The sequence below is a fragment of the Malus sylvestris genome, chromosome 17 (genome assembly GCF_916048215.2).
Source record: "Malus sylvestris chromosome 17, drMalSylv7.2, whole genome shotgun sequence".
Taxonomy (NCBI): domain Eukaryota; kingdom Viridiplantae; phylum Streptophyta; class Magnoliopsida; order Rosales; family Rosaceae; genus Malus; species Malus sylvestris.
The window spans coordinates 21,554,511-21,842,868 of record NC_062276.1 but is presented as its reverse complement, the minus strand read 5'-3'; the positions used below and the strand labels follow the sequence as shown (position 1 = coordinate 21,842,868).

General features: G+C 35.7%; 9 protein-coding genes, 7 long non-coding RNA genes and 1 pseudogene across 27 annotated transcripts; 8 read left to right on the top strand and 9 right to left on the bottom strand.

The window, feature by feature from the left end:
* Positions 1–15,465: 15,465 nt before the first annotated feature.
* Positions 15,466–16,608, top strand: LOC126612386 (uncharacterized). The gene is made up of 2 exons (XM_050280792.1): positions 15,466–15,599; positions 16,024–16,608. The coding sequence occupies exons 1-2, from the start codon at positions 15,584–15,586 to the stop codon at positions 16,572–16,574; spliced, it is 567 nt and encodes a 188-aa protein (XP_050136749.1). The 5' UTR covers positions 15,466–15,583; the 3' UTR covers positions 16,575–16,608.
* A 23,059-nt stretch (positions 16,609–39,667) lies between these two features.
* Positions 39,668–41,862, top strand: LOC126612402 (uncharacterized). The gene is made up of 4 exons (XR_007619047.1): positions 39,668–39,883; positions 40,060–40,197; positions 40,814–40,872; positions 41,659–41,862. It is a non-coding gene; the product is annotated as an uncharacterized LOC126612402 (long non-coding RNA).
* Positions 41,863–55,493: 13,631 nt separating this feature from the next.
* On the top strand, positions 55,494–101,781 carry LOC126612379 (NEDD8-conjugating enzyme Ubc12-like; annotated as a pseudogene).
* LOC126612409 (uncharacterized) lies at positions 56,813–57,193 on the bottom strand. Its single transcript, XR_007619056.1, has 2 exons — positions 57,125–57,193; positions 56,813–56,968 (listed from the first exon to the last, which is right to left on the bottom strand). It is a non-coding gene; the product is annotated as an uncharacterized LOC126612409 (long non-coding RNA).
* Positions 101,782–103,144: 1,363 nt separating the features above from the next.
* On the top strand, positions 103,145–104,195 carry LOC126612408 (uncharacterized). Its single transcript, XR_007619054.1, has 3 exons — positions 103,145–103,670; positions 103,756–103,830; positions 103,941–104,195. It is a non-coding gene; the product is annotated as an uncharacterized LOC126612408 (long non-coding RNA).
* Positions 104,196–111,613: 7,418 nt separating this feature from the next.
* On the top strand, positions 111,614–114,167 carry LOC126612396 (uncharacterized). Its single transcript, XR_007619040.1, has 4 exons — positions 111,614–111,778; positions 111,913–112,034; positions 112,801–112,859; positions 113,845–114,167. It is a non-coding gene; the product is annotated as an uncharacterized LOC126612396 (long non-coding RNA).
* A 14,773-nt stretch (positions 114,168–128,940) lies between these two features.
* On the bottom strand, positions 128,941–247,375 carry LOC126612388 (NEDD8-conjugating enzyme Ubc12-like). 8 transcript variants are annotated; one of them, XR_007619032.1, is made up of 7 exons: positions 247,170–247,375; positions 246,765–246,873; positions 246,578–246,656; positions 245,584–245,642; positions 185,704–185,771; positions 185,543–185,617; positions 185,142–185,432 (listed from the first exon to the last, which is right to left on the bottom strand). XR_007619032.1 is itself a non-coding variant. In XM_050280796.1 (6 exons), the coding sequence occupies exons 1-5, from the start codon at positions 247,276–247,278 to the stop codon at positions 185,723–185,725; spliced, it is 405 nt and encodes a 134-aa protein (XP_050136753.1). In that variant the 5' UTR covers positions 247,279–247,375; the 3' UTR covers positions 128,941–128,959; positions 185,704–185,722. The 8 variants fall into 8 exon arrangements, 7 of the variants coding, with proteins under 7 accessions (XP_050136753.1, XP_050136755.1, XP_050136758.1 ...); XM_050280796.1 differs by lacking the exons at positions 185,142–185,432; positions 185,543–185,617 and adding an exon at positions 128,941–128,959; XM_050280798.1 differs by lacking the exons at positions 185,142–185,432; positions 185,543–185,617; positions 185,704–185,771 and adding an exon at positions 160,812–160,953.
* On the bottom strand, positions 130,183–132,445 carry LOC126612380 (NEDD8-conjugating enzyme Ubc12-like). Of its 2 annotated transcripts, none has more exons than XM_050280782.1 (6): positions 132,235–132,445; positions 131,833–131,941; positions 131,646–131,724; positions 131,425–131,541; positions 131,162–131,303; positions 130,183–130,205 (listed from the first exon to the last, which is right to left on the bottom strand). In XM_050280782.1, the coding sequence occupies exons 1-6, from the start codon at positions 132,341–132,343 to the stop codon at positions 130,198–130,200; spliced, it is 564 nt and encodes a 187-aa protein (XP_050136739.1). In that variant the 5' UTR covers positions 132,344–132,445; the 3' UTR covers positions 130,183–130,197. The 2 variants fall into 2 exon arrangements, with proteins under 2 accessions (XP_050136739.1, XP_050136738.1); XM_050280781.1 differs by lacking the exon at positions 130,183–130,205 and adding an exon at positions 130,933–131,053.
* On the top strand, positions 150,807–152,900 carry LOC126612394 (uncharacterized). Of its 2 annotated transcripts, none has more exons than XR_007619037.1 (3): positions 150,807–151,152; positions 151,536–151,637; positions 151,723–152,900. It is a non-coding gene; the product is annotated as an uncharacterized LOC126612394 (long non-coding RNA). The 2 variants fall into 2 exon arrangements; XR_007619038.1 differs by having other exon boundaries at positions 150,816–150,974.
* Positions 162,607–164,188, bottom strand: LOC126612381 (NEDD8-conjugating enzyme Ubc12-like). The gene is made up of 6 exons (XM_050280783.1): positions 164,129–164,188; positions 163,912–164,025; positions 163,507–163,615; positions 163,320–163,398; positions 163,099–163,215; positions 162,607–162,977 (listed from the first exon to the last, which is right to left on the bottom strand). The coding sequence occupies exons 2-6, from the start codon at positions 164,018–164,020 to the stop codon at positions 162,822–162,824; spliced, it is 570 nt and encodes a 189-aa protein (XP_050136740.1). The 5' UTR covers positions 164,021–164,025; positions 164,129–164,188; the 3' UTR covers positions 162,607–162,821.
* On the top strand, positions 176,279–177,398 carry LOC126612404 (uncharacterized). Its single transcript, XR_007619050.1, has 2 exons — positions 176,279–176,540; positions 176,719–177,398. It is a non-coding gene; the product is annotated as an uncharacterized LOC126612404 (long non-coding RNA).
* On the bottom strand, positions 207,234–214,958 carry LOC126612389 (NEDD8-conjugating enzyme Ubc12-like). 2 transcript variants are annotated; one of them, XM_050280804.1, is made up of 8 exons: positions 214,873–214,958; positions 214,655–214,768; positions 214,250–214,358; positions 214,063–214,141; positions 208,896–208,954; positions 207,795–207,862; positions 207,635–207,709; positions 207,234–207,524 (listed from the first exon to the last, which is right to left on the bottom strand). In XM_050280804.1, the coding sequence occupies exons 2-6, from the start codon at positions 214,761–214,763 to the stop codon at positions 207,814–207,816; spliced, it is 405 nt and encodes a 134-aa protein (XP_050136761.1). In that variant the 5' UTR covers positions 214,764–214,768; positions 214,873–214,958; the 3' UTR covers positions 207,234–207,524; positions 207,635–207,709; positions 207,795–207,813. The 2 variants fall into 2 exon arrangements, with proteins under 2 accessions (XP_050136761.1, XP_050136762.1); XM_050280805.1 differs by lacking the exons at positions 207,234–207,524; positions 207,635–207,709; positions 207,795–207,862; positions 208,896–208,954 and adding an exon at positions 213,855–213,958.
* Positions 224,779–229,628, top strand: LOC126612401 (uncharacterized). Its single transcript, XR_007619046.1, has 2 exons — positions 224,779–224,932; positions 229,436–229,628. It is a non-coding gene; the product is annotated as an uncharacterized LOC126612401 (long non-coding RNA).
* Positions 247,376–261,042: 13,667 nt separating the features above from the next.
* LOC126609882 (GATA transcription factor 9-like) lies at positions 261,043–262,719 on the bottom strand. Its single transcript, XM_050277817.1, has 2 exons — positions 262,336–262,719; positions 261,043–261,963 (listed from the first exon to the last, which is right to left on the bottom strand). Exons 1-2 carry the CDS (start codon positions 262,630–262,632, stop codon positions 261,274–261,276), a joined length of 987 nt encoding a protein of 328 aa, XP_050133774.1. The 5' UTR covers positions 262,633–262,719; the 3' UTR covers positions 261,043–261,273.
* Positions 262,720–263,476: 757 nt separating this feature from the next.
* On the bottom strand, positions 263,477–268,678 carry LOC126611885 (uncharacterized). Its single transcript, XM_050280204.1, has 2 exons — positions 268,560–268,678; positions 263,477–264,017 (listed from the first exon to the last, which is right to left on the bottom strand). The coding sequence occupies exons 1-2, from the start codon at positions 268,676–268,678 to the stop codon at positions 263,477–263,479; spliced, it is 660 nt and encodes a 219-aa protein (XP_050136161.1).
* A 6,285-nt stretch (positions 268,679–274,963) lies between these two features.
* LOC126612130 (protein transport protein SEC13 homolog B-like) lies at positions 274,964–276,850 on the bottom strand. 2 transcript variants are annotated; one of them, XM_050280440.1, is made up of 2 exons: positions 276,690–276,850; positions 274,964–276,109 (listed from the first exon to the last, which is right to left on the bottom strand). In XM_050280440.1, exon 2 carries the CDS (start codon positions 276,096–276,098, stop codon positions 275,193–275,195), a length of 906 nt encoding a protein of 301 aa, XP_050136397.1. In that variant the 5' UTR covers positions 276,099–276,109; positions 276,690–276,850; the 3' UTR covers positions 274,964–275,192. The 2 variants fall into 2 exon arrangements, with proteins under 2 accessions (XP_050136397.1, XP_050136398.1); XM_050280441.1 differs by having other exon boundaries at positions 274,964–276,129; positions 276,690–276,820.
* A 5,896-nt stretch (positions 276,851–282,746) lies between these two features.
* On the bottom strand, positions 282,747–284,202 carry LOC126612488 (60S ribosomal protein L23-like). The gene is made up of 4 exons (XM_050280914.1): positions 284,184–284,202; positions 283,702–283,986; positions 283,012–283,053; positions 282,747–282,829 (listed from the first exon to the last, which is right to left on the bottom strand). Exons 1-4 carry the CDS (start codon positions 284,194–284,196, stop codon positions 282,747–282,749), a joined length of 423 nt encoding a protein of 140 aa, XP_050136871.1. The 5' UTR covers positions 284,197–284,202.
* Between the last annotated feature and the right edge of the window lie 4,156 nt (positions 284,203–288,358).

Genomic DNA, 288,358 nt, shown 5'->3' with positions numbered 1-288,358 from the left:
ACTACGACTTTGAACCGAGTCCTTTATCAAGCTGCATTCACTTCCGGGTTATCAATATCCATATCTTACCAAGACTTCTTATTGTGCCAGGATTCAATTACTCGTCTCGCAACACGACTTGGCCTAGGTTAGGAAGCCCATGAACTAGACGATCCACGATAACCTTTTCGTAAAATCTTCCGGGCCGAGAATAAAACTCGGCCCAAGCCAATATTTTGGGCCCAAACATTGCCCCATCGCTTATGAGGACTTTTTCTGGCCTGAAATCTCTGGCCGAGCTCTGACCTTAAAGAAGCTACACCAGACTCCATCTCCCGAGGTTTATTTATGAAACACGATTGCACGATCTTGATTTTGTCAGGTTTCTCGCCAAGTGTCCTCTTTTCAGCATGACCTGAGGTGTCATTTCATCATTACCCCCTCGATTCGTGAGATTTTTGGATTCCTCAAGACGTGCGGATGTCTAAGCGTCCATAAATCATTATACCTGTCGCTGCATGCCATCGTGCAATCTTCATTTGCAAATCTTTCGGTACACTCAAGATCGTGCGGACACCAAAACGTCATTTCTTTATAAAAGCACGCCATCACTATATCATCATGAACCCTCAATCTGCGAGTTTTTTGGTTCTTTCTCCTGGGTCAGTTAAAAATCCCCGCTTGATCTTCTCTTCCATAAGTCTATAAATACCTGGCCTTCTATTATTCATTCTTTACGTTTTCAAAATCTCTAAACTCTATCTTATTCATAGATTAAAAGAAAAAAAAAACTTTTGACTTTCTCCCAGAAAACCTTCAAAACTATTTTCAATGGCCTCCTTCATCTCCAAGCTTTCTAAGGAATGAGACAAATGCTGGATAATCATCGACCAGCGCTCAATCAAGACTCTGCGCTTTGAGAGCGACGTGAGCACCACCCACCAGATCCTTGGCCCACTTTTTAAGGATGTAGTGCCACCAGCCATCACCCAACTCTTCAAGGAGCAGTGCCTAACACCCCTACTGCAGGGGTTTGAATGGTCGAAATGGGATTTAGTAAAACCCCAAGGCTCCTGGCCCTCGACCACTGTGACCTGGGCAGCCTGGGTTACGCGGATGGAAAATTTTTTTGGTGAGTAGTGGAAAGCTTTTGGCATTTATGATGTCATTCGTCTTTCGTCCGTGGAACTTGTTATTGACAATAAGCTTCTCATGGCAGTCTCAAGCCTTTGGTGCTCAGCCACCAATACTATAGTCATCCCCATCAGCCTTATTGGCCCTATTATCCTTGATATTACCGCGATCCTAGGGACTTCCCCTTTTGGCATCCCAGTTGACGCTAACCTTTTCAGGTACCCGTCGACCATCAACCTGAAGGCACTTTTCAATGATCGGGCCATTGAAACGCTGATCAAAGAGGGTCAAGAACCTTTGAAGGAGGAAGTTCAAAATTTTTATAAGAACTTCCTCAACTACAATACCTTTTACCTCCACTTTGCCGGTCGAGAGGAGGAGAACCTACGGCAGGGAGAACATGAAGCCTTCCTCTTCTATTGGTATAACAAATTCATTTGTTATACCAAATCCAACAAATGCTTGGTCGAGAACATACCGGTGGCCGAAGCCCTGGCTAGCGGTCACACCTTGGCGCTTAGTCCAGCCATTCTTGCCCATCTTCTGCGTTGTTTGGCCGAGATGACCCACACCAAAGTGGCCCCCTTTGGGTATTCCAACTCTGGCTGTAGGTTTATTTGGTCACTTTTCGGCCAGAACTCGCCAGCTTCTCGCCTACTGAAGCGATCGGCATTCAGGTGGCTTCTCGACCAGTACCTCGTCACCAGGCTGAAAACGTGCTTGGATATTTCTTCAGCCTTGATGCTCTTTCTGACAACGAATTCTTGATCTGTCGTCGTTGAGAGTATCCTTTGTTAATCAAGCTCCCCACATTAGCATAGAATGCAGATAGTGATGCTGATCTCTGTTAATCCTGGGGATCGTTTGTGCTTACCTGTGACCTTCCTCTTGGGTGTGACATTCACCGAGCAAGTTAGGAGGTATATCACCCCCAATTCACCGCTTGGTAATTCGGCTATCTTCAGGCTGAGCCGAGGACATTTGTTCTTACCTCTCGCTCCACGTTGAGCCGAGGACGCCTATCTGGCTCTTCAGAAAAAGAATGCAAGGATGCCAAAAAGGAGTTTCAGGAATGATGCCAAAAATTCCGCCTTCGACTAACCGTTCCAGAATCTCTTAGCACTGATACTTTTGGTGATTGGTGGGAAGAGTATACCCATGGCTTTTTTGGTGCTTCGATCGAAGACGTCGTGAATAAGATCTCTAGCGACCGTCCTAATAAAGCTTCGACCCCTCAATCCAAAGGTAATGAATGGTCTATGTCTACCTTCTTCCTTCGATTTTGAACTCTACTAATTTGCTTTTGATTTCTCAAGCAGTCGGTCACTGAAAAAGGCAGAAGTGATCACTGCGGCTGCAGCTGGGAAAAAAACTATGATCTCCAAGAGAACTAAGACTACCGCGCAGACTCTGCTGAGCAAACGACCTCGTCACGATGCCGAGACGGTTATCGAACCCCCTCGACTTGCAAAACGAGTCAAGAAGCTGGCGAAGAAGGGAGAACGGGAGATTCATGTTATCTCCAGTTAGACTACGGGAGCAACGACTCCTAGTGTTTCCCCTTCTGCTCCCATCGCCCAAACCTCAACAGAGAAACGGCCACTTTCGGCCAAAGAAACAACCCAAGTACGATATGTTTCTAAAGTCATTGAACCAATTATTTCTCTACTGGTTTAGGCATCTACGGCTTCAGGGTTGGCTACTGTGCCTGTTTTGGAAGGGGCGGTCCCCTTGCCAGAGAAAAATCTTCCCAAAAATCCAAAATAAACGGTCGTAGTTCTAGAAGAGAGCGACATGAGCAACAAGATTCCACTGACGAGTCACTTTCAACCACGTAATCAACCTCCCCCCGTGTCCGAGGCGGCTGTTCGAGTCGAGCCTTCTACGACCGATCGTGGAAAATAACCTGCCGTAAAGCCAAAAGGGCCGGCGAAAACGCTCGTTCACCCGCAGGACCAGGACCCTAACATTCCTCCCTAAGAAGCCACTTCGGCCTTTGTAAGTACCCTTACTGCTTCTCTTTGTTTACTTTTCTGACTTAGAACTCTAAACCAAGAAGATACTAAATGTCAGGTGCCTACCCATTATTTTCATCCAAAATTTTATACGCCGAAGGGTGTTATCTATATTTCTTGGCCGTCTCAGTGGCTATCGAACGTAGATAACTTTCATGAGCCACGTGAACTGAGAAGTAGTCTAAGACACTGAGCTCAGCCATTAAGTTCTTTAGGTTCAAGCAATGAACCCGAAGACATGGTCGAAGTCTCATCTCGGCAGGTTCAAACAAACACCTTCTTGCTACATTCTTTTATGATTTTCTTGTGCTTATACTGTTTTTGTGTGTAGCCTTCCTGAGAAGTCGAGTTTAACGCTTTTTTGTCAAGCACTTCTAGAGCGGCTGGTCCTTCGACCACTATGACTGAACCTGCCGAATCAGTTGCTCTAATTCAGTTGCAAGAAGTTCTATCGCTCTCGACGTCATAAGTTCTCGAGTGCAAATGCCTTAATTTGTTAGGTGCATGCCTAAACGACCTCGGATCTGATGGTCAATTGAGTGCTGAAGCTATCGTTCAGGTGTCGTCCGCCTTGGAGCGAGTTTGCGAATCCTTCAGTACTTTCGAGAATGCTCTTCGGGCCGACGATGACTTGAAAGCTGCAATAGCTATTTAAGACGCTCTTTGTCCAAAGATCGATACTTTAAAGGCGAAAAAGGAGGCCATGGCCGACCTCGACCATCAAATGGTCGAACTGGCAAAACGAAGGTCGGTCATTGCTTCTGATCTTGCGAGGGACTTTGAGTCGGGCGGCAAATCTTGTTTAACCGAATATGCGGCGAACGTAAAGAAAGTCGAGCAACTGAAGATGGACAAGAAAAATTAGCAAGCCGAGGTCATAATGGGCGAGGTGAGGTGGTTGATGCTGAAGGCCCTTCTTGGAACTCTTCTTCCTTCATCGCCCTAGAATTATTTGACTGTAAACTGACTTATCAATGAAATGAAACAAGTTTTATTCTTGCATTTCCCATGTGACTGGATAGTATTTTTTCAAGAATTTTCCATTGATTGGTAACTTGTGGATAATACCGGTTCGATCTTTAAGATGATATGCCCCCTTGCCAAGGACCTTATGGACAATGAACGGTCCTTCCCAATTCGGCGACCATTTACCGAACCTAGGGTCTTTAATTCCCATGGGTAGCATAGTTTGCCAAACTAACTCCCCATCGTCGAACGTTTTTTGTTTAACTCTTTGATTATAAGCTCGCTCAGCAATTTTCTTTTGTGCCATTAGAAGATTGTAAGCCTTAAGTCAATCTTCTTCCAAATCTTCTAACTCTTGTAACATGGCCTGGTTGTGTTTGGCGTTGGACAAATTATTTTGCAAGATCACGCGTAAAGAATTTACACTTAGCTCGACCGGTAACATCGCGTCATGTCCATAGGTTAACGCATATGGGGTGGTTCTCGTTACTTACAGGGGTGAAGTCTGGTATGCCCATAAGGCTTCATTCAATTTTAAATGCCACATGCCAGGTCTTTCTCTTATCATTTTTTTCGAGAATGTCGATCAAAACCTTATTACTCGCTTTGGCTTATCCATTCGCTTGTGGATAATATGGTGTGGACTGCTCAAGCCGAATTTTTAGGCACGCCGTATACTCTTTGAACCTTTTGGCTGTGAAGATTGTGCCATTATCAGTTATGATTGTTCTTGGTACGCCGAATCTGGTCACAATATGTTCCTCCATAAAATCACAAAACTCCTTGGATGTTAATTCGGCGTATGATTTTGCTTCGACCCATTTAGTGAAATAATCAGTTGCCACGAGTATCCATGCATGTTTCGTTGGTTTGGTGACCGAATGAAGTAATTCGGTCGGGGCTCCTTGGATGGGTTTATGAATTTGACACTGGACGCATCTTCATGCATATTTAATACAATCTTTCAATATACTTAGCCAAAAGTAACTGTGCCGACGAAATAGCCAACGCATCTTGCGTCCTGATTGATGGGCTCCGCAAATTCATTCGTGTACCTCTATGATTGCTTGGGCGGCTTCTTGCGGGCTGAGGCATAACAGTAATAAACCGTCATTGCCTTTTCGATACAACTCATTCTGGTACGAGCCGTAATTTGTGGCATGGACCCTTGTCTTTCAGTCTTGTTTGCCTCTAGGATTATCAAGGTATTGGATAATTGGCCTTCTCCAATCGTTTGGTAGCGTCTCGACCGCGCAAACATCTGCAGGATCCTCCCGTTCCAATAACGAAGGTAAGGACATTACTCGTGTACGGATGACTTGGTCGCGCTGGAGGACTTGTTGACTAACCAAAACCGGATACGATTGCCGTAAAACGGGTATCATTCGGCCAAACTTGTCCCCCATGAGTTGCGCTACGAAGGCTATTTGAGTGAGTTCATCTGCGATGGTGTTCCGAACATGGGAGACATGATTGAACGTGATACCGTCGAATGACTCGACCAAGTAACTGGCCACCATATGATAGGGCGCTAGAGTGCAACTCATGCACCGAGGACACGAGCAGCATGCAAATCATGAAGTACGCTAAGGCCGATAACAAGGGCTTCGTATTCGGTCTGATTGTTGGTACAATCGAAATCCAACTTGAGGGAAAAGAACCAACGGTGTTGGTGTGGAGACTTAAGTACGATCCCCACGCCAGTCGATGTCGACGTACTAGAACCATCGAAATACATCGTCCAATAATTGTCACGTGCTCCCACCATTCTGATTTCAACATCGTTGCCCCCGAACCCATATGGAGAGGGGTGGTGAGCTAAGAAATCAGCAAGCGTTTGTCCTTTGACTGCTTTTTGTGGGACGTATTGCAAACTAAACTCAGACAGTGCCAGTGTCCATTTCCCGATTCGGCCCTTGACTATTGGCCGAGTAAGCATATATCAAATGATATATGTCTGGGTGATGACCTGCGTAACGGATATGAGCATATAGTGTCGGAGTTTGGAGGCGGCGAAGAACAAAGCCAAGCAAAGCTTCTCGACGGGTGAATAATTGATCTCTGAAGTATTGAGGTTTCGATTGAGATAGAAAATAGCATGTTCTCGCCCAGTATCGGTGTCTTGCGCGAGGAGGCAACCGATGGATTCTTCAGCAGCTAAAATGTAAAGCTTAAAGGGTTGATCACGTCGAGGCGGTACGAGGACGGGTGGAGTAGCAAGAGCAACCTTGATTTGTGTGAAAGCTGCTCGATGTTCTTCACGCCACTCAAACTTATCTGAGTCCTTAAGTTTCAACAGTGTAGAAAATGCCGTCATTTTGCCAGCAAAATTAGCTATGAATCGGCGAAGAAAATTTATTTTCCTGAGCAAGGACTGAAGTTGTTTTTGGTTCGTCGGTTGTGGGGCATCAATAATCACACGAGCTTTGTTCGCATCGACCTCGATGCCGCGGTGGTGGATAAGAAAACCTAAGAAATTACCGGCCGACACACCAAAGGCGCATTTGGCCGGGTTTATCTTAAGGTTATGTCGACGTATGCGAAGGAAAGCTTGCCGAAGATCATCAATATGCGTTCGGTGACTTTTCGATTTGACCATGACGTCATCGATATACACTTCTATGGTAGTGCCAATCAGGTCATGAAAAATGGTATTCATTGCGCGTTGATATGTGGCACCAGCGTTTTTGAGATCGAATGACATGACTACCCACTCGTAGGTTCCAAGTGCCCCCGGGCAGCGGAAAGCAGTTTTATGAATATCGACTTCGGCAATAAATATATGGTTATAACCGGCATGTCTATCCATGAATGATAGCATGTCATGATTTACCGCGGCGTCGATTAGCAAATCTGAAATCGGCATAGGATATGCATCCTTGGGTGTTGCCAGATTCAAATTTCAAAAATCAATACAAATGCGTAGGGCCCCATTTTTCTTTAACACTGGTATGATATTCGCCAACCATTCGACGTATCGAGCAGTTCGAATGAACCCGGCATTTAACAGTCGAACAATTTCATCTTTTATGCCGAGCTGTACTGGTCGAGAATCGTTGAGGAGGTTGTCGAAAAGGCTTGCAACCAGGTTTGATATGTAATTCATGTTCAACAAGGGTCCGATCGAGACCCGACATCTCATGATAACTCAAAGCAAAACAATCTTTTAACTCGTGAAGTAATTGATGGAGTTCAACTTTCATGGCATGGGGTAATAATGCACTAATAAATATTGGCCGAGGATCGTCGGTTGTTCCAACATTTATTTCCTCTAGAGGATCCTTAACTTGGGGTTGGCTATGGTCGAGCTCGGCCGGTGCGGCCTGAACTTTATCCAACTTTAGTACTGGGTCATTATCCTCTTTGGCCAAAAATTTGATTAAGTTGATGCCCGAATGTGGGTGTTTGGAAATAGCATACCAATGGGCCAGTAGGCGTTCCATCGTGGAAGAAATCGCGGCTCGACGCTTCTCGCTTTTGATGTCAATCATCAATAGTGGGGAGTAAATTGGCCAAACCAAGTCTTGCCGAATCCTAGTGGACAGTCACGGCACCGATCTCGATGGCCTTCTGGACTGAGATCCAAGTCGACTGTCCATCTTCATTAAAACACTGTAAGGTAATATAGCCGATGTGATCATCATAATAGCGAGCCTGAATCATGTTAGTTTCAAACGGCTGAATGTCGGCTGGGTGGACCACTACTGATTGACCATCCAAAAAAAAATGAGAACTTGATATAAAGAAAAGGGAATGCAATTTGTTTGATGAATCCAATCCCTACCAACCACAGCATTATATTTGGTCTTGGAGTCGACGATAAAAAATGCAGTCATGTGATTGCGAACTGCAATGTTGACCTCTAGAGGGAGTACTCCTTTGGTCTGAGACTTGTCACCGACAAAGCTACTCATGGTTATTCCTGAAGGAATGAGTTCATCGTTAGATCGTCATAATGCTTTCATAACGGATACAAGCATGATATTGACTGTTGCTCCGCAATTGACGAAAATCTTGGAGATTGGGTAGCCTTCAACATGGGATGTGACATACAACGGTTTTAAATGCTAAAGATTAGTCGAGGAAGAATGGGGAAACAAGATGTCCAAGGCTATTTTAAGTTTATCGTCACCGTTGGTTGACTCATCTTCAGTAGTTGTGACGAAATCAACGTGTGTGGCTTCCTCGGCCACCGTATACCGTGCAAGGAACTTGGTTGGTGTGTAGTCAGCTGAAATTTGGCAGTAGAACATGGACCATGCTGATTTCCATATTTTCAAGGACTGAATGGCCAATTGGATCCTGGTCGTCATCTTCCGGGGTGGTGAGGACTATAGCATCGTGTGTTGGAGCATTCACGGCCTGATCGCTGTGTGTCTCAACATATTCATGTGCTTGTGCGACACAATCCGACTCTGTGTCCTTTTGACTGTCGTCGTCGGGCGTGCATGCATCTGGTGTTGGATTCTGCTCCTGCCGTATTGTACGAGCTCGTTCCTCATAAGCGATCCGGGCATTCCTTGTGTCCAGGTAAACATCCAGACGTGCCATCCACTCTTTCTCATCGGCCATTAAACTGAACAAGGATACGGCCGAAAAAACTTTGAAGTGATATCGAAGGTGTTGAAGGTCTTCAAGAGAAAAAGGGAGTTCGGCTGTGTCAATGTTCGTGTATGGGTCGACCTAGAAGTCGAGAACCCTAGCCTTTCGAATGTACTGGAATCTGGTTTTCATTGCTAGATTAGTGGTTTTTTGGATGATCTGCTCAGCATCGGGGCAAGTTAATGCCAGGTTAAGAGCTTTTTGGCATGCCTTGGGCAACCCATACAAGTCTTTGGCGGAATATTTCTTGTGAAATTCTTTCATATATTCCAATGATTCGTCGAGGAATGAGGGGTGCAGATTCCGCCGAACTCTGATTAGTGGTTCTTTCAAAGGTAACGGGGGCAGTTGGGTTTCGGCTTCTTTCTTAAATTGCTCGAAACCAGCCTTCATTTCCCCGGGTCGAAGAAAAAGTTTGATTCGCTTCTTGGATGCTTCAATGGTAGTTTCGAAGTCGCGATTGGTTTCCTTCTGCCCTTGTAATTTAGCCATGATTGTTGGGGTTGGCCAATCATCTCCGCTTCCTGCCATCTCTTTCGGCTGCCATTTAGTGGCCAAAACAGGCTGGGCTGCTTGCCTTTGAGCCAAGCAATCTATACGCTGACGTCGACATTTTTTAGACTTGAAAAGCGCGGTATACATGCTGGTAGGAGAATTGTAGCTGTACTAACGTTGGTCACGTGGTTGAGGTGGCTTGAAGGTTTTTGGATTTGCTGATGAGCTCGAGCTACTGGAATTATGTGAATAATAATCCTCGTTATAAAATGGTGCGTCGAAATCAAGGCGCCTTCTAACCGAGGTAGGGTCATCCGTCTGTTTCTTAGGGTCGAGCCTATCTAATACTTTCTGGTGCTGGCCTTCACTAGGTTCCTTTGAAGGTGGCACTGTGGTCGCCGATTATTATCGTGACATCGGCGTCTGTGTCTGAGGCAATTTTTCCTTGGGCTCGGTTAAAACAACGCGGGCCTTACAATTGCTGCACAAAACTATCCGCCTGTCATCTTCTCTTTCGCTGGAGCCTGACATAGATTCAACTATGGCTGGTCCTGAAAGCTCGGTAGGTGGCACATTGGAAAATAGGTCGATCTTGAGTCGAGGCTGGGAACCCTTCTTTGGAATGTGTTGTACTGGGGCAAACTCGACATTCTCTTTCCCTTTGCTCTTGGGCAAACGGGCGTTTACCATGCCAACTGTTGCCGAAGGGAATGGATCCGTATCAACCGTCATGCGTTTCTCAAGAAACTTTAACTTGCCCTTGTCAATCCAGCTCTGGATATCATCATGAAATATGGCACAATTGTTTGTGGCATGCTTTGTCGAGTTATGATATTTGCAATATGTCTTTCCTTTAAGCTCTTCGGCTTTGGGAATGTTATGCCCTGGCCGAAGTCTGATGATCTTTCCTGATAGCAATTGATCAAAAATTGCTTCGGCCTTTGTAATATCGAAAGTGTAAACTTTAGATGTTTTCGCTATTTCTTCCGTGGCCGAGTGAGTTTTGGCTTCCTTGGAATTAATTTGAGTCAATGCTTTGCAAATGTATGGTTTATCTATTACTATATCGACCGCATCCACATTGACGTATTGAGACCCTTCACCTTCGGTCGATGCATAACTGACCATGGGGTTTTTGTAAATCGTCCATCAGGATAGGGATTTCGAGATCTTCTCTTCTCGGAGCAAATAATCATATTGCTCGACTTGCTGAGCTAGTTCATACATATCTCGAAAGTTTGCCCTCAAGAATTTCTTTTTGTATTCCAAGTCGAGGCCGTTCAGAGCAAGCCTAACAAATTCGACTTCGGGTAGACTTAAATCAGGTAAGATAATCCATTGGTGACTCATCAGATGCTTGAGCCATCCTTGATAATGAAGAAACCGACATTTCCATCCCTGGCCGATAAAACTGCTCGTGAAATTTCTCGACCAACTCCTCCAGCTTTGGATAGAATTCGGTAGGAGGTTGATATACCAGGCAAATGTGAAACCGGTCAACGAAAAGTTGAACAACCGTAGCTTATGAAAATCACTATTAACATCTCCACATTACGCTGTGAAACGAGCCACATGTTTTAACGAGGATAATGACGATTCCCCAGCAAAAAGGCTAAATTCTGAAGTTTTGAAACCTTTAGGATATTCGAACGTTTCCACATAAGCTGGATACGAATGGATAAATTTGGGGAACTTCGGCTCATTTTTCATGGCCAAATCGATCATCTGTTAGACCTCGGTCATACCAACGGGTGTGGCTTGGTCAAATCTGTCTGACCTACTACCTAATCCTCCTCTTTTTTCTTAGTTAATTGGTTTAAGCCGAGCAGGGATTGGCTCGGCCTGTACCATTGGTAACAGATTATTTCTTGGTGGCAAGTGACGGGAAAAATCGAAGAACCTGTCGTCGCCGACCTTACTAACCAGTATTTCGAGCAGTCTGGTTTGTGTCTCACTGGTACTGCGTATCACGTTGTGCAATTTATCGATTCCTCGACTAAATGTCTGTTCAACCGTTCGAGACTGTTCGTCAAGTCGTCTTCGAAGAAACGATCTTGTTGGTGGATCAGAGCCTTCACCACCATCCTCATCACAGTCCTCCATTATCCATTCATTAAAAACTACTAAGCCTACGTGGTGCGCAGGTCGAGTAATTTATGAGCTAACTACATCTTTCGGTTGTGTGCCGAGCTCGACTGATGAGTAAAATATGTTGATGTTGCGTTGGGTGCGCGGCTGACTTCTGTGTCTTACGATTGCGACCGAGGAAGGAACACACCTCGGTCTCTTGGGTTCTCAAACCTGAAGACAAGGCTACTATTCTTACGAAGTTCACAAATCGTCGTCGTCGGATTCGGTCACAGTGATGGTATTCGTCAGAGTAAACTCACGCCAAATCGACACCAAAGTGTAAAGGCATAGATACTCAAAGTGGATATAAGTCTTAACAGTAAACGTGGTTCCGCCGTCAGAATGCCGAACTCTAAATCCCATTTGAGAGTATCCAATCTTAAAATAACTCAACGTGCAATGTGCCAAGCCCTATAAACTGTAACACCTCACTTCGCCGAGAAGGCTAATGAGATGACCTCGACCAATAAGGATTCAAAAATCCTTCTCAATCGAGACTTGGATAAATAACCAGTCGCCATCGACACAATGCTATTTATGCCAGCTGAAGATACGGCGAGCTCGGCTGGTTCTACGGCGACAGTGCTATTTATGCCAACTAAAGATATTACCAGTTGCCTTCACAGTGCTGTTTATCCAAACTGAAGATGTGTCAGCGAAAAGAGAAAAGAAAAAGTCTCAAGGTTGTTGAGAGAATTTGCGCAGGGCAGTTGTGTGTTGAATTGGAGAGGCCTTGAATGATGCACAACCTCCTCTATTTATAGCATTAGATCATTTCTAGATCGAGTTAAAACCCTACTCGGATTAGGACTTCTTATCCTAATCAAACACTATCTCGACCAGTCATATTTTCACTACGACTTTGAACCGAGTCCTTTATCAAGCATTCACTTCCGGGTTATCAATATCCCTATCTTGCGAGACTCCTTATTGTGCTAGGATTCAATTACTCGTCTTGCAGCACGACTTGGCCTAGGTTAGGAAGCCCATGAACTAGACAATCCACGATAACATTTTCATAAGATCTTCCGGGCCGAGAATAAAACTCGGCCCAAGCCAATATTTTGGGCCCAAACAATGTACCATAGTATTGTTTGAGATTTTCCAGTGATTGGATTTGAGTAATTTTGAACTTGAATTTTGGTGACTCTGATTTACCTCGTCTTTGATTTCTTGCTTTTGTTCTTACAAAATAGTGTTTATCATTTAGTTTGAATCCAAGTGATATAAGTCTGGGCAATCATCTTTCTCAAAAGTAAAGCTACTGTGAGCGATATTTTCTCTTACAGTTGTATAAGAGTCTACCTAATGGATAAGGATTGTCTGCCCTCCCACTTTCGGTGCCCTCCCGTGCCCTTCTGTTTGTGTGGTCACAGTTAAGCCACGTCAACATTTTATATTACTATTCATTTTTGTCTTATTATCTCTATATAAAAAATAATATAAAATGTTAACGTGGCTTAACCGTGACCACACAAAACAGGAGGACACCGGAAGTGGAAGGGCAGACAATCATTGTCCCTACCTAACACCATAGTTAGGGGTCCTACCAAAATTATAATTTCCTCTAGGCTTGTAGACTCTGAATACATTGATGAGTGGTGCTGTCACAGCAGAGGGAACCATTGTAAGATGTCGATGGTCCTTGTTTCTTTCATGTGATTATAATTGTTTGCGATTATAGTTGTTCACATTAATGCTTTTCTTGATCAATTTTATTCATGAATGATGTCAACGGAAAATAACTAAGGTTGTAACATCTAGAACAAATAATCATGTTACTTTCACCATTGGACAAATGTTTATTAAATCTTCACCAAAGTGAGATTTTATGAACATTTTGGTCTGGGTGCTGTTCTCTGTTTGGCAGCATATAGGATGGTAGAAGAGGTTACATTGCATGCTTGTGCCGAAACCATTTAGGAAGAGAGGAAGCTAATTGGTGTCTAGGCCATCTAAAATTGTATCTTTAATTTTCTCCTTCAGTCAACATGTTTATGCATCTACAAGCGTATGAACAAGCATATATATATATATATATATATATATATATATATATATATATATATATATATATACACGTGTGTGTATGAACGAATCATGTAGTCAACTGGGTTCTCTTCAATTTCAATGATTTGTGATTTGTTAAGTTGTTGTATAAATATTATGGGTTATTTGCAAATTCTAGTTTAAAACTTTTGACAAATTTGAGTGAATGCTGAGGTTTTTGGATATAGATGCATGAATTTGTCAAAGTCTTAGATGAGGTGCATTTTACGTGTGAGTTAATTGGCATCTAATCCAAAAGTAAATGAAAACGTGCGGATGAAAATTCATGGTTTATGACGACAAAATGATATATGTATGTGTGTGTGTGTGTGTATGTATGTCTATTAAAAAAAAAGGATGAGGTTAAGTGGAATTTCCTCGAAAATAATGTTCTGTTTATATTTAGGTAACTGGACTTGAATGGAGTTTAAAATGAGAAATATATGAATGGTTTGTGATGTTTCAGGTGTATTATTTTATTTTTTTAAGAGAATTAAGTTGATTGTTTTCTTGTCCAAAGACTTGAAGTCTTGGTTGTTTTAGTAACCTCTTACACGACTGTTATACAACAAGGTTATATCAAATGGTGATTGTTTATGTTTCTTGACGAAAGATGTAACATAAACATGCATGAATGATGGACATGAAAGATTTGTCTGTGAAAGAAGAAGTGAGAAAAGGGTCGGTGTTGATTGAGCACGTTGATATGAAACTGATGTTAGCTGATACTTTGACAAAACCACTGATTTTAGGAATTTTAAAGGAATATGTCACAAACATGGGTGTACATGATGTTTTTGGTTTTGAGTAATTAATGTTATTTATGTTGAGATGACTAGAAAAGTTCTCGTGTTTCATGTTATTTTCTTTGCATTTTGTCTGTAATTAGATTTTGAATGGTAGGCTTTTGCGAACCGTATATTGTCAAAACTAATTTGGGACGGGGAACCTTTTACAGACTCGTGAAAGTATACCTATGTCAAGGTCCTCTTCAAAGCTTTGTCCATTTACAACGGGGGTGAGCTAGTTGTATTTCTTATTAGGTGGTAAAGTTTTGACCGTGAACCATTATGTAGAATAGAATTCATGGTGCTGGATGCTGCTTTTCTCTTTTGTTTGTTCTAACAAAATGGAAGTTTTAGGGCACAATTGTCATGCGTATTGGAGTGGGATTTATTCCTAAGGATGGATTAGGTGATGCCTTGACCAGTAAAGTTTTGGCCAAACAAATGCTTGTTTTCATTGTGTCTCAGAGAAATTTATTCCTAAAGTGGAACCTGTTGGTTTGTTGAAATGTGGGAGTAGAGGAAACCAATGCTTGTTTTCACTATGTCTTGTGTCACTACAAGATTTTAGTTTATTTTCTTTCAAGCTTGTATTTGACAATGTTTATGTTAATTCAGAATTTGTGATGTGTAATTAAATGACTAATCATTTTTCCAAAGAGCATATTGGTTAAGTCTGTTATGCAGGGAGCTTGTGAAAACTTGGAAGTTCAATCTATGAAGGTACACTGGGTAAATGTGTGGGAGGAAATAAATGTGATATAAGTTGTAAATTACTTGCTTGGAATGTGTATGAAATGTATATCAATTGCATCATACGGTATGATTTGGAGAATTGTGATTGCATGGTGCATGTAGTATCATTACATGCATTGTTTTCTGGAGTTCGTCTCAAACGATTACTTGTAGATGTTTATAAGATGTTGGTTGCGTAAGAAACTCAAGGTGATCACTAAGGAATGATTTGTCATGGACATGTTGCTTCATACCATAACTAGCTAACGTCCATGTGGGAGATCATGTAAGAATCCTATGTGGACTCAACTAGTTAGGATAAAGGAGAAGTAATAGGTTGGTAATACAAATCAAATAGAGTTTGAATACGTGTAAAGCTACATCCTATAATTGAGGAATACACTCCCAACGTGCATTTGAAAATAAGCACTAATCACAACTGCTCCATACACGGTTGGATTGGGTGCAACGGGTGAACAACCAACCCTCCACGATAGATGGAACTTGGCTACCATTGCATCTATATAAAATGAATTCCATGCTCACAGGGAAACTGTTCTACATTTAAGGGGTCTATCACCATTAGAATATAAAGGTCTTTAAGTGACTAGAAGCGTTCTTTGACAACCATGATGGCTTCGATAGTTATGCTGCACAAATGCGTTCTCCTGAAACTACTGATATGGTATTGCTATGGCTGCTTCGACAGGTTTGTCTTCGACCCTTATGTCTTCTTGTGGTCTGGGGTTAATGTTAAAATAGGATTTGTTCCAACATTTGGTATCAGAGCCAACTTAGCATGTCCTAGATCCATTTATATGGTTATACTGCATGATTATGACAGATAGACATTCCGCCCTCCAAATTCGTGTACAACCACTTTCATATCAGAGATGGATTGATCAGTAGTAACATCAAAAGAATAGGATTTACCATAACCATCAACAAGATATATAGAATATGCCTTCAAATTGAACAACATTTGGTCCCGTGGATGACAAGGTTCTCAAAACCCAAATAAATTTGGGAAGACATCAACGAATTTGTGGGTCTTCATAAGGATTTTTAATCATTGTCAATGGGTATCGAACTGTGTCACTAATAAATCCAGATCATTGGGGTTGTTGTGACAGCGCAAAGGGTGTGTACAATGAATAGGATGGATTGTGTTGGCTCAATAGAGGGATGGTTGATCATGGTCGACAGTGCGTTGAGGCGTCCAGGGGGTTTTATGAAACCCTGGTCATTCTACCTAAAAAATTGTCAGAACCCTAGTTTTAAAATAGAATTCTACTTCTTCAATCCAATATCTGGTGATCGAGTGCTGCTCCCCTCGTCGCAGTCCACCCTTCCATGCCACTGCATCAATGGTCCTGACTTCTCCGTTTCTAAAATTATTGCCTCTTCTGAACCAAAAACAATCAGCCAGGAGCCATGTTTTGTGGTTTGTCTTTGCAAACAGGGTCATCTGACTTATTGTAGGCCAAGGGATCAATCATGGAGCTCGATTGATGAGGACGTACCCTTTGTTAATGGTATAGTTATACTGGGTGGTTCACTCGTCGCCAAGCAAACTCGGTTGCTCATCGCCTTGCACGGGTTGGTCTCTCGGTGCAACAAGATTGTATTTGGGATGTTACTCCCCCAAGTATTGTCATCGACTTACTTGTGGAGGAAAATGTAAAGCCATAATTGGTTATTTGGATGTAATTCTTGTACCGCACCTTTTTTGAGGAAATTGAATCTACTACCGCATCTTTTCAAAAAAACCTTTTTTGAGGAAATTGAATCTACTACCGCATCTTTTCAAAAAAAAAAAAAAAAGTTATACTGGGTGGTAAGTTATATGCTACAACGTCCTTAGAGTCCAAGTTTTTAATTGTATTTGAGATGTCGAAGACGCCAAAGGCATTGGCGGTCCTCTTAGTTGCAGGGTCGTTAAGTTGGTAACCCTTGATCCCAACACACGTCCTTCCTTTTTTCCACTTCCTTTCGTTAAAATTGATTATAATGGATCAAGAGTAGAGCATTACAATGACCATGATTTCGTTCACCTAGCAAAAGATACTGCATCTATGGAGTTGTTTATGATTTTTTCATAAGGTAGACCAATGGCGAAGCCAGAAATTTTCGAGGGGAGGGGCGAAATTTAAAAGCATAATAGGTTCCAAAATAAATGTAGGCAATCAAACTCTTTTAGATAATAAACAATATTAATGTCGTTAATAATTTATCAATACAAACAACTTGCAATTGTTGCCGGCAATGTTTCATGTCTTGAAACGGTCGCATAATAGGCTCATTATCAATAAAAGCATCTCAATATAAAAATCAAACTATCACACAATTGTTGTACATCTATTGCAATATAAACATCTCTCTCAATAAAAGCAAAAACATCTCTCACATAATAAGAACAATAATATCATTTTCCTCACAAAAATTTCGTATATTTGAATCAAGTTCTCAAGGTCATCATTTCTCAAAAATTAAAGAACAAAATATAAATAATTTTAAATACTAGAAATAATAACAAGAATAGAGAAAGAACAATAACAAACATCAATCTTTTGTATTATAATTTTAAATACTAGAAGTAATAACAAGGATTGAAAAAGAACAATAACAAACATCAACCTTTTGTATTTCTATAGTCTAAACAAATGAGAGAGAGGGAAGAGAATTAAAATGGTGCACTGGTAGTGCGTTTCTAAAAGAAGACCACATCAATAAAATTAAAAAATTAAAAAGAAACTAAATTAGCTCACCATGCCGCACCGTTTCATTAGGACAGAGTTTTACAGCCAATAGCACATATTAATGTAAACGACGCCGTCTAGTTTCAAACAAATCAGGTCGTCTTCTTCCCTTGAAATCAAAACCCAGTAGCGCAGCGCCCCCAAATTTCAGCAGGTTCAGAAGATTGGAGGGGCCAAATTCTCACTTTCATGGCGATTTCCGACGACCGGAGGGGCGGCCGCCCCTCCTTGCCCTTATGTAGCTTCGCCAGTGAGGTAGACTATGCATACAAGCCTAAACAAGAAACGTGCTTAATATCCGATCCTTGGCATAAGGTCATGCTTGGAAAGACCTTTCACTACACTGAAGACTAAAGGATTTTGAGTGTTCAAACTGGAGTGTGATATTGATGGTGGTCCACAATGGATGGAGGTTGTTGAACTTGGTGATCGGGTATTATTTGTGAGCAACCACCATTCCGCCGTTATATCGTACCCCATGGTCAGAATGTTGAAAGAAACATTATTTATTTTGCCTTTGATTACCCTTGTACGAATCAACCGAATGTAACTTTGAAATATTTTCCTTCACAAATAAAAGTATTAGGCATTTTAGTTGCCCCAAGGGTCTTTCTTCGTTTCATACCGCACCTTTATGGTTTGTACCCAATCTTTGATAGGTTAGTTTAATTAAATTTTGTTTTGTTTCCTTTTTTTAGTTGGAAAGATTTGCTTTTTATTTTTTTTTTTCCGAAAATTGTTTACTTCTCATACTTATATGCACTTAACATATATATATATATATATATATATATATATATAAATCATGTGATTATGTGTATTTAATACAATCACTACATTGATTCATTCATGAAAGGAACATAACTACATTAAGATCAAATTGTATAAAATAGATTTAACGTTATGTGGAGTCTTGATTCAATAATTTTATATTATTGTAGCAAGATGCTAATATAATGATAATCCTGTTTCGTATAGTCAATTTTCATAACAAAGGCATATTAAACACTGCAAGAAAAATACGGCTACTGGGACAAAGTTTTATGAACTGGACTTGGCTGCTGTAAATTCAGCAGCAAGTCCTGCTTACACCTAAGTTTGACTGAACACGTGTCTAAGTTTTGATTTTGTTAATAAAACTTGAACATATGTGTAGTCAGAATTGGATATAAGCATAACCTGCTGCTGGTTAGATCACGAAACATCGTTTCACCCATTGAGCATAACTTGCACCTGGAAATCTCCATGCTAGGCTCAGGAACCCTGTGGATTATGAGTCTCCCTGTGCCGCAGTTTTCGATACGCCTAAAAGTACGAAAATACAGATAAATTTACCATTATAGTAATAACTAATCTCCTAGCTCATAAGCACAAAAACCAAGACAACATTGTTGACAAATTTTTCATTATACCAAGAACATATCATGTACACCAAGTATTGGATAAAAAAAAATTACAATCAGTTGTATTATAACACAAAAATTTGTTTTGCAGAAGCTGACAGGATCCAAAACTATCTAACTCAATAACTTTGCCTACAACCTCTTGTACTTTAAATTAGCAGCAAAATTTTCAATTAAGCTCTGGTAATGCAGACTGAAGAATGTCAAAAATAAATTGGTTATTTGCTCTTCATTTTCCAATTGTACGGCATAAAAATGAAGGATTTTCAACTGTCTTAGAAAATATCTCAACAAGCTTCCTGCTTCACCATACGCCATTTTTCTTTGCCTTTTAGACAAAAGAAGGTTCTTCTGATCAACCTTTGTATAACCAAGAGATTCCCTTCCTCCAACATGCTTAGCCATCAACTCATAAGACGAACGAAGTGGGATACCAATCTAACCGTAGGACCACTTGCGGATGGGGAGGGGAATTGTCAGCGGGGTCAACAAGGGTGTGGCAAAGGTGTGGCGGCCGTGGTCGTTGTCAACAAGCTTTCAGCGGCGATGGTTAAGAAGTGGGTGCTGTTGCTTGGGTGAACCGGAAAACAGATTCACCACAGCAACAGTATGCTTCCATGTCTTTCAATGCTTCTTTATAGTCCCGTCTATTTTACTAATTCCAGTTGTTGCAGCCATCACATCCCCATAGATTACCTTCGTACCATAGTTTCATTTGTGATTTTTGATATAATTATGATGGTGATTTTTGATATATTTAACCTATATCGATGAATGATCGCCACCATAATTATATCAAAAATCACAACTGAAACTATGATACGAAGGTAATTTATGGGAGACGTGATGGCTGCAACAGCTGGAATTAGTAAAATAGACTACACTATAAAAGAAGCATTGAAAGACATGGAATCATATTGTTGTTGTGGTGAATCTGATTTTCGGTTCACCCACCGTTTCAGCAACAGCTCTTGCTTCTTAACCACCGCCGCCAAGCGCTTGTTGACGACAGCCATGGCCGCCGCGCCCTTACTCCTTGACTTGTTGACCCCGCTAACCATTCCCCTCCCCATCCTCCAATGGTCCTACAGTTAGATAAGAAAAACAGACGTACACAACAAAATGTAAGAAAATAACTGCGTAGATTGAAGGGATAATGATAGCCACTCATGAGTATGCATTTTAGAAAATGAGAAGAAAGAAGAATGAGAGGGAAGAAGGAGAGAGAAAGCGAGTGAATCTACAGAAAGTTAAGAGAGGCGGAGGGAGGGAAAGAGAGGAAGGAGAGAGATAGTGAGTCTACAGAGCTAAGAGAGAGAGATAAGAGGGAGTGAGGGAGTGAGGCCATCTCCAACCGAGGGCTGGCCAAAGGGCTCGTTTGAGCCCTCTAGCCCTCCAAGATTCCTCAAGATATTAATATTTTAATGAACAGTACAGGGCCATATTTGCCTCCGTCTCCAACCGAGGGCCAGAGGGCCAAAGGGCTTGTTTTAGCCCTGTCACAAAAAACCGTCTCCAACCGAGAGCCAAATGGCCATAGGGCCAATCATAGGAAGTTATACAAAAAAAATAGAATTGAAAAAAAATATGAAACAAATTTTGTGAAATAGAAGTTATAGGAAACAAAATATGAAACAAAATTTGATTCATATGAAAAGGAAAAAAAAAGGGAAAAAAAGAAGTTTAAATTCATTAAAAAAAAAAGAAGTTTAAATTCATTTAAAAAAAAAAGAGGCCTAATAATACAACGGCTAATAGCCGTTACATTAAAAAACATTTCAAACTATTAGTGTCGGAGCCCTCTGGCCTAGCCCTCGGTTGGAGACGATTTTAGGGCTATTTTCGGCACTCTGGCCATCTGGACCCTTCGGTTGGAGATGGCCTGAGTAGAGGATTGTAGCTGCATATATAGGGATTTGATTTACGTGGCGGCTAGCAGGAATGGCGAACTAAAGATTCCTTCGGACAATTAAAATAAAAAAATTAAAAAAAACAAAAATAAAACATGTGGCCACCGTGACCGCAAAGGTATACTGGTGCAAAACTTCCTCAACTTAAAACTTAATACCACAACCCACTCTTCCTCGCAGTCTATTGATATCCAAAATACATTATACCCTTGCATTCCTTTTGCAATCAACTTTATAAATTTTATGGATAATATTACTGTTTTTGTCCATGTAGTCATGCAAGTATGTAGACAAGTTAGATTTTTAAATTCGGTCACGTATATGCAATTTATGCAAAATGTCACTGTTTTTGTCCATGTAACTTGGGTTCATCACAAGTTTTGTTGCAATGAAGACACAATACAAATCATATTAACGACATATTATCGGCTCTATCTGGAAAAATAAAAAATAAAACTAAAAATATTATTGCTGTTGTCAGGAATCGAACCAGGGTCACCTCACCCGGCTAACAGGTAGAAATACTTACTGGAAATTTGCATGTCTAATTTAAGTGCCTCCAAAATTTGCACGTCTTAAATACTGCTTCTTTAAGTCCATGATTTCATTTTATACATTATATATTTTACTTTTATATTTAACTACATGCAAAGCTGATGGAAGCTGAAAAAATGGAGAATATCGACCCAATGATATCATCGTTTAAGATAGGTGCATTTTAGCACTTTAATTATTGAGTTAATTTAATGGTGCTTAATTTCAAATACACCTCTTGAGAATTCTAGTGTTTTCACAAAACCCTCTAGATTTAAAAAAAACTACACAAAACTTCCCCCATTACATGACCTGTAACATATGAAGAGATGTTTCAATGTGTCGGGAAGTCCGGTATATAACTCGGTATACCAAGTATAATAACATAATTGATTGGAAACTTGAAAAAAAAAATTCTAACTAATTATATTATGACATTTGGTATATCGATCAATATCTTCAAATACACTAAAAGTTTCATTAACATATGTGCAGAATAAATTAAAATTACAAAAACACCCTCGCAAATTTCAACTAGCGTTTAGTTACTTATTTTGATTAAATCAAGTAAAAACCCCAAACCCGCTAGAAAAAAACAATATATATAAAATCCCCGAACAACTCGGCCAAACCCTAAAGATCCTCGCAAGATGGTTATTAAATCCTAGCCATGCATCATAAAGAAATTTTGACTTCATATCCCATCATGCTCCTATCCTATGCATGGGATTCTTCAAAGGACAAGAATTGTCTGCCCTCCTTATTCTCGTACCCTTTCATGTCTTATTGTTTGTGTGGTCACAGTTAAATCACGTCAATATTTTATATTACTATTTATTTTTATCTTATTATCTCTATAAAAAAAATATAAAATGTTGACGTAGCTTAACCGTGACCACACAAAACAGGAGGGCATGGAAGGGCACGGGAACAAGGAGGGCAAACAATCCTTGTCTTTCTTCAAAACCATTTTCCTACGTTTGTGTGGAAAGTATAGTTTTCTTGTTTAATTTAAATAGCAGTCAACGATACTATATTTCATCTTGGGAGAGAAAAACTAAATATGGCATATGAAGAGGGGGAAAATAATGATAAATAAATGAAAAAAATAGCATACATATTTTGAAAGAAATAGTAAAAAGAGCTATAACTAATAATAGGAATTATTACTGGTACTTTACAAATCTCATTTTGGACTCCAAATTTTTTATTATTTGAAAGAAAAATATTGTGAGAAATAGTAAAATAAGATTTTTGGAATGTTAATAACAATTTTTATTCAATTCAAATTATAACACATGATTCTATAATTTTGGTTATGTTTATGCATTTAATTATTTATTTTGGAGAACAAAAAAAACTTACTATTTACTCTCCGTTTAATTTCCTATAATCAAGGGGAATCAATATCCTCTTCTCCTTCTCTGGACATAGCTACAAAATTTGGAAAAGAAAACTAATTCACCGGGAGCATAAAGATGCCTTACAATAAGTTGACGGTGTTACACCATAAAGATACTTCGAATAAATTAGAATACATATTCTCAAAATATCTTCCAAATTGTTGAGGTCGTTACTCTTGTTACCCGGTGTGAAACTAGTTGGTTTAACCCTAGTCTAGGCTCTCGACAAACGAGAAGTAACTTAAGTAAATTAGCATTTCTAATGTGTAATAGGTTTGTGTTCAACCTAGACACTTTTATGAGATACGCTTATTATATTATCAGCATGAAAACTAAAAAAATGTAGGGAAAATATGATCAAGTAATTAACATATTTACCATCTGTGTTCCCAACAATAAAAAAAATGAGCCTAGATATAAGAGCTTTGATTTACTTTGCAACTCGGTTATAGGTGGTCCAGGGATAGACCTTGTTTCTTTTGTCTTAATTAAAAGAAATTTCCATCAAACATGTAATTAGTCATCACTAGTCATCGATATGCTGATATACTGAGTTAGGTGTAAGCTCTAGGCACAAGAAAGAAGATGGACGGACATGAAATGGTTTTCATTTGCAAACCATTACTATTACTTTCTTTGTTAATCGAACGTTTGATTTCTTAGTAGAAAGCAATTGAACAAGCGAACTAAAAAAATAGTATGGAGCTAGGTTGCCAGAGAGGAAGAGAGATGACATGAAGTTGAATTGAATAGACATGTCTATTGGGTGTTTGTATGCTATGCAACTTTCATGTGCTACAAAAAGTGAAGGGCTTGTTTATGGTTGGAAGATCAATAACGTGATTTCGCAGCATACATGCATGTGCTACATTGATATGCCCTACTAAATTCTTGGCCCCTTGTCATATATGTTACATAGACACCATCAGCTTTGTGGTATCTTTTAATGAGGGTCATTACACCCCATTACTCTCACCCACCAACCTCATATCTTCTGCTCTAATTGCAAAACCTACCAAGTTTTCTTTTTTGTTTTACCAAGATATCCTCACCACTCATGCCAAATTAAGCGATCATCCAACAAATTTTAGCGAATATTCACAGGTCATTACAAGGTTAATTTGAGAAGTGAGAGTCAGGTAGCTTGAGAGATGAAAACCTTAAAACCTCTCGCTTCTCTAACACTACCATTTCCCAATCCTAAATCATCTCATACTTTCTTGAGACCCTCATCTTTTCCTAATTCATTATGCAATTTTCATGTCTCACTCTCTCTACTCAATTCCTCCCGATTTTCATTCCTGCAAGAATATATACTTCCTTCTGAAACACAAGAGACTTTAGCATCAATTTTTAATATGGAAAGGTATTGTAGGGACGAGTTGGGATGAATTGAGAAGAAAGAGAGTCGGTAGCCTCTTGTGCTTCAAAAGGATGTATATCCTTGCAAGAATGAGAAAGGTGGAACCTCTTGACAGTCGGTAACCTCGTGATTTAGAAGAAAGTATATCCTTGCAGGGACGATAGTCGGGAGGAATTGAGAATAGAAAAAATGAGGCGTGAAGATTGCAGAGAATTAGTAAAAGATGATGGTCTAATGGGAAGATTTAGAATTGGAAATATGATAGTATTATTATATAGTGTTAGAAGCGAGAGGTTTTAGGGTTTTCATCTCTCAAGTTACTTGACTTTAACTTTCCAAATTAACCTTGTAATGACCTATGAATATCCATTAAAATGTGTTTGGTGATCTCATAATTTGGCATGAGTGGAGAGGATATCATGGTTAAACAAAAAAATACTTTGTAAGTTTTGCAATTAGAGCAGAAGAGGTAAGGTTGGTGGGTGAGACTAATGGGGTGTAATGACCCTCATTAAAAGATAAAACAAAATTGATGGTGTCTATGTAACATAAACAAGAAGGAGCTAAGATTTGGTAGGGTATATCAATGTAGTACGTGCATGCATGCAGCAAAATCACAATCCTGATCTTCCAACTAGGACTTCTCAATACGTATTATTTTGTTGTTTTCCTTATCTATTTCTTTATTCACAACAATGCGTTTTAGGTTGGAAAGAGAAAAGAAAGAGCTCAACCTTGTCAGTTGTCACCAACCCAGAAATTAGCCCTTTTTTTTCTATGGCACATGAAAGTTGCATAGTATATAAATCCCCAATAGATATGTCCATTCAATTCAACTTTTTGTCATCTCTTCCTATCTAGTAACATACCTAACTCCATAGTATTTTTTAAATTGGATTTTTATCACAAATAGTCCCTGACATTGATCAAACACATCATTTTGGTCCCTGACAATGAAAATCAATAGAAATGGTCCCTGACATTGATCAAACACATCACAAATGGTCCTTCCGTTAAAAACGTTTTGGGCAATTTTCAAAGCTTCGTAACTCAATCGTTTCTTAACCAAATTCGACCCATGATATATCAAAATGAAGATAGGAAAGTGTAGAACAAGATTATACCTATTTGGAAATCCAATTATTGTCGGAGATGGCCGGAAAATAGCCTCAAATGTGACTGGTCTGCAAAAAAACTGGAAAACTCGCCTAAAATGGGGTAAATTTTAAACATTCATAACTTCTTCAATACTCAACGAAATTGAGTGATTCAAAAATGAAAATCATACTTCTCAACGAGACAAAGAGAATGGTACCTTTATTGACTGCTAGTTTATCGTGGTTTGACCGGAATATGGCTCGAACTTGGATAACCATTTTCGAGTTAGCCAATTTTGAGTCGTTTTCCGGCCAAACTACGATGAGTTAGCCATCAAGAAAGCTACCATTCTCTTAGTCTCATCGAGAAGTATTATTTTTGTTTTTGAATCATTCGATTTCGTTGATTATTGAAGATGTTATGAGTGTTTAAAGTTTACCCCATTTCAGGCGAGTTTTCCAGTTTTTTCGCGGACCAGTCACATTTGAGGCTATTTTCCGGCCATCTCCGGCAACCATTGGGTTTCCAAATAGGTATAATCATGTTCTACACTTTCCTATCTTCATTTTGATATATCATGGGTCGAATTTGGTTAAGAAACGATTGAGTTACGAAGCTTTGAAAATTGCCCAAAAAGTTTTTAATGGAATGACCATTTGTGATGTGTTTGATCAATGTCATGGACTATTTCTATTGATTTTCAATGTCAAGGACCAAATAAAGTAATAATAATGGTTTGTAGATGAAGGCCGACAAGAGCATACACCCACCTCAGTATATTAGCATATCGAGAACTAGTGAGTAGCGTGTACTGATGACTAATTACATGTTCGATGGAAATTTCTTTTAATTAAGATCAATGAAACATGGTCTATCCCTAGACCACCCATAATCAAAACTCATATATCTGGGCTCAATCTTTTATTTTTGGGCACACAAATTGGTATTAAAAGTTAAATTCTAGGTTTTAGATGAATATTTTTCTCTACTTTATTCTTCTCACATAGAGGAATATATAAACTTATACAATCTCCTACAAACTAGGAAACAAGTATCCCAAATCCACAAGGATACCAATTACATAATTTTATACCCAAAATATCTCCTCATTATTTCCTAAGATTTCCTCACGCAACACTCCCCCTCAAGTTGGTGCGTAGATATCTCCTAGGCCCAACTTGTCAAGTGAGTTCTGAAACACTCTTGTCGCCACTGCATGCGTTAACACATCAGCTAGCTGGTCTTCGGATCTCACATATGGAATGTCAATTAGCTTAACATCTAACTTTTCTTTAATAAAATGTCTATCCACCTCAACATGTTTTGTACGATCATGCTGAACTGGATTATTAGCTATTTCTCGCGCAACTTGATTATCACAATATAAAAGCATCGTTCCACGTGGCTTGAACCCAATCTCTGTAAGAAGAATCCTTAGCCATAATAGCTCACAAATCCCATGTGCCATCCTACGGTATTCAGCCTCTGCCGTAGACCTTGCCACCACATTCTGTTTCTTGCTCCTCCAAGTCACAAGATTTCCTGCAACAAATGTAAAGTACCCTGATGTAGAGCGTCTATCAGTAATGTTCCCGGCCCAATCAGCATCAGTGTACCCTTTTATCTCTAAATGCCCATGTTTCCTGAAAATCAACCTTTTTCCAAGTGCACCTTTCAAATAACTCAATATTCGCATTACTGCAGCCATGTGATCTTCACTAGGAGAGTGCATAAATTGACTTACTACACTAACAGCATATGCAATATCTGGTCTTGTGAGAGACAAGTAAATTAACCTCCCTACTAACCTTTGGTATCTTTCCCTGTTTGCAGGAACCTCGTCCAGGTAGACAGCCAAATGATGATTCTGAACTATAGGTGTTTCTGCGGGTTTACATGCCAACATCCAAGTTTCAGACAAAAGATCCAGAACATACTTCCACTGGGATAAGTAAATACCATCACGGGAACAAGCAACTTCAATTCCCAAGAAATACTTCAAACCCCCTAAATCTTTCATCTCAAACTCAGAAGAAAGATACTCCTATAATCTTTCCATTTCCTCTGTATCATCACCTGTGACTACCATATCATCCACATAGATTATCAACAAGGTAACCTTTCCTCCCCTGCGTTTGATAAACAAAGTGTGATCCGCATTCCCTTGTTGGTACCCGTATTTCTTCATTGCATCAGTGAATCTTCCAAACCAAGCCCTTGGCGATTGTTTGAGTCCATAAAGAGCCTTTCGTAGTCTGCATACTTTGCCTGCTTTATTCTGCACTTCATACCCAGGTGGGAGTTCCATGTATACTTCTTCCTCCAAGTCGCCATGTAGAAAAGCATTCTTCACATCAAATTGTTTCAACGGCCAATCAAAGTTTGCAGCTAAAGACAAAAGAACTCGTATGGTATTCATCTTTGCTACTGGGGCAAATGTTTCCTGATAATCTACTCCAAAAGTTTGTGTGTACCCTTTAGCAACCAACCGTGCCTTGTATCTATCAATGGTTCCATCAGCTTTGTGTTTGATGGTGAACACCCATTTGCATCCCACTGGTCTTTTTCCTTGGGGTAGTGACTCCACGCTCCAAGTTTCATTTTTTTTAGGGCTTTCATTTCTACCTCCATTGCCTCTTTCCATCTAGGATCTCGCAAAGCTTCTTCCACTTTTGTTGGAATTTTGATAGCATCCATTGTATCCACAAAGGCTTGGTACTTGGAAGACAGTCGATGCGTAGAAACATACTTTGCAATAGCATATCTAATTTTCCCATCCGGAGAATACCTGTCAGGAGGTTTCCCACGATTTTGTCTCGGGGGCAATACATAATTACTTTCAATGTTAGTCAAATTATGAGCTTCATTAGATTGGAATAAGCTTACCTCATGGATATCCTCGAGCACACGGACGGGTACAACTAGAGGAGGGTTATTTCTTGAAGTGCTTGAGCTGTCACTACATGGTCCAATTTGTGTGCTGCTGCTCGGTCCAATTTGTGTGCTGGACTTAGAAAGGCTTTCGGCCCCTAAGCCCTTAGACCCACTTGTCACATAATCCAAAGTAGACAAGCCCAGATTGGGCTCACACAAGTTGCTGTCCTCACGGCACAAGCCCATATTAGGCTCACACAGGTTGCTGGACTCACGGCATAAGCCTAGATTGGGCTCACGTAAGCTACTGCACTCATAGCTACTTAGGCCACTACAACTCTCGGCTGACTGGCATATGGTATTACGGTAGGTGTCATCCACCTGCACAGTTGGCAGATCAATCCAACTATAATCTTCATTTGTGCTCATCTCCTCCTGAAGATTATAGTAAGTGTGTTCAGTGGGAAAAAACATCTCATGCTTGGAAAATGTAACATCCATAGTGACGTACAAATGCTTAGTTGGTGGGTTGGTGACGTACAAATGCTTAGTTGGTGGGTGATAACATCGGTACCCCTTTTGTTGACTATTAAATCCCAGAAAAATACAACGAACCGCACATGGATCCAACTTACTGCGCTGATTTTTATGGAGATGCACATATGCCACACAAACAAAGATACGTGGGGACAAATGAAGAGAAGATGGTAATGTCACATGGTCAGCAAGAACTTTCATAGGAGTGCGAAAACTATGCACTCGGGATGGCATGCGGTTCATTAGATAAACGGAGTATCTGACGGCATCCGCCCAATAAGAGTGAGGAGCGTGAGCACCAATAAGGAGTGCTCGAGTGGTTTCCAAAATATGTCTATTTTTGCGCTCGGCTACACCATTTTGCTGTGGAGTGTGTGGGCAAGTAGTCTCATGAAGAATGCCGTGCTCCTGAAAAAATTGAGAAAGTTCGGTATTGATATATTCCCACCATTATCTGACCTAAGAACCTTAAGGGGTAGAGAGAATTGAGTTTTAACCATGCAGTAGAACTGGTTAAAAATCTGTCCAACATCACTTTTATGCTTCATAGTATAAAGCCATGTCATTCGGGTGCAGTCATCCACAAAGATAACAAACCAACGAACCCCATGATTAGTGGCTACTGGAGAAGGCCCCCACACATCAGAATGAACTAACTCAAAAGGAATTGTTCTTTTATTGAAACTCGAATGATAAGAAGTACGATGACTTTTTGCAAGAATGCAATCATTACACTGAAAATCAGAGTCTGAAATGCCATGAAATAAAGACAGTAGCAATTTTTTCAAATAACCAAAAGATGCATGCCCTAATCGACGATGCCATAACCAAATTGTCTTATTCTTGTTCGAATGACCACTGCGCACTTGATTTACGTGACTTGCCGATACATCATCCACATAATACAACCCTCTCCTCTTAGTACCACGCCCAATTATCGCCCGAGTCTGGATATCCTGAAGTAGGCAAAATGTGGGAAACATTAACACAACACAATCTAATTGCTCAATAACTTGACCAACAGAAAGTAGATGATTAGATAATGTTGGAACAAGTAGTGCATTGTGAATAGACAAAGATGGAGTAAGGGAAATAGAACTCGCTCCCGTTACAAAAACAACATCACCGTTGGCTGTAATGACATCTTCTTTAGATGGTGAAGTCATGTGATAAAATAATGATGCATCGTAAATCATATGGTCTGTAGCTCCAGAGTCAATTATCCAACCAGTATCTCTTTTGGTGGATGTTATTAAAATAGTACCGATTTTATCTGAATCTTCTGAGTTGTCACCCATTGAAATTTGATTGATTAAGGATAGAAGTGGGCCCGTTTCTGTCTCCTTGGAAGCTGCCTCTGAAATTGGCACCGCAAACTGGGCTGCCGCTATTGGACTTAATGGGCTGGGCCTTAGTTGACTCGCTGCAACAGCAGCTATCCCCCTACTCGCATCAGATTTCTCTTGTTGGGCTTTGGACCCAGCTTGGCTCCCTGCTGCATTAGATGCGGCTTCTGATCCAATGGCTGCCATACGGGCCTGTCCAGCCCGTTTGTTCCCCCGTGCCTTTAGCTCATTCTTCCTTTCCCAGTACCATTCTGGGTACCCATGAATTTCAAAACAAGTCTCTTCAATGTGTCTTGTTCCATTACAATGATTGCAATGGAGTTTGTCTTTATCAATATCCTCATGGGTTCGGAATGACCGAGAACTTCCATTAGATGGTGGACGCGACCCAGGTGCCTTAGTTGCCATAGCCATATGAGGTGCTGTCATTGTAGTCTTTGTTCCCATCATAGTGACCTGCCTTTGGGATTCACGTCGTACCAAATTGAAGCATTCTTCGATTCCGGGGATAGGTTTCATCCTTAGAATCTCACTCCGAACTTGGTCAAACACATTATCTAATCCCGCAAGAAAATCATACACCCTATCTTTTGCGAGTTCTTCTTTACGAGTTTTCAAATATGCTCCACACACCATACGGAGAGGACGTCGTTTGTCAAGGTCCTGCCACACACTCTTTAATTCAGTGAAGTACAAATTAATTGGACGACCATCCTGTCTTGTCCGTGTAGCTTTGCACCGGAGTTCATAGTATTGGGACTCATCATAACCATCATAAAATATCTGGGTGACACTCTCCCAGATATCTTTACACGTGGGCAAGTCTATAAAAAGGCCAAGCAGGTGGGGTTCCATGGTTTTGAGCAACCACCCACGCACAATAGCATCTTCCGTTGACCACTTCACATATCCTGGATCATCTTCATCTACCACCGGGATTTTTCCGTTAGATACCCTTGCTTACCAAGACTTGAAGCATGAACCTCCATCATCTTCGACCAAACCTTAAAGTTCGAGTCGCTCAATCGATACCTAAACGGAATGGAGTTGACGTTGGAGGACTCACCTTGGACCGATATGGTTTGCATGGGAATTATATCTCCAGTTTTGATGTCTGCCATTGCACGGACAGATGTGCAGGTTATGTATATTTGTTTTTTTTTTTCTGTAGCTTTGTTGATTGCAAAGGCTATGGTGCTTTGGTTTCTGGGTTCAAGATTTGATGAACATCAGAGTTTTGACGGCTAGGGGTTTTTTTCCGAGACGAGACAGGTCGAAACCTGCTCTTGTACCAAGTTAAATTCTAGGTTTTAGATGAATATTTTTCTCTACTTTATTCTTCTCACATAGAGGAATATATAAACTTAGAGTAAATTGTACAAATGGTCCCTCAACTTTAATCAAATTGGAGCAATGGTCCCTCAACTTATCAAAATGTGTAACTATAGTCATTTTCATCAATGTTGTCAAAATTTTGTCAAAATAAGCTATGTTGGAATGACCATTTATATAATTAGGGTCCCTTAACTCATCAAAGTGTATAATTATGGTTCTTTTCGTCAACTATGTCAAAAAATTTGTCAAAACGAGTTATATTGGAAGGACCATTGCTACAATTGGGTTAAAGTTAAAGGACAATTTCTCCACTTGAATTAAAGTTTAGGGACCAATGGTAATGGATTTTTAGTTGAAGGACCATAGCTGCACGTTTTAATAAGTTGAGGGACCAAAGGTAATGGATTTTTAGTTGAAGGACCATTGCTCCAATTTGATTAAAGTTGAGAGACCATTTGTACAATTTACTCTATAAACTTATACAATCTCCTACAAACTAGGAAACAAGTATCCCAAATCCACAAGGATACCAATTACATAATTTTATACCCAAAATATCTCCTCATTCCTTATTTCCTAAGATTTCCTCACGCAACATTAAATATATCAATTACTTGATCATATTTTTCATAAAGTTTTCAATTTTCAAGCTGATAATATAATCAATATTTCTCTCAAAAGTGTCTAGGTTGAACAGGAACCTTTTACACATTGAAAATGTTAATTTACTTTTACCATCCATTTTTTTGGGGTCAAAGCATAATTAAAAATGAAAAGTTAATTCTCGTTTGTCAAGAGCCTAGCCTAGCTCTAGCCTAGAGTTTAACCAACTGCTTTCACACCCATCCGAAGCAACGACCTCAACAATATAGTAGATATATTGAGAATATGTATTATAATTTATTGCAAGGTGAAGATATCTTTATTCTCCAAGTGAATTAGAATTTTTTTTTCTTTCAAATTTTGTGACTATGTCCGAGATAAGGAGAATAGGGCATTGATTCCCCTCAATTATATGAAATTAAACATAGAGTAAACGGTAATTTTTTTTTCTTCAAAATAAATAATTAAATGCATAAACATAACCAAATTATAGAATCACGTGTTATAAATTTGAATTGAATAATAACTATACTTGTTTGTGTTTTGAATAATTGTTATCTAAACTGTTATTAACTCTCAAAAAATATCATTTTACGCTCCACAAGTATATATTTTATTTAACTACAGGAAGTTTAAAGTGCAAAACAAGATTTGTGGTCACACATCCCGACCCGTAATATCCATTTGGACACGCGAATCGAGTTGTGCTGACCGACACCCTAAAGGTGACCAAGCCATTAAGTGATGATGATGTCAAAAGTACTATTAATTTAAACCTAAAGTAACTAATTCTAGAGCGCGCATGTGAGCGTGATCGACCTATTCACATAAGTGATGTTCAGAGCATAAGTAAATTGTCGTAAAATAATAATAACATTTATACCGAAATGAGAAGTCTCCCACATAACAGGTTTTACCAGCAATCCTCGTCGTCACAAAACTCTTTGCCACTAATATCCTGGAAATGAGAAAAACAAATGTGAGTGGGTTTGAAAAATAGAATTTGGTAGACCGTTTTTGAAAATGTGTAACCCCACTGTAAAACAAGTACATACCTTCTTAAAAATACTATAATAATAATTTGTAATAGGAAATCTGCAACACAAGTGAGTCAAAAGATGTAGACCCTACAACAAGGTATCTCAACATCAAATCTTAATTCATTATCACGATAAATCAATGTTCATTAATTTATATAGACACAATTCCATTGCAAAGATATTCATGAAATAGGCAGGGTGTAGGTTTTATATTCTGGTATTACATCACGTAAGTTGCGTTAGTCATATCATGTACGAGCCTAAAACATCACACAAAAGGACAAGCTGGTACCTAATTTTGGATCTAAAGCAAATGTAATAGTACATCTGAACTACATGTGAAGGTACTTATTTGTCCACAACAATTCAAATAACTAAGAGACACCGTGCAAATGTGTAATAATGCGAAGATAAAACGCAAGAATGTTACGCCACAAGTTCATACTCACAAATTATATTATAAATATAAAGTGTATGAAAAGTCTATTTATAAGAATAAACATGGCATATTACATCATAGTATATAAAAACGGTTGTCGAGAAAAAAAATCACATATATACACACACACGTAAAACTGAAAAGACTCACTCACACAAGTACATGTAAATCATAACTGCCCAACTATTATGCCCGCGGTACTTCTCCAGGCTCTCCTCTCCAACACAAATAATTACTACACTAAATATTAAACTAATAATAATTAATGTAATAAACATAATTTCCTTTAGTCTGCTCAAGAACAGAGTTTCCGCTGGAATATTCCAAATTAAGACAACAGTCATTTCTCAACCATTTTATGCACAAGACGTATCAACACGTTTATACCTCTTTGGGGACAAAGGTTGCCGAAGGTGCTCGGAAAATGGCCTATAAGCCAATGCCAAATTCGGACTTTCTAGATCGAGGGATATTCGAACATGCAAGCTCAATTATGTAGTCTAGGGGTTGTGGGAAGTCGTCTTACACCAACAAATCTCTACATTTATATGCAAAATATTATTTTTGTAAAATCATTACTTTTTCCTTACAATTTGCATAGAATTAATTGTGTACATTAAACATTCAATAAGAGTGTTTTAGGCATCTGAAAAATTTTAAATGGATAAAGTCAAACATAATTAATGTATTTGCTTATGTAAAGTTTAGTTAATGGGTTTTATTCGAGCAGAAAATTAAGTTCTTCAGTAAAAACGAGCATGCTTGCAAAGAATATTCACAGAAAACTTGAGCGGGAGTTTGAGAGTGAGAAATGAAACCTTACGGAGACGATACAGTTGCTTGGATTTCGATAATATTAAGAATGAAATTTTCGTTTTCCTCCAAGTGTGACAGACCAATAAGTTGCAGAGACTCCCAGGTAGTTATGAGAGCCTTTGCTGGGTCCTGGTGGAGTTTTGATGTGGCGGTAGTATTTTGTGGTGTTTGGCCGAGAAGAAGAGAGTGGAAGGTTGAGAGAGAGCTACGGAAGAGAGTTTGCGAGGCGAGAGAGAGATGTTAAGGTTGACGTTTGATGGAGTTGATAGAAAAATTTGAGAGGTGAGAGGGAGGTGTTGGTGGGATGTTAGGCTGACGTTTGATGGAATTGATGGAATTGATGGAGAAATTTTTTATTATTGTGATTGGACACATGTTTTTATATAAACACTAAAAATTTATATTTATTAATTTATTAATTTATTAATATACTTATTTTATTATTTACATTATAACACGATAAATGTCAAATTGTATTCTATTCATATAAAAAAATATCTCGATTTATGGATGAGTGCAATGAGATGGATAGAGGTAGTTAGACGATCAGTTAACAGTTAAATTTTAAGTATAATGTGACCGTTAAAATTTCGAATTCCATTTACGATCACATGTTTGTAAAAATATGTATTATTTATAATTAATAAAATAAAATTGAAAAAGTAAAGAGAAAATTAAGGTCTACGAGCAAAGCTTACATGTATCTTAGAAGTATTTTAATAATTTCATTACTATTAAAAATAAAATTTAAGAAATTTTAAAACAAAATGTTATATATAGAGTGCCAATAACAATTTTTATTATTATGTTTAGGTCTTTCTTACTCGTTCTTTTATATCTTTCAAAATCTGTATGCTGTTTTTTTTATTTCTTTTTCATGATTTTTTTTCCTCACATGCCATATTTAATTTTTCACCCTCAGCATAAAATAGGGAATTTTAATGAAAAATTAGCAGTAATGTTTATTATAACCAAAAAAAATATTTTTTTACTAAAAAAATCAATCTTGATACAATTAACTTAATCATTTATTTTATCGTTATCGTTAAAACTCAAAATTTTTAAACAATTTTTTTATTAATTTTCCTTATAAAATATAGTATGGGTCCACATTTATTTAAATTAAACAAGAAAACTGTACAGTATACATTGCCCGTAATGGTTTTGAATAATTCCTATGTATTGGATAGAGGCATGATGGGATATGAAGTCAGAAGTTGTTTGTGATGCATGGCAAGGATTTAATAACGACCTTGAGTGCATTTTTTGGGTTTGGCCGAGTAGTTTGGGGATTTTACATAATTTTCAATCAATTCCAGATACTTTTGGCGAATCATCTATAGGGTGAGAGAAGTATGCCCAAAAATGAAAAATTGGTTCGTGGATTCTCGATCAACTAATCCGTTTTCGTAAGTTTAAGTTTTTTGCTAGTATTAATTAATTTTATAAAATGCACTAAAATAACGGCATCTATTTTTAGGGTAGAGCTCAAAATAGTTAGGTTATCTCCAACCGAATGGTCTAGAGGGTCAGATGATCGAAAATAGTACGAAAATCGTCTCCGACCGAGGGCTAGGCCAAAGAGATGTGGAATTTGAGAGGACCCCACGGAAACTAAAAGGGCCAAAAGGCTGGAGTGCTGGCTGCCGGGGCTGGCCAAAAAAACTGGTATTACTGTCGGTTATAACCTATTGGAATGCTTTGATTTTTTTGTACAGTTTTATTATTATTTTTTATTTACAAAATTTTTCCTATAACTTCTATTTTTCATTTTTTTTAAATTCTATTTTTTTTCCTATAACTTTTATGTTACAAAATTTGTTTCATATTGTTTTTAAATTTCATTTTTTCCTATAACTTCTATTTCACAAAATTTGTTTCATTTTATTTTAAATTCTATTTTTTCTTATAACTTTTATTTCACAAAATTTGTTTAATTTTTATTTTAAATTCTATTTTTTTTCTTATAACTTCTATTTCACAAAATTTGTTTCATATTTTTTTTAATTCTATTTTTTTCCTATAACTTCCTAAATCATCATACAACATTAAATTAAATTAAGTAACATAAAACAACATTAAACAATATGAAACAACATTAAATAACATTAACCAACATAAAAATTATAAACATAAAAAAACATTTAACAAAATGAAACTTAAACAACATTTAAGTTGTAGTTTTTAAATAATAAATTATGTTTGGCCTTATGACCCTTTGGCCTTCGGTTGGAGACTGTTTTTTGTGACAGGGTTAAAACGAGCCCTCTGACCCTTTGGCCCTCGGTTGGAGACGGAGGCAAATATGGCCATGTAACTAATCATTAAAATATTAATATCTTGGAGGACCAGGGGGCTAAAACGAGTCATCTGGCCAGCCCTCGGTTGGAGATGGCCTTAGGACTCTAATAGATCTTTGAAATACGATGACAAAAACCAGGTAATACAAACAGTTTAGTAGTTAAAAAGGCATATTATGTGTTCGGAGTCGAAGATATTTTGTAAATACAATTCTAAAGTCCATAAAAATACCTCTATTAATTCTCTGAAATATCCAATTTCTAAGAACCCAACTACGAGGTGATTGCTGAAATAGTGGGATTAAAAAAATAAAAGTAAAACTAATGAAAATGAAAACTCTAATAATTCTCAGAAATATCCAATTTCTTTTTATTTCTTTCAAAATCTGTATGCTATTTTTTATTTCTTTTTCTTTATTTTTTCCCTCGTATGCCATATTTAGTTTTTCTCTCCCAATATGAAAATAGTATGGTCGACTGCTATTTAAATTAAACAAGAAAACTATACTTTCCCCATAAACGTAGGATAATGGTTTTGAAGAATCCCATGCATGGGAATGGAGCATGTTGGGATACGAAGTCACAAGTTCTTTATAGTGCATGCCTAGGATTTAACACTACTGCAAAATTATCTATAACTGGCGGTTCAAAAATCTACAAAAAACGTATATTACTGTCGGATTTTAAATAAAATCCGATAGAAAATGGATGCAGTGGCGGATATAATAAGCGATAGAATTGTCTGCTTCAAGAAATGAATTTTCCGACAGAAAATACTCTAAAACTGACAGAAATCATGTCAGTTATATAATAAATAAATAAGAGAATTTTTGTCGGATAAAACCAACAGAAAATCTAAAACCGTCAGGAATTTTGTCGGATATAACCGACAGAGAATTTATTAATAAGAATAAATAAAAGCACTATTGTGGGATAAAACTGACAAAAAATATATTAATAATTAAAATATATATATAAACAACCACTTTCTGCATTTTCCATATCCCCTGCATTCACTGCATTTTCCATATTCACAGCAAGATCAAACATTCACATTCCATTAAAATCACTCAATCACAGGATCGTTTGTTTCTACCTGCACACATTCACATTCCATTATAATCACTCAATCACAGCAAGCATTGCTCATTCAATTGAATCTCTCCCCGAAATCGAATGAAAATCGAAATACTTACAGTGTTGATGAAATCTATGATAATGGAGAGCTCCTGGTGCGCTAGCTGCAAGTTCTCCACCATGCTCTGCCATTGTTGTGAAATCAAATAGTTATACCCCAAAAAGCACCACAGGCCATGTGCTATGATTTTGCCTCATTTTTCCAAAAGGATTAAATCCATCACTAGCCAACCCCAATCGGACATTTCGAATTTCTGATCAAAACTCCGGATATAAATTATCCAAATGCTTCCATGCTGGAGAATCTGAAGGATGTCTCATAAACCCATCCTTATGACATTCAGTTGCGTGCCACCTCATATGCTCAGCCGTATGCTTTGACATATATAACCGCTGCAATCGTGGTTTTAAAGGAAAATACCACATAACCTTAGCTGCGATTTTTTTTCTAGAGCCATCATCTTCATTGACATTTTTATATCTTGATTCACCACAAACTGAGCATGCGGTCAACTCTGCAGTTTCTTTCCAATAAATCATGCAATTATTAGGACACGCATCAATCTTCACATACGTCAGACCCAAGTCATTTATAAGTTTTTTTGCCTTATAACAAGATTCAGGCAAACAATCTCCATCAGGCAACATTTTTTTAATTAACTCGAGTAACGTGGTGAAGATCCCGTCCGGCATTCTTGCTAAACACTTAATCTGATACAATCTTACAATTGCCTCCAATTTTTTAAATTCCTTACAACCTAGCCACAAATCCTGATCTGCCTCTTCAAGCAACTTAAAAAAAGTCTCGACCCCTTTCGGATGCCCTTCCCTAGAAAGGGGCTCAGTAGACGGCCCAATACCTTCTTCCGTTAATCGTTGGACAAATACATCATTAAGAACATCATGAATACCAGTCAACTGATCTCCTGTTTCAATAGATGGCCCAACACCTTCTTCTCCAATCCCAATATTTTGCTCTCCCATGAAAGATTCCCCATGATATCGCCACGAAGCATTTTTGTAATCTTTATCCATATCATACAACACAGATGTTCGACAATAGTTTTTCTAACAAAAGTATATCGATTACAACATATTTTGCAAAGACATCTAAACTTATCGGGGCCAACACCATTCACAACTGCTTGATCCAAAAACAAATTAATTCCATCTGTATACGCCTCCAAATTTCGCGAAATTGTCAACCAACCATTTTCCATATTTTACCACTGTACGGGAGCAAATATTACTTTGAAACTAAGATGCCTACAATCTTTCAATCCCTATCATGTAGGCATAACTATTAGAAATTCCAATCCCTATCTTTCAACCTCGAACTATCACAATTGCAATTTAATTTCCAACACCTATCACAGTAAAACAAATTAAAAAAGCAATAAAATGTTAACAAAAATATGTTTATCTACACTCTTTATTATTTATTACATTTAAGTTTTGTATATCCTCATAGCAATTAGTGTGACAGCCCGTCCCTAATTTTAAGAATTTTTAAAATTTTAATAAAGGATTTTAAAAAAATGTCCTTTGGAGGTACGTGCATTATTCGAGGTTAATCACCATGTCGTGCCATCTAAGATTTGTTTTCTTGACGTATCCCCGTAGTACTCGTCTTTACGGACGCGTAGGCGCAGATGGTTCGTGATTTGGAGTTTTATCGAAGAAGTTATTAACGTTTGAAATTTGGGATTTTAAGGAATTACAATTTTAGTAAAATATAGAAATTCTTTTATGAAAATGGATGGCCCAGATTTAATGGAATTTGAAATGGATGGCTGAGATGAGGGAAAGGTTTTTTGTGTGTGTATGTGTATGAGAAGAAGAACAAGAAAACAGAAAAGAAGAAGAGGGATTGGGCAAAACTGCCCAATCGGAGAAGGAGGAGAGGCAAATCAGAAAAAGAGAGAGGGAAAAACTGACCAACCAGAGGAGGGAAAGGAGGAAAGGAGAGAGGGCGAGAAGCGGAGGAGAGAAGGAAGAAATGGGTTTTTCCCCAACCCGTAGACCTGCGCGACCCAAGCTTCCAAATCGGCGGGTTTTCGCCATTTTCGTCCAATTTTCTGACGAATTGAATCAAGGTACCACTCCCAATCAACATCTAGGCCTTCCCTCTTCACGTTTCACCCCAAGAATCATTGAATTTCGTTGTGATTTCACGAAGAACACCCCTACGGGTGCCGCGACCCTTTTGTTTAAATTCTCCAAATTTTGAAATGTTTTCTTTCAATTACTAACACCATTAGCATTCCTTTAGGACCTAGAACAAAGCCCAAGAGGTAGTAGAGGCGTTGGAACAAGTTTGGAGGTCGAATTGGAACTCACCCAATTCTAGGGTTCTTCACGGTTTTGGTGAAATTGAAGCACTTCCAGGCCAAATTGGCATTGGCCACAGGTATGAAAGTTGTTCTACTCATTGAGATCTTCAAATATGCAAATTTTGGTAATTTTTTGAAATAGTTGAATTTTCCGGCGAGCCAGGGCGGCCAACCGCCACCCGCAGCGGCCCACGCGGCGGCGCGTGGCCAATGGCCTGCCAATGTCATTCTTAGCATGTGTTTAAGGTTCTAGGTTCAGTTTTGATAATTGATGGACGTAAATTGAGTAATTGAACCTAAGTTAGTTACGATTCGTGGTTAGGTGAAAATGTGAATTGACGATCTGACCGTTGGATCGTCACCAAACTTTGATACGTTGTAATACGTAATATTTGAGGATTATAGGAACTTACGGATTGGGAATCCGATTTACGGATCTTCCGGAATTGGAGTTGTAAGTTCATAAAATAGAATGTTAACCGTCACTTAGTTTTGGAAATTGACGGAGATCCGACCGTTGGATGGTAATGAAATTTTAGGATGTTGTCCTAGAGGTATATTGTGGACCTCTGGAAGTTACGGATTTGAAATCTGAGTTGCAGATTATCCGGATCGAACTACATAGTGACGTGTCTTATATAATATGTATTCTATCGGCATGATTTCTGAGGTTGGATTTGATTATTGTTCTAGGCACTAATCGTCATGACGCCTTGATGTACGGTGCTAGGGAGTTGTTGGGCGAACTCCAGGTGAGTGGGCAGTTTTATTTTCGTATTACCTATTTACAACTGTTTTTCCCAGAAAATAACGTGTTTATATGAATATATGAATTTAATTGCCATGCATGAAATTATTGGGATATCTAGCTTGAGTATTGATGCATATATATGTGAAATGACGCGGTGGACGCTCAGGTGAGTTTATTTATATATTGAAAGCTCATAACTTGCACTTAGGTGATAGTGCTTATATTATTTTCACCACACCGCACGCTCGCCTTGGATCCAAGTAGGTGGATGTCGTACAGACCATGTGAGGGTTCCGACATGCCAGTCGTACAGACCATTAGAGGGGTTCCGACTGGTGGGTGACCTTAGATATGCGCGCTGATGATTGATGTGAGAAGCACTAGAGCGTATTTATACACCTGTCATCGTACAGACTACCTTATGTAGTTCCAAGTGACGTGCAGAGTTAGACCGTACAGGTTACCGAGGTGACTCCGGTTAGTTTGGATGATGAGCTTTAGAATCAACCGTACAGGACCATTATAGGGTCTTCGGTTGATTTATTTTCACCTGATTTATATTGATGCATTCTGATTATGTTTTTGACACTTGGCATGGTATATTTTTTTGAAAAGTGTTAAAGGATTGTGATTTGAGATTTTTGCTTATATATATATGTATATATATATGCTATTTTCTGGGAAAGTATACAGGTTTTACAGTGAGGGGTTAGAAATGTTTTAAATGGAAAGTTTTCGAAAAACTTTGTTTTACTGACCCACTCAATTTTGTTTTACGCCCCTCCAGGTCCTAGATAGCAGAGCTTTGGTGGCCACGAGGAATCCAACGGTGTTCTGACAGAATTCACAAAAGTTGGACTCACCCTCGGGTGGGTCATCTTAGTAATTGTAATTTTTTTTAAAGCTTCCGAACTGTGTAAATGGTTACGTCACTCTCACGTGACGGCCAGCACGCCCTCCTTCGGGACGGGGTGTGTCAATTAGAGTGAAATATTTAATTAGTTAACATAATATATACCTATATTACTAAATATTACCAATTTATGCTATATTAAATATTGTCAATTTAACATAAATATTTACAAATAATATTTATCTCAATTTCTTTATAACAATTTAAGCAAATCAAATAAAGTAATGGAACACAAACATTCCTAATTTATATTACTAATTAAATTAAAATCTCTAAATAAATAATCAAATAAGGTAATGGACCACAAATATTCCTAATTTACCTTACTAGTTAAACAAACAATTTAAACATTAAAGAAGTTCAGTAATAAAACCTGAACTATTGAAGAATTCTATCGTCGATCTACTCTTTATGTAGTCAACCATCTAAATAAAGCTCCTGCAAAATCAAATCATAAAATAAAAATAAGCCATGAAGTGCTTGATGAAGAAACTAATAGAAGATACAAGTATGGGAGCAAAAGAAAATGAAAAACTTACTATGAGATGAAGAGAAGAATAAGGTGAAGTGCTTGATGAAGAAATAAATAAAAAGTATAAAAGTAAAAGAAATGAAAAACTTACTGTGAGATGAGATGAAGAGAACAAAAAGATCGATGATGAAGATTGCGGGTTGAAGATGAAGGCGAGAATAAAAATAATAAACTATTAAATTTCTGTCGGTTTTAACCGACAGAAAATTCAAATAATAACGGCTAGAATGCTAAAATAATAAAGTATTACCTTTCTGTCGGTTTGTAACCAACACTATGAACTTCCAAACCGCCAAACTATATAAAAAAAAATATTTTTAAAAAATATTCAAAATTCCTGACGGTTATGAATATTTTGTGTCAGTTTTATACGACAGTAAATATTCGACAGTAATTTCTGTCGGTTATATACGACAGAAATGTACTTTTTTCCGACACTAAATAAATTATGTGTCAGATATCTTTTATTCGACAGAATAACTCGTTAACCGCCACCATCATCCGACACTTAAAGCTAATATTGTAGTAGTGATATCATAAGAAAATCGAAATTAACCCTAAAGAAATTGGGAGAAAAGATATGAAAAAGGAATACATGTCGGCCCTTTGAGTTGTTGGTAAAAAACAACCCAACAGAGCAAAAGCCTCCAACTCCAAAGACTGTTGTGGGATTTTGAAGAGAGCGAGAGAAAGCGAGAGAAAATAACAAAAGAAATGAAGTAAGAGGGGGTAACCAAAGGGGGAAGAAGAAGAAGAAGCAGCAGCAAAAACAAAGTAGAGGAAGAAGAAATAAGGGAAAAAAGGGGAAAAATGACAATTGAAATTAATGCATTAAACAACGATTGAATCGAGAATTATGGAAGAAATTTTTACTTCACTGACATGTAGAAAATCTCGGATCTTTGAAGCGAAACGAAGACGATGAGTGGGTTCCCAAGAAGACAGTCACCACTTAGCTTCGAACTTAACGACATTCGTCAGAATTCGTCGCTGTGATGACATGCATTCACAAATTCAAAGCAGAGATTAAACCCCAGAGATTTTCGACATAATACTCATCACAGATGGATTAGAACCCACACAACCAAGAGGGGAAAATAATTCAACCTAAGATGGAGTTCGAGAGAGCTGAAGCTCTCGGCGTTAATGGTAGAGCACACGGTGATGCATCGATGATACATGCAATGCTGCTGGTTGATTCTCCATGTCCCAAGGGTTCGAGGTTCAGATTTTTTAGGGTTGATTTGGTCAGAATTGAAAGGAATGGTGGGGGTTCCTTCTCGGAGCTTAGAGAGAGGGAGAGTGTCGAAAGTTAGAGTTAGGTTTCAGAAAAATGATGGAGATGAGTAGGGGCCGGATGTGGGTATAAGAAAAATTTCATTACTGTCAGTTAAATCTGACAGAAACATTTTTTTAACTATAAACCGACAAAAAAATTTCATTCATGTCGATTATAACCGACAGAACAAAAATGGCGGAAAAATTCCCCCCAAAATTTTGTTACGATTTAAAAAATAAAATAGTAATTGTTTGGTTTAATAAATAAATAAATAAAATGTATTTAAGTAGAATACATTTTTTAAAATTAAATAAATTATTATTATTTTTTTGTCAAAAATAAATAATTGTTTGGTTTAATAGATAATAACCCATGTAAAATATGCAATAAAGAAACAAAAAGATAATTGTACAATGAAAATGTCATCACACAAACTAAATATTGTCTAATCAATGCTTGAAAACCATAAATAAAAATTTAACACAAATTAGTTTTCACACTTCAAAATTTAGGCAAATTTAACGGAGATATACATTCTACGAAACTATAAGAATGCAATGAACGAATTAACGCTAAGAGATTAGGTAAAGAAACAAAAGTTTTCGTCGATTATAAATGAAAAATCACAATTTAATGGTTATTTTAGCTCTGGTTTTAATGATTTTTTTACAGCTACACTCCTCGACCCTATAAGAATGCAATGAACGAATTTGATCTTCAATTTAAAATATTTACACTAGTAGATACCACAAAATCTTATTTTATACTCATATTAACTCTAAGTGTTTATTTAATCTATCATTTTGTCGTGATATGCCTTCTATGAAACTTTTTTTTCAACGATTCAACCGTCAAACTTATTTGTACACACTCCTAGATTGTATATGTAAAAAATTGTAAAAAACAAACATTCAAAGATTACGTAACGGAATAAAAGTTTTCGACGGTTATAAACGAAATATCACAATTTAATGGTTATTTTAGCTCCGGTTTTGATGATTTTTTTACAGCTACACTCCTCGGCCCTATAAGAATGCAATGAATGAATTTGATCTTCAATTTAAAATATTTACATTATTGGACAGCACAAAATCTTATTTTATACCTAATGGAAGTATAATATTAACTCTTAAGTGTTTGTTTAATCTACCATTTTGACGCGATATGCATTCTACGAAACTTTTTTCAATGATCCAACCGTCAAACTTATTTGTACACATTCCAAGATTGCATACGTAAAAAATCGTAAAAAAACAAACATTCAGAGATTATGTAACGGAACAAAAGTTTTCGACGGTTATAAACAAAAAATCACAATTAAACGGTTATTTTAGCTCCGATTTTAATGATTTTTTACAGCTACACTCCTCAACCCTATAAGAATGCAATGAATAAATTTGATCTTCAATTTAAAATATTTACACTATTTTATACTTAATGGAAGTATAACATTAACTCTTAAATGTTTATTTAATCTACCGTTTTGAAGTGATACACATTCTACAAAACTTTTTTCAATGATCTAACCGTCAAACTTGTTTGTACACACTTCGAGATCACATACGTAAAAAATCACAAAAAAAAACTTTCAGAGATTAGGTAATGGAATAATAGTTTTCGACGGTTATAAACGAAAAATCACAATTTAACGGTTATTTTAGCTTTGGTTTTGATGATTTTTTTACAGCTACACTCCTCGACTCTATAAGAATGCAATGAATGAATTTGATATTCAATTAAAAATATTTACACTATTTTATACTTAATGGAAGTATAATATTGACTCTAAGTGTTGGTTTAATCTACCGTTTTGATGTGATACGCATTCTATGAAACGTTTTTCAACGATCTAACCGTTAAACGTTTTTGTACACACTCCAAGATCGCATACGTAAAAAATCGTAAAAAACAAACATTAAGAGATTTGGTAAAATAATAAAAAATTTCGATGGTTATAAACGAAAAATCACAATTTAACGGTTATTTTAGCTTCGATTTTGTTGATTTTTTGCAGCTACACTCCTCGATCCTATAAGAATGCAATGAATGAATTCGATCTTCAATTTAAAATATTTACATTAGTGGATAAATCTTATTTTATACTTAATAGAAGTATAACATTAACTCTTAAGTGTTTGTTAAATCTATCAATTTGATAGGATATGCATTCTACGAAACTAGTTTTAACGATTCAACCGTCAAATATGTTTGTATATACTCCGAGATAGCATGTGTAAAAAATCGCAAAATAAAAAAATATTAAGAGATTATTCTGGCGGCCATCCAAAATTTTGCTTTGTTCGTGTCGGTAATATCCGACAAGGCAGTGAGTGAAAAAAAATATTTAAAACATGTGTTTATTTATTTATTTTTAATCATTATAACATTTTAAAATAATAAAATCAGACATGATAGAGTACACCAGATGTTCATTTGTGTTTATATGTCAGACAATGTGCTTTGTAACGCATTGAAAAAAATTGTTTGAATTTCTTTGAATCTTGTTGCTTGCCTATGAGGGAGCATAATCTTTATTACAAAAATGATAGAGCTTCAGATAGTAGTTTGTTGTTATTATTCTCTCATAAAATTTATGGCTCGTGGGAATTGGGTTCATTAGACTTTAGGGTCATGAGCGAAAAAAAAATTTTAAATATGTGTTTATTTATTTATTTTTAATCAATATAACATTTTAAATAATAAATTTTTCATTTTTGTCGATTATAACCGCCAGAATACTAAAATAATAACCGTCAGAAAGTAAAATAATAAAATAGTCAATTTCTGTCGGTTATAACCGCCACCATTAACTTAAAAATTGCCAAAATCTGTCAAAAATATTTTTAAAAAAAAAAGATTCAAAAATACTGTCGGTTAGGATTTTTTTTATATTCGCCACTAATTATCCGCTAGGAATTTATGTCGGATATAACCGACATGATTTTTCTAATATCCGCCACTAATTAAATGATGTGTCGGATATAATTTATTCAACATGATTTTTCTAATATCTGCCACCTAAAGCTAATATTGTAGTAGTGTAACAGCCACCTTGCGAGGGTTTTTAGGGTTTGGCCGAGTACTTCGAGGATTTTACTTGATTTAATCAAAATTTGTTAACTAAACGCTAGTTGAAATCTACAACGGTGTTTTTTGTAGTTTTAACTTCTTCTGCACATATGTTAAAAGAAAATTTCAATGGATTAGAACATATGGCTACAACAACAACAACAACAACAAAGCCTTTTCCCACTAAGTGGGGTCGGCTATATGAATCCTAGAACGCCATTGCGCTCGGTTTGTGTCATGTTCTCCGTTAGATCCAAGTACTCTAAATCTTTTCTTAGAGTCTCTTCCAAAGTTTTCCTAGGTCTTCCTCTACCCCTTCGGCCCTGAACCTCTGTCCCGTAGTCACATCTTCGAACCGGAGCGTCAGTCGGCCTTCTTTGCCCATGTCCAAATCACCGGAACCGATTTTCTCTCATCTTTCCTTCAATTTCGGCTACTCCTACTTTACCTCGGATATCCTCATGCCCAATCTTATCCTTTCTCGTGTGCCCACACATCCCACGAAGCATCCTCATCTCCGCTACACCCATTTTGTGTACGTGTTGATGCTTCACCGTCCAACATTCTGTGCCATACAACATCGTGGCCTTATTGTCGTCCTATAAAATTTTCCCTTGAGCTTCAGTGGCCTACGACGGTCACATAACACGCCGGATGCACTCTTACACTTCATCCATCCAGCTCGTATTCTATGGTTGAGATCTCCATCTAATTCTCCGTTCTCTTGCAAGATAGATCCTAGGTAGCGAAAAAGGTCGCTTTTTGTGATCTTCGCTAGATTGCTCCGGTGATTAATGTGGATAAGTATATAAATGAATAGAGATAGGAAAGCAAACACAAGATGTATGTGGTTCACCCAGATTGGCTACGTCCACGGAATAGAAGAGTTCTCATTAATTGTGAAGGGTTTACACAATTACATAGGTTCAAGCTCTCCTTTAGTGAGTACAAGTGAATGATTTAGTACAAATGACATTAGGAAATATTGTGAGAGAATGATCTCGTAATCACGAAACTTCTAAGTATCGGAGTGTGGTATCGTCTTGACTTGCCTTATCTGTCTCATAGGTAGATGTGGCATCTTCTCTGGAAGTACTCTTCCTCCATCCAGGGGTGGTATCTTTAACTGGTGGAGATGCACAAGGTAATGTATCAATTTCACTTGAAGCTTACTTGTAGTTTTAGGCTTGGTCAAGCGCGATACAAACCATGTAGTAGGAGTCCCCCAAGTCGCCGAGCTAGGGGATCTGCTGAAAGAGGTGACAGACAAGGTAAGCAATCAGAGCTCCGGCTGATTGTTCACCTTCTCCCCATCTTGCAGCAGCATGAAGGATAAAGAGAAGAAAAATGAGAAGAGATGATATGGGATACTTTTGCTTTTGAAGAAGTAACTTTCCACAGGCTTATTCTTGAACTGAGCTGGAGGGTTTTCTGGTTTCCTCCAGAGCCGACTGAAGAATTTGAGGGTCAAAACAAGTCCATCAAGTCTAGAGTACGTTCGACCCTGCTGATATGGGATACTTTTGCTTTTGACAGAGTAATGGATGTATCGGCACGTGTGCTGTTACGCTTGTCTCCACATGCTTCCTTGTATCCTTCACACTTGCCCTATCTGTTCCTCAAGCAGATGCGGTATCTTCCCTGGAAACATAAGATGTTGAAGATGGGTACTCGAGAGCAATGCCAGGTAAGTAATCAGGTAAGGGGTTCCAGGCAGTCAGTTCGTGGCTGGAAGCTTGATTCCAAGTGCTGACTGATTGCTCTCTTTCTCCTTGTCTTGCAGGTAAAAACAAGGCCAAAGGAAAAGACAGGGAAAAAGCATGATATGGGATACTCTTGCTTTTAACCCTGATGATATGAGATATTCTTGCTCTAGTATAGCTTCTTTGCAGAGGTATTATCGGGGGGAAAGAAAGCTGAATATTTCAAAAGGCTTCGTTGGGAATGCCCTATCAGATATGAGGAAGGGTTGAGCATTTTTGCAGGTCTGCCTGTCCGTTGGGGATGGAGGTCGACATATATAGGAGTCTCCCTAACAACAAGTAGTAATGCTATTCCTTTACACTGCTTGGTCATAGCACGGTAGTAGGAGCTGCCAGCTTCACATGTTTTAACTCTGTCAGAGCACTTTGAAAAAGTGGTCTGTGGTATCTGGCTCTCGAGAAGTCTTCGACAGAATGCCCATAATTTCCGCAAAGCTGAGTGCGTGTGACAGGTGCTGACAAGGCTAGAAAAGTAGGTGCCTCATCGATTTCTGAGATCGGCCCTCGTGGTCTCTGAGCAGCCCAGCTTTTGAGAAAGCGAGCGTCTCTTCGATTGATTCGGAGAACGATGCATCTTCGATTTTTAAGAAAGCAATCATGCTGGGGGTATGGCTCTCGAGATTCGGGGAGCAGTGTCACTTCGATTATTGAGAAAGTAATCATGTTGGGAGTCTGGCTCTCGAGATTCGGAGGGCGGTGCCTCTTCGATTTTGGAGCAAGCAATCTTGTTGGGAGTGTTTTCTCGAATGTGAGTAAAGGTTGGGCATGTTTGCTAGTCTACCTTGCCACAAAGCACAGAGGTAGACACACAGGGATTTTCCAATTATCCAGCAATGGTACTGTTCCTTTACCCTCTCTTCGATTTTTGAGAAAGTAGTCATGTTGGGAGTCTGGCTCTCGAGATTCGGAGGACGGTGCCTCTTCGATTTTGGAGCAAGCAATCTTATTGGAAGTGTTTTCTCGAGTGTGAGTAAAGGTTGGGCATGTTTGCTAGTCTACCTTCCCACGAAGCACAGAGGTTGACACACAGGGACTTTCCAATTATCCAGCAGTGGTACTGTTCCTTTACCCTTGTGGGTAATAATATGGTAGCTAGACCTTCAAAATTTATGGGTCTAAACTTTGTTAGTGCTGTTTCTTTGCTATTCTTTTACCTTTCTTGGTCAGAGCGATGTAGTGGGAGCTGCAAGCTTTACGTGCTCAATTTTGGCAGAGAACTTTGGCAAAGTTATCTGTGGTACCCATGAGCTATTGTTGCGTGTGGGAAGTGGGTGATTGAACAGTAAGATTCATGTGTTTTCTACTTCCTCAGAAGTCTTCGACAGAATGCCTATAATTTCAGCAAAGTTGAGTGTGCGTGTGACAGGTGCTGACAAGGCTGGAAAAGTAAGTGCCTCTTCGATTTCTGAGATCGGCCATCGTGGTCTCTGAGGAGCCCAACTTTTGAGAAAGCGAGCGCCTCTTCGATTTCTGAGATCGGCCTTCGTGGTCTTTGAGCAGCCTAACTTTTGAGAAAGCAAACGCCTCTTCGATTTCTGAGATCAACCCTCGTGGTCTCTAAGCAGCCCAGCTTTTGAGAAAGCAAACGCCTCTTCGATTTCTGGGCAGGCGCCTCTTCGATTTCTGAAGCTCCGTCGAGTGCAGATTTTTATAGGGGCTGGCATTAAGTTCCAAAGCACACTTGAATCTCCACCAGTAGAAGCTCCATTCTCGCACTTCTAAGATCTTGTTTTGTCCAACCTCTTCTCTCTTCAACACCTTTGAAAATGTCTGGCCCCTCCGACCGTCGTTTTGACTTGAACCTTGTTGAAGAGGCAGCCCCGGCTTCTCCAGACAACATATGGCGCCCATCCTTCGTCTCCCCTACTGGTCCTCTTACCGTTGGGGATTCCGTGATGAAGAATGATATGACTGCTGCGGTGGTGGCCAGGAACCTTCTCACTCCCAAAGATAACAGACTACTTTCCAAACGGTCTGATGAGTTAGCTGTTAAGGATTCGCTGGCTCTCAGTGTTCAGTGTGCAGGTTCTGTGTCTAATATGGCCCAACGCCTATTTGCTCGAACCCGCCAAGTTGAATCATTGGCGGCTGAGGTGATGAGTCTCAAACAGGAGATTAGAGGGCTCAAGCATGAGAATAAACAGTTGCACCGGCTCGCACATGACTATGCTACAAACATGAAGAGGAAGCTTGACCAGATGAAGGAAACTGATGGTCAGGTTTTACTTGATCATCAGAGATTTGTGGGTTTGTTCCAAAGGCATTTATTGCCTTCGTCTTCTGGGGCTGTACCGCGTAATGAAGCTCCAAATGATCAACCTCTGATGCCTCCTCCTTCTAGGGTTCTGTCCAGTACTGAGGCTCCGAATGATCCCCCTCCGGTGCCTTCTCTTTCTGGGGCTCTACCGACTGCTGAGACTTCTCCTAAGCAACCCTTGTGAAGGCTCCCTCTTGTTTGTTTATTTTGACTCATGTATATGTACATATTTGTAGCTTATCGGGGATATCAATAAATAAGTTTTCCTTCATTTCAACGTATTATGTTAAATACACCAAAACCTTCTTCGCTAAGTTCTTTGAATTTTCTTTTGTTGAAGCTTGTATGTTGAAGCTTTCTGAGTGGAGCATGTAGGTTGGGGTAGTGTTCCCTTAATTTCCCGAGTGAGGAAAACTTCTCGGTTGGAGACTTGGAAAATCCAAGTTACTGAGTGGGATCGGCTATATGAATCTTAGAACGCCATTGTGCTCGGTCTTGTGTCATGTCCTTCGTTAGATCCAAGTACTTTAAGTCTTTTCTTAGAGTCTCTTCCAAAGTTTTCCTAGGTCTTCCTCTACCCCTTCGGCCCTGAACCTCTGTCCCATAGTCGCATCTTCTAATCGGAGTGTCAGTAGGCCTTCGTTGCACATGTCCAAACCACCGTAACCGATTTTCTCTCATCTTGCCTTCAATTTCGGCTACTCCTACTTTACCCCGGATATCCTCATTCTTAATCTTATCCTTTCTCGTGTGCCCACACATCCAACGAAGCATCCTCATCTCCGCTACACTCATTTTGTGTATGTGTTGATGCTTCACCGCCCAACATTCTGTGCCATTCAGCATCTCTCCATATGTTACAACTGACATACCCCGACCGAGATCGAGGCATGCTGGCCGTTACGTGAGAATGACGTAACCATGTGCACAGTGCGGAAGCAATACAGATAAGAGAAAATACGAATAAATAAAAACCAACTACAAGCAGTACTAATAAGATAAGCTGCTAGTGCAAATCTAAAAGTGAAATACACAATATGAGCGTAGATAGTCTAGGTGCAGTCTAGCAAGGCTATTATTAAATTACAACCCAAAGGTGAATCCTACTTTATGATGCACTGTCAGAACCACCTCCGGAAATCCTCGTGAACCACCAACAAGAGCTTTTACTTAGAACCTGGAGGGGCGAAAAACAAAAAGCGTGAGTGGACAAAAATAAAGTTTATCAAAATCATTTCACTTCTCAAAAGTTCTAACCTATCACCGTAAAAACTAAAGTAAATACTCATATATCTCAAAACCATGCTCAGCAAAAGTGATAATCATAAATATGCCAGAAGTATGCCATGTCAATATCCCATTATAACAACACAAGTAACTCAAGTGAATATCATCAGAAAACACATATATCACATAACAATTGGAACCACCTTGAGTGGTCTAAATGATAGAATCTATAGCTCAATAAGTATGCATGCACACGATTCAGAACCACATATAGTGGTCTGTACGACAGGGCTGGGTGTAAAATGAATATGCTTTAGTGCTACAATCACGTGAAGACTGTGCGAATGATCGCGGGTCACCTACGAGTCAGAACCACCTATAGTGGTCTGTACGACAAGCATGTGCACCTAACTTGGATCCAAGGTGAGCATATGGTGCGGGAGGTGAACATCAGGTGAAAGACTGTGCTCTAACTATGGCGGGAGCACTAACACCGGGGTGTAGGTTTATGAGTTCTCAACACATCTCACATATCATAATTTCACATCAACCATCTATAACTCACCTGGTACTTACCTGAGCGTCCACCACGTCGATTCACATATATAAGCAGTGTTCTAAAAATCGGCCTGCCCGGTGGGCTAGGCTTCAGTGGTGATTTTGGGCAAAACGTTCAATAAAACGGATAAGGTTTAGGCGGTCGACTAGGCGGCGCTAGGCGGTGCTAGGTGGCATGGTAGGTGGTTCCTCGTCTCTCTGCTCTATGTTTGTGCAAACTGCAAACCCAGAACATCTATATGCCTCTCATCGTGTAGCATCTCAGATTTGACCAGTATTGCAAACCCAAGACTTTTGTGTATGAAAATGGAGAAGTGCGGTGGTGGATAGGAGATGTGCGGTGGAGAGATGAAGGGATTGAGGGAGTTGTTTTAATTTGGAGGGATAGAGGGATATATTTTCGATGTTTGATTTGTGGGTTTTCAGGAAAAAAGAAAATGGAGGGATATAAATTGAAAAGACGAGGTAAAAGAGAAAATTTGAAAAGATGAAGAAGAAGAAGAAAAGTTTGAAATGTTTGAAAAGTCAGAATAAGAAGAAAAGTGAAAAGATGAAGAAGAAGATGGAGTGGAGAAAGAAAAGAGAAAAGTTTGAAAAATGAAGAGGAAGATGTAGAAAAAAAAAGTCTGAAAAGATGAAAAGATGTGAACGGGCAGTAGGGAACTTGGGAAAGTGAAAAAGTCTCTAAAAAGATGCATAGTTTGGCGTGGTGAAATGCACCAACCTTTGCCCATCACAAAATAAAGGGGTAAACAGTAATTACCCACTATCCCCTAATAAATAAATTATATAAATTATTTTGATAATATTTTATTATTTGTTTTTTTTAAAACAACACCCTATTACACTCTTGCATTATATTATTTTATTATTTTTCTTTTTATGATTAGAATAAGATAATCTTATATTATACTCTTATGTTTATATATGTATATTTTTTTTAAATAACGTATTTCTCAATATTTAATCATCTACTATAAAATAAATTTAACTAATTTATATGATATATAATATATTTATTCCAAGATATACAAGAATAGTTTTTTTGTAAATGTCAGTATGCACTTATTTCCAAAATATACAAGAAATTTACCTAAATCCGCTTAGGCCGCCTAGGCGCTAGGCGCCAGCCCATCGCCCAACTAGCGCCTAACATTTTTTAAAACCTTATATATAAGCAATTACTATATGCATAATATAAATATGAATATTTGGCATGGCATTTTAAAACACAATAATCACTTAACTTAATTTTTCTAGGAAAATATATTAAGCATATATATATACTGAAAACCAAAAGCCCACTCACTGATAAGTCGAAGGGTCATAGCCCCTAACCCTCGATTGGTTGCGCTCATCATTAGGATAGGTCTCACTTATATGCGAAATAACTGAATAAACGTCAATTAAAGCACACAACCAAAACTAGAGAATAACTTCTCATATAAAACTCAATTTTGGTATTTGAATATACCAACGTGATTTACACAACCTCACGAACATCACCATAATTTTAGAAAATTTTTCCGACCACCTACGCAACTTCACACGCCGGCCAAGGCACGGCCAGACGCGCGGCCACGCGTAGGGAATCCTGGCAGAATCTGTGATGCCGTTAGGAATATTCCGTTAAAAAGTAATAGAAACCATTAACTCTACCTGACGACGTCAGAATATTCCGTCAACCTTGATGGAATATTCTCTTGTCTTCTCGAATCAAGCGCCGATGACCGTCGTCGTCGTCGTCGGAAACTGGAGAAAATTTCAAACCAATATAACTCAATCATTTTTCATCCAAATTTCATGAAACTTGTTCCAAAATGAAGCTTATAACATAAAGAACAAAACCTTACTAAGATTGGGACCTGAAATCCTCGAGAACTCGTCAAAGAAGTTTCGATAATCCGACCAAACTTTGAACTCGTCGATCTCGACTTCCCGACGTCCAATTCACCTCATTTTTCTTCTCCAAGCTTCGTGGAGATGATCTAAAGCTCCCTATAAGCTTAAAATGCTCTGAATCCTTCACATTTACGTGTGCATGAACAATGCTCAAATCGGGTTCTCGGGTTTTCGAAGGTTTCACGAACAGAAAAGGTTACGAGTGTACTCAGGAGCTTGCAAGGAACACGATCATCACCTTCACCACCTTGATCTGTGCATGAACTGGTTGATTCACCAATTGACCGTACACTTGTACTGAAGAAGAAGAAAAACCGAGAGGGAAGAGAGAGAAAGAGGGTCAACGGGAGAGAGAGTATGTGTGTGGTCCTTATTGTCTTACAACCAACAAAAATAATTAGAACCTTTAGTTCTAATTGGGTCCAAAAGGTTAGGAAGAAAAATAAATGAATTCAAATGTTTAATTCCTTAGCTTATTACACCAATCACAATTCAACTCTCAAGGGTAGAATCGACATTCCACGCCATCGATACAAATATTTAGGGACGGGTTGTGACAACAAGTCTTATGTAATGAAGGGAATTTTGTCCAATTTTCTAAATCTAAAGGGTTTTGTGAAAACACGAGAATTCTCAAGAAGTGTATTTGAAATCAAGCACCATTAAATTAACTAAATAATTAAAGTGTTAAAATGCACCTATCGTAAACGATGATATCATTTGACGTTGTGTCGATTATCTCCATTTTTTTCAGCTTCCATCAGCTTTTGCATGTAGTTAAATATAAAGAGTACAAATGAAGTTATGGACTTAAAGTGGCAATATTTTAGACGTACTTAAATAGACATGCCAATTTTCCAAGAATGTTGTTGTAGTATAGTGGAAAGTATTCCTGCCTGTTACCCAGGTGATCCGAGTTTGATCCCCGGCAACGGCGATAATATCTTTATTTATTTATTTATTTTTTTTTCTTTCTTCAGATACAACCGACGATATGTCGTTGATATGATTTGTATTTTGGAAAGGGAACCCTATGGCCACGGGAACAAGTAGTAGGAAGACAAGAACAAAGAAGAAAGGAAGACTGTGAATCCGTTTCATTCCTTGTCCGTCTTTATTGTGTCTCTCCCGTCTTTGCTTTCCCATTCCATTTCCTTTCCTTTTGCTTTTCTGCGGCATTTCGTCAAGCAGGTTTTCTTCGGTGTGCCTTACAAGTTTCTTGGCCCGCATGCCTTCCTTTTTTAAAACAATTTTTACTGGGGCCCACCACCAGTTTTGTATTTCATATATTTTTTCTTTTCCAATTCTGGTATTAGGCTTTCTGGTGATGTTGTGCACCAATGGGGCCGTTGCGAACTGGTCACATTGGCTACAAGTTTCGATTTTTTATTTTTTTTTGGAAAAATCACATTACATTGGCTACATGTGAATATTTTATATTATTTTTTATAAAGATAATAAGACAAAAATAAATATTAATATAAAATATTGACGTGATTTAACCGTGACTACATAAACATGAGGGCATGGGACGGCACCGGAAAAAAAAGGGCAGACAATCCTTGTCCCAGACTAAGATTGGACGAGATCAGCTTATGGGCTGGTTTGGTATTGCTGTGGTTTGAAAAAAAGTTGTTTGTGCTGTGCTGTAAAAATAAGCAGTTGTGAAGAGAGATTTAATTACCACAATTTTTACTGGGGCCCACCACCAGTTTTGTATTTCATTTATTTTTTCTTTTCCAATTCTGGTATTAGGCATTCTGGTGATGTTGTGCACCAATGGGGCCGTTGCGAACTGGTCACATTGGCTACACGTTTCGATTTTTTTTTATTTTTTGGAAAAATCACATTACATTGGCTACACGTCAATATTTTATATTATTTTTTATAAAGATAATTAGATAAAAATAAATATTAATATAAAATATTAATGTGATTTAACCGTGACTACATAAACATGAGGGCATGGGAGGGCACCGGAAAAAAGAGGGTAGACAACCCTTGTCCCAGACTAAGATTGGACAAGATCAGCTTATGAGCTGGTTTGATATTGCTGTGGTTTGAAAAAAAGTTGTTTCTGCTGTGCTGTAAAAATAAGCAGTTGTAATTAGAGATTTAATTACCACAGATTGTCATGTTAGTTTTCAAGCCATTTTCATTAATTTTCCTTAGCATTAACTTAAGTTACAAACAAACTAAAATCCTAGTTGGTTAAATAGTATTTCTCCAAGTTCAATGAAAATTGATTATTGCAAAAAAACACATGCTCTTCTTCTTTTAACCAATCCAAGGTCGAATAAATTGGCTCTTGCTCTGAAATGTTTTGTAACAGCCCACATAGAACAATAAGCATGGAGATCATAGTGAGCTACAAAAAAAAAAAAAAAAAAAAAAAAGCAATTTATACCTTGATTAAGGAAAAAAACTTAAACTCGTTCAAATGTTGTTATGAGTATAAAATTAACAAATAAATAAGACAAAATTACCTAACAATTCAATCTCTATTCATTTCTTGATCCTCCCAAATTTTATTTCCATGGGATAATGAAGAGGTCAATTTTATTAGTCTTGAACTAATATTGTTTAAACCTCCGTACCTGGCAAAGAAAAACACATAAACAGAATGAAGCTAAACATCTTGTTCAAATCAATCTTGCAAGGAAAAAAAAATGGAAACTATAAAATGAACCTAGCAACACATATTCTGTAGTTTTTTTTTTTTTTTTTAAGGCTAATTTGATATTAAAACTGACCTAATTTGAGCCTCCAAATCATCAAGCTTGGTAGCATAATCTTACTAAACCAACTCCACAGCCTTTCTGTGTTCTTCTTTATTCATCCACTCCTCCCTCATTTTCTTCACCTCTTCGTTCAAGCCACGACTTGAGCTGTGGCCATTGCCAACATCCATGCTAATATTGACACTCTTAGAAGGGAACTATGACACATGATTTTACTTATGTTTTTCAACCCACTTTTTTAAATATATATCAAACTTAAAGAACAGAGAAGAAGCTAAACGCAAATATTCTATATGTTTACTCTTCCTCAATTTGGAATGCGTTGAGATTCCAAGTATGATATTGGAAGTGAACACAATAAAGCGATAAGATAAAAAGGCAGCAAATTAACCAAGATAGTGAAGAACATGAATAATTAAGATTACAATTGGGAAAAATCGAACCTGTATGACCACGCTACTGTTTGACAAACTCAATTTGTTCCTTCAAACATGCATATAAGCGTCTTTAGCCTTGTAAGATATATCACAGTAGCATATTTTGGCCAAATTTCTATCCCTAATGAAAAAACTTGTGTCAATAAAATTAATAAACAAAGAAAAAAGGATAAAAAGGTCGTACCCAGTGCACAAGGCTCCCGCTTTACGCAGGGTCTGGGAGAGGTGAATGTCGGCTAGCCTTACCCCCATTTTATGGAGAGGCTACTCATGGGCAAAAATATGCTACTGTGATATATCTTTTTTTTCATTCATTTATCCTTTTTTCTAATACTTTATAAGCAATCGTGGCCTAGAGTTATAAGAAAATTTGTTGGAAAAGGAAGAAGAACAAAAAAAGAAAAAAATGAGAGAGAAGAAAACCAACCTACATTTGAAGTACCAAATGATTTCGTTTGCCCGTTTAGGTTTCGCGTTACTTTTCCTCAACTCAATCCTCCACGTTCAATCTCTGATCACCACCAATCCCCAGATCCATGGCGATGGATTCAATGTATTTTTGTTGCTAAAATTAATCACCAATGTCACTAACGTTTGGATGAGAGAGTGCAAACTCTTTGTGGAAAACAATAACAAATGCATTAATCACTGTTGATGAAATACATACATACAACACTGAAGAGTAAAAGTAAACAGTCAAACTACAACCAACAATGGTAGAGAACGTACATATCAAAATGCAAATAGAAACATGTGCAAGTAAAAAACTAAAGCGGAAGCAAGAAGTAGCTTTAAATAATAAGTCGCAACCATCTGGAATTCATCATCCATCATCCCTAATTGCACACTCAAAGATTGAAACTGTAGCGTAGACAATTGGTACTTAGTGCCCGTAACCTCCAATGTTTATATATATAGATGAAACTGCTCTGACTTGTTGCGCTATACATACGTCTTTTTTCTGCTTCTTCAGTACTGTAACCTTTACCAATGGCCTCCACTGGGATATCTGCAGTTTGAGATAAATTGATGGAATGGCCTCCGCCTATCCTCTTCGTCCTCGGCAAGGATATCTAACAGTTGAGAAAAACTGATTTGCAAACGTGGTGGAATTTGCTCTTCCACGTTTGATTTCCAAATGGTACAATATTACTATTTTGTTCCTATTTTGTTGGGTAGTTGTTAATTACCATACCATTGTGTAATGTGATACAGAAAATAATTAACAACTACCCAACAAAATAGGGACAAAATAGTAATATTGTACCATTTGGAAATCAAACGTGGAAGAGCAAATTCCACCACGTTTGCAAATCAGTTTTTCGCAAACTGTTAGATATCCTTGCCGAGGACGAAGAGGATAGGCGGAGGCCATTCCATCAATTTATCTCAAACTGCAGATATCCCAGCGGAGGCCATTGGTAAAGGTTACAGTACTGAAGAAGCAGAAAAAAGACGTATGTATAGCGCAACAAGTCAGAGCAGTTTCATCTATATATATAAAGATTGATCTTCTTATAACTATTGTATCGCACTCTAATCTTTTCACCATAAAAAAAACACAAAAATAGTAAATAAAAAAAAAGAAAAGAAAACCACTCCAGATGGAACCGAAACTTTCCATACTTCCACTCAGAACAGTAGTTGCAGCAGTTGCCAATACTGGAGAAGTAACCGCCATTTACCGCACGTTCTAAAGATCTTAAATCATCACTTAACCCCCACAACATATACAAAGAGTAAACAAACTCACTTTCGTCTTCTGCGCAGACTCATCTCCTCCGAGTGGTTTTTCGAAGTTTCTTTTGAAATTCATCAGATATTTCCCGTCGGTTAGAATCATCTCACATTGGTACAACTTACTCTTTCTCCTAAGTGAATTTCAGTTTCGTTGGATTCTATTTATTTGCCAAGAATCATCTCACACTGGTATGAATTATACACTGGTTTTTGGTTTAATATGTTTTGAATCTTATCCTGCAGCCTGTAGTTTTACCGGATCATTCTGTTTGTGCATATCCCAACAACCCAACCACAACCCACCTTTTCTTTTCGTTTTCTATGTAGATTTTGCCTCTCTGAGTATTTTCTTAGTTTCCAATGGCTTGAAGCTCTTCAAGGTTCATCAAGTTGTGACTCTGGGAGATGGGGCTGTGGGGAAGACCTGTATGCTTATTTGCTATACCAGCAACAAGTTTCCCATTGTATGTTCTTCTTTTCTGCCAAAAAGAATTTGACTGATTTGTGTGACTTTTGGGTTTTTTGGATTACTTTGTGGTTTTTTCTTTTTAGTTTCTTGGCTATGTGCTTCTGGTTCTAGAATTGGGTTTCTTTATATTTTGTAAATCTATAAACTAATATTTACCAATTTGGCTATGTGCTTCTAATTTTGGTATAGCTCTCTTTATTTTCTTGGCTTTGTGCTTCGGATTCAGGTACCACTTAAACTAATATTCTCAAAGTTAAGTTTTTAGTTTGTTCGTTATATTCTTGAAGGCTCCTAATTTCTGAGTTTGGTTGCTAATAGTTTTCCAATTGGTAAGAAATGACATTCTGGAAGTGCAGAGGATGCTTGGGATTGAAGGGACGCGAGTCTGCATACGATAAAACAACATGGGATGAACATAGAATGCCGGCACATGATCTGCGTCAGGGATGTGATGAAATACATGGGGCAACTGGTTGGATTGACGTGATTCGGAGCAAATAAAATGGGGAAGAGTGTGAGTGCATTGACGTCGTTCGAGCAGGTGGTGGATCATATGTTCATATGGTTGTGCGAATAGGAGGGTTGACACAATTAGAGGAGTGAGTGAGTACATAATTATGAGTGTGCCAATTCGGGTTAGGACTAGAATGTTCAACATTAGAGAGGGAGGATTTTCTGGTCCTGGAGCTCCTGATTCATGGAATTGCAGTATGGGCTAGGCTGTGCAATTCCAATTGCTTGAGTTGAAGAAAGAACTATGAAATTATGATTTTGTAGAACATCTCATTTCTGTTTTCTGGTAATTTGATTTTATTTTTTTACATTCTTTTCTTGGGCAGTTTAAGGATTTGTCTGATAACCAGTTCGTTTTTCTATTTTTAGTTCACATTTTTCATGTTTTTTTTTTTAAACAAACAGTAGGGTGGAGTTGGTTTAAAGTATGATTTCTTTCTAACCAAATTTTTTTTTACTACCAGCCCTTGGTGATAGGATACGACCACTTCCACTTCCACTTCGACGTCGTCGTCGAATAAGGTCCGAGGTGACCATGGTGTGCAGATTACTAGACTCTGACATGGTGACGAATGGGATTAAGATAAGAGAGGGTCAAGTATAACATGAACCTGGGCATTGTACTCTATATACCAATTGTAATTAGAGATTTAATTACCACAGATTGATATGTTAGTTTTTAATAGCAAATGTTTAAGAGTTTTCTTCATATTTGTGCGGAAGAATAATGTTAGATAGACTAATTTTTAAATTAAATATGCAAATTATTTGATGTGTGAAAGTGAAGTTTTAGATAGACGTGTGGTTGAAAAGATACAACAAATGTTGAACAACCATAATCCTTTTGTTCATACATTGCGAAGCCTCGGACAACACCAAGATTTGCCGAATTGCAAGTTGATCCTAAAAGAGCAACCAATAGATCGGCGTCAGTATAGTCTACCATCAGCATCACAAGTTGCAGCAATTATAATAGATGGAGATGATGCCACCATTGCAAATGGAAGGGATATCGTGGTCGAGACAATTAGTGGAAGACTTTCTCACGTCCGAGACTATGTCGGATTTTATGATCCGTTACAGTATCCACTATTGCTACCTTACGGTACATGTGGTTGGGATGTTAATAGTCGTGATGATGGTGGAAGAGCAATAACATGTTGCGACTATTATGCTTATATGTTACAGGTTTGTACCAATAACATAATTTACTTCCCAATATATATAAATGAATGATGATTCCCATATTAAAAGCAATATATGAAATTTGCTTCTGCAGATACGCCATAATGGATCATCACTTTTGCTTCGAGGTGGGCGTCTCTTGCAACAATATGTTGTAGATAACTACATTAAAATTGAATCACAAAAACTTCGATGGCTGCGTTCTAATCAAGCCACAGTTAGAGCAGATCTCTATAAAGGACTTCAAGACTCTTTAAATGCAGGTCAACACAATGCAGGTATATATATCAGTTCAGTTATCGTTATTTAAAAATATAACTTTGTTCAAAATCTGTACAATATGCATAGTTAATTGAAAATAAAAAATTAACAGGTAGCATTGGGTGTAGAATAATTTTACCATCATCATTTGTTGGAAGCCCACGTGACATGTACCAACGATATCAAGATGCAATGACTCTGGTTCAAAGATTCGGAAAACCATATCTTTCTATTACCATGACATGTAACCCAAGTTGGGAAGAAATCAAAAGTGAATTACTCGCTGGACAAACTCCACAAGATCGTCCTGACTTACTCACTAGAGTATTTCGTGCAAAACTTGAGCAACTAAAAGAAGACATCATTGAAAATGGGGTACTGGGCAGTGTTGTTGCGTACGCATACGTTATAGAGTTTCAGAAACGTGGTCTTCCACATGTGCATATGCTGGTGGTGTTAGATGAAAATGATAAGATCAATAACCCAGATGAGTATGACCGAATTGTTAGAGCTGAAATACCAAACGAAGACGTAGAGCCTTAACTTTACAATGTGGTGTTAAAGCATATGATTCATGGCCCATGTGGGATTCATAATCCTCAATCTCCATGTATGAAAAATGGGAGCTGTAAGAGAAAGTATCCCAAACCATTTGCACCAGTCACTGTTCAAGGGAATGATTCGTATCCAATTTATCAAAGGCAAGGAAATCGATTGCCCGTTTCTCTTGATCGACAGGAAACATAATGGTTGATAATAGTTGGGTCATTCCATATAATCCATGGTTGCTGTTAAGGTATGATTGTCACATCAATGTTGAAATTTGTGCAAGCATAAAAAGTGTCAAGTACTTATATAAGTATGTTTACAAAGGCCCAGATAGAGTGACAGTCGAAGTGCAATCAGACCTTGAATACGATGAAATAAAGCAGTTTCAGGATGCAAGATGGGTTTGCGCACCAGATGCATTATGGAAGATATTCAAGTTCATTATTAATCGAATTTACCCATCTGTTGAGCGATTGCAAATACATCTTCCTAATATGCACCAAGTTCAGTTTCGTGCCGACGAGAGCATAATAAATATTCTACATGATAAGAGTACAAGAAAGACAATATTAACTGAATTTTTTACACTTAATCATGTGGATGCAGAAGCGTGACGGTACTTATACATGGAAATCCCATCACATTACATATGGATTCAAGCTCAAAGAAAGTGGTCTAAAAGAATGAATCGTAACAAGGTTATTGGGCGAATATATGCAGTTTCACCTGCTGAAGGTGAAAAATTTTACCTTCGAATTCTTTTTAATCATGTTAGAGGACCAACATCCTTCACAAACTTGAGAACGATTAATGGGGTTTTGCATCCAACATTTAAATAGGCAGCAGAACAACGAGGTTTATTAGAAAGAGATGACAGTATTCGACAATGTTTGCTAGAGGCCTCCACAATTCAAATGTCATCGGCTTTACGAAGATTATTCGTCACCATATTGGTATATTGTGCACCAATTGGTGTTCGAGGGTTATAGGATGAGTTATATCCATTCATGATAGAAGATTATGTTTCCATGACTAACATGACTCCCACACTTGCTACCAACAGACTCTTGCGTGAGTTGAACATACTTTTGGTTCAATTTAATAAGAGTATAAACGAGTTTGATTTCCCCCAAATGACAAGAGGAAATGAATCAAGTTCAGGAATGACAAGATGTATTGAAGATGAGATATCCATAGGTATTCCACAACAAGATCTTGATGCAATTGAACGCTTAAATAATGACCAAAGAAATGCGTTTAACATAATAATGGGTGCAGTTCAACGATCAGAGAATGTAACTTTTTTTGTGGATGGTCCCGGTGGAACTGGAAAAACTTACTTATATCACACATTGTTAGCAAGCTTGAGAAGGTTGGGGCACATAGTTTTAGCAAAAGCATCATCTGGAATAGCAGCTACGATATTGCCTGGTAGGAGGACAGCACATTCTAAATTCAAGATACCACTTAGTCTCAATGCATCATCGATGTGTTCGATTGGTAAGCAATCTGATTTAGCAAAGCTAATACAAAAGGCAAAGGCAATTATCTGGGATGAAGCAACAATGACGCATCATCATGCATTTGAAGCACTCGATCGAACATTCCAAGACCTAACGGATATTGACTTACCATTTGGGGGAAAAATAATGATATTTGGGGGAGATTTTTGACAAGTTCTTCCTGTTATCCGGAAAGGAACCAAGTCCGAACTAATCCAAGCAAGTGTTGTTAAGGCATCATTTTGGTCAGAGGTAAACATTTTAAAACTCAAACAAAACATGAGATCCATAAATGATCGTGAATTTTCAGAATTTTTACTTCGTGTTGGTGATGGGAATGAAAATGTTATTATGGATGATATGGTAAAACTACCTGAATGCATGGTCATACCATGGGAGAGTGAGCATTCCATCAATCAATTAATTGCCAAAATCTTCCCTGACTTAGAGGATTATATGAATGATGCAACCTACATGGTGGAAAGGGCAGTGATAACTCCTACAAATGAAGACGTTGATATGTTAAATGAAAAGATAATCAATATGTTTCCAGGTTTAGAAGAGACAATGTATTCATTTAATTCAGTTGAGGATGATGAAAGGAATTTGTATCAGCCAGAGTTCTTGAATTCAATCTCACTTGGTGGTTTGCCTCCGCACAAGTTAACTCTGAAAAGAGGTGATCCAATCATGCTTTTAAGGAATGTTGATCCGAAATTGGGATTGTGTAATGGTACAAGATTATTGTGTCGTGGTTCTTACCGAAATCTTATTGAAGCTGAAATTCTAACTAGACAATTTGCCAGATCCAGAGTTTTCTTACCAAGAATCCCTCTCAAAAGTACTGATACTGCCGGGCTTCCATTTGAACTTACAAGAAAGCAGTTTCCAGTGAAACTAAGTTTCTCTATCACTATAAACAAATCTCAAGGTCAGACAGTACCACATGTAGGCGTTTACCTTCCAGATCACGTCTTCAGTCATGGACAATTATATGTGGCTTTATCCAGGGGGTCTCAAAGTCAACCACAACTGTGTTAGTAAAAAATGGCTCCATAGTCGGCCAACAAGATGTATTTACACGGAATGTAGTATACAAAGAAGTCTTGCTTCATTCCCGCTAATTATGGTGATTCCTAATAGGTAACAACTTTATTAACGATAATATTTCAATATGCATTTCTCACTTATCATTTACCTCTTTTTATTTGATTTTTAATTTTCTCACTATTGTTTGTAGATTGGCAATGAAAATCTGAAGTGTCAATCAGGAACGAATGGGTGGAAATTGCAGCATTGATGTCAATTTTCTTTTCAAAAGAAACAATGACATATAGACTTTATGCGTATTGTGAAAATGTACATATTGTGATGTAGGTTTTATATTTTGACATTTAAGTTGTTTTGTATTTTTCTACAAGTATTTAATTTTTTCATCTACTTTTTTTTTATTCACATCTACTTACTATTGTTTATGAACTTTAGGTAGCAAATTGCCTCCAGATGATGTTGTTTGATAATTGCATAAATAACATTTAAATCATTACTTTAGGCAAAGTGAAAACAAAAAATATGACAATTTTTTAAGACGTGCATGATAAAGATAAAGTTCATATTTGCCCAATACATCTAAAATATATCTTGATAATTACAATAGAAAAAAAAACACAATATACCTTTAGGGGCGCATAGCGCCCGTGATGCAACGTGCGTGCGGAGAGGCTAGTTTTTTTTTATAAAGATAATAAGACAAAAATAAATAGTAATATAAAATATTGACGTGATTTAACCGTGACTACATAATCATGAGGGCATGGGAGGGCACCGGAAAAAAGAGGGCAGACAATCCTTGTCCCAGACTAAGATTGGACAAGATCAGCTTATGGGCTGGTTTGGTATTGCTGTGGTTTGAAAAAAAATTGTTTCTGATGTGCTGTAGAAATAAGCAGTTGTGAAATAAAACTATAGAGTGTTTGGTAAACTTTTTTGTAAAATGCTTTTGAAAAAAAAAACAGTATTATAGTGTTTGGTAAATTTTTATGTAAAACAAATGTGAAAAAACCGATTTTTCAAAGCTGGGTTTTGCAACTTCTTGTTTTTTTGGTTTTTTTTCACAAAAAACAGTGAAAAAAAAACTGAAACTGAATGTTTACTAAACATAAAAAAGCTCACAGTTTTTTTTTAATCACCTCAATCCCAAACTGCACCTATGTCCTTCGGTTTTGGTACGATGCAGGCAGCACCAAGAGGTAGGGGTAGGATTGACAAAAAAAAATGGGGTGGGGGTAGGATCGACTAAAAAAGAAGGGAGGTAGGTACCCCTTCAAACTATAAGGTCATCTCTAAGCGAAGGGTCCAGAGGGCCAGATTGCTGAAAATAACCCTAAAACCGTCTCCAACTGATGGTTAGGTCAGAGGGCTCGAGAATCTGGGAGGGCCCCACGGAATTTCAAAGGGCCAAAGGGCCAAAAGGCTGGCTGCTTTTTTTTTTTTTGTAGTTTTCCTATTGCTGTTGGTTATAACCGACATCATTAAAGAGAAATTCTTTTTTTTATATAGTTTTACTATTAGTGTCGATTATAACCGACACTAATAGTTTGAATTTTTTTAAAATATAACGGCTAGCTGAGTCAGCTAGCCGTTGGGTTTTTTTTTTTTAAACATTTCTTTTCTTCTATAAATATGGTGAAGTTCTTTCAATTCATCACTTCATTTGCAATATTTCCTTCTTCAATATTTTTCAATATTTCCTTCAATATATTTCTCAATATTTCCTTCAATATATTTTCCAATATTTCCTTCATCTATAATATTTGTTTCAATTTTTCAATAATTTCCTTCAATATTTCCTTCATTTTTTTCAAAAAAAAGGTCTCATCTGCAATGAAAGGTAGGGGTTGGACCCGAAAAGAAGATGAAGCTCTTTGCAAGACTTAATAGATGGGTCTCAGAAGATAGTGTGAGGGGGATTTCTCAAACAAGTGAAGGTGTTTGGACTCGTGTATCCAAAAAATACTTAGAGTTCTATGAAGGCACCATTCCACCGAATACCCGAAACCACGAAAGTTGTTCTTCAAGATGGAAGAAACATCTTCATCCAAGTTTGAATAAATGACATCAAGCACTATTAGCAGCAGCAAGTAGACATGAAAGCGGCGCCAATTACTATGACGAAGTTAGTGTTTTCACAGTTTATTTTAAATGTTTAATTATATTATATTTAATTTTTGTAATTATATGTCATTACATTACAATTAATTTCCTAAAATTTTTGTAATTATATTTTCCAGTTACGCCAAGCGAAGGAATTGTATATGGAGGGTAGCTCAAAACCCTTTCAGTTTCACGGTTGTTAGGAAATTTGTAAAGGGTGGGTGTTATTTGAAAATCCACCTCAACATAGAGTGGATCCTTTGGGAGCTGCATCCCCATCTATAGATATGAATGAAGATGGATCTCCTACCATTCAACAAACAAGGGTGGAAAATTCGACTCCGTCCGAAAGTTCTTTACCTAGGGCTATGGGACGAAACAAGGCTCGAAGGTTGAGGGAAAATGGCAAAGCAAATGCTGATTACGCCGCTCAACATGAAGTGGTGGCCTCATTGCGATTACTGGCGGAGCAAAATGCCCTTGAGGCGGAAGAAAGGAAGTGTAGATATGAAGAATGGGCCAAACAAATACAAGAAGAGATTGATGATAAGAATATGGAAATGAACACTTCGAATTACACTCCAATGAGTAAGGCCTATTTTGATAGAAAAAAAAAAAAGAAATTATGTCTCGGCGGCTTTTGTTTACCTCTGACTATACTCCTACAATGGCAGATGATGAAGATAATGTTGATTATGGATATTAAATTTAAGTCGTTGTAATTTTTAAATTTAAGTTAATATTGTTTTTAAATTTAATTTGTAGTATTTAAAATTAATTTGTAGTTTTTAAATATAAGTTGTTGTAGTTTTTAAATTTAAATAATAAATTATGTTTGGCCATATGACCCTCGGTTGGAGACGATTTTTTGTGACAGGGCTAAAACGAGTCATCTGGCCCTCTGACCCTCGGTTGGAGACGGAGGCAAATATGACTCTATACTGTTCATTAAAACATTAATATCTTGAGGAATCTTGGAGAGCCAGAGGACTAAAACGAGCTATCTGACCAGCACTCGATTAGAGATGGCCTAACCTCATTGACCCGGTCTGCGGCTGATATAGGTGGAGACGATCCAATTTCCCCACTCGCCCTCACTCGCGGATGCCACTCTCCTTTCAAATATGCCCTACAAGTTTTTGGCTCGCCTGCCTTCCTTTTTTCAAATAATTTTTACTGGGGGTCCCCCACAAGTTTTGGTATTTCATTTATTTTTTCTTTTCCAATTTTCTGGTATTAGGCTTTCTGTTGATGTTGTGCACCAATGCAGCCGTTGCGTACCGGTCACATTGGCCACACGTTTCTTTTTTATCTGTTTTTTTTTTTCTTCCAATTTTGTTATCAGGGTTTCGGTTGATGTTTTTCACCAATATGACCCTTTGGCTACACGTTTTTATGCTTTTCTATTTTTCCTTTTTTGTTTGTCCAAAGGGGTACAAAGTCCTAACCACAGTATTATTTGTGGAACTCATATAAACATCAACGAACCAGAGGGGCGGTACCTCCACTTTAATTATTAAATTAATTTAATGTTGTTTAATACATACACCTGTTAAGATTTTTTTTGTCTTTTATGCAAAGGAGATTGGAACGTTCCAACTCAAATTTCTCTTTCCATAAATTAAGTGAATTTAGAGCATATCCAAATATGTTATTTCAACTTGCATGACCAGTTTTATGATCGTTGTACGACAGAAATAAAATGTGCACATGTATGTAGAATTATCAGAATGACAAGCCAAGAGTTCACATTCAACTACACCAATATTATCACAACTTGGTAATTACCATCTACACAATCATTTAGGTGTGAAGTTTTATCACAAAAAATCTCGGTGTTATTTAGACTCTCTCCAACCCTGGGCTAAATGCCAAATTCCCCCTATTCCCCCCCCTCAAACCCAACCCAAGCCAAATCTTTGGGCTACAAGTCAAATCTCAATTGAGGGCCAAATTCCCCATAAGAAATAGCCCAGAAACGCGTGGACTCTCTCTTTCCCAGCCCACTCTCGGCCCGGTCACTCGCGCCACTCGTCCCATGTGAGCATTAGCCTTCAGCGCCCGACAGGGTAGGACCTACTGTTAGGGCCGCTGTCGGAAGCAATTATGAGCCCAACGGCTCTTTTGTTCATCAGACAGTTGGCATTATTGGACCGTTGGTTGATCCAAAGGTCCAGATTCAAATTTATTTATTTTTAAAATGTTATTTTAAAATGCATTGAATCCAACAGTTGAGATCGAATATAATCAAATCTGATGGTAAAAAAAAAAAATCTAACGACCCAAATTTAAATCCAACGGCTAACATAATTAAAAAAAATTGAAGGCTTGCTTTTGGAAAGATTTAGTGATTTTTCAATATTTATCGGAATTTAAATATTTTTAGATTAAAATGTTCATAAAATTAATTTACGATAGTCTACATAATTTTTTTTAAAAGTGAATTTAAGAAAAAAAATTAGCCTAAGTTTATTCTTCAATAATCCCGGGCTAAATTTTTTTGCCAGAAAAGTTGTTTCTGGGCTAAAAGCTAAATTTTCCGGGCTAAAAAATTTGGGTTTTAGCCCATGGGTTGAAGATGGTCTTAGAGTGGAGTTAAGATATTTAAATGATTACTTATCTTTTTTGGTAGGACCGATGTGAGATTCAACACGCCCCCTCATGTGGAATCCAATTAGTGGGTCACAAATGAGAGATCCTCGCATCAGCAACCACGTGGAGGCAATAGAGACTTACCCTACACACGGGGCCAAGGGCTCATTTTCAATAACACAATTATTGTTTCCAACTGGGTAATTATTACTTACACAATACACAATCTGTCAAGTGTGAAGTTTTATCAGTATTAGTTATAATGAAGTTAAGATATTTAAACTATTAATTATCTCTTAGAACGACCAATATGAGATTCAACAATGTACAATTGTGAAAATCAACCTTGTGATGCGCCCGAGCTACAAGGACAAAAACAGTAACATTTTGCATAAAATGCATATACGTGACCGAATTTAAAAATTTAGCTTGTTTACATACTTAGATGACTACATGGACAAAAACAGTAGTATATTATCCATAAAATGTATGAAGTTGATTGCAAAAGGAATGCAAGGGTATAATGGTATTTTGGATATCAATGAACTGAGGGGGAGGGTGGGTTGTGGTATTAAGGGGTGGTTTGGGAGTGAGGTGCTTAAAAAAAAAAGCACCAATAAAAAAAAACTGTGAGGGTTTTAGGTGTTTGGTAAACTAAAAAAAAAAGGTTTATTTTGGAAGCTGTTGTGAGAATAAGCTGAAATCAAAGGAAAAAGCTGAAGCTGCTATTTGCAGCTTTGGAAAACTGGTTTTTTTTCAAAGCACACGGAGCTACAGTGCTCTTTTAATGAAAAGACCAACTATCAGACTGTTTTTTTTTTCAAAAGCACTTTTACAAAAAAGTTTACCTAACACTCTGCTGCTTTATTTCACAGCCGTTTATTTTCACAGCACAACCACTTATTCTCACAATAATTTTTTTTCAAAGCACAGCAATATCAAACCAGTCCTAAGTTTTAGGTTGAGAAAGTTTTGTGTATACCGTTCCGGTCACATTGGCTAGTATTTTTTGTTTTTCTATTTTCCTTTTTATTTGTCCAAATGAATCTTTAGTACCCCATTCGTGCCAGCTGCCACGTACAACAAAGCCCTATATATACAGCTACTCCCGCCAACCCTCTCCTCATTCACTCACCCTCTTCTCTTTTTCTCAGTAGACTCAATTTCTCTTTCCTTCCTTCTTTTCTTGTCTCCTCCCCTTACTTTCTTAGCTTCGTGTAGACTAGCAGCTGCTCCTCTTGTTGACCATCGACACTGACATTATGCTCAGTAACCGATGGTTGTTAATGCGACTTAGGACCCAATAGTTGTTTCGGCTGAGCATTCCCCTCCTCCTCCCTCTTTTAGTTTTTTGTAGACTCACTCCTGAGTTTACAGAAAGCTAAGAGAGAGGGGAGGAGGGGAATGCTGACAACCACTGGCTCCTGACTCGCATGAACAACCTTTACTGAGCAAGATGTCGGCGTCGATGGTCGATGGTCATGGTCGATGGTCAAGAAGGGGAGTAGCTTGCTTAACTGGAAATCATATTGACCAGAGTGGCTGTATTCTTTCATAGCTTTCAAGTATTCATCGTGCCTTTTATTTTGTTTATTCCAGCTTTCTAAACAATTACCCCGAAAATAGTCGGATTCTTAAAAATATGATACGTTAGGGAATTAATGTAGGTATTTTTATGAGCTTTATAATTGTATTTATAGAACATTATTGACTCCAAATAATGTCTCATTCTACTAAATTGTTCGTATTACTTAATTTCTATCATCCTATTTCCGAGACATCACAACTCTTAAACTTATTTTAGGACTTTAATCTTAGAAATAAATACCATTATTTTCGTATATTTTATTAAATTAGTTGATACTAGTAAATAACTTAAATGTTACAAGTAGACATTACTTGGTTTATCTATTACAACTTTCATTTTTTATTTTGTTTAAAAGTTAGCAGGAAATTTTAATTGAGAGGTAGTCAACCTCTTCTTCTCTCTGTAGAGTCAGTCCACTTCTCCTTCCTTACGTTCTCCCTCTTAGCTTTTTCTATAGACTCACTCCCTCTCCTTCTCCTTTTTCTAAAATGGATGCTCGTGAAAATATCATTCTTCTTCCTTTTACGCAGCTAGTTTCTTGTATTTTATCATGTATGTTCGATTTTCTTACTCAACAGAAGGACCACCGTTTCCTAAGCAAGATGTTGCTTGGGTGATCAACAAGGGAGAGCAGCTGCTGAAGTGAAAATCATATTCACCAGAGCCACGGTAGCCTTTCATAACTTTCACGTATTCATCGTGTCCTTTATTTTGTTTATTCCAGATTTTTCAGCAATTACCTAAAAGTAGTCGGGTTTTTAAAAAAATTGATACATTAGAGAATTAATATAGGTTTTTTTTTATAAGTTCTAGAATTGTATTTACAGAACATCATCAAACTTGAATACATAATATTTATTTTCAATTCACGTAACTTGTCGTATTACCTGATATCTTTAATCTTATTTAAAAGTTACATGAAACGAAGAGGAATATTATGTATTTAGGTTTGATGATGTTCTGTGAATACAGTTTTAAAATTTATAAAAAAATACATATAAATACTCTACCGTATCCAAGTTTTAGAAACTCGGCTAATTTCAGGTAATTGCTAAAAAAATTAGAATAAATAAAATAGAGGGCACGATGAATTGGTGATAGATAAGGAAGAATACCGTTGCTACGATGAATATTATTTCCAGGTCATCAACTGCTCCCCCTTATTAATCACCGATGCTGACATCTTGCTCAGGAATCCGGTTATTTATGCGACTTAGGAATATATGGTTGTCCCGATTAAGCATTTCTCTCTGGCGCTCCTTAGGTTCGGTAAGAAAATTGAGCGTACATGTTGGAATACAAGAGACTAGCTGCGCGCGTAAATGGAAGGAAGAATGATATCGAAACGAGCATTCATTTTAGAAAAGAAGAAGAGAGAATGAGGAAGTGAGTCTATAGAAAGCTGAAGGGAGAGAGGAGACGGTTAGAAAAGCATATTATGTATTCATGATTGATAATATTCTGTAAATACAATCTTAGATCCCATAAAAATACATCTATTAATTCTCTAAAATATCCAATTTCTAAGAACCCAACTATGAGGTGATTGCTGAGATAGTTGGAATAAACAAAATCAATGGCCTATAAGCCACGGCCGAATTCAGACTTTCTAGACAGGTTTTTTGTTCGAAACTCAGTTATGTGATTTAAGGGTTTGTGGAAATTCAGACTTTCTAGACAGGTTTATTGTTCGAAACTCAATTCTGTGGTTTAGGGTTTGTGGGAAGTCGTCTTAGAACCAGGATCCTCTCTTGAGCAGTTCCTTAGGGATCCTGCAATCATGTCCGTTCATCGTATATCTTACGGTCAAAATTATTTAAATTTTAAAATTCAAATATAAATAGTACTTAATGAAAATTGATCGCATAATATAAAATGAACGGACAAGATTACGGAATCCTAATATTCCTAAGGAACTGCTCAAAAAAGCATCCTGAATCGTCGTCTTACAAATCCTACAACTTGAAAAAACCCGATTAATTCAACAAGATTTAGCTTCAAAAAATCCTACAACTTGCTGGAAAACATGATCGAAGGTGACAGAGAGATGTTGGTGGGATGTGAAGGATGATGTTTGATGGATGACAAGAGTGTATTTAATGAGATAGAGTGAGGTAGTGTATTTAAAAAATTAAAAAGAAATGATATCTGACCATGCATGTCTCCGGTTTCAGACGGGCAGTGGCGCTGACAAACAATGACGAGGGCAGTGGCGCATACTGCACAAGGCCCTCTATTTATACCATCAGTTAACATTTAAAATTTTCACTGTTTTAAGCCTAATATGTCTGTTTAAAATTTCGATTTGAGTTTTGCCGGCAATTACGTGTTCTTTAAAATAAGTATTATTTAAAAATAATAAAATAAGAGTAAAAAGTGAAAGGAAAATTAAAGTGAAAGACATACGTAGCATTTCAAAAATATTTTAATAATTTTATTACTACTAAGATTAAAATAAAATAAATTTTGTGATGAGATGTTACATGTAGAGTGCTAATACAATTCTCATTGTTTTTTATAGCTCTTTCTATTTCTTTCAAATTCTGTATGCTATTTTCTCAGGAAAATTGACGAAAAGTCAAAATTTTAGTCCTAAAGTTCCCGCAGTTTTAACCCTCACGAGCCTCCGAAGGTCAAGTGCAAAACCAAGGTAACGAAACCCATACGTTATATCGGAACTTAACTTTCGAGTCTATTGGTTAGGATCCAAATCATCTTAATATCTGGTGTTGTATAATGCATACCATCTGTGCAGATCTACCATCCCAACATCGACTTAGAAGCGGGAGCTGTTGCTGAACCGAAATCAAATTCATCACAGTATGCTTCCATGTCTTTCAATGCATCTTTATAGCACCGTTTATTTTTCTAATTCCATTTGTGAGATGATATGGTGGCGATCAATTGTCAATTTAGGACAAAAATCATCCTAAAGATAGTCAGGTTCTTAGGAATATGATGCATCAGGGAAAGCAATAGAGATATTTTTATGTCCTCTAGGTTTATGTAACGAAGATTATAGATCCCGAATGCATAATTTGCATTTTTACATAGTATGCTCTTCCTACCACCTGATTTCCTTTGTCTTATTTATTAGACATAGCCCTAAGTTTTCTGGATTTTGCCCTAGGAATAAATGCTGTATTTCTAGTGCATTTTATGAAATTGATAGGCAGTGGAAAAAATCTTAAAGGTTATGAATATGCATTATTTGGTCTTTCAATTACAACTTGCATCTTGTACTTTTATTTTAAAGTCATCAAGAGACTGTAATTGAAGGGATTGAGAATCCACGAACTTTTTTTTTTCTTCATTTTTCGGGTATCATACATAAAATGAAAAAGGTATGATACCCCAAAAATGAAAAAAAAAAAGTTCGTGGATTCTCAATCCCTTCAATTACAGTCTCTTGATGACTTTAAAATAAAAGTACAGGATGCAAGTTGTAATTGAAAGACCAAATAATGCATATTCATAACCTTTAAGGTTTTTTCCACTGTCTATCAATTTTATAAAATGCACTAGAATTACAACATTTATCCCCAGACAAAATCCAGAAAACTTAGAGCTCTACTATGTCTCAAAAATAAAATAAAAAAGGAAAGCAAGAATGCGAAATTATGTACAATCTTTTATTACATTCTTATTTAATTGATTACATTCCTATGTTGTTTGTGCTTACGAAAAGGCATATCCCGTTGAAGGTAGGGTCGAAACCGAAACTGCATGGTTAATCGCTAAAAGATGTTTTCTTGTGCGGAAGAAATTTCATGAAGTTATAGCAGTCGGTATGGAACTGGTCGTAGGAAAAGTGCACTTACTAGTATGATAAAAAATTTGAGTTTTGCATTAGGCAGTTGTTGAGATGCTCAGACAAAAGCGGTGAAAAATTATCAAGGTGACACAAATAATGGGGATGAGGTAACAATTTTCTTTTTTTTTTTTGTCAGCACCTACTTTTATTTTTTTGAGATAATTATTTTTTTTCCCATTTTATTTGTTTTAGTTGATGCGAGCAAACAATTGGTACCTAATTTTGCCCAAATTCATCACAAGGTTCAACCATCACAAATGTTGGAAGGTTGTGAAAATTTGCCCAACATACTGAATTATTAAGTGTGTTTCTAACGTTGTTCCAAAGGAGACGACGTTAAAAGGTGAGACTGACAAGTAGAGTGGTTTATTTTATAGAAGTCAAGTTGAGTATGCAAGGAACTTCAGATTGATAAAAGAGATTGGGAAGCTATGTTCATGAAGGTTGACGACAAAGCATCGCCGAACACACAAGCTTTTTGTAGGCACAAATTAAGGAAAGCGACAAGAAGAAGAAATCTTTTATGTGATGAGGCACCTCGAACCTCAGTGAAGACGAACCTAGCATCACAAATTGGTTTGGGTACATATAATTATTAGGTTATCTTATTAGATTTTTAAGATGTACCCCTTTTTATTTGAGAAATAAAATTTAATTATAATGTTTCATTGATTTATGAAAAAAACATAATTTAACAAAGCACTTTAATTAAATAATAGAACTATATATTAAACAAATAAATCTCGAATAGTTACAACAATGCCGTTTAATATTTACTTCTCATTACTTGGGCTTTAATTAATATAATTGCAGATTGCATCCGCTCTATTAATTGAACATAGCACCAATTAATTAAGTTTTTCTCTTTATATTGTTCTTTTACACTTTCTGAACTTACAGTTATGTGAATTAAATCTTTGAAAATATATGTGCCCCGGTTTGAATCCCCAAGCATGGTGTCGTAGGTTTGGTATATGCGTTCGAGTTCAAATCTTTTTTCTCATAAGTTATATGAATTTGGAGTATTCATCAACTTACATGGTCGGTCTTATAATCCTTGTGCGACATAAATAAAAAGTGTACATGTACAGTTGTGTATTAAAGTCGAGATCTTGATGCTCCCAAGATACATGAACAAAAATAGTTACACTATTCATAGATTGTACATAAGTGATCGGATTTAGATTCATAGATTGTCTCTGTTAGACTAAAAACTTGAGGGTTTTAGAAAATTGGAGGTCTTGTGCGGTAACACTATGTGCACCATTCTACTTAAGTTAGGGAAAATAATACTAATACCTTTGGATTAAGCCTAATGAAGTAGGTTCGAGGTTCATGGGTGGTCTTGCTTTAAGTTGATTATAGAAGGAGTGCAAAGGTATTACTGGCTTTTTGGATATTCAGGATAGAACCACCCGTAACTCAGCCGGGGGGCGGGAAATGGTTTTTGGATATTTAGGGTGTGTGAATAGTTGACAGAGAATACTTTAGGGGTGTGATATTCACACACCCTATTTTACTTCTCACACATACCTTTTTAATTTTCAACCGTAAGATTGGATGAATTGAAGAATATCAACTGACATAATTTATCAATGGGTGTGTGAGAAGTAAAATGAGATGTGTGGATAGCGCATCCCATACTTTCTTGTACCGCACACATAAATTGATAACCAAGTGTTATTATATAAGTAAATGAACACTTCAAGGCACTTGCCATTTGGTATGGTTGTGAGTTTGCTAAGTCTATGGGCTTGCATAGAATTATTGTTGAATCAGATTCTAAAGAGAACATTTCTGCTTTGGCTCATGATATGTCCTCTGGCCGCTAGGAGGCTTATCCTACGTTGACTAAAATCTTAAGGCTTAAGGATATCTTCCAATCATGCCGCTGGTCTTGGGTTCCGAGATCGGTCAATCTGGCGGCGAACCGCTTGGCGTCGAGAAGTAACACGGAGATGTGCGGGTCTACTTGGATTAGCCGTCCCCCATCGTCGTTGGTTCATATTTTGAACAAGGATGGTCTCCCTTGTCCCCTATAATTGTATTTTGGTAGTGAAAGGGGTGAAGCTTGGCACTTGGTGCTGTGTCTTTAGTCTGTACTCCCATCTTCACTGCTTTCTATTTTTCTCCTCTGGTTGTTGCCTCCTGGTAGGCTTCCTTGTGTTTTAGCTCTGGCCCTGGTTATGAATTTATCCAGTTTCTCAAAAAAAAAAAAATTGGACACATCAGCACTTCAACTCAGTGGGTAACCAAAGGTTTAGTCAGCTATATGACTCGGTCCACTAGGCCTCTTGACTTGGGCTGGATCTTGTAAAAGTTGATGGGGCCTCAACGTGGGTTGTGTCAAAGCTTTTACACACTACAGTACTTGAGAAAATAAAATGTTAGGATTAGATGCAACATGCGGGTTTGGAACCCAAGTGATTGATTTAGGTTGTATGTTATTTTTTTTATGAACTATGGTGTGGCTTAAGGTAGCTAGAGTAATGTACAAACATTGTTCTCGTTATATTTTAAAAAATCTCTCCATGTTAGCACGTGTGTTATGATGGATAAAATCGTAATAGCAGATGGAATTTAACAATGTTTTCAAGGAGACAATAATACGATATCTACTTGAATAGGGTTAATTGAATTCCAGATTTCCAATTGAGGAGTAAGGAGGAGGTGGGTCCCAGTGACCCTGCCAATGGGTGTAGGATTTTCTCCCTTCCTATTACCATCCCATTACATCCCCTCCTCTCACTCTTCTTTTTGCCTTATTTTCTATATAAAATTTTCAAAACAAGATATAAACATGGCGTAATTGCAACCGTTTAAATAAGAGGTGATGGAAGGGGGGAGAGATTAGGAGGGGAGTTCCTACTCCATAAAACTTGGACTCAGCAAATGTCACGCCTGTACAACAATTGTTGATGGCAGATCACCGACTGCTTAGAAGCCGGACTTGTCTTTGTTTTATAGGCTCAGGCGCAGACTGCGTGTCTGGCTCTGATATGGACAAGGATTGTCTGCCCTCCATTTCCAGTGCCCTCCCCGTGCCCTCCTGTTTGTGTAATCACGGTTACGCCACGTCAACATTTTATATTACTATTCATTTTTGTCTCATTATATATATAAAAAAAACAATATAAAATGTTGACGTGGCTTAACCATGACCACACAAAATAGAAGAGCACGGGGAGGGCATCAGAAGTGGAGGGCAGACAATCCTTATCCCTCTGATATGCCATGCTGCAGGCTATAGATGTCCTAAACCCTTTTTTTGGAGCTTTGTTTTTTAAGAAAACTAATGAAATGTTTGAAAACTTTGAGTTTTAATCATAAAGACAAAATAAAAGGTAAAATAAATAATATCATAATTGATATTTTAGTGTAAAAATGTAATTTTTCGTTAAAATATACAGTACTGAGAGGTTTTCTCTAAAATTTGTTTGTTTTTGTTGTTTGGGGGTAGGGGTAGACACCCCCTAGCTAAGACTAAGACTGGACAATATCAGCTTTTGTCCTACGATTTTGGTACGATGTAGGCAGCTTATCTCCTCAGACTATGACCTCGTTGCTTTGGTCTGTGGCTGATGGGTGGACACGTCCAATTGATACAAATTCGTTGACTATGATGGATCAAGAGTGGAGCATTACAATGGCCGTGATTTCGTTCACCTGCCAAAAGATTTTGCATCTATGGAGTTGCTTTTTTATTTTTTGGAAGGAAAAGTCGACATCATTAACTTGAAAAATTATAAAGAGTTATAACGAAAAGATCATAGTACTGTTTATTTTAACGAGAATTCACATTTTTATACTAAAAAGTCAAACTTGATACTATTTATTTTACCCTTTATTTTGTCCTTATCGTTAAAACTCAAAGTTTTCAAGTCATTTTCATTAGTTTTCCTAAAATTATATTGTTTGTTGAATGAGAAGGTCCAGAATAACATTTGGAGGCTCCTCAATCCAAACTACAAGCCTAAACAAGAAACATGTTTAATAGCCGATCCTTGGCATAAGGTCATGCTTGGAAAGACCTTTAGGAGTGGTTTGGGAGTGAGGTGCTTAAAAAAAAAACACTCATGAAAAAAAGCTGTAGGGGTTTTAGGTGTTTGGTAAACTAAAAAAAAAGGCTTATTTTGGAAGCTGCTATGAGAATAAGCTGAAAAAAAAAAAAAAAGCTAAAGCAGCTATTTACAGCTTTGGAAAACTAGTTTTTTTTCAAAGCACACAGAGTTACAGTGCTCCTTTAATGAAAATACCCACTATCAGACTGCTTTTTTTTCCAAAAGCACTTTTACAAAAAAATTTACCAAACACTCGGCTGATTTATTTCACAGCCGCTTATTCTCACAGCAGCTTTTTGTCAAAGCACAACAATACCAAATCAGCCCTTAGTTACACTGAGCCACCTAAGACTAAAGGATTTCGAGTGTTCAAACTGGAGTGTGATATTGATGCTGGTCCACAATGGATGAAGGTTGTTGAACTTGGTGGTCGGGTATTATTTGTGAGCAACCACCATTCCGCCGTATATTGTACTCTATGGTCAAAAGGTAGAAAAAAAACAATATTTATTTTGACTTTGATTACTCGTGTTATGACTCAACCGGATGTAACTATGGAATATTTTCCTTCACAAATAAGAGTATTAGGCATTTTAGTTGCCCCAAAAGTCGTTCTTGGTCGCAGTTGTATACCACATCTTTATGGTTCGTACCCAATCTTTGATAGGCTAGTTTAATTAAATTTTGTTTTGTTTCCTTTTTTAGTTGGAAATATTTGCTTTTTTATTCTTATTCTTATGAAAATCGTTTACTTCTCATACTTATATGCACTTAATACATATATAACTAATGTGAATATATGTATTTAATACAATCTCTTTTATAAGCTAGATAAATTTAGAGCATCTAGATATTATATTAATTTGCATGGTTGATCTTATCATCCTTGTGCGGTATAAATAAAAAGTGTATATGTACAATCGTGAAAGTCGAATTGTGATGGTCCCGAGCTACATGAAACAAAATAATAAAATTCTAGACAAACAGTATATATGTGACCGGATTAAAATATAGAATACAGTAGCGTTTAGTACAATGCAAAAACGTCAAAGAGCCTTGCGCTCTGTTCTAGCAAAACCATTCCTGATTTCATATATAAAATGAGGTACATGAGAGATGTAGTCTTTGTACTCTTTTCTAGCAGCCAAACATACAAAAATGGACTTAAATTAATGAGATCCCAACAAAAGTAGGCTTTTTAGCTAAAATGATCACTGAGATTTGCATAACTCATCACTTTGATACCTAAGATTTGAAATCAATAGAAGTGGTCTTTGAGTTTGTCTACAAGCAATCATTTTGGTCATTCCATGAAAAATTGTGTTAAATAAGGAGCAAAATGACAAAAATACCCTCAATTTAATGAACAATGACCAAATGATTTGACAAAAAGTAAGGGTATTTTTGTCATTTTAGCATTATTTAATGAAATTTTTTCATGAAATGACCAAAATGATTGATGGTAGACAAACTCATGGACCACTTTTATTGATTTCAAATTTCAAGGACCAAAGTGAGAAGTTATACAAATTTCATAGACAATTTTGGCTAAAAAGCCACGAAAGTATTAGGCAGGATAGAGATCGCATTTACATAATTATATGTGTGATTTAGTACCGAGTAGGCATGCATCCCATTGTCCAATTAAAGCACAGCTTAAATTTTGAAAGAGAAATGATAAAGCAATAGAAATTCCAATTCACACCTAAATAAGGAGATCATCATTCGCCATTATTTATACCGAGCGAAGAGAGACTTACTTGCATCTTAAACGTTAAGATGTCATTAGTTATAATAGTATTTTGAATTAATTACATATTATTTTGTTGTTTAATTTTTCTTCACGATAATAAATAATTGGTTTGAGATCTCACAACAGCGACATCGATCATGGCAATTTAAATTTGCGTACCTGTAGTAATGTTATGTACTATGCATTGATATATATATACACACAAACACACACGCACACATATATATGTGCATATATATATATATATTCATATGCAATTGCAATTTTGTGTAAATAATTGAGAGATGAAGTCATTATTTGCTGTTTTGAGGATCATGTATATATTCATATACAATTGCAATTTTGTATAAATAGTGCAACCTTGATGGATAATGTTACTGTTTTTGTGTAATTTTTCTTAGCCTCCGTCTGACTAACACCTAGTGCAACCTTGATGGATAATGTTACTGTTTTGTGTAAATGTAATGATAATCATGTTTCATATAGTCTATTTTCCTAACAAAGACATATCAAACACTGCAAGAAAACACGGCTACTGGGACAATATTTTATGCGAAGCCCAACAATTGTAACATTAGATCATGAAGCATCGTTTCACCTATTGAGCGTAACTTGCACCTGAAAATCGCCATGCTAGGCTCAGTAACCATTTGGATTATAGGTCTCATTCTGTCGCAGTTTTCGATATGCCTAAAAGTACGACAATACAGATAAATAGGATTTACCATTATAGTAATAACTAATCTCCGAGCTCAAAGACAAAAACCAAGACAACATCAAATTGTCGAGAAAAATTTCAGTGTCATGAGAATATGTCAAGTACACTAAGTGTTGAATACGTAAAAAAAATTTAACAATTTATATTATAACACTTTGTATCCTGTGCCGTTTTCGTGACACACTGAACACTTCCTCTGAAATGGGCACATTGAACACTTCCTCCAAAATGCCAGCTAATGACTTACCTAGACGTGAGAAGAACTCGTTGAGTTCTCCTAACAAGTCTCCAAGACCAAACCCCCGATCATATACCAAACCTAAAACTAGAAGATGGAATTCAGTACACACAATCTATCTAATGGAACTGTTAACTACGTTGCAAAAGATAAAAGATTAGTTCAAAAGAAGATGATATAGAGAGAAACAAGAGAGAGATTGAAAAGAAAAAATGAAAGCTCTTGAATTGATTGATCTTTATGATACAATAGGTCTAGCATAATATGCAAACACACATTACACCAAATGTTATAATGCAATTCGTAGATTCTTTTTTTTTTTTTAAGTTTCCAACTAATTGAGTTATTACATTTTGTTGTACCAAACATTGTTCCTGATAGATTTTCAAAAATCTCTCCAAATTATCATGTGTGTTATGATGGATAAAATTGTAATAGGAGAACTGTCAAAATCGTAATTGGAGATTGAATTTAACAATGTATTTAAGGAGCCAATTATACCATATATACTTAAACAAAGTTGAATTGAAATCCAAGTTTCCAATTGAGGTGTGAAGAGGAGGAGGTTGGCTACACGTTTTTTTGTTTTTCTATTTTCATTTTTTGTTTATCCAAAGGGGTACAAAACAGGTCATGGCCCGGAGAGGACAAAGACGACGTTCTCGGCTCCCGGTTCAATGCCGCCTCATACGCCTTTTTTTTTTCTTTTCTTTTTCTCTATTTTTTCAGGAATTGCTTTCAATAACAACACCAAGCATGCTCCAACAATTTTGGTCTAGCAATAGGTGGCTGCTTCGTTGTTTTGGTTTGTATTGTGGGAGAGCAAGGTGCCGGCCAAATGTGAGGGAGAAGCTGGAGCTTGGTTTGCAAGAATAGTAGATATGTTGGTGTTCGGTTAGAGAGGTAAGAATGATTAAAATTTTAATCATTAAATTAATTTAATGTTGTTTAATATATACCCCTCTTACGATTTTCAGTGTTTTAACAAAACTCCCTAGATTTTAAGAAGAGAAATTTTATTTGAGCTCAAATAACTTCATATGACTTAAAACCAACTTTAAATGTGGATTGTTTTTTTGTTATTTTTTTGTTTGTAATTATTTCATAATTATCATCAAGTAAAAGTTGGAATTAACAACAAAACTAAAATTTATGAATAAACTCACATTTAGTAATCAAACCTACTTCGCTCAATATTTATCATACGTTTTCTAGTGTGTTAATATTGCCTATGAAAATATGTTGTTTCGACTTTCATGGCTGGTCTTATGATATTTGTTTATGCAAAGGAATCTGGAATGTTCGAGTTCAAATTTCTCTTTCCATAAGTTAAGTGAATTTAGAGCATATCCAAATATGTTATTTCAACTTGCATGATTGGTTTTACAATTCTTGTACGACATAATAAAACGTGCACATGTACAATTGCGAAAATCGAACTTGTAATGCGCACGAGCACATGAACAAAAACAGTAACATTTTGCGTAAAATGTATATACGTGACTGAGTTAAAAAATCTAGGCTAGAGCTAGGCTTTTCATTTTTATAATTGAGTAGACAACTATCAGAAATCAAACCATTTTGGTATCCGAATAAGTTGGGTGCATACTTTGAAAAAATTTATATCAGAAATTCCTAGTTATCAGAATTGCAAAATGCCATTCTGACTTTCATTTTAACTTTTGAAAAAACATTCAGATTCAAAATATTTGTGTACATATTCAAAAAATTTATTGTCGAAAATTAGAAATCCATTCCGACTTAACTCCTAGTTGAATCTTATTATTTAAATCATAAAGATATCATAAGAGTTGAACTCTAGCTTACCTGAAATAAATAATTTCATCTTTATCACAAACCGAATGTTGTATCCACCATTAGCTATTCATGGTTGGAACATAAAAAAAAAATAGAGATAATTAGTAAGTGATAATCATTTGACACGAACAATTCATAAGTTAGTTATCATTATCCATTCTATTTACGGAGCTATTTTCCTCTTGTTTGTCTTGTAGGCCTGTTATTCTTACTGTAGAACCACTGGAGGATGGGGAGGGGAATGGTCAGCAAGGTCAACAAGTAAGCCGCGATCAACAGGGGCGGGGCGACCGTGGCCGTCATCAACAAGCACGCGGTCGTCGTAGACGAGATCAACAAGATGTCGGCAAGGGTGGCAAAAAGCGGGAGTTGTTGCTGAACCGAAAATCAAATTCACCACAACAACAGTATGGTTTAGGGTTTAAGTGTTTTTCAATGCTTCTTTATAGCATTGTCTATTTTACTAATTACAGCTACCGCAACCATCACGTCCCCCATAGAATACCTTCATACACAGCTCCATCTCTAATATAATTATGGTGGCAATCATTCATTGATTTAGGTCAAAAATCATCCCAAAAAATAGTCATGTTCTTAGGAATATGATGCATCAAGGAAGCAACAGAGATATTTTTATGGGCTCTAGGTATTTATTTACATATTATTATAGATCTCGAATGCATAATGTGCGTTTTTTTACCCTAGTATGTTGTTCCTACTACCTGATTTCCTTTGTCTTATTATTTAGACATAGTAGAGCCCTAAGTTTTCTGGATTTTGCCCTAGGGATAAATGCTGTAATTCTAATGCATTTTATAAAATTAACGGACAGTGGAAAAAATCTGAAAGATTATGAATATGCATTATTCGGGCTTTCAATTACAACTTGCATGTCTCTACTTTTATTTAAAAGTGATCAGGAGACTGTAATTGAAGGGATTGAGAATCCATAGACCTTTTTTCATTTTTAGGTGTATCATATATTTTCTCATTATTAGGGTTGCGAATTAAAATGGTACATATTAAAAATAAAAACATTATGATACACCTAAAAATGAAAAGAAAAACAAAGTTTTGTGGATTCACAATCCCTTCAATTACATTCTCCTAATGACTTTTAAATAAAAATAGAGAAATGCAAGTTGTAATTGAAAGAACGAATAATGCATATTCATAACCTTAAAGATTTTTTCCACCGTACATCAATTTTATAAAACGCACTGGAATTACAGCATATATCCCTAGGGCGAAATCCAGAAAACTTAGGGCTCCACTATGTCTCAAAAATAAGACATAGGAAATCAGGTAGTAGGAACAACATACTAGGGTAAAAACACAAATTATGCATTCGGGATCTATAATATTTTGTAAATAAAGACCCAGAGCCTATAAAAATATCTCTATTGCTTCCCTGATGCATCTTATTCCTAAGAACTTGACAATGTTTGGGGTGATTTTTTACTTAAATCGACAAATGATCTCCACCATAATTATATCACAAATCACATATTGAACTGTGGTACAAAGGTAATCTATAGGGGACGTGATGGCCGCGAAAGCTAGAATTAATAAAATAGATGGTGCTATAAAGAAGCATTGAAAGACATGGAAGCATACTGTTGCGGTGGTGAGTTTGATTTCCGGTTCAGCAACAGCTCCCACTTCTTGACCACTGCCACCAATATCTTGTTCAGCAATTGGTCCCCTTCTTGACCACTGTTGTCGACATATCATAAAGGATCCTGAAAGAGTCCGCATACCATTAATCCTGTTATTTTTGCGCTCTGCATTTTTTTTTCACCGACTTTAAATTTCTTATCACACTAGCAAATCTTATACATATATCTTAAAATAAATTACAAATATTGAGTCTAGGATCAACAGAAGCAATTACGACATTTCAGATATGGGATAAAATACATTTTCATAGTTGGAAAATGATGCTAAAGCCTCTTGTGTTTCAGAAGGAAGTATATCCTTGCAGTGATGAGAGTTGGGAGGAATTGAGAAGGGTGAGAGAGTGAGGCGTGAAGATTGCAGAATGAATTGGGAAAAGATGAGGGTCTCAAGGAAGTATGAAATGATTTGGAATTGGGAAGGTGGTAGTGTTATTATATAGTGTTAGAGAAGCGAAAGGTTGTAGGGTTTTCATGTCTCAAATTACCTGACTCTCACTTCCCAAATTAACCTTGTAATGACCTATGAATATCCGCTAAAATATGTTGTGTGATCGCATAATTTGGCATGAGTAGTGGGGATACCTTGGTAAAAGAAAAGAGGTGAGGTTGGTAGGTGAGAGTAATGGGGATATCTTATTCAGTACGTACTATTTTGTTGTTTTTTTTATCTACTGCATTATTCACATCAATGCGTTTCGGGTTGGAAAGATAGAGAGGAGAGGGCTCGGCCTTGTTAGTTGTCACCATCCCAGAAACAAGCCCTTCACTTTCTGGGGCACATGAAAGTTGCATAGCATACAAACCCCCAATAGACATGCCCATTCAATTCAACTTTTTGTCCTCTCTCTTCCTCTCTGGTAACCTAGCTACATCCATTGTATTTTTTCAGTTTGCTTGCTCAATTGCTTTCTAGGAAGAAATTAAACATTCGATCAACAAGGAAAGTAATAATAATGATTTGTAGATGAAGGTCATCTCATATCTGTCCATCTTCTTTCTTGTGCCCATAGCTTGCACCCACCTCAGTATATCAACATATCGAGGACTAGGGAATAGCGCGTACTGATGACTAATTACATGTTCGATTGAAATTTCTTTTCATTAAGATCAATGAAACAAGATGTATCTCTAGACCATCCATAACCGAAATGCAAAGTAAATCAAAGCTCTTATATCTGGGTTCAATCTTTTTATTGTTGGGAACACAAATCAGTCTTCAAAATATGTTAATTACTTGATCATATTTTCCTTATAATTTTGGGGTATTTTGATATGGGTCCAAAGTAACTAAAAATTGGACCTATTTCAAAAGTCAAAAGTCACTAAAAATTAGACCTATTTCAAAAATATGTTTATAAAATTGGACCTATTTCTAATTTTTCCTATAATTTTTCAGTTTTCAGGCTAATAATATAATAAACATTCTTCATTACACATTGAAAATGCTAATTTACTTATTGTCTTCCATTTTTTTTAGTGTCAAAGCGTAATTAAAATTGTAAATTTAATTCTCGTTTGTCAACAGCCTAGCCTAGGATTTAGCCAACTGGTTTCACACTAACGACCTCAACAATTTGGAAGATATTTGAGAATATGTATTCTAAATTATTGGAAGGTATCTCTATGGTTTAACACCGTCAACTTATTGGAAGATATTTTTATGCTCCCGGTGAATTAGCTCTATTTTCCAAATTTGGCAGCTATGTCAAGAGAAGGAGAAAATGGTATTGATTCCCCTCGATTATAGGAAATTAAACAGAGAGTAAATGGTAAGTTTTTTTTTCTCCAAAATAAATAATTAAATGCATAAACATAACCAAAATTACAGAATCACGTAATTTGAATTGAATAAAAACTGTTATTAGTACTTCAAAAATCTTATTCTACATTCTTCACAAATATATATATATATATATATATATATATATATATATATATATATATTTTAATCATAAAAAATTTGGAATGAAAAATATAATTTGTGGAGTGCTAATAACAATTTACATTTTTAATTTATAGTCCATTTTCCTAACAAAGACATATCAAACACTGCATGAATAAACGGCTACTGGGATAATGTTTTATGCGAAGCCTAAGAATTGTCACATTAGATCATGAACATCGTTCCACCCTATTGAGCATAACTTGCACTTGGAAATCTCCATGCTAGGCTCAGTAACGCTATGGATTATAAGTCTCCTTGTGTCGCAATTTTCGATAAGCCTTAAAAAACGAAAATACAGATAAATAAGATTTACCATTATAGTAATAACTAATCTCCGAGCAAAAACCAAGACAACATCAAATTGTTGAGAAATTTTTTAATGTGCCGATAATATGTCAGGTACACCAAGTGTTGAATACTTAAAAAAATATTCAAATATTTGTCTTATAACACTTGGTATACCATGTCATTTTCCTGACACTGAACACTTCCTTTGAAATGGGCACACCGAACACTTCCTCCAAAATGCCAAAATGCCAACCAATGTCTTACCTAGATGTGAGAAGAATTCGTTGAGTTCTCCTAACAAGTCTCCAAGACCAAGCTCTCGGTCACAGACCAAACCTAAAAGGCTAAAACTAGAAGATGGAATTCAGTACTCACGATCTATCTTGTGGAACTGTTAGCTACATTGCAAAAAATGAAAGATTAGTTCAAAAGAAGATGATATAGAGAGAGATTGAAGGCTCTTGAATTGATAGATGTCTCTGATACAATAGGTCTAGCATAATACACAAACACACATTACACCAAATGTTCTAATGCAATTTGTAGATTTTTTTTTTAACTTTTCAACTAATTAAGTTATTACATGGGAACTTTAACGAAAAGGTTACAGTATTGTTCACTTTAACGAAAAATCACATTTTTACACTAAAAAGTCAATCATGTTACTATTCATTGTACCCTTTGTTTTATTTTTATATTAAAACTCAAAATTTTCAAACTTGTTTCATTAGTTTTCTTTTATTACATTTTGTTATACCAAACATTGTTCCTGATAGATTTTCAAAAATCTCTACAAGTTATCATGTGTGTTATGATGTATAAAATTGTAATAGGAGAACAGTCAAAATCGTAATCAGAGATTGAATTTAACAATGTTTTTGACGAGACAATAATACCATATATACTTAAAAAAAGTTGAATTGAAATCCCAATTTCCAACTGAGGTGTGAGGAGGAGGTTGGCCACTTGTTTTTTGTTTTTCTATTTTCATTTTCTGTTTGTCCAAAGGGGTACAAAACAGGTCATGGCTTGGAGATGACAAACACGACGATCTCGGGTTCCGATTCAATGCCGCCTCATACGGCTTTTTTTTTTTGGGAATTGTTTTCAATAACAACACCAAGCCTGCTCCAACAATTTTGGTCTAGCAATAGGTGGCTGCTTCGCTGTTTTGGTTTGTATTGTGAGAGAGCAAGGTGCCGGGCAAATGTGAGGGAGAAGCTGGTGTTTGGTTTGCAAGAATAGTAGATATGTTGGTGTTAATATTGCCTGCGAAAATATGTTGTTTCGACTTGTATGGTCGGTCTTACGATATTTGTTTATGTAAATGAGTCTGGAATGTTCGAGTTCAAAATTTTCTTTCCACAAGTTAATTGAATTTAGAGCATATCTAAATATGTTGTTTCAACTTGTATGACCAGTCTTATGATTCTTGTACGACACAAAAAAAGCATGCACATGTACAATTGTGAAAGTCAAACTTGTGATGCACACTAGCTACATGAATAAAAATAGTAACATTTTGCGTAAAATGTATATTTGTGACCGAGTTTAAAAATCTAGCTAGTCTACATACTTGCATGACTACATAGACAAAAACAGTAAGAGTATCCATAAAATGTATAAAGTTGATTGCAAAAGGAATGCAAGGGTATAATGATATTTTGCGTAAATATATATTCATATATTAGAGGATGGGACATAAATAGGAAAATTAAAAAGTTCCACTGTTTTTATTTTATTTTTCAAATTAAGAAGCATCTGGTTGCTTCGTCAAGGTAGTCTATTTTTTTGGAGTCCAAAAAGACTTACCGAGTTATTTTAGCCTCCATAGCCATTATTGTGTATGCACAAGCGTCAAAAATTGAACAGAGGACATTACCGTGTGAAACATTGAAGATTGATTGTGGTCAACGAATACCATATAGGGAAAGAATTGTGTAGTCCTAATTATCTTCCTCGGACACTTACCTGAGCTTCTGTTCTTATCCGTTTGATAAAAATCCCATGGTCGTAATATAAAGATCAAAGTTAAAATTGAAAATATAATTTTTTTTCTTTTAGATGGAAGTTTCCTGCATGTTTCACTTCCCCTCTTTACTTTACGTCTCAATATCCTCCAGCAATTATTCAGCAGCAATGGATGAGAGGGAGAGATAGAGATCGAGACGGGCGATATTTAAGGGTGAGAATCAAACTCAAGATGTTGAATACTTAATTAAATAAGGGGTACCCTTAAATAAGCTACAAGTCCATCGTTGGTTGAATTGAATGCTTAAATTTAGGCGAACTGTTATGTCTTCGGGCCATTGGGGCCAAGCCCGTCTAAGCTTAATTGTTGCTTATAGATAATTATTTGTAAAAATCGTGTTTATTAATTAGCATATATGCTTCATGTATTCTTGGAACAATATGGGTTCACAATTTTAGTTCCATAGCTCTGAATACAAAACGATACGACAAATTCAAAAACTAGTTCCCGTTGTTACACTCGTGTAACTTTATTAACAAAAAAGAAAAACATCAACCTTGTTTTATGAAACTGGCGGGGTGAGCTAGACCAGAGTAAATGAGCATCCAACCATAGCTTAATCCGAGCGACGCCATTTTTGTCTCTGACTTGACGGGTCATAGACTGTATTCTGTGTTACAGTTGCATCCCAAACTTGTTATATGAGAATAGTATGATATTTATTATTTCGATAAACTCGTTTTCGAGTTGCATATTAATTGGTTCCTCCCATAGGCTCTGTTTACTTCTCTTCCAACCCAAAACCCAGCAACAACAACAACAACAACAACAAAGCCTTTTCCCACTAAGTGGGGTCGGCTATATGAATCCTAGAACGCCATTGCGCTCGGTTTTGTGTCATGTCCTCCGTTAGATCCAAGTACTCTAAGTCTTTTCTTAGAGTCTCTTCCAAAGTTTTCCTAGGTCTTCCTCTACCCCTTCGGCCCTGAACCTCTGTCCCGTAGTCACATCTTCGAACTGGAGCGTCAGTCGGCCTTCTTTGCACATGTCCAAATCACCGGAGCCGATTTTCTCTCATCTTTCCTACAATTTCGGCTACTCCTACTTTACCTCGGATATCCTCATTCCCAATCTTATCCTTTCTCGTGTGCCCACACATCCCACGAAGCATCCTCATCTCCGCTACACCCATTTTGTGTACGTGTTGATGCTTCACCGCCCAACATTCTGTGCCATACAACATCGCTGGCCTTATTGGCGTCCTATAAAATTTTCCCTTGAGCTTCAGTGGCCTACGACGGTCACACAACACGCCGGATGCACTCTTACACTTCATCCATCCAGCTCGTATTCTATGGTTGAGATCTCCATCTAATTCTCCGTTCTCTTGCAAGATAGATCATAGGTAGCGAAAACGGTCGCTTTTTGTGATCTTCGCTAGATTGCTCCGGTCATTAGTGTGGATAAGTATATAAATGGATAGAGATAGGAAAGCAAACACAAGATGTACGTGGTTCACCCAGATTAGCTACGTCCACGGAATAGAAGAGTTCTCATTAATTGTGAAGGGTTTACACAAGTACATAGGTTCAAGCTCTCCTTTAGTGAGTACAAGTGAATGATTTAGTACAAATGACATTAGGAAATATTATGGGAGAATGATCTCGTAATCACGAAACTTCTAAGTATCGGAGTGTGTTGTCGTCTTGACTTGCCTTATCTGTCTCCTAGGTAGATGTGGCATCTTCTCTGGAAGTACTTTTCCTCCATCTAGGGGTGGTATCTTTAACTGGTGGAGATGCACAAGGTAATGTATCAATTTCACTTGAAGCTTACTTGTAGTTTCAGGCTTGGTCAAGCGCGATACAAACCATGTAGTAGAAGTCCCCCAAGTCGCCGAGCTAGGGGGTCTGCTGAAAGAGGTGACAGACAAGGTAAGCAATCAGAGCTCCGACTGATTGTTCACCTTCTCCCCATCTTGCAACAGCATGAAGGATAAAGAGAAGAAAAATGAGAAGAGATGATATGAGATACTTTTGCTTTTGAAAAAGTAACTTTCCACAGGCTTATTCTTGAACTGAGCTGGAGGGTTTTCTGGTTTCTTCCAGAGTATAAGGCCGACTGAAGAATTTGAGGGTCAAAACAAGTCCATCAAATCTAGAGTACGTTCCACCCTGCTGATATGGGATACTTTTGCTTTTGACAGAGTAATGGATGTATCGGCACGTGTGCTGTTACGCTTGTCTCCACATGCTTCCTTGTATCCTTCGCACTTGCCCTATCTGTTCCTCAAGCAGATGTGGAATCTTCCCTGGAAACATAAGATGTTGAAGATGAGTACTCGAGAGCAATGCCAGGTAAGTAATCAGGTAAGGGGTTCCAGGCAATCAGTTCTTGGCTGGAAGCTTGATTCCAAGTGCTGACTGATTGCTCTCTTTCTCCTTGTCTTGCAGGTAAAAACAAGGCCAAAGGAAAAGACAGGGAAAAAGCATGATATGGGATACTCTTGCTTTTAACCCTGATGATATGAGATATTCTTGCTCTAGTATAGCTTGTTTGCAGAGGTATTATCGGGGGGAAAGAAAGCTGAATATTTCGAAAGGCTTCGTTGGGAGTGCCCTCTCAGATATGATGAAGGGTTGAGCATTTTTGCAGGTCTGCCTGTCCGTTGGGGATGGAGGTCGACATATATAGGAGTCTCCCTAACAACAAGTAGTAATGTTATTCCTTTACCCTGCTTGGTCATAGCACGGTAGTGGGAGCTGTCAGTTTCACATGTTTTAACTCTGTCAGAGCACTTTGAAAAAGTGGTCTGTGGTATCTGGCTCTCGAGATTCGGAGAACGATGCCTCTTCGATTTTTGAGAAAGCAATCATGTTGGGGGTCTGGCTCTCGAGATTCGGAGAGCAGTGTCTCTTCGATTTTTGAGGAAGTAATCATGTTGGGAGTCTGGCTCTCGAGATTCGGAAGGCGGTGCCTCTTCGATTTTGGAGCAAGCAATCTTGTTGGGAGTGTTGTCTCGAATGTGAGTAAAGGTTAGGCATGTTTACTAGTTTACCTTGCCACGAAGCACAAAGGTTGACACACAGGGACTTTCCAATTATCCAGCAATGGTACTGTTCCTTTACCCTCTCTTCGATTTTGAGAAAGTAGTCATGTTGGGAGTCTGGCTCTCGAGATTCGGAGGACGGTGCCTCTTCGATTTTGGAGCAAGCAATCTTGTTGGGAGTGTTTTCGCGAATGTGAGTAAAGGTTGGGCATGTTTTCTAGTCTACCTTACCACGAAGCACAGAGGTTGACACACAGGGACTTTCCAATTATCCAGCAGTGGTACTGTTCCTTTACCCTTGTGGGTAATAATATGGTAGCTAGACCTTCAAAATTTATGTGTCTAAACTTTGTTAGTGCTGCTTCTTTGCTATTCTTTTACCTTTCTTGGTCAGAGCGATGTAGTGGGAGCTGCAAGCTTCACGTGCTCAACTTTGGCAGAGAACTTTGGCAAAGTTATCTCTGGTACCCATGAGCTATTGTTGCGTGTGGGAAGTGGGTAATTGAACAGTAAGATTCATGTGCTTTCTACTTCACCAGAAGTCTTCGACAGAATGCCCATAATTTCTGCAAAGCTGAGTGTGCGTGTGACAGGTGCTGACAAGGCTAGAAAAGTAGGTGCCTCTTCGATTTCTGAGATCGGCCCTCGTGGTCTCTGAGCAGCCCAGCTTTTGAGAAAGCGAGCGCCTCTTCGATTGATTCGGAGAACGATGCCTCATCGATTTTTGAGAAAGCAATCATGTTGGGGGTCTGGCTCTCGAAGATTCGGGGAGCAGTGTCTCTTCGATTTTTGAGAAAGTAATCATGTTGGGAGTCTGGCTCTCGAGATTCGGAGGGCGGTGCCTCTTCGATTTTGGAGCAAGCAATCTTGTTGGGAGTGTTTTCTCGAATGTGAGTAAAGGTTGGGCATGTTTGCTAGTCTACCATGCCACGAAGCACAGAGGTTGACACACAGGGACTTTCCAATTATCCAGCAATGGTACTGTTCCTTTACCCTCTCTTCGATTTTTAATAAAGTAGTCATGTTGGGAGTCTGGCTCTCGAGATTCGGAGGACGGTGCCTCTTCGATTTTGGAGCAAGCAATCTTATTGGGAGTGTTTTCTCGAATGTGAGTAAAGGTTGGGCATGTTTGCTAGTCTACCTTGCCACGAAGCACAGAGGTTGACACACAGGGACTTTCCAATTATCCAGCAGTGGTACTGTTCCTTTACCCTTGTGAGTAATAATATGGTAGCTAGACCTTCAAAATTTATGGGTCTAAACTTTGTTAGTGCTGTTTCTTTGCTATTCTTTTACCCTTCTTGGTCAGAGCGATGTAGTGGGAGCTGCAAGCTTCACGTGCTCAACTTTGGCAGAGAACTTTGGCAAAGTTATCTGTGGTACCCATGAGCTATTGTTGCGTGTGGGAAGTGGGTGATTGAACAGTAAGATTCATGTGTTTTCTACTTCCCCAGAAGTCTTCGACAGAATGCCCATAATTTCCGCAAAGCTGAGTGTGCGTGTGACAGGTGCTGACAAGGCTGGAAAAGTAGGTGCCTCTTCGATTTCTGAGATCGGCCCTCGTGGTCTCTGGGGAGCCCAGCTTTTGAGAAAGCGAGCGCCTCTTCGATTTCTGAGATCGGCCTTCGTGGTCTTTGAGCAGCCCAACTTTTGAGAAAGCAAACGCCTCTTCAATTTCTGAGATCGATCCTCGTGGTATCTGAGCAGCCTTGCTTTTGAGAAAGCAAACGCCTCTTCGATTTCTGAGCAGACGCTTCTTCGATTTCTGAAGCTCCGTCGAGTGCAGATTTTTATAGGGCTGGCATTAAGTTCCAAAGCACACTTGAATCTCCACCAGTAGAAGCTCCATTCTTGCACTTCTAAGATCGTGATTTGTCCGATTTTACTTGAAGAGGAAGCTTGACCAGATGAAGGAAACTGATGGTCAGGTTTTACTTGATCATTAGAGATTTGTGGGTTTGTTCCAAAGGCATTTATTGCCTTCATCTTCTGGGGCTGTACCGCGTAATGAAGCTCCAAATGATCAACCTCTGATGCCTCATCCTTCTAGGGTTCTGTCCAGTACTGAGGCTCCAAATGATCCCCCTCCGGTGCCTTCTCTTTCTGGGGCTCTACCGACTGCTGAGACTTCTCCTAAGCAACCTTTGTGAAGGCTCCCTTTTGTGTGTTTATTTTGACTCATGTATATGTACATATTTGTAGCTTATCGGGGATATCAATAAATAAGCTTTCCTTCATTTCAACGTATTGTGTTAAATACACCAAAGCCTTCTTCGCTAAGTTCTTTGAATTTTCTTTTGTTGAAGCTTGTATGTTGAAGCTTTCTGAGTGGAGCATGTAGGTTGGGGTAGTGTTCCCTTAATTTCCCGAGTGAGGAAAACTTCTCGGTTGGAGACTTGGAAAATCCAAGTCACTGAGTGGGATCGGCTATATGAATCTTAGAACGCCATTGTGCTCGATCCTGTGTCATGTCCTTCGTTAGATCCAAGTACTCTAAGTCTTTTCTTAGAGTTTCTTCCAAAGTTTTCCTAGGTCTTCCTCTACCCCTTCGGCCCTGAACCTCTGTCCCATAGTCGCATCTTCTAATCGGAGCGTCAGTAGGCCTTCTTTGCATATGTCCAAACCACCGTAACCGATTTTCTCTCATCTTTCCTTCAATTTCGGCTACTCCTACTTTACCCCGGATATCCTCATTCCTAATCTTATCCTTTCTCGTGTGCCCACACATCCAACGAAGCATCCTCATCTCCGCTACACCCATTTTGTGTACGTGTTGATGTTTCACCGCCCAACATTCTGTGCCATACAGCATCGCCGGCCTTATTGCCGTCCTATAAAATTTTCCCTTGAGCTTCAGTGGCATACGGCGGTCACACAACACGCCGGATGCACTCTTCCACTTCATCCATCCAGCTTGTATTCTATGGTTGAGATCTCCATCTAATTCTCCGTTCTTTTGCAAGATAGATCCTAGGTAATGAAAACGGTCGCTCTTTGGTATTTCTTGATCTCTGATCCTCACCCCTAACTCGTTTTGACCTCCATTTGCACTGAACTTGCACTCCATGTATTCTGTCTTTGATCGGCTTAGGCGAAGACCTTTAGATTCCAACACTTCTCTCCAAAGGTTAAGCTTTGCATTTACCCCTTCCTGAGTTTCATCTATCAACACTATATCGTCTGCGAAAAGCATACACCAAGGAATATCATCTTGAATATGTCCTGTTAACTCATCCATTACCAACGCAAAAAGGTAAGGACTTAAGGATGAGCCTTGATGTAATCCTACAGTTATGGGAAAGCTTTCGGTTTGTCCTTCATGAGTTCTTACGGCAGTCTTTGCTCCTTCATACATATCCTTTATAGCTTGGATATATGCTACTCGTACTCCTTTCTTCTCTAAAATCCTCCAAAGAATGTCTCTTGGGACCCTATCATACGCTTTTTCCAAATCTATAAAGACCATGTGTAAATCCTTTTTCCCATCTCTATATCTTTCCATCAATCTTCGTAAGAGATAGATTGCCTCCATGGTTGAGCGCCCTGGCATGAACCCGAATTGGTTGTCCGAAACCCGTGTCTCTTGCCTCAATCTATGCTCAATGACTCTCTCCCAGAGCTTCATTGTATGACTCATTAGCTTAATACCCCTATAGTTCATGCAATTTTGTACGTCGCCCTTATTCTTGTAGATAGGCACCAAAGTGCTCGTTCGCCACTCATTTGGCATCTTCTTCGTTTTCAAAATCCTATTGAAAAGGTCAGTGAGCCATGTTATACCTGTCTCTCCCAAAAGTTTCCACACTTCGATTGGTATATCGTCTGGGCCTATTGCTTTTTTATGCTTCATCTTCTTCAAAGCTACAACCACTTCTTCCTTCCGGATTCGACGATAAAAAGAGTAGTTTCTACACTCTTCTGAGTTACTCAACTCCCCTAAAGGAGCACTCATTTCATGTCCTTCATTGAAAAGATTATGAAAATAACCTCTCCATCTGTCTTTAACCGCGTTCTCTGTAGCAAGAACCTTTCCATCCTCATCCTTGATGCACCTCACTTGGTTTAGGTCCCTTGTCTTCTTTTCCCTTGCTCTAGATAGTTTATAGATATCAAACTCTCCTTCTTTGGTATCTAGTCGTTTATACATATCGTCGTAAGCCGCTAACTTAGCTTCTCTGACAGCTTTCTTCGCCTCTTGCTTCGCTTTTCTATACCTTTCACCATTTTCATCGGTCCTCTCCTTGTATAAGGCTTTACAACATTCCTTCTTAGCCTTCACCTTCGTTTGTACCTCCTCATTCCACCACCAAGATTCCTTTTGGTGTGGGGCAAAGCCCTTGGACTCTCCTAATACCTCTTTTGCTACTTTTCGGATACAACTAGCCATGGAATCCCACATTTGGCTAGCTTCCCCCTCTCTATCCCACACACATTGGGTGATTACCTTCTCTTTGAAAATGGCTTGTTTTTCTTCTTTTAGATTCCACCATCTAGTCCTTGGGCACTTCCAAGTCTTGTTCTTTTGTCTTACTCTTTTGATATGTACATCCATCACCAACAAGCGATGTTGATTAGCCACGCTCTCTCCTGGTATAACTTTGCAATCCTTACAAGTTATACGATCCCCTTTCCTCATTAGAAGAAAATCTATTTGTGTTTTTGACGACCCACTCTTGTAGGTGATCACATGTTCTTCTCTCTTCTTAAAGAAGGTGTTGGCTAAGAAGAGATCATATGCCATTGCAAAATCCAAGATAGCTTCCCCATCCTCGTTTCTCTCCCCAAAACCATGGCCACCATGAAAACCTCCATAGTTGCCTGTCTCCCTGCCCACGTGTCCATTTAAATCTCCTCCTATAAATAACTTCTCCGTCTGAGCAATTCCTTGCACCAAGTTTCCAAGATCTTCCCAAAATTTCTCCTTCGAACTCGTATCCAACCCTACTTGAGGTGCGTACGCACTAATCACATTGATAAGTTCTTGTCCTATTACAATCTTGATTGCCATGATTCTATCTCCTACCCTCTTGACATCTACAACATCTTGTACCAAGGTCTTGTCCACGATGATGCCAACACCGTTTCTCGTCCTATTTGTGCCCGAATACCAAAGTTTAAACCCTGAGTTTTCTAGATCCTTTGCCTTACTACCAACCCACTTAGTTTCTTGTAGGCACATAATATTTATCCTTTATATCTGTTCCATGCTGGGTCTGCAACATCTCACATCGATCAATAGAGAGAAAGTGATATGCCTTATATATACATGTTCACCTCCATTTACTACGAGACCTTTTGAAACCTCACTGGCTTCGAAGTTCATCGGAACTCCGAAGTTAAATGAGTTCGAGCGAGAACAATCCCAAGATGGATGATCCACTAAGAAGTTTTTGTGTTTTTCCATAAACAAAATCGTGCAAGCTGAGCCTAAAGCAGATAATATCGTGCTACGATAAAATCAGTCTGGAATGAAACAGGGTCTGCGTTGCCGTGCTTGGTGTGTATTGAGGGGAGAAGTGCTGGGTCTGCGTTGTCGACACACCATCACAATATTACAGTAATTTTCTGGGTCACAAAAATTATTGTATATATCTAATTTTAAATTGACTTGGTCGTTGCTTGGTCTTACACACCAGTCCAAAAACAAGGCTAATTTGGTAAATTCATCAAAACCAGAAGCAGCAGAAAAGCCAGCCTCTTCCCTTCCCTCCCAAGCCCACTTAAACACCATGACCCAACCACTCCCACCCTCACCAGAGAAAAATGCGTGACAGAGTCCTTACCAGAGGTAAATGAAAGTTGTGGCCCTCCCTCAGCCTGCGGTCAATCAGTCATCCCTCCCTCAGCCTGCGGTCAATCAGTCATAGCTTGTCACATCTTTCATAAGTTCATAGGTTCAACTGGCGTTTCCAAAAAAAAATGTGGAAACAAAGAATTTTGTTATTGCCAAAATCCAAATAAAGGTTTTACATATAATATTATTGTTTGTGTCAAACGATTATCACTTACTAATTATCTCCACTTCTTAAAGTTTCAAAGCTCATTTGATATCTTAATGATTTAAATAATAAGATTCAACTAGGGGTCCAAGTCGGAATGAGATTTTAATTTTTGACAATAAATTTTTTTGAATCTCTACATAAAAATTTCGAATTTGATGTTTTTTCAAAAGTTGAAATGAAATTTTGAATGGATTGAGAGATTCTGATAACTAGGAATTTTCGATATAATCTTTTTTTCAAAGTGTGCACCTAACTTATGTCGATACCAACATGTTTTGATTTCTGATAGTTTTCTATTAAATTATAAAATGTGTTGTCAACTCTGTATTTTAGTTTTAGATATAGTTTGTTCATTGATTTTTATATTAATCATACTTGTAAAATATGTTGTTTCGACTTGCACGGTCGATCTTATGATATTTGCTTATGCAAAGAAATCTTGAACATTCGAGTTCAAATTTCTCTTTCCACAAGTTAAGTGAATTTAGAACGTATCCAAATATGTTATTTCAACTTGCATGACCGATCTTATGATTCTTGTACGATACATGAAAAAAAACAGTAACATTTTGCGTAAAATGTATATAAGTGACCGGGTTTAAAAATTTAGCTTCTTTACATACTTGCATGACTACATGGACAAAAACAGTAATAGTATCGATAAAATGTATAAAGTTAATTGCAAAAGGAATGAAAGGGCATAATGGTATTCTGGATATCAGTGGACTGAGAGGGATAGTGGTTGGTGGGATTAAGTTTTAGGTTAAGGAGGTTTTGCACCAGTATACAGTTGCGGTCACAATGGCTACATGTTTTTTGATTTTCTGTTTTCCTTTTTTATTTGTCCAAAGGAATTTTTAGTACCCATTCCTACTAGCTGCTGCGTTTAAAATCCTATATTTACAGCTATAGTCACTCACTCACTCCCTCCCTCCCTTCTCTCTTACTCACTCCCTCTATCTCATTCCTCTGTCCCTCGTCTCTGTAAACTCGCTCCCTCTATCTCCTTCCTCTCTCCCTCTTCTCTGTAAACTCGCTCTTTCTCCTTCTTCTTTCTCCCTCTTCTCTCTTCCACCTTTCTGAAATGGAACATCCCGAGTTGGCTAACATTCTACCTTTCGTTTACGGAGGTATTTTCCTGCTTTTTATTCTATATACTTGTATTGTTTACTTAGGACAACCTGCGGAGGATGACAACCTCCGGAGGGGGAATGCTGCTCAGCTGAGCGTCATTCCCCCTCCGGAGGTTGTCCTTGAGCGTCATTCCCCTCCTCCGCAGGTTGTCCTAAGTAAATAATACAAGCATATAGGATAAAAAGCAGAAAAATACCTCCGTAAACGGAAGTTAGAATGTTATTTCGTTGATATAATTTGTATTTTTAGTTTTCGAATACATTTTTATTTTTTTTTTCAAATACAGTCGAGGATATGTTGTTGATATGATTTGTATTTTTAATTTTTGAACACATTTTTATTTTTATTTTTTCAAATACAACTGACGGCATGTCATTGATATGATTTGTACTTTGGAATTTTTTTTTCAAATACAGCCGACGACATGTCGTTGATATGATTTGTATTTTTAGTTTTCGAATACATTTTTTATTTTTTTTTCCAAATACAGTCGACTGCATGTTGATATGATTTGTATTTTTGGAAAGAGAAGCCTATGGCCGCACGAACCAGTAGCAGGAAGACAAGAATAGAGAAGAAAGGAAGATTATAAATCCGTTTCATTCCTTGGCCGTCTTCATTGTGCCTCTCCTATCTTTGCTTTCCCATTCCATTTCCTTTCCTTTTGCTTTTATGCGGCATTTCGTCGAGCAGGTTTTCTTCGATGTTTTTGTTCACAAATTGTTAACACTTACAACAGACATGTATGGTTCATCTTATTACCCGTTTTAAATTTGTGCTTTTCGTTTAATTACAGAAACCATGATCAGATTGTTTAAAGTGAAAGAAAAGCAAAAGGAAACAGCTGAAAACACAAAGGAGAATGGTCTTGTAAAGAAGCAAAGTGCAGGAGAATTGCGTCTTCATAGAGGTAAATATGATTTTAGGATGTATATATGTTATGATTTGTTGCAATGTGGTACAAAGTTATACGCTTACATGCATATTAAGTTCCTAAATACACGTTTAACTCCAACGTACGTAAAGGCAAGGTTTCTGTGTTTATTTTAATTCCTTCAACCAGTCCTTCAATTGTATTATGACACAGAAATCAACGCAATGACGTTTTAGGATTCATATTGCCGATCCTATTTAGTGAGAAAAGGCTTTGTTGTTGTTGTTGTTGTCGTCGTCCTTCAATTGTATTATGATGTTGTCTTGTAGATATAAGTGAGTTGAACATGCCAGAAGAATGCAAGATTTCATTCCCCAATGGAAAGGATGATTTGATGGACTTTGAGATTACCATTACACATTATCGGGGATATTATATGTAAGTAACCTTTGATCTGAAGCTTCATTTGGCTCTCTATACGTTGTTTGGATTTTGCAACTTCGATGTCATCTTGCTGACACCGACATTTTGTACCTCTTGTCGCAGGGGTGGTGGGTTTGTCTTCACGTTTAAAGTTCCCGCAGTCTACCCTCATGAGCCTCCAAAGGTCAAGTGCAAAACCAAGGTAACGAAACCTTAGTTATATCAGAACTTAACTTTCGTGTATATTGGTTACGATCCAAACCATAATATATATTTGGTGTTGTATAATGCATACCATATGTGCAGATCTACCATCCCAACATCGACTTAGAAGGAAACACTTGCCTTAACATTCTTCGGGAAGACTGGAAACCTGTCTTAAATATAAACACTGTTATTTACGGATTGTATCACCTATTCACGGTATCTCTGATCGCAACACAAAATATTTCGTGACCTCAAACAAACTATCCGTTTTGTTTTTTTCTAGGTTTTATTTGGATGTGTACCTGATGTGAACTCAAATCCTGCATTTCTTCATGCAGGAACCTAACCATGAGGACCCCTTGAATCAAGAAGCAGCTGATCTTTTGAGGGACAATCCAAAATTGTTTGGTTTGAACGTGAGAAAATCGATCGAGGGAAACATATGGGTGGGAGGGGCCCATTTTCCTGGGTGCAAAACGGGTGACTTCTACTGATTTGGTTTATCTAGGGTTTTGCTTCTTCGTGGCCCAACCATGGTTGTATGAGGTTGAAGGTTTGTATGTTTTTTGGGTGTTTTCTGCATTTTAGGTGAGTACTTGGTGGGGGATTGTCTGGTGGCACATTTTCAGCCCATACTTGTAGCAGGAGAGTGTGTATTAGTGTAATTTTGATCTTCCTTCCATTAATAAGATGGCATCATGTTAAGGCTTGGTTTTGACTTGCTATTTCAATTTAACTGTCGTGGCCTTTTTTTGTTGATGGTTCGATAATTTGGGGATGCAGTTATTAATAAAACAACAATTCAACATATCGTGTCTCCCAGTTCAACCTCAATCATTTACGGTCTTGTCTTGTGGCAAATTTTCAGCCCATAATTTGCGGGTGCATGTATAAAATCATAACTATTATACGTATGATTTAGCATTTTGCTCATTCGGAGTATTAGATTAAACTCATGAAAACATAAAACTTCAGAGAAATGGGACTACATAGTGGCGGTGTCCCAATCCCTTATGCATCGTCATGTGCTTTAATTTAGTGACATAACATTTCATGATTAGTTTAAAACATCATCACTTTAGCATGTTAGTTGTATGCGAGTTCTTCTCCCAAAGATGCATGAATGCAAATTGCAATCAGTTTTTCAGCATGTTTGATCCATATCCCGTAATTTTGGGTTGGGCCTGGTGAAATAGGCATTAAATGTTGGAATTCAAAGCCCATTATCTTACCCAAAAGCCGTTTTCCTTCTTCCTCTTGTGCAACTCAAATCCCCATGAACACTGTTATTTACGGATTGTATCACTTGTTCACGGTATCTCTTATCGTAACACAAAATATTTCGTGACCTCAAACAAATTATCCGTTTTGTTGTTGCTAGGTTTTATTTGGATGTGTACCTGTTGTGAACTCAAATCCTGCATTTCTTCATGCAGGAACCTAACATCGACTTAGAAGCGGGAGCTGTTGCAGAACAGAAATCAAATTTATCACAGTATGCTTCCATGTCTTTCAATGCATCTTTATAGCACCGTTTATTTTTCTAATTCCATTTGTGAGATGATATGGTGGCGATCAATTGTCAATTTAGGACAAAAATCACCCTAAAGATAGTCAGGTTCTTAGGAATATGATGCATCAGGGAAAGCAATAGAGATATTTTTATGTCCTCTAGGTTTATGTAACGAAGATTATAGATCCCGAATGCATAATTTGCATTTTTACATAGTATGCTCTTCCTACCACCTGATTTCCTTTGTCTTATTTATTAGACATAGCCCTAAGTTTTCTGGATTTTGCCCTAGGAATAAATGCTGTATTTCTAGTGCATTTTATGAAATTGATAGGCAGTGGAAAAAATCTTAAAGGTTATGAATATGCATTATTTGGTCTTTCAATTACAACTTGCATCTTGTACTTTTATTTTAAAGTCATCAAGAGACTGTAATTGAAGGGATTGAGAATCCACGGACTTTTTTTTCTTCATTTTTCGGGTATCATACATAAAATGAAAAAGGTATGATACCCAAAAATGAAAAAAAAAAAAGTTCGTGGATTCTCAATCCCTTCAATTACAGTCTCTTGATGACTTTAAAATAAAAGTACAGGATGCAAGTTGTAATTGAAAGACCAAATAATGCATATTCATAACCTTTAAGGTTTTTTCCACTGTCTATCAATTTTATAAAATGCACTAGAATTACAACATTTATCCCCAGACAAAATCCAGAAAACTTAGAGCTCTACTATGTCTCAAAAATAAAATAAAAAAGGAAAGCAAGAATGCGAAATTATGTACAATCTTTTATTACATTCTTATTTAATTGATTACATTCCTATGTTGTTTGTGCTTACGAAAAGGCATATCCCGTTGAAGGTAGGGTCGAAACCGAAACTGCATGGTTAATCACTAAAAGATGTTTTCTTGTGCGGAAGAAATTTCATGAAATTATAGCAGTCGGTATGGAACTGGTCGTAGGAAAAGTGCACTTACTAGTATGATAAAAAATTTGAGTTTTGCATTAGGCAGTTGTTGAGATGCTCAGACAAAAGCGGTGAAAAATTATCAAGGTGACACAAATAATGGGGATGAGGTAACAATTTTCTATTTTTTTTTTGTCAGCACCTACTTTTATTTTTTTGAGATAATTATTTTTTTTCCCACTTTATTTGTTTTAGTTGATGCGAGCAAACAGTTGGTACCTAATTTTGCCCAAATTCATCACAAGGTTCAACTATCACAAATGTTGGAAGGTTGTGAAAATTTGCCCAACATACTGAATTATTAAGTGTGTTTCTAACGTTGTTCCAAAGGAGACGACGTTAAAAGGTGAGACTGACAAGTAGAGTGGTTTATTTTATAGAAGTCAAGTTGAGTATGCAAGGAACTTCAGATTGATAAAAGAGATTGGGAAGCTATGTTCATGAAGGTTGACGACAAAGCATCGCCGAACACACAAGCTTTTTGTAGGCACAAATTAAGGAAAGTGACAAGAAGAAGAAATCTTTTATGTGATGAGGCATCTCGAACCTCAGTGAAGACGAACCTAGCATCACAAATTGGTTTGGGTACATATAATTATTAGGTTATCTTATTAGATTTTTAAGATGTACCCCTTTTTATTTGAGAAATAAAATTTAATTATAATGTTTCATTGATTTATGAAAAAAACATAATTTAACAAAGCACTTTAATTAAATAATAGAACTATATATTAAACAAATAAATCTCGAATAGTTACAACAATGCCGTTTAATATTTACTTCTCATTACTTGGGCTTTAATTAATATAATTGCAGATTGCATCCGCTATATTAATTGAACATAGCACCAATTAATTAAGTTTTGCTCTTTATATTGTTCTTTTACACTTTCTGAACTTACAGTTATGTGAATTAAATCTTTGAAAATATATGTGCCCCGGTTTGAATCCCCAATCATGGTGTCGTAGGTTTGCTATATGCGTTCGAGTTCAAATCTTTTTTCTCATAAGTTATATGAATTTAGAGTATTCATCAACTTACATGGTCGGTCTTATAATCCTTGTGCGACATAAATAAAAAGTGTACATGTACAGTTGTGTATTAAAGTCGAGATCTTGATGCTCCCAAGATACATGAACAAAAATAGTTACACTATTCATAGATTGTACATAAGTGATCGGATTTAGATTCATAGATTGTCTCTGTTAGACTAAAAACTTGAGGGTTTTAGAAAATTGGAGGTCTTGTGCGGTAACACTACGTGCACCATTCTACTTAAGTTAGGGAAAATAATACTAATACCTTTGGATTAAGCCTAATGAAGTAGGTTCGAGGTTCATGGGTGGTCTTGCTTTAAGTTGATTATAGAAGGAGTGCAAAGGTATTACTGGTTTTTTGGATATTCAGGATAGAACCACCCGTAACTCAGCCGGGGGGCGGGAAATGGTTTTTGGATATTTAGGGTGTGTGAATAGTTGACAGAGAATACTTTAGGGGTGTGATATTCACACACCCCATTTTACTTCTCACACATACCTTTTTAATTTTCAACCGTAAGATTGGATGAATTGAAGAATATCAACTGACATAATTTATCAATGGGTGTGTGAGAAGTAAAATGAGAAGTGTGGATAGCACATCCCATACTTTCTTGTACCGCACACATAAATTGATAACCAAGTGTTATTATATAAGTAACTGAACACTTCAAGGCACTTGCCATTTGGTATGGTTGTGAGTTTGCTAAGTCTATGGGCTTGCATAGAATTATTGTTGAATCAGATTCTAAAGAGAACATTTCTGCTTTGGCTCATGATATGTCCTCTGGCCGCTAGGAGGCTTATCCTACGTTGACTAAAATCTTAAGGCTTAAGGATATCTTCCAATCATGCCGCTGGTCTTGGGTTCCGAGATCGGTCAATCTGGCGGCGAACCGCTTGGCGTCGAGAAGTAACACGGAGATGTGCGGGTCTACTTGGATTAGCCGTCCCCCATCGTCGTTGGTTCATATTTTGAACAAGGATGGTCTCCCTTGTCCCCCATAATTGTATTTTGGTAGTGAAAGGGGTGACGCTTGGCACTTGGTGCTGTGTCTTTAGTCTGTACTCCCATCTTCACTGCTTTCTATTTTTCTCCTCTGGTTGTTGCCTCCTGGTAGGCTTCCTTGTGTTTTAGCTCCGGCCCTGGTTATGAATTTATCCAGTTTCTCAAAAAAAAAAAAAAATTGGACACATCAGCACTTCAACTCAGTGGTAACCAGAGGTTTAGTCAGCTAAATGAGTCGGTCCACTAGGCCTCTTGACTTGGGCTAGATCTTGTAAAAGTTGATGGGGCCTCAACGTGGGTTGTGTCAAAGCTTTTACACACTACAGTACTTGAGAAAATAAAATGTTAGGATTAGATGCAACATGCGGGTTTGGAACCCAAGTGATTGATTTAGGTTGTATGTTATTTTTTTTATGAACTATGGTGTGGCTTAAGGTAGCTAGAGTAATGTACAAACATTGTTCTCGTTATATTTTAAAAAATCTCTCCATGTTAGCACGTGTGTTATGATGGATAAAATCGTAATAGCAGATGGAATTTAACAATGTTTTCAAAGAGACAATAATACGATATCTACTTGAATAGGGTTAATTGAATTCCAGATTTCCAATTGAGGAGTAAGGAGGAGGTGGGTCCCAGTGACCCTGCCAATGGGTGTAGGATTTTCTCCCTTCCTATTACCATCCCATTACATCCCCTCCTCTCACTCTTCTTTTTGCCTTATTTTCTATATAAAATTTTCAAAACAAGATATAAACATGGCGTAATTGCAACCGTTTAAATAAGAGGTGATGGAACGGGGGAGAGATTAGGAGGGGAGTTCCTACTCCATAAAACTTGGACTCAGCAAATGTCACGCCTGTACAACAATTGTTGATGGCTGATCACCGACTGCTTAGAAGACGGTCTTGTCTTTGTTTTATAGGCTTAGGCGCAGACTACGTGTCTGGCTCTGATATGGACAAGGATTGTCTGCCCTCCATTTCCAGTGCCCTCCCCGTGCCCTCCTGTTTGTGTAATCACGGTTAAGCCACGTCAACATTTTATATTACTATTCATTTTTGTCTTATTATATATATAAAAAAAAACAATATAAAATATTGACGTGGCTTAACCATGACCACACAAAACAGAAGAGCACGGGGAGGGCATCAGAAGTGGAGGGCAGACAATCCTTATCCCTCTGATATGCCATGCTGCAGGCTATAGATGTCCTAAACCCTTTTTTTGGAGCTTTGTTTTTTAAGAAAACTAATGAAATGTTTGAAAACTTTGAGTTTTAATCAAAAAGACAAAATAAAAGGTAAAATAAATAATATCATAATTGATATTTTAGTGTAAAAATGTAATTTTTCATTAAAATATACAGTACCGAGAGGTTTTCTCTAAAATTTGTTTGTTTTTGTTGTTTGGGGGTAGGGGTAGACACCCCCTAGCTAAGACTAAGACTGGACAATATCAGCTTTTGTCCTACGATTTTGGTACGATGTAGGCAGCTTATCTCCTCAGACTATGACCTCGTTGCTTTGGTCTGTGGCTGATGGGTGGACACGTCCAATTGATACAAATTCGTTGACTATGATGGATCAAGAGTGGAGCATTACAATGGCCGTGATTTCGTTCACCTGCCAAAAGATTTTGCATCTATGGAGTTGCTTTTTTATTTTTTGGAAGGAAAAGTCGACATCATTAACTTGAAAAATTATAAAGAGTTATAACGAAAAGATCATAGTACTGTTTATTTTAACGAGAATTCACATTTTTATACTAAAAAGTCAAACTTGATACTATTTATTTTACCTTTTATTTTGTCCTTATCGTTAAAACTCAAAGTTTTCAAGTCATTTTCATTAGTTTTCCTAAAATTATATTGTTTGTTGAATGAGAAGGTCCAGAATAACATTTGGAGGCTCCTCAATCCAAACTACAAGCCTAAACAAGAAACATGTTTAATAGCCGATCCTTGGCATAAGGTCATGCTTGGAAAGACCTTTAGGAGTGGTTTGGGAGTGAGGTGCTTAAAAAAAAAAACACTCATGAAAAAAAGCTGTAAGGGTTTTAGGTGTTTGGTAAACTAAAAAAAAAGGCTTATTTTGGAAGCTGCTGTGAGAATAAGCTGAAATCAAAGAAAAAAACTAAAGTAGCTATTTACAGCTTTGGAAAACTAGTTTTTTTTTCAAAGCACACAGAGTTACAGTGCTCCTTTAATGAAAATACCCACTATCAGACTGCTTTTTTTTCCAAAAGCACTTTTACAAAAAAATTTACCAAACACTCGGCTGATTTATTTCACAGCCGCTTATTCTCACAGCAGCTTTTTGTCAAAGCACAACAATACCAAATCAGCCCTTAGTTACACTCAGCCACCTAAGACTAAAGGATTTCGAGTGTTCAAACTGGAGTGTGATATTGATGCTGGTCCACAATGGATGGAGGTTGTTGAACTTGGTGGTCGGGTATTATTTGTGAGCAACCACCATTCCGCCGTATATTGTACTCTATGGTCAAAAGGTAGAAAAAAAACAATATTTATTTTGACTTTGATTACTCGTGTTATGACTCAACCGGATGTAACTATGGAATATTTTCCTTCACAAATAAGAGTATTAGGCATTTTAGTTGCCCCAAAAGTCGTTCTTGGTCGCAGTTGTATACCACATCTTTATGGTTCGTACCCGATCTTTGATAGGCTAGTTTAATTAAATTTTGTTTTGTTTCCTTTTTTAGTTGGAAATATTTGCTTTTTTATTCTTATTCTTATGAAAATCGTTTACTTCTCATACTTATATGCACTTAATACATATATAACTAATGTGAATATATGTATTTAATACAATCTCTTTTATAAGCTAGATAAATTTAGAGCATCTAGATATTATATTAATTTGCATGGTTGATCTTATAATCCTTGTGCGGTATAAATAAAAAGTGTATATGTACAATCGTGAAAGTCGAATTGTGATGGTCCCGAGCTACATGAAACAAAATAATAAAATTCTAGACAAACTGTATATATGTGACCGGATTAAAATATAGAATACAGTAGCGTTTAGTACAATGCAAAAACGTCAAAGAGCCTTGCACTCTGTTCTAGCAAAACCATTCCTGATTTCATCTATAAAATGAGGTACATGAGAGATGTAGTCTTTGTACTCTTTTCTAGCAGCCAAACATACAAAAATGGACTTAAATTAATGAGATCCCAACAAAAGTAGGCTTTTTAGCTAAAATGATCACTGAGATTTGCATAACTCATCACTTTGATACCTAAGATTTGAAATCAATAGAAGTGGTCTTTGAGTTTGTCCACAAGCAATCATTTTGGTCATTCCATGAAAAATTGTGTTAAATAAGGAGCAAAATGACAAAAATACCCTCAATTTAATGAACAATGACCAAATGATTTGACAAAAAGTAAGGGTATTTTTGTCATTTTAGCATTATTTAATGAAATTTTTTCATGAAATGACCAAAATGATTGATGGTAGACAAACTCATGGACCACTTTTATTGATTTCAAATTTCAAGGACCAAAGTGAGAAGTTATACAATAGAAGAGTGAGAGGAGGGGATGTAATGGGATGGTAATAGGAATGGAGAAAATCCTACACCCATTGGCAGGGTCACTGGGACCCACCTCCTCCTTACTCCTCAATTGGAAATCTGGAATTCAATTAACCCTATTCAAGTAGATATCGTATTATTGTCTCCTTGAAAACATTGTTAAATTCCATCTGCTATTACGATTTTATCCATCATAACACACGTGCTAACATGGAGAGATTTTTTAAAATATAACGAGAACAATGTTTGTACATTACTCTAGCTACCTTAAGCCACACCATAGTTCATAAAAAAAATAACATACAACCTAAATCAATCACTTGGGTTCCAAACCCGCATGTTGCATCTAATCCTAACATTTTATTTTCTCAAGTACTGTAGTGTGTAAAAGCTTTGACACAACCCACGTTGAGGCCCCATCAACTTTTACAAGATCCAGCCCAAGTCAAGAGGCCTAGTGGACCGAGTCATATAGCTGACTAAACCTCTGGTTACCCACTGAGTTGAAGTGCTGATGTGTCCAATTTTTTTTTTTTGAGAAACTGGATAAATTCATAACCAGGGCCGGAGCTAAAACACAAGGAAGCCTACCAGGAGGCAACAACCAGAGGAGAAAAATAGAAAGCAGTGAAGATGGGAGTACAGACTAAAGACACAGCACCAAGTGCCAAGCGTCACCCCTTTCACTACCAAAATACAATTATGGGGGACAAGGGAGACCATCCTTGTTCAAAATATGAACCAACGACGATGGGGGACGGCTAATCCAAGTAGACCCGCACATCTCCGTGTTACTTCTCGACGCCAAGCGGTTCGCCGCCAGATTGACCGATCTCGGAACCCAAGACCAGCGGCATGATTGGAAGATATCCTTAAGCCTTAAGATTTTAGTCAACGTAGGATAAGCCTCCTAGCGGCCAGAGGACATATCATAACCTTTAAGATTTTTTCCACTGCCTATCAATTTCATAAAATGCACTAGAAATACAGCATTTATTCCTAGGGCAAAATCCAGAAAACTTAGGGCTATGTCTAATAAATAAGACAAAGGAAATCAGGTGGTAGGAACAGCATACTATGTAAAAATGCAAATTATGCATTCGGGATCTATAATCTTCGTTACATAAACCTAGAGGACATAAAAATATCTCTATTGCTTTCCCTGATGCATCATATTCCTAAGAACCTGACTATCTTTAGGGTGATTTTTGTCCTAAATTGAAAATTGATCGCCACCATATCATCTCACAAATGGAATTAGAAAAATAAACGGTGCTATAAAGATGCATTGAAAGACATGGAAGCATACTGTGATGAATTTGATTTCGGTTCAGCAACAGCTCCCACTTCTTAGTCGATGTTAGGTTCCTGCATGAAGAAATGCAGGATTTGAGTTCACAACAGGTACACATCCAAATAAAACCTAGCAACAACAAAACGGATAATTTGTTTGAGGTCACGAAATATTTTGTGTTACGATCAGAGATACCGTGAACAGGTGATACAATCCGTAAATAACAGTGTTCATGGGGATTTGAGTTGCACAAGAGGAAGAAGGAAAACGGCTTTTGGGTAAGATAATGGGCTTTGAATTCCAACATTTAATCTCTCTCTATATCATCTTCTTTTGAACTAATCTTTCATTTTTTGCAATGTAGCTAACAGTTCCACAAGATAGATCGTGAGTACTGAATTCCATCTTCTAGTTTTAGCCTTTTAGGTTTGGTTTGTGACCGAGAGCTTGGTCTTGGAGACTTGTTAGGAGAACTCAACGAATTCTTCTCACATCTAGGTAAGACATTGGTTGGCATTTTGGCATTTTGGAGGAAATGTTCGGTGTGCCCATTTCAAAGGAAGTGTTCAGTGTCAGGAAAATGACATGGTATACCAAGTGTTATAAGACAAATATTTGAATATTTTTTTAAGTATTCAACACTTGGTGTACCTGACATATTATCGGCACATTAAAAAATTTCTCAACAATTTGATGTTGTCTTGGTTTTTGCTCGGAGATTAGTTATTACTATAATGGTAAATCTTATTTATCTGTATTTTCGTTTTTTAAGGCTTATCGAAAATTGCGACACAAGGAGACTTATAATCCATAGCGTTACTGAGCCTAGCATGGAGATTTCCAAGTGCAAGTTATGCTCAATAGGGTGGAACGATGTTCATGATCTAATGTGACAATTCTTAGGCTTCGCATAAAACATTATCCCAGTAGCCGTTTTTTCATGCAGTGTTTGATATGTCTTTGTGTCACAACCCGTCCCGAAGGTACATTTGACGGGAATGTGAATTGACGGGTTTGCCCTTAGTGGGTGCTAAGGTATGTGTGTGACACATTATGGATTATGCATATTTTCCTAAAGTTTGGAAAGTTGTATATGGATTAAAAAAAAAAATTGGGTTTTTCATTTTTGTATGGTTAGGATGAAATGGATGGTGGGGATTGAGTGGACCACCCACACCTAAAACTCCCTGTTCTCTCTCTCCCTCTCCCCGTATCACTCTCTCTCTCCTCCCTCACGATTCTTCCTCTCTCTCACCCACATCGTACGGACGGCAACCAAAACCACCCAAAACTTCGTGGATCGAAGCAAATAAGGTAAGAATCTTCACCCTCTTGAAGTTCTGAGTTGATTGGTGTTAGTTTTAGGACGTAGAACCTTCGAAAAACCCCTGAACCCGAACCCCAGTTTTTGAGTACTGTTCATGCACACGTGAAATGTTGTGTTTCAGGGAATTATAAGCTTATAGTGAGCTTAGTGAGGTCCTAAGGAAGCTCGGGGACGTTCGTTTGGAAGTTTTGGAGGTCGGGATCGTCGAGTTCGACGTTGGCCGGTTTTGCTTGAATTTTTCCGGTGAGATTTAGTTGTTTTTAGAGCCTTAAAGTAGTGTATTGTGATTCTACATGTTTGGGGCTTCAATTTGATATATTATACGAAGAAAATGGGTGAAAAACGAAGGAGAATAGGGCATTTGAAGTTTGGCCGGAAACCGGCCACCGGGAAAAAACCAGTCCGGCGACTGGCTGAGGAAGATGATGCGCGTGGGGGGCGCGTGTCCCCGTGCTTGCCCTGGCGCGTGGGGGCGCGTACCACATCAAAAAATTATTTTAAAAATATGTCGACGTCCGTGACGTCGAGTAGATCACTGTGGTATATTCATATACCCAAATTGAGCACCGTATGAGAAAGTTATTACGAATTGTTGGTGAGGTGCTTTAAATAACGTTTTATAGTTTTCGCATATAGGTGAAAATGTGAATTGACGATCCGACCGTTGGATTATCACCAAACTTTGATACGTTGTAATACGTAATATTTGAGGATTATAGGAACTTACGGATTGAGAATCCGATTTACGGATCTTCCGGAATTGGAGTTGTAAGTTCATAAAATAGAATGTAAACCGTCACTTAGTTTTGTTAATTGACGGAGATCCGACCGTTGGATGATGATGAAATTTTAGGATGTTGTCCTAGAGATATATTGTGGACCTCTGGAAGTTATGGATTTAAAATCTGAGTGGCAGATCTTCCGGATCGATCTACGTAGTGACGTATTTTATATAAGTTATATATTCTATCGATATGAATTCTGAGGTTGGATTTGATTACTGTTCTAGGCGGCGATCGTCATGACGCCTTGATGTGTGGTGCTAGGGAGTTGTTGGACGAACTTCAGGTGAGTGGGCAGTTTTGTTTTCCGTATATATATATATATATATACTTGACGTTTTCCCAGAAATTGAAATTGAATGAAAGTATACTTTAAATGCAATGTATAAAATTATATGAAAAGTATGTTTTCAAATGCCATGCGTAGATTCATATGAAAAATGTGATTTGAAATGCCATGCATAGAAATGATATGAAAAGTATATAGAAATGTGAATCGAATTGCCATGCATGAAATGATATGAAAAATATGAATTGAGATATGATGCATATGTATGAATTGGTGCTGTGGACGCACAGGTGAGTATCAGGTGAGTATTTTTACTGCTATGATGATGTTGAGATATATTGAGCTCATAACCTGCACCTTGGTATTAATGCTTATTATTATGCACCGCATCGCACGCTCACCTTGGATCCAAGTAGATGCTAGTCGTACAGACCACTAGAGGTGGTTCCGACATGCCAGTTGTATAGACCATTAGAGGGGTTCCGACTGGTAGGTGACCTTAGATTATGTGCACAGATGATTGATGAGAGAAGCACTAGAGCGTAATATTAACCATTAAGTCGTACAGACTACATTAGGTGGTTCCGACTTATGTGCAGTGTAGTGCCGTACAGGTCATACTAGGTGACTCCGGCAGGGCCGTACAGGTCACAGTTGGTGACTCCGGTTAGATGAGATTTGAGCTCTAAATTCAGCCGTACAGGACCATTGTAGGGTCTCCGGTTGTTTATTTTCTTCCACCTGATTTATGTTAATGCATTCATACTAAACTGTTGAAATTGGCATGGCATATTTGTAATGAAAAATATTGAGATAGTGATTTGAAGTTTTGAGAATATATATATATATATATATTTATATTTTACATTTCTGGGAAAGTATACAAGTTTTACGGAGAGGGGTTACAACGTTTTGAGAAATGTTTGGATTTGGAAAAGATTTGTTTTACTGACCCACTCAATTTGGTTTTGCGCCCCTCCAGGTTCAAGATTGCTGAGGTGTGGTGACTACGAGGAATCCAACGGTGTTCTGACAGAATGGACAAAATTAGGACTCACCTTCGGGTGTATCATCTTAGGAGTTGTAAATTTAAAGCTTCCGTACTGTGCAAATGGTTACGTCACTCCCACGTGACGGCCAGCATGCCCTCCTTCGGGACGGGGTGTGTCACTTTGTTAGGAAAATGGACTATATGAAACGGGATTATCATTATATTGACGTCTTGCTACAATAATAAAAAGTTATTGAATCAAGACTCCACACGACATTAAATCTATTTTATATAATTTGATCCCAATGTAGTTATGTTCCGTTCATGAATGATTAAATGTAGTAATTATATTAAATATGCATGTTCACATGATTTATATATGTATTAAGTGCATATAAGTATGACTGTATGAGAAGTAAACAACTTTTATAAAAATAAAAATAAAAAAGCAAATCTTTCCAACTAAAAAAGGGAAACAAAACAAAATTTAATTAAACTAACCTATCAAAGATTAGGTACGAACCATACAGGTGCAGTATGCAACTGGGATCAAGAACGACTCTTGGGGCAACTAAAATGCCTAATTCTCTTATTTGTGAAGGAAAATACTCCAAAATCACATCCGGTTGAGTCATAAATCAGGTAATCAAAGGTAAAATAAATATTGTTTCTCTCAACCTTCTGGCCATAGGATACTATATAACGGCGGAATGGTGATTAAAATGGAACTGGATCCTCTGAGGCAAACCCTAGGGATCATGCTGAGAGACAAACATGGGTCATTCAATTTCAATTCAACGGTTACAATTATTATAACTTTAAAAGGAACTCCCTGTTTGTAGTGTTTGTCGCTCAGCAAGATCCCGAGGGTTTGCCTCGGAGAGAATCCAGGTCCGACTAAAATTACCTTTTTATCTTTTTGTAGTATCTTTCACTACGGCTTTATTTGTTTTTTTTTCATCATTATTTTTTTTTTGAATTTTATTTTAATTTTTCTTATGAAAAATCATAAACAACTCCATAAATGCAGAATCCTTTGCTAGGTGAACGAAATCACAGCTATTGTAATGCTCTACTATTGATCCATCATAATCAATTAATTTGTACCGATTGGACGTCTCCACCCATCAGCCACAGACCTGAGGTCATAGTCTGAGGAGATAAGCTGCCTACATCGTACCAAAATCGTAGGAGATAAGCTGATCTTGTCCAGTCTTAGCTAGGGGGTACCTACCCCTCCACCCAATCAATAAATTCGGATCTTGAAATTTGATCAAACGGTTAAAAACTGGAGATTCCTTTAAAAGTTATAATAACTTTAACCGTTAAATCAAATTTCAAGGATCCAAATTTATTGATTTAGTGAAGTCGGTGAAAGAAATCCGGAGATGGTCAATTTCCCAAGTTTTACACCCATTGACAGGGTCACTAGGTACCACCTCCTCTTCACTCCTCAATTGGAAATCTGGAATTCAATTCAACCTTGTTCAAGTAGATATGGTATTATTGTCTCCTTAAAAACATTCTTAAATTCCATCTCCTATTATGATTTTGACTGTTCTCTTATTACGATTTTATCCGTTATAACACACGTGCTAACTTGGAGATATTATTGAAAATATAACGAGAACAATGTTCGTACATTACTCTAGCTACCTTAGCCACACCATGTTTCATAAAAAAAATAACATAGAACTTAAATCAATCACTTGAGTTACAAACATGCATGTTGCATCTAATCCTAACCTTTTATTTTCTCAAGTACCGTTGTGTGAAACCTTTGAGACAACCCACGTTGAGGCCCATCAACTTTTTACAAGATCCAGCCCAAGTCAAGAAACCTAGTGGGCAGTCATAGCTGACTAAACCTCTGGTTACCCACTGAGTTGAGAGTGCTGATGTGTCCAATTTTAGACGTGGGACTTCGGATTCTTTCGTTTCATTTTTTTTTCTATGTCCTCTGGATTCATTTACGGAACCGCCATGTCACAAAAACGTAACCATGCCACATAAAATTTTCATTGTATCAAAAACACGGTCTGGCATACTAAATATCATATTATAAACAAACAAAAAATCATTTTGAAGTGCTCAATTACTTATATAATAACACTTGGTTATCAATTTATGTTTGCGGTACAATAAAGTATTCTCTATTCAACTATTCACACACCCTAAATATCCAAAAACCCATTTCCTGCCTCCCGGCTAAGTTGCAGGTAGTTCTATCCTGAATATCCAATAAACCAGTATTATTTTCCCTAACTTAAGTAGGATGGTGCATGTAGTGTTACCGCACAAGACCTCCAATTTTCTAAAACCCTCAAGTTTTTAGTCTAACAGAGACAATGAATCTAAAACCCTCAAGTTTTTAATTCGCAAAACTGTAAATTCGGAAAGTGCAAAACAACAATATAAGGAGCAAAAGTAAATTAATTGGTGCTATGTTCAATTAATATAGCGGATGCAATCTGCGATTATATTAATTAAAGCCCAATTAATGAGGAGTAAATATTAAGGGACATTTTTGTAACTATTCGAGATTTATTTGTTTAATACATAGTTCTATTATATTTAATTAAAGTACTTTGTTAATTTTTATTTTTTCATAAATCAATGAAACATTATAATTAAATTCTATTTCTCAAATAAAAACGGGTACATCTTAAAAATCTAATAAGATAACCTGATAATTATATGTACCCAGACCAATTTGTGGTGCTAGGTTCGTCTTCACTAAGATTCAAGATGCCATGTCCGTCATCATGGAAAAGATTTCTTCTTTTTGTCACTTTCCTTCATTTGTGCCTTCAAAAAGCTTGTGTGTTTGGTGATGCTTTGTCGTCAACCTTCATGAACATAGCTTTTCGATCTTTTTTATCAATCTCAAGTTCCTTGCATACTCAACTTGACTTCTATAAAATGAACCACTCTCCCTGTCAGTCTCACCTCTTAGCGTCGTCTTTTGGGAACAACATTAGAAACAAGCTTAATAATTCAGTATTTTAGGCAAAATTTTCACAACTTTCCAACATTTGTGATGGTTGAACCTTGTGATGAATTTGGGCAAAATTAGGTACCAACTGTTTGCTTGCATCAACTAAAACAAATAAAGTGGGAAAAAATTAATTATTTCAAAAAAAATAAATGTAGGTGCTAATAAAAAAATTAGAAATTTTTTTACCTCATCCCCAATATTTGTGTCACCTTGATAAATTTTCACCGCTTTTGTCTGAGCATCTCTATATTTGCCTAATGCAAAACTCAAAATTTTTATCATATTAGTAACTAGTAAGTGCACTTTTCCTACGACTAGTTCCATACCGACTGCTATAATTTTCATGAAATTTCTTCCACACAAGAAAACATCTTTCAGCGATTAACCATGCAGTTTCGGTTTCGACTCTACCGTCAACGGGATATGCCATTTTCGTAAGCACAAACAAAATAGGAATGTAATCAATAAAATAAGAATGTAATAAAAGATTGTACATAATTTCGCGTGCTTGCTTTCATTTCTTGATCGAGCTATCATTAGTTGATGAAATTTTAGACTAATAAGATGACCTATTCCAACAAGTACTTAGAGATTATTTGCTGACAGAGACTTAGATAATCAGTCCGTCTCAAAGCAATGCTGTTTATCTAAATTGAAAGTGCTCATTGGTCGGCTAATTCTATAACTTCAGTGTTGTTTATCGAAATTGAAGATATTGCCGGTTGCCAACACCCTCACAGATTTCAACTGGTGTTTAGTTACAAATTTTGATTACATCAAGTAAAATCCCTGATCTACTCAGGCCAAACCCTATTTTTATAAACATATTTTTGAAATAGGTCTAATTTTTAGTGACTTTTGACTTTTGAAATAGGTCCAATTTTTAGTTGCTTTGGACCCATATCAAAATACCCCAAAATTATAAGGAAAATATGATCAAGTAATTAACAAATTTTGAAGACCGATTTGTGTTCCCAACAATAAAAAGATTGAACCCAGATATAAGAGCTTTGATTTACTTTGCATTTCGGTTATGGATGGTCTAGAGATACATCTTGTTTCATTGATCTTAATGAAAAGAAATTTCAATCGAACATGTAATTAGTCATCAGTACGCGCTACTCGCTAGTCCTCGATATGTTGATATACTGAGGTGGGTGCAAGCTCTGGGCACAAGAAAGAAGATGGACAGATATGAGATGACCTTCATCTACAAATCATTATTATTACTTTCCTTGTTGATCGAATGTTTAATTTCTTCCTAGAAAGCAATTGAGCAAGCAAACTGAAAAAATACAATGGATGTAGCTAGGTTACCAGAGAGGAAGAGAGAGGACAAAAAGTTGAATTGAATGGGCATGTCTATTGGGGGTTTGTATGCTATGCAACTTTCATGTGCCCCAGAAAGTGAAGGGCTTGTTTCTGGGATGGTGACAACTAACAAGGCCGAGCCCTCTCCTCTCTATCTTTCCAACCCGAAACGCATTGATGTGAATAATGCAGTAGATAAAAAAAACAACAAAATAGTACGTACTGAATAAGATATCCCCATTACTCTCACCTACCAACCTCACCTCTTTTCTTTTACCAAGGTATCCCCACTACTCATGCCAAATTATGCGATCACACAACATATTTTAGCGGATATTCATAGGTCATTACAAGGTTAATTTGGGAAGTGAGAGTCAGGTAATTTGAGACATGAAAACCCTAAAACATTTCGCTTCTCTAACATTATATAATAACACTACCACCTTCCCAATTCCAAATCATTTCATACTTCCTTGAGACCCTCATCTTTTCCCAATTCATTCAGCAATCTTCACGCCTCACTCTCTCTCCCTTCTCAATTCCTCCTAACTCTCATCACTGCAAGGATATACTTCCTTCTAAAACACAAGAGGCTTTAGCATCATTTTCCAACTATGAAAATGTATTTTATCCCATATCTGAAATGTCGTAATTGCTTCTGTTGATCCTAGACTCAATAATTTGTAATTTATTTTAAGATTTATGTATAAGATTTGCTAGTGTGATAAGAAATTTAAAGTCGGTGAAAAAAAAAATGCAGAGCACAAAAATAACAGGATTAATGGTATGCGGACTCTTTCAGGATCCTTTATGATATGTCGACAACAGTGGTCAAGAAGGGGACCAATTGCTGAACAAGATATTGGCGGCAGTTGTCAAGAAGTGGGAGCTGTTGCTGAACCGGAAATCAAATTCACCACCGCAACAGTATGCTTCCATGTCTTTCAATGCTTCTTTATTGCACCATCTATTTTATTAATTCTAGCTTTCGCGGCCATCACGTCCCCTATAGATTTCCTTTGTACCACAGTTCAATATGTGATTTGTGATATAATTATGGTGGAGATCATTTGTCGATTTAAGTAAAAAATCACCCCAAAGATTGTCAAGTTCTTAGGAATAAGATGCATCAGGGAAGCAATAGAGATATTTTTATAGGCTCTGGGTCTTTATTTACAAAATATTATAGATCCCGAATGCATAATTTGTGTTTTTACCCTAGTATGTTGTTCCTACTACCTGATTTCCTATGTCTTATTTTTGAGACATAGTGGAGCCCTAAGTTTTCTGGATTTTGCCCTAGGGATATATGCTGTAATTCCAGTGCGTTTTATAAAATTGATGGACGGTGGAAAAAATCTTTAAGGTTATGAATATGCATTATTCGTTCTTTCAATTACAACTTGCATTTCTCTATTTTTATTTAAAAGTCATTAGGAGAATGTAATTGAAGGGATTGTGAATCCACAAAACTTTGTTTTTCTTTTCATTTTTAGGTGTATCATAATGTTTTTATTTTTAATATGTACCATTTTAATTCGCAACCCTAATAATGAAAAAATATATGATACACCTAAAAATGAAAAAAGGTCTATGGATTCTCAATCCCTTCAATTACAGTCTCCTGATCAGTTTTAAATAAAATGCATTAGAATTACAGCATTTATCCCTAGGGCAAAATCCAGAAAACTTAGGGCTCTACTATGTCTAAATATTAAGACAAAGGAAATCAGGTAGTAGGAACAACATACTAGGGTAAAAAAACGCACATTATGCATTCGAGATCTATAATAATATGTAAATAAATACCTAGAGCCCATACAAATATCTCTGTTGCTTCCTTGATGCATCCTATTCCTAAGAACATGACTATTTTTTGGGATGATTTTTGACCTAAATCAATGAATGATTGCCACCATAATTATATTAGAGATGGAGCTGTGTATGAAGGTATTCTATGGGGGGATGTGATGGTTGCGGTAGCTATAATTAGTAAAATAGACAATGCTATAAAGAAGCATTGAAAAACACTTAAACCCTAAACCATACTGTTGTTGTGGTGAATTTGATTTTCGGTTCAGCAACAACTCCCGCTTTTTGCCACCCTTGCCGACATCTTGTTGATCTCGTCTACGACGACCGCGTGCTTGTTGATGACGGCCACGGTCGCCCCGCCCCTGTTGATCGCGGCTTACTTGTTGACCTTGCTGACCATTCCCCTCCCCATCCTCCAGTGGTTCTACGGTAAGAATAACAGGCGTACAAGACAAACAAGAGGAAAATAGCTCCGTAAATAGAATGGATAATGATAACTAACTTATGAATTGTTCGTGTCAAATGATTATCACTTACTAATTATCTCTATTTTTTTTTATGTTCCAACCATGAATAGCTAACGGTGGATACAACATTCGGTTTGTGATAAAGATGAAATTATTTATTTCAGGTAAGCTAGAGTTCAACTCTTATGATATCTTTATGATTTAAATAATAAGATTCAACTAGGAGTTAAGTCGGAATGGATTTCTAATTTTCGACAATAAATTTTTTGAATCTGTACACAAATATTTTGAATCTGAATGTTTTTTCAAAAGTTAAAATGAAAGTCAGAATGTCATTTTGCAATTCTGATAACTAGGAATTTCTGATATAAATTTTTTCAAAGTATGCACCCAACTTATTCGGATACCAAAATGGTTTGATTTCTGATAGTTGTCTACTCAATTATAAAAATGAAAAGTTAATTCTCGTTTGTCAAAAGCCTAGCTCTAGCCTAGATTTTTTAACTCAGTCACGTATATACATTTTACGCAAAATGTTACTGTTTTTGTTCATGTGCTCGTGCGCATTACAAGTTCGATTTTCGCAATTGTACATGTGCACGTTTTATTATGTCGTACAAGAATTGTAAGACCAATCATGCAAGTTGAAATAACATATTTGGATATGCTCTAAATTCACTTAACTTATGGAAAGAGAATTTTGAACTCGAACATTCCAGATTCCTTTGCATAAACAAATATCATAAGACCAGCCATGAAAGTCGAAACAACATATTTTCGTAGGCAATATTAACACACTAGAAAACGTATGATAAATATTGAGCGAAGTAGGTTTGATTACTAAATGTGAGTTTATTCATAAATTTTAGTTTTGTTGTTAATTCCAACTTTTACTTGATGATAATTATGAAATAATTACAAACAAAAAAATAACAAAAAAACAATCCACATTTAAAGTTGGTTTTAAGTCATATGAAGTTATTTGAGCTCAAATAAAATTTCTCTTCTTAAAATCTAGGGAGTTTTGTTAAAACACTGAAAATCGTAAGAGGGGTATATATTAAACAACATTAAATTAATTTAATGATTAAAATTTTAATCATTCTTACCTCTCTAACCGAACACCAACATATCTACTATTCTTGCAAACCAAGCTCCAGCTTCTCCCTCACATTTGGCCGGCACCTTGCTCTCCCACAATACAAACCAAAACAACGAAGCAGCCACCTATTGCTAGACCAAAATTGTTGGAGCATGCTTGGTGTTGTTATTGAAAGCAATTCCTGAAAAAATAGAGAAAAAGAAAAGAAAAAAAAAGGCGTATGAGGCGGCATTGAACCGGGAGCCGAGAACGACGTCTTTGTCCTCTCCGGGCCATGACATGTTTTGTACCCCTTTGGATAAACAAAAAATGAAAATAGAAAAACAAAAAAACGTGTAGCCAACCTCCTCCTCCCACCTCCTCTTCACACCTCAATTGGAAATTTGGATTTCAATTCAACTTTGTTTAAGTATATATGGTATAATTGTCTCCTTAAATACATTGTTAAATTCAATCTCCAATTACGATTTTGACAGTTCTCCTATTACAATTTTATCCATCATAACACACATGATAATTTGGAGAGATTTTTGAAAATATATCAGGAACAATGTTTGGTACAACAAAATGTAATAACTCAATTAGTTGGAAACTTAAAAAAAAAAAAAATCTACGAATTGCATTATAACATTTGGTGTAATGTGTGTTTGCATATTATGCTAGACCTATTGTATCATAAAGATCAATCAATTCAAGAGCTTTCATTTTTCCTTTTCAATCTCTCTCTTGTTTCTCTCTATATCATCTTCTTTTGAACTAATCTTTTATCTTTTGCAACGTAGTTAACAGTTCCATTAGATAGATTATGTGTACTGAATTCCATCTTCTAGTTTTAGGTTTGGTATATGATCGGGGGTTTGGTCTTGGAGACTTGTTAGGAGAACTCAACGAGTTCTTCTCACGTCTAGGTAAGTCATTAGCTGCCATTTTGGAGGAACTGTTCAATGTGCCCATTTCAGAGGAAGTGTTCAGTGTGTCACGAAAACGGCACAGGATACAAAGTGTTATAATATAAATTGTTAAATTTTTTTTACGTATTCAACACTTAGTGTACTTGACATATTCTCATGACACTGAAAATTTTCTCGACAATTTGATGTTGTCTTGGTTTTTGTCTTTGAGCTCGGAGATTAGTTATTACTATAATGGTAAATCCTATTTATCTGTATTGTCGTACTTTTAGGCATATCGAAAACTGCGACAGAATGAGACCTATAATCCAAATGGTTACTGAGCCTAGCATGGCGATTTCCAGGTGCAAGTTACGCTCAATAGGTGAAACGATGTTTCATGATCTAATGTTACAATTGTTGGGCTTCGCATAAAATATTGTCCCAGTAGCCGTGTTTTCTTGCAGTGTTTGATATGTCTTTGTTAGGAAAATAGACTATATGAAACATGATTATCATTACATTTACACAAAACAGTAACATTATCCATCAAGGTTGCACTAGGTGTTAGTCAGACGGAGGCTAAGAAAAATTACACAAAAACAGTAACATTATCCATCAAGGTTGCACTATTTATACAAAATTGCAATTGTATATGAATATATACATGATCCTCAAAACAGCAAATAATGACTTCATCTCTCAATTATTTACACAAAATTGCAATTGCATATGAATATATATGTATATATATATATGCACATATATATGTGTGCGTGTGTGTTTGTGTGTATATATATATCAATGCATAATACATAACGTTACTACAGGTACGCAAATTTAAATTGCCATGATCGATGTCGCTGTTGTGAGATCTCAAACCAATTATTTATTATCGTGAAGAAAAATGAAACAACAAAATAATATGTAATTAATTCAAAATACTATTATAACTAATGACATCTTAACGTTTAATATGCAAGTAAGTCTCTCTTCGCTCGGTATAAATAATGGCGAATGATGATCTCCTTATTTAGGTGTGAATTGGAATTTCTATTGCTTTATCATTTCTCTTTCAAAATTTAAGCTGTGCTTTAATTGGACAATGGGATGCATGCCTACTCGGTACTAAATCACACATATAATTATGTAAATGCGATCTCTATCCTGCCTAATACTTTTGTGGCTTTTTAACCAAAATGGTCTATGAAATTTGTATAACTTCTCACTTTGGTCCTTGAAATTTGAAATCAATAAAAGTGGTCCATGAGTTTGTCTACCATCAATCATTTTGGTCATTTCATGAAAAAATTTCATTAAATAATGCTAAAATGACAAAAATACCCTTACTTTTTGTCAAATCATTTGGTCATTGTTCATTAAATTGAGGTTATTTTTGTCATTTTGCTCCTTATTTAACACAATTTTTCATGGAATGACCAAAATGATTGCTTGTGGACAAACTCAAAGACCACTTCTATTGATTTCAAATCTTAGGTATCAAAGTGATGAGTTATGCAAATCTCAGTGATCATTTTAGCTAAAAAGCCTACTTTTGTTGGGATCTCATTAATTTAAGTCCATTTTTGTATGTTTGGCTGCTAGAAAAGAGTACAAAGACTACATCTCTCATGTACCTCATTTTATATATGAAATCAGGAATGGTTTTGCTAGAACAGAGTGCAAGGCTCTTTGACGTTTTTGCATTGTACTAAACGCTACTGTATTCTATATTTTAATCCGGTCACATATATACAGTTTGTCTAGAATTTTATTATTTTGTTTCATGTAGCTCGGGACCATCACAATTCGACTTTCACGATTGTACATATACACTTTTTATTTATACCGCACAAGGATTATAAGATCAACCATGCAAATTAATATAATATCTAGATGCTCTAAATTTATCTAGCTTATAAGAGAGATTGTATTAAATACATATATTCACATTAGTTATATATGTATTAAGTGCATATAAGTATGAGAAGTAAACGATTTTCATAAGAATAAGAATAAAAAAGCAAATATTTCCAACTAAAAAAGGAAACAAAACAAAATTTAATTAAACTAGCCTATCAAAGGTCTGGTACGAACCATAAAGATGTGGTATACAACTGCGACCAAGAACGACTTTTGGGGCAACTAAAATGCCTAATACTCTTATTTGTGAAGGAAAATATTCCATAGTTACATCCGGTTGAGTCATAACACGAGTAATCAAAGTCAAAATAAATATTGTTTTTTTTTTACCTTTTGACCATAGAGTACAATATACGGCGGAATGGTGGTTGCTCACAAATAATACCCGACCACCAAGTTCAACAACCTCCATCCATTGTGGACCAGCATCAATATCACACTCCAGTTTGAACACTCGAAATCCTTTAGTCTTAGGTGGCTGAGTGTAACTAAGGGCTGATTTGGTATTGTTGTGCTTTGACAAAAAGCTGCTGTGAGAATAAGCGGCTGTGAAATAAATCAGCCGAGTGTTTGGTAAATTTTTTTGTAAAAGTGCTTTTGGAAAAAAAAGCAGTCTGATAGTGGGTATTTTCATTAAAGGAGCACTGTAACTCTGTGTGCTTTGAAAAAAAACTAGTTTTCCAAAGCTGTAAATAGCTGCTTTAGCTTTTTTCTTTGATTTCAGCTTATTCTCACAGCAGCTTCCAAAATAAGCCTTTTTTTTTAGTTTACCAAACACCTAAAACCCTTACAGCTTTTTTTCATGAGTGTTTTTTTTTTAAGCACCTCACTCCCAAACCACTCCTAAAGGTCTTTCCAAACATGACCTTATGCCAAGGATCGGCTATTAAACATGTTTCTTGTTTAGGCTTGTAGTTTGGATTGAGGAGCCTCCAAATGTTATTCTGGACCTTCTCATTCAACAAACAATATAATTTTAGGAAAACTAATGAAAATGACTTGAAAACTTTGAGTTTTAACGATAAGGACAAAATAAAGGGTAAAATAAATAGTATCAAGTTTGACTTTTTAGTATAAAAATGTGAATTCTCGTTAAAATAAACAGTACTATGATCTTTTCGTTATAACTCTTTATAATTTTTCAAGTTAATGATGTCGACTTTTCCTTCCAAAAAATAAAAAAGCAACTCCATAGATGCAAAATCTTTTGGCAGGTGAACGAAATCACGGCCATTGTAATGCTCCACTCTTGATCCATCATAGTCAACGAATTTGTATCAATTGGACGTGTCCACCCATCAGCCACAGACCAAAGCAACGAGGTCATAGTCTAAGGAGATAAGCTGCCTACATCGTACCAAAATCGTAGGACAAAAGCTGATATTGTCCAGTCTTAGTCTTAGCTAGGGGGTGTCTACCCCTACCCCCAAACAACAAAAACAAACAAATTTTAGAGAAAACCTCTCGGTACTGTATATTTTAACGAAAAATTACATTTTTACACTAAAATATCAATTATGATATTATTTATTTTACCTTCTATTTTGTCTTTATGATTAAAACTCAAAGTTTTCAAACATTTCATTAGTTTTCTTAAAAAACAAAGCTCCAAAAAAAGGGTTTAGGACATCTATAGCCTGCAGCATGGCATATCAGAGGGATAAGGATTGTCTGCCCTCCACTTCTGATGCCCTCCCCGTGCTCTTCTGTTTTGTGTGGTCATGGTTAAGCCACGTCAACATTTTATATTGTTTTTTTTATATATATAATAAGACAAAAATGAATAGTAATATAAAATGTTGACGTGGCTTAACCGTGATTACACAAACAGAAGGGCACGGGGAGGGCACTGGAAATGGAGGGCAGACAATCCTTGTCCATATCAGAGCCAGACACGCAGTCTGCGCCTGAGCCTATAAAACAAAGACAAGTCCGGCTTCTAAGCAGTCGGTGATCTGCCATCAACAATTGTTGTACAGGCGTGACATTTGCTGAGTCCAAGTTTTATGGAGTAGGAACTCCCCTCCTAATCTCTCCCCCCTTCCATCACCTCTTATTTAAACGGTTGCAATTACGCCATGTTTATATCTTGTTTTGAAAATTTTATATAGAAAATAAGGCAAAAAGAAGAGTGAGAGGAGGGGATGTAATGGGATGGTAATAGGAAGGGAGAAAATCCTACACCCATTGGCATGGTCACTGGGACCCACCTCCTCGTTACTCCTCAATTGGAAATCTGGAATTCAATTAACCCTATTCAAGTAGATATCGTATTAATGTCTCCTTGAAAACATTGTTAAATTCCATCTGCTATTACGATTTTATCCATCATAACACACGTGCTAACATGGAGAGATTTTTTAAAATATAACGAGAACAATGTTTGTACATTACTCTAGCTACCTTAAGCCACACCATAGTTCATAAAAAAAATAACATACAACCTAAATCAATCACTTGGGTTCCAAACCCGCATGTTGCATCTAATCCTAACATTTTATTTTCTCAATTACCGGGTCATATAGCTGACTAAACCTCTGGTTACCCACTGAGTTGAAGTGCTGATGTGTCCAATTTTTTTTTTTTGAGAAACTGGATAAATTCATAACCAGGGCCGGAGCTAAAACACAAGGAAGCCAACCAGGAGGCAACAACCAGAGGAGAAAAATAGAAAGCAGTGAAGATGGGAGTACAGACTAAAGACACAGCACCAAGTGCCAAGCGTCACCCCTTTCACTACCAAAATACAATTATGGGGGACAAGGGAGACCATCCTTGTTCAAAATATGAACCAACGACGATGGGGGACGGCTAATCCAAGTAGACCCGCACATCTCCGTGTTACTTCTCGACGCCAAGCGGTTCGCCGCCAGATTGACCGATCTCGGAACCCAAGACCAGCGGCATGATTGGAAGATATCCTTAAGCCTTAAGATTTTAGTCAACGTAGGATAAGCCTCCTAGCGGCCAGAGGACATATCATGAGCCAAAGCAGAAATGTTCTCTTTAGAATCTGATTCAACAATAATTCTATGCAAGCCCATAGACTTAGCAAACTCACAACCATACCAAATGGCAAGTGCCTTGAAGTGTTCATTTACTTATATAATAACACTTGGTTATCAATTTATGTGTGCGGTACAAGAAAGTATGGGATGTGCTATCCACACATCTCATTTTACTTCTCACACACCCATTGATAAATTATGTCAGTTGATATTCTTCAATTCATCCAATCTTACGGTTGAAAATTAAAAAGGTATGTGTGAGAAGTAAAATGGGGTGTGTGAATATCACACCCCTAAAGTATTCTCTGTCAACTATTCACACACCCTAATTATCCAAAAACCATTTCCCGCCCCTCGGCTGAGTTACGGGTGGTTCTATCCTGAATATCCAAAAAACCAGTAATACCTTTGCACTCCTTCTATAATCAACTTAAAGCAAGACCACCCATGAACCTCGAACCTACTTCATTAGGCTTAATCCAAAGGTATTAGTATTATTTTCCCTAACTTACGTAGAATGGTGCACGTAGTGTTACCGCACAAGACCTCCAATTTTCTAAAACCCTCAAGTTTTTAGTCTAACAGAGACAATCTATGAATCTAAATCCGATCACTTATGTACAATCTATGAATAGTGTAACTATTTTTGTTCATGTATCTTGGGAGCATCAAGATCTCGACTTTAAAACACAACTGTACATGTACACTTTTTATTTATGTCGCACAAGGATTATAAGACCGACCATGTAAGTTGATGAATACTCCAAATTCATATAACTTATGAGAAAAAAGATTTGAACTCGAACGCATATACCAAACCTACGACACCATGCTTGGGGATTCAAACCGGGGCACATATATTTTCAAAGATTTAATTCACATAACTGTAAGTTCAGAAAGTGTAAAAGAACAATATAAAGAGCAAAACTTAATTAATTGGTGCTATGTTCAATTAATATAGCGGATGCAATATGCAATTATATTAATTAAAGCCCAAGTAATGAGAAGTAAATATTAAACGGCATTGTTGTAACTATTCGAGATTTATTTGTTTAATATATAGTTCTATTATTTAATTAAAGTGCTTTGTTAAATTATGTTTTTTTCATAAATCAATGAAACATTATAATTAAATTTTATTTCTCAAATAAAAAGGGGTACATCTTAAAAATCTAATAAGATAACCTAATAATTATATGTACCCAAACCAATTTGTGATGCTAGGTTCGTCTTCACTAAGGTTCGAGGTGCCTCATCACATAAAAGATTTCTTCTTCTTGTCACTTTCCTTAATTTGTGCCTACAAAAAGCTTGTGTGTTCGACGATGCTTTGTCGTCAACCTTCATGAACATAGCTTCCCAATCTCTTTTATCAATATGAAGTTCCTTGCATACTCAACTTGACTTCTATAAAATAAACCACTCTACTTGTCAGTCTCACCTTTTAACGTCGTCTCCTTTGGAACAACGTTAGAAACACACTTAATAATTCAGTATGTTGGGCAAATTTTCACAACCTTCCAACATTTGTGATGGTTGAACCTTGTGATGAATTTGGGAAAAATTAGGTACCAACTGTTTGCTCGCATCAACTAAAACAAATAAAGTGGGAAAAAAAATAATTATCTCAAAAAAATAAAAGTAGGTGCTGACAAAAAAAAAATAGAAAATTGTTACCTCATCCCCATTATTTGTGTCACCTTGATAATTTTTCACCGCTTTTGTCTGAGCATCTCAACAACTGCCTAATGCAAAACTCAAATTTTTTATCATACTAGTAAGTGCACTTTTCCTACGACTAGTTCCATACCGACTGCTATAATTTCATGAAATTTCTTCCGCACAAGAAAACATCTTTTAGCGATTAACCATGCAGTTTCAGTTTCGACACTACCTTCAACGGGATATGCCTTTTCGTAAGCACAAACAACATAGGAATGTAATCAATTAAATAAGAATGTAATAAAAGATTGTACATAATTTCGCATTCTTGCTTTCCTTTTTTATTTTATTTTTGAGACATAGTAGAGCTCTAAGTTTTCTGGATTTTGTCTGGGGATAAATGTTGTAATTCTAGTGCATTTTATAAAATTGATAGACAGTGGAAAAAACCTTAAAGGTTATGAATATGCATTATTTGGTCTTTCAATTACAACTTGCATCCTGTACTTTTATTTTAAAGTCATCAAGAGACTGTAATTGAAGGGATTGAGAATCCACGAACTTTTTTTTTTTTTTCATTTTTGGGGTATCATACCTTTTTCATTTTATGTATGATACCCGAAAAATGAAGAAAAAAAAGTCCGTGGATTCTCAATCCCTTCAATTACAGTCTCTTGATGACTTTAAAATAAAAGTACAAGATGCAAGTTGTAATTGAAAGACCAAATAATGCATATTCATAACCTTTAAGATTTTTTCCACTGCCTATCAATTTCATAAAATGCACTAGAAATACAGCATTTATTCCTAGGGCAAAATCCAGAAAACTTAGGGCTATGTCTAATAAATAAGACAAAGGAAATCAGGTCGTAGGAACAACATACTATGTAAAAATGCAAATTATGCATTCGGGATCTATAATCTTCGTTACATAAACCTGGAGGACATAAAAATATCTCTATTGCTTTCCCTGATGCATCATATTCCTAAGAACCTGACTATCTTTAGGGTGATTTTTGTCCTAAATTGACAATTGATCGCCGCCATATCATCTCACAAATGGAATTAGAAAAATAAACGGTGCTATAAAGATGCATTGAAAGACATGGAAGCATACTGTGATGAATTTGATTTCGGTTCAGCAACAGCTCCAGCTTCTAAGTCGATGTTAGGTTCCTGCATGAAGAAATGCAGGATTTGAGTTCACAACAGGTACACATCCAAATAAAACCTAGCAACAACAAAACGGATAATTTGTTTGAGGTCACGAAATATTTTGTGTTACGATCAGAGATACCGTGAACAGGTGATACAATCCGTAAATAACAGTGTTCATGGGGATTTGAGTTGCACAAGAGGAAGAAGGAAAACGGCTTTTGGGTAAGATAATGGGCTTTGAATTCCAACATTTAATGCCTATTTCACCAGGCCCAACCCAAAATTACGGGATATGGATCAAACATGCTGAAAAACTGATTGCAATTTGCATTCATGCATCTTTGGGAGAAGAACTCGCATACAACTAACATGCTAAAGTGATGATGTTTTAAACTAATCATGAAATGTTATGTCAGTAAATTAAAGCACATGACGATGCATAAGGGATTGGGACACCGCCACTATGTAGTCCAATTTCTCTGAAGTTTTATGTTTTCATGAGTTTAATCTAATACTCCGAATGAGCAAAATGCTAAATCATACGTATTATAGTTATGATTTTATACATGCACCCGCAAATTATGGGCTGAAAATTCGCCACAAGACAAGACCGTAAATGATTGAGGTTGAACTGGGAGACATGATATGTTGAATTGTTGTTTTATTAATAACTGCATCCCCAAATTATCGAACCATCAACAAAAAAAGGCCACGACAGTTAAATTGAAATTGCAAGTCAAAACCAAGCCTTAACATGATGCCATCTTATTAATGGAAGGAAGATCAAAATTACACTAATACACACTCTCCTGCTACAAGTATGGGCTGAAAATGTGCCACCAGACAATCCCTCACCAAGTACTCACCTGAAATGCAGAAAACACCCAAAAAACATACAAACCTTCAACCTCATACAACCATGGTTGGACCACGAAGAAGCAAAACCCTAGATAAACCAAATCAGTAGAAGTCACCTGTTTTGCACCCAGGAAAATGGGCCCCTCCCACCCATATGTTTCCCTCGATCGATTTTCTCACGTTCAAACCAAACAATTTTGGATTGTCCCTCAAAAGATCAGCTGCTTCTTGATTCAAGAGGTCCTCATGGTTAGGTTCCTGCATGAAGAAATGCAGGATTTGAGTTCACAACAGGTACACATCCAAATAAAACCTAGAAAAAACAAAACGGATAGTTTGTTTGAGGTCATGAAATATTTTGTGTTGCGATCAGAGATACCGTGAATAGGTGATACAATCCGTAAATAACAGTGTTTATATTTAAGACAGGTTTCCAGTCTTCCCGAATAATGTTAAGGCAAGTGTTTCCTTCTAAGTCGATGTTGGGATGGTAGATCTGCACATATGGTATGCATTATACAACACCAGATATATATTATGGTTTGGATCGTAACCAATATACACGAAAGTTAAGTTCTGATATAACTAAGGTTTCGTTACCTTGGTTTTGCACTTGACCTTCGGAGGCTCATGAGGGTAGACTGCGGGAACTTTAAACGTGAAGACAAACCCACCACCCCTGCGACAAGAGGTACAAAATGTCAGTGTCAGCAAGATGACATCGAAGTTGCAAAATCCAAACAACGTATAGAGAGCCAAATGAAGCTTCAGATCAAAGGTTACTTACATATAATATCCCCGATAAGGTGTAATGGTAATCTCAAAGTCCATCAAATCATCCTTTCCATTGGGGAATGAAATCTTGCATTCTTCTGGCATGTTCAACTCACTTATATCTACAAGACAACATCATAATACAATTGAAGGACGACAACAACAACAACAACAACAAAGCCTTTTCTCACTAAATAGGATCGGCAATATGAATCCTAAAACGTCATTGCGTTGATTTTTGTGCCATAATACAATTGAAGGACTGGTTGAAGGAATTAAAATAAACACAGAAACCTTGCCTTTACGTACGTTGGAGTTAAACGTGTATTTAGGAACTTAATATGCATGTAAGCGTATAACTTTGTACCACATTGCAACAAATCATAACATATATACATCCTAAAATCATATTTACCTCTATGAAGACGCAATTCTCCTGCACTTTGCTTCTTTACGAGACCATTCTCCTTTGCGTTTTCAGCTGTTTCCTTTTGCTTTTCTTTCACTTTAAACAATCTGATCATGGTTTCTGTAATTAAAAGAAAAGCACAAATTTAAAACGGGTAATAAGATGAACCATACATGTCTGTTGTAAGTGTTAACAATTTGTGAACAAAAACATCGAAGAAAACTTGCTCGACGAAATGCCGCAGAAAAGCAAAAGGAAAGGAAATGGAATGGGAAAGCAAAGATAGGAGAGGCACAATGAAGACGGCCAAGGAATGAAACGGATTTATAATCTTCCTTTCTTCTCTATTCTTGTCTTCCTGCTACTGGTTCGTGCGGCCATAGGCTTCTCTTTCCAAAAATACAAATCATATCAACATGCAGTCGACTGTATTTGGAAAAAAAAAATTAAAAATGTATTCAAAAACTAAAAATAAAAATCATATCAACGACTTGTCGTCGGCTGTATTTGAAAAAAACATTCCAAAGTACAAATCATATCAATGACATGCCGTCAGTTGTATTTGAAAAAATAAAAATAAAAATGTGTTCAAAAATTAAAAATACAAATCATATCAACAACATATCCTCGACTGTATTTGAAAAAAAAATAAAAATGTATTCGAAAACTAAAAATACAAATTATATCAACGACATAACATTCTAACTTCCGTTTACGGAGGTATTTTTCTGCTTTTTATCCTATATGCTTGTATTATTTACTTAGGACAACCTGCGGAGGAGGAGAATGACGCTCAAGGACAACCTCCGGAGGGGGAATGACGCTCAGCTGAGCAGCATTCCCCCTCCTGAGGTTGTCATCCTCCGCAGGTTGTCCTAAGTAAACAATACAAGTATATAGAATAAAAAGCAGGAAAATACCTCCGTAAACGAAAGGTAGAATGTTAGCCAACTCGGGATGTTCCATTTCAGAAAGGTGGAAGAGAGAAGAGGGAGAAAGAAGAAGGAGAGAGAGCGAGTTTACAGAGAAGAGGGAGAGATGAAGGAGATAGAGGGAGCGAGTTTACAGAGACGAGGGACAGAGGAATGAGATAGAGGGAGTGAGTAAGAGAGAAGGGAGGGAGGGAGTGAGTGAGTGACTATAGCTGTAAATATAGGATTTCAAACGCAGCAGCTGGTAGGAATGGGTACTAAAAATTCCTTTGGACAAATAAAAAAGGAAAACAGAAAATCAAAAAACATGTAGCCATTGTGACCGCAACTGTATACTGGTGCAAAACCTCCTTAACCTAAAACTTAATCCCACCAACCACTATCCCTCTCAGTCCACTGATATCCAGAATACCATTATGCCCTTTCATTCCTTTTGCAATTAACTTTATACATTTTATCGATACTATTACTGTTTTTGTCCATGTAGTCATGCAAGTATGTAAAGAAGCTAAATTTTTAAACCCGGTCACTTATATACATTTTACGCAAAATGTTACTGTTTTTTTCATGTATCGTACAAGAATCATAAGATCGGTCATGCAAGTTGAAATAACATATTTGGATATGTTCTAAATTCACTTAACTTGTGGAAAGAGAAATTTGAACTCGAATGTTCAAGATTTCTTTGCATAAGCAAATATCATAAGATCGACCGTGCAAGTCGAAACAACATAGTTTACAAGTATGATTAATATAAAAATCAATGAACAAACTATATCTAAAACTAAAATACAGAGTTGACAACACATTTTATAATTTAATAGAAAACTATCAGAAATCAAAACATGTTGGTATCGACATAAGTTAGGTGCACACTTTGAAAAAAAGATTATATCGAAAATTCCTAGTTATCAGAATCTCTCAATCCATTCAAATTTTCATTTCAACTTTTGAAAAAACATCAAATTCGAAATTTTTGTGTAGAGATTCAAAAAAATTTATTGTCAAAAATTAAAATCTCATTCCGACTTGGACCCCTAGTTGAATCTTATTATTTAAATCATTAAGATATCAAATGAGCTTTGAAACTTTAAGAAGTGGAGATAATTAGTAAGTGATAATCGTTTGACACAAACAATAATATTATATGTAAAACCTTTATTTGGATTCTGGCAATAACAAAATTCTTTGTTTCCACATTTTTTTTTTGGAAACGCCAGTTGAACCTATGAACTTATGAAAGATGTGACAAGCTATGACTGATTGACCGCAGGCTGAGGGAGGGATGACTGATTGACCGCAGGCTGAGGGAGGGCCACAACTTTCATTTACCTATGGTAAGGACTCTGTCACGCATTTTTCTCTGGTGAGGGTGGGAGTGGTTGGGTCATGGTGTTTAAGTGGGCTTGGGAGGGAAGGGAAGAGGCTGGCTTTTCTGCTGCTTCTGGTTTTGATGAATTTACCAAATTAGCCTTGTTTTTGGACTGGTGTGTAAGACCAAGCAACGACCAAGTCAATTTAAAATTAGATATATACAATAATTTTGGTGACCCAGAAAATTACTGAAATATTGTGATGGTGTGTCGACAACGCAGACCCAGCACTTCTCCCCTCAGTACACACCAAGCACGGCAACGCAGACCCTGTCTCATTCCAAACTGATTTTATCGTAGCACGTGATCGGATCATATTTATATATATTTTTACTTCGAATTCACTCGTCTTTTCTTAGTTAGTTCTTTATATTTTTGAGCTATTTACGTTATTTTTGTGTTTATAGGATTTATTATGAAAAGAAAATAAAAATAGAACAAGTGAAATTTTATGTAATAAATTCGTCAAAATTATATGTGTAGATCAGCTTTTCAAGAAAGGAGAAAGCTGCTTTGCGCATAGCATAATTAATTAGTTATTAATGGATTTGTTTGCTTGACTGCCTTATGAGTTAGATCCCAACCCCCGCCATCTCTTGTGGTGGATCTTCTGCTTTCATTTCATTGCATCATCTATATCTAATTAATTAATTAATTAATAAGTTAATTGACTCATTATTTTATAATCAATTTTATTCTCCGCTCCTCTCTACGCATCTCATGATTCATCTCTCGTGCAATGTGCTTGCTTACTTTCTTGAGTTTGAAGTGTCCAGCACTTGGCAGACAGACAAGAGCCTACTAGACTATACTATACTAAAGGTGGGACGGTGAAAGAATCCAAAGGAGAGGAGAGAACGTGCAGAGGGAATAAGAGGCTGCTTTGGCAGCGAGGAAAGAGGTGCTGACGCAGGCCAAAGAGTGGATACCAGCTAGAAGAATAAGTGCAGCGTGGTACGTGAGGTGGAACAAAAGAATAAAAAAGGGTGACAGCGTGGAGAGGCAGCAATGGGGGGAGATATATAATAGCAGCTCCTTGGCAGCGCAGAGGGAGGAGGGAGAGCTGCCCTTTGGGCAGCGTGAAAAAATAAAGCAGAAAATAGGGGGAGGGGATTGGAAGCAGCGGAAAAACGTGAAAGAAGGGAGAGAAGTCAGAGTGCGCAGTAGGCGCAGGAAAGAGTGAGGTCAGGGGAGAAGAGAGTGACGCGGGGCAGGGGAAAGCTGCCTTTGGCAGCTGGAGGAAAAGTGGAGGGAGGACGGAGAGACGAGGCAAGTCAGCACGGGAATAGAGACAGCAAGGGCAGTCCAGGGCAGGCGTGACAGCTGCTTTGCAGCTGGTCAGAAGGCAGAGCGGGAAGGCGTGAGAGACGGGGGCAGCGTGGGCACGAAATCAGCAGATCATCCTTTTTCGGTTTAATCTTTCTAAACTTCTATTTTATTTCTGTTTTAATAATGTGTAATTAAATTTATTTTGGCTAGAGGTTAATTCAAAGCCATGAATATATTTGTAATATGAATTGATTACCTTCAGTTGTGATTTCTGAGTTGTGATTTAATTTGCTTAACTGCTTGATTGATAACTTATTTTTGTATGTCGATTAAGAATGCATGCTTAATTTACATGCATGAATTTGATGCTAGAATATAAGTGAATTTCACCTAATCGTTATGAACTTATATTCACAGGTAGTGAAGGTTGTTATCCACAATCGTGTTAAGTGAATTCTAGGCTGAATTAACATGCGTATTTCATAGTTATGAATGCCTAGTCAATGTTTATGATTTCCGTTGAACTTAATGATCTTTGTTGAATGTCTCTATCATGCATATTCCATAGTTAGGGACTTTGATGAGGAATAATTTGGTTGTAATGCGTATTCCATTCAATCCAATGAATCTAGGGAAATCTAAGAGTTAATTTAAGCGGACCTAATTAACTTGGAACATTGTGATTTACAATTTATTGAAAGAACAACTGAAAATCAATTTATGTTGCATATGTGTCATGTGTGGAGAAGAACCCTCTAGCTAGTCCGTCACCTATTCTTTCATCTTAATTTCATGTTTTTGTCAATTCGGTAATTTATTTAAGTTTAATTTACTTCTCGTAAAAACCAAACCCCCCATTATTAAATTATATTATTTAGTTAGTTTTCATTGTTGTTAGTCTTTTAATTCAATTTCCGTCCATTTCAGTTCCTAGTGTTTAATTTGATTATTTTCATTATTTTGAGTCATTCTAAGTGTGTTTCAAGTTATTAGAGTTTTTAGCCTAGTTTTGTGTCATTGAGTCTTGTTTAATATTTTTAAATTAATTTAGAATAGATTAGCAATCCCTCCTAATCCCCGGCCTAGAACGATACCCTACTTACATCTATACTACAATTGTCAAAAAGAGGGTTTAATTTGTGTGTCAAGTAATTTTCATATCAGCACGATATTATCTGCTTTAGGCTCAGCTTGCACGATTTTGTTTATGGAAAAACACAAAAACTTCTTAGTGGATCATCCATCTTTGGATTGTTCTCGCTCGAACTCATTTAACTTCGGAGTTCCGATGAACTTCGAAGCCAGTGAGGTTTCAAAAGGTCTCGTAGTAAATGGAGGTGAACATGTATATATAAGGCATATCACTTTCTCTCTGTTGATCGATGTGAGATGTTGTAGACCCAGCATGGAACAGATATACCCACTGAAATTTTTGGCCTTTTGCTGGGTTTTGGGTTGGAAGAGAAGTAAACAGAGCCTATGGGAGGAACCAATTAATATGCAACTCGAAAACAAGTTTATCGAAATAATAAATATCATACTATTCTCATATAACAAGTTTGGGATGCAACTGTAACACAGAATACAGTCTATGACCCGTCAAGTCAGAGACAAAAATGGCGTCGCTCGGATTAAGCTATGGTTGGATGCTCATTTACTCTGGTCTAGCTCACCCCGCCAGTTTCATAAAACAAGGTTGATGTTTTTCTTTTTTGTTAATAAAGTAGAGTGTAACAACGGGAACTAGTTTTTGAATTTGTCGTATCATTTTGTATTCAAAGCTATGGAACTAAAATTGTGAACCCATATTGTTCCAAGAATACATGAAGCATATATGCTAATTAATAAACACGATTTTTACAAATAATTATCTATAAGCAACAATTAAGCTTAGACGGGCTTGGCCCCAATGGCCCGAAGACATAACAGTTCGCCTAAATTCAAACATTCAATTCAACCAACGATGGACTTGTAGCTTATTTAAGGGTACCCCTTATTTAATTAAGTATTCAACATCTTGAGTTTGATTCTCACCCTTAAATATCGCCCGTCTCGATCTCTATCTCTCCCTCTCATCCATGGCTGCTGAATAATTGCTGGAGGATATTGAGACGTAAAGTAAAGAGGGGAAGTGAAACATGCAGGAAACTTCCATCTAAAAGAAAAAATATTATATTTTCAATTTTAACTTTGATCTTTATATTACGACCATGGGATTTTTATCAAACGGATAAGAACAGAAGCTCAGGTAAGGGTCCGAGGAAGATAATTAGGACTACACAATTCTTTCCCTATATGGTATTCATTGACCACAATCAATCTTCAATGTTTCACACGGTAATGTCCTCTGTTCAATTTTTTACGCTTGTGCATACACAATAATGGCTATGGAGGCTAAAATAACTCGGTAAGTCTTTTTGGACTCCAAAAAAATAGACTACCTTGACGAAGCAACCAGATGCTTCTTAATTTGAAAAATAAAATAAAAATAGTGGAACTTTTTAATTTTCCTATTTATGTCCCATCCTCTAATATATGAATATATATTTACGCAAAATATCATTATACCCTTGCATTCCTTTTGCAATCAACTTTATACATTTTATGGATACTCTTACTGTTTTTGTCCATGTAGTCATGCAAGTATGTAGACTAGCTAGATTTTTAAACTCGGTCACAAATATACATTTTACGCAAAATGTTACTATTTTTATTCATGTAGCTAGTGTGCATCACAAGTTTGACTTTCACAATTGTACATGTGCACGCTTTTTTTGTGTCGTAAAAGAATCATAAGACTGGTCATACAAGTTGAAACAACATATTTAGATATGCTCTAAATTCAATTAACTTGTGGAAAGAAAATTTTGAACTCGAACATTCCAGACTCATTTACATAAACAAATATCGTAAGACCGACCATACAAGTCGAAACAACATATTTTCGCAGGCAATATTAACACCAACATATCTACTATTCTTGCAAACCAAACACCAGCTTCTCCCTCACATTTGCCCGGCACCTTGCTCTCTTACAATACAAACCAAAACAGCGAAGCAGCCACCTATTGCTAGACCAAAATTGTTGGAGCAGGCTTGGTGTTGTTATTGAAAACAATTCCCAAAAAAAAAAAGCCGTATGAGGCGGCATTGAATCGGAACCCGAGATCGTCGTGTTTGTCATCTCCGGGCCATGACCTGTTTTGCACCCCTTTGGACAAACAGAAAATGAAAATAGAAAAACAAAAAACAAGTGGCCAACCTCCTCCTCACACCTCAGTTGGAAATTGGGATTTCAATTCAATTTTTTTTAAGTATATATGGTATTATTGTCTCGTCAAAAACATTGTTAAATTCAATCTCCGATTACGATTTTGACTGTTCTTCTATTAAAATTTTATCCATCATAACACACATGATAACTTGTAGAGATTTTTGAAAATCTATCAGGAACAATGTTTGGTATAACAAAATGTAATAAAAGAAAACTAATGAAACAAGTTTGAAAATTTTGAGTTTTAATATAAAAATAAAACAAAGGGTACAATGAATAGTAACATGATTGACTTTTTAGTGTAAAAATGTGATTTTTCGTTAAAGTGAACAATACTGTAAGCTTTTCGTTAAAGTTCCCATGTAATAACTTAATTAGTTGAAAAGTTAAAAAAAAAATCTACAAATTGCATTAGAACATTTGGTGTAATGTGTGTTTGTGTATTATGCTAGACCTATTGTATCAGAGACATCAATCAATTCAAGAGCCTTCAATCTCTCTCTATATCATCTTCTTTTGAACTAATCTTTCATTTTTTGCAATGTAGCTAACAGTTCCACAAGATAGATCGTGAGTACTGAATTCCATCTTCTAGTTTTAGCCTTTTAGGTTTGGTCTGTGACCGAGAGCTTGGTCTTGGAGACTTGTTAGGAGAACTCAACGAATTCTTCTCACATCTAGGTAAGACATTGGTTGGCATTTTGGCATTTTGGAGGAAGTGTTCGGTGTGCCCATTTCAAAGGAAGTGTTCAGTGTCAGGAAAATGACATGGTAAACCAAGTGTTATAAGACAAATATTTGAATATTTTTTTAAGTATTCAACACTTGGTGTACCTGACATATTATCGGCACATTAAAAAATTTCTCAACAATTTGATGTTGTCTTGGTTTTTGCTCGGAGATTAGTTATTACTATAATGGTAAATCTTATTTATCTGTATTTTCGTTTTTTAAGGCTTATCGAAAATTGCGACACAAGGAGACTTATAATCCATAGCGTTACTGAGCCTAGCATGGAGATTTCCAAGTGGAAGTTATGCTCAATAGGGTGGAACGATGTTCATGATCTAATGTGACAATTCTTAGGCTTCGCATAAAACATTATCCCAGTAGCCGTTTTTTCATGCAGTGTTTGATATGTCTTTGTTAGGAAAATGGACTATATGAAACGGGATTATCATTATATTGACGTCTTGCTACAATAATAAAAAGTTATTGAATCAAAACTCCACACGACATTAAATCTATTTTATATAATTTGATCCCAATGTAGTTATGTTCCGTTCATGAATGATTAAATGTAGTAATTATATTAAATATGCATGTTCACATGATTTATATATGTATTAAGTGCATATAAGTATGACTGTATGAGAACTAAACAACTTTTATAAAAAAAAAAATAAAAAAGCAAATCTTTCCAACTAAAAAAGGGAAACAAAACAAAATTTAATTAAACTAACCTATCAAAGATTAGGTACGAACCATACAGGTGCAGTATGCAACTGGGATCAAGAACGACTCTTGGGGCAACTAAAATGCCTAATTCTCTTATTTGTGAAGGAAAATACTCCAAAATCACATCCGGTTGAGTCATAAATCAGGTAATCAAAGGTAAAATAAATATTGTTTCTCTCAACCTTCTGGCTATAGGATACTATATAACGGCGGAATGGTGATTAAAATGGAACTGGATCCTCTGAGGCAAACCCTAGGGATCATGCTGAGAGACAAACATGGGTCATTCAATTTCAATTCAACTGTTACAATTATTTTAACTTTAAAAGGAACTCCCTGTTTGTAGTGTTTGTCGCTCAGCAAGATCCCGAGGGTTTGCCTCGAAGAGAATCCAGGTCCGACTAAAATTACCTTTTTATCTTTTTGTAGTATCTTTCACTACGGCTTTATTTGTTTTTTTTTTCATTATTATTATTTTTTTTAATTTTATTTTAATTTTTCTTATGAAAAATCATAAACAACTCCATAAATGCAGAATCCTTTGCTAGGTGAACGAAATCACAACTATTGTAATGCTCTACTATTGATCGATCATAATCAATTAATTTGTACTGATTGGACGTCTCCACCCATCAGCCACAGACCTGAGGTCATAGTCTGTGGAGATAAGCTGCCTACATCGTACCAAAATCGTAGGAGATAAGCTGATCTTGTCCAGTCTTAGCTAGGGGGTACCTACCCCTCCACCCAATCAATAAATTCGGATCTTGAAATTTGATCAAACGGTTAAAAACTGGAGATTCCTTTAAAAGTTATAATAACTTTAACCGTTAAATCAAATTTCAAGGATCCAAATTTATTGATTTAGTGAAGTCGGTGACAGAAATCCGGAGATGGTCAATTTCCCAAGTTTTACACCCATTGACAGGGTCACTAGGTACCACCTCCTCTTCACTCCTCAATTGGAAATCTGGAATTCAATTCAACCTTGTTCAAGTAGATATGGTATTATTGTCTCCTTAAAAACATTCTTAAATTCCATCTCCTATTATGATTTTGACTGTTCTCTTATTACGATTTTATCCGTTATAACACACGTGCTAACTTGGAGATATTATTGAAAATATAACGAGAACAATGTTCGTACATTACTCTAGCTACCTTAGCCACACCATGTTTCATAAAAAAATAACATAGAACTTAGATCAATCACTTGAGTTACAAACATGCATGTTGCATCTAATCCTAACCTTTTATTTTCTCAAGTACCGTTGTGCGAAAGCTTTGAGACAACCCACGTTGAGGCCCATCAACTTTTTACAAGATCCAGCCCAAGTCAAGAGACCTAGTGGGCAGTCATAGCTGACTAAACCTCTGGTTACCCACTGAGTTGAGAGTGCTGATGTGTCCACTTTTAGACGTGGGACTTTGGATTCTTTCGTTTCATTTTTTTTTTCTATGTCCTCTGGATTCATTTACGGAACCGCCATGTCACAAAAACGTAACCATGCCACATAAAATTTTCATTGTATCAAAAACACGGTCTGGCATACTAAATATCATATTATAAACAAACAAAAAATCATTTTGAAGTGCTCAATTACTTATATAATAACACTTGGTTATCAATTTATGTTTGCGGTACAATAAAGTATTCTCTATTCAACTATTCACACATCCTAAATATCCAAAAACCCATTTCCTGCCTCCCGGCTAAGTTGCAGGTAGTTCTATCCTGAATATCCAAAAAACCAGTATTATTTTCCTTAACTTAAGTAGGATGGTGCATGTAGTGTTACCGCACAAGACCTCCAATTTTCTAAAACCCTCAAGTTTTTAGTCTAACAGAGACAATGAATCTAAATCCAATGATGTATGTACAGTCTGTGAATGGTGTAACCATTTTTATTCATGTAGCTTGGGAGCATCAAAATTGACTTTAATACACAATTATACATGTACACTTTTTTATTTATGTCGCACAAGAATTATAAGACCGACCATGCAAGTTGGTGAATACTCCACTTCCATCTAACTTATGAGAAAAAAGATTTGAACTCGAACGCAAGTGACATATCCCAAACCTACGACATGCTTGGGGATTCAAACCTGCGCATATAGATTTTCAAAGATTTAATTCGCAAAACTGTAAATTCGGAAAGTGTAAAAGAACAATATAAGGAGCAAAAGTAAATTAATTGGTGCTATGTTCAATTAATATAGCGGATGCAATCTGCGATTATATTAATTAAAGCCCAAATAATGAGGAGTAAATATTAAAGGACATTTTTGTAACTATTCGAGATTTATTTGTTTAATATATAGTTCTATTATATTTAATTAAAGTGCTTTGTTAATTTTTATTTTTTCATAAATCAATGAAACATTATAATTAAATTCTATTTCTCAAATAAAAACGGGTACATCTTAAAAATCTAATAAGATAACCTGATAATTATATGTACCCAGACCAATTTGTGGTGCTAGTTTCGTCTTCACTAAGATTCGAGATGCCATGTCCGTCATCATGGAAAAGATTTCTTCTTCTTGTCACTTTCCTTCATTTGTGCCTTCAAAAAGCTTGTGTGTTTGGTGATGCTTTGTCGTTAACCTTCATGAACATAGCTTTTCGATCTTTTTTATCAATCTCAAGTTCCTTGCATACTGAACTTGACTTCTATAAAATGAACCACTCTCCCTGTCAGTCTCACCTCTTAGCGTCGTCTTTTGGGAACAACATTAGAAACAAGCTTAATAATTCAGTATTTTAGGCAAAATTTTCACAACTTTCCAACATTTGTGATGGTTGAACCTTGTGATGAATTTGGGCAAAATTAGGTACCAACTGTTTGCTTGCATCAACTAAAACAAATAAAGTGGGAAAAAATTAATTATTTCAAAAAAAATAAAAGTAGGTGCTAATAAAAAAATTAGAAAATTTTTTACCTCATCCCCAATATTTGTGTCACCTTGATAAATTTTCACCGCTTTTGTTTGAGCATGTCTATATTTGCCTAATGCAAAACTCAAAATTTTTATCATATTAGTAACTAGTAAGTGCACTTTTCCTACGACTAGTTCCATACCGACTGCTATAATTTTCATGAAATTTCTTCCACACAAGAAAACATCTTTCAGCGATTAACCATGCAGTTTCGGTTTCGACTCTACCGTCAACGGGATATGCCATTTTCGTAAGCACAAACAAAATAGGAATGTAATCAATAAAATAAGAATGTAATAAAAGATTGTACATAATTTCGCGTGCTTGCTTTCATTTCTTGATCGAGCTATCATTAGTTGATGAAATTTTAGACTAATAAGATGACCTATTCCAACAAGTACTTAGAGATTATTTGCTGACAGAGACTTAGATAATCAATCCGTCTCAAAGCAATGCTGTTTATCTAAATTGAAAGTGCTCATTGGTCGGCTAATTCTATGACTTCAGTGTTGTTTATCGAAATTGAAGATATTGCCGGTTGCCAACACCCTCACAGATTTCAACTGGTGTTTAGTTACAAATTTTGATTACATCAAGTAAAATCCCTGATCTACTCAGGCCAAACCCTAAAAATCCTTGCAAGGTGGTTATTAAATCCTAGTCATGCGTCATAAAGAACTTGTGAGTTCAAGTCCCATCATGCTTCTATCCTATGCATCGGATTCTTCAAAACCATTTTCCTACATTTATGGGAAGTATAGGTTACTTGTTTAATTTAAATAACAGTCAATCAGCCACTCAGTATTATGATTTGGTGATATTCATCATAAGTAAGATGTTTTAGGTTCGAATTGCGTGGATGGTGAATTTGATGCCAAATTAGGTTGATCATTGTGTGGTTTAGCCAAACTCCCCTCCATTTAGTATAAAAATAGAGTGCTACTAAACTCATCCCATTTCTCACCCACCTTGTAATCAAAATGTTATTGACATATATTCATTTTAGAAAAATACTTTTAAACCCTTGTTTATAATTGGGCAGCTGACATGTAAATACTGCGCCACCATCAACTACTATAACCACTTCAATGGAGAAACTTTTGAACACCCACATATTTGAACCAAAAAAAAATTGTTGGGTTCTAGGGTTTAGGTTGGATGACATTCATTGAAATCCCAAATGAGGATAGGGGTTGGGGGCTATCTAGAGTAATTATTATGGGTTGGCCATGTAGTTGGAGAAGGATTTGGTTATGGCGTGAAAAGGGGGACATGTTTCGGTGGCAAAGGGGTAGGTATCAGGAGAGAGTGTGGTGGTGGGTAGGGGACAAAGATATTGATTATTGAGAGGTGGTGGTGGATGGGTTGCGAGATGGGGATGAGTGGGCAGGCGGGTTGGGGCTTCGGCTGCACCGTGAATGTGGTGCTGCGATTAAGGATGGGATAGATTAAAAAAAATGAATAAAATTTTTAATATATATTAAAGGTTACTTTAGAAATAATAAAGGGTGAGAAAATAACATTTCAATTTTTTAATTTTTTAAGGTGAGTGAAATTAGAATGTTGCTGGAAAAATAGGACAATGAAGTTGGTCTATCAACACTCTAAAAATAAATCGATGTGCTAAAAAATAATAATAATAGCAGTCAACCATTCTAGATTTCATATTTGGGAGAGAAAAACTGAATATGGCACATGAGGAGGGGAAAATAATGAAAAAGAAATAAATAAAAAAATAGCATACCGATTTTGAAAGAAATAAAAAGAACGAGTAAGAAAGAGCTATAAATTAAAAATGTAAATTGTTATTAGCACTCCACAAATTATATTTTTCATTCCAAATTTTTTATGATTAAAAAATATAAATATATATATTTGTGAAGAATGTAGAATAAGATTTTTGAAGTACTAATAACAGTTTTTATTCAATTCAAATTACGTGATTCTGTAATTTTGGTTATGTTTATGCATTTAATTATTTATTTTGGAGAAAAAAAAACTTACCATTTACTCTCTGTTTAATTTCCAATAATCGAGGGGAATCAATACCATTTTCTCCTTCTCTTGACATTGCTGCAAAATTTGGAAAATAGAGCTAATTCACCGGGAGCATAAAAATATCTTCCAATAAGTTGACGGTGTTAAACCATAGAGATACCTTCCAATAAATTAGAATACATATTCTCAAATATCTTCCAAATTGTTGAGGTCGTTAGTGTGAAACCAGTTGGCTAAATCCAAGGCTAGGCTGTTGACAAACGAGAATTAAATTTACAATTTTAATTACGCTTTGACACTAAAAAAAATGGAAGACAATAAGTAAATTAGCATTTTCAATGTGTAATGAAGAATGCTTATTATATTATTAGCCTGAAAACTGAAAAATTATAGGGAAAATTAGAAATAGGTCCAATTTTATAAACATATTTTTGAAATAGGTCTAATTTTTAGTGAATTTTGACTTTTGAAATAGGTCCAATTTTTAGTTACTTTGGACCCATATCAAAATACCCCAAAATTATAAGGAAAATATGATCAAGCAATTAACATATTTTGAAGACCGATTTGTATTCCCAACAATAAAAAGATTGAACCCAGATATAAGAGCTTTGATTTACTTTGCATTTCGGTTATGGATGGTCTAGAGATACATCTTGTTTCATTGATCTTAATGAAAAGAAATTTCAATCGAACATGTAATTAGTCATCAGTACGCGCTACTCACTAGTCCTCGATATGTTGATATACTGAGGTGGGTGCAAGCTCTAGGCACAAGAAAGAAGATGGACAGATATGAGATGACCTTCATCTACAAATCATTATTATTACTTTCCTTGTTGATCGAATGTTTAATTTCTTCCTAGAAAGCAATTGAGCAAGCAAACTGAAAAAATACAATGGATGTAGCTAGGTTACCAGAGAGGAAGAGAGAGGACAAAAAATTGAATTGAATGGGCATGTCTATTGGGGGTTTGTATGCTATGCAACTTTCATGTGCCCCAGAAAGTGAAGGGCTTGTTTCTGGGATGGTGACAACTAACAAGGCCGAGCCCTCTCCTCTCTATCTTTCCAACCCGAAACGCATTGATGTGAATAATGCAGTAGATAAAAAAAACAACAAAATAGTACGTACTGAATAAGATATCCCCATTACTCTCACCTACCAACCTCACCTCTTTTCTTTTACCAAGGTATCCCCACTACTCATGCCAAATTATGCGATCACACAACATATTTTAGCGGATATTCATAGGTCATTACAAGGTTAATTTGGGAAGTGAGAGTCAGGTAATTTGAGACATGAAAACCCTAAAACCTTTCGCTTCTCTAACACTATATAATAACACTACCACCTTCCCAATTCCAAATCATTTCATACTTCCTTGAGACCCTCATCTTTTCCCAATTCATTCTGCAATCTTCACGCCTCACTTTCTCTCCCTTCTCAATTCCTCCTAACTCTCATCACTGCAAGGATATACTTCCTTCTAAAACACAAGAGGCTTTAGCATCATTTTCCAACTATGAAAATGTATTTTATCCCATATCTGAAATGTCGTAATTGCTTCTGTTGATCCTAGACTCAATAATTTGTAATTTATTTTAAGATTTATGTATAAGATTTGCTAGTGTGATAAGAAATTTAAAGTCGGTGAAAAAAAAAATGCAGAGCACAAAAATAACAGGATTAATGGTATGCGGACTCTTTCAGGATCCTTTATGATATGTCGACAACAGTGGTCAAGAAGGGGACCAATTGCTGAACAAGATATTGGCAGCAGTGGTTAAGAAGTGGGAGCTGTTGCTGAACCGGAAATCAAATTCACCACCGCAACAGTATGCTTCCATGTCTTTCAATGCTTCTTTATAGCACCATCTATTTTATTAATTCTAGCTTTCGCGGCCATCACGTCCCCTATAGATTACCTTTGTACCACAGTTCAATATGTGATTTGTGATATAATTATGGTGGAGATCATTTGTCGATTTAAGTAAAAAATCACCCCAAACATTGTCAAGTTCTTAGGAATAAGATGCATCAGGGAAGCAATAGAGATATTTTTATAGGCTCTGGGTCTTTATTTACAAAATATTATAGATCCCGAATGCATAATTTGTGTTTTTACCCTAGTATGTTGTTCCTACTACCTGGTTTCCTATGTCTTATTTTTGAGACATAGTGGAGCCCTAAGTTTTCTGGATTTTGCCCTAGGGATATATGTTGTAATTCCAGTGCGTTTTATAAAATTGATGGACGGTGGAAAAAATCTTTAAGGTTATGAATATGCATTATTCGTTCTTTCAATTACAACTTGCATTTCTCTATTTTTATTTAAAAGTCATTAGGAGAATGTAATTGAAGGGATTGTGAATCCACAAAACTTTGTTTTTCTTTTCATTTTTAGGTGTATCATAATGTTTTTATTTTTAATATGTACCATTTTAATTCGCAACCCTAATAATGAGAAAATATATGATACACCTAAAAATGAAAAAAGGTCTATGTATTCTCAATCCCTTCAATTACAGTCTCCTGATCACTTTTAAATAAAAGTAGAGACATGCAAGTTGTAATTGAAAGCCCGAATAATGCATATTCATAATCTTTCAGATTTTTTCCACTGTCCGTTAATTTTATAAAATGCATTAGAATTACAGCATTTATCCCTAGGGCAAAATCCAGAAAACTTAGGGCTCTACTATGTCTAAATAATAAGACAAAGGAAATCAGGTAGTAGGAACAACATACTAGGGTAAAAAAACGCACATTATGCATTCGAGATCTATAATAATATGTAAATAAATACCTAGAGCCCATAAAAATATCTTTGTTGCTTCCTTGATGCATCCTATTCCTAAGAACATGACTATTTTTTGGGATGATTTTTGACCTAAATCAATGAATGATTGCCACCATAATTATATTAGAGATGGAGCTGTGTATGAAGGTATTCTATGGGGGACGTGATGGTTGCGGTAGCTGTAATTAGTAAAATAGACAATGCTATAAAGAAGCATTGAAAAACATTTAAGCCCTAAACCATACTGTTGTTGTGGTGAATTTGATTTTCGGTTCAGCAACAACTCCCGCTTTTTGCCACCCTTGCTGACATCTTGTTGATCTCGTCTACGACGACCGCATGCTTGTTGATGACGGCCACGGTCGCCCCGCCCCTGTTGATCGCGGCTTACTTGTTGACCTTGTTGACCATTCCCCTCCCCATCCTCCAGTGGTTCTACGGTAAGAATAACAGGCGTACAAGACAAACAAGAGGAAAATAGCTCCGTAAATAGAATGGATAATGATAACTAACTTATGAATTGTTCGTGTCAAATGATTATCACTTACTAATTATCTCTATTTTTTTTGATGTTCCAACCATGAATAGCTAATGGTGGATACAACATTCGGTTTGTGATAAAGATGAAATTATTTATTTCAGGTAAGCTAGAGTTCAACTCTTATGATATCTTTATGATTTAAATAATAAGATTCAACTAGGAGTTAAGTCGGAATGGATTTCTAATTTTCGACAATAAATTTTTTGAATCTGTACACAAATATTTTGAATCTGAATGTTTTTTCAAAAGTTAAAATGAAAGTCAGAATGGCATTTTCCAATTCTGATAACTAGGAATTTCTGATATAAATTTTTTCAAAGTATGCACCCAACTTATTCGGATACCAAAATGGTTTGATTTCTGATAGTTGTCTACTCAATTATAAAAATGAAAAGTTAATTCTCGTTTGTCAAAAGCCTAGCTCTAGCCTAGATTTTTTAACTCAGTCACGTATATACATTTTACGCAAAATGTTACTGTTTTTGTTCATGTGCTCGTGCGCATTACAAGTTCGATTTTCGCAATTGTACATGTGCACGTTTTATTATGTCGTACAAGAATTGTAAGACCAATCATGCAAGTTGAAATAACATATTTGGATATGCTCTAAATTCACTTAACTTATGGAAAGAGAAATTTGAACTCGAACATTCCAGATTCCTTTGCATAAACAAATATCATAAGACCAACCATGAAAGTCGAAACAACATATTTTCGTAGGCAATATTAACACACTAGAAAACGTATGATAAATATTGAGCGAAGTAGGTTTGATTACTAAATGTGAGTTTATTCATAAATTTTAGTTTTGTTGTTAATTCCAACTTTTACTTGATGATAATTATGAAATAATTACAAACAAAAAAATAACAAAAAAGCAATCCACATTTAAAGTTGGTTTTAAGTCATATGAAGTTATTTGAGCTCAAATAAAATTTCTCTTCTTAAAATCTAGGGAGTTTTGTTAAAACACTGAAAATCGTAAGAGGGGTATATATTAAACAACATTAAATTAATTTAATGATTAAAATTTTAATCATTCTTACCTCTCTAACCGAACACCAACATATCTACTATTCTTGCAAACCAAGCTCCAACTTCTCCCTCACATTTGGCCGGCACCTTGCTCTCCCACAATACAAACCAAAACAACGAAGCAGCCACCTATTGCTAGACCAAAATTGTTGGAGCATGCTTGGTGTTGTTATTGAAAGCAATTCCTGAAAAAATAGAGAAAAAGAAAAGAAAAAAAAAAGGCGTATGAGGCGGCATGATCGGATCATATTTATATATATTTTTACTTCGAATTCACTCGTCTTTTCTTAGTTAGTTCCTTATATTTTTGAGCTATTTACGTTATTTTTGTGTTTATAGGATCTGTTATGCAAAGAAAATAAAAATAGCACAAATGAGTTTTAAATAATAAACAGAAAAGAGAAGAATGGAGTGCACACTGACGGGAGTGGGAAAGCTCGACTGCTAGGAAAGAATAAAAAAAATAAAATAAGAAATATATGAAGAAGAAGTGGGAGAAACACTTTGTTATACATGTTTTATTATCATTTTAAAAGATCCCATTTCTTTTGATTTTTGTGAAAGGCACGTGCTGGCATTCAAGAAATACACTTCCTTCCTGCGGTAGGTGTGGAAAAGCAGTGCGCAAAGAGAGGAATAAACAAAGCATAGCACGGTAGGAGATAGGGCTGGAAAAAAATCCCAAAAATCCCAAACCAAACAAAAAAAATCCCAATCCCAAACCAAAATAATCCCAAACCAAAATTCCCGAAAGTTTCGGAATGTAATCCCAAACCAAACCGAAATTTTCGGTATGGGATTCGGTATTGCATTTCATTTTTTCGGTATTCCCATACCGAACCAAAAAAAATATATATATATATATAATTTTTTAATTATAAGAGAATTATTTCAACCGTTGATTGTTTTGGATTTAATCTGTGCCGTCGATTTGTTTTTAGGTCAGATGATAACATTTCACTTTTGTATTCCTCGTTCATTTGTTTCGAAGCGCAGCCGTGAGCCTCCGACCCTCACCAACGTCGTCCCTGTTTTGCTGCAGTTGGATCTCTCTCAAGTTTTGCTGCAGGCAAAGCTGTGTGTGGATGAAAACATCCATGTTATTCCTACTGAAACATGTGTGCCTCTTTGTAGCTTTGGTGTTTAAGGAGTTGCTGTCTTTGTTATTTTATCGGGTTGGAAATTTTTGGCAATCTTTGCTGTTATTGAAAATCAGAGTGCCTGCACTTGCCTATAAACATGGTTTAATCTGCAGAGTTTCGGTGAAAGTTATTTCACTGCTTGCCTATTTTGAAGGTCAATCCTTAATATCTCTGATTTCCAGATTATCCTTTATTTTACAAGTTTTGTCTATTCATTTCCTGATCGAGTAGTTGGAAAATAGGAAGAGGAGCGGTACATAGAAGTGTTGAATGCATTAATATTATGATTAAGAAAGTGTAGGATTTTTTTGGGAATGAGGGAGCTATATATTTGAGTTCTAAGATATTTGGCTGATCTTTCCATCACCTAATTTTCTCTAATTTTTTCTTTTCTTTCTGAATGTTCATTCCACACTTAAGTATCCCGTTCATAGTTCAGATTTGCATACCGCTCAGTAAAATTCTTAACACCAATTCTGATTTCTTATGGTTGATGATAAATTCGAAACACCTCTTATTGATGCCTAACTTCTATAGGAGGAATTTACGTCATCCCATCCCAAAAGAAATGAAGTTACCGATTGTGTTGTCGTGATGGGGGTCATTTACAGTATGGTCAAGCAAGACTATATGATGCAGGTAATTAAGCTCTCACCCTGAATTCCCATTATCTGTGCCCTTTGGTATGAACTTTTGAAACATCCAATGTAACAACTTGATGCAGGAGAGGATCGTCTCTGCTCTTAATCTCAAATCATCTTCAGGAGAATTAGAGAGCTACTGCCTGATGTGGTCTTTGCGTCCGTTCATAAATAACGAAATTATGGATTATGCTTGGAAACTTATTCCCTGAATGTTGCGGGAATCTGAATGCCAAGGTTTGCTTACTGTCAGATTGTCCAAAAGTCCAAAAGCCCAAAATTATTTTTGGGATTCCCGATTTGTCCCGAAATCCCGAAACTATTTCGGGATTCCCGAAAATTGGGATTTCCGAAAATTTGGTTTGGGATCGGTATTGAAATTGGGATTCCCGAAAATTTCGGTATGGGAATCGGGACAAGGGTTTCGGTATGGGATCCCATACCGAACCACCCCTAGTAGGAGATATAGAAATGGGCAGACAAAATGGACTAGTGGAAGAATAAAAGAAAAAAAAAAGAGACTGACACGGGAGTGGAGGAGGAGAGTCCACGGGCAGAACAAAAGCAAAGTGATAGGAGGACTGAAGAAAGGAAGAAGGGAATAAAAGCAGAAGGGAAGACAGGCAACAGGGGGGTCTTGGAGCGGGAGAAAGGGGCTGCCCTTTGGGCAGCTCGCAGAGACGCAGGAACGAGAGAGCAGCAAGAAGCTGCGTGAAGAGAGAAGTCAGAAGGCAGCCTTGCTGCCAAGAAGAATAAAAAAAAAGGAAATAAAAAAATAGCAACCAGGGGGATTGGTGGAAGGCAGAGAGCTGCATTTGGGCAGCGTGAGAAGGCGAGAGGAGAGAGGTCAGGCGGAAATAAAATAAGAAAATAGGAAGGACAGGAGGACAGGCGCAAAAAAGGAAAGCTGCCTTGGCAGCTTGGCAGGGGTCAGACGTGATTTGAGGGAGCTGCCAGCGCAGCTGGGGAAGAAGGCTGCCCTTGCAGCTGGAGCAAAACCGAAAGAAGGGTGCGCTGCTCTTGGCAGCACCGAGGGCAGAAAATGGCAGCGCACGGACAAACAGACAGCTCTCTCCTCTCTCGGTTAATTCTCTCCAAATTTATATTTTACTTTTGGTTTAATTTGATAATAATGTGTAACTAATTTTATTTTGGCTAGAGGTTAATTCAAAGCCATGAATATATTTGTAATATGAATTGATTACCTTCAGTTGTGATTTATAAGTTGTGAATTCAATTTACTTATCCGTTCGTATAAAAACTGATTTGTGTATGTTGGTTGAGAGTGCACGCTTAATTTTCATGCATGAATTTGACGCTAGAATATAAGGGAGTTTCACCTAATCGTTATGAACTTATATTCATAAGTAGTGAAGGTTGCTAGTCACAATCACGTTAAGTAAATTCTTGGCATAAGTTTCATGCAAATCATAGTAACGAGTGTCTCGTCAATGCTTATGTTTTTCATAGAACTTAATGATTCTTGCTTGTATCTCTATTATGCAACTCATGTAGGGAACTTGTAGGGAATGTTTTGGGTTGTCGTATGCAATCATCCAACCCAATAACTTGTGGAAAAACTGAGGGTTAATTAGTGCAATTCACGGTTAATTTGGGGCGTTGAGTATTAATAGCTTATCGAAAAGCAACTGGAAATCAATTCATGTACAAGTGTGTCATGTGTGAAGAATGGATCTCTAGCTAATCCATCAACCATCTATTTAGTTTTACTTTTTGTTGTTATCTCAATCTCATCCAAACCAATACCTTCCATTTACTTTCTTGTATTGAAGTGTGTTTAAGGTTGTTTAGTTTGTGCCTTAAAGTGTTTTGAACTCTTTGAGTCTAGTTTAGTGTTTTAAAACCTACTTTTGTGTTTTTAAGTTTCTTCTTATATTTTTGAGTCTTGTTTAATATTTTTAAATTAATTTAGAATAGATTAGCAATCCCTTCTAATCCCCGGCCTAGAACGATACCCTACTTACATCTATACTACAATTGTCAAAAAGAGGGTTTAATTTGTGTGTCAAGTAATTCTCACATCACGGCATTGAACCGGGAGCCGAGAACGTCGTCTTTGTCCTCTCCGGGCCATGACCTGTTTTGTACCCCTTTGGATAAACAAAAAATGAAAATAGAAAAACAAAAAAACGTGTAGCCAACCTCCTCCTCCCACCTCCTCTTCACACCTCAATTGGAAATTTGGATTTCAATTCAACTTTGTTTAAGTATATATGGTATAATTGTCTCCTTAAATACATTGTTAAATTCAATCTCCAATTACGATTTTGACAGTTCTCCTATTACAATTTTATCCATCATAACACACATGATAATTTGGAGAGATTTTTGAAAATCTATCAGGAACAATGTTTGGTACAACAAAATGTAATAACTCAATTAGTTGGAAACTTAAAAAAAAAAAAAGAATCTACGAATTGCATTATAACATTTGGTGTAATGTGTGTTTGCATATTATGCTAGACCTATTGTATCATAAAGATCAATCAATTCAAGAGCTTTCATTTTTCCTTTTCAATCTCTCTCTTGTTTCTCTCTATATCATCTTCTTTTGAACTAATCTTTTATCTTTTGCAACGTAGTTAACAGTTCTATTAGATAGATTGTGTGTACTGAATTCCATCTTCTAGTTTTAGGTTTGGTATATGATCGGGGGTTTGGTCTTGGAGACTTGTTAGGAGAACTCAACGAGTTCTTCTCACGTCTAGGTAAGTCATTAGCTGGCATTTTGGAGGAAGTGTTCAATGTGCCCATTTCAGAGGAAGTGTTCAGTGTGTCACGAAAACGGCACAGGATACAAAGTGTTATAATATAAATTGTTAATTTTTTTTTACGTATTCAACACTTAGTGTACTTGACATATTCTCATGATACTGAAAATTTTCTCGACAATTTGATGTTGTCTTGGTTTTTGTCTTTGAGCTCGGAGATTAGTTATTACATAATGGTAAATCCTATTTATCTGTATTGTCGTACTTTTAGGCATATCGAAAACTGCGACAGAATGAGACCTATAATCCAAATGGTTACTGAGCCTAGCATGGCGATTTCCAGGTGCAAGTTACGCTCAATAGGTGAAACGATGTTTCATGATCTAATGTTACAATTGTTGAGCTTCGCATAAAATATTGTCCCAGTAGCCGTGTTTTCTTGCAGTGTTTGATATGTCTTTGTTAGGAAAATAGACTATATGAAACATGATTATCATTACATTTACACAAAACAGTAACATTATCCATCAAGGTTGCACTAGGTGTTAGTCAGACGGAGGCTAAGAAAAATTACACAAAAACAGTAACATTATCCATCAAGGTTGCACTATTTATACAAAATTGCAATTGTATATGAATATATACATGATCCTCAAAACAGCAAATAATGACTTCATCTCTCAATTATTTACACAAAATTGCAATTGCATATGAATATATATATATATATATATATATATATATGCACATATATATGTGTGCGTGTGTGTTTGTGTGTATGTATATATCAATGCATAATACATAACATTACTACAGGTACGCAAATTTAAATTGCCATGATCGATGTCGCTGTTGTGAGATCTCAAACCAATTATTTATTATCGTGAAGAAAAATGAAACAACAAAATAATATGTAATTAATTCAAAATACTATTATAACTAATGACATCTTAACGTTTAATATGCAAGTAAGTCTCTCTTCGCTCGGTATAAATAATGGCGAATGATGATCTCCTTATTTAGGTGTGAATTGGAATTTCTATTGCTTTATCATTTCTCTTTCAAAATTTAAGCTGTGCTTTAATTGGACAATGGGATGCATGCCTACTCGGTACTAAATCACACATATAATTATGTAAATGCGATCTCTATCCTGCCTAATACTTTCGTGGCTTTTTAGCCAAAATGGTCTATGAAATTTGTATAACTTCTCACTTTGGTCCTTGAAATTTGAAATCAATAAAAGTGGTCAATGAGTTTGTCTACCATCAATCATTTTGGTCATTTCATAAAAAAATTTCATTAAATAATGCTAAAATGACAAAAATACCCTTACTTTTTGTCAAATCATTTGGTCATTGTTCATTAAATTGAGGGTATTTTTGTCATTTTGCTCCTTATTTAACACAATTTTTCATGGAATGACCAAAATGATTGCTTGTGGACAAACTCAAAGACCACTTCTATTGATTTCAAATCTTAGGTATCAAAGTGATGAGTTATGCAAATCTCAGTGATCATTTTAGCTAAAAAGCCTACTTTTGTTGGGATCTCATTAATTTAAGTCCATTTTTGTATGTTTGGCTGCTAGAAAAGAGTACAAAGACTACATCTCTCATGTACCTCATTTTATAGATGAAATCAGGAATGGTTTTGCTAGAACAGAGTGCAAGGCTCTTTGACGTTTTTGCATTGTACTAAACGCTACTGTATTCTATATTTTAATCCGGTCACATATATACAGTTTGTCTAGAATTTTATTATTTTGTTTCATGTAGCTCGGGACCATCACAATTCGACTTCCACGATTGTACATATACACTTTTTATTTATACCGCACAAGGATTATAAGATCAACCATGCAAATTAATATAATATCTAGATGCTCTAAATTTTTCTAGCTTATAAAAGAGATTGTATTAAATACATATATTCACATTAGTTATATATGTATTAAGTGCATATAAGTATGAGAAGTAAACGATTTTCATAAGAATAAGAATAAAAAAGCAAATATTTCCAACTAAAAAAGGAAACAAAACAAAATTTAATTAAACTAGCCTATCAAAGATTGGGTACGAACCATAAAGATGTGGTATACTGCGACCAAGAACGACTTTTGGGGCAACTAAAATGCCTAATACTCTTATTTGTGAAGGAAAATATTCCATAGTTACATCCGGTTGAGTCATAACACGAGTAATCAAAGTCAAAATAAATATTGTTTTTTTTCTACCTTTTGACCATAGAGTACAATATACGGCGGAATGGTGGTTGCTCACAAATAATACCCGACCACCAAGTTCAACAACCTCCATCCATTGTGGACCAGCATCAATATCACACTCCAGTTTGAACACTGGAAATCCTTTAGTCTTAGGTGGCTCAGTGTAACTAAGGGCTGATTTGGTATTGTTGTGCTTTGACAAAAAGCTGCTGTGAGAATAAGCGGCTGTGAAATAAATCAGCCGAGTGTTTGGTAAATTTTTTTGTAAAAGTGTTTTGAAAAAAAAAAGCAGTCTGATAGTGGGTATTTTCATTAAAGGAGCACTGTAACTCTGTGTGCTTTGAAAAAAAAACTAGTTTTCCAAAGCTGTAAATAGCTGCTTTAGCTTTTTTCTTTGATTTCAGCTTATTCTCACAGCAGCTTCCAAAATAAGCCTTTTTTTTTAGTTTACCAAACACCTAAAACCCTTACAGCTTTTTTTCATGAGTGTTTTTTTTTTAAGCACCTCACTCCCAAACCACTCCTAAAGGTCTTTCCAAGCATGACCTTATGCCAATGATCGGTTATTAAACATGTTTCTTGTTTAGGCTTGTAGTTTGGATTGAGGAGCCTCCAAATGTTATTCTGGACCTTCTCATTCAACAAACAATATAATTTTAGGAAAACTAATGAAAATGACTTGAAAACTTTGAGTTTTAACGATAAGGACAAAATAAAGGGTAAAATAAATAGTATCAAGTTTGACTTTTTAGTATAAAAATGTTAATTCTCGTTAAAATAAACAGTACTATGATCTTTTCGTTATAACTCTTTATATTTTTTCAAGTTAATGATGTCGACTTTTCCTTCCAAAAAATAAAACAGCAACTCCATAGATGCAAAATCTTTTGGCAGGTGAACGAAATCACGGCCATTGTAATGCTCCACTCTTGATCCATCATAGTCAACGAATTTGTATCAATTGGACGTGTCCACCCATCAGCCACAGACCAAAGCAACGAGGTCATAGTCTGAGGAGATAAGCTGCCTACATCGTACCAAAATCGTAGGACAAAAGCTGATATTGTCCAGTCTTAGTCTTAGCTAAGGGGTGTCTACCCCTACCCCCAAACAACAAAAACAAACAAATTTTAGAGAAAACCTCTCGGTACTGTATATTTTAACGAAAAATTACATTTTTACACTAAAATATCAATTATGATATTATTTATTTTACCTTTTATTTTGTCTTTATGATTAAAACTCAAAGTTTTCAAACATTTCATTAGTTTTCTTAAAAAACAAAGCTCCAAAAAAAGGGTTTAGGACATCTATAGCCTGCAGCATGGCATATCAGAGGGATAAGGATTGTCTGCCCTCCACTTCTGATGCCCTCCCCGTGCTCTTCTGTTTTGTGTGGTCATGGTTAAGCCACGTCAACATTTTATATTGTTTTTTTTATATATATAATAAGACAAAAATGAATAGTAATATAAAATGTTGACGTGGCTTAACCGTGATTACACAAACAGGAGGGCACTGGAAATGGAGGGCAGACAATCCTTGTCCATATCAGAGCCAGACACGCAGTCTGCGCCTGAGCCTATAAAACAAAGACAAGTCCGGCTTCTAAGCAGTCGGTGATTTGCCATCAACAATTGTTGTACAGGCGTGACATTTGCTGAGTCCAAGTTTTATGGAGTAGGAACTCCCCTCCTAATCTCTCCCCCCTTCCATCACCTCTTATTTAAACGGTTGCAATTACGCCATGTTTATATCTTGTTTTGAAAATTTTATATAGAAAATAAGGCAAAAAGAAGAGTGAGAGGAGGGGATGTAATGAGATGGTAATAGGAAGGGAGAAAATCCTACACCCATTGGCAGGGTCACTGGGACCCACCTCCTCCTTACTCCTCAATTGGAAATCTGGAATTCAATTAACCCTATTCAAGTCAAGAGGCCTAGTGGACCAAGTCATATAGCTGACTAAACCTCTGGTTACCCACTGAGTTGAAGTGCTGATGTGTCCAATTTTTTTTTTTTGAGAAACTGGATAAATTCATAACCAGGGCCGGAGCTAAAACACAAGGAAGCCTACCAGGAGGCAACAACCAGAGGAGAAAAATAGAAAGCAGTGAAGATGGGAGTGCAGACTAAAGACATAGCACCAAGTGCCAACCGTCACCCCTTTCACTACCAAAATACAATTATGGGGGACAAGGGAGACCATCCTTGTTCAAAATATGAACCAACGACGATGGGGGACGGCTAATCCAAGTAGACCCGCACATCTCCGTGTTACTTCTCGACGCCAAGCGGTTCGCCGCCAGATTGACCGATCTCGGAACCCAAGACCAGCGGCATGATTGGAAGATATCCTTAAGCCTTAAGATTTTAGTCAACGTAGGATAAGCCTCCTAGCGGCCAGAGGACATATCATGAGCCAAAGCAGAAATGTTCTCTTTAGAATCTGATTCAACAATAATTCTATGCAAGCCCATAGACTTAGCAAACTCACAACCATACCAAATGGCAAGTGCCTTGAAGTGTTCATTTACTTATATAATAACACTTGGTTATCAATTTATGTGTGCGGTACAAGAAAGTATGGGATGTGCTATCCACACATCTCATTTTACTTCTCACACACCCATTGATAAATTATGTCAGTTGATATTCTTCAATTCATCCAATCTTACGGTTGAAAATTAAAAAGGTATGCGTGAGAAGTAAAATGGGGTGTGTGAATATCACACCCCTAAAGTATTCTCTGTCAACTATTCACACACCCTAAATATCCAAAAACCATTTCCCGCCCCCCGGCTGAGTTACGGGTGGTTCTATCCTGAATATCCAAAAAACCAGTAATACCTTTGCACTCCTTCTATAATCAACTTAAAGCAAGACCACCCATGAACCTCGAACCTACTTCATTAGGCTTAATCCAAAGGTATTAGTATTATTTTCCCTAACTTAAGTAGAATGGTGCACGTAGTGTTACCGCACAAGACCTCCAATTTTCTAAAACCCTCAAGTTTTTAGTCTAACAGAGACAATCTATGAATCTAAATCCGATCACTTATGTACAATCTATGAATAGTGTAACTATTTTTGTTCATGTATCTTGGGAGCATCAAGATCTCGACTTTAATACACAACTGTACATGTACACCTTTTATTTATGTCGCACAAGGATTATAAGACCGACCATGTAAGTTGATGAATACTCCAAATTCATATAACTTATGAGAAAAAAGATTTGAACTCGAACGCATATACCAAACCTACGACACCATGCTTGGGGATTCAAACCGGGGCACATATATTTTTAAAGATTTAATTCACATAACTGTAAGTTCAGAAAGTGTAAAAGAACAATATAAAGAGCAAAACTTAATTAATTGGTGCTATGTTCAATTAATATAGCGGATGCAATCTGCAATTATATTAATTAAAGCCCAAGTAATGAGAAGTAAATATTAAACGGCATTGTTGTAACTATTCGAGATTTATTTGTTTAATATATAGTTCTATTATTTAATTAAAGTGCTTTGTTAAATTATGTTTTTTTCATAAATCAATGAAACATTATAATTAAATTTTATTTCTCAAATAAAAAGGGGTACATCTTAAAAATCTAATAAGATAACCTAATAATTATATGTACCCAAACCAATTTGTGATGCTAGGTTCGTCTTCACTGAGGTTCGAGGTGCCTCATCACATAAAAGATTTCTTCTTCTTGTCACTTTCCTTAATTTGTGCCTACAAAAAGCTTGTGTGTTCGGCGATGCTTTGTCGTCAACCTTCATGAACATAGCTTCCCAATCTCTTTTATCAATCTGAAGTTCCTTGCATACTCAACTTGACTTCTATAAAATAAACCACTCTACTTGTCAGTCTCACCTTTTAACGTCGTCTCCTTTGGAACAACGTTAGAAACACACTTAATAATTCAGTATGTTGGGCAAATTTTCACAACCTTCCAACATTTGTGATGGTTGAACCTTGTGATGAATTTGGGCAAAATTAGGTACCAACTGTTTGCTCGCATCAACTAAAACAAATAAAGTGGGAAAAAAAATAATTATCTCAAAAAAATAAAAGTAGGTGCTGACAAAAAAAAAAATAGAAAATTGTTACCTCATCCCCATTATTTGTGTCACCTTGATAATTTTTCACCGCTTTTGTCTGAGCATCTCAACAACTGCCTAATGCAAAACTCAAATTTTTTATCATACTAGTAAGTGCACTTTTCCTACGACTAGTTCCATACCGACTGCTATAATTTCATGAAATTTCTTCCGCACAAGAAAACATCTTTTAGCGATTAACCATGCAGTTTCGGTTTCGACCCTACCTTCAACGGGATATGCCTTTTCGTAAGCACAAACAACATAGGAATGTAATCAATTAAATAAGAATGTAATAAAAGATTGTACATAATTTCGCATTCTTGCTTTCCTTTTTTATTTTATTTTTGAGACAAAGTAGAGCTCTAAGTTTTCTGGATTTTGTCTGGGGATAAATGTTGTAATTCTAGTGCATTTTATAAAATTGATAGACAGTGGAAAAAACCTTAAAGGTTATGAATATGCATTATTTGGTCTTTCAATTACAACTTGCATCCTGTACTTTTATTTTAAAGTCATCAAGAGACTGTAATTGAAGGGATTGAGAATCCACGAACTTTTTTTTTTTTCATTTTTGGGGTATCATACCTTTTTCATTTTATGTATGATACCCGAAAAATGAAGAAAAAAACGTCCATGGATTCTCAATCCCTTCAATTACAGTCTCTTGATGACTTTAAAATAAAAGTACAAGATGCAAGTTGTAATTGAAAGACCAAATAATGCATATTCATAACCTTTAAGATTTTTTCCACTGCCTATCAATTTCATAAAATGCACTAGAAATACAGCATTTATTCCTAGAGCAAAATCCAGAAAACTTAGGGCTATGTCTAATAAATAAGACAAAGGAAATCAGGTGGTAGGAACAGCATACTATGTAAAAATGCAAATTATGCATTCGGGATCTATAATCTTCGTTACATAAACCTAGAGGACATAAAAATATCTCTATTGCTTTCCCTGATGCATCATATTCCTAAGAACCTGACTATCTTTAGGGTGATTTTTGTCCTAAATTGACAATTGATCGCCACCATATCATCTCACAAATGGAATTAGAAAAATAAACGGTGCTATAAAGATGCATTGAAAGACATGGAAGCATACTATGATGAATTTGATTTCGGTTCAGCAACAGCTCCCGCTTCTAAGTCGATGTTAGGTTCCTGCATGAAGAAATGCAGGATTTGAGTTCACAACAGGTACACATCCAAATAAAACCTAGTAACAACAAAACGGATAATTTGTTTGAGGTCACGAAATATTTTGTGTTAAGATCAGAGATACCGTGAACAGGTGATACAATCCGTAAATAACAGTGTTCATGGGGATTTGAGTTACACAAGAGGAAGAAGGAAAACGGCTTTTGGGTAAGACAATGGGCTTTGAATTCCAACATTTAATGCCTATTTCACCAGGCCCAACCCAAAATTACGGGATATGGATAAAACATGCTGAAAAACTGATTGCAATTTGCATTCATGCATCTTTGGGAGAAGAACTCGCATACAACTAACATGCTGAAGTGATGATGTTTTAAACTAATCATGAAATGTTATGTCAGTAAATTAAAGCACATGACGATGCATAAGGGATTGGGACACCGCCACTATGTAGTCCCATTTCTCTGAAGTTTTATGTTTTCATGAGTTTAATCTAATACTCCGAATGAGCAAAATGCTAAATCATACGTATAATAGTTATGATTTTATACATGCACCCGCAAATTATGGGCTGAAAATTTGCCACAAGACAAGACCGTAAATGATTGAGGTTGAACTGGGAGACACGATATGTTGAATTGTTGTTTTATTAATAACTGCATCCCCAAATTATTGAACCATCAACAAAAAAAGGCCACGACAGTTAAATTGAAATAGCAAGTCAAAACCAAGCCTTAACATGATGCCATCTTATTAATGGAAGGAAGATCAAAATTACACTAATACACACTCTCCTGCTACAAGTATGGGCTGAAAATGTGCCACCAGACAATCCCCCACCAAGTACTCACCTGAAATGCAGAAAACACCCAAAAAACATACAAACCTTCAACCTCATACAACCATGGTTGGACCACGAAGAAGCAAAACCCTAGATAAACCAAATCAGTAGAAGTCACCCGTTTTGCACCCAGGAAAATGGGCCCCTCCCACCCATATGTTTCCCTCGATCGATTTTCTCACGTTCAAACCAAACAATTTTGGATTGTCCCTCAAAAGATCAGCTGCTTCTTGATTCAAGGGGTCCTCATGGTTAGGTTCCTGCATGAAGAAATGCAGGATTTGAGTTCACAACAGGCACACAACCAAATAAAACCTAGAAAAAACAAAACGGATAGTTTGTTTGAGGTCACGAAATATTTTGTGTTGCGATCAGAGATACCGTGAATAGGTGATACAATCCGTAAATAACAGTGTTTATATTTAAGACAGGTTTCCAGTCTTCCCGAAGAATGTTAAGGCAAGTGTTTCCTTCTAAGTCGATGTTGGGATGGTAGATCTGCACATATGGTATGCATTATACAACACCAGATATATATTATGGTTTGGATCGTAACCAATATACACGAAAGTTAAGTTCTGATATAACTAAGGTTTCGTTACCTTGGTTTTGCACTTGACCTTCGGAGGCTCATGAGGGTAGACTGCGGGAACTTTAAACGTGAAGACAAACCCACCACCCCTGCGACAAGAGGTACAAAATGTCGGTGTCAGCAAGATGACATCGAAGTTGCAAAATCCAAACAACGTATAGAGAGCCAAATGAAGCTTCAGATCAAAGGTTACTTACATATAATATCCCCGATAAGGTGTAATGGTAATCTCAAAGTCCATCAAATCATCCTTTCCATTGGGGAATGAAATCTTGCATTCTTCTGGCATGTTCAACTCACTTATATCTACAAGACAACATCGTAATACAATTGAAGGACGACAACAACAACAACAACAACAACAAAGCCTTTTCTCACTAAATAGGATCGGCAATATGAATCCTAAAACGTCATTGCGTTGATTTCTGTGTCATATTACAATTGAAGGACTGGTTGAAGGAATTAAAATAAACACAGAAACCTTGCCTTTACGTACGTTGGAGTTAAACGTGTATTTAGGAACTTAATATGCATGTAAGCGTATAACTTTGTACCACATTGCAACAAATCATAACATATATACATCCTAAAATCATATTTACCTCTATGAAGACGCAATTCTCCTGCACTTTGCTTCTTTACGAGACCATTCTCCTTTGCGTTTTCAGCTGTTTCCTTTTGCTTTTCTTTCACTTTAAACAATCTGATCATGGTTTCTGTAATTAAAAGAAAAGCACAAATTTAAAATGGGTAATAAGATGAACCATACATGTCTGTTGTAAGTGTTAACAATTTGTGAACAAAAACATCGAAGAAAACCTGCTAAACGAAATGCCGCAGAAAAGCAAAAGGAAAGGAAATGGAATGGGAAAGCAAAGATAGGAGAGGCACAATGAAGACGGCCAAGGAATGAAACGGATTTATAATCTTCCTTTCTTCTCTATTCTTGTCTTCCTGCTACTGGTTCGTGCGGCCATAGGCTTCTCTTTCCAAAAATACAAATCATATCAACATGCAGTCGACTGTCTTTGGAAAAAAAAATAAAAAATGTATTCGAAAACTAAAAATACAAATCATATCAACGACATGTCGTCGGCTGTATTTGAAAAAAAAATTCCAAAGTACAAATCATATCAATGACATGCCGTCAGTTGTATTTGAAAAAATAAAAATAAAAATGTGTTCAAAAATTAAAAATACAAATCATATCAACAACATATCCTCGACTGTATTTGAAAAAAAAATAAAAATGTATTCGAAAACTAAAAATACAAATTATATCAACGACATAACATTCTAACTTCCGTTTACGGAGGTATTTTTCTGCTTTTTATCCTATATGCTTGTATTATTTACTTAGGACAACCTGCGGAGGAGGAGAATGACGCTCAAGGACAACCTCCGGAGGGGGAATGACGCTCAGTTGAGCAGCATTCCCCCTCCGGAGGTTGTCATCCTCCGCAGGTTGTCCTAAGTAAACAATACAAGTATATAGAACAAAAAGCAGGAAAATACCTCCGTAAACAAAAGGTAGAATGTGAGCCAACTCGGGATGTTCCATTTCAGAAAGGTGGAAGAGAGAAGAGGGAGAAAGAAGAAGGAGAGAGAGCGAGTTTACAGAGAAGAGGGAGAGAGGAAGGAGATAGAGAGAGCGAGTTTACAGAGACGAGGGACATAGGAATGAGATAGAGGGAGTGAGTAAGAGAGAAGGGAGGGAGGGAGTGAGTGAGTGACTATAGCTGTAAATATAGGATTTCAAACGCAGCAGCCGGTAGGAATGGGTACTAAAAATTCCTTTGGACAAATAAAAAAGGAAAACAGAAAATCAAAAAACATGTAGCCATTGTGACCGCAACTGTATACTGGTGCAAAACCTCCTTAACCTAAAACTTAATCCCACCAACCACTATCCCTCTCAGTCCACTGATATCCAGAATACCATTATGCCCTTTCATTCCTTTTGCAATTAACTTTATACATTTTATCGATACTATTACTGTTTTTGTCCATGTAGTCATGCAAGTATGTAAAGAAGCTAAATTTTTAAACCCGGTCACTTATATACATTTTACGCAAAATGTTACTGTTCTTTTTCATGTATCGTACAAGAATCATAAGATCGGTCATGCAAGTTGAAATAACATATTTGGATATGTTCTAAATTCACTTAACTTGTGGAAAGAGAAATTTGAACTCGAATGTTCAAGATTTCTTTGCATAAGCAAATATCATAAGATCGACCGTGCAAGTCGAAACAACATATTTTACAAGTATGATTAATATAAAAATCAATGAACAAACTATATCTAAAACTAAAATACAGAGTTGACAACACATTTTATAATTTAATAGAAAACTATCAGAAATCAAAACATGTTGGTATCGACATAAGTTAGGTGCACACTTTGAAAAAAAGATTATATCGAAAATTCCTAGTTATCAGAATCTCTCAATCCATTCAAATTTTCATTTCAACTTTTGAAAAAACATCAAATTCGAAATTTTTGTGTAGAGATTCAAAAAAATTTATTGTCAAAAATTAAAATCTCATTCCGACTTGGACCCCTAGTTGAATCTTATTATTTAAATCATTAAGATATCAAATGAGCTTTGAAACTTTAAGAAGTGGAGATAATTAGTAAGTGATAATCGTTTGACACAAACAATAATATTATATGTAAAACCTTTATTTGGATTCTGGCAATAACAAAATTCTTTGTTTCCACATTTGTTTTTGGAAACGCCAGTTGAACCTATGAACTTATGAAAGATGTGACAAGCTATGACTGATTGACCGCAGGCTGAGGGAGGGCCACAACTTTCATTTACCTATGGTAAGGACTCTGTCACGCATTTTTCTCTGGTGAGGGTGGGAGTGGTTGGGTCATGGTGTTTAAGTGGACTTGGGAGGGAAGGGAAGAGGCTGGCTTTTCTGCTGCTTCTGGTTTTGATGAATTTACCAAATTAGCCTTGTTTTTGGACTGGTGTGTAAGACCAAGCAACGACCAAGTCAATTTAAAATTAGATATATACAATAATTTTGGTGACCCAGAAAATTACTGAAATATTGTGATGGTGTGTCGACAACGTAGACCCAGCACTTCTCCCCTCAGTACACACCAAGCACGGCAACGCAGACCCTGTCTCATTCCAGACTGATTTTATCGTAGCACGATATTATCTGCTTTAGGCTCAGCTTGCACGATTTTGTTTATGGAAAAACACAAAAACTTCTTAGTGGATCATCCATCTTTGGATTGTTCTCGCTCGAACTCATTTAACTTCGGAGTTCCGATGAACTTCGAAGCCAGTGAGGTTTCAAAAGGTCTCGTAGTAAATGGAGGTGAACATGTATATATAAGGCATATCACTTTCTCTCTGTTGATCGATGTGAGATGTTGTAGACCCAGCATGGAACAGATATACCCACTGAAATTTTTGGCCTTTTGCTGGGTTTTGGGTTGGAAGAGAAGTAAACAGAGCCTATGGGAGGAACCAATTAATATGCAACTCGAAAACGAGTTTATCGAAATAATAAATATCGTACTATTCTCATATAACAAGTTTGGGATGCAACTGTAACACAGAATACAGTCTATGACCCGTCAAGTCAGAGACAAAAATGGCGTCGCTCGGATTAAGCTATGGTTGGATGCTCATTTACTCTGGTCTAGCTCACCCCGCCAGTTTCATAAAACAAGGTTGATGTTTTTCTTTTTTGTTAATAAAGTTACACGAGTGTAACAACGGGAACTAGTTTTTGAATTTGTCGTATCATTTTGTATTCAAAGCTATGGAACTAAAATTGTGAACCCATATTGTTCCAAGAATACATGAAGCATATATGCTAATTAATAAACACGATTTTTACAAATAATTATCTATAAGCAACAATTAAGCTTAGACGGGCTTGGCCCCAATGGCCCGAAGACATAACAGTTCGCCTAAATTCAAGCATTCAATTCAACCAACGATGGACTTGTAGCTTATTTAAGGGTACCCCTTATTTAATTAAGTATTCAACATCTTGAGTTTGATTCTCACCCTTAAATATCGCCCGTCTCGATCTCTATCTCTCCCTCTCATCCATGGCTGCTCAATAATTGATGGAGGATATTGAGACGTAAAGTAAAGAGGGGAAGTGAAACATGCAGGAAACTTCCATCTAAAAGAAAAAAAATTATATTTTCAATTTTAACTTTGATCTTTATATTACGACCATGGGATTTTTATCAAACGGATAAGAGCAGAAGCTCAGGAAAGTGTCCGAGGAAGATAATTAGGACTACACAATTCTATCCCTATATGGTATTCGTTGACCACAATCAATCTTCAATGTTTCACACGGTAATGTCCTCTGTTCAATTTTTGACGCTTGGGCATACACAATAATGGCTATGGAGGCTAAAATAACTCGGTAAGTCTTTTTGGACTCCAAAAAAATAGACTACCTTGACGAAGCAACCAGATTCTTCTTAATTTGAAAAATAAAATAAAATTAGTGGAACTTTTTAATTTTCCTATTTATGTCCCATCCTCTAATATATGAATATATATTTACGCAAAATATCATTATACCCTTGCATTCCTTTTGCAATCAACTTTATACATTTTATGGATACTCTTACTGTTTTTGTCCATGTAGTCATGCAAGTATGTAGACTAGCTAGATTTTTAAACTCGGTCACAAATATACATTTTACGCAAAATGTTACTATTTTTATTCATGTAGCTAGTGTGCATCACAAGTTTGACTTTCACAATTGTACATATGCACGCTTTTTTTGTGTCGTACAAGAATCATAAGACTGGTCATACAAGTTGAAACAACATATTTAGATATGGTCTAAATTCAATTAACTTGTGGAAAGAAAATTTTGAACTCGAACATTCCAGACTCATTTACATAAACAAATATCGTAAGACCGACCATACAAGTCGAAACAACATATTTTCGCAGGCAATATTAACACCAACATATCTACTATTCTTGCAAACCAAACACCAGTTTCTCCCTCACATTTGCCCGGCACCTTGCTCTCTCACAATACAAACCAAAACAGCGAAGGAGCCACCTATTGCTAGACCAAAATTGTTGGAGCAGGCTTGGTGTTGTTATTGAAAACAATTCCCAAAAAAAAATAAGCCGTATGAGGCGGCATTGAATCGGAACCCGAGATCGTCGTGTTTGTCACCTCCGGGCCATGACCTGTTTTGTACCCCTTTGGACAAACAGAAAATGAAAATAGAAAAACAAAAAACAAGTGGCCAACCTCCTCCTCACACCTCAGTTGGAAATTGGGATTTCAATTCAACTTTTTTTAAGTATATATGGTATTATTGTCTCGTCAAAAACATTGTTAAATTCAATCTCCGATTACGATTTTGACTGTTCTCCTATTACAATTTTATCCATCATAACACACATGATAACTTGTAGAGATTTTTGAAAATCTATCAGGAACAATGTTTGGTATAACAAAATGTAATAAAAGAAAACTAATGAAACAAGTTTGAAAATTTTGAGTTTTAATATAAAAATAAAACAAAGGGTACAACGAATAGTAACATGATTGACTTTTTAGTGTAAAAATGCGATTTTTCGTTAAAGTGAACAATATTGTAAGCTTTTCGTTAAAGTTCCCATGTAATAACTTAAGTAGTTGAAAAGTTAAAAAAAAAAATCTACAAATTGCATTAGAACATTTGGTGTAATGTGTGTTTATGTATTATGCTAGACCTATTGTATCAGAGACATCAATCAATTCAAGAGCCTTCAATCTCTCTCTATATCATCTTCTTTTGAACTAATCTTTCATTTTTTGCAATGTAGCTAACAGTTCCACAAGATAGATCGTGAGTACTGAATTCCATCTTCTAGTTTTAGCCTTTTAGGTTTGGTCTGTCACCGAGAGCTTGGTCTTGGAGACTTGTTAGGAGAACTCAACGAATTCTTCTCACATCTAGGTAAGACATTGGTTGGCATTTTGGCATTTTGGAGGAAGTGTTCGGTGTGCCCATTTCAAAGGAAGTGTTCAGTGTCAGGAAAATGACATGGTATACCAAGTGTTATAAGACAAATATTTGAATATTTTTTTAAGTATTCAACACTTGGTGTACCTGACATATTATCGGCACATTAAAAAATTTCTCAACAATTTGATGTTGTCTTGGTTTTTGCTCGGAGATTAGTTATTACTATAATGGTAAATCTTATTTATCTGTATTTTCGTTTTTTAAGGCTTATCGAAAATTGCGACACAAGGAGACTTATAATCCATAGCGTTACTGAGCCTAGCATGGAGATTTCCAAGTGGAAGTTATGCTCAATAGGGTGGAACGATGTTCATGATCTAATGTGACAATTCTTAGGCTTCGCATAAAACATTATCCCAGTAGCCGTTTTTTCATCCAGTGTTTGATATGTCTTTGTTAGGAAAATGGACTATATGAAACGGGATTATCATTATATTGACGTCTTGCTACAATAATAAAAGGTTATTGAATCAAGACTCCACACGACATTAAATCTATTTTATATAATTTGATCCCAATGTAGTTATGTTCCGTTCATGAATGATTAAATGTAGTAATTATATTAAATATGCATGTTCACATGATTTATATATGTATTAAGTGCATATAAGTATGACTGTATGAGAACTAAACAACTTTTATAAAAATAAAATAGAAAAGCAAATCTTTCCAACTAAAAAAGGGAAACAAAACAAAATTTAATTAAACTAACCTATCAAAGATTAGGTACGAACCATACAGGTGCAGTATGCAACTGGGATCAAGAACGACTCTTGGGGCAACTAAAATGCCTAATTCTCTTATTTGTGAAGGAAAATTCTCCAAAATCACATCCGGTTGAGTCATAAATCAGGTAATCAAAGGTAAAATAAATATTGTTTCTCTCAACCTTCTGGCCATAGGATACTATATAACGGCGGAATGGTGATTAAAATGGAACTGGATCCTCTGAGGCAAACCCTAGGGATCATGCTGAGAGAAAAACATGGGTCATTCAATTTCAATTCAACGGTTACAATTATTATAACTTTAAAAGGAACTCCCTGTTTGTAGTGTTTGTCGCTCAGCAAGATCCCGAGGGTTTGCCTCGGAGAGAATCCAGGTCCGACTAAAATTACCTTTTTATCTTTTTGTAGTATCTTTCAATACGGCTTTATTTGTTTTTTTTTTCATTATTATTTTTTTTTTTGAATTTTATTTTAATTTTTCTTATGAAAAATCATAAACAACTCCATAAATGCAGAATCCTTTGCTAGGTGAACGAAATCACAGCTATTGTAATGCTCTACTATTGATCCATCATAATCAATTAATTTGTACTGATTGGACGTCTCCACTCATCAGCCACAGACCTGAGGTCATAGTCTGAGGAGATAAGCTGCCTACATCGTACCAAAATCGTAAGAGATAAGCTGATCTTGTCCAGTCTTAGCTAGGGGGTACCTACCCCTCCACCCAATCAATAAATTCGGATCTTGAAATTTGATCAAACGGTTAAAAATTGGAGATTCCTTTAAAAGTTATAATAACTTTAACCGTTAAATCAAATTTCAAGGATCCAAATTTATTGATTTAGTGAAGTCGGTGAAAGAAATCCGGAGATGGTCAATTTCCCAAGTTTTACACCCATTGACAGGGTCACTAGGTACCACCTCCTCTTCACTCCTCAATTGGAAATCTGGAATTCAATTCAACCTTGTTCAAGTAGATATGGTATTATTGTCTCCTTAAAAACATTCTTAAATTCCATCTCCTATTATGATTTTGACTGTTCTCTTATTACGATTTTATCCGTTATAACACACGTGCTAACTTGGAGATATTATTGAAAATATAACGAGAACAATGTTCGTACATTACTCTAGCTACCTTAGCCACACCATGTTTCATAAAAAAATAACATAGAACTTAGATCAATCACTTGAGTTACAAACATGCATGTTGCATCTAATCCTAACCTTTTATTTTCTCAAGTACCGTTGTGTGAAAGCTTTGAGACAACCCACGTTGAGGCCCATCAACTTTTTACAAGATCCAGCCTAAGTCAAGAGACCTAGTGGGCAGTCATAGCTGACTAAACCTCTGGTTACCCACTGAGTTGAGAGTGCTGATGTGTCCACTTTTAGACGTGGGACTTCGGATTCTTTCGTTTCATTTTTTTTTCTATGTCCTCTGGATTCATTTACGGAACCGCCATGTCACAAAAACGTAACCATGCCACATAAAATTTTCATTGTATCAAAAACACGGTCTGGTATACTAAATATCATATTATAAACAAACAAAAAATCATTTTGAAGTGCTCAATTACTTATATAATAACACTTGGTTATCAATTTATGTTTGCGGTACAATAAAGTATTATCTATTCAACTATTCACACACCCTAAATATCCAAAAACCCATTTCCTGCCTCCCGGCTAAGTTGCAGGTAGTTCTATCCTGAATATCCAAAAAACCAGTATTATTTTCCCTAACTTGAGTAGGATGGTGCATGTAGTGTTACCGCACAAGACCTCCAATTTTCTAAAACCCTCAAGTTTTTAGTCTAACAGAGACAATGAATCTAAATCCAATGATGTATGTACAGTCTGTGAATGGTGTAACCATTTTTATTCATGTAGCTTGGGAGCATCACAATTGACTTTAATACACAATTATACATGTACACTTTTTTATTTATGTCGCACAAGAATTATAAGACCGACCATGGAAGTTGGTGAATACTCCACTTTCATCTAACTTATGAGAAAAAAGATTTGAACTCAAACGCAAGTGACATATCCCAAACCTACAACATGCTTGGGGATTCAAACCTGCGCATATAGATTTTCAAAGATTTAATTCACAAAACTGTAAATTCGGAAAGTGCAAAAGAACAATATAAGGAGCAAAAGTAAATTAATTGGTGCTATGTTCAATTAATATAGCGGATGCAATCTGCGATTATATTAATTAAAGCCCAAATAATGAGGAGTAAATATTAAAGGACATTTTTGTAACTATTCGAGATTTATTTGTTTAATATATAGTTCTATTATATTTAATTAAAGTGCTTTGTTAATTTTTATTTTTTCATAAATCAATGAAACATTATAATTAAATTCTATTTCTCAAATAAAAACGGGTACATCTTAAAAATCTAATAAGATAACCTGATAATTATATGTACCCAGACCAATTTGTGGTGCTAGTTTCGTCTTCACTAAGATTCGAGATGCCATGTCCGTCATAATGGAAAAGATTTCTTCTTCTTGTCACTTTCCTTCATTTGTGCCTTCAAAAAGCTTGTGTGTTTGGTGATGCTTTGTCGTCAACCTTCATGAACATAGCTTTTCGATCTTTTTTATCAATCTCAAGTTCCTTGCATACTCAACTTGACTTCTATAAAATGAACCACTCTCCCTGTCAGTCTCACCTCTTAGCGTCGTCTTTTGGGAACAACATTAGAAACAAGCTTAATAATTCAGTATTTTAGGCAAAATTTTCACAACTTTCCAACATTTGTGATGGTTGAACCTTGTGATGAATTTGGGCAAAATTAGGTACCAACTGTTTGCTTGCATCAACTAAAACAAATAAAGTGGGAAAAAATTAATTATTTCAAAAAAAATAAAAGTTGGTGCTAATAAAAAAATTAGAAATTTTTTTACCTCATCCCCAATATTTGTGTCACCTTGATAAATTTTCACCGCTTTTGTCTGAGCATCTCTATATTTGCCTAATGCAAAACTCAAAATTTTTATCATATTAGTAACTAGTAAGTGCACTTTTCCTACGACTAGTTCCATACCGACTGCTATAATTTTCATGAAATTTCTTCCACACAAGAAAACATCTTTCAGCGATTAACCATGCAGTTTCGGTTTCGACTCTACCGTCAACGGGATATGCCATTTTCGTAAGCACAAACAAAATAGGAATGTAATCAATAAAATAAGAATGTAATAAAAGATTGTACATAATTTCGCGTGCTCGCTTTCATTTCTTGATCGAGCTATCATTAGTTGATGAAATTTTAGACTAATAAGATGACCTATTCCAACAAGTACTTAGAGATTATTTGCTGACAGAGACTTAGATAATCAGTCCGTCTCAAAGCAATGCTGTTTATCTAAATTGAAAGTGCTCATTGGTCGGCTAATTCTATGACTTCAGTGTTGTTTATCGAAATTGAAGATATTGCCGGTTGCCAACACCCTCACAGATTTCAACTGGTGTTTAGTTACAAATTTTGATTACATCAAGTAAAATCCCTGATCTACTCAGGCCAAACCCTAAAAATCCTTGCTAGGTGGTTATTAAATCCTAGTCATGCATCATAAAGAACTTGTGAGTTCAAGTCCCATCATGCTTCTATCCTATGCATCGGATTCTTCAAAACCATTTTCCTACATTTATGGGAAGTATAGGTTACTTATTTAATATAAATAACAGTCAATCAGCCACTCAGTATTATGATTTGGTGATATTCATCATAAGTAAGATGTTTTAGGTTCGAATTGCGTGCATGGTGAATTTGATGCCAAATTAGGTTGATCATTGTGTGGTTTAGCCAAACTCCCCTCCATTTAGTATAAAAATAGAGTGCTACTAAACTCACCCCATTTCTCACCCACCTTGTAATCAAAATGTTATTGACATATATTCATTTTAGAAAAATACTTTTAAACCCTTGTTTATAATTGGGCAGCTGACATGTAAATACTGCGCCACCATCAACTACTATAACCACTTCAATGGAGAAACTTTTGAACACCCACAGATTTGAACCAAAAAAAAATTGTTGGGTTCTAGGGTTTAGGTTGGATGACATTCATTGAAATCCCAAATGAGGATAGGGGTTGGGGGCTATCTAGAGTAATTATTATGGGTTGGCCATGTAGTTGGAGAAGGATTTGGTTATGGCGTGAAAAAGGGGACAGGTTTCGGTGGCTGAGGGGTAGGTATCAGGAGAGAGTGTGGTGGTGGGTAGGGGACAAAGATATTGATTATTGAGAGGTGGTGGTGGATGGGTTGCGAGATGGGGATGAGTGGGCAGGCGGGTTGGGGCTTCGGCTGCACCGTGAATGTGGTGCTACGATTAAGGATGGGATAGATTAAAAAAATGTATAAAATTTTTAATATATATTAAAGGTTACTTTAGAAATAATAAAGGGTGAGAAAATAACATTTCAATTTTTTAATTTTTTAAGGTGAGTGAAATTAGAATGTTGCTGGAAAAATAGGACAATGAAGTTGGTCTATCAACACTCTAAAAATAAATCGATGTGCTAAAAAATAATAATAATAGCAGTCAACCATTCTAGATTTCATATTTGGGAGAGAAAAACTGAATATAGCACATGAGGAGGGAAAAATAATGAAAAAGAAATAAATAAAAAAATAGCATACAGTTTTTGAAAGAAATAAAAAGAACGAGTAAGAAAGAGCTATAAATTAAAAATGTAAATTGTTATTAGCACTCCACAAATTATATTTTTCATTCCAAATTTTTTATGATTAAAAAAAAAATATATATATATATATATATATATTTGTGAAGAATGTAGAATAAGATTTTTGAAGTACTAATAACAGTTTTTATTCAATTCAAATTACGTGATTCTGTAATTTTGGTTATGTTTATGCATTTAATTATTTATTTTGGAGAAAAAAAAACTTACCATTTACTCTCTGTTTAATTTCCTATAATCGAGGGGAATCAATACCATTTTCTCCTTCTCTTGGCATAGCTGCAAAATTTGGAAAATAGAGCTAATTCACCGGGAGCATAAAAATATCTTCCAATAAGTTGACAGTGTTAAACCATAGAGATACCTTCCAATAAATTAGAATACATATTCTCAAATATCTTCCAAATTGTTGAGGTCGTTAGTGTGAAACCAGTTGGCTAAATCCTAGGCTAGGCTGTTGACAAACGAGAATTAAATTTTACAATTTTAATTACGCTTTGACACTAAAAAAAATGGAAGACAATAAGTAAATTAGCATTTTCAATGTGTAATGAAGAATGCTTATTATATTATTAGCCTGAAAACTGAAAAATTATAGGGAAAATTAGAAATAGGTCCAATTTTATAAACATATTTTTGAAATAGGTCTAATTTTTAGTGACTTTTGACTTTTGAAATAGGTCCAATTTTTAGTTACTTTGGACCCATATCAAAATACCCCAAAATTATAAGGAAAATATGATCAAGTAATTAACATATTTTGAAGAACGATTTGTGTTCCCAACAATAAAAAGATTGAACCCAGATATAAGAGCTTTGATTTACTTTGCATTTCGGTTATGGATGGTCTAGAGATACATCTTGTTTCATTGATCTTAATGAAAAGAAATTTCAATCGAACATGTAATTAGTCATCAGTACGCGCTACTCACTAGTCCTCGATATGTTGATATACTGAGGTGGGTGCAAGCTCTGGGCACAAGAAAGAAGATGGACAGATATGAGATGACCTTCATCTACAAATCATTATTATTACTTTCCTTGTTGATCGAATGTTTAATTTCTTCCTAGAAAGCAATTGAGCAAGCAAACTGAAAAAATACAATGGATGTAGCTAGGTTACCAGAGAGGAAGAGAGAGGACAAAAAATTGAATTCAATGGGCATGTCTATTGGGGGTTTGTATGCTATGCAACTTTCATGTGCCCCAGAAAGTGAAGGGCTTGTTTCTGGGATGGTGACAACTAACAAGGCCGAGCCCTCTCCTCTCTATCTTTCCAACCCGAAACGCATTGATGTGAATAATGCAGTAGATAAAAAAAACAACAAAATAGTACGTACTGAATAAGATATCCCCATTACTCTCACCTACCAACCTCACCTCTTTTCTTTTACCAAGGTATCCCCACTACTCATGCCAAATTATGCGATCACACAACATATTTTAGCGGATATTCATAGGTCATTACAAGGTTAATTTGGGAAGTGAGAGTCAGGTAATTTGAGACATGAAAACCCTAAAACCTTTCGCTTCTCTAACACTATATAATAACACTACCACCTTCCCAATTCCAAATCATTTCATACTTCCTTGAGACCCTCATCTTTTCCCAATTCATTCTGCAATCTTCATGCCTCACTCTCTCTCCCTTCTCAATTCCTCCTAACTCTCATCACTGCAAGGATATACTTCCTTCTGAAACACAAGAGGCTTTAGCATCATTTTCCAACTATGAAAATGTATTTTATCCCATATCTGAAATGTCGTAATTGCTTCTGTTGATCCTAGACTCAATAATTTGTAATTTATTTTAAGATTTATGTATAAGATTTGCTAGTGTGATAAGAAATTTAAAGTCGGTGAAAAAAAATGCAGAGCACAAAAATAACAGGATTAATGGTATGCGGATTCTTTCAGGATCCTTTATGATATGTCGACAACAGTGGTCAAGAAGGGGACCAATTGCTGAACAAGATATTGGCGGCAGTGGTCAAGAAGTGGGAGCTGTTGCTGAACCGGAAATCAAATTCACCACCGCAACAGTATGCTTCCATGTCTTTCAATGCTTCTTTATAGCACCATCTATTTTATTAATTCTAGCTTTCGCGGCCATCACGTCCCCTATAGATTACCTTTGTACCACAGTTCAATATGTGATTTGTGATATAATTATGGTGGAGATCATTTGTCGATTTAAGTAAAAAATCACCCCAAAGATTGTCAAGTTCTTAGGAATAAGATGCATCAGGGAAGCAATAGAGATATTTTTATAGGCTCTGGGTCTTTATTTACAAAATATTATAGATCCCGAATGCATAATTTGTGTTTTTACCCTAGTATGTTGTTCCTACTACCTGATTTCCTATGTCTTATTTTTTAGACATAGTGGAGCCCTAAGTTTTCTGGATTTTGCCCTAGGGATATATGCTGTAATTCCAGTGCGTTTTATAAAATTGATGGACGGTGGAAAAAATCTTTAAGGTTATGAATATGCATTATTCGTTCTTTCAATTACAACTTGCATTTCTCTATTTTTATTTAAAAGTCATTAGGAGAATGTAATTGAAGGGATTGTGAATCCACAAAACTTTGTTTTTCTTTTCATTTTTAGGTGTATCATAATGTTTTTATTTTTAATATGTACCATTTTAATTCGCAACCCTAATAATGAGAAAATATATGATACACCTAAAAATGAAAAAAGGTCTATGGATTCTCAATCCCTTCAATTACAGTCTCCTGATCACTTTTAAATAAAAGTAGAGACATGCAAGTTGTAATTGAAAGCCCGAATAATGTATATTCATAATCTTTCAGATTTTTTCCACTGTCCGTTAATTTTATAAAATGCATTAGAATTACAGCATTTATCCCTAGGGCAAAATCCAGAAAACTTAGGGCTCTACTATGTCTAAATAATAAGACAAAGGAAATCAGGTAGTAGGAACAACATACTAGGGTAAAAAAACGCACATTATGCATTCGAGATCTATAATAATATGTAAATAAATACCTAGAGCCCATAAAAATATCTCTGTTGCTTCCTTGATGCATCCTATTCCTAAGAACATGACTATTTTTTGGGATGATTTTTGACCTAAATCAATGAATGATTGCCACCATAATTATATTAGAGATGGAGCTGTGTATGAAGGTATTCTATGGGGGACGTGATGGTTGCGGTAACTGTAATTAGTAAAATAGACAATGCTATAAAGAAGCATTGAAAAACACTTAAACCCTAAACCATACTGTTGTTGTGGTGAATTTGATTTTCGGTTCAACTCTTATGATATCTTTATGATTTAAATAATAAGATTCAACTAGGAGTTAAGTCGGAATGGATTTCTAATTTTCGACAATAAATTTTTTGAATCTGTTCACAAATATTTTGAATCTGAATGTTTTTTCAAAAGTTAAAATGAAAGTCAGAATGGCATTTTGCAATTCTAATAACTAGGAATTTCTGATATAAATTTTTTCAAAGTATGCACCCAACTTATTCGGATACCAAAATGGTTTGATTTCTGATAGTTGTCTACTCAATTATAAAAATGAAAAGTTAATTCTCGTTTGTCAAAAGCCTAGCTCTAGCCTAGATTTTTTAACTCAGTCACATATATACATTTTACGCAAAATGTTACTGTTTTTGTTCATGTGCTCGTGCGCATTACAAGTTCGATTTTTGCAATTGTACATGTGCACGTTTTATTATGTCGTACAAGAATTGTAAGACCAATCATGCAAGTTGAAATAACATATTTGGATATGCTCTAAATTCACTTAACTTATGGAAAGAGAAATTTGAACTCGAACATTCCAGATTCCTTTGGATAAACAAATATCATAAGACCAGCCATGAAAGTCGAAACAACATATTTTCGTAGGCAATATTAACACACTAGAAAACGTATGATAAATATTGAGCGAAGTAGGTTTGATTACTAAATGTGAGTTTATTCATAAATTTTAGTTTTGTTGTTAATTCCAACTTTTACTTGATGATAATTATGAAATAATTACAAACAAAAAAATAACAAAAAAAAACAATCCACATTTAAAGTTGGTTTTAAGTCATATGAAGTTATTTGAGCTCAAATAAAATTTCTCTTCTTAAAATCTAGGGAGTTTTGTTAAAACACTGAAAATCGTAAGAGGGGTATATATTAAACAACATTAAATTAATTTAATGATTAAAATTTTAATCAGTCTTACCTCTCTAACCGAACACCAACATATCTACTATTCTTGCAAACCAAGCTCCAGCTTCTCCCTCACATTTGGCCGGCACCTTGCTCTCCCACAATACAAACCAAAACAACGAAGCAGCCACCTATTGCTAGACCAAAATTGTTGGAGCATGCTTGGTGTTGTTATTGAAAGCAATTCCTGAAAAAATAGAGAAAAAGAAAACAAAAAAAACAAGGCGTATAAGGCGGCATTGAACCGGGAGCCGAGAACGTCGTCTTTGTCCTCTCCGGGCCATGACCTGTTTTGTACCCCTTTGGATAAACAAAAAATGAAAATAGAAAAACAAAAAAACGTGTAGCCAACCTCTCCTCCCACCTCCTCTTCACACCTCAATTGGAAATTTGGATTTCAATTCAACTTTGTTTAAGTATATATGGTATAATTGTCTCCTTAAATACATTGTTAAATTCAATCTCCAATTACGATTTTGACAGTTCTCCTATTACAATTTTATCCATCATAACACACATGATAATTTGGAGAGATTTTTGAAAATCTATCAGGAACAATGTTTGGTACAACAAAATGTAATAACTCAATTAGTTGGAAACTTAAAAACAGTAACATTATCCATCAAGGTTGCACTATTTATACAAAATTGCAATTGTATATGAATATATACATGATCCTCAAAACAGCAAATAATGACTTCATCTCTCAATTATTTACACAAAATTGCAATTGCATATGAATATATATATATATATGCACATATATATGTGTTTGTGTGTGTTTGTGTGTATATATATATCAATGCATAATACATAACATTACTACAGGTACGCAAATTTAAATTGCCATGATCGATGTCGCTGTTGTGAGATCTCAAACCAATTATTTATTATCGTGAAGAAAAATTAAACAACAAAATAATATGTAATTAATTCAAAATACTATTATAACTAATGACATCTTAACGTTTAATATGCAAGTAAGTCTCTCTTCGCTCGGTATAAATAATGGCGAATGATGATCTCCTTATTTAGGTGTGAATTGGAATTTCTATTGCTTTATCATTTCTCTTTCAAAATTTAAGCTGTGCTTTAATTGGACAATGGGATGCATGCCTACTCGGTACTAAATCACACATATAATTATGTAAATGCGATCTCTATCCTGCCTAATACTTTCGTGGCTTTTTAACCAAAATGGTCTATGAAATTTGTATAACTTCTCACTTTGGTCCTTGAAATTTGAAATCAATAAAAGTGGTCCATGAGTTTGTCTACCATCAATCATTTTGGTCATTTCATGAAAAAAATTCATTAAATAATGCTAAAATGACAAAAATACCCTTACTTTTTGTCAAATCATTTGGTCATTGTTCATTAAATTGAGGTTATTTTTGTCATTTTGCTCCTTATTTAACACAATTTTTCATGGAATGACCAAAATGATTGCTTGTGGACAAACTCAAAGACCACTTCTATTGATTTCAAATCTTAGGTATCAAAGTGATGAGTTATGCAAATCTCAGTGATCATTTTAGCTAAAAAGCCTACTTTTGTTGGGATCTCATTAATTTAAGTCCATTTTTGTATGTTTGGCTGCTAGAAAAGAGTACAAAGACTACATCTCTCATGTACCTCGTTTTATATATGAAATCAGGAATGGTTTTGCTAGAACAGAGTGCAAGGCTCTTTGACGTTTTTGCATTGTACTAAACGCTACTGTATTCTAAATTTTAATCCGGTCACATATATACAGTTTGTCTAGAATTTTATTATTTTGTTTCATGTAGCTCGGGACCATCACAATTCGACTTTCACGATTGTACATATACACTTTTTATTTATACCGCACAAGGATTATAAGATCAACCATGCAAATTAATATAATATCTGGATGCTCTAAATTTATCTAGCTTATAAAAGAGATTGTATTAAATACATATATTCACATTAGTTATATATGTATTAAGTGCATATAAGTATGAGAAGTAAACGATTTTCATAAGAATAAGAATAAAAAAGCAAATATTTCCAACTAAAAAAGGAAACAAAACAAAATTTAATTAAACTAGCCTATCAAAGATTGGGTACGAACCATAAAGATGTGGTATACAACTGCGACCAAGAACGACTTTTGGGGCAACTAAAATGCCTAATACTCTTATTTGTGAAGGAAAATATTCCATAGTTACATCCGGTTGAGTCATAACACGAGTAATCAAAGTCAAAATAAATATTTTTTTTTTCTACCTTTTGACCATAGAGTACAATATACGGCGGAATGGTGGTTGCTCACAAATAATACCCGACCACCAAGTTCAACAACCTCCATCCATTGTGGACCAGCATCAATATCACACTCCAGTTTGAACACTGGAAATCCTTTAGTCTTAGGTGGCTCAGTGTAACTAAAGGCTGATTTGGTATTGTTGTGCTTTGACAAAAAGCTGCTGTGAGAATAAGCGGCTGTGAAATAAATCAGCCGAGTGTTTGGTAAATTTTTTTGTAAAAGTGCTTTTGGAAAAAAAAGCAGTCTGATAGTGGGTATTTTCATTAAAGGAGCACTGTAACTCTGTGTGCTTTGAAAAAAAACTAGTTTTCCAAAGCTGTAAATAGCTGCTTTAGCTTTTTTCTTTGATTTCAGCTTATTCTCACAGCAGCTTCCAAAATAAGCCCTTTTTTTTAGTTTACCAAACACCTAAAACCCTTACAGCTTTTTTTCATGAGTGTTTTTTTTTTAAGCACCTCACTCCCAAACCACTCATAAAGGTCTTTCCAAGCATGACCTTATGCCAAGGATCGGCTATTAAACATGTTTCTTGTTTAGGCTTGTAGTTTGGATTGAGGAGCCTCCAAATGTTATTCTGGACCTTCTCATTCAACAAACAATATAATTTTAGGAAAACTAATGAAAATGACTTGAAAACTTTGAGTTTTAACGATAAGGACAAAATAAAGGGTAAAATAAATAGTATCAAGTTTGACTTTTTAGTATAAAAATGTGAATTCTCGTTAAAATAAACAGTACTATGATCTTTTCGTTATAACTCTTTATAATTTTTCAAGTTAATGATGTCGACTTTTCCTTCCAAAAAATAAAAAAGCAACTCCATAGATGCAAAATCTTTTGGCAGGTGAACGAAATCACGGCCATTGTAATGCTCCACTCTTGATCCATCATAGTCAATGAATTTGTATCAATTGGACGTGTCCACCCATCAGCCACAGACCAAAGCAACGAGGTCATAGTCTGAGGAGATAAGCTGCCTACATCGTACCAAAATCGTAGGACAAAAGTTGATATTGTCCAGTCTTAGTCTTAGCTAGGGGGTGTCTACCCCTACCCCCAAACAACAAAAACAAACAAATTTTAGAGAAAACCTCTCGGTACTGTATATTTTAACGAAAAATTACATTTTTACACTAAAATATCAATTATGATATTATTTATTTTACCTTCTATTTTGTCTTTATGATTAAAACTCAAAGTTTTCAAACATTTCATTAGTTTTCTTAAAAAACAAAGCTCCAAAAAAAGGGTTTAGGACATCTATAGCCTGCAGCATGGCATATCAGAGGGATAAGGATTGTCTGCCCTCCACTTCTGATGCCCTCCCCGTGCTCTTCTGTTTTGTGTGGTCATGGTTAAGCCACGTCAACATTTTATATTGTTTTTTTTATATATATATATAATAAGACAAAAATGAATAGTAATATAAAATGTTGACGTGGCTTAACCGTGATTACACAAACAGGAGGGCATGGGGAGGGCACTGGAAATGGAGGGCAGACAATCCTTGTCCATATCAGAGCCAGACACGCAGTCTGCGCCTGAGCCTATAAAACAAAGACAAGTCCGGCTTCTAAGCAGTCGGTGATCTGCCATCAACAATTGTTGTACAGGCGTGACATTTGCTGAGTCCAAGTTTTATGGAGTAGGAACTCCCCTCCTAATCTCTCCCCCCTTCCATCACCTCTTATTTAAACGGTTGCAATTACGCCATGTTTATATCTTGTTTTGAAAATTTTATATAGAAAATAAGGCAAAAAGAAGAGTGAGAGGAGGGGATGTAATGGGATGGTAATAGGAAGGGAGAAAATCCTACACCCATTGGCAGGATCACTGGGACCCACCTCCTCCTTACTCCTCAATTGGAAATCTGGAGTTCAATTAACCCTATTCAAGTAGATATTGTATTATTGTCTCCTTGAAAACATTGTTAAATTCCATATGCTATTACAATTTTATCCATCATAACACACGTGCTAACATGGAGAGATTTTTTAAAATATAACGAGAACAATGTTTGTACATTACTCTAGCTACCTTAAGCCACACCATAGTTCATAAAAAAAATAACATACAACCTAAATCAATCACTTGGGTTCCAAACCCGCATGTTGCATCTAATCCTAACATTTTATTTTCTCAAGTACTGTAGTGTGTAAAAGCTTTGACACAACCCACGTTGAGGCCCCATCAACTTTTACAAGATCCAGCCCAAGTCAAGAGGCCTAGTGGACCGAGTCATATAGCTGACTAAACCTCTGGTTACCCCCTGAGTTGAAGTGCTGATGTGTCCAATTTTTTTTTTTTTTTGAGAAACTGGATAAATTCATAACCAGGGCCGGAGCTAAAACACAAGGAAGCCTACCAGGAGGCAACAACCAGAGGAGAAAAATAGAAAGCAGTGAAGATGGGAGTACAGACTAAAGACACAGCACCAAGTGCCAAGCGTCACCCCTTTCACTACCAAAATACAATTATGGGGGACAAGGGAGACCATCCTTGTTCAAAATATGAACCAACGACGATGGGGGACGGCTAATCCAAGTAGACCCGCACATCTCCGTGTTACTTCTCGACGCCAAGTGGTTCGCCGCCAGATTGACCGATCTCGGAACCCAAGACCAGCGGCATGATTGGAAGATATCCTTAAGCCTTAAGATTTTAGTCAACGTAGGATAAGCCTCCTAGCGGCCAGAGGACATATCATGAGCCAAAGCAGAAATGTTCTCTTTAGAATCTGATTCAACAATAATTCTATGCAAGCCCATAGACTTAGCAAACTCACAACCATACCAAATGGCAAGTGCCTTGAAGTGTTCATTTACTTATATAATAACACTTGGTTATCAATTTATGTGTGCGGTACAAGAAAGTATGGGATGTGCTATCCACACATCTCATTTTACTTCTCACACACCCATTGATAAATTATGTCAGTTGATATTCTTCAATTCATCCAATCTTACGGTTGAAAATTAAAAAGGTATGCGTGAGAAGTAAAATGGGGTGTGTGAATATCACACCCCTAAAGTATTCTCTGTCAACTATTCACACACCCTAAATATCCAAAAACCATTTCCCGCCCCCCGGCTGAGTTACGGGTGGTTCTATCCTGAATATCCAAAAAACCAGTAATACCTTTGCACTCCTTCTATAATCAACTTAAAGCAAGACCACCCATGAACCTCGAACCTACTTCATTAGGCTTAATCCAAAGGTATTAGTATTATTTTCCCTAACTTAAGTAGAATGGTGCACGTAGTGTTACCGCACAAGACCTCCAATTTTCTAAAACCCTCAAGTTTTTAGTCTAACAGAGACAATCTATGAATCTAAATCCGATCACTTATGTACAATCTATGAATAGTGTAACTATTTTTGTTCATGTATCTTGGGAGCATCAAGATCTCGACTTTAAAACACAACTGTACATGTACACTTTTTATTTATGTCGCACAAGGATTATAAGACCGACCATGTAAGTTGATGAATACTCCAAATTCATATAACTTATGAGAAAAAAGATTTGAACTCGAACGCTTATACCAAACCTACGACACCATGCTTGGGGATTCAAACCGGGGCACATATATTTTCAAAGATTTAATTCACATAACTGTAAGTTCAGAAAGTGTAAAAGAACAATATAAAGAGCAAAACTTAATTAATTGGTGCTATGTTCAATTAATATAGTGGATGCAATATGCAATTATATTAATTAAAGCCCAAGTAATGAGAAGTAAATATTAAACGGCATTGTTGTAACTATTCGAGATTTATTTGTTTAATATATAGTTCTATTATTTAATTAAAGTGCTTTGTTAAATTATGTTTTTTTCATAAATCAATGAAACATTATAATTAAATTTTATTTCTCAAATAAAAAGGGGTACATCTTAAAAATCTAATAAGATAACCTAATAATTATATGTACCCAAACCAATTTGTGATGCTAGGTTCGTCTTCACTGAGGTTCGAGGTGCCTCATCACATAAAAGATTTCTTCTTCTTGTCACTTTCCTTAATTTGTGCCTACAAAAAGCTTGTGTGTTCGGCGATGCTTTGTCGTCAACCTTCATGAACATAGCTTCCCAATCTCTTTTATCAATCTGAAGTTCCTTGCATACTCAACTTGACTTCTATAAAATAAACCACTCTACTTGTCAGTCTCACCTTTTAACGTCGTCTCCTTTGGAACAACGTTAGAAACACACTTAATAATTCAGTATGTTGGGCAAATTTTCACAACCTTCCAACATTTGTGATGGTTGAACCTTGTGATGAATTTGGGCAAAATTAGGTACCAACTGTTTGCTCGCATCAACTAAAACAAATAAAGTGGGAAAAAAATAATTATCTCAAAAAAATAAAAGTAGGTGCTGACAAAAAAAAAAAATAGAAAATTGTTACCTCATCCCCATTATTTGTGTCACCTTGATAATTTTTCACCGCTTTTGTCTGAGCATCTCAACAACTGCCTAATGCAAAACTCAAATTTTTTATCATACTAGTAAGTGCACTTTTCCTACGACTAGTTCCATACCGACTGCTATAATTTCATGAAATTTCTTCGGCACAAGAAAACATCTTTTAGCGATTAACCATGCAGTTTCGGTTTCGACCCTACCTTCAACGGGATATGCCTTTTCGTAAGCACAAACAACATAGGAATGTAATCAATTAAATAAGAATGTAATAAAAGATTGTACATAATTTCGCATTCTTGCTTTCCTTTTTTATTTTATTTTTGAGACATAGTAGAGCTCTAAGTTTTCTGGATTTTGTCTGGGGATAAATGTTGTAATTCTAGTGGGAGAGAGGGAGAGAGGAAGGAGATAGAGGGAGCGAGTTTACAGAGACGAGGGACAAAGGAATGAGATAGAGGGAGTGAGTAAGAGAGAAGGGAGGGAGGGAGTGAGTGAGTGACTATAGCTGTAAATATAGGATTTCAAACGCAGCAGCTGGTAGGAATGGGTACTAAAAATTCCTTTGGACAAATAAAAAAGGAAAAAGAAAATCAAAAAACATGTAGCCATTGTGACCGCAACTGTATACTGGTGCAAAACCTCCTTAACCTAAAACTTAATCCCACCAACCACTATCCCTCTCAGTCCACTGATATCCAGAATACCATTATGCCCTTTCATTCCTTTTGCAATTAACTTTATACATTTTATCGATACTATTACTGTTTTTGTCCATGTAGTCATGCAAGTATGTAAAGAAGCTAAATTTTTAAACCCGGTCACTTATATACATTTTACGCAAAATGTTACTGTTTTTTTTCATGTATCGTACAAGAATCATAAGATCGGTCATGCAAGTTGAAATAACATATTTGGATATGTTCTAAATTCACTTAACTTGTGGAAAGAGAAATTTGAACTCGAATGTTCAAGATTTCTTTGCATAAGCAAATATCATAAGATCGACCGTGCAAGTCGAAACAACATATTTTACAAGTATGATTAATATAAAAATCAATGAACAAACTATATCTAAAACTAAAATACAGAGTTGACAACACATTTTATAATTTAATAGAAAACTATCAGAAATCAAAACATGTTGGTATCGACATAAGTTAGGTGCACACTTTGAAAAAAAGATTATATCGAAAATTCCTAGTTATCAGAATCTCTCAATCCATTCAAATTTTCATTTCAACTTTTGAAAAAACATCAAATTCGAAATTTTTGTGTAGAGATTCAAAAAAATTTATTGTCAAAAATTTAAATCTCATTCCGACTTGGACCCCTAGTTGAATCTTATTATTTAAATCATTAAGATATCAAATGAGCTTTGAAACTTTAAGAAGTGGAGATAATTAGTAAGTGATAATCGTTTGACACAAACAATAATATTATATGTAAAACCTTTATTTGGATTCTGGCAATAACAAAATTCTTTGTTTCCACATTTTTTTTTTGGAAACGCCAGTTGAACCTATGAACTTATGAAAGATGTGACAAGCTATGACTGATTGACCGCAGGCTGAGGGAGGGCCACAACTTTCATTTACCTATGGTAAGGACTCTGTCACGCATTTTTCTCTGGTGAGGGTGGGAGTGGTTGGGTCATGGTGTTTAAGTGGGCTTGGGAGGGAAGGGAAGAGGCTGGCTTTTCTGCTGCTTCTGGTTTTGATGAATTTACCAAATTAGCCTGGTTTTTGGACTGGTGTGTAAGACGAAGCAACGACCAAGTCAATTTAAAATTAGATATATACAATAATTTTGGTGACCCAGAAAATTACTGAAATATTGTGATGGTGTGTCGACAACGCAGACCCAGCACTTCTCCCCTCAGTACACACCAAGCACGGCAACGCAGACCCTGTCTCATTCCAGACTGATTTTATCGTAGCACGATATTATCTGCTTTAGGCTCAGCTTGCACGATTTTGTTTATGGAAAAACACAAAAACTTCTTAGTGGATCATCCATCTTTGGATTGTTCTCGCTCGAACTCATTTAACTTCGGAGTTTCGATGAACTTCGAAGCCAGTGAGGTTTCAAAAGGTCTCGTAGTAAATGGAGGTGAACATGTATATATAAGGCATATCACTTTCTCTCTGTTGATCGATGTGAGATGTTGTAGACCCAGCATGGAACATATATACCCACTGAAATTTTTGGCCTTTTGCTGGGTTTTGGGTTGGAAGAGAAGTAAACAGAGCCTATGGGAGGAACCAATTAATATGCAACTCGAAAACGAGTTTATCGAAATAATAAATATCGTACTATTCTCATATAACAAGTTTGGGATGCAACTGTAACACAGAATACAGTCTATGACCCGTCAAGTCAGAGACAAAAATGGCGTCGCTCGGATTAAGCTATGGTTGGATGCTCATTTACTCTGGTCTAGCTCACCCCGCCAGTTTCATAAAGCAAGGTTGATGTTTTTCTTTTTTGTTAATAAAGTTACACGAGTGTAACAACGGGAACTAGTTTTTGAATTTGTCGTATCATTTTGTATTCAAAGCTATGGAACTAAAATTGTGAACCCATATTGTTCCAAGAATACATGAAGCATATATGCTAATTAATAAACACGATTTTTACAAATAATTATCTATAAGCAACAATTAAGCTTAGACGGGCTTGGCCCCAATGGCCCGAAGACATAACAGTTCGCCTAAATTCAAGCATTCAATTCAACCAACGATGGACTTGTAGTTTATTTAAGGGTACCCCTTATTTAATTAAGTATTCAACATCTTGAGTTTCATTCTCACCCTTAAATATAGCCCGTCTCGATCTCTATCTCTCCCTCTCATCCATGGCTGCTGAATAATTGCTGGAGGATATTGAGACGTAAAGTAAAGAGGGGAAGTGAAACATGCAGGAAACTTCCATCTAAAAGAAAAAAAATTATATTTTCAATTTTAACTTTGATCTTTATATTACGACCATGGGATTTTTATCAAACGGATAAGAACAGAAGCTCAGGTAAGTGTCCGAGGAAGATAATTAGGACTACACAATTCTTTCCCTATATGGTATTCGTTGACCACAATCAATCTTCAATGTTTCACACGGTAATGTCCTCTGTTCAATTTTTGACGCTTGTGCATACACAATAATGGCTATGGAGGCTAAAATAACTCGGTAAGTCTTTTTGGACTCCAAAAAAATAGACTACCTTGACGAAGCAACCAGAAGCTTCTTAATTTGAAAAATAAAATAAAAATAGTGGAACTTTTTAATTTTCCTATTTATGTCCCATCCTCTAATATATGAATATATATTTACGCAAAATATCATTATACCCTTGCATTCCTTTTGCAATCAACTTTATACATTTTATGGATACTCTTACTGTTTTTGTCCATGTAGTCATGCAAGTATGTAGACTAGCTAGATTTTTAAACTCGGTCACAAGTATACATTTTACGCAAAATGTTACTATTTTTATTCATGTAGCTAGTGTGCATCACAAGTTTGACTTTCACAATTGTACATGTGCACGCTTTTTTTGTGTCGTACAAGAATCATAAGACTGGTCATACAAGTTGAAACAACATATTTAGATATGCTCTAAATTCAATTGACTTGTGGAAAGAAAATTTTGAACTCGAACATTCCAGACTCATTTACATAAACAAATATCGTAAGACCGACCATACAAGTCGAAACAACATATTTTCGCAGGCAATATTAACACCAACATATCTACTATTCTTGCAAACCAAACACCAGCTTCTCCCTCACATTTGCCCGGCACCTTGCTCTCTCACAATACAAACCAAAACAGCGAAGCAGCCACCTATTGCTAGACCAAAATTGTTGGAGCAGGCTTGGTGTTGTTATTGAAAACAATTCCCAAAAAAAAAAAGCCGTATGAGGCGGCACTGAATCGGAACCCGAGATCGTCGTGTTTGTCATCTCCGGGCCATGACCTGTTTTGTACCCATTTGGACAAACAGAAAATGAAAATAGAAAAACAAAAAACAAGTGGCCAACCTCCTCCTCACACCTCAGTTGGAAATTGGGATTTCAATTCAACTTTTTTTAAGTATATATGGTATTATTGTCTCGTCAAAAACATTGTTAAATTCAATCTCCGATTACGATTTTGACTGTTCTCCTATTACAATTTTATCCATCATAACACACATGATAACTTGTAGAGATTTTTGAAAATCTAGCAAGAACAATGTTTGGTATAACAAAATGTAATAAAAGAAAACTAATGAAACAAGTTTGAAAATTTTGAGTTTTAATATAAAAATAAAACAAAGGGTACAACGAATAGTAACATGATTGACTTTTTAGTGTAAAAATGTGATTTTTCGTTAAAGTGAACAATACTGTAAGCTTTTCGTTAAAGTTCCCATGTAATAACTTAATTAGTTGAAAAGTTAAAAAAAAAATCTACAAATTGCATTAGAACATTTGGTGTAATGTGTGTTTGTGTATTATGCTAGACCTATTGTATCAGAGACATCAATCAATTCAAGAGCCTTCAATCTCTCTCTATATCATCTTCTTTTGAACTAATCTTTCATTTTTTGCAATGTAGCTAACAGTTCCACAAGATAGATCGTGAGTACTGAATTTCATCTTCTAGTTTTAGCCTTTTAGGTTTGGTCTGTGACCGAGAGCTTGGTCTTGGAGACTTGTTAGGAGAACTCAACGAATTCTTCTCACATCTAGGTAACATATTGGTTGGCATTTTGGCATTTTTGGAGGAAGTGTTCGGTGTGCCCATTTCAAAGGAAGTGTTCAGTGTCAGGAAAATGACATGGTATCCCAGTAGCCGTTTTTTCATGCAGTGTTTGATATGTCTTTGTTAGGAAAATGGACTATATGAAACGGGATTATCATTATATTGACGTCTTGCTACAATAATAAAAAGTTATTGAATCAAGACTCCACACGACATTAAATCTATTTTATATAATTTGATCCCAATGTAGTTATGTTCCGTTCATGAATGATTAAATGTAGTAATTATATTAAATATGCATGTTCACATGATTTATATATGTATTAAGTGCATATAAGTATGACTGTATGAGAAGTAAACAACTTTTATAAAAAAAAAATAAAAAAGCAAATCTTTCCAACTAAAAAAGGGAAACAAAACAAAATTTAATTAAACTAACCTATCAAAGATTAGGTACGAACCATACAGGTGCAGTATGCAACTGGGATCAAGAACGACTCTTGGGGCAACTAAAATGCCTAATTCTCTTATTTGTGAAGGAAAATACTCCAAAATCACATCCGGTTGAGTCATAAATCAGGTAATCAAAGGTAAAATAAATATTGTTTCTCTCAACCTTCTGGCCATAGGATACTATATAACGGCGGAATGGTGATTAAAATGGAACTGGATCCTCTGAGGCAAACCCTAGGGATCATGCTGAGAGACAAACATGGGTCATTCAATTTCAATTCAACGGTTACAATTATTTTAACTTTAAAAGGAACTCCCTGTTTGTAGTGTTTGTCGCTCAGCAAGATCCCGAGGGTTTGCCTCGGAGAGAATCCAGGTCCGACTAAAATTACCTTTTTATCTTTTTGTAGTATCTTTCACTACGGCTTTATTTGTTTTTTTTTTCATTATTATTATTTTTTTTAATTTTATTTTAATTTTTCTTATGAAAAATCATAAACAACTCCATAAATGCAGAATCCTTTGCTAGGTGAACGAAATCACAGCTATTGTAATGCTCTACTATTGATCCATCATAATCAATTAATTTGTACCGATTGGACGTCTCCACCCATCAGCCACAGACCTGAGGTCATAGTCTGAGGAGATAAGCTGCCTACATCGTACCAAAATCGTAGGAGATAAGCTGATCTTGTCCAGTCTTAGCTAGAGGGTACCTACCCCTCCACCCAATCAATAAATTCGGATCTTGAAATTTGATCAAACGGTTAAAAACTGGAGATTCCTTTAAAAGTTATAATAACTTTAACCGTTAAATCAAATTTCAAGGATCCAAATTTATTGATTTAGTGAAGTCGGTGAAAGAAATCCGGAGATGGTCAATTTCCCAAGTTTTACACCCATTGACAGGGTCACTAGGTACCACCTCCTCTTCACTCCTCAATTGGAAATCTGGAATTCAATTCAACCTTGTTCAAGTAGATATGGTATTATTGTCTCCTTAAAAACATTCTTAAATTCCATCTCCTATTATGATTTTGACTGTTCTCTTATTACGATTTTATCCGTTATAACACACGTGCTAACTTGGAGATATTATTGAAAATATAACGAGAACAATGTTCGTACATTACTCTAGCTACCTTAGCCACACCATGTTTCATAAAAAAATAACATAGAACTTAGATCAATCACTTGAGTTACAAACATGCATGTTGCATCTAATCCTAACCTTTTATTTTCTCAAGTACCGTTGTGTGAAAGCTTTGAGATAACCCACGTTGAGGCCCATCAACTTTTTACAAGATCCAGCCCAAGTCAAGAGACCTAGTGGGCAGTCATAGCTGACTAAACCTCTGGTTACCCACTGAGTTGAGAGTGCTGATGTGTCCACTTTTAGACGTGGGACTTCGGATTCTTTCGTTTCATTTTTTTTTTTCTATGTCCTCTGGATTCATTTACGGAACCGCCATGTCACAAAAACGTAACCATGCCACATAAAATTTTCATTGTATGAAAAACACGGTCTGGCATACTAAATATCATATTATACAAAAAATCATTTTGAAGTGCTCAATTACTTATATAATAACACTTGGTTATCAATTTATGTTTGCGGTACAATAAAGTATTCTCTATTCAACTATTCACACACCCTAAATATCCAAAAACCCATTTCCTGCCTCCCGGCTAAGTTGCAGGTAGTTCTATCCTGAATATCCAAAAAACCAGTATTATTTTCCCTAACTTAAGTAGGATGGTGCATGTAGTGTTACCGCACAAGACCTCCAATTTTCTAAAACCCTCAAGTTTTTAGTCTAACAGAGACAATGAATCTAAATCCAATGATGTATGTACAGTCTGTGAATGGTGTAACCTTTTTTATTCATGTAGCTTGGGAGCATCAAAATTGACTTTAATACACAATTATACATGTACACTTTTTTATTTATGTCGCACAAGAATTATAAGACCGACCATGCAAGTTGGGGAATACTCCACTTTCATCTAACTTATGAGAAAAAAGATTTGAACTCGAACGCAAGTGACATATCCCAAACCTACGACATGCTTGGGGATTCAAACCTACGCATATAGATTTTCAAAGATTTAATTCGCAAAACTGTAAATTCGGAAAGTGCAAAAGAACAATATAAGGAGCAAAAGTAAATTAATTGGTGCTATGTTCAATTAATATAGCGGATGCAATCTGCGATTATATTAATTAAAGCCCAAATAATGAGGAGTAAATATTAAAGGACATTTTTGTAACTATTCGAGATTTATTTGTTTAATATATAGTTCTATTATATTTAATTAAAGTGCTTTGTTAATTTTTATTTTTTCATAAATCAATGAAACATTATAATTAAATTCTATTTCTCAAATAAAAACGAGTATATCTTAAAAATCTAATAAGATAACCTGATAATTATATGTACCCAGACCAATTTGTGGTGCTAGGTTCGTCTTCACTAAGATTCGAGATGCCATGTCCGTCATCATGGAAAAGATTTCTTCTTCTTGTCACTTTCCTTCATTTGTGCCTTCAAAAAGCTTGTGTGTTTGGTGATGCTTTGTCGTCAACCTTCATGAACATAGCTTTTCGATCTTTTTTATCAATCTCAAGTTCCTTGCATACTCAACTTGACATCTATAAAATGAACCACTCTCCCTGTCAGCCTCACCTCTTAGCGTCATCTTTTGGGAACAACATTAGAAACAAGCTTAATAATTCAGTATTTAAGGCAAAATTTTCACAACTTTCCAACATTTGTGATGGTTGAACCTTGTGATGAATTTGGGCAAAATTAGGTACCAACTGTTTGCTTGCATCAACTAAAACAAATAAAGTGGGAAAAAAATTAATTATTTCAAAAAAAATAAAAGTAGGTGCTAATAAAAAAATTAGAAAATTTTTTACCTCATCCCCAATATTTGTGTCACCTTGATAAATTTTCACCGCTTTTGTCTGAGCATCTCTATATTTGCCTAATGCAAAACTCAAAATTTTTATCATATTAGTAACTAGTAAGTGCACTTTTCCTACGACTAGTTCCATACCGACTGCTATAATTTTCATGAAATTTCTTCCACACAAGAAAACATCTTTCAGCGATTAACCATGCAGTTTCGGTTTCGACTCTACCGTCAACGGGATATGCCATTTTCGTAAGCACAAACAAAATAGGAATGTAATCAATAAAATAAGAATGTAATAAAAGATTGTACATAATTTCGCGTGCTTGCTTTCATTTCTTGATCGAGCTATCATTAGTTGATGAAATTTTAGACTAATAAGATGACCTATTCCAACAAGTACTTAGAGATTATTTGCTGACAGAGACTTAGATAATCAGTCCGTCTCAAAGCAATGCTGTTTATCTAAATTGAAAGTGCTCATTGGTCGGCTAATTCTATGACTTGAGTGTTGTTTATCGAAATTGAAGATATTGCCGGTTGCCAACACCCTCACAGATTTCAACTGGTGTTTAGTTACAAATTTTGATTACATCAAGTAAAATCCCTGATCTACTCAGGCCAAACCCTAAAAATCCTTGCAAGGTGGTTATTAAATCCTAGTCATGCGTCATAAAGAACTTGTGAGTTCAAGTCCCATCATGCTTCTATCCTATGCATCGGATTCTTCAAAACCATTTTCCTACATTTATGGGAAGTATAGGTTACTTGTTTAATTTAAATAACAGTCAATCAGCCACTCAGTATTATGATTTGGTGATATTCATCATAAGTAAGATGTTTTAGGTCCGAATTGCGTGGATGGTGAATTTGATGCCAAATTAGGTTGATCATTGTGTGGTTTAGCCAAACTCCCCTCCATTTAGTATAAAAATAGAGTGCTACTAAACTCACCCCATTTTTCACCCACCTTGTAATCAAAATGTTATTGACATATATTCATTTTAGAAAAATACTTTTAAACCCTTGTTTATAATTGGGCAGCTGACATGTAAATATGCGCCACCATCAACTACTATAACCACTTCAATGGAGAAACTTTTGAACACCCACATATTTGAACCAAAAAAAAATTGTTGGGTTCTAGGGTTTAGGTTGGATGACATTCATTGAAATCCCAAATGAGGATAGGGGTTGGGGGCTATCTAGAGTAATTATTATGGGTTTGCCATGTAGTTGGAGAAGGATTTGGTTATGGCGTGAAAAGGGGACATGTTTCGGTGGCAGAGGGGTAGGTATCAGGAGAGAGTGTGGTGGTGGGTAGGGGACAAAGATATTGATTATTGAGAGGTGGTGGTGGATGGGTTGCGAGATGGGGATGAGTGGGCAGGCGGGTTGGGGCTTCGGCTGCACCGTGAATGTGGTGTTGCGATTAAGGATGGGATAGATTAAAAAAAATGTATAAAATTTTTAATATATATTAAAGGTTACTTTAGAAATAATAAAGGGTGAGAAAATAACATTTCAATTTTTTAATTTTTTAAGGTGAGTGAAATTAGAATGTTGCTGGAAAAATAGAACAATGAAGTTGGTCTATCAACACTCTAAAAATAAATCGATGTGCTAAAAAATAATAATAATAGCAGTCAACCATTCTAGATTTCATATTTGGGAGAGAAAAACTGAATATGGCACATGAGGAGGGAAAAATAATGAAAAAGAAATAAATAAAAAAATAGCATACAGATTTTGAAAGAAATAAAAAGAACGAGTAAGAAAGAGCTATAAATTAAAAATGTAAATTGTTATTAGCACTCCACAAATTATATTTTTCATTCCAAATTTTTTATGATTAAAATATATATATATATATATATTTGTGAAGAATGTAGAATAAGATTTTTGAAGTACTAATAACAGTTTTTATTCAATTCAAATTACGTGATTCTGTAATTTTGGTTATGTTTATGCATTTAATTATTTATTTTGAAGAAAAAAAAACTTACCATTTACTCTCTGTTTAATTTCCTATAATCGAGGGGAATCAATACCATTTTCTCCTTCTCTTGACATAGCTGCAAAATTTGGAAAATAGAGCTAATTCACCGGGAGCATAAAAATATCTTCCAATAAGTTGACGGTGTTAAACCATAGAGATACCTTCCAATAAATTAGAATACATATTCTCAAATATCTTCCAAATTGTTGAGGTCGTTAGTGTGAAACCAGTTGGCTAAATCCTAGGCTAGGCTGTTGACAAACGAGAATTAAATTTACAATTTTAATTACGCTTTGACACTAAAAAAAATGGAAGACAATAAGTAAATTAGCATTTTCAATGTGTAATGAAGAATGCTTATTATATTATTAGCCTGAAAACTGAAAAATTATAGGGAAAATTAGAAATAGGTCCAATTTTATAAACATATTTTTGAAATAGGTCTAATTTTTAGTGACTTTTGACTTTTGAAATAGGTCCAATTTTTAGTTACTTTGGACCCATATCAAAATACCCCAAAATTATAAGGAAAATATGATCAAGTAATTAACATATTTTGAAGACCGATTTGTGTTCCCAACAATAAAAAGATTGAACCCAGATATAAGAGCTTTGATTTACTTTGCATTTCGGTTATGGATGGTCTAGAGATACATCTTGTTTCATTGATCTTAATGAAAAGAAATTTCAATCGAACATGTAATTAGTCATCAGTACGCGCTACTCGCTAGTCCTCGATATGTTGATATACTGAGGTGGGTGCAAGCTCTAGGCACAAGAAAGAAGATGGACAGATATGAGATGACCTTCATCTACAAATCATTATTATTACTTTCCTTGTTGATCGAATGTTTAATTTCTTCCTAGAAAGCAATTGAGCAAGCAAACTGAAAAAATACAATGGATGTAGCTAGGTTACCAGAGAGGAAGAGAGAGGACAAAAAGTTGAATTGAATGGGCATGTCTATTGGGGGTTTGTATGCTATGCAACTTTCATGTGCCCCAGAAAGTGAAGGGCTTGTTTCTGGGATGGTGACAACTAACAAGGCCGAGCCCTCTCCTCTCTATCTTTCCAACCCGAAACGCATTGATGTGAATAATGCAGTAGATAAAAAAAACAACAAAATAGTACGTACTGAATAAGATATCCCCATTACTCTCACCTACCAACCTCACCTCTTTTCTTTTACCAAGGTATCCCCACTACTCATGCCAAATTATGCGATCACACAACATATTTTAGCGGATATTCATAGGTCATTACAAGGTTAATTTGGGAAGTGAGAGTCAGGTAATTTGAGACATGAAAACCCTAAAACCTTTCGCTTCTCTAACACTATATAATAACACTACCACCTTCCCAATTCCAAATCATTTCATACTTCCTTGAGACCCTCATCTTTTCCCAATTCATTCTGCAATCTTCACGCCTCACTCTCTCTCCCTTCTCAATTCCTCCTAACTCTCATCACTGCAAGGATATACTTCCTTCTGAAACACAAGAGGCTTTAGCATCATTTTCCAACTATGAAAATGTATTTTATCCCATATCTGAAATGTCGTAATTGCTTCTGTTGATCCTAGACTCAATAATTTGTAATTTCTTTTAAGATTTATGTATAAGATTTGCTAGTGTGATAAGAAATTTAAAGTCGGTGAAAAAAAAAATGCAGAGCACAAAAATAACAGGATTAATGGTATGCGGACTCTTTCAGGATCCTTTATGATATGTCGACAACAGTGGTCAAGAAGGGGACCAATTGCTGAACAAGATATTGGCGGCAGTGGTCAAGAAGTGGGAGCTGTTGCTGAACCGGAAATCAAATTCACCACCGCAACAGTATGCTTCCATGTCTTTCAATGCTTCTTTATAGCACCATCTATTTTATTAATTCTAGCTTTCGCGGCCATCACGTCCCCTATAGATTACCTTTGTACCACAGTTCAATATGTGATTTGTGATATAATTATGGTGGAGATCATTTGTCGATTTAAGTAAAAAATCACCCCAAACATTGTCAAGTTCTTAGGAATAAGATGCATCAGGGAAGCAATAGAGATATTTTTATAGGCTCTGGGTCTTTATTTACAAAATATTATAGATCCCGAATGCATAATTTGTGTTTTTACCCTAGTATGTTGTTCCTACTACCTGATTTCCTATGTCTTATTTTTGAGACATAGTGGAGCCCTAAGTTTTCTGGATTCTGCCTTAGGGATATATGCTGTAATTCCAGTGCGTTTTATAAAATTGATGGACGGTGGAAAAAATCTTTAAGGTTATGAATATGCATTATTCGTTCTTTCAATTACAACTTGCATTTCTCTATTTTTATTTAAAAGTCATTAGGAGAATGTAATTGAAGGGATTGTGAATCCACAAAACTTTGTTTTTCTTTTCATTTTTAGGTGTATCATAATGTTTTTATTTTTAATATGTACCATTTTAATTCGCAACCCTAATAATGAGAAAATATATGATACACCTAAAAATGAAAAAAGGTCTATGGATTCTCAATCCCTTCAATTACAGTCTCCTGATCACTTTTAAATAAAAGTAGAGACATGCAAGTTGTAATTGAAAGCCCGAATAATGCATATTCATAATCTTTCAGATTTTTTCCACTGTCCGTTAATTTTATAAAATGCATTAGAATTACAGCATTTATCCCTAGGGCAAAATCCAGAAAACTTAGGGCTCTACTATGTCTAAATAATAAGACAAAGGAAATCAGGTAGTAGGAACAACATACTAGGGTAAAAAAACGCACATTATGCATTCGAGATCTATAATAATATGTAAATAAATACCTAGAGCCCATAAAAATATCTCTGTTGCTTCCTTGATGCATCCTATTCCTAAGAACATGACTATTTTTTGGGATGATTTTTGACCTAAATCAATGAATGATTGCCACCATAATTATATTAGAGATGGAGCTGTGTATGAAGGTATTCTATGGGGGACGTGATGGTTGCGGTAGCTGTAATTAGTAAAATAGACAATGCTATAAAGAAGCATTGAAAAACATTTAAGCCCTAAACCATACTGTTGTTGTGGTGAATTTGATTTTCGGTTCAGCAACAACTCCCGCTTTTTGCCACCCTTGCCGACATCTTGTTGATCTCGTCTACGACGACCGCGTGCTTGTTGATGACAGCCACGGTCGCCCCGCCCCTGTTGATCGCGGCTTACTTGTTGACCTTGCTGACCATTCCCCTCCCCATCCTCCAGTGGTTCTACAGTAAGAATAACAGGCATACAAGACAAACAAGAGGAAAATAGCTCCGTAAATAGAATGGATAATGATAACTAACTTATGAATTGTTCGTGTCCAATGATTATCACTTACTAATTATCTCTATTTTTTTTTATGTTCCAACCATGAATAGCTAATGGTGGATACAACATTCGGTTTGTGATAAAGATGAAATTATTTATTTCAGGTAAGCTAGAGTTCAACTCTTATGATATCTTTATGATTTAAATAATAAGATTCAACTAGGAGTTAAGTCGGAATGGATTTCTAATTTTCGACAATAAATTTTTTGAATCTGTACACAAATATTTTGAATCTGAATGTTTTTTCAAAAGTTAAAATGAAAGTCAGAATGGCATTTTGCAATTCTGATAACTAGGAATTTCTGATATAAATTTTTTCAAAGTATGCACCCAACTTATTCGGATACCAAAATGGTTTGATTTCTGATAGTTGTCTACTCAATTATAAAAATGAAAAGTTAATTCTCGTTTGTCAAAAGCCTAGCTCTGGCCTAGATTTTTTAACTCAGTCACGTATATACAATTTACGCAAAATCTTACTGTTTTTGTTCATGTGCTCGTGCGCATTACAAGTTCGATTTTCGCAATTGTACATGTGCACGTTTTATTATGTCGTACAAGAATTGTAAGACCAATCATGCAAGTTGAAATAACATATTTGGATATGCTCTAAATTCACTTAACTTATGGAAAGAGAAATTTGAACTCGAACATTCCAGATTCCTTTGCATAAACAAATATCATAAGACCAGCCATGAAAGTCGAAACAACATATTTTCGTAGGCAATATTAACACACTAGAAAACATATGATAAATATTGAGCGAAGTAGGTTTGATTACTAAATGTGAGTTTATTCATAAATTTTAGTTTTGTTGTTAATTCCAACTTTTACTTGATGATAATTATGAAATAATTACAAACAAAAAAATAACAAAAAAACAATCCACATTTAAAGTTGGTTTTAAGTCATATGAAGTTATTTGAGCTCAAATAAAATTTCTCTTCTTAAAATCTAGGGAGTTTTGTTAAAACACTGAAAATCGTAAGAGGGGTATATATTAAACAACATTAAATTAATTTAATGATTAAAATTTTAATCATTCTTATCTCTCTAACCGAACACCAACATATCTACTATTCTTGCAAACCAAGCTCCAGCTTCTCCCTCACATTTGGCCGGCACCTTGCTCTCCCACAATACAAACCAAAACAACGAAGCAGCCACCTATTGCTAGACCAAAATTGTTGGAGCATGCTTGGTGTTGTTATTGAAAGCAATTCCTGAAAAAATAGAGAAAAGAAAAGAAAAAAAAAAGGCGTATGAGGCGGCATTGAACCGGGAGCCGAGAACGTCGTCTTTGTCCTCTCCGGGCCATGACCTGTTTTGTACCCCTTTGGATAAACAAAAAATGAAAATAGAAAAACAAAAAAACGTGTAGCCAACCTCCTCCTCCCACCTCCTCTTCACACCTCAATTGGAAATTTGGATTTCAATTCAACTTTGTTTAAGTATATATGGTATAATTGTCTCCTTAAATACATTGTTAAATTCAATCTCCAATTACGATTTTGACAGTTCTCCTATTACAATTTTATCCATCATAACACACATGATAATTTGGAGAGATTTTTAAAAATCTATCAGGAACAATGTTTGGTACAACAAAATGTAATAACTCAATTAGTTGGAAACTTAAAAAAAAAAAAAGAATCTACGAATTGCATTATAACATTTGGTGTAATGTGTGTTTGCATATTATGCTAGACCTATTGTATCATAAAGATCAATCAATTCAAGAGCTTTCATTTTTCCTTTTCAATCTCTCTCTTGTTTCTCTCTATATCATCTTCTTTTGAACTAATCTTTTATCTTTTGCAACGTAGTTAACAGTTCCATTAGATAGATTGTGTGTACTGAATTCCATCTTCTAGTTTTAGGTTTGGTATATGATCGGGGGTTTGGTCTTGGAGACTTGTTAGGAGAACTCAACGAGTTCTTCTCACGTCTAGGTAAGTCATTAGCTGGCATTTTGGAGGAAGTGTTCAATGTGCCCATTTCAGAGGAAGTGTTCAGTGTGTCACGAAAACGGCACAGGATACAAAGTGTTATAATATAAATTGTTAAATTTTTTTTACGTATTCAACACTTAGTGTACTTGACATATTCTCATGACACTGAAAATTTTCTCGACAATTTGATGTTGTCTTGGTTTTTGTCTTTGAGCTCGGAGATTAGTTATTACTATAATGGTAAATCCTATTTATCTGTATTGTCGTACTTTTAGGCATATCGAAAACTGCGACAGAATGAGACCTATAATCCAAATGGTTACTGAGCCTAGCATGGCGATTTCCAGGTGCAAGTTACGCTCAATAGGTGAAACGATGTTTCATGATCTAATGTTACAATTGTTGGGCTTCGCATAAAATATTGTCCCAGTAGCCGTGTTTTCTTGCAGTGTTTGATATGTCTTTGTTAGGAAAATAGACTCTTTGTTAGGAAAATAGACTATATGAAACATGATTATCATTACATTTACACAAAACAGTAACATTATCCATCAAGGTTGCACTAGGTGTTAGTCAGACGGAGGCTAAGAAAAATTACACAAAAACAGTAACATTATCCATCAAGGTTGCACTATTTATACAAAATTGCAATTGTATATGAATATATACATGATCCTCAAAACAGCAAATAATGACTTCATCTCTCAATTATTTACACAAAATTGCAATTGCATATGAATATATATGTATATATATATATATATATATGCACATATATATGTGTGCGTGTGTGTTTGTGTGTATATATATATCAATGCATAATACATAACATTACTACAGGTACGCAAATTTAAATTGCCATGATCGATGTCGCTGTTGTGAGATCTCAAACCAATTATTTATTATCGTGAAGAAAAATTAAACAACAAAATAATATGTAATTAATTCAAAATACTATTATAACTAATGACATCTTAACGTTTAATATGCAAGTAAGTCTCTCTTCGCTCGGTATAAATAATGGCGAATGATGATCTCCTTATTTAGGTGTGAATTGGAATTTCTATTGCTTTATCATTTCTCTTTCAAAATTTAAGCTGTGCTTTAATTGGACAATGGGATGCATGCCTACTCGGTACTAAATCACACATATAATTATGTAAATGCGATCTCTATCCTGCCTAATACTTTCGTGGCTTTTTAGCCAAAATGGTCTATGAAATTTGTATAACTTCTCACTTTGGTCCTTGAAATTTGAAATCAATAAAAGTGGTCCATGAGTTTGTCTACCATCAATCATTTTGGTCATTTCATGAAAAAAATTCATTAAATAATGCTAAAATGACAAAAATACCCTTACTTTTTGTCAAATCATTTGGTCATTGTTCATTAAATTGAGGGTATTTTTGTCATTTTGCTCCTTATTTAACACAATTTTTCATGGAATGACCAAAATGATTGCTTGTGGACAAACTCAAAGACCACTTCTATTGATTTCAAATCTTAGATATCAAAGTGATGAGTTATGCAAATCTCAGTGATCATTTTAGCTAAAAAGCCTACTTTTGTTGGGATCTCATTAATTTAAGTCCATTTTTGTATGTTTGGCTGCTAGAAAAGAGTACGAAGACTACATCTCTCATGTACCTCATTTTATATATGAAATCAGGAATGGTTTTGCTAGAACAGAGTGCAAGGCTCTTTGACGTTTTTGCATTGTACTAAACGCTACTGTATTCTATATTTTAATCCGGTCACATATATACAGTTTGTCTAGAATTTTATTATTTTGTTTCATGTAGCTCGGGACCATCACAATTCGACTTTCACGATTGTACATATACACTTTTTATTTATACCGCACAAGGATTATAAGATCAACCATGCAAATTAATATAATATCTAGATGCTCTAAATTTATCTAGCTTATAAAAGAGATTGTATTAAATACATATATTCACATTAGTTATATATGTATTAAGTGCATATAAGTATGAGAAGTAAACGATTTTCATAAGAATAAGAATAAAAAAGCAAATATTTCCAACTAAAAAAGGAAACAAAACAAAATTTAATTAAACTAGCCTATCAAAGATCGGGTACGAACCATAAAGATGTGGTATACAACTGCGACCAAGAACGACTTTTGGGGCAACTAAAATGCCTAATACTCTTATTTGTGAAGGAAAATATTCCATAGTTACATCCGGTTGAGTCATAACACGAGTAATCAAAGTCAAAATAAATATTTTTTTTTTCTACCTTTTGACCATAGAGTACAATATACGGCGGAATGGTGGTTGCTCACAAATAATACCCGACCACCAAGTTCAACAACCTCCATCCATTGTGGACCAGCATCAATATCACACTCCAGTTTGAACACTCGAAATCCTTTAGTCTTAGGTGGCTCAGTGTAACTAAGGGCTGATTTGGTATTGTTGTGCTTTGACAAAAAGCTGCTGTGAGAATAAGCGGCTGTGAAATAAATCAGCCGAGTGTTTGGTAAATTTTTTTGTAAAAGTGCTTTTGGAAAGAAAAAAAGCAGTCTGATAGTGGGTATTTTCATTAAAGGAGCACTGTAACTCTGTGTTCTTTGAAAAAAAACTAGTTTTCCAAAGCTGTAAATAGCTGCTTTAGCTTTTTTCTTTGATTTCAGCTTATTCTCACAGCAGCTTCCAAAATAAGCCTTTTTTTTTAGTTTACCAAACACCTAAAACCCTTACAGCTTTTTTTCATGAGTGTTTTTTTTTTAAGCACCTCACTCCCAAACCACTCCTAAAGGTCTTTCCAAGCATGACCTTATGCCAAGGATCGGCTATTAAACATGTTTCTTGTTTAGGCTTGTAGTTTGGATTGAGGAGCCTCCAAATGTTATTCTGGACCTTCTCATTCAACAAACAATATAATTTTAGGAAAACTAATGAAAATGACTTGAAAACTTTGAGTTTTAACGATAAGGACAAAATAAAGGGTAAAATAAATAGTATCAAGTTTGACTTTTTAGTATAACAATGTGAATTCTCGTTAAAATAAACAGTACTATGATCTTTTCGTTATAACTCTTTATAATTTTTCAAGTTAATGATGTCGACTTTTCCTTCCAAAAAATAAAAAAGCAACTCCATAGATGCAAAATCTTTTGGCAGGTGAACGAAATCACGGCCATTGTAATGTATCAATTGGACGTGTCCACCCATCAGCCACAGACCAAAGCAACGAGGTCATGGTCTGAGGAGATAAGCTGCCTACATCGTACCAAAATCGTAGGACAAAAGCTGATATTGTCCAGTCTTAGTCTTAGCTAGGGGGTGTCTACCCCTACCCCCAAACAACAAAAACAAACAAATTTTAGAGAAAACCTCTCGGTACTGTATATTTTAACGAAAAATTACATTTTTACACTAAAATATCAATTATGATATTATTTATTTTACCTTCTATTTTGTCTTTATGATTAAAACTCAAAGTTTTCAAACATTTCATTAGTTTTCTTAAAAAACAAAGCTCCAAAAAAAGGGTTTAGGACATCTATAGCCTGCAGCATGGCATATCAGAGGGATAAGGATTGTCTGCCCTCCACTTCTGATGCCCTCCCCGTGCTCTTCTGTTTTGTGTGGTCATGGTTAAGCCACGTCAACATTTTATATTGTTTTTTTTATATATATAATAAGACAAAAATGAATAGTAATATAAAATGTTGACGTGGCTTAACCGTGATTACACAAACAGGAGGGCACTGGAAATGGAGGGCAGACAATCCTTGTCCATATCAGAGCCAGACACGCAGTCTGCGCCTGAGCCTACAAAACAAAGACAAGTCCGGCTTCTAAGCAGTCGGTGATCTGCCATCAACAATTGTTGTACAGGCGTGACATTTGCTGAGTCCAAGTTTTATGGAGTAGGAACTCCCCTCCTAATCTCTCCCCCTTCCATCACCTCTTATTTAAACGGTTGCAATTACGCCATGTTTATATCTTGTCTTGAAAATTTTATATAGAAAATAATGCAAAAAGAAGAGTGAGAGGAGGGGATGTAATGGGATGGTAATAGGAAGGGAGAAAATCCTACACCCATTGGCAGGATCACTGGGACCCACCTCCTCCTTACTCCTCAATTGGAAATCTGGAATTCAATTAACCCTATTCAAGTAGATATTGTATTATTGTCTCCTTGAAAACATTGTTAAATTCCATCTGCTATTACGATTTTATCCATCATAACACACGTGCTAACATGGAGAGATTTTTTAAAATATAACGAGAACAATGTTTGTACATTACTCTAGCTACCTTAAGCCACACCATAGTTCATAAAAAAAATAACATACAACCTAAATCAATCACTTGGGTTCCAAACCCGCATGTTGCATCTAATCCTAACATTTTATTTTCTCAAGTACTGTAGTGTGTAAAAGCTTTGACACAACCCACGTTGAGGCCCCATCAACTTTTACAAGATCCAGCCCAAGTCAAGAGGCCTAGTGGACCGAGTCATATAGCTGACTAAACCTCTGGTTACCCCCTGAGTTGAAGTGCTGATGTGTCCAATTTTTTTTTTTTTTTGAGAAACTGGATAAATTCATAACCAGGGCCGGAGCTAAAACACAAGGAAGCCTACCAGGAGGCAACAACCAGAGGAGAAAAATAGAAAGCAGTGAAGATGGGAGTACAGACTAAAGACACAGCACCAAGTGCCAAGCGTCACCCCTTTCACTACCAAAATACAATTATGGGGGACAAGGGAGACCATCCTTGTTCAAAATATGAACCAACGACGATGGGGGACGGCTAATCCAAGTAGACACGCACATCTCCGTGTTACTTCTCGACGCCAAGTGGTTCGCCGCCAGATTGACCGATCTCGGAACCCAAGACCAGCGGCATGATTGGAAGATATCCTTAAGCCTTAATATTTTAGTCAATGTAGGATAAGCCTCCTAGCGGCCAGAGGACATATCATGAGCCAAAGCAGAAATGTGCTCTTTAGAATCTGATTCAACAATAATTCTATGCAAGCCCATAGACTTAGCAAACTCACAACCATACCAAATGGCAAGTGCCTTGAAGTGTTCATTTACTTATATAATAACACTTGGTTATCAATTTATGTGTGCGGTACAAGAAAGTATGGGATGTGCTATCCACACATCTCATTTTACTTCTCACACACCCATTGATAAATTATGTCAGTTGATATTCTTCAATTCATCCAATCTTACGGTTGAAAATTAAAAAGGTATGCGTGAGAAGTAAAATGGGGTGTGTGAATATCACACCCCTAAAGTATTCTCTGTCAACTATTCACACACCCTAAATATCCAAAAACCATTTCCCGCCCCCCGGCTGAGTTACGGGTGGTTCTATCCTGAATATCCAAAAAACCAGTGATACCTTTGCACTCCTTCTATAATCAACTTAAAGCAAGACCACCCATGAACCTCGAACCTACTTCATTAGGCTTAATCCAAAGGTATTAGTATTATTTTCCCTCACTTAAGTAGAATGGTGCACGTAGTGTTACCGCACAAGACCTCCAATTTTCTAAAACCCTAAAGTTTTTAGTCTAACAGAGACAATCTATGAATCTAAATCCGATCGCTTATGTACAATCTATGAATAGTGTAACTATTTTTGTTCATGTATCTTGGGAGCATCAAGATCTCGACTTTAAAACACAACTGTACATGTACACTTTTTATTTATGTCGCACAAGGATTATAAGACCGACCATGTAAGTTGATGAATACTCCAAATTCATATAACTTATGAGAAAAAAGATTTGAACTCGAACGCTTATACCAAACCTACGACACCATGCTTGGGGATTCAAACCGGGGCACATATATTTTCAAAGATTTAATTCACATAACTGTAAGTTCATAAAGTGTAAAAGAACAATATAAAGAGCAAAACTTAATTAATTGGTGCTATGTTCAATTAATATAGCGGATGCAATCTGCAATTATATTAATTAAAGCCCAAGTAATGAGAAGTAAATATTAAACGGCATTGTTGTAACTATTCGATATTTATTTGTTTAATATATAGTTCTATTATTTAATTAAAGTGCTTTGTTAAATTATGTTTTTTACATAAATCAATGAAACATTATAATTAAATTTTATTTCTCAAATAAAAAGGGGTACATCTTAAAAATCTAATAAGATAACCTAATAATTATATGTACCCAAACCAATTTGTGATGCTAGGTTCGTCTTCACTGAGGTTCGAGGTGCCTCATCACATAAAAGATTTCTTCTTCTTGTCACTTTCCTTAATTTGTGCCTACAAAAAGCTTGTGTGTTCGGCGATGCTTTGTCGTCAACCTTCATGAACATAGCTTCCCAATCTCTTTTATCAATCTGAAGTTCCTTGCATACTCAACTTGACTTCTATAAAATAAACCACTCTACTTGTCAGTCTCACCTTTTAACGTCGTCTCCTTTGGAACAACGTTAGAAACACACTTAATAATTCAGTATGTTGGGCAAATTTTCACAACCTTCCAACATTTGTGATGGTTGAACCTTGTGATGAATTTGGGCAAAATTAGGTACCAACTGTTTGCTCGCATCAACTAAAACAAATAAAGTGGGAAAAAAAATAATTATCTCAAAAAAATAAAAGTAGGTGCTGACAAAAAAAAAATAGAAAATTGTTACCTCATCCCCATTATTTGTGTCACCTTGATAATTTTTCACCGCTTTTGTCTGAGCATCGCAACAACTGCCTAATGCAAAACTCAAATTTTTTATCATACTAGTAAGTGCACTTTTCGTAAGACTAGTTCCATACCGACTGCTATAATTTCATGAAATTTCTTCCGCACAAGAAAACATCTTTTAGCGATTAACCATGCAGTTTCGGTTTCGACCCTACCTTCAACGGGATATGCCTTTTCGTAAGCACAAACAACATAGGAATGTAATCAATTAAATAAGAATGTAATAAAAGATTGTACATAATTTCGCATTCTTGCTTTCCTTTTTTATTTTATTTTTGAGACATAGTAGAGCTCTAAGTTTTCTGGATTTTGTCTGGGGATAAATGTTGTAATTCTAGTGCATTCTATAAAATTGATAGACAGTGGAAAAACCTTAAAGGTTATGAATATGCATTATTTGGTCTTTCAATTACAACTTGCATCCTGTACTTTTATTTTAAAGTCATCAAGAGACTGTAATTGGAGGGATTGAGAATCCACAAACTTTTTTTTTTTTTTCATTTTTGGGGTATCATACCTTTTTCATTTTATGTATGATACCCGAAAAATGAAGAAAAAAAAGTCCGTGGATTCTCAATCCCTTCAATTACAGTCTCTTGATGACTTTAAAATAAAAGTACAAGATGCAAGTTGTAATTGAAAGACCAAATAATGCATATTCATAACCTTTAAGATTTTTTCCACTGCCTATCAATTTCATAAAATGCACTAGAAATACAGCATTTATTCCTAGGGCAAAATCCAGAAAACTTAGGGCTATGTCTAATAAATAAGACAAAGGAAATCAGGTGGTAGGAACAGCATACTATGTAAAAATGCAAATTATGCATTCGGGATCTATAATCTTCGTTACATAAACCTAGAGGACATAAAAATATCTCTATTGCTTTCCCTGATGCATCATATTCCTAAGAACCTGACTATCTTTAGGGTGATTTTTGTCCTAAATTGACAATTGATCGCCACCATATCATCTCACAAATGGAATTAGAAAAATAAACGGTGCTATAAAGATGCATTGAAAGACATGGAAGCATACTGTGATGAATTTGATTTCGGTTCAGCAACAGCTCCCGCTTCTAAGTCGATGTTAGGTTCCTGCATGAAGAAATGCAGGATTTGAGTTCACAACAGGTACACATCCAAATAAAACCTAGCAACAACAAAACGGATAATTTGTTTGAGGTCACGAAATATTTTGTGTTACGATCAGAGATACCGTGAACAGGTGATACAATCCGTAAATAACAGTGTTCATGGGGATTTGAGTTGCACAAGAGGAAGAAGGAAAACGGCTTTTGGGTAAGATAATGGGCTTTGAATTCCAACATTTAATGCCTATTTCACCAGGCCCAACCCAAAATTACGGGATATGGATCAAACATGCTGAAAAACTGATTGCAATTTGCATTCATGCATCTTTGGGAGAAGAACTCGCATACAACTAACATGCTAAAGTGATGATGTTTTAAACTAATCATGAAATGTTATGTCAGTAAATTAAAGCACATGACGATGCATAAGGGATTGGGACACTGCCACTATGTAGTCCCATTTCTCTGAAGTTTTATGTTTTCATGAATTTAATCTAATACTCCGAATGAGCAAAATGCTAAGTCATACGTATAATAGTTATGATTTTATACATGCACATGCAAATTATGGGCTGAAAATTTGCCACGAGACAAGACCGTAAATGATTGAGGTGGAACTTAATATGCATGTAAGCGTATAACTTTGTACCACATTGCAACAAATCATAACATATATACATCCTAAAATTATATTTACCTCTATGAAGACGCAATTCTCCTGCCCTTTGCTTCTTTACGAGACCATTCTCCTTTGCGTTTTCAGCTGTTTCCTTTTGCTTTTCTTTCACTTTAAACAATCTGATCATGGTTTCTGTAATTAAAAGAAAAGCACAAATTTAAAACGGGTAATAAGATGAACCATACATGTCTGTTGTAAGTGTTATCAATTTGTGAACAAAAACATCGAAGAAAACCTGCTCGACGAAATGCCGCAGAAAAGCAAAAGGAAAGGAAATGGAATGGGAAAGCAAAGATAGGAGAGGCACAATGAAGACGGCCAAGGAATGAAACGGATTTATAATCTTCCTTTCTTCTCTATTCTTGTCTTCCTGCTACTGGTTCGTGCGGCCATAGGCTTCTCTTTCCAAAAATACAAATCATATCAACATGCAGTCGACTGTATTTGGAAAAAAAAAATAAAAAATGTATTCGAAAACTAAAAATACAAATCATATCAACGACATGTCGTCGGCTGTATTTGAAAAAAAAAATTCCAAAGTACAAATCATATCAATGACATGCCGTCAGTTGTATTTGAAAAAATAAAAATAAAAATGTGTTCAAAAATTAAAAATACAAATCATATCAACAACATATCCTCGACTGTATTTGAAAAAAAAATAAAAATGTATTCGAAAACTAAAAATACAAATTATATCAACGACATAACATTCTAACTTCCGTTTACGGAGGTATTTTTCTGCTTTTTATCCTATATGCTTGTATTATTTACTTAGGACAACCTGCGGAGGAGGAGAATGACGCTCAAGGACAACCTCCGGAGGGGGAATGACGCTCAGCTGGTCATTCCCCCTCCGGAGGTTGTCATCCTCCGCAGGTTGTCCTAAGTAAACAATACAAATATATAGAATAAAAAGCAGAAAATACCTCCGTAAACGAAAGGTAGAATGTTAGCCAACTCGGGATGTTCCATTTCAGAAAGGTGGAAGAGAGAAGAGGGAGAAAGAAGAAGGAGAGAGAGCGAGTTTACAGAGAAGAGGGAGAGAGGAAGGCGATAGAGGGAGCGAGTTTACAGAGACGAGGGACAGAGGAATGAGATAGAGGGAGTGAGTAAGAGAGAAGGGAGGGAGGGAGTGAGTGAGTGACTATAGCTGTAAATATAGGATTTCAAACGCAGCAGCTGGTAGGAATGGGTACTAAAAATTCCTTTGGACAAATAAAAAAGGAAAACAGAAAATCAAAAAACATGTCGCCATTGTGACCGCAACTGTATACTGGTGCAAAACCTCCTTAACCTAAAACTTAATCCCACCAACCACTATCCCTCTCAGTCCACTGATATCCAGAATACCATTATGCCCTTTCATTCCTTTTGCAATTAACTTTATACATTTTATCGATACTATTACTGTTTTTGTCCATGTAGTCATGCAAGTATGTAAAGAAGCTAAATTTTTAAACCCGGTCACTTATATACATTTTACGTAAAATGTTACTGTTTTTTTCATGTATCGTACAAGAATCATAAGATCGGTCATGCAAGTTGAAATAACATATTTGGATATGTTCTAAATTCACTTAACTTGTGGAAAGAGAAATTTGAACTCGAATGTTCAAGATTTCTTTGCATAAGCAAATATCATAAGATCGACCGTGCAAGTCGAAACAACATATTTTACAAGTATGATTAATATAAAAATCAATGAACAAACTATATCTAAAACTAAAATACAGAGTTGACAACACATTTTATAATTTAATAGAAAACTATCAGAAATCAAAACATGTTGGTATCGACATAAGTTAGGTGCACACTTTGAAAAAAAGATTATATCGAAAATTCCTAGTTATCAGAATCTCTCAATCCATTCAAATTTTCATTTCAACTTTTGAAAAAACATTAAATTCGAAATTTTTGTGTAGAGATTCAAAAAAATTTATTGTCAAAAATTAAAATCTCATTCCGACTTGGACCCCTAGTTGAATCTTATTATTTAAATCATTAAGATATCAAATGAGCTTTGAAACTTTAAGAAGTGGAGATAATTAGTAAGTGATAATCGTTTGACACAAACAATAATATTATATGTAAAACCTTTATTTGGATTCTGGCAATAACAAAATTCTTTGTTTCCACATTTTTTTTTGGAAACGCCAGTTGAACCTATGAACTTATGAAAGATGTGACAAGCTATGACTGATTGACCGCAGGCTGAGGGAGGGATGACTGATTGACCGCAGGCTGAGGGAGGGCCACAACTTTCATTTACCTATGGTAAGGACTCTGTCACGCATTTTTCTCTGGTGAGGGTGGGAGTGGTTGGGTCATGGTGTTTAAGTGGGCTTGGGAGGGAAGGGAAGAGGCTGGCTTTTCTGCTGCTTCTGGTTTTGATGAATTTACCAAATTAGCCTTGTTTTTGGACTGGTGTGTAAGACCAAGCAACGACCAAGTCAATTTAAAATTAGATATATACAATAATTTTGGTGACCCAGAAAATTACTGAAATATTGTGATGGTGTGTCGACAACGCAGACCCAGCACTTCTCCCCTCAGTACACACCAAGCATGGCAACGCAGACCCTGTCTCATTCCAGACTGATTTTATCGTAGCACGATATTATCTGTTTTAGGCTCAGCTTGCACGATTTTGTTTATGGAAAAACACAAAAACTTCTTAGTGGATCATCCATCTTTGGATTGTTCTCGCTCGAACTCATTTAACTTCGGAGTTCCGATGAACTTCGAAGCCAGTGAGGTTTCAAAAGGTCTCGTAGTAAATGGAGGTGAACATGTATATATAAGGCATATCACTTTCTCTCTGTTGATCGATGTGAGATGTTGCAGACCCAGCATGGAACAGATATACCCACTGAAATTTTTGGCCTTTTGCTGGGTTTTGGGTTGGAAGAGAAGTAAACAGAGCCTATGGGAGGAACCAATTAATATGCAACTCGAAAACGAGTTTATCGAAATAATAAATATCATACTATTCTCATATAACAAGTTTGGGATGCAACTGTAACACAGAATACAGTCTATGACCCGTCAAGTCAGAGACAAAAATGGCGTCGCTCGGATTAAGCTATGGTTGGATGCTCATTTACTCTGGTCTAGCTCACCCCGCCAGTTTCATAAAACAAGGTTGATGTTTTTCTTTTTTGTTAATAAAGTTACACGAGTGTAACAACGGGAACTAGTTTTTGAATTTGTCGTATCATTTTGTATTCAAAGCTAAGGAACTAAAATTGTGAACCCATATTGTTCCAAGAATACATGAAGCATATATGCTAATTAATAAACACGATTTTTACAAATAATTATCTATAAGCAACAATTAAGCTTAGACGGGCTTGGCCCCAATGGCCCGAAGACATAACAGTTCGCCTAAATTCAAGCATTCAATTCAACCAACGATGGACTTGTAGCTTATTTAAGGGTACCCCTTATTTAATTAAGTATTCAACATCTTGAGTTTGATTCTCACCCTTAAATATCGCCCGTCTCGATCTCTATCTCTCCCTCTCATCCATGGCTGCTGAATAATTGCTAGAGGATATTGAGACGTAAAGTAAAGAGGGGAAGTGAAACATGCAGGAAACTTCCATCTAAAAGAAAAAAAATTATATTTTCAATTTTAACTTTGATCTTTATATTACGACCATGGGATTTTTATCAAACGGATAAGAACAGAAGCTCAGGTAAGTGTCCGAGAAAGATAATTAGGACTACACAATTCTTTCCCTATATGGTATTCGTTGACCACAATCAATCTTCAATGTTTCACACGGTAATGTCCTCTGTTCAATTTTTGACGCTTGTGCATACACAATAATGGCTATGGAGGCTAAAATAACTCGGTAAGTCTTTTTGGACTCCAAAAAAATAGACTACCTTGACGAAGCAACCAGATGCTTCTTAATTTGAAAAATAAAATAAAAATAGTGGAACTTTTTAATTTTCCTATTTATGTCCCATCCTGTAATATATGAATATATATTTACGCAAAATATCATTATACCCTTGCATTCCTTTTGCAATCAACTTTATACATTTTATGGATACTCTTACTGTTTTTGTCTATGTAGTCATGCAAGTATGTAGACTAGCTAGATTTTTAAACTCGGTCACAAATATACATTTTACGCAAAATGTTACTATTTTTATTCATGTAGCTAGTGTGCATCACAAGTTTGACTTTCACAATTGTACATGTGCACGCTTTCACAATCCGTAAATAACAGTGTTTATATTTAAGACAGGTTTCCAGTCTTCCCGAAGAATGTTAAGTCAAGTGTTTCCTTCTAAGTCGATGTTGAGATGGTAGATCTGCACATATGGTATGCATTATACTACACCAGATATATATTATGGTTTGGATCGTAACCAATATACACGAAAGTTAAGTTCTGATATAACTAAGGTTTCGTTACCTTGGTTTTGCACTTGACCTTCGGAGGCTCATGAGGGTAGACTGCGGGAACTTTAAACGTGAAGACAAACCCACCACCCCTGCGACAAGAGGTACAAAATGTCGGTGTCAGCAAGATGACATCGAAGTTGCAAAATCCAAACAACGTATAGAGAGCCAAATGAAGCTTCAGATCAAAGGTTACTTACATATAATATCCCCGATAAGGTGTAATGGTAATCTCAAAGTCCATCAAATCATCCTTTCCTTTGGGGAATGAAATCTTGCATTCTTCTGGCATGTTCAACTCACTTATATCTACAAGACAACATCATAATACAATTGAAGGACGACAACAACAACAACAACAACAACAAAGCCTTTTCTCACTAAATAGGATCGGCAATATGAATCCTAAAACGTCATTGCGTTGATTTCTGTGTCATAATACAATTGAAGGACTGGTTGAAGGAATTAAAATAAACACAGAAACCTTGCCTTTACGTACGTTGGAGTTAAATGTGTATTTAGGAACTTAATATGCATGTAAGCGTATAACTTTGTACCACATTGCAACAAATCATAACATATATACATCCTAAAATCATATTTACCTCTATGAAGACGCAATTCTCCTGCACTTTGCTTCTTTACGAGACCATTCTCTTTTGCGTTTTCAGCTGTTTCCTTTTGCTTTTCTTTCACTTTAAACAATCTGATCATGGTTTCTGTAATTAAAAGAAAAGCACAAATTTAAAACGGGTAATAAGATGAACCATACATGTCTGTTGTAAGTGTTTAACAATTTGTGAACAAAAACATCGAAGAAAACCTGCTCGAAGAAATGCCGCAGAAAAGCAAAAGGAAAGGAAATGGAATGGGAAAGCAAAGATAGGAGAGGCACAATGAAGACGGCCAAGGAATGAAACGGATTCATAATCTTCCTTTCTTCTCTATTCTTGTCTTCCTGCTACTGGTTCGTGCGGCCATAGGCTTCTCTTTCCAAAAATACAAATCATATCAACATGCAGTCGACTGTATTTGGAAAAAAAAAATAAAAAATGTATTCGAAAACTAAAAATACAAATCATATCAACGACATGTCGTCGGCTGTATTTGAAAAAAAAATTCCAAAGTACAAATCATATCAATGACATGCCGTCAGTTGTATTTGAAAAAATAAAAATAAAAATGTGTTCAAAAATTAAAAATACAAATCATATCAACAACATATCCTCGACTGTATTTGAAAAAAAAATAAAAATGTATTCGAAAACTAAAAATACAAATTATAACAACGACATAACATTCTAACTTCCGTTTACGGAGGTATTTTTCTGCTTTTTATCCTATATGCTTGTATTATTTACTTAGGACAACCTGCGGAGGAGGAGAATGACGCTCAAGGACAACCTCCGGAGGGGGAATGACGCTCAGCTGAGCAGCATTCCCCCTCCGGAGGTTGTCATCCTCCGCAGGTTGTCCTAAGTAAACAATACAAGTATATAGAATAAAAAGCAGGAAAATACCTCCGTAAACGAAAGGTAGAATGTTAGCCAACTCGGGATGTTCCATTTCAGAAAGGTGGAAGAGAGAAGAGGGAGAAAGAAGAAGGAGAAAGAGCGAGTTTACAGAGAAGAGGGAGGGGGGAAGGAGATAGAGGGAGCGAGTTTACAGAGACGAGGGACAGAGGAATGAGATAGATGGAGTGAGTAAGAGAGAAGGGAGGGAGGGAGTGAGTAAGTGACTATAGCTGTAAATATAGGATTTCAAACGCAGCAGCTGGTAGGAATGAGTACTAAAAATTCCTATGGACAAATGAAAAAGGAAAACAGAAAATCAAAAAACATGTAGCCATTGTGACCGCAACTGTATACTGGTGCAAAACCTCCTTAACCTAAAACTTAATCCCACCAACCATTATCCCTCTCAGTCCACTGATATCCAGAATACCATTATGCCCTTTCATTCCTTTTGCAATTAACTTTATACATTTTATCGATACTATTACTGTTTTTGTCCATGTAGTCATGCAAGTATGTAAAGAAGCTAAATTTTTAAACCCGGTCACTTATATACATTTTACGCAAAATGTTACTGTTTTTTTTCATGTATCGTACAAGAATCATAAGATCGGTCATGCAAGTTGAAATAACATATTTGGATATGTTCTAAATTCACTTAACTTATGGAAAGAGAAATTTGAACTCGAATGTTCAAGATTTCTTTGCATAAGCAAATATCATAAGATCGACCGTGCAAGTCGAAACAACATATTTTACAAGTATGATTAATATAAAAATCAATGAACAAACTATATCTAAAACTAAAATACAGAGTTGACAACACATTTTATAATTTAATAGAAAACTATCAGAAATCAAAACATGTTGGTATCGACATAAGTTAGGTGCACACTTTGAAAAAAAGATTATATCGAAAATTATAATCTTTATATTTTCAATTTTAACTTTGATCTTTATATTACGACCATGGGATTTTTATCAAACGGATAAGAACAGAAGCTCAGGTAAGTGTCCGAGGAAGATAATTAGGACTCGAACATTCCAGACTCATTTACATAAACAAATATCGTAAGACCGACCATACAAGTCGAAACAACATATTTTCGCAGGCAATATTAACACCAACATATCTACTATTCTTGCAAACCAAACACCAGCTTCTCCCTCACATTTGCCCGGCACCTTGCTCTCTCACAATACAAACCAAAACAGCGAAGTAGCCACCTATTGCTAGACCAAAATTGTTGGAGCAGGCTTGGTGTTGTTATTGAAAACAATTCCCAAAAAAAAAAGCCGTATGAGGCGGCATTGAATCGGAACCCGAGATCGTCGTGTTTGTCATCTCCGGGCCATGACCTGTTTTGTACCCCTTTGGACAAACAGAAAATGAAAATAGAAAAACAAAAAACAAGTGGCCAACCTCCTCCTCACACCTCAGTTGGAAATTGGGATTTCAATTCAACTTTTTTTAAGTATATATGGTATTATTGTCTCGTAAAAAACATTGTTAAATTCAATCTCCGATTACAATTTTGACTGTTCTCCTATTACAATTTTATCCATCATAACACACATGATAACTTGTAGAGATTTTTGAAAATCTATCAGGAACAATGTTTGGTATAACAAAATGTAATAAAAGAAAACAAATGAAACAAGTTTGAAAATTTTGAGTTTTAATATAAAAATAAAACAAAGGGTACAATGAATAGTAACATGATTGACTTTTTAGTGTAAAAATGTGATTTTTCGTTAAAGTGAACAATACTGTAAGCTTTTCGTTAAAGTTCCCATGTAATAACTTAATTAGTTGAAAAGTTAAAATAAAAATCTACAAATTGCATTAGAACATTTGGTGTAATGTGTGTTTGTGTATTATGCTAGACCTATTGTATCAGAGACATCAATCAATTCAAGAGCCTTCAATCTCTCTCTATATCATCTTCTTTTGAACTAATCTTTCATTTTTTGCAATGTAGCTAACAGTTCCACAAGATAGATCGTGAGTACTGAATTCCATCTTCTAGTTTTATCCTTTTAGGTTTGGTCTGTGACCGAGAGCTTGGTCTTGGAGACTTGTTAGGAGAACTCAACGAATTCTTCTCACATCTAGGTAAGACATTGGTTGGCATTTTGGCATTTTGGAGGAAGTGTTCGGTGTGCCCATTTCAAAGGAAGTGTTCAGTGTCAGGAAAATGACATGGTATACCAAGTGTTATAAGACAAATATTTGAATATTTTTTTAAGTATTCAACACTTGGTGTACCTGACATATTATCGGCACATTAAAAAATTTCTCAACAATTTGATGTTGTCTTGGTTTTTGCTCGGAGATTAGTTATTACTATAATGGTAAATCTTATTTATCTGTATTTTCGTTTTTTAAGGCTTATCGAAAATTGCGACACAAGGAGACTTATAATCCATAGCGTTACTGAGCCTAGCATGGAGATTTCCAAGTGCAAGTTATGCTCAATAGGGTGGAACGATGTTCATGATCTAATGTGACAATTCTTAGGCTTCGCATAAAACATTATCCCAGTAGCCGTTTTTTCATGCAGTGTTTGATATGTCTTTGTTAGGAAAATGGACTATATGGAACGGGATTATCATTATATTGACGTCTTGCTACAATAATAAAAAGTTATTGAATCAAGACTCCACACGACATTAAATCTATTTTATATAATTTGATCCCAATGTAGTTATGTTCCGTTCATGAATGATTAAATGTAGTAATTATATTAAATATGCATGTTCACATGATTTATATATGTATTAAGTGCATATAAGTATGACTGTATGAGAAGTAAACAACTTTTATAAAAAAAAAATAAAAAAGCAAATCTTTCCAACTAAAAAAGGGAAACAAAACAAAATTTAATTAAACTAACCTATCAAAGATTAGGTACGAACCATACAGGTGCAGTATGCAACTGGGATCAAGAACGACTCTTGGGGCAACTAAAATGCCTAATTCTCTTATTTGTGAAGGAAAATACTCCAAAATCACATCCGGTTGAGTCATAAATCAGGTAATCAAAGGTAAAATAAATATTGTTTCTCTCAACCTTCTGGCCATAGGATACTATATAACGGCGGAATGGTGATTAAAATGGAACTGGATCCTCTGAGGCAAACCCTAGGGATCATGCTGAGAGACAAACATGGGTCATTCAATTTCAATTCAACGGTTACAATTATTATAACTTTAAAAGGAACTCCCTGTTTGTAGTGTTTGTCGCTCAGCAAGATCCCGAGGGTTTGCCTCGGAGAGAATCCAGGTCCGACTAAAATTACCTTTTTATCTTTTTGTAGTATCTTTCACTACGGCTTTATTTGTTTTTTTTTTCATTATTATTTTTTTTTTAATTTTATTTTAATTTTTCTTATGAAAAATCATAAACAACTCCATAAATGCAGAATCCTTTGCTAGGTGAACGAAATCACAGCTATTGTAATGCTCTACTATTGATCCATCATAATCAATTAATTTGTACCGATTGGATGTCTCCACCCATCAGCCACAGACCTGAGGTCATAGTCTGAGGAGATAAGTTGCCTACATCGTACCAAAATCGTAGGAGATAAGCTGATCTTGTCCAGTCTTAGCTAGGGGGTACCTACCCCTCCACCCAATCAATAAATTCGGATCTTGAAATTTGATCAAACGGTTAAAAACTGGAGATTCCTTTAAAAGTTATAATAACTTTAACCGTTAAATCAAATTTCAAGGATCCAAATTTATTGATTTAGTGAAGTCGGTGAAAGAAATCCGGAGATGGTCAATTTCCCAACTTTTACACCCATTGACAGGGTCACTAGGTACCACCTCCTCTTCACTCCTCAATTGGAAATCTGGAATTCAATTCAACCTTGTTCAAGTAGATATGGTATTATTGTCTCCTTAAAAACATTCTTAAATTCCATCTCCTATTATGATTTTGATTGTTCTCTTATTACGATTTTATCCGTTATAACACACGTGCTAACTTGGAGATATTATTGAAAATATAACGAGAACAATGTTCGTACATTACTCTAGCTACCTTAGCCACACCATGTTTCATAAAAAAATAACATAGAACTTAGATCAATCACTTGAGTTACAAACATGCATGTTGCATCTAATCCTAACCTTTTATTTTCTCAAGTACCGTTGTGTGAAAGCTTTGAGACAACCCACGTTGAGGCCCATCAACTTTTTACAAGATCCAGCCCAAGTCAAGAGACCTAGTGGGCAGTCATAGCTGACTAAACCTCTGGTTACCCACGGAGTTGAGAGTGCTGATGTGTCCACTTTTAGACGTGGGACTTCGGATTCTTTCGTTTCATTTTTTTTTTCTATGTCCTCTGGATTCATTTACGGAACCGCCATGTCACAAAAACGTAACCATGCCACATAAAATTTTCATTGTATCAAAAACACGGTCTGGCATACTAAATATCATATTATAAACAAACAAAAAATCATTTTGAACTGCTCAATTACTTATATAATAACACTTGGTTATCAATTTATGTTTGCGGTACAATAAAGTATTCTCTATTCAACTATTCACACACCCTAAATATCCAAAAACCCATTTCCTGCCTCCCGGCTAAGTTGCAGGTAGTTCTATCCTGAATATCCAAAAAACCAGTATTATTTTCCCTAACTTAAGTAGGATGGTGCATGTAGTGTTACCGCACAAGACCTCCAATTTTCTAAAACCCTCAAGTTTTTAGTCTAACAGAGACAATGAATCTAAATCCAATGATGTATGTACAGTCTGTGAATGGTGTAACCATTTTTATTCATGTAGCTTGGGAGCATCAAAATTGACTTTAATACACAATTATACATGTACACTTTTTTATTTATGTCGCACAAGAATTATAAGACCGACCATGCAAGTTGGTGAATACTCCACTTTCATCTAACTTGTGAGAAAAAAGATTTGAACTCGAACGCAAGTGACATATCCCAAACCTACGACATGCTTGGGGATTCAAACCTGCGCATATAGATTTTCAAAGATTTAATTCACAAAACTGTAAATTCGGAAAGTGCAAAAGAACAATATAAGGAGCAAAAGTAAATTAATTGGTGCTATGTTCAATTAATATAGCGGATGCAATCTGCGATTATATTAATTAAAGCCCAAATAATGAGGAGTAAATATTAAAGGACATTTTTGTAACTATTCGAGATTTATTTGTTTAATATATAGTTCTATTATATTTAATTAAAGTGCTTTGTTAATTTTTATTTTTTCATAAATCAATGAAACATTATAATTAAATTCTATTTCTCAAATAAAAACGGGTACATCTTAAAAATCTAATAAGATAACCTGATAATTATATGTACCCAGACCAATTTGTGGTGCTAGGTTCGTCTTCACTAAGATTCGAGATGCCATGTCCGTCATCATGGAAAAGATTTCTTCTTCTTGTCACTTTCCTTCATTTGTGCGTTCAAAAAGCTTGTATGTTTGGTGATGCTTTGTTGTCAACCTTCATGAACATAGCTTTTCGATCTTTTTTATCAATCTCAAGTTCCTTTCATACTCAACTTGACTTCTATAAAATGAACCAGTCTCCCTGTCAGTCTCACCTCTTAGCGTCGTCTTTTGGGAACAACATTAGAAACAAGCTTAATAATTCAGTATTTTAGGCAAAATTTTCACAACTTTCCAACATTTGTGATGGTTGAACCTTGTGATGAATTTGGGCAAAATTAGGTACCAACTGTTTGCTTGCATCAACTAAAACAAATAAAGTGGGAAAAAATTAATTATTTCAAAAAAAATAAAAGTAGGTGCTAATAAAAAAATTAGAAAATTTTTTACCTCATCCCCAATATTTGTGTCACCTTGATAAATTTTCACCGCTTTTGTCTGAGCATCTCTATATTTGCCTAATGCAAAACTCAAAATTTTTATCATATTAGTAACTAGTAAGTGCACTTTTCCTACGACTAGTTCCATACCGACTGCTATAATTTTCATGAAATTTCTTCCACACAAGAAAACATCTTTCAGCGATTAACCATGCAGTTTCGGTTTCGACTCTACCGTCAACGGGATATGCCATTTTCGTAAGCACAAACAAAATAGGAATGTAATCAATAAAATAAGAATGTAATAAAAGATTGTACATAATTTCGCGTGCTTGCTTTCATTTCTTGATCGAGCTATCATTAGTTGATGAAATTTTAGACTAATAAGATGACCTATTCCAACAAGTACTTAGAGATTATTTGCTGACAGAGACTTAGATAATCAGTTCGTCTCAAAGCAATGCTGTTTATCTAAATTGAATGTGCTCATTGGTCGGCTAATTCTATGACTTCAGTGTTGTTTATCGAAATTGAAGATATTGCCGGTTGCCAACACCCTCACAGATTTCAACTGGTGTTTAGTTACAAATTTTGATTACATCAAGTAAAATCCCTGATCTACTCAGGCCAAACCCTAAAAATCCTTGCAAGGTGGTTATTAAATCCTAGTCATGCGTCATAAAGAACTTGTGAGTTCAAGTCCCATCATGCTTCTATCCTATGCATCGGATTCTTCAAAACCATTTTCCTACATTTATGGGAAGTATAGGTTACTTGTTTAATTTAAATAACAGTCAATCAGCCACTCAGTATTATGATTTGGTGATATTCATCATAAGTAAGATGTTTTAGGTTCGAATTGCGTGGATGGTGAATTTGATGCCAAATTAGGTTGATCATTGTGTGGTTTAGCCAAACTTCCCTCCATTTAGTATAAAAATAGAGTGCTACTAAACTCACCCCATTTCTCACCCACCTTGTAATCAAAATGTTATTGACATATATTCATTTTAGAAAAATACTTTTAAACCCTTGTTTATAATTGGGCAGCTGACATGTAAATACTGCGCCACCATCAACTACTATAACCACTTCAATGGAGAAACTTTTGAACACCCACAGATTTGAACCAAAAAAAAATTGTTGGGTTCTAGGGTTTAGGTTGGATGACATTCATTGAAATCCCAAATGAGGATAGGGGTTGGGGGCTATCTAGAGTAATTATTATGGGTTGGCCATGTAGTTGGAGAAGGATTTGGTTATGGCGTGAAAAGGGGGACAGGTTTCGGTGGCAGAGGGGTAGGTATCAGGAGAGAGTGTGGTGGTGGGTAGGGGACAAAGATATTGATTATTGAGAGGTGGTGGTGGATGGGTTGCGAGATGGGGATGAGTGGGCAGGCGGGTTGGGGCTTCGGCTGCACCGTGAATGTGGTGCTGCGATTAAGGATGGGATAGATTAAAAAAAATGTATAAAATTTTTAATATATATTAAAGGTTACTTTAGAAATAATAAAGGGTGAGAAAATAACATTTCAATTTTTTAATTTTTTAAGGTGAGTGAAATTAGAATGTTGCTGGAAAAATAGGACAATGAAGTTGGTCTATCAACACTCTAAAAATAAATCGATGTGCTAAAAAATAATAATAATAGCAGTCAACCATTCTAGATTTCATATTTGGGAGAGAAAAACTGAATATGGCACATGAGGAGGGAAAAATAATGAAAAAGAAATAAATAAAAAAATAGCATACAGATTTTGAAAGAAATAAAAAGAACGAGTAAGAAAGAGCTATAAATTAAAAATGTAAATTGTTATTAGCACTCCACAAATTATATTTTTCATTCCAAATTTTTTATGATTAAAAAAAAATATATATATATATATTTGTGAAGAATGTAGAATAAGATTTTTGAAGTACTAATAACAGTTTTTATTCAATTCAAATTACGTGATTCTGTAATTTTGGTTATGTTTATGCATTTAATTATTTATTTTGGAGAAAAAAAAACTTACCATTTACTCTCTGTTTAATTTCCTATAATCGAGGGGAATCAATACCATTTTCTCCTTCTCTTGACATAGCTGCAAAATTTGGAAAATAGAGCTAATTCACCGGGAGCATAAAAATATCTTCCAATAAGTTGACGGTGTTAAACCATAGAGATACCTTCCAATAAATTAGAATACATATTCTCAAATATCTTCCAAATTGTTGAGGTCGTTAGTGTGAAACCAGTTGGCTAAATCCTAGGCTAGGCTGTTGACAAACGAGAATTAAATTTACAATTTTAATTACGCTTTGACACTAAAAAAAATGGAAGACAATAAGTAAATTAGCATTTTCAATGTGTAATGAAGAATGCTTATTATATTATTAGCCTGAAAACTGAAAAATTATAGGGAAAATTAGAAATAGGTCCAATTTTATAAACATATTTTCGAAATAGGTCTAATTTTTAGTGACTTTTGACTTTTGAAATAGGTCCAATTTTTAGTTACTTTGGACCCATATCAAAATACCCCAAAATTATAAGGAAAATATGATCAAGTAATTAACATATTTTGAAGACCGATTTGTGTTCCCAACAATAAAAAGATTGAACCCAGATATAAGAGCTTTGATTTACTTTGCATTTCGGTTATGGATGGTCTAGAGATACATCTTGTTTCATTGATCTTAATGAAAAGAAATTTCAATCGAACATGTAATTAGTCATCAGTACGCGCTACTCACTAGTCCTCGATATGTTGATATACTGAGGTGGGTGCAAGCTCTGGGCAAAGAAAGAAGATGGACAGATATGAGATGACCTTCATCTACAAATCATTATTATTACTTTCCTTGTTGATCGAATGTTTAATTTCTTCCTAGAAAGCAATTGAGCAAGCAAACTGAAAAAATACAATGGATGTAGCTAGGTTACCAGAGAGGAAGAGAGAGGACAAAAAGTTGAATTCAATGGGCATGTCTATTGGGGGTTTGTATGCTATGCAACTTTCATGTGCCCCAGAAAGTGAAGGGCTTGTTTCTGGGATGGTGACAACTAACAAGGCCGAGCCCTCTCCTCTCTATCTTTCCAACCCGAAACGCATTGATGTGAATAATGCAGTAGATAAAAAAAACAACAAAATAGTACCTACTGAATAAGATATCCCCATTACTCTCACCTACCAACCTCACCTCTTTGCTTTTACCAAGGTATCCCCACTACTCATGCCAAATTATGCGATCACACAACATATTTTAGCGGATATTCATAGGTCATTACAAGGTTAATTTGGGAAGTGAGAGTCAGGTAATTTGAGACATGAAAACCCTAAAACCTTTCGCTTCTCTAACACTATATAATAACACTACCACCTTCCCAATTACAAATCATTTCATACTTCCTTGAGACCCTCATCTTTTCCCAATTCATTCTGCAATCTTCACGCCTCACTCTCTCTCCCTTCTCAATTCCTCCTAACTCTCATCACTGCAAGGATATACTTCCTTCTGAAACACAAGAGGCTTTAGCATCATTTTCCAACTATGAAAATGTATTTTATCCCATATCTGAAATGTCGTAATTGCTTCTGTTGATCCTAAACTCAATAATTTGTAATTTATTTTAAGATTTATGTATAAGATTTGCTAGTGTGATAAGAAATTTAAAGTCGGTGAAAAAAAAAATGCAGAGCACAAAAATAACAGGATTAATGGTATGCATAGACCTGGAAGTTTTTGACACGAAACGGTGACACGACACGAAAACGACACGAAAATAACGGGTTTTGGGTTAACACGATAACTTATCGGGTCACTATCGGATGACCCGTTAAGAACCCGTTAATAACGGGTTCTTAACAGGTATACACGCGGGTAACACGTGGGTAACCTGTTTCGACCCGTTAAGAAAAAATTATTTTAATAATTTTAAAATTTAATTACTAAAAGATTTATTATAAAATACAATAGTCATATTAATATATACAATATATTATATATTAAATATATAGTTTTGTATTATTGTTCTATGTAAATTATAAAAAAATAAAAAAAAGGGTTAGTCATTATTTATTTTTATTATGAGAGTTCCTTATTATCATTACTAGGATAAATTTTACATAACATATTCTTGTCCAAAATTAAAATATACTAGTATAGTATTTGTATATGCAAGAACTAAGAAGACATACATACAAGTATGGAAAATGTGAAAGAATATATAAACACTCGTGATTTATCATTATTCCTTCACGAATAGATAATTGTTACACTTATATTATCGTTTAGATTTTTAAAATCCTTCAAACCCTCATGAATAATGTTTTTTATTTGAGGGAAAAATTAATAAAATTAATAATAATTATTGTAGAAGTGTAAAAAATGTAAAAAAATATATATACAATCACTCATATATAAAAAAAGTAAATACTTTAAATTAAAGATCAAATTTATTCATTACATTCTTATAGGGTCGAGGAGTGTATCTGTAAAAAATCATCAAAATCGGAGCTAAAATAACCGTTAAATTGTGATTTTTCGTTTATAACCGTCGAAAACTTTTGTTCCGTTACGTAATGTCTGAATGTTTGTTTTTTACGATTTTTTATGTATGCGATCTCGGAATGTGTACAAATAATTTTGACGGTTGGATCGTTGAACAAAGTTTCGTAGAATGCATATTGCGTCAAAACAGTAGATTAAACAAACACTTAGAGTTAATATTATACTTCTATTAAGTATAAAATAAGTTTTTGTGGTATCTACTAGTGTAAATACTTTAAATTAAAGATCAAATTTATTCATTACATTCTTATAGGGTCGAGGAGTGTATCTGTAAAAAATCATCAAAATCGGAGCTAAAATAACCGTTAAATTGTGATTTTTTATTTATAACCGTCGAAAACTTTTGTTCCATTACGTAATGTCTGAATGTTTGTTTTTTACGATTTTTTAATAAGTTTTTGTGGTATCTACTAGTGTAAATACTTTAAATTAAAGATCAAATTTATTCATTACATTCTTATAGGGTCAAGGAGTGTATCTGTAAAAAAATCATCAAAATCGGAGCTAAAATAACCGTTAAATTGTGATTTTTCGTTTATAACCGTCGATAACTTTTGTTCCGTTACAAAATATTTAAATGTTTGTTTTTTTACAATTTTTTACATATGCAATCTTGGAATGTGTACAAATAAGTTTGACGGTTGGATCGTTGAAAAAAGTTTCGTAGAATGCATATTGCGTCAAAACAGTAGATTAAACAAACACTTAGAGTTAATATTATACTTCTATTAAGTATAAAATAAGTTTTTGTGGTATCTACTAGTGTAAATACTTTAAATTAAAGATCAAATTTATTCATTACATTCTTATAAGGTCGAGGAATGTATCTCTAAAAAATCATCAAAATCGGAGCTTAAATAACCGTTAAATTGTGATTTTTCGTTTATAACCGTCGAAAACTTTTGTTCCGTTACGTAATCTCTGAATGTTTGTTTTTTACGATTTTTTATGTATGCGATCTCGGAATGTGTACAAATAATTTTGACGGTTGGATCGTTGAAAAGTTTCGTAGAATGCAAATTGCGTCAAAACAGTAGATTAAACAAACACTTAGAGTTAATATTATACTTCTATTAAGTATAAAATAAGTTTTTGTGGTATCTACTAGTGTAAATACTTTAAATTAAAGATAAAATTTATTCATTACATTCTTATAGGGTCGAGGAGTGTATCTGTAAAAAATCATCAAAATCGGAGCTTAAATAACCGTTAAATTGTGATTTTTCGTTTATAACCGTCGAAAACTTTTGTTCCGTTACGTAATGTCTGAATGTTTGTTTTTTACGATTTTTTATGTATGCGATCTCGGAATGTGTACAAATAAGTTTGACGGTTGGATCGTTGAAAAAAGTTTCGTAGAATGCATATTGCGTCAAAACAGTAGATTAAACAAACACTTAGAGTTAATATTATACTTCTATTAAGTATAAAATAAGTTTTTGTGGTATCTACTAGTGTAAATACTTTAAATTAAAGATAAAATTTATTCATTACATTCTTATAGGGTCGAGGAGTGTATCTGTAAAAAATCATCAAAATCGGAGCTAAAATAACCGTTAAATTGTGATTTTTCGTTTATAACCGTCGAAAACTTTTGTTCCGTTACGTAATGTCTGAATGTTTGTTTTTTACGATATTTTATGTATGCGATCTCGGAATGTGTACAAATAAGTTTGATGGTTGGATCGTTGAAAAAAGTTTCGTAGAATGCATATTGCGTCAAAACAATAGATTAAACAAACACTTAAAGTTAATATTATACTTCTATTAAGTATAAAATAAGTTTTTGTGGTATCTACTAGTGTAAATACTTTAAATTAAAGATCAAATTTATTCATTACATTCTTATAGGGTCGAGGAGTGTATCTGTAAAAAAATCATCAAAATCGGAGCTAAAATAACCGTTAAATTGTGATTTTTCGTTTATAACCGTCGATAACTTTTGTTCCGTTACATAATATTTGAATGTTTGTTTTTTTACAATTTTTTACATATGCAATCTTGGAATGTGTACAAATAAGTTTGACGGTTGGATCGTTGAAAAAAGTTTCGTAGAATGCATATTGCGTCAAAACAGTAGATTAAACAAACACTTAGAGTTAATATTATACTTCTATTAAGTATAAAATAAGTTTTTGTGGTATCTACTAGTGTAAATACTTTAAATTAAAGATCAAATTTATTCATTACATTCTTATAAGGTCGAGGAGTGTATCTGTAAAAAATCATCAAAATCAGAGCTTAAATAACCGTTAAATTGTGATTTTTCGTTTATAACCGTCGAAAACTTTTGTTCCGTTACGTAATGTCTGAATGTTTGTTTTTTACGATTTTTTATGTATGCGATCTCGGAATGTGTACAAATAATTTTGACGGTTGGATCGTTGAAAAAAGTTTCGTAGAATGCATATTGCGTCAAAACAGTAGATTAACACAAACACTTGGAGTTAATATTATACTTCTATTAAGTATAAAATAAGTTTTTGTGGTATCTACTAGTGTAAATACTTTAAATTAAAGATCAAATTTATTCATTACATTCTTATAGGGTCGAGGAGTGTATCTGTAAAAAATCATCAAAATCGGAGCTAAAATAACCGTTAAATTGTGATTTTTCGTTTATAACCGTCGAAAACTTTTGTTCCGTTACGTAATGTCTGAATGTTTGTTTTTTACGATTTTTTATGTATGCGATATCGGAATGTGTACAAATAAGTTTGGTGGTTGGATCGTTGAAAAAAGTTTCGTAGAATGCATATTGCGTCAAAACAATAGATTAAACAAACACTTAAAGTTAATATTATACTTCTATTAAGTATAAAATAAGTTTTTGTGGTATCTACTAGTGTAAATACTTTAAATTAAAGATCAAATTTATTCATTACATTCTTATAGGGTCGAGGAGTGTATCTGTAAAAAAATCATCAAAATCGGAGCTAAAATAACCGTTAAATTGTGATTTTTCGTTTATAACCGTCGATAACTTTTGTTCCGTTACGTAATATTTGAATGTTTGTTTTTTTACAATTTTTTTATCTATGCAATCTTGGAATGTGTACAAATAAGTTTGACGGTTGGATCGTTGAAAAAAGTTTGTCATTACGAGTGTTTATATATTTTTTCTCTATTTTTTTACACTTCTACATTAATTAAAAAACTATTAAAGACTTTAGGTAAGCGAAAATATACTTAAAACAAAATTTCGTTTTTATGTTTTGGATGTGATAATATGGAATGTATATACTTATTTAGTATTATGTCTTTCATTTGATTATTTATTGGTTTAAAATATATTTTCCTTAACGGGTAACGGGTCGGGTCATATTACCTGTTAATATTATCGGGTCGATTTCGGGTCGGGTCATTTTACCCGTTTATTTTAACGGGTGTTACTCGACACGACCCGTTAAGATATCGGGTATGACACGAAAACGACACGAACACGGAAAACACGACACGAATGCCAGGTCTAGGTATGCAGACTCTTTCAGGATCCTTTATGATATGTCGACAACAGTGGTCAAGAAGGGGACCAATTGCTGAACAAGATATTGGCGGCAGTGGTCAAGAAGTGGGAGCTGTTGCTGAACCGGAAATCAAATTCACCACCGCAACAGTATGCTTCCATGTCTTTCAATGCTTCTTTATAGCACCATCTATTTTATTAATTCTAGCTTTCGCGGCCATCACGTCCCCTATAGATTACCTTTGTACCACAGTTCAATATGTGATTTGTGATATAATTATGGTGGAGATCATTTGTCGATTTAAGTAAAAAATCACCCCAAACATTGTCAAGTTCTTAGGAATAAGATGCATCAGGGAAGCAATAGAGATATTTTTATAGGCTCTGGGTCTTTATTTACAAAATATTATAGATCCCGAATGCATAATTTGTGTTTTTACCCTAGTATGTTGTTCCTACTACCTGATTTCCTATGTCTTATTTTTTAGACATAGTGGAGCCCTAAGTTTTCTGGATTTTGCCCTAGGGATATATGCTGTAATTCTAGTGCGTTTTATAAAATTGATGGACGGTGGAAAAAATCTTTAAGGTTATGAATATGCATTATTCGTTCTTTCAATTACAACTTGCATTTCTCTATTTTTATTTAAAAGTCATTAGGAGAATGTAATTGAAGGGATTGTGAATCCACAAAACTTTGTTTTTCTTTTCATTTTTAGGTGTATCATAATGTTTTTATTTTTAATATGTACCATTTTAATTCGCAACCCTAATAATGAGAAAATATATGATACACCTAAAAATGAAAAAAGGTCTATGGATTCTCAATCCCTTCAATTACAGTCTCCTGATCACTTTTGAATAAAAGTAGAGACATGCAAGTTGTAATTGAAAGCCCGAATAATGCATATTCATAATCTTTCAGATTTTTTCCACTGTCCGTTAATTTTATAAAATGCATTAGAATTACAGCATTTATCCCTAGGGCAAAATCCAGAAAACTTAGGGCTCTACTATGTCCAAATAATAAGACAAAGGAAATCAGGTACTAGGAACAACATACTAGGGTAAAAAAACGCACATTATGCATTCGAGATCTATAATAATATGTAAATAAATACCTAGAGCCCATAAAAATATCTCTGTTGCTTCCTTGATGCATCCTATTCCTAAGAACATGACTATTTTTTGGGATGATTTTTGACCTAAATCAATGAATGATTGCCACCATAATTATATTAGAGATGGAGCTGTGTATGAAGGTATTTTATGGGGGACGTGATGGTTGCGGTAGCTGTAATTAGTAAAATAGACAATGCTATAAAGAAGCATTGAAAAACACTTAAACCCTAAACCATACTGTTGTTGTGGTGAATTTGATTTTCGGTTCAGCAACAACTCCCGCTTTTTGCCACCCTTGCCGACATCTTGTTGATCTCGTCTACGACGACCGCGTGCTTGTTGATGACGGCCACGGTCGCCTCGCCCCTGTTGATCGCGGCTTACTTGTTGACCTTGCTGACCATTCCCCTCCCCATCCTCCAGTGGTTCTACGGTAAGAATAACGGGCGTACAAGACAAACAAGAGGAAAATAGCTCTGTAAATAGAATGGATAATGATAACTAACTTATGAATTGTTCGTGTCAAATGATTGTCACTTACTAATTATCTCTATTTTTTTTTATGTTCCAACCATGAATAGCTAATGGTGGATACAACATTCGGTTTGTGATAAAGATGAAATTATTTATTTCAGGTAAGCTAGAGTTCAACTCTTATGATATCTTTATGATTTAAATAATAAGATTCAACTAGGAGTTAAGTCGGAATGGATTTCTAATTTTCGACAATAAATTTTTTGAATCTGTACACAAATATTTTGAATCTGAATGTTTTTTCAAAAGTTAAAATGAAAGTCAGAATGGCATTTTCCAATTCTGATAACTAGGAATTTCTGATATAAATTTTTTCAAAGTATGCACCCAACTTATTCGGATACCAAAATGGTTTGATTTCTGATAGTTGTCTACTCAATTATAAAAATGAAAAGTTAATTCTCGTTTGTCAAAAGCCTAGCTCTAGCCTAGATTTTTTAACTCAGTCACGTATATACATTTTACGCAAAATGTTACTGTTTTTGTTCATGTGCTCGTGCGCATTACAAGTTCGATTTTCGCAATTGTACATGTGCACGTTTTATTATGTCGTACAAGAATTGTAAGACCAATCATGCAAGTTGAAATAACATATTTGGATATGCTCTAAATTCACTTAACTTATGGAAAGAGAAATTTGAACTCGAACATTCCAGATTCCTTTGCATAAACAAATATCATAAGACCAACCATGAAAGTCGAAACAACATATTTTCGTAGGCAATATTAACACACTAGAAAACGTATGATAAATATTGAGCGAAGTAGGTTTGATTACTAAATGTGAGTTTATTCATAAATTTTAGTTTTGTTGTTAATTCCAACTTTTACTTGATGATAATTATGAAATAATTACAAACAAAAAAATAACAAAAAAACAATCCACATTTAAAGTCGGTTTTAAGTCATATGAAGTTATTTGAGCTCAAATAAAATTTCTCTTCTTAAAATCTAGGGAGTTTTGTTAAAACACTGAAAATCGTAAGAGGGGTATATATTAAACAACATTAAATTAATTTAATGATTAAAATTTTAATCATTCTTACCTCTCTAACCGAACACCAACATATCTACTATTCTTGCAAACCAAGCTCCAGCTTCTCCCTCACATTTGGCCGGCACCTTGCTCTCCCACAATACAAACCAAAACAACGAAGCAGCCACCTATTGCTAGACCAAAATTGTTGGAGCATGCTTGGTGTTGTTATTGAAAGCAATTCCTGAAAAAATAGAGAAAAAGAAAAGAAAAAAAAAAGGCGTATGAGGCGGCATTGAACCGGGAGCCGAGAACGTCGTCTTTGTCCTCTCCGGGCCATGACCTGTTTTGTACCCCTTTGGATAAACAAAAAATGAAAATAGAAAAACAAAAAAACGTATAGCCAACCTCCTCCTCCCACCTCCTCTTCACACCTCAATTGGAAATTTGGATTTCAATTCAACTTTGTTTAAGTATATATGGTATAATTGTCTCCTTAAATACATTGTTAAATTCAATCTCCAATTACGATTTTGACAGTTCTCCTATTACAATTTTATCCATCATAACACACATGATAATTTGGAGAGATTTTTAAAAATCTATCAGGAACAATGTTTGGTACAACAAAATGTAATAACTCAATTAGTTGGAAACTTAAAAAAAAAAAAAGAATCTACGAATTGCATTATAACATTTGGTGTAATGTGTGTTTGCATATTATGCTAGACCTATTGTATCATAAAGATCAATCAATTCAAGAGCTTTCATTTTTCCTTTTCAATCTCTCTCTTGTTTCTCTCTATATCATCTTCTTTTGAACTAATCTTTTATCTTTTGCAACGTAGTTAACAGTTCCATTAGATAGATTGTGTGTACTGAATTCCATCTTCTAGTTTTAGGTTTGGTATATGATCGGGGGTTTGGTCTTGGAGACTTGTTAGGAGAACTCAACGAGTTCTTCTCACGTCTAGGTAAGTCATTAGCTGGCATTTTGGAGGAAGTGTTCAATGTGCCCATTCCAGAGGAAGTGTTCAGTGTGTCACGAAAACGGCACAGGATACAAAGTGTTATAATTTAAATTGTTAAATTTTTTTTACGTATTCAACACTTAGTGTACTTGACATATTCTCATGACACTGAAAATTTTCTCGACAATTTGATGTTGTCTTGGTTTTTGTCTTTGAGCTCGGAGATTAGTTATTACTATAATGGTAAATCCTATTTATCTGTATTGTCGTACTTTTAGGCATATCGAAAACTGCGACAGAATGAGACCTATAATCCAAATGGTTACTGAGCCTAGCATGGCGATTTCCAGGTGCAAGTTGCGCTCAATAGGTGAAACGATGTTTCATGATCTAATGTTACAATTGTTGGGCTTCGCATAAAATATTGTCCCAGTAGCCGTGTTTTCTTGCAGTGTTTGATATGTCTTTGTTAGGAAAATAGACTATATGAAACATGATTATCATTACATTTACACAAAACAGTAACATTATCCATCAAGGTTGCACTAGGTGTTAGTCAGACGGAGGCTAAGAACAATTACACAAAAACAGTAACATTATCCATCAAGGTTGCACTATTTATACAAAATTGCAATTGTATATGAATATATACATGATCCTCAAAACAGCAAATAATGACTTCATCTCTCAATTATTTACACAAAATTTCAATTGCATATGAATATATATATATGCACATATATATGTGTGCGTGTGTGTTTGTGTGTATATATATATCAATGCATAATACATAACATTACTACAGGTACGCAAATTTAAATTGCCATGATCGATGTCGCTGTTGTGAGATCTCAAACCAATTATTTATTATCGTGAAGAAAAATTAAACAACAAAATAATATGTAATTAATTCAAAATACTATTATAACTAATGACATCTTAACGTTTAATATGCAAGTAAGTCTCTCTTCGCTCGGTATAAATAATGGCGAATGATGATCTCCTTATTTAGGTGTGAATTGGAATTTCTATTGCTTTATCATTTCTCTTTCAAAATTTAAGCTGTGCTTTAATTGGACAATGGGATGCATGCCTACTCGGTACTAAATCACACATATAATTATGTAAATGTGATCTCTATCCTGCCTAATACTTTCGTGGCTTTTTAGCCAAAATGGTCTATGAAATTTGTATAACTTCTCACTTTGGTCCTTGAAATTTGAAATCAATAAAAGTGGTCCATGAGTTTGTCTACCATCAATCATTTTGGTCATTTCATGAAAAAATTTCATTAAATAATGCTAAAATGACAAAAATACCCTTACTTTTTGTCAAATCATTTGGTCATTGTTCATTAAATTGAGGGTATTTTTGTCATTTTGCTCCTTATTTAACACAATTTTTCATGGAATGACCAAAATGATTGCTTGTGGACAAACTCAAAGACCACTTCTATTGATTTCAAATCTTAGGTATCAAAGTGATGAGTTATGCAAATCTCAGTGATCATTTTAGCTAAAAAGCCTACTTTTGTTGGGATCTCATTAATTTAAGTCCATTTTTGTATGTTTGGCTGCTAGAAAAGAGTACAAAGACTACATCTCTCATGTACCTCATTTTATATATGAAATCAGGAATGGTTTTGCTAGAACAGAGTGCAAGGCTCTTTGACGTTTTTGCATTGTACTAAACGCTACTGTATTCTATATTTTAATCCGGTCACATATATACAGTTTGTCTAGAATTTTATTATTTTGTTTCATGTAGCTCGGGACCATCACTAGACCTGGCATTCGTGTCGTGTTTTCCGTGTTCGTGTCGTTTTCGTGTCATACCCGATATCTTAACGGGTCGTGTCGAGTAACACCCGTTAAAATAAACAGGTAAAATGACCCGACCCGATAATATTAACAGGTAATATGACCCGACCCGTTACCCGTTAAGGAAAATATATTTTAAACCAATAAATAATCAAATGAAAGACATAATACTAAATAAGTATATACATTCCATATTATCACATCCAAAACATAAAAACGAAATTTTGTTTTAAGTATATTTTCGCTTACCTAAAGTCTTTAATAGTTTTTTAATTAATGTAGAAGTGTAAAAAAATATAGAAAAAATATATAAACACTCGTAATGACAAACTTTTTTCAACGATCCAACCGTCAAACTTATTTGTACACATTCCAAGATTGCATAGATAAAAAATTGTAAAAAAACAAACATTCAAATATTACGTAACGGAACAAAAGTTATCGACGGTTATAAACGAAAAATCACAATTAAACGGTTATTTTAGCTCCGATTTTGATGATTTTTTTACAGATACACTCCTCGACCCTATAAGAATGTAATGAATAAATTTGATCTTTAATTTAAAGTATTTACACTAGTAGATACCACAAAAACTTATTTTATACTTAATAGAAGTATAATATTAACTTTAAGTGTTTGTTTAATCTATTGTTTTGACGCAATATGCATTCTACGAAACTTTTTTCAACGATCCAACCGTCAAACTTATTTGTACACATTCCGAGATCGCATACATAAAAAATCGTAAAAAACAAACATTCAGACATTACGTAACGGAACAAAAGTTTTCGACGGTTATAAACGAAAAATCACAATTTAACGGTTATTTTAGCTCCGATTTTGATGATTTTTTACAGATACACTCCTCGACCCTATAAGAATGTAATGAATAAATTTGATCTTTAATTTAAAGTATTTACACTAGTAGATACCACAAAAACTTATTTTATACTTAATAGAAGTATAATATTAACACCAAGTGTTTGTTTAATCTACTGTTTTGACGCAATATGCATTCTACAAAACTTTTTTCAAAGATCCAACCGTCAAAATTATTTGTACACATTCCGAGATCGCATACATAAAAAATCGTAAAAAACAAACATTCAGAGATTACGTAACGGAACAAAAGTTTTCGACGGTTATAAACGAAAAATCACAATTTAACGGTTATTTAAGCTCTGATTTTGATCATTTTTTACAGATACACTCCTCGACCTTATAAGAATGTAATGAATAAATTTGATCTTTAATTTAAAGTATTTACACTAGTAGATACCACAAAACTTATTTTATACTTAATAGAAGTATAATATTAACTCTAAGTGTTTGTTTAATCTACTGTTTTGACGCAATATGCATTCTACGAAACTTTTTTCAACGATCCAACCGTCAAACTTATTTGTACACATTCCAAGATTGCATATGTAAAAAATTGTAAAAAAACAAACATTCAAATATTATGTAACGGAACAAAAGTTATCGACGGTTATAAACGAAAAATCACAATTTAACGGTTATTTTAGCTCCGATTTTGATGATTTTTTTACAGATACACTCCTCGACCCTATAAGAATGTAATGAATAAATTTGATCTTTAATTTAAAGTATTTACACTAGTAGATACCACAAAAACTTATTTTATACTTAATAGAAGTATAATATTAACTTTAAGTGTTTGTTTAATCTATTGTTTTGACGCAATATGCATTCTACGAAACGTTTTTCAACGATCCAACCATCAAACTTATTTGTACACATTCCGAGATCGCATACATAAAAAATCGTAAAAAACAAACATTCAGACATTACGTAACGGAACAAAAGTTTTTGACGGTTATAAACGAAAAATCACAATTTAACGGTTATTTTAGCTCCGATTTTGATGATTTTTTACAGATACACTCCTCGACCCTATAAGAATGTAATGAATAAATTTGATCTTTAATTTAAAGTATTTACACTAGTAGATACCACAAAAACTTATTTTATACTTAATAGAAGTATAATATTAACTCTAAGTGTTTGTTTAATCTACTGTTTTGACGCAATATGCATTCTACGAAACTTTTTTCAACGATCCAACCGTCAAACTTATTTGTACACATTCCAAGATTGCATATGTAAAAAATTGTAAAAAAACAAACATTCAAATATTATGTAACGGAACAAAAGTTATCGACGGTTATAAACGAAAAATCACAATTTAACGGTTATTTTAGCTCCGATTTTGATGATTTTTTTACAGATACACTCCTCGACCCTATAAGAATGTAATGAATAAATTTGATCTTTAATTTAAAGTATTTACACTAGTAGATACCACAAAAACTTATTTTATACTTAATAGAAGTATAATATTAACTTTAAGTGTTTGTTTAATCTATTGTTTTGACGCAATATGCATTCTACGAAACGTTTTTCAACGATCCAACCATCAAACTTATTTGTACACATTCCGAGATCGCATACATAAAAAATCGTAAAAAACAAACATTCAGACATTACGTAACGGAACAAAAGTTTTTGACGGTTATAAACGAAAAATCACAATTTAACGGTTATTTTAGCTCCGATTTTGATGATTTTTTACAGATACACTCCTCGACCCTATAAGAATGTAATGAATAAATTTGATCTTTAATTTAAAGTATTTACACTAGTAGATACCACAAAAACTTATTTTATACTTAATAGAAGTATAATATTAACTCTAAGTGTTTGTTTAATCTACTGTTTTGACGCAATATGCATTCTACGAAACTTTTTTCAACGATCCAACCGTCAAACTTATTTGTACACATTCCAAGATTGCATATGTAAAAAATTGTAAAAAAACAAACATTCAAATATTATGTAACGGAACAAAAGTTATCGACGGTTATAAACGAAAAATCACAATTTAACGGTTATTTTAGCTCCGATTTTGATGATTTTTTTACAGATACACTCCTCGACCCTATAAGAATGTAATGAATAAATTTGATCTTTAATTTAAAGTATTTACACTAGTAGATACCACAAAAACTTATTTTATACTTAATAGAAGTATAATATTAACTTTAAGTGTTTGTTTAATCTATTGTTTTGACGCAATATGCATTCTACGAAACTTTTTTCAACGATCCAACCATCAAACTTATTTGTACACATTCCGAGATCGCATACATAAAAAATCGTAAAAAACAAACATTCAGACATTACGTAACGGAACAAAAGTTTTTGACGGTTATAAACGAAAAATCACAATTTAACGGTTATTTTAGCTCCGATTTTGATGATTTTTTACAGATACAGTCCTCGACCCTATAAGAATGTAATGAATAAATTTGATCTTTAATTTAAAGTATTTACACTAGTAGATACCACAAAAACTTATTTTATACTTAATAGAAGTATAATATTAACTCCAAGTGTTTGTTTAATCTACTGTTTTGACGCAATATGCATTCTACGAAACTTTTTTCAACAATCCAACCGTCAAACTTATTTGTACACATTCCAAGATTGCATATGTAAAAAATTGTAAAAAAACAAACATTCAAATATTATGTAACGGAACAAAAGTTATCGACGGTTATAAACGAAAAATCACAATTTAACGGTTATTTTAGCTCCGATTTTGATGATTTTTTTACAGATACACTCCTCGACCCTATAAGAATGTCATGAATAAATTTGATCTTTAATTTAAAGTATTTACACTAGTAGATACCACAAAAACTTATTTTATACTTAATAGAAGTATAATATTAACTCCAAGTGTTTGTTTAATCTACTGTTTTGACGCAATATGCATTCTACGAAACTTTTTTCAACGATCCAACCGTCAAAATTATTTGTACACATTCCGAGATCGCATACATAAAAAATTGTAAAAAACAAACATTCAGAGATTACGTAACGGAACAAAAGTTTTCGACGGTTATAAACGAAAAATCACAATTTAACGGTTATTTAAGCTCTGATTTTGATGATTTTTTACAGATACACTCCTCGACCTTATAAGAATGTAATGAATAAATTTGATCTTTAATTTAAAGTATTTACACTAGTAGATACCACAAAAACTTATTTTATACTTAATAGAAGTATAATATTAACTCTAAGTGTTTGTTTAATCTACTGTTTTGACGCAATATGCATTCTACGAAACTTTTTTCAACGATCCAACCGTCAAACTTATTTGTACACATTCCAAGATTGCATATGTAAAAAACTGTAAAAAAACAAACATTCAAATATTATGTAACGGAACAAAAGTTATCGACGGTTATAAACGAAAAATCACAATTTAACGGTTATTTTAGCTCCGATTTTGATGATTTTTTTACAGATACACTCCTCGATCCTATAAGAATGTAATGAATAAATTTGATCTTTAATTTAAAGTATTTACACTAGTAGATACCACAAAAACTTATTTTATACTTAATAGAAGTATAATATTAACTTTAAGTGTTTGTTTAATCTATTGTTTTGACGCAATATGCATTCTACGAAACTTTTTTCAACGATCCAACCATCAAACTTATTTGTACACATTCCGAGATCGCATACATAAAAAATCGTAAAAAACAAACATTCAGACATTACGTAACCGAACAAAAGTTTTTGACGGTTATAAACGAAAAATCACAATTTAACGGTTATTTTAGCTCTGATTTTGATGATTTTTTACAGATACACTCCTCGACCCTATAAGAATGTAATGAATAAATTTTATCTTTAATTTAAAGTATTTACACTAGTAGATACCACAAAAACTTATTTTATACTTAATAGAAGTATAATATTAACTCTAAGTGTTTGTTTAATCTACTATTTTGACGCAATATGCATTCTACGAAACTTTTTTAACGATCCAACCGTCAAACTTATTTGTACACATTCCGAGATTGCATACATAAAAAATCGTAAAAAATAAACATTCAGACATTACGTAACGGAACAAAAGTTTTCGACGGTTATAAACGAAAAATCACAATTTAACGGTTATTTAAGCTCCGATTTTGATGATTTTTTACAGATACACTCCTCGACCCTATAAGAATGTAATGAATAAATTTGATCTTTAATTTAAAGTATTTACACTAGTAGATACCACAAAAACTTATTTTATACTTAATAGAAGTATAATATTAACTCTAAGTGTTTGTTTAATCTACTGTTTTGACGCAATTTGCATTCTACGAAACTTTTCAACGATCCAACCGTCAAACTTATTTGTACACATTCCGAGATCGCATACATAAAAAATCGTAAAAAACAAACATTCAGACATTACGTAACGGAACAAAAGTTTTCGACGGTTATAAACAAAAAATCACAATTTAACGGTTATTTAAGCTCCGATTTTGATGATTTTTTAGAGATACACTCCTCGACCTTATAAGAATGTAATGAATAAATTTGATCTTTAATTTAAAGTATTTACACTAGTAGATACCACAAAAACTTATTTTATACTTAATAGAAGTATAATATTAACTCTAAGTGTTTGTTTAATCTACTGTTTTGACGCAATATGCATTCTACGAAACTTTTTTCAACGATCCAACTGTCAAACTTATTTGTACACATTCCAAGATTGCATATGTAAAAAATTGTAAAAAAACAAACATTTAAATATTTTGTAACGGAACAAAAGTTATTGACGGTTATAAACGAAAAATCACAATTTAACGGTTATTTTAGCTCCGATTTTGATGATTTTTTTACAGATACACTCCTTGACCCTATAAGAATGTAATGAATAAATTTGATCTTTAATTTAAAGTATTTACACTAGTAGATACCACAAAAACTTATTTTATACTTAATAGAAGTATAATATTAACTTTAAGTGTTTGTTTAATCTATTGTTTTGACGCAATATGCATTTTACGAAACTTTTTTCAACGATCCAACCATCAAAATTATTTGTACACATTCCGAGATCGCATACATAAAAAATCGTAAAAAACAAACATTCAGACATTACGTAATGGAACAAAAGTTTTCGACGGTTATAAACAAAAAATCACAATTTAACGGTTATTTTAGCTCCGATTTTGATGATTTTTTACAGATACACTCCTCGACCCTATAAGAATGTAATGAATAAATTTGATCTTTAATTTAAAGTATTTACACTAGTAGATACCACAAAAACTTATTTTATACTTAATAGAAGTATAATATTAACTCTAAGTGTTTGTTTAATCTACTGTTTTGACGCAATATGCATTCTACGAAACTTTGTTCAACGATCCGACCGTCAAACTTATTTGTACACATTCCGAGATCGCATACATAAAAAATCGTAAAAAACAAACATTCAGACATTACGTAACGGAACAAAAGTTTTCGACGGTTATAAACGAAAAATCACAATTTAACGGTTATTTTAGCTCCGATTTTGATGATTTTTTACAGATACACTCCTCGACCCTATAAGAATGTAATGAATAAATTTGATCTTTAATTTAAAGTATTTACTTTTTTTATATATGAGTGATTGTATATATATTTTTTTACATTTTTTACACTTCTACAATAATTATTATTAATTTTATTAATTTTGCCCTCAAATAAAAAACATTATTCATGAGGGTTTGAAGGATTTTAAAAATCTAAACGATAATATAAGTGTAACAATTATCTATTCGTGAAGGAATAATGATAAATCACGAGTGTTTATATATTCTTTCACATTTTCCATACTTGTATGTATGTCTTCTTAGTTCTTGCATATACAAATACTATACTAGTATATTTTAATTTTGGACAAGAATATGTTATGTAAAATTTATCCTAGTAATGATAATAAGGAACTCTCATAATAAAAATAAATAATGACTAACCCTTTTTTTTATTTTTTTATAATTTACATAGAACAATAATACAAAACTATATATTTAATATATAATATATTGTATATATTAATATGACTATTGTATTTTATAATAAATCTTTTAGTAATTAAATTTTAAAATTATTAAAATAATTTTTTCTTAACGGGTCGAAACAGGTTACCCACGTGTTACCCGCGTGTATACCTGTTAAGAACCCGTTATTAACGGGTTCTTAACGGGTCATCCGATAGTGACCCGATAAGTTATCGTGTTAACCCAAAACCCGTTATTTTCGTGTCGTTTTCGTGTCGTGTCACCGTGTCGTGTCAAAAACTGCCAGGTCTAACCATCACAATTCGACTTCCACGATTGTACATATACACTTTTTATTTATACCGCACAAGGATTATAAGATCAACCATGCAAATTAATATAATATCTAGATGCTCTAAATTTTTCTAGCTTATAAAAGAGATTGTATTAAATACATATATTCACATTAGTTATATATGTATTAAGTGCATATAAGTATGAGAAGTAAACGATTTTCATAAGAATAAGAATAAAAAAGCAAATATTTCCAACTAAAAAAGGAAACAAAACAAAATTTAATTAAACTAGCCTATCAAAGATTGGGTACGAACCATAAAGATGTGCTATACAACTGCGACCAAGAACGACTTTTGGGGCAACTAAAATGCCTAATACTCTTATTTGTGAAGGAAAATATTCCATAGTTACATCCGGTTGAGTCATAACACGAGTAATCAAAGTCAAAATAAATATTGTTTTTTTTCTACCTTTTGACCATAGAGTACAATATACGGCGGAATGGTGGTTGCTCACAAATAATACCCGACCACCAAGTTCAACAACCTGCATCCATTGTGGACCAGCATCAATATCACACTCCAGTTTGAACACTCGAAATCCTTTAGTCTTAGGTGGCTCAGTGTAACTAAGGGCTGATTTGGTATTGTTGTGCTTTGACAAAAAGCTGCTGTGAGAATAAGCGGCTGTGAAATAAATCAGCCGAGTGTTTGGTAAATTTTTTTGTAAAAGTGCTTTTGGAAAAAAAAAAAAAAGCAGTCTGATAGTGGGTATTTTCATTAAAGGAGCACTGTAACTCTGTGTGCTTTGAAAAAAAAAACTAGTTTTCCAAAGCTGTAAATAGCTGCTTCAGCTTTTTTCTTTGATTTCAGCTTATTCTCACAGCAGCTTCCAAAATAAGCCTTTTTTTTAGTTTACCAAACACCTAAAACCCTTACAGCTTTTTTTCATGAGTGTTTTTTTTTTTAAGCACCTCACTCCCAAACCACTCCTAAAGGTCTTTCCAAGCATGACCTTATGCCAAGGATCGGCTATTAAACATGTTTCTTGTTTAGGCTTGTAGTTTGGATTGAGGAGCCTCCAAATGTTATTCTGGACCTTCTCATTCAACAAACAATATAATTTTAGGAAAACTAATGAAAATGACTTGAAAACTTTGAGTTTTAACGATAAGGACAAAATAAAGGGTAAAATAAATAGTATCAAGTTTGACTTTTTAGTATAAAAATGTGAATTCTCGTTAAAATAAACAGTACTATGATCTTTTCGTTATAACTCTTTATAATTTTTCAAGTTAATGATGTCGACTTTTCCTTCCAAAAAATAAAAAAGCAACTCCATAGATGCAAAATCTTTTGGCAGGTGAACGAAATCACGGCCATTGTAATGCTCCACTCTTGATCCATCATAGTCAACGAATTTGTATCAATTAGACGTGTCCACCCATCAGCCACAGACCAAAGCAACGAGGTCATAGTCTGAGGAGATAAGCTGCCTACATCGTACCAAAATCTTAGGACAAAAGCTGATATTGTCCAGTCTTAGTCTTAGCTAGGGGGTGTCTACCCCTACCCCCAAACAACAAAAACAAACAAATTTTAGAGAAAACCTCTCGGTACTGTATATTTTAACGAAAAATTACATTTTTACACTAAAATATCAATTATGATATTATTTATTTTACCTTTTATTTTGTCTTTATGATTAAAACTCAAAGTTTTCAAACATTTCATTAGTTTTCTTAAAAAACAAAGCTCCAAAAAAAGGGTTTAGGACATCTATAGCCTGCAGCATGGCATATCAGAGGGATAAGGATTGTCTGCCTTCCACTTCTGATGCCCTCCCCGTGCTCTTCTGTTTTGTGTGGTCATGGTTAAGCCACGTCAACATTTTATATTTTTTTTTTATATATATAATAAGACAAAAATGAATAGTAATATAAAATGTTGACGTGGCTTAACCGTGATTACACAAACAGGAGGGCACTGGAAATGGAGGGCAGACAATCCTTGTCCATATCAGAGCCAGACACGCAGTCTGCGCCTGAGCCTATAAAACAAAGACAAGTCCGGCTTCTAAGCAGTCGGTGATCTGCCATCAACAATTGTTGTACAAGCGTGACATTTGCTGAGTCCAAGTTTTATGGAGTAGGAACTCCCCTCCTAATCTCTCCCCCCTTCCATCACCTCTTATTTAAACGGTTGCAATTACGCCATGTTTATATCTTGTTTTGAAAATTTTATATAGAAAATAAGGCAAAAAGAAGAGTGAGAGGAGGGGATGTAATGGGATGGTAATAGGAAGGGAGAAAATCCTACACCCATTGGCAGGGTCACTGGGACCCACCTCCTCCTTACTCCTCAATTGGAAATCTGGAATTCAATTAACCCTATTCAAGTAGATATCGTATTATTGTCTCCTTGAAAACATTGTTAAATTCCATTTGCTATTACGATTTTATCCATCATAACACACGTGCTAACATGGAGAGATTTTTTAAAATATAACGAGAACAATGTTTGTACATTACTCTAGCTACCTTAAGCCACACCATAGTTCATAAAAAAAATAACATACAACCTAAATCAATCACTTGGGTTCCAAACCCGCATGTTGCATCTAATCCTAACATTTTATTTTCTCAAGTACTGTAGTGTGTAAAAGCTTTGACACAACCCACGTTGAGGCCCCATCAACTTTTACAAGATCCAGCCCAAGTCAAGAGGCCTAGTGGACCGAGTCATATAGCTGACTAAACCTCTGGTTACCCACTGAGTTGAAGTGCTGATGTGTCCAATTTTTTTTTTGTTGAGAAACTGGATAAATTCATAAACAGGGCCGGAGCTAAAACACAAGGAAGCCTACCAGGAGGCAACAACCAGAGGAGAAAAATAGAAAGCAGTGAAGATGGGAGTACAGACTAAAGACACAGCACCAAGTGCCAAGCGTCACCCCTTTCACTACCAAAATACAATTATGGGGGACAAGGGAGACCATCCTTGTTCAAAATATGAACCAACGACGATGGGGGACGGCTAATCCAAGTAGACCCGCACATCTCCGTGTTACTTCTCGACGCCAAGCGGTTCGCCGCCAGATTGACCGATCTCGGAACCTAAGACCAGCGGCATGATTGGAAGATATCCTTAAGCCTTAAGATTTTAGTCAACGTAGGATAAGCCTCCTAGCGGCCAGAGGACATATCATAACCTTTAAGATTTTTTCCACTGCCTATCAATTTCATAAAATGCACTAGAAATACAGCATTTATTCCTAGGGCAAAATCCAGAAAACTTAGGGCTATGTCTAATAAATAAGACAAAGGAAATCAGGTGGTAGGAACAACATACTATGTAAAAATGCAAATTATGCATTCGGGATCTATAATCTTCGTTACATAAATCTAGAGGACATAAAAATATCTCTATTGCTTTCCCTGATGCATCATATTCCTAAGAACCTGACTATCTTTAGGGTGATTTTTGTCCTAAATTGACAATTGATCGCCACCATATCATCTCACAAATGGAATTAGAAAAATAAACGGTGCTATAAAGATGCATTGAAAGACATGGAAGCATACTGTGATGAATTTGATTTCGGTTCAGCAACAGCTCCCGCTTCTAAGTCGATGTTAGGTTCCTGCATGAAGAAATGTAGGATTTGAGTTCACAACAGGTACACATCCAAATAAAACCTAGCAACAACAAAACGGATAATTTGTTTGAGGTCACGAAATATTTTGTGTTACGATCAGAGATACCGTGAACAGGTGATACAATCCGTAAATAACAGTGTTCATGGGGATTTGAGTTGCACAAGAGGAAGAAGGAAAACGGCTTTTGGGTAAGATAATGGGCTTTGAATTCCAACATTTAATGCCTATTTCACCAGGCCCAACCCAAAATTACAGGATATGGATCAAACATGCTGAAAAACTGATTGCAATTTGCATTCATGCATCTTTGGGAGAAGAACTCGCATACAACTAACATGCTAAAGTGATGATGTTTTAAACTAATCATGAAATGTTATGTCAGTAAATTAAAGCACATGACGATGCATAAGGGATTGGGACACCGCCACTATGTAGTCCCATTTCTCTGAAGTTTTATGTTTTCATGAGTTTAATCTAATACTCCGAATGAGCAAAATGCTAAATCATACGTATAATAGTTATGATTTTATACATGCACCCGCAAATTATGGGCTGAAAATTTGCCACAAGACAAGACCGTAAATGATTGAGGTTGAACTGGGAGACACGATATGTTGAATTGTTGTTTTATTAATAACTGCATCCCCAAATGATTGAGGTTGAGGTCACGAAATATTTTGTGTTGCGATCAGAGATACCGTGAATAGGTGATACAATCCGTAAATAACAGTGTTTATATTTAAGACAGGTTTCCAGTCTTCCCGAAGAATGTTAAGTCAAGTGTTTCCTTCTAAGTCGATGTTGAGATGGTAGATCTGCACATATGGTATGCATTATACAACACCAGATATATATTATGGTTTGGATCGTAACCAATATACACGAAAGTTAAGTTCTGATATAACTAAGGTTTCGTTACCTTGGTTTTGCACTTGACCTTCGGAGGCTCATGAGGGTAGACTGCGGGAACTTTAAACGTGAAGACAAACCCACCACCCCTGCGACAAGAGGTACAAAATGTCGGTGTCAGCAAGATGACATCGAAGTTGCAAAATCCAAACAACGTATAGAGAGCCAAATGAAGCTTCAGATCAAAGGTTACTTACATATAATATCCCCGATAAGGTGTAATGGTAATCTCAAAGTCCATCAAATCATCCTTTCCATTGGGGAATGAAATCTTGCATTCTTCTGGCATGTTCAACTCACTTATATCTACAAGACAACAGCATAATACAATTGAAGGACGACAACAACAACAACAACAACAACAAAGCCTTTTCTCACTAAATAGGATCGGCAATATGAATCCTAAAACGTCATTGCGTTGATTTCTGTGTCATAATACAATTGAAGGACTGGTTGAAGGAATTAAAATAAACACAGAAACCTTGCCTTTACGTACGTTGGAGTTAAACGTGTATTTAGGAACTTAATATGCATGTAAGCGTATAACTTTGTACCACATTGCAACAAATCATAACATATATACATCCTAAAATCATATTTACCTCTATGAAGACGCAATTCTCCTGCACTTTGCTTCTTTACGAGACCATTCTCTTTTGCGTTTTCAGCTGTTTCCTTTTGCTTTTCTTTCACTTTAAACAATCTGATCATGGTTTCTGTAATTAAAAGAAAAGCACAAATTTAAAACGGGTAATAAGATGAACCATACATGTCTGTTGTAAGTGTTAACAATTTGTGAACAAAAACATCGAAGAAAACCTGCTCGACGAAATGCCGTAGAAAAGCAAAAGGAAAGGAAATGGAATGGGAAAGCAAAGATAGGAGAGGCACAATGAAGACGGCCAAGGAATGAAACGGATTCATAATCTTCCTTTCTTCTCTATTCTTGTCTTCCTGCTACTGGTTCGTGCGGCCATAGGCTTCTCTTTCCAAAAATACAAATCATATCAACATGCAGTCGACTGTATTTGGAAAAAAAAAATAAAAAATGTATTCGAAAACTAAAAATACAAATCATATCAACGACATGTCGTCGGCTGTATTTGAAAAAAAAAATTCCAAAGTACAAATCATATCAATGACATGCCGTCAGTTGTATTTGAAAAAATAAAAATAAAAATGTGTTCAAAAATTAAAAATACAAATCATATCAACAACATATCCTCGACTGTATTTGAAAAAAAAATAAAAATGTATTCGAAAACTAAAAATACAAATTATATCAACGACATAACATTCTAACTTCCGTTTACGGAGGTATTTTTCTGCTTTTTATCCTATATGCTTGTATTATTTACTTAGGACAACCTGCGGAGGAGGAGAATGACGCTCAAGGACAACCTCCGGAGGGGGAATGACGCTCAGCTGAGCAGCATTCCCCCTCCGGAGGTTGTCATCCTCCGCAGGTTGTCCTAAGTAAACAATACAAGTATATAGAATAAAAAGCAGGAAAATACCTCCGTAAACGAAAGGTAGAATGTTAGCCAACTCGGGATGTTCCATTTCAGAAAGGTGGAAGAGAGAAGAGGGAGAAAGAAGAAGGAGAAAGAGCGAGTTTACAGAGAAGAGGGAGGGGGGAAGGAGATAGAGGGAGCGAGTTTACAGAGACGAGGGACAGAGGAATGAGATAGAGGGAGTGAGTAAGAGAGAAGGGAGGGAGGGAGTGAGTAAGTGACTATAGCTGTAAATATAGGATTTCAAACGCAGCAGCTGGTAGGAATGAGTACTAAAAATTCCTATGGACAAATGAAAAAGGAAAACAGAAAATCAAAAAACATGTAGCCATTGTGACCGCAACTGTATACTGGTGCAAAACCTCCTTAACCTAAAACTTAATCCCACCAACCATTATCCCTCTCAGTCCACTGATATCCAGAATACCATTATGCCCTTTCATTCCTTTTGCAATTAACTTTATACATTTTATCGATACTATTACTGTTTTTGTCCATGTAGTCATGCAAGTATGTAAAGAAGCTAAATTTTTAAACCCGGTCACTTATATACATTTTACGCAAAATGTTACTGTTTTTTTTCATGTATCGTACAAGAATTATAAGATCGGTCATGCAAGTTGAAATAACATATTTGGATATGTTCTAAATTCACTTAACTTATGGAAAGAGAAATTTGAACTCGAATGTTCAAGATTTCTTTGCATAAGCAAATATCATAAGATCGACCGTGCAAGTCGAAACAACATATTTTACAAGTATGATTAATATAAAAATCAATGAACAAACTATATCTAAAACTAAAATACAGAGTTGACAACACATTTTATAATTTAATAGAAAACTATCAGAAATCAAAACATGTTGGTATCGACATAAGTTAGGTGCACACTTTGAAAAAAAGATTATATCGAAAATTATAATCTTTATATTTTCAATTTTAACTTTGATCTTTATATTACGACCATGGGATTTTTATCAAACGGATAAGAACAGAAGCTCAGGTAAGTGTCCGAGGAAGATAATTAGGACTCGAACATTCCAGACTCATTTACATAAACAAATATCGTAAGACCGACCATACAAGTCGAAACAACATATTTTCGCAGGCAATATTAACACCAACATATCTACTATTCTTGCAAACCAAACACCAGCTTCTCCCTCACATTTGCCCGGCACCTTGCTCTCTCAAAATACAAACCAAAACAGCGAAGCAGCCACCTATTGCTAGACCAAAATTGTTGGAGCAGGCTTGGTGTTGTTATTGAAAACAATTCCCAAAAAAAAAAAGCCGTATGAGGCGGCATTGAATCGGAACCCGAGATCGTCGTGTTTGTCATCTCCGGGCCATGACCTGTTTTGTACCCCTTTGGACAAACAGAAAATGAAAATAGAAAAACAAAAAACAAGTGGCCAACCTCCTCCTCACACCTCAGTTGGAAATTGGGATTTCAATTCAACTTTTTTTAAGTATATATGGTATTATTGTCTCGTAAAAAACATTGTTAAATTCAATCTCCGATTACGATTTTGACTGTTCTCCTATTACAATTTTATCCATCATAACACACATGATAACTTGTAGAGATTTTTGAAAATCTATCAGGAACAATGTTTGGTATAACAAAATGTAATAAAAGAAAACAAATGAAACAAGTTTGAAAATTTTGAGTTTTAATATAAAAATAAAACAAAGGGTACAATGAATAGTAACATGATTGACTTTTTAGTGTAAAAATGTGATTTTTCGTTAAAGTGAACAATACTGTAAGCTTTTCGTTAAAGTTCCCATGTAATAACTTAATTAGTTGAAAAGTTAAAATAAAAATCTACAAATTGCATTAGAATATTTGGTGTAATGTGTGTTTGTGTATTATGCTAGACCTATTGTATCAGAGACATCAATCAATTCAAGAGCCTTCAATCTCTCTCTATATCATCTTCTTTTGAACTAATCTTTCATTTTTTGCAATGTAGCTAACAGTTCCACAAGATAGATCGTGAGTACTGAATTCCATCTTCTAGTTTTATCCTTTTAGGTTTGGTCTGTGACCGAGAGCTTGGTCTTGGAGACTTGTTAGGAGAACTCAACAAATTCTTCTCACATCTAGGTAAGACATTGGTTGGCATTTTGGCATTTTGGAGGAAGTGTTCGGTGTGCCCATTTCAAAGGAAGTGTTCAGTGTCAGGAAAATGACATGGTATACCAAGTGTTATAAGACAAATATTTGAATATTTTTTTAAGTATTCAACACTTGGTGTACCTGACATATTATCGGCACATTAAAAAATTTCTCAACAATTTGATGTTGTCTTGGTTTTTGCTCGGAGATTAGTTATTACTATAATGGTAAATCTTATTTATCTGTATTTTCGTTTTTTAAGGCTTATCGAAAATTGCGACACAAGGAGACTTATAATCCATAGCGTTACTGAGCCTAGCATGGAGATTTCCAAGTGCAAGTTATGCTCAATAGGGTGGAACGATGTTCATGATCTAATGTGACAATTCTTAGGCTTCGCATAAAACATTATCCCAGTAGCCGTTTTTTCATGCAGTGTTTGATATGTCTTTGTTAGGAAAATGGACTATATGAAACGGGATTATCATTATATTGACGTCTTGCTACAATAATAAAAAGTTATTGAATCAAGACTCCACACGACATTAAATCTATTTTATATAATTTGATCCCAATGTAGTTATGTTCCGTTCATGAATGATTAAATGTAGTAATTATATTAAATATGCATGTTCACATGATTTATATATGTATTAAGTGCATATAAGTATGACTGTATGAGAAGTAAACAACTTTTATAAAAAAAAAATAAAAAAGCAAATCTTTCCAACTAAAAAAGGGAAACAAAACAAAATTTAATTAAACTAACCTATCAAAGATTAGGTACGAACCATACAGGTGCAGTATGCAACTGGGATCAAGAACGACTCTTGGGGCAACTAAAATGCCTAATTCTCTTATTTGTGAAGGAAAATACTCCAAAATCACATCCGGTTGAGTCATAAATCAGGTAATCAAAGGTAAAATAAATATTGTTTCTCTCAACCTTCTGGCCATAGGATACTATATAACGGCGGAATGGTGATTAAAATGGAACTGGATCCTCTGAGGCAAACCCTAGGGATCATGCTGAGAGACAAACATGGGTCATTCAATTTCAATTCAACGGTTACAATTATTATAACTTTAAAAGGAACTCCCTGTTTGTAGTGTTTGTCGCTCAGCAAGATCCCGAGGGTTTGCCTCGGAGAGAATCCAGGTCCGACTAAAATTACCTTTTTATCTTTTTGTAGTATCTTTCACTACGGCTTTATTTGTTTTTTTTTTCATTATTATTTTTTTTTGAATTTTATTTTAATTTTTCTTATGAAAAATCATAAACAACTCCATAAATGCAGAATCCTTTGCTAGGTGAACGAAATCACAGCTATTGTAATGCTCTACTATTGATCCATCATAATCAATTAATTTGTACCGATTGGATGTCTCCACCCATCAGCCACAGACCTGAGGTCATAGTCTGAGGAGATAAGCTGCCTACATCGTACCAAAATCGTAGGAGATAAGCTGATCTTGTCCAGTCTTAGCTAGGGGGTACCTACCCCTCCACCCAATCAATAAATTCGGATCTTGAAATTTGATCAAACGGTTAAAAACTGGAGATTCCTTTAAAAGTTATAATAACTTTAACCGTTAAATCAAATTTCAAGGATCCAAATTTATTGATTTAGTGAAGTCGGTGAAAGAAATCCGGAGATGGTCAATTTCCCAACTTTTACACCCATTGACAGGGTCACTAGGTACCACCTCCTCTTCACTCCTCAATTGGAAATCTGGAATTCAATTCAACCTTGTTCAAGTAGATATGGTATTATTGTCTCCTTAAAAACATTCTTAAATTCCATCTCCTATTATGATTTTGATTGTTCTCTTATTACGATTTTATCCGTTATAACACACGTGCTAACTTGGAGATATTATTGAAAATATAACGAGAACAATGTTCGTACATTACTCTAGCTACCTTAGCCACACCATGTTTCATAAAAAAATAACATAGAACTTAGATCAATCACTTGAGTTACAAACATGCATGTTGCATCTAATCCTAACCTTTTATTTTCTCAAGTACCGTTGTGTGAAAGCTTTGAGACAACCCACGTTGAGGCCCATCAACTTTTTACAAGATCCAGCCCAAGTCAAGAGACCTAGTGGGCAGTCATAGCTGACTAAACCTCTGGTTACCCACGGAGTTGAGAGTGCTGATGTGTCCACTTTTAGACGTGGGACTTCGGATTCTTTCGTTTCATTTTTTTTTTCTATGTCCTCTGGATTCATTTACGGAACCGCCATGTCACAAAAACGTAACCATGCCACATAAAATTTTCATTGTATCAAAAACACGGTCTGGCATACTAAATATCATATTATAAACAAACAAAAAATCATTTTGAACTGCTCAATTACTTATATAATAACACTTGGTTATCAATTTATGTTTGCGGTACAATAAAGTATTCTCTATTCAACTATTCACACACCCTAAATATCCAAAAACCCATTTCCTGCCTCCCGGCTAAGTTGCAGGTAGTTCTATCCTGAATATCCAAAAAACCAGTATTATTTTCCCTAACTTAAGTAGGATGGTGCATGTAGTGTTACCGCACAAGACCTCCAATTTTCTAAAACCCTCAAGTTTTTAGTCTAACAGAGACAATGAATCTAAATCCAATGATGTATGTACAGTCTGTGAATGGTGTAACCATTTTTATTCATGTAGCTTGGGAGCATCAAAATTGACTTTAATACACAATTATACATGTACACTTTTTTATTTATGTCGCACAAGAATTATAAGACCGACCATGCAAGTTGGTGAATACTCCACTTTCATCTAACTTGTGAGAAAAAAGATTTGAACTCGAACGCAAGTGACATATCCCAAACCTACGACATGCTTGGGGATTCAAACCTGCGCATATAGATTTTCAAAGATTTAATTCACAAAACTGTAAATTCGGAAAGTGCAAAAGAACAATATAAGGAGCAAAAGTAAATTAATTGGTGCTATGTTCAATTAATATAGCGGATGCAATCTGCGATTATATTAATTAAAGCCCAAATAATGAGGAGTAAATATTAAAGGACATTTTTGTAACTATTCGAGATTTATTTGTTTAATATATAGTTCTATTATATTTAATTAAAGTGCTTTGTTAATTTTTATTTTTTCATAAATCAATGAAACATTATAATTAAATTCTATTTCTCAAATAAAAACGGGTACATCTTAAAAATCTAATAAGATAACCTGATAATTATATGTACCCAGACCAATTTGTGGTGCTAGGTTCGTCTTCACTAAGATTCGAGATGCCATGTCCGTCATCATGGAAAAGATTTCTTCTTCTTGTCACTTTCCTTCATTTGTGCCTTGAAAAAGCTTGTGTGTTTGGTGATGCTTTGTCGTCAACCTTCATGAACATAGCTTTTCGATCTTTTTTATCAATCTCAAGTTCCTTGCATACTCAACTTGACTTCTATAAAATGAACCACTCTCCCTGTCAGTCTCACCTCTTAGCGTCGTCTTTTGGGAACAACATTAGAAACAAGCTTAATAATTCAGTATTTTAGGCAAAATTTTCACAACTTTCCAACATTTGTGATGGTTGAACCTTGTGATGAATTTGGGCAAAATTAGGTACCAACTGTTTGCTTGCATCAACTAAAACAAATAAAGTGGGAAAAAATTAATTATTTCAAAAAAAAATAAATGTAGGTGCTAATAAAAAAATTAGAAATTTTTTTACCTCATCCCCAATATTTGTGTCACCTTGATAAATTTTCACCGCTTTTGTCTGAGCATCTCTATATTTGCCTAATGCAAAACTCAAATTTTTTATCATATTAGTAACTAGTAAGTGCACTTTTCCTACGACTAGTTCCATACCGACTGCTATAATTTTCATGAAATTTCTTCCACACAAGAAAACATCTTTCAGCGATTAACCATGCAGTTTCGGTTTCGACTCTACCGTCAACGGGATATGCCATTTTCGTAAGCACAAACAAAATAGGAATGTAATCAATAAAATAAGAATGTAATAAAAGATTGTACATAATTTCGCGTGCTTCCTTTCATTTCTTGATCGAGCTATCATTAGTTGATGAAATTTTAGACTAATAAGATGACCTATTCCAACAAGTACTTAGAGATTATTTGCTGACAGAGACTTAGATAATCAGTCCGTCTCAAAGCAATGATGTTTATCTAAATTGAAAGTGCTCATTGGTCGGCTAATTCTATGACTTCAGTGTTGTTTATCGAAATTGAAGATATTGGCGGTTGCCAACACCCTCACAGATTTCAACTGGTGTTTAGTTACAAATTTTGATTACATCAAGTAAAATCCCTGATCTACTCAGGCCAAACCCTAAAAATCCTTGCAAGGTGGTTATTAAATCCTAGTCATGCGTCATAAAGAACTTGTGAGTTCAAGTCCCATCATGCTTCTATCCTATGCATCGGATTCTTCAAAACCATTTTCCTACATTTATGGGAAGTATAGGTTACTTGTTTAATTTAAATAACAGTCAATCAGTCACTCAGTATTATGATTTGGTGATATTCATCATAAGTAAGATGTTTTAGGTTCGAATTGCGTGGATGGTGAATTTGATGCCAAATTAGGTTGATCATTGTGTGGTTTAGCCAAACTCCCCTCCATTTAGTATAAAAATAGAGTGCTACTAAACTCACCCCATTTCTCACCCACCTTGTAATCAAAATGTTATTGACATATATTCATTTTAGAAAAATACTTTTAAACCCTTGTTTATAATTGGGCAGCTGACATGTAAATACTGCGCCACCATCAACTACTATAACCACTTCAATCGAGAAACTTTTGAACACCCACATATTTGAATAAAAAAAAAATTGTTGGGTTCTAGGGTTTAGGTTGGATGACATTCATTGAAATCCCAAATGAGGATAGGGGTTGGGGGCTATCTAGAGTAATTATTATGGGTTGGCCATGTAGTTGGAGAAGGATTTGGTTATGGCGTGAAAAGGGGGACATGTTTCGGTGGCAGAGGGGTAGGTATCAGGAGAGAGTGTGGTGGTGGGTAGGGGACAAAGATATTGATTATTGAGAGGTGGTGGTGGATGGGTTGCGAGATGGGGATGAGTGGGCAGGCGGGTTGGGGCTTCGGCTGCACCGTGAATGTGGTGCTGCGATTAAGGATGGGATAGATTAAAAAAAATGTATAAAATTTTTAATATATATTAAAGGTTACTTTAGAAATAATAAAGGGTGAGAAAATAACATTTCAATTTTTTAATTTTTTAAGGTGAGTGAAATTAGAATGTTGCTGGAAAAATAGAACAATGAAGTTGGTCTATCAACACTCTAAAAATAAATCGATGTGCTAAAAAATAATATTTGCGACAGTTTTAAACATTTTGTTATTTATATGTTATATACAGGATGTATAAAAAAATTTGGAGCCCCCGAAACTTGGGGGCCTTAGGCGACCGCCTTCCCCGGCTACCCTTAGGGCCGGCCCTAAACGTCATGTAGGGATTCCTATTGCATGGAATGCTGTCCGACGGCATCACTCATCAAATAGTTCATCATCTATCGAAAAAACGGATGGAGAGAGATTCTCTCATGCAACTAAGACATATATAATTTCAGTGGTATAACTCATCAAATAAATATTTGTCACGTGTTCAAAAGTAAATCATTTGTCCAACAGACTTGTCCTGTGATAAATTAGTAACAAGATAATTTGAGGGTGTGTGTTCCTATTATAATTATCTTGTTACTACATAATTTGAGGGGGGAGAAAAAGAAGAAGCCTAATTGGTTAGGCCATTACCATTACAAGCTTCCTTTTATTGGGCATATTTTCTTCATGTTGAAAAACCAATTTTGTGCTCCATGTTGGCTTCTTTATCCCAAAAGGACCCCTTTTTTTTCGTTCTAATCGATTAATTCCTGCTCAGCTTTTATCTCATGACCTTTCTATATACTGACTCACTGATTAATGGTTATATATGCTTCCAGCTGCAAATTGTAACACGTTGTATGTTAAGAATCAAAACATATGTGTACTTATATACATAAACACATATAGACAGCTTAACTTATAAGTAATTAACTAGTGTAAAAAATGCACAGTGGTAGTAGAAATTTGTAATAAATGGGGTCTGCTATTCACACATCATGTTTTACTTCTCACACATCCCTTGATAATTTATGTCTGTTAGATCTTATTCAATTCATCCGATCCGACAACCGAAAATTAAAAAGGTGTGTGAGAAGTAAAATAGGGTATGTGAATATCTCACCCGAGAGAGGGCGAAAGTCATAAGAAGATAGCACTGGAGGGGATGGGGGACAAGAAACATATCGATCATATCTTCTTAACAAAATATAACATGGGGGTTAAAAGATCTTCGAGACAACTGGGCAGCAAAGCCATTCTGAAATTTGGATATATTATCCAATTTAAACAGAAGCAGATGCAGGGCATGCACGTCACGTACACCATGTGCTTGGGTTTCATTCATCATCCCACATGCAATCCCCCCGGAAGCTTCCTCCAATTCACATTTTCCGCTCAATGTGCCCTATCCTCTCATATTGATTATTCTCTATATCAACTGTGTACGACTGGTGTTATTCTTCTTCATCAATAAGTGAGAATTTGAGAAGTTTTATATTCATGTTAAGTCATTCTATTAGAGTAGAGTATTGTTACATAAAATATAGGCATATTTGCCCCCTAAATTTGTATAGAGCTGTAAATTTCCCACTTGAACTTTAATTTTAATCGATTAGCCCCTAAATTTTTATGATTAGACAATTCCCCTCTTGAACTTGAATTTTAGCCGATTACCCCCCCCTGAACTTTTATAAATAACACTAAATTTTAAAAAAAATCATCCAATTTTCCATTCATTTTGATCACGGGGACAACGAATGACAACTGTATGGGGGCAAAAAGAATGGAAAATTGATGGATAAAAAATTTAAAATCTAACACTAGAGGGGGAATTGGCTATGTACAAAATTTTAGGGGGGTAATCGGCTAAAGTTAAAGTTCTTGAGGGAATTGGCTAATTATAAAAGTTCAGGGGTGTAATTGACTAAAATTAAAGTTCAGGAAATTGACAACTCTATACAAGTTCAAGGAGCAAACCGACAAATATCTCTAAAACATATATATATACATATAATGGAAAATTAAAGTAGAATTGATTGTAAAAAGAAAGCAACCATCAAGGTTCTAAAAATCGTTAGGCACTAGTCAGGGCAGCGGGCAAGGCCTAGTGCCTAGGCGGCTAGGCGGATTTATGTAAATTTATTATATATCTTATAAATAAGTGCCTATTTACACCTAAAAAACATTATACTTGTATGGATAATAAAAGAATTATAAAATGCAAAAATAGAAGTAGAAGAATACACAAATTATATACATCCAAAAAATTCAATATTTAAAAAACAATAAGCATATAATCATAATGAGGAGGATTTGGATGATAGACTAAATTCTTCTTGTTCATGAATCATGATCCTTGCATTGATTAGATATAGACTAAATTATTTAACCTTGTTGTATCTAGTTTATTTCTTTTCTTTGTATGTATCCCCTCAAATGTGCTTCAATTTGTTTCACTATTGGATGAACTTGTAGTAAATCCATCATTTGCAAATTAGGCACACCATAAGTATACAATCATGAAACCAAAAAAGAAAAAAAAAACACACACAATTAATATAAAAATATATATAAAAAAAACCGCCTAGGACCACCTAGGGCCACCTAGGACCGCCTAGGCCCGCCTAACCCGCCTAGCTTCTAGTCGATTTTTTCAAATGCCTTGTCCAAAATTGGGGTGGGGCTCCACCGTTCAGCGCCTAAGCACTGCCTAAGCCGATTTTTAGAATAGTAACAATGCATAGGTGTACATATATGTGTACTTTTGCGTACCCTTGCAGTCTTGTACGTATAAATGTGTGTTGTTGGATTTCAAAGGCAGGAATAGGAGGATAAGGGTATGCATGTGTACCCATCTTCGCTTTGCATGGCCCAGCACTTGGCATTGTCTCAATGAATTGAAGCCCCCATCACATTCTTTCCATGCATGTGTGCATTATTAGTGTTATGTAAAGTGGGCATATACATATCTCTGCTGCATGCATTGTCTAAAGCGGTCGTAGTTCTCATTCTTCACTCCACTTATTGTACATATTTAGACATATATATGTGGTGACGTTCTTATATAATGTATTCTCTTCTTTAAGGGCTTGTTTACTTATCAATAATGGAAATGAAAAGAGAGAGAATGAGTTCCCTTCATGACTTCCTTCGTGTTTACCTGTATGTAATCAGTAATGAGATTATCTAAAATCCGAATGAAATAACCCAATTTTAGGAATTTAATTAACTAGAGGAGAAGGTGTTAAATCCAATTTCCTTTTCTTAATTTTCCCGTGCCGCAGTTATTCGATTTCTTATTTCCGTATTGCTAATAAGTAAACAAGCCTTAAGTTTATTAAAAGAGATGAGAAAGAAAATAAAAAGATAAGAACAATGAAAGAAGTGATCAAGAAAAGATATGAGAGGAAATTTATCATACATATATAAACTAAAACTAAAAAATGTTTAAATGAAAATTACATCCGTAAGTGATAGATTGCCTTGGTGGTTAAGGCTTTCTTCCTCAACCCATTGTGTTCAAGTTCAAACCAATTTCCATTCCTTTAGTTTAAATTCGTGTAAAATATCTATTGTAATAAAAAAAAATCAAGTTTTTCTTTCTCCTTCTTCCCTTTTTCTCCTTAATTAGCAAACATGTCCTTAGTTGCCCAAATGTAATTGAAGTTCATCATTCCTACAATAAAAATCATAGAGTGAAGTCAATTAGAGAACAAAAGGAGGAAAAATCATAGTCCCACACAGTCACACATGGAGTTGTTAAATTTCGACAAACTCAACACAACAAATGCAAATATGATATAGAAAAAAATAAAATAATTAACCCCTAAAACAACTAATCTAATTATAAGTAATAAGACAGTGGGACCTCATGGAAGGGCAAATGTCTAGGATCGGGTGGACAGCTAAATCAGTCCCCAGGTGTACCTAATCCTTTGTTTATTGATCCCCCACATGTGTCCCTCCCGCATTATTTTTGGAGAAGTTTTTCAATGAACTAAATACAAGATGATAGGTACATAATGTGTTATAAATATAAGTAAAGAGACATTGAAAATTTTACTTCCTTCACTTATATTATGATGTGAGCTTTACAAATTGTGCTTCACCGACTTGTGCTCTGAATACATGAAAAAATCTCTTAATTTTTGCTAGCAACTTTGTGCAACCAATGCCAAATTCCCCCTTTAAATTTGAGGAAATTATAATAATGGTCCATCAACTTTAACTCAATTGGAGTAATGGTCTCTCAATTAAAAATCTAAGAAGTACAATGGCTGGTCCCTCCGGAACACGATCAGTGGTTCCTTAACTCATTAAAACGTGTGGCTATGGTTTTTTTCGTCAACTCTGTTAGAATTTCCGTAAAAACGAATCACGTGTCATGCACACGAGGCTGAATCAAGGGGCAAATATAGAAAACCAAATGAGAAAATTGTAGCAATGGTCTCTCAACTTTAACCCAACTAGAGTAATGGTCTCTCAACTTTAACCCAATTGTAGCAATAGTCATTCCAACATCACTCATTTTGACAAAATTCTAACAAAATTGAAGAAAATGACCATAGATGCACATTTTGATGAGTTAATGGACTAATAATCATGAATTTTTTTAAAAATCATTACTCCAATTGAGTTAAAATTGAGAGACTATTGCTATAATTTTCTTTTCAAATTTTTACGCACTTTCTCCTCCTCTCTTTCTTTCTCCATTCGTCTCTTCTCTTTGCTTTGCATTGGTTTCCCAAGCTTTTTAAAAAGAGAACTTTAGTTAAAAGTTTCTGGTACTGTTCATCTTAACACTAAAAAATCAATCTTGGTACTATTCACTTTACCCTTTATTTTGTTATTTTTGTTAAAACTCAAAGTTTCCAAATCATTTTCATTAGTTGTTCTTTTCAAAGAAACTTTAGTAAAAAAATTCTGATACTATTCACTTTTTAACAAAAAAAACTCACTTTAATATATTTAAAATGGTACGTACACAAGACGATGTATCAACATAATACTTATAAATTCCTCACTGAATTCCATGCTCTCTCTCCTACCTTGCTGATTCCTGCTGTATTGCCTTAATATTCTCCTAATGTGCCATGAAATTTGGGCCCTCGATATTCACAAAAGGATGCCACTGATCAATCACAAGTCCAGTACATGAACTTTGCTTTCTCTCCACATATATTATATTCCTTTCAAGTTTGCATGTTGCACTTTAATTATATGTTCCAAATTTCGTAAGTTCTAGGAAATGCTATATATGTTCATGGAAATTTATACAAATTGGACAAACTTTTGGTAGCTCCTCATCATGGGAGTGACAGACTATTTATTTGATGATAATGTGAACTTATCGTATTTAATATCCGATCAAGATAAACATTGACATTGTCCCTAACTTGTCCAAAGTATAGTTAACCGTAATGTATAAGGACTAATGTCCTAACTACATCACATTCAAATAAGACTATATATACACTTAATTTTCATACTAGTAAAATATAACTCGATCCTTTGTGGCTATAATATGGTTGATATATGGTCTAAAAAATAGGAAAAAATATTATCGAGTCCTTGACATCACACTTACATTAGTAAATTGACATTTCTTCTTTATTTATTTTTTGTTACATTCTTCTTCTTTTATTTGTTCCTCAATAAACAAAATTTGTTAATTTTATTAAACTTATCAAAAGAACAAAATGTAGATAAAATTGATTCTAAATTTGCCAAATTCGGCAATAAAAAGAAAGTAGAATACAAAGCCAACCCCAATTTTTACTTTTTTTTTTCAATTCTACAATTTTTTTCCCAATGACCCTTAAAACATTTGACTACAAATTCAAATTTTAACAGCCAAAAAATTAGCAAATTAAGCTAGAGATTTCATGTTAAAATTAGAGAGGTCCACCTTAATTATCCTACTCTAGCATCCACTACATCATCTGCCGAAAATCGTTCACATTATGATGATGGATCAAGTACTCATCATGACCACCGTTGGATACGCCAAAAATGGAACTTTGACTCAGAAATTGATGATGATGTGATCTCTGAACCTCCTTCTGTCTTCGGAGCTCCAGAACCTTCCTATGCGAATTGGAGTGCCTAGCCGACACGAAAGTAGGGCTCGCGGCGGGCCGGTACTCGGGCACAAGCCGACCTGACTTGTACCGGACGCCGCAAGCGTTGCAAAGAGTTTTAGGTCCCATGGGCCCAGTTCGCCATTGCGGGGTCTTCTCAGCCGCACAATGGAGGCATTTTCGGCCTGAAGAGTCTGAACCCGAATGCGAATTGCCCCCACCGGTGGCACCATCTCTCTTCTTATGCAATGTTGTTTTGGGAGGTTTGGTGTCATTGTTGGGAGTGATGAGGTGGAGGAGGCGCGTGGACCAGTCTCCGGGGGCGGCGCGTGAGCGCTTGCTTCGAGCCTTGCCCGGGAGAGGCGTTTCGGAGGGGAAAAGCGGTGCGTTCTGAGGCGTTTCGGAGGATGAACACGTTTCGGGGGTTTGAGGTTTGGTTGTGTTGCTTACGGAGAGGAACTGGAGAGATTGTAAATCCTTGTCTGCTGAGAAAGAATCCTCCACAAAGTTCGACAGCCATTCCAGCTCCGCCAAATCGTCGTACTGCAATCAATTTTTAATTATACAAATTAATAAAAATTGCAATTAATTTGCCAATAAATAATTAATTAATTTTACATAATAATCAAACATAAAAGTAATGTGGTGATCGTAATCATCGTATATTCTATATATTGCATGCAATATATAAAGAATTATCCTCCTGTCCTGCGAATTACATTTCAGGACAACAATTACATATGAATTTATTATAATTTGAAAATAAAAATAATTTTAATTATCAATTCCCGAAATAAACTATTTTGTTAAATAGTTAATTATAAAATTAACGTCAGGATCATGCAAATTGCATGCAGAAGCCAAAAATTAATGAATATCATTAGAATTCACGAATTAATGGAATTGGAGGTTTACCGGAACGCAGAGGTCGCCGGAGATCTGAGAGTCGCCAAAGCTCCGGTTGCCGGAGAACTGAGGCTCTCCGCCAGAGACCGAGGAATTACAGCTGTCAACGGCGGTGACCGCTGAGGAATGGGCGGCAGGGTCAAAGAAACCGCGGCCGCCGTCCGCTGTGGTGACGAAGGGGTCTTCATTAGAGAAGTTGAGGAGGTCGTCAACGGTGAAATCGCCGCTGGCAGGCTTCTTTTCAGGCGATAACTTGGTGGCTCCGCCGTTGAAGTAGCCGCCGAGGTAGAACTCGGGCAGTTCCATTTGTGAAGGGATTGATAGTGAAAATTTCTAGAGAGAGAAAGAGTTTGCTTGGATAGTGTGAGAGTGATGAGTGAGAGAGATAATGGAGGGGCGTGGGGGGGTTTTAACATTTTAGGAGAGAGGAGACGGGTATGGGTGTAAATAAGTGGAAATTGGAGCACGATTTTGCATGGTGAGAGATTTGTATTAAACAATAGGAAGGGGAAGTTGAACCCTTATGAAAGTCCTCACATGATCGCTGACACCACCTCCACCCTTGTCACGTGCTTTTTGGACCGACCTCCCCCACCCCACGTCCTTATTTTATTTTATTTTTCGAATAAAAGGATATATTTATATTGGAAATATGTAAGAATTCAGCTAAATTACATAATAAGTAATTTAATTTAGTATCGAATTTATCAACTTATTTCATTTACAAGTGAAAAGGAATATCACAAAAATATTGAGTACCCCTACCCCCTTTATCTTATAAATTCAAGAAAATAAAAATGAAAGTAAAAATTAATATGGTTGACAATATTTGGATGGGTAATAAATGTAATTGTGAATAAACGGACCTTATCCAAATTTACCATAGTCAACGTGCCATGGGATTAGAGTCGGGTGACTCGGCCCATCCGACTCGGTCTTGCAAAACCTCGTCTAGGAACTAGAAAATGTGTAGTGCAGTTTTGTTATCTTATACACCATACTTCAAGAAAATTACAGTTATTTACCGTTCAGTTTTTTTTTTTTTTAATGGAAGTACGATATTCATTGAATAGAGAAGTACATATGAAAGTGAGGATAGGATGCTAATAGTGGGCCTTAATAAAAATCTTTTCGATATCCCGCACCAAACTTAACTACTAATACTATCTTTCAATAATAAATCAGAAATTACATCAGGAGGTTCCTCGAACCAAGAAACTAGGTGATCGAGAGCTAAACTAAATCTTGCTAGGCGGTGAGCCACCTTATTCGTATCTTTTCGACCAAATGAAACCTTCCATTGCTTGAAACTTTGAAGGATTTGCCATGTATTAGCAAACAGATGTTCATAAGGGTCGTGATGCATTGTTCCTTCATTATGGATTTCGAATATCACCATAAGAGCATCACCCTCCACCTGCACATGTTCAGTTGACCATTGCCGTGTAAACACAATTGTTGCACGCACAGCAACAGCCTCGGCATGCAATGCAGAATGAATCTCATTCTCCCAGACCACCATTGCTGCAATGAACTCGGCCTCTGAGTTTCTTACCACAATCCCAATACCTCTACGCGATCCAATCTCATCCCAAGCAGCATCAAAGTTGCATTTTATCCAACCAAAATCTGGCTTCTGCCATTTCTGAACTCGTTCCGTGATGTCGTGCGATTTGACCTCATTCCATTTTCTGTATTCTCACAGCCAAGTTTGAGCTTTAAGTTGGGTGTCCAAAGGGGAAACCTCTACACCATTCCATAAAAGCTCATTCTGCACCTTCAATTTACTCCATAATAAAACGGCAGTGTTTATACCATACTTAGGGCCTCCGTATTTAGATCTCGTATAAATACTCGGAAGACTCAAATGTAATTATGTAATAAATGAAGGAGCAATTATGTAATAAGTGAGGAGCCCTTATTCTATAAAAGGACCCCTCACTCTCCTCGTTAAGGGAGGCCAATTCTTAGGCCATAGGAAATGACTCTCTCACCCTCTCATCCTATCACAAACAGAGAAATACAATATCGGTGTGGACGTAGCCCAAACATTGGGGTGAACCATGATACATCTTGTGTTATTTACTTTCTTGCAGATTCACGATCAGATTTATGTTGTTCCAAGACCCCTCCGGTTTTGTGTATCAACATTTGGCGTCGTCTGTGGGAGTCGACATAAAAAATCATGTCGGTTCTCTTTCATTTTTTTCATCTCACCACCGTGAATCTGCAGAAACCCAAGAACCAAACACCAAATAAATCAACCCAACCCAGTTTCTAGAATTCCCAAAAACTCAATTAAATTCAAATGAATCCCTTGCTTCTGTAAAATGGCTGACATCGTTCCAGCTTCAGCCTCTGTTCATCCCACGAGCTCACAAATCTTGGTCGATCTCTTTGTCTCCAGAAACATCCCAGCCTTCCACATGGTGAATTGGGTTTCCTCGATTCCTCCGGCAACACCGTTTACAAAGTCACCCATCAATCTCCCAAGATTTCTTCTCACAAACACGTGCTGCTTGACGCCGCTTGAAATCCTCTATTTTCTTTGCGCCGTAAAGATCATGGAAGCTGGGAAGGATACAAAGGGGGAGATAGTAAGGAGAAAGACTTGAAATTTAGAGTGAAGAGAACGAAAAATAAGCTTACCAGAACTGAGTTGGAAATGTTTCTTGTTGGTGAGAACTCAGCAGATCTAGCCTGTGATTTCAAAGTGAAGGGCTTTCCTTTCCAAAAATCTTGCACCATCTATAAAGGCAATGAGATAGTTGCTCAAACGAGGGATTTTTAAACAGACGAACATGATCTCCACAGAGCCATCTCATCTCTCACTTTCCCTCTCTACTCTTTTAACTATAAACCCACCACATCTCTCACTCCCACTCCAATCATTTCTCTTCAATTTTAAGCAAAACCCATTTCAGATTTCAGAAAACCCATTTGAAAGTTCAAAACGTTTACTCGAATCCCTTGAAGAATAAGGAAGAGAAAAAGAAAGCTTCAAGAAGATCAGTGTGGACTTTCTGCAAATCCCGTCTGTTAATGGGTTGTCATTCAGCTTCTCAAAGAAAAGTGTAGCATTCAAACAAAAAGACTGTAGCTTTTCGCCTACTAAACCAGACCCAATGACCGAAGCTCCAAGCTTGGTATCGTCACATCCTCTTCGTCGACTTCGGCTTTACATTTTTTGTCAACTCCACTCTGCAACAAGCTAGAGAGAAGTCAAGATTGAGAAGACCCAGAGGAAGAAGAAGCAAAAGGGAACTTGGAAAAGGAGATTCACAGCTTGGAGAATCGCGGGAAGAAGATTCACATCGGTAGTCTGAGAAGTCAGCGAGTGTGAGGCCGCTGCATGAAGTCGATTCACTTGGGCCTATAGAGCTTGGCGCCACGGGTGAGGCCCAAAGAAATGGGTCACTGGGAACCGGCCGGAGTATACCAACCACCACATTGTCCTTAGATAACGCTTGCACCATAAATGCCAACCAACCACATAGGCCATCCTCACAAACCAAATAGCAGTTGATCTAGAGCAATGTAATAAGGCATGTTTAATTGTCTCTACTTCTTTATCACATAACCCACAAATATCCTCCATAAGAACTCGTATTTTTGTCAAATTCACCTTAGATGGCAAAGCATCCAGACAAACACGCCATACATAAATCTTAACTTTCCCCGGGACCATAGCTCACCACAAAGCTTTCTATAAAAACTTGGTCTCCTCATTTATCACAAATCCCATGGGCTCATCCCCACCAATACCATGCCACGTTCTTGCCACAAAGTAAGCACTCTTAGTTGCAAACAGACCCTTGGGTTCTTTAGTTCAAATCATAGTATCGTCCAGATTGAACAAACTTAATTAAATACTCAAAATCAAGTGTGCTTCATCCTCCAAAAACCAACTATGGATTAAATCCATATTCCACCAAACTCCATCATGATTCACAATTAACGATCTCACAGGGAGAGAGGGATACACCCCATCAGTCTGGGGCTAATAACTTTATAAAAATTCTCCCTTACCAACTGTCCCCCCAAATTTGTATTCATAGGCCATCTCCAATCCTCCACCTACCACCTCTCTGAATAATTATTTTGGATCCCGCCACAGTTCTCCAACAATAAGATAAGTTTGGTCTAACTGGAGCCTGCAGAAAATCTGTTGTAAGGTAGTACCAAGCTTTGAATATTTGAGCAATAAGATACTACAGGTGTTGTATTACTCTCCACCCTTACTTAGCAAGCAACGCAAGGTTAAAAGCATATAAGTCCTTAAATCCCAAGCCACCCTCACTTTTTAGTTTACACAGCTTTTTCCATTTAATCCAATGTATTCGACGCTTGCCTGCTTCCTTTCCCCACCAAAATTGTGCCACCATTTGGTTCAACTCTTCACAAAAAGACTTAGGCAACAAAAACGTCTGCATCGTGTACAATGGAACTGCTTGAGCTTCAATTTTTATCAAAATTTATTTGCCAACACTGCTCAACAAAGAACCATGCCAGCCATTCAACTTCTTCCATAGACAGTCCTATACACACACACACACACACACACACACACACACACACACACACACACACATATAGATATGCAAACGTAGCTTTCTTAGATTGTCCAACAAACACTAGTATGCCAAGATACCGGTCATGATACTCCACTCATTCCATCCCGAGACAATTAGACAAAACCCGTGCATCCGTGTCCATTAAATTTCTACTAAAGGCCATACTACTTTTTGAAAGGTTAACAGCTTGCCCAAACACCCGTTCGTAAGTTTTTAGCAGCTCTTTCAACTGTACACACTCCTGGACACCTTGAATTCGGCCTTGTGCTTCCCACGTATTAAACAATGCAGATAAACCCTTGGCACACAAAACAAGCAAGAACGGTGACAATGGGTCTCTTTGACGAATTCCACGTTTAGGTTGTACAAAACCCACAGGCTCCCCATTTAGTTTGAACGAATAAGAAACTGTAGTAACACACATCATTATCCAGTTTATTCATTCCTCTACAAATCCCAACCTCATCATCATTTGCTCCAGAAAACTTCATTCAATATGAACATAAGCCTTACTTATATCCAACTTCAATGCCATTACCCCATTCCACCCATTGTTCTTTCTATGCATATAGTGTGCAATCTCCAAAGCTACCAAACAATTATCTGAAATTAACCATCCATGAATAAATGCACTTTGAGAGGATGATACAATATCCAGCAAGATGACCTTTATCTTATTAGTAAAAACTTTGGAAAAAAAATATCTTGTAAATGACTAATCAGCCAAAGTAGAGTCATTAAGGTATGATCAAGTTTCTTAGGAATTAAAGTAACATGTGTATAGTTAATTTTCCTAAGCATATGCACAAATGAAAGGATAAACCTAACCCTATCACAAACATCTTGTCCCACAAACTCCCAATGTTTCTGATAGAAACCAAGTGACATATTGTCAAGTCCTAGAGCCTTGGTTCATTTATGATGATACCTTAGGAGCCACAACCCTCAAAATTTCCTCGGATCTGTCGCACCCTGGAGTCAAATAGTTTTGTGAAATACTCCATAATAACAGCCTCCATACCCATTTTATCCTTATGTCAATTCTCGGCCTCATCAAATAACCCATGCAATTCGTTTCTCCTTTGTCGTCGATTTGCTTTTTGGTGAAAGAACTTCGTATTTTGATCACCAAGCCATAGCCAATTTTTCTTGGACCTCTGACGCCAAAAACTTCTTATTGTGCAAGTAACGAATGCAGCTAGGTATATAACTCATGCATTTGGGCAATAGTTGTCTCGACAAAAGGTTGTCCAAATAAAGAGTTCAACTTATCTTCCGTTTCTGAAATTTCCCCAAGAATTGAACATTCCATGGTTTTTGCCCAGTTAGTCAACTAGATTCATGTTGCCTTAATCTTCTCCGTGACTTTGAACATAGGTGAGGCCTGAAAATCCGACGCCCACCCTTGTTGTATTGCAGCCCCACATCCATCCTTAACAAACCACCCTTCCTTATATCGAAAAGTCCTTTTAAATTTAACTCCTCTTTTGAATCATGTCCAACAAAATTGGTATATGATCTAACGAGGTAGGCTTTAAATGGGTGACATTGAAATGTTGAAACAAATAAATCCAACTTTGCGTTGCTAAGACTCTATCCAAACAAACTTTAATTACACCACTCTTAGTCGTAACCCAAGTGAACTTATTACCTACAAACCTCAAATCTTGTAGTTGGCAACATGTGAGTGCATTTCGAAAACCCTCCATTTGTCGTTCACTTCGTAAATCACCATCTTCCTGCTCCTCGGCCTGCAAAACCTCATTAAAATCCCTCATGAAACACCACGACAAGTTTGAATTATCCCGCAGACGTTGAAGCAAACTCTACGATTTATGTATTTCCACCTCAGCTGGAAAACCATAAAAGAAAGTAACTCTCCAGTGATTCGTATCTCATATCCCTCTAACCTCTAAATCAATATTATTAGAGGAATAAGATCTTAACGAAAGATTGGCTTCCATTCTCCACATGGCACATAAACCCCCCGAACGTCCCGAACTTGGTATTGTAAACGCAAAATCAAACTTTAGCTATGATTTTAATCTCTCCATATGCTCCTTCGAGCTGTTAGTTTCACACAGAAAAATCACCAATGAATCTTTAAAAAGAACAAGTCTCTTAAGCGTCTGAATTGTCCAGATGTTCCCTGTAATCCCTTCTAGTCATCTTTCTATAATCATCTCCTGACAAAGAAAGTGCTAAATTCCCTGTAAAAGCCTGGTTCACTTCATAAGCTAACACATCATCCCCCACTCTTGGTGTAATTTTTGTCTCAAACAAAAGCAATGGTTGCAGTACAAGTGTCACATTGCCCTCAGTAATAAGTGATGTATTCTCATGTTGGGTCCAAGTATGTTCCTTCAACATATATGGTAGCAATGCCATAGTATCAGCTAACCTACCATTATCATTAAAAACTTCATTAAGATCAGGTATATGGTCATTCTCCCCACACAAAATGGGTTCCTCCGCTTCCTCATCCATAGGGTCATCCAATTCCTTCGACAGTGGTGCTACAATCGAGCCCAAACCTTTTACCTGCAGGTCGTTTGTAATCTTTCTCTAACACATCATCTTGGAACCATCTACCATATGGTTTAGCCATATTGTCCACTCGTTTACCATCATATCGCTCGCATTGATCCTTAAAATGATCCATCATTCCTCAAAGAAAGCAAGTTAATGACAGTTTTTCACAACGAGCATCAATATTCATAGTTGTGCCCTCCAGTTGTACAGAAACGTACCATCGCAATAGCTTCCTCACATCCAGTCACACCCTGACTCTAAGAATACTACCAAATTGCTCATCCTTGTGACTTTGGTCTGTAACATACTCTCCCAGTAGGTTCCCCAAAAACTTACTCATTGGGCGAGTCATATAACAGATAGGCAAACACTTAAACTGAACCTAAAACTCTTGAGAATGCAGCGAGACCCTAGCAGGATATGCCATATTATCTGCATTGCCAAGTACCAGTAAATACTGCTTATTATATAACCAAGATCCTCCTCTCAGAATGGTGGTACGCTCCTGCATGGAATTGAATACAAAGGCAAATCGATCTTCCTCTAAATTAGTCACAACTACATTTGCTTTAGGGCACCAGAGATTCCTCATTGGTCTCTTAATGCTCTCTTTGTTCACCGGTTTAGAGGAAAATACCCTTCCCACAAGAAACACTCTCTTGACGACTTCAAGGATGAAGCCTTCTTTTTATCAATCACAATCACCTTCTGTTCTTCCTCCGTAATAGCAAACTAGCCTGCAAAGTTCGACACAATGTCCTCCATTGACATCAAATTGTTTGTGACCCAGACCCAACTTCGTGTGCAAAGCCTTAAACACCGAACAGAGAAGTGTAAGAATTTCCCCCACACCATGAATTATCCAGAAGTCGCACATCCCATATGCCTACCTCCTCATTGTGAAAGAGCGAAACCCTAAAATTTTCGATAATTGCCAGTCGCCCTGCTAGGGTTCGCGAGAAACCTAAAAAGCCTTTCTCTTTTACTAATAATTAAGATTGAACGATGAATGATTAATTTTCTTATAGACTGTGATAGTATATGGAAGGTAAGCTCATGGGAATTGGGGCATATTTGCTTAGAATTTGGCAAAGTTTTTTTCCTTACATTTGAATTCTCAAATCTAGGAAGGTAGTGAGAGAATATTGGGAGAAGTTTCTAAATTATGTTACTTTTACTATATTCTCAATTCAATAAATACTTAGTCAATTATTTAGTAAGTACTATAAAATGACACAATTCAGATACTAAAACACTTTTTGCATATAGAAATGGTATTGCACTCTTTTTCTATGAGCCGAAGTGAAGGTATAGTCCATTGTTTTATCAGGTCATTTCCTCATAAACTCTTTTTTAACTTTTCACTTTGAAATTAATATCAAAATTATAAACACATATGTTGGGTACTATTGAAATTTTAAATTTCATGTAAAATAATGTTTGGTTTCATCTCTTTTTTTTTGGTCGTGAAACATAAATTTGTTGATCTAATTAGGGGAGTTTAGCCATAACTTAACAATTAGTCAATAGCATTAGGATTATGAGGGAAGAAGCGATTAGGATAAAATCAATAAAAGTGAAAACCCTGCCCTAACTGGCCACGTGGAAGTGATCAAGACCGTTGTTTGATTAAGTGAGCTGTAAGCATCGTGCTTAAACGTGGGTGGTGAATATAAGCAAGGGGTATGCTATCCACACATCCCAAATTACTTCTCGCACATCTTTTTTTTATTTATATTCGTTTATTTTCTTTAATTCTTTCGATCTAACGGTCAAAAATTAAAAAAATATGTGAAAAGTAAATAGGATGCGTGAATATTACATCCCTACAAACAACATGATAGGGCAAATAGCAGTAGAAAGTAGAGTTAATTCCAAGTTTAAATAATGGAAAAATGAGGGGGAAGAAAACTTAATTAAAGTAAAAGCACAATTCCCAAAGGGCAAAAAATTATAAGGAGCAGAGGAATCCGGCTGTAAGCTTGGACACTATTGGAGGAATCACAGCGACAAAACATGCAACCAGATCGATTTTATAGGCAATAGCCTACATGAGAGGTTTTTTAACGTGACCATCACACGAAATAGTATATTATGTATTTTTATATAAATTGTGGGTTATGTGTTTTAAAAGATTAATAACTTAAAAATTACAATTTTCCACCACTTACATAAAAATACGTGGTGTACCATCCGTGTTCCCGTCACAACTAAAAATTTCTCAACCTACCGGGGTTGAAAATTGTACTTCAATTTTTTTTATTTTTCTTTGTGTATGCTAATTACTTCAATATTTTTGCAATCAATTATCCCATAATATGCCACTTGGTACTTCAATATAAATATTTTATGTTCGATTCTTGACAAATGTAAAATTTAAACTACATTACTAGTAGCTCATTGTGAGATTTAGCATAATCTCTCCCCCCCCCTTAGTGTAGATATATCGTTTGTTCAAAAAAGAAAAATTACCCAATAATGTAAACTACCAATAAAACTCACTTTGTCAACCAAATTATAATGAAAATATTATTTAGTCTTTTATCACACAAAAATATGATGGTCAATAATGTAAATTTACAGATCTAAATTTTACCTTTTTTTTATCGAAATCTAACCTACTGTTGATTTTAAAATATATCTAATATTAAAAAAATAACAAAAATAATCCAAAAACCTCCCACTCCGACTCCCCCTCTCCCCTCCCCCCAACCTTCTCTCTCTCCCTCTCTTCTTTCTATTTTAAAAATAAAAGCAAAAAATGTTTATACAAAGTGTATAGTCATATGCTAGTATGGCAGTAATCAAAGTTGGCTAGTCGCCTTGCCACCTCCGGCTTGGATGTTCCCTTCTTCCACTTCTTTTGTTTTTTTTTTTTTTTTTGCCAATTTTTCTTCTACCTTGTTGATTTTTTTGGGTCAATCTACATTTTCTCATTCTGGTTTGATCACATAATATAGTTTGATGATCACAATAATCTATTTCTCGGAATATGCGAGTTTAGTTAAGTTTAATATAACAATGTGATCCATTCTCTGTACTCAAGTTAAAATCTTATTTTCAATCGTTTAAACGGATTAAATGTAATTATCAGATTGGTTATCTATCTTCTAGTCCAGTATTTATTGATCGGTGACCATGTACACAAATAATTAACTGAGTTGAAACATTATTTAATTATTCAACTCTATCAAATAAATAGATGTACATAATGTTTTCATTGTTTTGTTTTAAATACTAAATTATCACATAAATGACTCAATGATGGTCAATTTTGTTAATTTTCACGTATAATAATGATCCTTTGTAGGAAGACTTTCTTTTTTGTTAAACGTTAGATTTGTTAGATTAGATGTTATATTATGGAACCGACAAAGTTCGAACCTACACAGTGGTGCAAGGGAAACACTTTCTCCACCATTTTGGTAGATGACCACTTGCTGTAAGATGACTTTTAAGATAAAGAGGACAACCATCAATTTATACAACATTATAAAATGAGAAAGAAAAAGAGAAAAATATATTTAAACAAGTTACAAATGGAAAAATATGGATTATATTCCTTTTCTTTGTAAAACTTATTTGACGACATTTTAATGTTAGTTACTTCCATTTTTTATTTTTTTTGGTCAGATAATCAACTTAGAAAATATACAATAAATTTATGAAAAAATTATCCATGGAATCCAGTTCAGCGTCCAAAACAAGTACAATAATGGCTTGGTGTGTCTACCTCTACCATACATCACCATCTTTGATTGGCTTTTTTAGAAATCTAAAACAATGAACTTCTTTGCATGTATGTAAGAAGAAATTTTTTATTGTGTCTGGAACATACGGATAGTACACTACTACGTATCATTAATTTTTTAACACAAGTATTTACCATTTATATAGTAAAAAATAGTATACTATCTTATATTCTGAGCTGACTAAAAAATCTATCGTATGCAAGAGGGTCTGGTCAACCACGTGGCAGGAAACTATTCATGATGAGGCCAATTTCCTAACGTGCTTCCTCACACGTGCATTATGCTTACCATGTCTAAACCCTAACATGGTAGCATGTGTGTGCTTGTCACATGCCCCTTTCCTTAATGCATGGTTTAAACTTGATTAGTGGTTTGGTTAAATGCTAATTACTCTCTCAGACTCTCAGTTACTACGTGTGCTACTACTATTACTATACAACCTTTGTTGGTAGCTTCAAATTTATAAACAAACAAGGGGAACCAAAAAAAATGATTACTTGGGTTTTAAGCAAACATTTTCAGACTTCCAGGTCAGTTGTATATAGTTAAAACTCTATATTACGTGGTAAAATACATAATTTGTACAAGAAAATAATTTTTCGTTGTCATACGATCTTATATGGTATTGTTGTTTGTCTAGTTCAGTTCGCTTCACCTTTAAAATCGATCGATATATATGTCTGGTTTTGTTAGATTTAGCTCATCAGCGGCAATCAATCATAGTGCAAAAAATCGGCGGGTTTACAGATTGATGAATCTAGCTAGGCCTGCATAAGCCTAACCCTTTGAGATCATTACACTTCCATCCTCCAAGACAAATATTCCACGCTTTGGAGCATGTAGGGCTGAAACGATGAACTTGCAGGAGTCTTATATATCATTGGTAAAAATATTGGCACATTATTGATGTCAAAGAAGAAGTAACATTATATGAAATAAAATAAATAAATGAAAACTAATATTTTGGGATTCTTAATGTCAAAAATATTTGTTGACATAAACGAAATTAGCCTTTAATTTCAGTGTCTTTTTCAACATATGATGTATCTGTAACTTTGAGGCCTCTTTTGATAACCTTTTTGTTTTTGGTTTCACTTTTTGTTGTAAATAAAGAGGAAAATGATGAATGGATAAAGACGTGAAGAGTGATGGTACCACACCCCCTTCTCATCCTTAATTCATTCATCCTTTAGTTACTTTCTATCTCTAATAACAACACCTAAAAACTGAAAATAAAATGATTACCAAACAGACCCTTACCCTCTACAACACAAATTGATTAATAACATGCAAATGTCCAGATCAAATTTAGTTGATCTTCAAGGTTTTGAATTGTTAGGAAGACAATGCACAAAGAAAAGAAAAGAAAAGAAAAGAAGTTGCTACAGCCTCAAACCCATCCTCCCCACAACACAAGATGATTAATGACCTTGGTATCCCAACACAAATTTTGGACTCGAAGAATGCCCCAGCCACTTTATGCAACGAATTTGCAACACACACAAACACATATAATTCGTTATGTAATACAATTCTACAATACGCAGGCGTCATACCATCAATATGAACAACAAAACCGCAAGACCTTTATTTGAATAGAAACTAAAACATAGAAGAACATGAAGATGTGAACTTGGCTCCTCATTTCATTTGACAAATGCACAAACAAGCATATAACTTACATCACCTTGAGTAGTTAGAGTAACTTGCAAGTTAGTATGCAATGTGTAATGTGCGGCTGCAAAAGAATTTGATAAACATCGAAAGAAACTAAGATCATGCAAATCAAACCACATCCAAATGTCAATAAAAACAAAACAGTCAAACTGAGTGTACTGCTTATTACTCGTAAAGATATCTCTCCAGCGACATAGTAGGAAGTTTTTCGGGTTCATCAACATTAATCAAAAGTGATCAATTTTATGATACTTTGATGAAAGGAGCTATGTTGATAAAGAGGTTCAGATACAATGTGCTGTAACAGAAGCAAAATTTCAAAAACAAGTTTCTACGGCTCAACCGTTGTCACCTGTTGCCACTCGCCATCTATTTCTTCCTTCCATAATGTCACGCTGTTGTTCCCATCAGCCACAGCCAATATGTTTCCAGTCAGCGACCATGAGACCCTCCAGACAGGTGCATTGAAATCATGTAGCACCTTACCTTCCCATTGATCCCCATCCTTGCCCACAGTCCATACAATCACCTTACCATCCTGTGAGGCACTGGCAATCGTAGATTTTGGCAGTCCCAAGTTGGGTGCCCAAGCAACATCCCTGACCCAATCAACATGCATTTGAAGAGCCGGAAAGCAGTCCAGCTTCCAAACGCCATTACCAAGCTTCCACACCTTTACAGTATTATCACAGCCACCGGAACACAGCTTCTGAACAGGGTCAAGCAGACCAGAACCAACAAGAGCACCTGGGGCTGTTGAGGGAGCCCAAGAAACAGAGGTGACACCAACTGGGTGAGCTTGATCGATCCTTGAGGTATCCCAGCCACCATCCGACCTTGCAGTGAAAACTGAGATGTTCCCATCAGAGGAACCACACGCCAAACAAAGACCGAGTTCATGAGGAGCCCAAGCAATCGAGTTCACAGACGATTTGTGGTCATCAAAAACATGAGCTTGGGTCCATTCATTCTGATTACCTTCCTTCCACAGTATGACACGCCCATCATAAGAACAGGAAGCAAGTAAAGACCCGAATTTTGGATGAGCCCAAGCAACCTGCCAAACCGGCCCCTGGTGACCAGTCAGGGTTGCAAGATGCTGAGAGGACGAATTGCTCACCCCAATTATCTTAATTGTGTTGTCGGATGAAGCTGTGGCGAGGCGCTTACCATAGTAATCCATGACCACATCATGGACTGTGTCCTGGTGACCAGTCTCAACCTTTTGTGCAGGCATTTTCTCCACTCCTTTGTTAATGTTTCAACAACTTCAGATCAATAAGATCACCGAAAATTCAATAAAAATAATTATAATCTTATAAATTCTAATGGCCCCTCCAGAGAATCCCGAATCCTCCAATTACGAGATCATTAGTTTTTTTTCCTCAAAAACCCATCTGTTTGGTTGCCGAGAAAATTCGATACAATATATCAAAATGTAGAAAGAAGCAAGATGGTTTCGTGTTTTCAGCATTAAAATTAACGATATCAGAAAGAAAAAAAAACAAAAACAAAAACAAAAAACAAACAAACAAACAAACAAACAAACACACAGACAGAGCAAATACCCAAATTATGTACTCAATATAATCAGCAAAATTTCAGCACTGAGATCTCTAAGAGGAATATCACACTCATGCTAAAACACTACGCAACGGATTGGGATATAAAAAAATGCAAACCCTAATCGATTTAAGCTAATATTAAACGCAGAAATTGATTAAAATCCAATAATTCGTTACGGATTAATATAACAATCTTACAACAAAAACAAAACACCCAATCCAAAATTCTACAAGAAATGCAGTGAAAGAGCAAGGGATCTAACCTGGGGAAGCAAAGATTGGGATCCAAACGACGCAGTTTGAGAAGGAAGCGGATTGCGAATTGTGTCTGCTGCTGCGAAACGAAGAAACTCGCACAGGAAGAAGACTTCCCTGTGCTTTCAGTTTCTATGCATACAACGCTTTTGCTGAAATTAGGCCCATTATTCCCCATAAGCCCAATACCTGGAGAAGAGCGGCCCATTGGGCTTGAGAGACAGACTTGAAAAACACGCAAGGTGATATGAGTGCATGGGTGTGCCACGACATGGCCGGGGACGCCGCCGAGGAAATCGCCCCACCCTGAATCAAAAGTCATCACGGCGTTTCGCCGCCACGTCATCGATTCAGAAATCGAAGTCGTGCACCCTTCGTGGGCCCCACCATTTCCTTGTCAAGGGTCATGCCTTGTCCCCTCTCCTTCCCTCCGGGCCCACGTCCAGCCCACCACCTTCATAAAGCCACTTGTGCAGCTCCTCCTCCCCCCACACAACGCTCTTTTACCATTTGACAATTGATGTCACGGGAATGTTATGTAAATATGTATATAATATAATGTGTATGTCGACAGTATTAATAGGGCAATCTGAGCATGCATGATGTGTTGGAGGAGTAAAATTTTGGAATTATCAGAATTATTATATAATAGTCTAAGAAATGTAATTTTAAACATCTTATCAATTGTATGACGAAGCATGATGTATCGGCTCGTACTTTCATACTACTAAAAAAATCTAGCGAATTTTAACGAAAAGTTCACGGTATTGTTCATTTTAACGAAAAACCATATTTTTACACTAAAAGGTCAAATCTGATACTATTCCCTTTACCCTTTATTTTGTCCTTATCATTAAAACTCAAAGTTTTCAGGTTTTTTTCATTAGTTTTCCTAAAAATCTAATGTGTTGGGGATAGGGCGTTGAAGATGGAAGGGGTACATGATTGTTGTGGTCTCAAAGTCAATGTTCCGTACTCTACCTACGCCTCCAATAGTATAGTCTTTATCACTCTCCTCAACTCAATTCACTAGTTGAGGTTTGGCGGGTTATGAAATGAATCATACTTTTATGAAGGTGTAAGAAATATTTCTATCAATAAATCAAACTATAAACAACATTGACATGGAATATGACCAGATTTTTTTATCACAAAGCCAATAGAAAGATAATTCAAAATCTAGTTGATGGGGTGTTATAGATTTATCCATGCGACTTGAGTTTGAAACTCTTATTTCCCCTAATTATAGTAACAGTTTCGAATCCTCTCTCTCTTTTTAATAATAATAATTTTAAAAAAATTATAAATATAATACAAATTCTAACCTTATAATCATGTCCAACCAAACAGAAAGATAATGTTCACAAGAACAAAGCTTTGAATCTCCATCTAATAAACTTGCAAAAAATGACGTTCATTCGACAAGTAAGCATTGTTATGAGACATCACGAAGATGTCCTCATAGCAATTTGCCATGCAAATTGATAACAAAACCATAAATAGCAAATAATAATAAAATAATATAAAATGACACAAATTAAACTTCTAGAAGTACGATTCCTCATCATTGGTAGTATTGGGTTTTCAAGCATATTATTCGAATTAATTAATTTAAATAATTAAATGCGTAGCGAAAAATAATAAATAAAATACAATATGTTCTCCCAATTATATATTCAGTTGGTCGTAATTGATAAAGTAACAAAGTATGAAGCCAAAGAGATTAACTTACTTGAATCTCTATCCATGTACATGCCGTATGATTGGATCATCCTTATGCTTGCAATCTTCCTCTTCATAATTGATCACGCAAAGCTCTCCAAGTGTGAGCTTCTAAGAGTATCCACACCGATAGATCTACCAACAGATGATGGAGTTATTGATTTAAATGTGCTAGCAATACCTCTCACTTAGATCACTATAGAATGGACAACACTAGATGTTTTAGCTTATGATTTTTTCTCTCCTTTCTCTGAGGGGCAAAAATGAACGATCGTAACTTATGAAAGAAAACACAAAGTATTTTTAGAGACTCATTGCTTCTTTATGCCGCACCTTTCATAGGGTTTTGAAGTCATGGCCTTGACCTATGCGCCTAGCCTAATTTAACTTGCCAGCTGGGGGTTGTGACTTAGACCCCTTTTAAATTAAAAAAAAGTCCAAAGCTATTTTAATTTTAATACCACGTTTAATAGGCCCAAATAATTAATCCAACATTCTTAACAATTAATTATATCTTACCATAAACCATATAACGTCACTATAACTTATCATATGTCTGTGACTTCTTAGGTTCTAACTAAAGCAGATAGTGAAACTAATTAATGAACTAATTTATGTTACTATAATTTATCATATGTGTGCGACCTCTTAGGTTCTAACTAAAGCTGACAACGAAATTAATTAAGGAATTAATTTAATTTCACAAACCGTGAGTGACACCTAGCAGCATGCGCATGATTACCCAAATTAGTAGAAGTATACGTGAACTAATCATGATACTCTTGTTGGAGATATGCCCTGAAAGTCAATCTTTGGAAGAAACCTTGCAGGACAATGTCTGTATGTATAGATAACTCTAATATAGCAAAAGGCAAAGTCACTCATTAGAACTATCTCAATAAATGATATACGTCCAAAATAGTGAATCCATGGACAATGGATCGATGGAAGAAGTAATCTAATGATGATAGACTACAGAGACATTATTCACATAACCAAAATATCCAAAAGGTTCCTGGTCATAGGATTGTCAGAGGGAGACTGACAATACATAGACCAATACATACAATGTCCCCTTCAAATAGGAAGGATGGAAAGTCTCAAGTCATTCGTGTAGTGACACTAAGACAATATGTAGGTGATTATTAAGGGAATGAGTTCACTGAACACAATCAAACGAGAGTACTTGTATGGAGGTTTACTCATATGTCAAGCAAGTAACTCTACTGGTTGGAATAATGTAAGTAATCATTTGACATGAGATGTCATAGTTGTCTTGGGGATACGTAGTTGATCATTTGATAATGAGACATGACCACATCTCATCTTGGATGTGTTCTATGCATTGTTAGGGTCAGTGATTTATTCTCATAGACATGTGAATGATCAACAAATGATATCTAATCCTCGTTATGAGAGGAAGAATACTCTAATATATGATTCGGTAATCTTCGGCCGAAGTATCAAGCGTAATGATGAAAGGCATTCCTATACAACTCAATTGAATTATATGACATAGTTTAATCACATTAGGGGTTTGACATAAAGTATCCTTACCCTAGTAATGTGATTGAGAGTATTGATTTAGAGAATGATCAAATTACATTGTAATTCCAATTGAATAGGTTCTCCGACCAAATTCTACATTAGTTTGGGTAGCCATGATATATGGTTAGATGTCACCCATGGCTTGTGGGTCCTTCTTGATGATTGAATAAGTAGTCATCAAAGAAGAATGAGAATTAAAAGTAAGTTTTAATTCACTAAATGATTGGATACATACTAATCAATTGGATTGCTACCAATCACCTTACTGCCTAGCTAATTAGAACCTAAATTGATTGTACATTGATACACTCTTATGGTGAGATAACTAAAGGATGATGGAATTAATTAATTGGATTAATTAAGTGCTATGATTAATTAGACAGTCTAAAGAAATCATAGAAGCGATGAAAGATCGTTTCGAGCTTAAAGAAAAGTTAGGGTTCATTTGTGCCCAAGCCCATTGGATCTTTTTATTCAATCATAAGATGACTTGAAATGATAAAAACCCAAAGTCCAAACCAACATTAAATGGCTGGCCAAAGATGAGGAAAGAAGAGAGACAAAGAGTCAAATAGTTGACTTACTTTTTTTACCTTTATAAAGGGAGTTTAATGAAAAAGTTTTATTAGGGCTTTTGTGTGTTCTTTTCAACAAGAGAAAAACAAGTCTCTCTCTCTACACACACATAGCTGGCCACCAAGAGGAGAAAATTAGCTAATCATCTCTTCTTCTTTTAGTTATTCTAACATACATCTCATTATACTAGTGGGTGTGGATCTTTATAGGTCTTCTACCTTGGAGACTAGAGGAGAATCAAGGGAGTTCCAAACCTATCAATGTGGAGGAAGCAAGGAGGGAGGCTAGGAAGAGAGGTATTAGAGGTGGTCACTTATTGGACTCAAGTTAAGGTCCAAAGGTAAAACACATTTATCCTTAAACTTGTTTTCAATAAGTTTCTTAGATGCACTAAATATGAATCTATGCTTCTTGAAGCGGATTTGCATGACTATAGTTTTGATAATTTTCTTTCGTTGCGTATGTATGTTAATTTTGAATTGAATATGCATGCTAGTCACTAGCAATCCCACTTAAATCTCAATATTTCCCTTCAACTCTTTCGAATCTTGATTGTAGTTACAATGCAATTTGATTACTCTAACATCCATTTACTTTTGTTTTAATTAAATTTGTCCAAAATTCCCCCAGTAATTGTTTTAATGTTAATTTAACTTATTTTTTAGTTTTATAAGTTTAGTTTGTGTTGATTAGCATCCCTTCTAATCCCCAGAATAGAACAATCCCTACTTACTTGTACTACAATTACATAATTTATAGGGTTTAATTTGTGTGTTAGTTTCTACCACATCATCAGTTAACTTTCCACATGGCTAGGAACTTTATTTAAGGACTAGGTGACTATAGAATACAAGTTTCTTTGCTATAACATCGTTTAGGACATTACTTCCATACCGTAAAATCCTATAGACTCATTCACAATATATTTCTTTAATATAAAGCCAAGTTCATGAATGAATAAATCCTGCCCATTTATTTATTAATTAATATGGGGTTGGTTACCCAATATTAGGGCACAACTCTAACAGGAAGACCTGCACCTAACCAACATGCATGAATGATAAGTTCACAAAGACTAAACCTTACAAGCCAGACTCAACATCATCAAGACACACAAGATAAATATTGTACCATCAACTAAAGTCCCTGCAAAGACAAACAACAAAAACAAGTGACCATGAATTCTTTTAAACCAGCAAACACCGTCACCTAATAATCCTGCAATCATTGTAAAAAAATCATGCTATGTGTACCTCTAGCAAACGTCAAGCTTCCTCCTCATAGTTGTTTGCCTAACGCACCAACTACACAACCACTACCTCATATTTTAACAACAATCGTCGCTCTAAGATCAATTGTTAAACAATAAGTCTTAACCGCTACAAAAGGCTATTCACATTAGAAGGAGTGAGCGATTACTACAAAAAACATGAAGATGAAGAGAAGAAATAGATCAAGAAAGATAATTGCCAACCTCACTACTGACCTTAATCTTTGGATTTGGGGTTGGTTTGGTATTGCTGTACTTTGAAAAAAAAAAAACTGCTTCTGCTGTGTTGTGCTGTGAGAATAAACAGCTGTGAAATAAAGCAACAAAGTATTTGGTAAACTTTTATGTAAAACAACTGTGACTATGTGAAATGACAAAAAAGGTATAATACTAGATGTGCTATTAATTTAATTTTCTTAAAAAATGAAGGTGAATTACTAAATATACTTTATTTTTAAAAGAAAAATATTTATAAACTTCATCTTAAATATTAATTAGTATGACAAACTTCAATTGAAATATTTTATACTGAATAGCTAGGATTCATTAGTACAATATTGTTAATATACTTGAAAGTAGTTTAATTAGATGCATTCATCGAACTTGCTGTTATTCTATTTCTTAATGCTTCTATCTTGTGTGATTCTTCAACTTGATAATTTTGGTATTCTTCATCAAACCAGTCTATTACACCTTAATGCAGTAGTTCGATTTGGCAATGCAATCACGCAAAAATCGCGCAACCGAAATATATATGTGACAAAAGGGTTGGGAAGAAAAAGGAGAAAGAAATGGACGCAGAAAAGGTAGTGAAAATTTAATATCTCGAAAACCAGCAGACATTTAAACGAAAAGGATCCATTTCATAATCATAACAAAGTCTACATGATAGTGAATTTAATATCCAGAAAACCAACAAAAACATCCCAAAGACAAGAAAGTGAAGAACTTAAACGATGGCATTGGCAGCACTTACAAGTCTAGCCCACAGATCTTCACATTCATTTCTAATAGGTCCGATGATTGCAGACCCTACAACAATACCAAGAAAATATGAGTTAGTATTCAGTACAATAAGTGCAAGTGAAATGAAGAACATTATCAAGATGATGGTCCTACAACGTTAAAAATTAACAAAAGTAACGTCAGATGACGTAATTTCATTACAGGCAGACAAGTAATTTCAACGAAGATGTTATAGAATCTTTACACACCTTTCATTTCACCCTTCAGAATCACAATAACACCAGCATTATCTGCATCACAAGAACAATCAGGGTCAGAAACCTTGAGAACCAGAACCATTTCATCACCATAAGAGCAGATCTTAAACTAAAAGCACTCCGAGATACTTCAAATTTCAAAAAATGAGCTAAACTAATACTGCAACACATAATATTTACAACCTTTTTCCTAAATTCTCTACATTGTCCGAACAAAAAATGTTCAGCTTAATGTCAAATTAATACGGAAAAAAAACGCACCGTATGTTAACAAAAAGTATATAATTAATCAGAGTGACCATCCTAAACAACCATTCAAATTCCAAAATCCCCAATTGCCCACAACTAGTCCCCAAACAATATTAAAAAAACAAGGTGATGTAGGAGAACCTAGAATTACAAAGTCCAACTAACAAAATCAAACTAACTCTAGAACCCGACATCCCGAAAACTTCCATATTTGCTACAAGCATTGATTTCAATCTAACTCAAAACCAATCAAACACTTTTGCTTCCTCTAAACATGTTCATATCATCACAAAGGAACATAATATATTCAATAAAAAACACAATTAACAACCTTCAAATTACACGAAAGCACCATCCTTTCGGGGTTTTTTTTCTCTCTAAACATATTCATATCAAGAACATAATTTAACCAATATAAACACAATTAACTACCTTCAAAGTACATGAAAACACCGTCCTTTCGGCGCCACGGCTTGAGCTGGCGGACAATGATGGCTGGCAAGACCTTCTTTCGGAGGTCGGGCTTGCCTTTCTTGACAGTAGCCATGACCATGTTGCCAACACACGCAGAAGGAAGGTGGTTGAAGTGACCCTTGATTCCCTTCACTGAGATGATGTAAAGGTTCTTGGCACTGGTGTTGTCGGTGTAGTTCATAGTGGCGGCCACCGACAGACCTAGTGACATCCAGAACTTGTTTTCGGCAAACCCTCCATGCCCTGCAATTTAAACGAATTGAAAATTAAACAAATTAATTAACTTATAACATGGAATAGAAAAATCCATCAAGTTCTGATTGGTTGCTAAGAAAATTTTAGATCAAAAAGCAAGAACGTTTGAATCTTTGAAAGATCCAGAAATACTAAAATGAAAGAGAGAGAGAGAGAGAGAGAGAGAGAGAGAGAGAGAGAGAAACCTCGTTTCGACATAGCTGCACTAGAGAGGCTTCAGATCTCAAGAATGAGAAGTGTGCTGTGAGATTGCCGAAATTAGGGAGATCTATTGTTCATGAAGAAAAGTTGTCCCTTTTAACTCTACAATTTTAAAGGAATTAGAAGTGATATCTATTGTTCATGAGTAACCTTCAACTCGAACAAAATAATAAAGTTGTCATCTATTTCTTTTTTAAAATGCCATAACAAGTAACAAATGAGGCCTTTCAGATTTGCAATTCACTAATTAAAAAAGTAATCACACATTCTTCTTATAGTCAAAGTAAATGTAGACATGATCACTTCTTTAAAGATGTTCTCATCTCATCAGTACTATTATGTTCTTACGAGTAATGCTAAAAACACAATCCTCTACGTACCTAATAATCATATATAACAGTAAAAATGTAAAATATCAGTGTCCACCCCTCCACCCCCAACCACATTCACCAAATTGTTATGAATCTTATGATGTGAGACTGTATTATATTAACCAACCTCTAACATTCTCTATGTTTGGACTATTTAAAGGGGATTTTCTTGAGTGGTCCAGAGCATTCATATTTTGAATGTTTTAAGTGTTAGATCTTTTTTTAATAATATAAAAATCAAGATCCGATGGTTAAAACATTTAAAGTGTCGTTACTCTGGAGCACTCAATGGCATCATCCTACCATTTTTTGTGACTGATTCTAATCCTAACCTGAACCCTTCTTGGAAAAGTTGCCTAAGGTAAGCCATGCTAACCCCTTATGTTAATTTTATTTGCCATCACTAGCCTTCACTCTACTGGACTGAACTAAGGGTTAATGTAGTCCCGCATTTGTTACCCACATGGACTAGCTTTAATATTATTAGTGACTTGCCTTGACTAAAGACCTCACTAGATGATCTTAGCTTAAGCCCTTAAAAAGCATAGGACTGCTAATGTCACACCCCGATCTCGAGATACGTCCAGTATCGACATGTGACATCAGAAAGTACATGTGTATCTATTTAACTATCATGCTTCACTTATGAGGCATGACTCATGCTTCACTTATGAGGCATGACCAAAATAAACCAATGGTTTAACAACGCAATAACCATTTCTTTTATTTGATGGCTACATTTAACCTCTGTGTTAGATTGGCTATATATCCTAAGATGGGATGAAGCCATTTATAGTTCACCCTTTTTTCAAACTCCAACATTTCTCAAGGCATTAGCTGACAAGAAACATAGAATTCCCAACAACTCCCAACATGCGTGATATACCCATATGTTATTTCATCATTGACATACACGTTTTCCATCAACAAAGCCACAATCAACAACATATAGCATTTCCATAAGCCCACATTAGACAACATTAATCTTTAACTACACTGATCAACCAATCAAATAAAAAATCATTCATAAAACCATACTTTATAAACCATAAATAAAAGAGCTAGAAATCTTGAAGTAATCACACAGACAACCATTGTTCTTTCTAAATCGGTTCACAAAGATTCTCAAATCTTTTGTTCACAATCATGTTGAAAACTAGGGGCAAGAGCGACACAGTTCGACGAATGCCTATAATTCCTATGTTTCCATATTTGACTGACTTAAAATTACCGTAAAGATTTCTAGGGATGTAGTTCTAGACCAACCCAATAGAATCAAATGGAGAGAGGGATTCCAGACCATTCAATGGAATCTAAACGAAGTAAGGTACCAGACCATTCAATGAAACTTCAACAGGACACAATTTCGGACCACTCAATGAAATTGACACGGGAAGGGATTTTAGACCACTCAAAAGAATTAAAACAAAACACAATTTTAGACTACTTAATGAAATCAAATAGGGAGGGGGATTCCAGACTACTCAACGAAATCAAACGAAGATAGGGTTCTGGACCACTTAATGGAACCAAATAGGGAAAAGGAAACCATTCAACGAAATTTATCTCTAGAATGCGTTTGGTCCCAATACGGATTAACCAAGCACAACCATACGCAACCATCCGATAGTGTGGTCCCCCAATGCAAACTAACCAAGCAGAACCACATATGGATATAATGTGACCAGGTAGGCAGTGACCCCTCATTGCGGATTAACTAGGTTAAGGCCACCCCTAAAATGCATATATTCCCACAATGTTGATTAAAGTATGACCATGTGCAAGCATCAAGTAGTGTGGATCCCCAATATGGATACCAGACGGGACCACCTATGAAAGTAATGTAACTAGGTAAACAGTGACCCCTTAATGCGAATTAACCAGGTGGAGTCATCTTTAGAGTGCTTATGGTCACAAAAGCCAACCATTGGTTAATGTGGTTAACAGTAGGGTCCATAACCCTACACAATCTAATTCGAAAGATCCGCATATTGGATTTCAATCCATAAATTCTTATGGTCCTCAAATAATACGCATAACAACATACTATAATTTTGTGACAATCCAGCAGTCAGATCTTCATTTACTACAGAGGCCACGCGGTAAACCTTTACGAAAATAAGGTTAAACAGTCAAATCTTGTCAAACGGATGTCAAAACTAGATTCAGAATATAGAAATTAGCCTAAGTAGACAACGTGGGTCATCAAGCCTACAAGCGGTAGTTGACAGTCCCGACTCACTAGTTTTTTAGACTAACGTCATTATGGCTCAAATTATACCAGATTATAGATCATGAAGATGCAAGTAAGATTTATACATGTGTCGGAACGTGAAGATGGCTGGAGGATGGCGAAATTCGTTAAAAAGTCTCGAATGGCTAGAACTTTTGGGATGAGATGTTAAATGGTAGTGCTAATGGACGGAACCTTGAACAGTAACGGTGTAATCACCAGTCGTCAGAATTTTGAACTTTCAAGCCTCCGATCCGTCATGTACGTCGATCAACCTAGGTGAACCTCAAGTGATTATTGATTTAGATGTTAAGAGGAGTCACGCCCAAGTGGTGGCGTTGACTTCAACGACTAGAAAATGTCAAACTTGGCGTCGAAAAAGTTGCCAAGTAACCGGGTCTTGTCGTTCAGTCGGTTCACCAAGTTAGGTCTTTCATCAGAGTTAACATTCCAAAAATATTTGATTCCCCTAATGGATTAGGTTGGGTTGCTATATATAGAAAGCGGGAGATTACTATTTTGCTCATGCCTTTGGAAGCTCGTAATTCATTTGTTACAATTTTGTTTCACGAATGGTTTTTGCCTACGCTATTGTAGGATCGAACTTAATCTAGAATACTAAAAGTGACCCTAAAAGTGACCCTAAAAGGTCTATTGATTTTTTAATGACTAATTAGAAAAAATCAAACTTTACAACTAAGTAATCAAAACTCCAAGTTAAAGGAAAATATATCAATTTCTCAAAAACGAATATAATTTATTGAATACTTGAATCGGTGGATGGGATTTCACAGCTAAGACCTTCTCTTTGTCTACTTTGTATGATTTTCTCTCTGTCTCTCGCTCTCTCTCTCTCTCCCTTGCTTTATCTATTTGCATCAACAGCCTCACCCACCGCCTAAATCTCAAAATCTGTTTACTACTCACTCATGGGTCGGCTCGATCTGAGGCTTAGATTGATGTAGGCGCCACCCCACACCTCTTCTCCAATAATTTTAGCCTTAACATGGGTTATGGCTTAGAGGAATTTGTTGCATATAATGCAGCTGTGAATTGCCTCAAGATTGGTAGAAAATTTTCTAGAGTTCTTGTCATAGGCAGAGATTATCACAAGGTCAAATTTCTAGGCCATTGGAAAATTAAGCATGTGGTACAATTAAGCTTCCATTGTGAGGTCAATATTAATCTTGCTGCACATTTTTTAGAGATTAGGCATGTAATACATTTAGGATGCGTTTGTTTAGCTTCCTTAACTTTCACTGGATTAGACTGGACTATAGTGTAATGTTTGTTAGATATTGGGATTATGTTTAATGAGACTAAAGGGGATTCGTGTGGACTAATAGGCTCGCTAGAAGTTCTTAGCAAGAGCCCTCGAAAAGGAGGAGACTAGCTAAAACTGTATTCCTTCTCTACTATCTTATGTCTCTTCCTCCTCCAACAAGACCCATATAATTGCACCACCTCCGACCGTTGTGGGCACAGATCGCCGCTGATGATCTCTATTCAAACCCGAATCACAGGATCTTTGTGAACCTAATGGTGGGTAAGGAAC

Excerpts from the sequence above, each read along its gene's own strand:
- LOC126612130 (XM_050280440.1), bottom strand. The coding sequence starts at position 276,098 with ATGCCTGCACAAAAGGTTGAGACTGGTCACCAGGACACAGTCCATGAT.
- LOC126612389 (XM_050280804.1), bottom strand. The coding sequence starts at position 214,763 with ATGATCAGATTGTTTAAAGTGAAAGAAAAGCAAAAGGAAACAGCTGAA. Across the intron at positions 208,955-214,062 it reads AGGTCAAGTGCAAAACCAAG|GAACCTAACATCGACTTAGA; the intron begins GTAACGAAACCT and ends TTCTTCATGCAG. Across the intron at positions 207,863-208,895 it reads CCGAAATCAAATTCATCACA|GCAGTTGTTGCGATGCTCAG; the intron begins GTATGCTTCCAT and ends GTTTTGCATTAG.
- LOC126612380 (XM_050280781.1), bottom strand. The coding sequence starts at position 132,343 with ATGATCAGATTGTTTAAAGTGAAAGAAAAGCAAAAGGAAACAGCTGAA. Across the intron at positions 131,725-131,832 it reads CCTTATCGGGGATATTATAT|GGGTGGTGGGTTTGTCTTCA; the intron begins GTAAGTAACCTT and ends CTCTTGTCGCAG. Across the intron at positions 131,054-131,161 it reads TTTTCCTGGGTGCAAAACAG|GTGAGTACTTGGTGAGGGAT; the intron begins GTGACTTCTACT and ends TCTGCATTTCAG.
- LOC126612488 (XM_050280914.1), bottom strand. Across the intron at positions 283,054-283,701 it reads TGTTTTCATGTACTTTGAAG|ATAATGCTGGTGTTATTGTG; the intron begins GTAGTTAATTGT and ends CTTGTGATGCAG. Across the intron at positions 282,830-283,011 it reads TCTGAAGGGTGAAATGAAAG|GGTCTGCAATCATCGGACCT; the intron begins GTGTGTAAAGAT and ends GTATTGTTGTAG.
- LOC126612381 (XM_050280783.1), bottom strand. The coding sequence starts at position 164,020 with ATGATCAGATTGTTTAAAGTGAAAGAAAAGCAAAAGGAAACAGCTGAA. Across the intron at positions 163,616-163,911 it reads AGAATTGCGTCTTCATAGAG|ATATAAGTGAGTTGAACATG; the intron begins GTAAATATGATT and ends GTTGTCTTGTAG. Across the intron at positions 163,216-163,319 it reads AGGTCAAGTGCAAAACCAAG|ATCTACCATCCCAACATCGA; the intron begins GTAACGAAACCT and ends CCATATGTGCAG.
- LOC126611885 (XM_050280204.1), bottom strand. The coding sequence starts at position 268,678 with ATGAGGGATTTTAATGAGGTTTTGCAGGCCGAGGAGCAGGAAGATGGT. Across the intron at positions 264,018-268,559 it reads TGCCAACTACAAGATTTGAG|AAAATGGAATGAGGTCAAAT; the intron begins GTTTGTAGGTAA and ends GTGAGAATACAG.
- LOC126612388 (XM_050280796.1), bottom strand. The coding sequence starts at position 247,278 with ATGATCAGATTGTTTAAAGTGAAAGAAAAGCAAAAGGAAACAGCTGAA. Across the intron at positions 246,657-246,764 it reads CCTTATCGGGGATATTATAT|GGGTGGTGGGTTTGTCTTCA; the intron begins GTAAGTAACCTT and ends CTCTTGTCGCAG. Across the intron at positions 185,772-245,583 it reads CCGAAATCAAATTCATCACA|GCAGTTGTTGAGATGCTCAG; the intron begins GTATGCTTCCAT and ends GTTTTGCATTAG.
- LOC126609882 (XM_050277817.1), bottom strand. The coding sequence starts at position 262,632 with ATGGAACTGCCCGAGTTCTACCTCGGCGGCTACTTCAACGGCGGAGCC. Across the intron at positions 261,964-262,335 it reads CCGGCGACCTCTGCGTTCCG|TACGACGATTTGGCGGAGCT; the intron begins GTAAACCTCCAA and ends AATTGATTGCAG.